The 250,013-nt window shown below is 45.3% G+C and overlaps 1 protein-coding gene and 2 long non-coding RNA genes across 3 annotated transcripts; 2 read left to right on the top strand and 1 right to left on the bottom strand.

The window, feature by feature from the left end:
- Positions 1–33,294: 33,294 nt before the first annotated feature.
- On the bottom strand, positions 33,295–35,407 carry LOC135921261 (uncharacterized). Its single transcript, XR_010570509.1, has 2 exons — positions 35,215–35,407; positions 33,295–33,522 (listed from the first exon to the last, which is right to left on the bottom strand). It is a non-coding gene; the product is annotated as an uncharacterized lncRNA (long non-coding RNA).
- A 29,810-nt stretch (positions 35,408–65,217) lies between these two features.
- LOC139050459 (uncharacterized) lies at positions 65,218–89,467 on the top strand. The gene is made up of 4 exons (XR_011508888.1): positions 65,218–65,437; positions 66,605–66,657; positions 83,369–83,558; positions 84,635–89,467. It is a non-coding gene; the product is annotated as an uncharacterized lncRNA (long non-coding RNA).
- Positions 89,468–117,701: 28,234 nt separating this feature from the next.
- On the top strand, positions 117,702–236,975 carry LOC139050346 (uncharacterized). Its single transcript, XM_070526583.1, has 3 exons — positions 117,702–118,232; positions 167,121–167,180; positions 236,583–236,975. Exons 1-3 carry the CDS (start codon positions 117,924–117,926, stop codon positions 236,973–236,975), a joined length of 762 nt encoding a protein of 253 aa, XP_070382684.1. The 5' UTR covers positions 117,702–117,923.
- The last annotated feature ends 13,038 nt before the right edge of the window (positions 236,976–250,013 follow it).

The raw sequence follows: 250,013 nt of genomic DNA, 5'->3' as shown, positions 1-250,013 counted from the left end.
ACACCTTTGCAGAGATTTCTTATTGGCATTTGAAATTCCCCTTTTACGCATATTTTTTTTTAGAATGCCTACAACGCCGCGTTCTCAAAAGTGAAAGTTTTCATTTATCATGTAACAACTTCCGACTTGCTGAACTATGATTTCGCATTATATGTGTTACAATATTTCCTAACAGATCAAAAAGGTATGGACTCACCTGATTTACTCCTACTGGGTTGTGCTTGGTAGTGGCCACAACTTCACTAATTTAATATTGAAGCAGCGACCGTGTACATTTTATCTGATCACTGGCACAACAGAGGTAAGATTTCATAGGCTTGGTTACATTATTAATAGAAATAAACATTCGGTTGTACAAGATTAGAACGAAAAATAGGAGGCGGTGTTATTTTGTCGCTGCTATCATTACTTCTAGTTATCATCTAGCTTTTCAGAGGTAAACGTTTGTCCTAATTGATTGTGGTTTCATAACTGGCCCATGTGCTTGAAGAGCAAACACAGAGCATCTACAAATATAGGCCAAATTCAGTTTGCGATGTGTCAACCCTCGTCTGTAAGGAGCCGCAGGGAAAAGGTGTGTGCCTAAAAGCAAACTGCAATGTTGCTTCCTTATGATAAAAGAGATCGCCAGAAGAAGCCTACGCCCTCCAGTTGTCGTAATTAGACAAATCAGAAAAATGACAAACGGTGTACACATGTATTATGGTGCGCATTCTGGATGTTAAGTACCACTTTCTGTAAACGTTCCTGCGCATGCGAACGTTGAATTTTGTTGTCGAATAGTATTGCCTGCGAAGTTTTGCGAAAGCCAGAGAAGATTCCTGCTTCTAGGCTTACGTGTTACTGGGGCCGAACGATGCAAAGCGCAGCAATTGTTCTGGACTGCGGACCATTGCCAGGTGGCCCAGGTCTCCTGGATCCAAATCAGTGATGCTAGTGCCACCAGCGAAAGAACAACGTTCCAATGTCCTTGCGCTTGCCTGCGCTGCCCATGACATCGGGGACAAGAAATTGGTATGTCTTGCTGCTTTATCTACCTTAACGAGTGATCATTTTGTGTTTTTGTCTGAAGAAGCAGTTGGTAAATACAAAGGGAAAGTGCTGGACACTTCAAGGATCAAGAAATCACGGCAGGAGAGAGGTTGTAACACAATGAAGCAATGTTACGAGGAATGGCTGCAACGTTTACCTTAAGTTATTGTTCTTCGCAGATGATAAAGACAATGGAGAAAGGCGCAGTATTGAAGCCCACAACGCGTGTTTACTGAGCGGTTGACTTTGCAGATATGGCTTTTCTGCAGGAAGCATAAGGCTTCCCTATTTTTTCGTATTGTGAAGGTAAATCAGTATTCAGAGTTGTTGCAAGCACAACCGAGCACTCCAAAGGCAGCCCGCCGAAGACTTCGCGCTAACTTGATGGACGGAGCCCATGCATCTATTTAAATGTTTACAATTTAATCTGAAAAGAGTCTCCCTGTATTTTTTTCTGTGTTTCAGTGGATGGCTTTTTGCTTTGTTACATTGTGCTTGTCCAACGTCTTTGGTATGTATTGTTGCGACTGTATATTTCCGATAGTATTTTTGATAGTATTTGAGTTAGTATTTCCACGGTATAGTATTTCCAATACTATTGCAGTTGCAATACTATCCAATACTATTGCAGATAGTATTGCAATTCATTCTTTTGTGGCTCAACTAGGGCAATACCGATGATCCCATCGGAAACAGGTGAGCAAGTACTCTTGCTGCCTCTCGCTTCAATGCGTCTGTGAATCTTGAGACTTCACAACGTCCAACAAAAGGCGCGTGGGAAGACATTGCACATGCAGCCGCGAGCCAGTCCGGCTCGCCCCAACATTCGCACCTGCTGGAGATTACCTAAAAGACAGGGTGTGAGTGGTGTACGCGGTCAGCCAGATGGACAGCAAGCGCAGCCACTGCCAGATTAGCGGAGGATACTGGAGCTCACCTGCACCCTCTCCCCCCTAGATCGGTTGGTGCCAAAACCACGTGCTCACTTTCTCTCCACCCCAGCCTTGCATGCGCAAATTGCACATGCTTCATGCCACCGTATTTTTCAGCTGGACCTCGCACACTTGCTCTCGCACCATCAGCGCCCGACGCGCTGGGCGCGATAGGATCCTACCACACTAGGACTTTGTGTAACATAAGGCTCATGGTGATGACGAAAATTCACCTGAAAGACCCGTGTAGTTGCTATCGTAATAAAGGTCACATCCCAATCTGATTTTGCCGTAGTAAGACGAACAATGCGTACATACGAAGGGGAATACCTAAACGGATAGGTTCCTTACGAGACTCACAATAACTTATTTAAATGGCAGTGAGTTCGGGTATTATAGAGCATACCTTCAAGATATTACGTTCCGAGAAGGATGCGTTGTAACGGTGCTTAGGAAAAACCCGGGCATCAATGAACTGCGATATTTTGAATATTCCAACAGGTATATCAAATATGGGAGGAAGTAAATATGAAGAAAATACTGCGCACACTGCTAAACCGCCTGACAGTTTGGTTAAATTTAGTCTTAGAACTATCATTACAGCCCTTATCACAGACCCTTTATTACTTGTCTAGAACACTTGTAAGTAGCCTGCCAGCCAGGCCATTGGCGAGGCGACCTGAGTCATTAGCAGCGCCCCTTCGTCAGTTTCGTCGGCCTTTTCTCGCCAGGCTCCTATAAGCAATACTTCCGCCCTCTAGAGAAGTGCTACTGAAAATCAATTGGACACTATATTCACCGATGGCATGTTTAAATACCTAGGCGCTCTGGTGAATTCAGTACAGAAGATCGCCTGCGTCGTCGCATGAAGTCAGAAAACCAATCTAGAACCGCACCAGGAGGCGCACCAATGTCACGAGCAGCGTGGGAGCCTTCGTTCTGAGGCTCGGCATCTGAACTTCGCATAGGTCATGTAATAGTGAGACCGGTGTCCTCGAAGGGTCCATTTCTTGCATAGAGTTTCATGTTAGTATAAGTAGAGGGAAATCTGGCGCTGCGATTTTTCAACCATCATGGGAATGATGGGAAGTACATGCCACAGATGGGTATTCTGTTGACTGGCAAGCTAGTCTAGAAGTATTTTTTGGCAGTTTCGATTTCTCTCCAAGCCCAATTGCTATAACCTGCAGTGGGACAGTGCAACGCAAAGCCTTTGTCCTGTTGCTCGAAGTGAGGATAGCGTGCTGGGCCAGCAGCTAGGACGATGTTTGTGTCGCAGTGTGGTGTCGAAACCCTGACCAGAAAGCAACGGCATAGTAAAAGTTTAAAGAATATGCTTTGACCGTTTGGACCTTGGTTTGTTAAGTGTGTTGGGTTGGTGCTGTCGTGTTACGTGCTTTATAAAACTTGAGCATAGGAAAAAGAAGGCACTACTGATGCAAGATAGGCAGTTGTACTTCTAGTGGCTTGACATGCAAATTTTACTGAGGGCTTCATTACGCACTGCTCATTTATGTGCTCATTTGAGAGCACAAACTTGGAGAACACAAACTTGCTTGTGGTAGGAAAGGTTGCAACTTCTTGTCTGCGGTCTATTGTTGCAAAATGGGTAAGTGTAAAGCCACGCCGTAACGCTTCGGAAGCGGTACGTCAACATAAAATAAAATGAAGCATACTCGTAGGAGGCCTCAAGCATCCCTGCTAGCAGTCCAGCAGATGTGCTTAACAGCATTTGAAGACGTTCAGCAATCGTGACAGCCGACGCACCCTTTCGAAAAAACGAGAGAGGTTACAAGTGCCTGTCGTCTGCCACAAAATTCTTCTGTTCGCAGCGAGCAGGCGTCGTAGGCACGACACTTGTAGCATTCCTCTCAAGGGCACAACACTTTCTCACAACACAAAGTTTTTATTTCCATAAATACTTGATGAGCATTTTTACATAAGTACATGCACGGTTGTTATTGCTGTTGTAAAAATAATTAAATGATTATTCTCTGGCGTTAAATCGGGAACAGAATTCCACAAGAATGCTTACCATGGTGTGTCCTGGTCTATATCATAGTAAACCGTGCTTCAATGTCAAAGTCAAAGAAAGTTTAAGCAACGTGTTCTGCATTATATAAGACACTTCAGAAATAAAATGAGATTTTACGCGATAATATTTGAGTATAACTTCGTTTACTGCGCCGCAAGCAAACGCGGCTAGTCTAAAGATCGAGGTCAATCGGAAGCCTGTACTTCCCATCATTCCCATGTAGGTTGAGGCAGCGATCACGAGAACCCCCGTAGACACCAGCGCCACATCTCCCTCTAGTGCACTTATTTAAAAACTCTATGATTGCCTGCCAAAGAATGATGCCGCGTTTCTTAGACTGTGCCTCTATCATCCGTAGGTCTTCCTTTGGTGTGCTCCACATGACGTTATTGCGCTTGCCATCCTCGATGGTCGTTGGAAACGTATACTGCCCGAATTTCAACTTTCACAGTGGGTAGCCACTGGGGTTGTTCAGGAAGTTATTCAGCCAGTCCTTGTGACCTGCCAGTCTAGTGCTCCCTATAAGACGTTCGGCGATGGACACTTTGTCGTGGAGGAACCGGCGTTAAATATGTATCATTCATAAATTTGGACTTGCTTGCTGGCGGTCGAACTTTCGTTACAGCTTCAACCTTTCAGGCCTCAGTTCAACCATCTTTGAGCTCACGTTTGAGCCCAGATGTTGCACTTCCGGAACTGCAAACTTCCATTTCCACTTCCTTGCTTTTCGGCCTGCTTGCTGCAATTGCTGAAGAACGCCTTTTAGCACACCTCAATGTTCTTCATTCGATGCTTCTCATGTCGTCTAGATGGGCGCAAACGCAATGAGTCCATTAAGCAAGCAATAAGCCCATGTAACGTTGAAATATGAATGGAGGGGACAAAATGCCGAAATCTCGATGATTCACTAAATAAAAGCCCTTAATCCCTCAATGGTGCTTATGGACAGAACCTCCGATGTGGCCTTGTCGACGTGCAACGTGCCTGTCTTACATCAATCTGCAAAAATGTTTGTCATCTGCGTAGTGCTTAACTATAGCCCTGAAGCAAAAATACGGCGCTAGCTTGGTGCTAGCGGTCACCGTGGTCCTGTCCTCGCTGCATAATCGTCGTGAACAATTTTGGTTGTTAACGACAGATCGAGCATGATTTTTCCAATTGGCGGCCTGCAGCATCGCGTAATGCTAGTGCGACTTGACGGCACCTCAGCAATCTCTGCTTTATCCGTGCGCTGAAGTGGTACAGGTGGTCCTAAGTTTACAGTGCGAGGTTCATGAAAAACCACAGAGAACTCCGAAAGCGTAGATTCCATTGTTGCTTCAGCGAGTTTTCTCAGCCCATGGAGCGCGGTGGCATGTTTCTCGATTGATTTTTTTCTCAAAACTTGGCTCCGACTCCACTAGCCACGAGCCACTAGCCACGATATTGTTTTCTTGTTGAAAAAAACATCGTTCAGCACGGAGCCTCGAACATATAGGCATTCGATTGATGATGTGAGTAGTCCTTGATTGCGTTCTCTAAGTAACCGAGTGCTGTCAGGATAAAGACGAATGAAAGCCACTCCACGTATTATAGAGGACGTAGCACCAGAATTTTATTTTATCTCGAGTAGCCAACCAAAAAGCCCTACCATCCAGATGAATCGAGCCACGATCATCGTGCCCAGTCTTGTGTGACAAATAAGTTAACAGGGCTGTCTTCGTGTTCCTGTTAGATTTTGATGTTAGCTCGGATATCAGCTAAATTGAATTGAAGCTGGGCGTTACCATTTTCTCATCATGCGTCTATCCAGTAAAAGTTTATCGGTGTTTAAAGGCGATAATGAAAGCGGAATAGATTGAATGGTGACAACATAACAGAATAGATGACGCGCATTGCTCACATTGCGGGACAGAAATTGTGTCATTAAGGTGCATTTCATAAATGATGGCATGTCCTATTTCGGGGAGAGTGTGGGGGGTTTTATGATTCTTTCTGAATTTTCCTGGGAATTATGATACACTGGCATTTCTTTTTTTGTTATTGTTATTGTTGCGGCTTTTCAGGATTACTGTTCCCTCCCAATATTCAAAGAGGGGCAGCGAGTCATTCAACAATACCTGAACATCACGTAAGTTCTTTTCGGAGGTCTTAGTGTCATTTCAGTGTTATGGCTTCTGAGAGTTATCTTACTGAATTTTAACAGCAGTCTTGCTTCTACTATTTTGAAAACAATATGCACGAAACAGCCAATAGAAAATGTTTGAAATTATGCGCTTAGCGATCCCGAATATAGGGACTACGTGATGCTTCGGTGATCGCTTCTGGACTTCATGAGCTTACCGTCAAATTGCATGGTGCTAACTATACACGACCCGCACGATCAATCAATTCGTCAAGCTTGTCGCTTGATTTCCTCAATATTTGTGAACTATCCCATTTAGAAAAAGCTGATGCCGGTACGAAGTTTATAGAAAGGCCACAGTGGTGGTTTCTACCACCACTGTTACACCATTTCAACAGACCAGCAAATATTATCTTTTTATGATGGACAGTGGCAAGAGATGGTTACATGTAGAGTCAGCGGTGTAGAAAACATGTATTTGACAGGAGCAATCGACATGGAATCAGCGCTTGAGTAATATTGAAGGTATCACAAAGCCAAAAAAAATGGAAAAAAGAAAGAAAATGAAACAGAAAGCGTTTACCAATCTCGTGGGCAATGGTCTGCAGTTAGAAACCTGGTCATGTTTCTCAGAATGCCTAGTTATAACAAACATTTAATGCGAATACGACACGAGTGAAAAAGGGTGAAGGGAAGGTTGAGGCTATTTGTGTACAATGGCAGAATATTAATTCCGAAGACATTTGGATGTGCTGGCATGACGTCACGTTTTAAGGATATTAATCTCTTGTACATAGTTTTGAGATAGGGCTAGAGGAGTTATTGTGCAAAAGGAAAGCATGCGATAAGGGGAAGCAGTTATCATAAACTGTTTTCTTTGTTTGTTTTATTGATTTCTTTCTTTCGGTACATCAGAAATTGAAGCAAAAGGCTATACAGCCTAACAGAGGCTTTTGCTCCGAGGTACAATTCAGCACGCAGTCATAATACAAGTAGAGAAACAGCAGCAATATACAATAATTAACGTAAGATAATTATTTAGCAATCTAAATTGTCTCTATAGATATATACAAACAAAAACAAAAGAAAACCAGAAATATCACAGAGTAAAGAAAATATGCAAATAGACAAACATATATTGTGACAAGCAGCAACAAAAGAAACAGTGCGCGCTCAGAAATAAAACACACAGTGAGCTTTGAGCAAGATAAAATGTCAATGCACATGTAAGTTATAATCTACACCTAAACAGTACTTAAACATATTCAATGCCGTTTTCTAGAAGAATTTATTTAAACCTATTTTAGGAAATTTGTTTATTTCGGTCTAGAATGTTGTCAACCTTATTTAGCAGACTGGGTATTTGGTGCCGAATATACTGGCGACTATAGGTAGTTCTAATTTTTGGTATGTCTATATTTTGTGTACGGAGGCAGTATTGAACACATCTAGAAAAACTGTACGTGGGCTAAAGCTTATTATTTTGGATATGCAAAAAAAGCTTGAGATAATAGACTTGGTTAGCTTGCGACATGCTATGTTTTGAAAATAGCGGACGCGTGCTGAGACCTTGCGGGTGACCATAATATCCCTCAAATATTCGTTGCACCTTTTTTGTAATGTGAGTAATGTGGTATAATTCTGTGCTGTCGTTGTGCCCCAGATCAACACGCAGTAACTGAGCCTGGAATTGAATAGTGTATAATATAGCGCTCTCTTGAGCCAAAGCGGTAATAATCGACTTAATCTGCACATACGTATATACATCCAACACTTTTACTTAATTCTAATGCTAATTTGTTTATATGTTCATTCCAATACAGGTCTTCCTGGAACCATACGCCCACAAATGTTGGAACCCTAACTTTCTGAAGCGTCTGGCCTTCAAAGGAAACATTTAAGCCTATATTCCATGGCTTATTGATAGGTGCAAACAATATGTGTTTAGTTTTACTCGCGTTTTGCTGTAACTTCCTGATTTTAAGCCAGCAAGACAGCTTACTTAGATATGTATTTACACTTCCTTCAAGGTTAGAAATTGAAGGCACCAGTAAAAGAAATGTTCTTGTCGTCGGCATACATAATTATTTTAGGAGAATCCGGAATGCGACTCAGGTCATTTAAGTAAATTATAAATAACAGTGGACCGAGTATAGATCTGTGTGGGTCACCTTTGTTAACCTTAGCATGCGAGGATGTCTCCTGATTAATAACTATATATTGGTAACGGTCTGTCAAATACATTCATAGTAACCTACTGGCAACACCACGGACGCCGTAATAATTAAGTTTTGTAGAAGAACTATATGACACACGGTATCGAATGCTTTACGGAAATCTACAAACAATCCCAGAGTGTAAAGCTTTCCCTGGAAATTATTTAGTATCTCACTTTTAAATATCGAGGAATTCAAGCTCGGTGGATATGCCTTTTTGAAAGCCAATCTGGGCCTCACTTATGATATTATACTTATTAAAAAGGTACTAATCTGATATTAATAGCTCTTTCAAACACTTTCGACAGTATCGTAAGTACAGATATTGGTCGATAATTTGCAATTTATGTTACAATTTCTATTGAAAATTATCTATTGCGATAATTTGCAGCTTAGTATGCAAAGTTCCAGACCTTTCGATAAGCCTTAAAGTCTAAAAGAACAAGCTTGGTCGCATGTGCAACATTCCTTTCCAAAGGGCTACTCAGAGCTTCAAAATATTTACATGCTACGACCGATCCGCAGCAGCATCCGTAACAGGTGTAACCACTGTCAAAAAAAAATATTTGCATCATGAAAAGGTCCCGTTTATTTTGTTCATTTCTTAGAAAACGTAATGTTCATGCGGCATCTGGCGGTATCTGGATTCTGGAATGTATTTGTTCTAGAGATATATGTTTCTCGCAGATACGGATTACCTTCTATTGATATATGATAATTCGCAATTACTTTTAGCCTTACGATGTTTACTTTTTTTTTATCCCCACTCTATTCCAGCCGTATGGTTGCAGTGGTGGCGCCGTTACCCATAGTTTCAGACGACATATTTCCTCCTGAAGGAACCTACTCTGGCCTTCTGACGCACGGCGTAAGTGATACTCATTCTCAATTCCGCGTGCCCGTGCAAATGAGAATATATTGTATTCTTGAGTGCTGCATGCCGTAGTGAAGCCATGTATATACTGGAGTAAAAAACACACGATATACAAAGTGAGAGTTTATATTTCCTTGCATCGTTCGCCTACGCAAATAAGCAGGCCACTCATTCGTCTCCCTGGTCGGCGACGAGAAACATGCCGCGAAAACTAAATCCAATAGGTATTCGCTCCGCAGAAGGAAAACAATTCAAGGGCACATAGGATTTGGATTTAGCTGGCCGGACATTAGGTTTTGATGATATTAATCTCTTGTAGAGAGTTTTGACCGTTGGCTAGAGAAGTTCTTGTGCAAGAGGAAGCATGAATGAGAAAACGTTACGTCGTCTCTCCGCTGACGCCTCTGCCTAGTTCGCTTACTCACATGGACGTACACAGCAGCCCGGTGCCGCTACTAACTGAAAAGTCTACGTCGAAGGTTCGTCCATCGAAGCGCACGACAGAATTCACTGAAATAACCGCATTGGCTGGAGACGCTGCGGTGCGTGGGACTATATATAGACCTTCTACACAGTGGCCGCTTCCCGGCAACTGCAACTTATGCAGCCGTAATATTTGAAAGAGAACACTTTAAGCGAAGGCTATGCGCGAAGACGAGCATTCTGGGTATTTTTTTGCGTTCACCCGCATGGTCATCGCCGACGCTGCCATGGTGATGATGATGGTGTCTTCATGGGAACCCCTTTCAAGCTGGATGGTGACAAATCCTAGCCTAGCCTGCTTGAGTTACTCAGGTATGCTCTACATGCGTCGCATCCGAGCATTTTTGTATACATCTATTTATTATTTTTCTGTTCCTAAAAACTTCTGTATGTCACCGCTATATATGCCTTAAACGGATGTGGTGGTATCTATGTCTTCCCTGCTTTTTTTCCCCCCCGATACTCCAAACGTCTCTTCCTCAACTCGACTGCTGAACGGTTGATAATTCCGACCAATTAAAATCCAAGAGCTCATGGAAAGTGCACGTCGCTTACGAATTTTACTAGACGAATCCCTTCGCATTCCATTAGGATGTGCTGAGTGGTCTCTGGGTTTTTGCTAGAGCATTCCTACAGCTAGGTGTGAATATTTGCTCGGGTGTGTTCTTGTTCTTAGGAAACCAGGTTCAGCTACAAATAGCAAGTCACTCCCGTTGATGTTATAGTACACTTTTTCCCTTCTAATTTCTTTCTTAGTATTCTCCCTACCCGCCGTGGTTGCTCAGTGGCTATGGTGTTGGGCTGCTGAGCACGAGGTCGCGGGATCGAATCCCGGCCACGGCGGCCGCATTTCGATGGGGGCGAAATGCGAAAACACCCGTGTACTTAGATTTAGGTGCACGGTAAAGAACCTCAGGTAGTGAAAATTTCCGGAGTCCTCCACTACGGCGTGCCTCATAATCAGAAAGTGGTTTTGGCACGTAAAACCCCATAACTACATTAATTTATTTATTCTTCCAAATGTCCAGGGTATTTTTTATTTCTCATTCTTTGCATCCAATTCAGGGTCTCTGCTTTGCTCCCTTTCTTTCTGATGACTCCTGGTAGTCTATTTGCACGTTAAATTACGCTGTGCTTGGTTGCCATCTTTCTTGACATCTTGCTCCAATCTGTGTCCAACCTTTTCAAGTACAGATACTTTGCATTTTAGCCACCAATTTATTTTGATCCATGTTCCTGAGGCTTTCTTAAAGACTAATTTTGGTCTGCGCTTCTCTGACTTCGAACTAGGCCCAATCAATGTCATCCTCCACTGCCTAATTCGTGATTTTCCCGTGGGCTACCAAATCCAGCCGGCCATCTGACAAGATATCCGATTTTAAGCCCGGAATGAAATTTGAGAACGTTAGTGCTGGCACCATTACGCGTTTCCTGATTCCACGCACCACCTCATATTTATTCTGGTCCCAAAGTGCTTTGAGTTTCGTAGTTGCTGCTTACCGCTTCCCCTTTATTTTCATATTATCTTGGTCGGTGCTTGAGTAGCTGTTTCATTCGTTTATGCATCCGCCGAGGTATTTCTATGGCTGGATTATGGGTGTGATTTGTTGTTAAACTGACACCACGTAATTACTGGTCTCGTCAAAGAGGATAATAATTCCAGATTTTTGTCTGTTAAACTTAAGGCCTACATCTGTTGCTGCGTTGGCACACTTATGCGCAGGTTCCTGTAAATATCTTGCGTTTCCTGCTAGTAGCTCTATGTCGTCCGCATAGATCAGTCCGGATTCATTCTGTTGCGAAATTTCTCCATTACTCGTGTATGATTAATGGATGCCTAATTCGCTGTTTTCCAGTCGTATTTCTATGACCTTAACATAAGGCGTGAACAGCAATGTTCAAGCGGATGGTTGGATGGATGCCATGGATGGATGCTAACGGGGCGGTGGGTTGCTCCACCAAGTTCTCGTTATTATATTGCCTAATGTCCTACCTATGTTAAAAAGAAAAAAAACGCGATGAGTTTTCATAACTACACTTTATGAATGCCTACTGGAAACTTTGTTTTTGCAGGCCTCCGTTGTTTGTCGTTTCCCTCCTTCCACCAATATTCCAATCGCCGCTTACTAATCTCTACTTCGGACATGCTGACTTTCCCCCTAGTCTCGCTTAACCCAAATCCTTCAAGGAGTCCACATATGCCTAAATCGACCACAGGGCAGATTGCTTCACATTTTAATTAAACATGTTTCAACGTTTCCCTGGCTTTACCGCAGCAAGCACCTGCTTCTTGTTCCTTTTCATATGTCGCTTTATCAGTGCGTGTTCTTAGGCCTCCTAATCTCGTTTCGAAACGGAAGGAGCTTCCCCTTAACTTGTCATAAATTGTTTCTCTCCTGATCTCGGTTTTTTCTCTTAAAGGGACACTAAAGTGAAAAATGATTTCTTCTGCATAAGTTAATAACCATTCCACAACACCAAAAACACCACTTTTACAACGCCAAGACGTTTGGTAAGCCAGAAAACGCGCAAGAACCAAATACGGGTGGCGATGCCTACTTAAGTTGCCGCACCTGGGGGCTGTGACGTCTTCGATATTGATGGCATCTTCTAGGGCCTACCAATTATATATAGCGGTACAGATTGACTACATTGTGTTCTAAAGGACCCAAATAGTAAACATGGCAAGTTTCGGGAACCTTTGTTCAGCCAACGCGGCCCCAATGCGAAAACGTACTTTGGAATCCCTCACGTCACGCTGGCGTACCGGTGCTGGGGTTTCGGCGCGAAATTCAAATACTGATACTTGGACTTTCATTTTCTCATCTAATAATCAAACTATTGTTTGGAATGACTGCCTGCTGGGTTCTCAAGCAATGCTTCATTAGTCTAAACTGATTTATTGTTTGGCTTGAGTGTTCCTTTAAGCCCGCCTCCGCGCATCCGTGGAGGTGAGCGCCATCAGGTGGTGCTTCAAGAAACCCAGCTCCCACTCGGTGCGTGCGTGCGGTTGATCCGCTGTGACCGCGTGACTTTTTGTACCATGTAGTACTTGTACTTGAGTTTGTACTATCTTTTTGCACCATTTTGCGCTTCAGTAGCTATGTATAGCTGTCGCATTAAAAGTCGCCGCTCCTGCGTTATCTCGTTTGCTCACCAGCGCATACGGCGTGGCGTGCAAATTTTCCACGAGGACCGAAACCCCTGAATGTGGAATTAACTGACTGTCAAGTTTTGTGATGAATATCTCGGAGCAGAAACACTCAAGGAGAACCGAAGTGAACTTGTCTTCAAATAACTGTATGCTAAAATTTCAAATATAAACATATACTACAATCAGGATAGCGATAAAATAGGCTTTTGTTAACTATGCTTTTCCTCATTATCATAAAATTATCTCCGGTAAATCAGACAAGCCATCCGTGCAAGGAAGTATTGCGTAGTTTTTAGCATAGCTGTTTTAATGAAATTATAGGCGAGTTCAGCATAAGCATACATCATATTCAGACAAGAATGTCCCAAAATATATGCTATGAGTTCGATTAAGCCCAGAAGCTGTCAAATTTCCAGGTCTTTTTAACGTCACTAAAGAACGGCTACTACACAGTGGATCCTACCTAGTAATCTAAGTTGGGTTGAAAAGAAAACGGTTAGATACCGACACGGGCATGGATACATACCAGTTAGTGCGTGAAGTATGCAGTGAAATCTAACTATGAAACTATGACTATGACTATGAAAAAGAAAAGCAGTAGCATTGGCGATCGAGTGCGTAATCATTTCATGTAGCGACAACTAATGCGTGCCTTACCATCGCTATATTCGAATAGAAGGAAGTGCAAACGTACGAAGGCAACAACTTAATTGAAACAAATGACCCGAAATTTCTTCAAGGAGCCGTCTATAGTTGCAAGCAGGCAAACACGACAGATCTGTTAGCACCTTGGGCATCGGGGGCCATTTATGAATCCCCGGCCACATACGCTTAGCGATCAACACTATTTCAATCAATCAGTTACTAAGCGGCATTACGGGAACGCTATGAAAGCCTAGTGCTGATGCGTGATACGTCCAACAGCACTTTAGAGCGCAACTCTGTGGTGCCCTTTTGTGCGTTGTGCGTCGACGTGCCTCTGCCTACCTCGGGTACGCTGCGAGCGTTCACAGAGAATGGCTGCACTTCACGTCGTCTCCTGAGATTTTCGGTGTTTTTGCAGGACCAAGTTCACTGACACGTGGAATCCTTGCAAGAGTGAAGGCACGAAGGTATCAGGATCACGTAGACACCACCCTATAAGTTGGACTTTCGGAGCGATTTCTACATTTGCGTCTGTTGTTGAGGCTGAGAACTCCAGTGCGACAGTGAAAAACGTGCAAAGGTTTATTTGTGATTGAAACAATCATGTTCTATGGGCCAGCTTTTCATTATAAGGGCATGGATTCCACCAAAACTGATGCGGTATCGGCAACAACAACTCGCAGTAACAAGCTACCGCAGGCTTTTCTTACACCGGGAGAAACTGTTATAAAATGAAATTGTTGTTTGACATGCAGAAACATGCCTGCTAACCTATATATTTCTTTTTTGTTTGTTGGCCTGTTTACTTGTTTATTTGCTTGTTTGCGTGTATATGGAATTGTTTGTTGGATCTGTTCAGGTGGCGGACATTCGGTTGAGCTTCGTGGTCATGAAGGAGAGCCGTGCGTTTTGTACGGAATTCGTAACACCGTCGTTGGTGACATACAGGTTCGCATACCTGTATCCGTCACCCCGGGTGCTGACGAGCAACTTCACGGTGATGAAGATATTTTCGGTTGCTGTGAGTCTTGTTTTAAACCTATACGCAGATCCCTGTAGTATACTACGCAAAATATAAGAATTTGTTTAAAGTTGCTGAAGTTAGCTACTAAAACACATCTCACACCTGCCGCTCGTGTCTTTCGAAGGCATTGGCAGTTACAGAATCATTGTTGTTAGTCATTATTACGCCCAACATTATCTTCTTCGCTTACTTTAGCGTGTTTAGTGCAAACTGCATGTCATAAGATTTTGACCAGAGTTACGCAATTCCCAATCTCCAAGAATGTGTCGCGCTGCCAAAACAAATCGAGGGAAGCGCTGCGAGTTTGGAAAGCAGTGAGAATGGCGAAGCGTAGCCATTGAGAAAGCGAGTTTGCGGAAGATCGCGATGCGGGTCCTCGTGGATATTCGGCAAGATAAGTGAAATATGGCATACTTTACATTACGTCTCTCCGCGTACAGCGGGGGTACTCATATGACTCTTGAGCATGCGCTACCATCGGTGGTGGCTCGATGCAGTCTTACTAATCAACCAATATTGTGTCGACATAACATGCACTATAACACGAAAGAAACAACAGTGTACAACAAAAACCAGTCGCATCTAGACTGACCAAGAACTACCGATGACTTGGCGTACCCCTCGCTGCATCGTAGCATCAGTAAACCGCACAGTTCTTTTTTATTCTATCCCAAAGAGTTATCCTAACTTTGCTCCCATAGAAACGTTCAATAATATCTTGCACATAGAGTGAAACATAAATATCTTGCACATGGCATTATTATTTCAGGTTTGGTGCTTTTGGGGCGCCTCGCTAGCTGTCATTTTTCTCGCACTTCGTGCGGTATCTCTAGTGGAGCGCTCCTTCACGCATACCATCTGTGTATCTAGGGTATCATCACAGGCCCTGTCCAAAGGTGAGCTGATGTTGTTTTTATTTCCAACAGTATATTATTCGTAATTAGGGCGTGCATGGATACCAGGCTTCTTTCTCTTTGACTCGAAATAATTGTATGTTTCTGACAAGGCTCATGTATTCTTTGCTGGAATAAAGCTCCATGGGTTAATTACTCTCGAATATGAGGCACTCAAAAAAACTAACGATCCCACTTATACCACATGTGAATTTACAGACACAAGTTTCTTAGTGCCTACAGCATTATTTGGCCAATTTCCCCGGGTCCTTCTTCACTCCGTTTCGTTAGTACTTGCATTTCGTATCCCGTAAGACCCTGGCGACATCTAGGCCTGAGTGTGAATACAGAAACTTCTGTACGCTTACCGACACCTACTTGTGGGGCGCACGAACCTCCGACGCGATAATATAGGACGCGAAGGCTACTACAAATATTCGCCCTAAACGTCGTCCTTGCAGCTTCAAAGAGTTTCGGGACGTTTGTTAACCTATAATTTAAAACAAAGTTTATATTTCATATATAACTAAGCACCGTTAAAATGGTCCAACGGGCAGGAATAGAACACACGATGTCTGTCACAGAAACCGGATAGTGAAACCATTACGCCGCATGCATCGACGAGCAACATAGAACGCCCGTAGGAATTTCTCGCGGGCAGGAGAGCGCGTGGAGTCGCTTGGGACGTTTCGATTTGTCCTCACCGAGGCGCTGCATACGTCGAACGGCGTTGGAACGCAGGCGAGCGTGTAGGCGTGCAGATTACCGGAGACAAGAAACACTACAACAATGTTTCTTTCGTTTAACAAACACGAGATGGGGGAGTGTGGGGGGGGGGGGGGGGATCAAAACAAGCTTACTGCGAATATTGTTATAAAGTATGCTTTGCAGTTTCTTATATCTTACATTATGGAAGCTAGGCTCCAGGAGCAAAATATAAGCTCCATAAGTAATGAATACAAATATTGCTACGCATTATATCAGGATTCCCCATTGGGAAGTGTCAGCCCGAATTAATTTTATTTCGGTTGTACCATACAGCCCTATTTTACTTCTTGATCTAGAACACGTGAAGAGCACAAAGTTACTTGCGCTAAAGCAAAAGTGAATCATCCACTGTTTAACAAACTTTCCCAAATTACCTTTTAAAGAAGTGATTTTCATATGTGTATTCCGATTTACATATGTGTGGGGGTGAGATCTCAAGTTACACTTTGTTTAAGATTTTCAGATGTTGGCACAGGTTCTGAGACAAATGCTTCAAAATTATGAAAAAGCGTTGTGGCATTCTCCTGAACTGATTTTTGTGAATACGTAAGTTAAACAACGGTATACTTTTTTTCGTAGCTTCCCGGCGTTTATCCAAAATTTCGTGGAAGCCTCGAATTATTCCTAATGTATATGTGCCTTGAGTCCTCACCTGCTTGAATTCACCATTTTCATCACGTGGCACTAGCCTATAAGGCAATTTTAGCATAACGTTTACAACCAAACGTAAACGCATTACGTACGTAAGAAATGGCTTCGTGCTCAATGCGCATGCTCTAAACGTTAATGGGTTGCTGTGATTTATGTGAGCTATGATAAGGTACGTTTTCTGATGAGTTAATGTTCCTATTGTCTACGGGCGCTAAGAAATAGCCTTGGCAGGGATGGGGGCACCTATGTCTTCCAATTCAGCGTGAATTCTCTTGATTGCTACGTTCTCAGTCGCGCTGATAGCCAGTAACAATTGAAATTAGCTTTTGCACCTGAAACATTATTTATGTGTGCAAAACGCGTCCAATTTCAAAGATCATTTGGTTGTTCCGGCAGCCGTAGGTCTAACTAGACACGTCTGCATAGCAACAACATGATTGTTGCTAATGGGTTGTCTTGGCTTGAACACGTTTCGCATGAGACACCAGACAGCGCCTTGTTTTATAATGTCTCCCTTACGCTCGCGCGGCCGTACTCTCATATTAATGTTTTTAAAGAACGCGAACCGTAAATTCCCACAAGGATGCTTACGTTTAATGCATGTAGGGCGACAAACGCTATTCTAAAGCTCTCTATTGTCCTCAAGCTCATATGTTGAGAGCGGGAGAGAGATACCCGCTCGCACTTAAACGCTGCCAAGCATAGCAGTTGCTGCCGTGACTAAGACCTATCCCCTTGTCAGAACGATGACTCCAGTGGCACTTTGTGTTTGCCGTCGTTATTCACTTAAAGCCTTCATCCTGCCTTGCATGTTTTGTTTGGTGCTGTAAAGCAACTACTCGTAATTATTCATTGCAGGGAAGCTTGTTACCTCTAGCGGCCGTATGCATAGCGGTACGCTGGGAAACTTAGATCCGTATCGGGGATACTGCGCGCGTACAAGAATGGACACGGATAGGGGATAGGGGGAAAGAGTGTGGCGACAGCACTGCAGCAATGGAGAGGGGTAGGTGAGGGGGAAAGACTGTGGCGGAGGTGCCTGTGCACGTGGCGTGCGCCTTCTGTGCTTATAACGTCACGCGCCTTTACATCTCGTCATTACGTGGCAGCCAGCTTGAGCGATGGGTACAATCTATATTTTATCGCTACAGGCCTGGAGCAGTGCTCGAGTATTTCTTCGAGAAGTGTCGACTACAACCTGCAGAGCGGGAACTTCCACTAATATCTGTTATAACACTCATAATACATGACCTACTCGGGAATTACGACGCCAATTTTGACCTGCAGCACCAAAAACTGTGAAAACTTTGCTGGAGTCACTTCAAGAGATCGCTTCCTATTGGATGGAGAGGGCCACAATGCCGCGTTGGGATGCCCAAGAGGCAGAAGCATCGAGAAACAGATACTTTCATGAACGGTTACTAAAGAACCCTTACCATGATGGAGGTCACCATAGGTTGTTGCATACCGCGGAAGGAGAGTCATTGCCTGAGGAGTGATGTTTGCCCAGATCGGAAAAAAAATTCATAACTGAGGGTTCTCAGTCTGACCCTATGACAAAAAACGAGGCTGTCTGTTTGATTTCTGCAGATTTGTTACCTGTAGAAATTGAGAATAATGGACAACCTGCAGGAGCACTTATAGACAGCGGAGCTCCTGTATCCATTCTAAAGGAGAGCAATGTAAGCCCACAAGGTGTATTCCGAGGAAGATCAATTATTCTGCATGGGTATGATGGAAGCAAAAGAGAGTATCGCGAGTGGGCACGCCTCGAGGGGGAAGGGGAGAGTAAGGTACCAATCAAAAGAGGCAGAAGTGGTTGCGTTGGTTTAGGCACTGTGGAATACAAGTTTGTCCTATCTCGTCCATACATAAATTGTTGAGACTGAACATTTATTGGGGCGATACGGTGTATGTTGATCAAGAGGCTGACCAAACAGAGTCGGGACAAAAAGAGGACCACCTACGTATGCTGAACAAAGGCAGTGTATTTCCGCAATTCTACCATGAACCGGTATGCTTGGGAGGATATCCACTGGAGAGAGCAAAGTTCGAGGTTCCATTTTACCTGTCCAACAAGAGATCTGTGAGAAAAAGCCATACAAATTGTTGAGAGAAATGAAGGCGTGGCTAAAATAAGAGATACAAAAGATGTTAGGTGCTAATGCAATTCGCCCGTCAGTGTCTCTCTTTGCTTCACCTAACACCATTGCTCCAAAGCAAGACGGCAGCTGGCGGCTATATACAGATTACAGAGGAGTAAATAACCAAACGTTGTTGACTACTTTTCCAATGCCAAGGATTGACACCATCATGGATGAAACCTGAGGCTGTACCTGCATATCTCACATATACATGGGCAAGGACTTCGTGCAGGTGCCACAGCAAGAACACCTTAAGCAATGCACCGCATTTACGACTTGATTTGGCATATACAAATCGCTTTCCTTTTAGATGGAGAAAGTCAGCTAGTTGCTTTCAAAGAATGATGAACACAGATTTAAATCCCTACATCAGACGCTCTTGCAGTGTCTACATGGACGACATTATCATATACTCTAAAAGTGAGAAGTTGCACGAAGAACACTTGGGTCATATTCTGACATCGCTATATTATGCTAAGCTAAAAGTTAATTTCAAGAAGAGTGAGTTCTTCAAAACTAAGTTGACATTTCTAGGCAGAGTTTTGGACGGAACAACGAAGAATACGAAAGAAGAAACGGCAGCTCGCATAGCAAAACTGGTAAAGCCATACGATGTACACTCACTTCGCGTGTTTCTAGGCTTGGCGGGCCATTTCAGAGCATTCATTCAAGATTATGCTCTCAAACGTCGCTGTCTCAAAAGACTGACTCAGAAGGATGTCCCTTTTGTTGGACAGAAAAACATCACGACGCTTACCGAGAACTGGTCCGAATACTTTCTTCTGATCCTGTGTTGTGCTTACCAGATTTTGCGGTGCCCTTCAAATTGAATAACAATGCATCTCACTGTGGAACGGCAGCAATCTTGTATTATAGAGACCCATCACGTACACCAAACCAACAGCTTAGTGTATCGTTGGCTATTGCAGCTACACGCTCAACAAAACTCATTTGAACTGCTCCACTACAGAAAAGCTATCAGGGAGATCAAAGAATAAATTAGCATGAATACAGCATTCCCAGGTGGTTCTTGACTCGGCGTAGTGTGGTGCCGTAGAAAAACAGTGCGTGATTTTATAATGTATGTAGTCCAGGTACGCAGCCTAAACAGCTGGTAATTGGTCTCTATACAAATGTTGCAGTCCCACGAATTTTTTTTTCAAAAGGTAACTATCTCGCTGCGACAATTTGTCGTAGACTTATGGTCTACCTCTTCAATTACCCTATTCGAGGACGTACAATTATGCCTTTTGTGGCAGGCCATTTCTGAATTCTCCGATGAAGAAATTAAATCCTTTCCAGTCCATTTGTTAGAATAATTCAGACGCGATGCTAGAAAATTTCATTGAAAAACTTCTATTTAACGTTACACTGGCACATTGTGCATGGCTGTATCGAGTTTAAGAAGAGGCAATTTATATGGTCTGCCTGACAATCTCTCTTTGTTTTGCAATTAGGAAGCGCAGTCTGTTACACTTTGTGAATATTGCGTCCCTAAAACCTAGTTTGTTGATCGTACATTTTCGCAAGAAGAAATTGCATTTCCACATGTAAAACCGTACTATTTGTGCATTATTCTCGTTTATTTTATAATTTCAGCACCAGTGGCGACGTGCAGTATGAAACAAAGCCTCCTTATCTTGCTGCTGGTAACTGACATCCTTTTATTCATGATAACGCACTGCTTCACGGGCGCCTATATCAGCTTCCTCAACAAGCCTATACTGGAAGAAGCTCCAGACACGGAAGAAAAACTTCTGACGACGTTGCAGAAGGGCACCCTTGTTCCCTGCATTGTGAACAATTCCTTCGAGGATGTATTGATGAGGGTTTGTATGCTTCAGAATGTCTACGTACTGTTCTTATGCTTAATTAACTGAGTGAAAGCAAGCCATGCCCCTAAGTGAACTGGTGCTGTCACAATCCTTCGTACAGTACAGTTGAAGTTTACAACGGATCATATGTCTAACATACCTTTCTTATGCTTCAATGGAAAAAGGAGGGGTTTACATTCAAATACACTTGCGTTGTGAACTCCGTGCAGCTACTCACCCTATATATTTGTTAAATCACAATGCTTGACTCTTCTGGCAGATCTTATAAAAATAATGCCGGTCTTGCGCTCAAATATCTTTTTTTTCGTGAGAGAAAGCCCTGGAACTGTATGTTGTGATGAGTATATTGTCCTTTATCATTTCCCACACTAAGCAGTGAGACAACGTTGAAGCAATCAGACAAGTTCAGATCCAGTTGAGACGGTACTGGCACGCTAATGTCAAGGCAAATTAATTAGTAATACGCGAGGTTTATGAAGAACAATGTGATAAAATTAACTGCCCAAAATAACCATGGCTTACAGCAAGTTTTGTAAATTTCATAACGAAAAGCTATAATATTTAAACTTATCAACAAGTTTTTTAGCATTTACAGCCACCAGTGGTATAGCTACTCAAAGGCAAATTTTTTGTTTTATCTTACCAGCAGAGGTCTGGTAAGCTGGTTTGTTTAAAATGCCAGCTGCATGTGAAACGGATGCATTTCTTTTTCTCCTCGGGGCAGGGCTGTCCACTTCAGAACCTAGAGAGCACATGCATTCAGTAGCCAAACTATTCCGCTTCCGCCGATGAAACGGGAGATGGTATTATGATGGAGATGATAAATAGGCCAAATGTACATTTGCAAAAGAATTATGCAGCTACCACAGTGTAATATGGTGCCTCAGGCCTCACAGGCAACGAACTCGCTATTGCTCTAGCTCGTGACTTTGGCAACCGAGCGGAGCAGCCCAGCTCACACGCCTTGCCTATGCCGCAACACCCACGCGAAATGTTGGAACACCAGCGTTTGACAAACCAAAAATACGCCTGCTCGCACAAATCCTTAAACTGGGACAGGCCACAAACATCAGAAAAATCCACACCGATGTTTATCAGATGGTTCAGATATAATCACCTTCTGCTAGCGTGGATGTTTAACCCAGTGGTTAAGACACTCGGGTTTTCAGCGTGAGGTCGTAGCTACAAAGATCACGAGCACGAAGCAACATTTCTTTTTATTAATATTCTGTTTAGAAATTATTCTGTTCTATTTTTCTCTCTTTATTGGGCACATCGTGTTATGCGTTACGGATGGACGGATTTCCTGTTATAGTCGCCTAAGAATGCTTAGGCATTATTTTTTATATAGGAAGGCAGGGCAAGTTGACTAAAGAGCAACATGCGCAAGCGTCCCACATATTTGTCGTCTTCAATACATTTCCGAGCTCCACGTTGATCAATGACAGGATCGATCGGTAACATCTTCCTCCTGCAACGGCGCAACATCAACATCATTAGGTAGCTAGGAGGTCGCAGACGCAATGCCCAAGGGTGCGATCTTATTGGTGACGTCACACACATGCCGTAGTAACTTATAGAGAAACTATGTGATATAGCTATATGATGGCATATAGCTATATCTATAAGCAATATGATGGCAAGCTGACTGCTGCACGGGTTCAAGCAACATCACTGGCGTAAGTAAAGACAAGGCGCAAGGCGCAGAAGCGCCTTGCGCCTTGTCTTTACTTGTCTTCTGCGCCTTGCCTTTACCTACTTCAAGCATGAACCAACTAGCCCAAGCAAGAGTTTTACTTGAGCATATCCCTGTAAGTAAAGCTGCTTTTATTTTTCGTTGGTTAGAGCACAAGGCTTTTTATCTTACATTCATATTTCCTTCCTTCTTTTCGCAGCGTTCGAAGAACCCCTCTTTGTCGAGGTTGAAGAGCACGGTGCAAGACTGGGCACCATTCACAAGAAACAGCATGAGCGCCTGTATCGACTTGACGAGGCGACGGCGCACGGTGTACTTTGCGGACAACGCCATCGCGAAAAATGCCCTCCGTTTGTTCCCAGGACAAGTTCAAGCATCGTACGCGTACGCGCCGTACATCACTCTGCCAGCCTCCATTTTGATCCCTAAGGCCTCCCCCTACAAAGACGTCCTTGACAAGGCGTAAGCACTTCCTACGTCACGGAGAATATTCCACTTGAAACCGATTCTTTTGCAACTTCATTGCACAAAACTCACAGCCACTACAAAGGTGTTACTTGATAAAGAGTGAAAAAGAAGGCAAGATATGTGTCGACATGAAGAACGGGCAAGATATAGGGCCTGAGAAAAAGCAGTGGTGTAAGGCGAGGTCCATGATATCACACAATGAGAAAAGTAAAATGAGCACATTACTAACTAAATAGCGGACAAACCTCGTAATAATCAAGCAGTAAGCGGAGGTATTGAGTTTAGAGATAAAGACACAGTTGAGCTCTTGCCTACGAGTTTATTTGTAGCATCAGGATGATGAAATTTGCCCCAATGAAGCTTGATTTAAAGGCGGCAATAGCTTTTGAAGGTATGACAATACTACAACGGGCAGCCAAGTACAAAACACCTAAGAAAGGAGCGCCAGGGCAAACATGTCTTGAAAACTGAAGGTCAGGTCAAAATGACCTAATTCTCACAATTTACCATGAAGAAAATGAATTGTCTACATTCAATATTATGGTAGTAAAGAAGATTGAAAGAACTTAAAACCAGGAGAGCAGGAATCCTACAAGGACAGAACTTCGCATTGGCACTGACAAGTTTCATGCATCAATCAAATTAAGGAAGTTAGGACAGTCACCACCGTTTTCAGTTATATGATAATGGGATGAGATTCCTTCCACATGGTACAGTACATGATGCGAAGGACCCATGCAACAACGCTTTGACGTAGTTTCAATGAATAAATCGAAATCTCTGGTGTATGGAGCGGCATTGCTAGACTTTTGAACAATGAGGGCAGGGAAACTGACCCGCAACAGGATGAAATAACCGTCGTGCTTATAAGATATGGCAGCAATATTTTTCTCGAAACACATGTGAAAATTTAAATCGGCATGTCGCGCTACATCGAGTGTAGGAGAAATACTAAATATTGTAACATTGTTTATTGATAAAGAAGAACGCACCATGAAATTGAAATACTACAGGCCCACTTCCATGCTTTCAGTCATGTTAAAGCGCGATTGAAAGAGATACTTAGCAATTTATGATTTCACTTTCCGCAATCAATAAATTGAAAAGTATGCGATTTCTCACCAATATGTACGGCGTTATATATTACGGAAGATCTTCAAGTCAGAGACAGACGCCGCTCAAAATTCAAGTATTGTGTATCGGAGGAGTATAGATAAGTGAATTTTAAGAAATAGTGGGAATGATTCTATACCCTTATCAAAGAAACAAAATATTCCCTGTAGATTTCATCGCATGCTTTAAAGACGCATGGAAAATTTTAGATTAAAATTTGATAGCTGCGGCGATAAGCCGGCAATAGCAGCCACGTCTGGTTTGCAGATGACATTATACTGTTGGGCTAGGCAACTGATTTGTAATTTAGGGGCAGGCCAACGCGTCGAGCGCTATGGTCGATTGAAGCCACTGGAAGTAAGCTGCCTTGTGCCTCAAGCCGGCGCTTTGCCACTCAGCAGTGACACTTCATATGCACGAGATCTCTGCATCTTTTGTTATCCATAATATAGCTGCATGCTGTGCCGTTAACTACCGAAGCAAGGCGGATAAAAAACTCTCACTTTCACCCGAAAGGGGAAACACTGATTGCGATAGCAAATTAGTGGACAGCTACACGGGGTTAGGATAGCAGTGTTATTGGCCGTGTAAACTTGTGAATGTAGGCATGACAACTTAATTAACAAGCATGCTGTCACACGCGCACAAACAAACATGAACACATCTCTCTCGATGACCGCGGAAACTGTCAAAACGCTGGCTCAAGGAAACTTGGCAGCAGTAGCGAGCGAAGTGACATTTGTGCCGTCTATAGCTTCAGCTCAAAGTGAGCGCCGAGAACCCACAGCAAGCACAAAGCTAGGAGTCGCCAATGCACCTAGACCCTGCCCCCAACGCAGGTCGCTCCCACAATACAGCCGACACTTGTGCATGAATTTGCAGCCGGAGTAGGACGCCGCCCTCCGCTCCCTCTTGACTCCTCCCCCTCCCCCCCCCCCCCCGCGGTGCCTCGAACGTTGAGTGCCTCGCCCACGACGCAACACAGCGCGCTTCTTCCCCACTTTTGTCTTTTTCGCGCGGGCGCGATCGAGCTGCGCCTGTCGGCCTCCCTTGCACGCTTTCGCTGGCGCATGCGGCGTAGGGCGCGCGGCAACGGTGTTATCACCATGGGCTTTATACGGAAACTCACGGCGATGGGTACGACGGCGGCAGAAATGCGCTTGGAGTGTCCACATAATTGCTATTGCAATAGTATTTTGTTTAGACATCCACAATTGGCCTTAGCCGCGCCGACAGCGTCGCTAACAAGCGTGGCACGCGCTGGAAACACTGGCATTTGAGAAAACGCTTTGTGGAAAAGTGAAAATTACCTGCGAGTTGAGATTATCGTAAAATTGCTCACCAGGCATGAGTAGACAAGGAAAGCCTCTAAAACGCGAGAAACCTTGAAGAAAATTGCTACGGCAATAATATTACCCAGCCAAGCAAACTCGTAAGTGCAACATACGCCCGACATCCTGGAAAAACCATCGCATGACGCCGCACTTCCGCTGGATTCACCTACGCCCGGCAGGGCGGGCGGCATCAAGTAAAAGATTTTACAGATCCAAGGGCTGTGCTCGTGGTGAATCATGATGAACGTTTAATGTCTTTAGTCCAAACAATCCCTATTATCATGCAAATAACTAAGGTGATGTTGGATACTCTAGCAATGCAATTAGCGTTCGTAACTGAAAGGCTGTCTCCAATTTGTTCAAGGGTATAATTATGGACGACGTCGCCACAAAGGGGAATAGGAATAGAAAAAAATTGAAAAAAAGATTAAAAAAGGTTAATGTCGGCTGAACCGCATATAGCCAACACTATGTAGTCGTGACTGATAGCTCACCAAAAGCCGTGAAACGATGAGCATAGAAACAGTGCCGTTAATGGTACTGCCACGCAATTGTGTGATGCGAGTGCAGAAACTGTATGTGCAGTATAGAACAGAGTGGACGGAAGAGGTTGTACAATATAGATCGCTGGCGGATATTGTAACGATGTTAGTAAAACAAGGATATTTATTAAAGGCGAACTTGTGCCCACTAGTAAAAGTCACTGAGATCGTGCAGAAATCCGCGGCAGTCGTGTTCTCAAGCTCGGCTCGAACCGTCTTTCTCTTCTCCTCGCGTGACACCTCGTGCGCGTGGCGCATGCGAGCCGGGTCCAACTGGCTGCCCGTGCCACGAATATCGCTGCCTGTTGTTGCTGAACAACGCCACTGTACGGCGTGCACAGTGCCCAGTGCAAAGGGCGCGCAACTTGAATGTCACCAAGTTTGTCGTGGCATTATCCCCCTCCTTACCGCATCGGCCCGATGCGTGAGAGGATGTAGGGGGTTCCTGTGGGCGCTCACTTTTTTTTTTGTTGTTGCTGTTGTTCATGACCTCTCCTGGTAGGGTTTCATGCGGACAACATGTACAACTTCCGTGGAGTTGCGCCGTCTTGGGCTCTCGTGTCCAGCGGATTTCACTTCGTAAGTGACGTCGCTTATACGACGAAGTATTTCGTAAGGGCCGAAGTATCTGCATAGAAGCTTTTCAGACAGTCCACGGTGGCGCACTGGGGTCCATACCCACACCTTGTCACCGGGCTGGTAATGAGCTTCACGACGGCGCTGGTTGTACCGGCTGGAGTCGATGCGTTGTTGGCGGCGTATTCGGTACCTTGCCAGCTGTCGTGCCTCCTCGGCTCGTTGTAAGAAATCATCCAGGTCAGATGAATTATGGGGTTCTTCATCTAACGGCAACATAGCATCCAAAGTTGTGGATACGGCTCGGCCGAATACAAGTTCGAACGGGGTGACTCGTGTTGTTTCCTGAACGGCCGTATTATATGCGAAGGTGATGTATGGCAAAATTTCGTCCCACAGCCTATGTTCAACGTCGACATACATTGAAAGCATGTCGGTCAGTGTTCTGTTAAGGCGTTCAGTTAAACCGTTTGTCTGAGGGTGGTACGCCGTAGTTTTCCTATGATCAGTATGTGTCATTCGCAACAAGCATTTCATTAGGTCCGCAGTAAAGGCCGTTCCACGATCGGTAATAACAACTGTGGGAGCGCCATGCCTCAGCACGATATTGTGGACAAAGAATTTTGCAACTTCGACAGCCGTTGCATTGTACAGGGAATCAGTTTCTGCGTAACGGGTCAGATAGTCCGTGGCCACAACTATCCACTTTTTGCCTAAAGATGATGTTGGGAAGGGTCCAAGGAGGTCCATACCGACTTGTTGGAATGGGGCTTTTGGTGGCTCTATTGGCTGGAGGAGGCCGGCCGGTTTTACGGATGGGGTCTTGCGCCTTTGGCACTCGCGACATGTCTTGACGTAGTGCTGCACTGATGCTAATAACTTGGGCCAGTAGTATTTCAGACGAATCCTGGCGACTGTACGGCTCACACCCATGTGTCCAGACGTCGGCTCATCGTGACAGGCATGCAAAATTTCTTCTCGCATAGAGGTGGGTACGACAAGTAAAAACTTTGTCTCGCTGTTCTCGAAGTTTCTCTTGTAGAGTACACGTCCTCGCAGACAGAACGAGGATAGCCCCCTAGAGAAAATACGCGGCAGTTGAACATCGAGTCCCTCCAGGCGCTGTATAAGTGGAAGCAATTCCGGGTCATCTCGTTGTTGTTGAGCAATTTGTGACGCGTCAACAATGCCAAGGAACGGGAAATCCTCTTCTTCTGACACAGGTGTCTCGACGGGTGCGCGTGACAAGCAGTCGGCATCGCTGTGTTTCCTCCCGGATCGGTATACGACAGTAATGTCATACTCTTGAAGCCTAAGGCTCCATCTTGCTAGTCGTCCGGATGGAACTTTGAGATTCGCCAGCCAGCAAAGCGAATGGTGATCGCTGACTGCTCGGAATGGTCTACCATAGAGGTAGGGCCGAAATTTACATATTGCCCAAATGACTGCAAGGCACTCTTTCTCGGTTGCGGAGTAGTTAGCCTCTGCTTTCGAGAGCTTACGGCTGGCATAAGCAATTACTTTCTCCTGGCCGTTATTCCACTGCACAAGTATGGCACCGAGGCCGACGTTACTCGCATCGGTATGAACTTCAGTGTCGGCTGTCTCATCAAAATGGGCAAGGATTGGAGAAGCTTGCAGGCGTTTCCTTAACTCGTCAAAGGCGTCTTGTTGTTCGCTTTTCCACATGAAAGGTTGATCTTCTCTTGTCAGTATTGTAAGAGGCTCAGCAATCTTTGAAAAGTTTTCCACAAATCTTCTGTAGTATGCGCATAAACCCAAAAAACGGCGCACCGACTTTTTGTCTGTGGGTGTCGGGAACCGCGCAACAGCTGCTGTCTTTTCGGGATCTGGCCGAACGCCTTCAGCACTGATAACGTGTCCGAGAAACCGAAGTTCATTGAAGCCGAATTGACATTTTTCCGGCTTAATTGTCAAGTCTGCGGCGCGAATAGCTTCTAACACTAGTCGCAGGCGCTCTAGATGTTGGTCAAATGTGGTGGAAAATACGACCACATCATCCAAATACACTAAGCATGACTGCCATTTCAATCCTGCAAGCACAGAGTCCATCATTCGCTGGAACGTTGCGGGTGCGGAACAGAGGCCGAATGGAAGTGCTTTAAATTCGTAGAGGCCATCAGGGGTTACGAATGCTGTCTTTTCACGGTCCCGTTCATCCACCTCTATTTGCCAATATCCACTCTTGAGATCCAAGGACGAGAAAAACTTTGCACATCGGAGCCGATCTAACGTATCGTCGATACGCGGAAGGGGGTACACATCCCGCTTGGTTACGCTGTTCAGTTTACGGTAGTCGACGCAGAATCGAAGCGTGTTATCTTTTTTCTTAACCAGCACTACCGGAGACGCCCATGGACTGCTGGAAGGCTGAATAACGTCATCTGAAAGCATCTCCTCTACTTGCTTCTTGATGACCTCCCTTTCTTTTGGTGACACTCGATACGGGTGCTGGCATACCGGTCTTGTGGCGTCCTCTGTTATGATTCTGTGCTTCGTAACAGACGTGCGCCGTACCTTCGAGGACGTGGAGAAGCAGTCAGAAAAATCCTTTATCAGGGCATATATCTGTTTCTTTCGGGCTTCAGGGAGTCTCGGGTTGACGGTAATTGATCTGTCGACACTGCAGGTTCCTGGCAGGGCAGTTGACGTAGTTAGGCTGCATAATTCGGTCGCTTCACAGAACTCGTGGAAATAGGCAATAGCTGTTCCTTGTGCGATATGTTGGAATTCATTACCGAAATTTGTAAGTGCGACATTTGCACGGCCATCGCCTGACTGAACAAGGCCCCGAGCCACGCAAATGCCTTTGTTGAAAAGGAGCTCTATGTTTCCATCTGCTATGCCTTCGCGGTCAGAAAATCTTTCATTCTCCACAAGAACCATTATACTGCAGCGTGGCGGCACAGTTACGTCATCGTCGACGACGCGCAGTGCAGCGAGACGTCGCTCCTCCGATTCTTCCACAGGTATAGCTTGTTTTGTCGAGAAAGATACACTGGACCTACGTAGGTTAATTATGGCGCCGTTAGCTTGTAGAAAATCCATTCCCAATATAAGTTCCCGTGAACATTCTGGCAGTACAATAAAGTCAGAAACGTATGTGAAGCCTTTTATCGTAAGTCTTGCGGTGCATCGGCCAAGGGGCGTAATAAGATGGCCGCCTGCCGTGCGTATCTGCGGACCAGTCCACTTCGTCACAACTTTTTTAAGGTGCTTCGCCATCTTGAAGCTTACTACTGAATAATCAGCGCCGGTGTCGACTAAGGCATTCAGCTCGCATCCGTCTATTATCAGCCGCAAATCTGACGTAATCGTTTCGTTCCTGCACCTGTAGACTGGAATTATCTCGTCACCGCACTGGAATCGCGTTGGAGGATCTTCATAACTCTGGCTATCAGCGGCCTCACCTCCACAGGTCGCTTGCTTCAGTTTTCCTGGTGTGGGCTTGGTGAACGACGCCTAGGCGATCTTGGAGACGCGCGTGGGCTAGGCGATCGGTAGCGCATGGGCGACGGTGCCCGTGGTTGATGTTGGCGAGGAGTAACGGGGCTTTGGCGCGTCGACAAGTATTCTTCTATCTCCGCTGGCCGTTCACCGTTTCGGGGGCATGGTGCGCTTAAGGGAAAACCCCTTAACCCAACTTGACGGTACGGGCAGAACCTATACAGGTGACCCGCTTCTCCGCAGTGGAAACACAGAGGCCTGCGCTCGTGGTCACGCCAGACGTCACTTTTCCGGGGCCTTTGTTCCACAAAACGAGGTGCACTACGTGCTAAAGGCTGATAGGCAGCCGGTGGTTCCAGTAGACGAGGTGCACTGCGTACTGTCGATGGGTAGGGAACGGTCGTCGCAACTGCTCCACTACTGTGTACCGCGGGTTGCCTGAGTACGTCGGCGTACGTTGGGGTACGCCGCGTCGGCTGTGGCTCACGCTCTGGAACCCGTATGACGTTCCTGAGTTCGTCCCGGACAACGTCGACGATAGATAGTGCAGCTGGAGCCTGAGGTATCTGTAACTTGTTGAGCTCTTCCCTGATCACTGACCGGACAAGCTCCCGCAGGGTTTCCAGGTCGTTTGGCAGGCCTCCAGGGACGACTTGGACAGGTGCGCAGCTTGCCTCACGGTTGTATTGCCGAGCCCGCTGTTCCAGCGTCTTTTCGATGGTCGTTGCTTCACATCTGAACTCGGCGACCGTGCGCGGTGGGTTGCGGACGAGAACTGCGAAGAGTTCCTGCTTTACTCCACGCATGAGATGGCGCAGCTTCTTATCTTCACTCATGGTGGGATCAGCACGCTTGAACAGGCGGGACATGTCCTCGATGTACATCGCCACGTTCTCGTTTGTGAGCTGGTTCCTGGCTTGAAGTGCGATTTCCGCCTTTTCTTTACGATCCGTGCTGGCGTACGTTGCTAGCAGTTGTCGTCGAAATTCCTCCCAAGAGGTCAAAGAGGGTTCGTGGTTTTCATACCACGTTTTTGCGAAGTCTTCCAACGCGAAATACACGTTACGGAGCTTCTGTCTTTCATTCCATTCATTAAAGCTCGCCACTCTCTCGAACAGTTCCAACCAATCTTCCACGTCTTCGAACGAGTCACCATGGAATGTTGGCGGCTTGCGAGGTTGGCTTACGACTAGCTGTGCCGGTGTTACCTGGGTGTTCATTGTGGCGGCGTCCGTTGTGGGAGTTTCTCTTGGCAAGAAGAGAAGAGGGCCAAATTCGGGCGAGTCACCACGAAGACGGCGGCTGGTCCGCTGGTGTACAGGTGTCAGTTCCACGGGATGGACTCGCGGGTTGTCGGGGCTACGCTGACTTTCGTTCGTGGGGCTTCGACTCATACCCAGCACCTCCACCAGAAATGTAACGATGTTAGTAAAACAAGGATATTTATTAAAGGCGAACTTGTGCCCACTAGTAAAAGTCACTGAGATCGTGCAGAAATCCGCGGCAGTCGTGTTCTCAAGCTCGGCTCGAACCGTCTTTCTCTTCTCCTCGCGTGACACCTCGTGCGCGTGGCGCATGCGAGCCGGGTCCAACTGGCTGCCCGTGCCACGAATATCGCTGCCTGTTGTTGCTGAACAACGCCACTGTACGGCGTGCACAGTGCCCAGTGCAAAGGGCGCGCAACTTGAATGTCACCAAGTTTGTCGTGGCAATATATTGATCCCGCGTTGTACTTAAAGTAAGCAGGCTAAGATTATTATTTGTCTTAAAAAGTCATGGTATTTAATAACGATTTCTTATTGGCAAAACCTTATGCACGAGTCATTGTGGAGCCAGACGCCATATTTCGGCCAAAATATATGACGCATCATTTTGAAAAACCACAAACACAGAGACACGGCGGCCGCATTTCAATTTGGGCACAATGACGAAATGTACGTGCACATAGGTGCAGGTGCATGCTAAAGAAGCCCAGGTGGCAAAAGTTTCCGGTGTCCCCTATTATGGCGTGCCGCATTATGAAGTAGTGGTTCTGGCACGTAAAACCCCAGAATTTAATTAAGTTAACAAACACGAGGCACGAGAAGATCCAGGTCGTCATAAGGAACCGAGATGCTTTACAACTAGAGGTCTTTGTCGACCGAGAAAGCTCTCCTCGTCTGTAACTCCACAAAATCAGGCATATCTATATTTGATGCAGTCTTTACACGCATTATATTGCAAGTCAGTATGAAACATCAGACGTATCATTACACTGTGCCAAAACAAACTAACCTTCGTTGAGAAAAACAACAACAAAAAAGCAAGCAAGATAATGAAACACAAAGGATAGCAAGAATGTACGTAGACTGTTAGCATGCAGAGTAAATAATCGTAGACAGTAATATTCTCAGATTCCAGTATAGCATAAAAACTAGAGTAAGAAATTGCATCAACTACTAAAAATTGCAGTATATTCCACTCCCGTAGTGTTCTCGAAACGAGATGTTCTAAGCAGCCCCGTGTAAGAAATTATTTTTCGGGCTTTACGGATATGTTCTGTACGCGCATATCTCTTTTACAATGACCGTAGGCGTCAGAGCGGGTCAAGTGCGTTTATGTCTAGCTGCATAATGGCAGTCTCTATAGGTGGTGCTTGTTGAGTGGTTAACCATTTCAATATGAGTTCCCGACATTTGTTTACGGAGATTGACGTTGGGGTGACTTATATGAACAGGCGAAGAATGGTGGTACTATGGTATATAAAGAAGTTTTTCCTACTGTTCATGTTATTACTGCTTGAGCAAACCAATGGTTTATGTTTTATTCCTAAATATATGTATATATTTGAAACAATATATAAGGCGCAAGTGCCGCACGACACATTAGCGATCTGATTGTTGAGACAATACGGAAAAGGCGGGTATCTGCCGCTGTCATGGAAATCGGTATATGCTCGCGTCTTCTCAGCTTCTTAGTTGACTGTAGTACTTACTAGTTATTTACACGCAGAATATTTTGTAAGTTTCTGATTAGTCTACGTAATGCTACTGCTTAGTGCAGGGAGATTTCCACCGAAATTAAACTGATTTCTGGTTCCTGCTGAGGGCACTAAATTTAAGGCAGAAGTGCTGCAAGAAAGGTTCTTTTCGTCTGTTGCCATGCCGGCCATGGAGGCCGCATTTTGGTGGGGTTGCAATGCAAAAACGTCCATGTCCCATGCACTAGGGGCATGTTAAAGATACCCAGGTGATTTAATTTTTCCGTAGTCCTCCACTGCCACATGCCTCATAATGAGAATGTGGTTTTGGCACGTGAAACCCCATAGTTTTTGTTTTTTCGTCTGATGTTCACGTTACAGGGCAATCAGGATGATGGAGGCAGGCGTAATTGCCCAATTCAGTGCTCGCTACTGGTACCGTCTTCTACCAGCGCCAAACAGCACTACCTCAGAAGACGTCTGGCAACCGCTCGAGATGAAGGAGTCATTGCTGCCGTTCGTCATCCTAGGCGCTGGCCTTGGTGCGTCCTTGGGGGTGTTCATATCCGAAATGTTCTGCGGCATTGTGAAGAAACGGCAACAACCGTTACCGCTACGCGTCGCCTACATTGGACAGTCTTGAAACTGCCAGTGAAACACGCACTAGGAATTTTTCGCTCACATCAATGCTAGAAAAAAAAACTACTTTGGCCAATAACTATGCTCCCAAGCCCTTCACTTATGAAATCATGGCCCTTATAGATTACCGCTCAATGAAAACGCGATTGTTAAAGCTGTGAGTTTTTGATGTTCCCCGTGGGCTTTAGAAATTTCCTTCTTTCCTTTCACAGCGTTTTGGGCTTTGGTGCACACTAATCAAAAGGATTGTGTCAGCAAGAGCGCAGATGCATCTTGGAATACTAAAGACATCATGCAGGATTTAAATATGTAGTTGGGCAGAAGCAATTGGCAGGCGTATTCGCAATGTAGACATACGTCTCGTGATTCCTCTAGCCATCGTAAATTGAAAGCGCAGCAATTGCTCCACGGTGTACGATGTAACTTCCTTGCAAAAATAATAGCGCGGAAGCAAAAATGAAAGAAAGACTAAACCACCGACACTACCTGTAAGGCTCCTCCGAAGCTAGGGAAGTTAGATATCAATATTTGGTTGCAGAATATGTAGCACAATGTACGAGGATGATTCCACAAGAGATCAACATGGGTGCGAAAATTCACATCTTAGATTCCACTGAATGTTTATATTTTGGGCGCATATCACTCGGTAGCACAAAAATGAACTTGGTTTCTCTACCAAATGAATTCTTTTGGAAGAAAAGAATATCAAAATTCTTCAGTGTGGAGGCGCCATTCTCATGCATCAGGCATTCTGACAATTTCACAACGATATGAAATACCAAATATTACGGCTACAAAGGATATATTTCTGTCTGCAAAACGCATCCGTAACGAACAGTCAGCTAGCATTGTTTGACGTTACTATGCAAAGTGTTTTGCAGAAATTCCTTAATTTTATGCTTTTCAAAAGTTGCTGTATTCACGAATTTTTTATGCTGGACCAATGCACGTAGCCTTTTGAAATTTGGTGGGTTATAGACCTTAACCTATTCAAACATTTGGTTGCATATCATTGCTGTATCACAAATTACCATTTTTAAAATTTCCCTCAGATGGGAAGGGTTCACGAATATGAACACTGTTTGAAAAGAAGATAAATATACCATCGCTAATTTTCCTCAATATATCGTAAACAGCTGTTCAAAGATACTGCAAGAAGAACATTAAAAACACATTTCATTGCTTTGTTTGTAATGACATTATAGGTGAAGGAAATGATTGCTTCGCCAGGACGCGGCAAGGCGCTAAGAAAAAGGGACATCATGGTAAAAAAATGTGCACATGCCTCTAACTTGCCTAAACTGAACAAGGATTGCGACAGAAAGGAAATTTTGGTAAACAAGAATTAAGATTTCAAGTGCGCGGTTCTACAATGTCTTTCTTTCTGACATAAATTTGTGCATAAATGCTTCTCCTCGACCACATTTACACCCATATTTTATTCGTGCTTTAATATGAGGCAGTTTCACCCAAAAGGCGAAGCAACCACTGCGAAAGCAACTTCGTGCACAGCTGTACTAAATAACGATAGTAGCTTTATCGGCCGTATATGCTTGTAAACATAGGCACACTAACTAAATTGCCAGACATGGTATCACGCGCGCAGAAGCAAGCATAAACACAACTCACCAGATGGGCGCGGAAGCTCTCTGTCATAACGCTGGAGGGAGGAAGCTTGGCAGCTGGAGCGAGAGAACTGTCCAACAGCAGCGAGCGAACAGAGAGCTGCGTCTCGCATCAACGGGAACTAAGCCACAAAAACCCAGCACACGGCGGACACTGTCCCCGTCGCAGATGGTGAGGGTATTAGGGCAGGTCAAAAAAGAAGTGACAGCTTCGTTTGAGGTGAACAAAACAACTAAACTATAGTTCGATAGTGATGCCCGTTGCCGAGTGAGTTCGGAGGAGCACAGGGTTGCCCGTTGACGAAAAGAATGAGGCTAAAGTTGGCAGTTTCTTCATACTCCCCTCGGAATGAGCTTAAGGTCATGCGTCCATGTATTCCATGCGGTACAACACTTGAATCGGTCTTTTCAATGGGGTTCCATTAGGCATGCGCACCATTCAAGCTCTGATTCTTCCATCTCGCCGGAGAAGCACTTCTGCCACTTGTCCAGTTTTCCAGAGTTGCCTCGGTAGATAGTGTTCATGGACTAAAACGAGAGTTCCTTTCTTCAGTGCACTTGACCAACTTGGCACAGCGAAATGTGCTGACCGGAGACTTATCAGGTACTCCTTTTGCCAGTGACGCCAAAATTGGTCGACCATCCTTTGTCGGTAGTGCCTGCGACGAGTGAGTTTACCAGGGAGCTGAGCCACCTTTGTAGTGGAACCACTGTCAGGAAGAGTGGTCAGTCGCTTTCCCACCATAAGGTGCGATGGTGCTAGAGGTTCGGGTTCTCTCGCCTCAGCGTAGACGTAGGTTCAGGGTCTAGAGTTGATGACAGCTTAGATTTCAGTTAAGAAGGATTGTCGTGAGCTCCTCAAATTTGCAGTAGCTGTTTCCCCAAGACCTTCTTCAACGATGTTTTCACGGACCGAACCATTCTTTCCCAGAATCCTCCCCACCAAGCAGCTTTCTCAGCTATAAATTTCCAGTGGATCTGGTGGCTTGTCAAGAAGTTGTGAATTTCTTCTCCTCTCATTGTAGACCATAATCGCCCTAGATCCTTAAAAGCGCGCTGGAATGCCCTGGCGTTATCAGAAAAGATCACTCGACAAACTCCTCGTCTGTAATTAAATTTTCGGAACGCCATCAGGGAGTTTGAGGTGGACATGTCAGTCCCCAATTAAAGGTGTATTGCGCGAGTTACTGCCCACGTTAAAATCACGATGTAAGAATTCCGCTTTTTTTCTTGATCCTTTGTGTTCAGTAGGCCTGCAACATCTACACCGGTAACTTTAAAGGGCAAAGTTTGTGTCACCCTCTCACCAGGCAGAGAAGTGACTGGCTGAATAGCAGCTCGGCTGTTAAAACGGTTGCAAGTGACACATTTCTTAAGCACCTTTTCACCATTTGCCCCCCCCCCCCCGCGATCCAGTATAATCCCTCAGTTCGGTAACAGTCTCCAGTGCGCCGGCATGCAGAAGACGGCGATGGGCTGCTCTGATGGTTAGCTCTGTGAAGGGATGTATCGATGGTAGCATAACAGGATGCTTCATGTAGTAGGACAACTCAGCTGTACTGAGCCTTCCTCCCACTCTCAGCACTCCATCGTCGTTGTAGATGACGCTGAGATTACGTATCGGGGAATCGCTTGGCATGCGTGTCGAGCGGCGAAGACACTCGAGTTCCTCTTGGAAGGCCTCGAATTGCACTTGCAGATCAAACAAGTATGTGCCTTTTGAACTTCCTCTGTCGTAACAGGTCCCTCGTATTTTTGGGTGGGGTGCCTAGCGTTGTGGTAAAATCGTAAAACCCAGGCTGTCACTCGAACCAGTCTAGAGATCGAGCTATATTACTGCAGAGGCAAGACACATTCCTTTACAGTCACGTTGTGAACGCGAAGGGTTCTTTCTTCCTCTGCGATTATAATGTTAGCGGTGCCTTCATGCCTTGACCAGCAAGTAGATGGCTGAGAAAGCCAAGCAGGTTCATTCCATCAAAGTGAGCTCGACTTGAGTGCCTGAAGTGCGACTCCCCTTGTCAAAAGGTCGGCGGGATGTTCTATCCCAGAACAATGATGCCAGAGGTCTGGATCCGTTCGCCGCTGAATTTTCAACAAAGGGTTTCCATTGTTGTGCGTGACCTTGCACCCAATGCAGCGCAATTGATGAATCAGTCCACAGATACCATTTTGCTATTGGAAGGCTCAGTGACCGCTCCAAATATTCCCTCGATCGAGCACCTATCACCATGCCCACCTATTGCAGTCTTGGAAGATAAAATCTATTAATTGGTTCTACTCGGGACTTTGAGAGGACCAGAGTAGCCTTTGCTTCCTTGACCCCCGGAGATGCGCAAATATACAAATGCGCCGTAAGCGTTGGGGATGGCGTCTGTGAAGATGTGTACTTCCATCCAGCTATCGTTGGGTAAGCTACCATATCGTCTTGGCACAGTTACATCCGTTAAATGGTGTAGCTGTGTGTGCCACTGCCTCCAAGCTGCTTTGACTTCTTCAGAAAGAGGGGCGTCCAACTCAATACCAAATTCACACAGTGTTTGGAATATCAACTTCGTTGTCACTGTGACCGGAGAAATCAGACCAAGCAGATCATATATACGAGCCGATGCCTAAAGAATGAATAGTTTTGTGTTGCTGTTTCGGTCTAGGAAATCTAAGATGGCCTCCATGGAAAATGCTAAGTGATCTCTGTCCTTATCTCATACAAGTCCGAGGACCTGAGAGACACTTGTTGGACATTCCACGTAGCCAAGGGCGCATTCGGTTCCTTCCTGGTTAAACAGCTGTTACAGCTTCTTGGAACTTGAGGTCGACTTACGCAGTGTCATGCTCGCTTGATTCATGACAGCTAGTGCCCCTCGGTAGAAATATGTAGCCTCCTCCACTGTGTTCACTACTGTTATGAGGTCGTCCACGTAAAGGCTCTCGCTGATGGTTCTTTTTTATTTCTGGGTAATCTCCTGTCGTGGACAGATGGTGGCGCACGGTGGCTGCGAGGAGGAATGGACTATTTGTCACGCGAAAAGGGACACGTGTCATTTTCCAGGCTTCAATAGGAGGCTCTGGGTCTTCATTCGGTGGAAGATGTCCATACCAAAGACATCGGAGGGAATCATGATGCGCCGGCTGCACCGAAATTTACAGAAATGCTTTTTCAGTGTCTGCAGTTAATCCAGTACGATGAATTCTGAAGTTGAGTAACACCTTAAGCAAATCTGGATTCAAGTTAGATCTTGGTTCTAGGGCTTCGTTCAGAGATATACAACCTGCTTCGTGAGAAGATGCGTCAAATAGGACTCTACTCTTGGTCGAAAGGCTGTGAGGCCTGAAAACTGCACGAAAAGACATGTATTATAACTTGCTTACATCGTGACATCCTGGGATGGAAGTCGTTCTGCGAACCCTTGTTCCAGGTACTGATGGATAGCCTCGTCATACTTGATCAGTATCGTCTCCTATTTCATTAACTTCTTCTTGAGGTTAGTCAAGCGCTTCTTTGGAACAGCTTTGTTGTCGGCGAGTTGCATGTTCAGGGGTTTCCAGGGCAGTGCTAGCTCATAGCGCTTGTCCATTTTCTTTGCGGATGCCGAAAATGTGCTCATGATTGCTTTCTTCTTTGGCTTGGGCACAAGAGTCAATAAATCCAGTGCTCTCATGCTTCGAAAACGATTTAAGCTCCTTGGACAAGCTTGTTGTGGCGGCGAACACTCCAGCACGAAGCACTGCCATGGTTGAGCAGTAGGCTGCTGAGCTACTGCTGGGAATCACTCCTTGCGGAGTCCAGCCAAATTCGGTCTTTACCGCAACTAGTGGGCCTTGCAGCTTCTTCACTTCACCACACACCAAAGTCCAGTAAAAGTCAGTGCCGATAAGAATGTCGATCCCGCTTCTTATCAAATGGACTGGTGGAACAGTCACATCTGCCATTTCATCCATGTCGCCTTGCGCCATTTTAGGATGGCCTCAGGAACATGAAGCTGATCACAGCAGATCTCCGGTATTTCTAGAGCTTCGCTAGAGTGCTCTTTACGATCGTATTGACTTCTCAGCCAAATTCTTACTCATCAGCGCTTGTCTTTGATAATGTTTCCTAATCCTGCGAATGAGTAAATTGTGATATCCTCTTCACCTACGACCTCTAGTGTCAGTTCACGTGAAATTTTTTTAGTGACAAAGCTTCGTTGGCTACCTACGTCAAAGAAGAAACGAGTAAGAGTTCTTCTTCGTCCCTCTGCCCATACTTGAGTGGTTTGGAGCAGCACAGTTGGTGACTCCTAAGATTTCTTTTCTGTCCAAGAGTGCAACTCCGTGGCTTTGTTCTTGGGTAGCTTCCACGTCGGGTCAAACAGCTCAGTCAGATGTCTTCTGCCACATTCTTTTCATTTCATTCTTTTCTTGCGGCATTCCCTTTAAGTGTGCCCTTTTATGCAGCATCGGAAGCAGCGGCGTGCTGCAGTGAATCTTTTCTTCTTTTCCAATAATATCTTTGCCTGGCAATCGTGAGTCGCATGATCTCTTGCAGCACAGAATGCACACGAATCGGACACCTTCGAAGCACCCGCAGAAAAAAGAGAAGCTGCTGACCATTTTTGAGGTTTGCTCTTTTCTTTGTCTCGATGTTTTGATTCTGTGGCAGCGAGATTACCAGGTTGCAGTGCCTTTACCTGGCTCTCTACTTGTGTTTTAAGAAACGCTTGCAAACTCTTGATGCGGATCTCGTCATCTCTGCTTGTAGCGGAAAGCCCTTTGTGGTATCCGACAACAACATGGGTTGGCAGGACTCGCAGGAGTGCGGAGGAGAGCAGGGCGCCGTAACTGTCTGTTTTGACTCCGAGCGCCGTGAGACGAGTGATATTGCGTTCTAGGTGCTTACAGAGTCGACGTAGGCCGATGTGCTCATTTCGTTCTGTACCAGTGGCAAGTCGAGTAACTGAGTCAGGTGTTCTTGAATGAGCACATCTCATCGACCGAAGCTCTCTTTTAGAAGTTCGATGACAGTGGTGTAATTTGTCCCAGTCACTTGAATGCCGGCAATGGCCGCTGTGGTTTTTTCCCGAAAGCGCCTATCGCAAGTACAGAAACTTCTTGGCATTGGAGAGACCGTTGTATCCGGGCACCGCTTGCTCTAACTGCTTCCAGATGGAGCGCCACTCCGTGGCGGCGCCGTTTAATCGTTGTAACTGGAGCTTTAGCAGTTTCACTTTGGACTTTGCCCCCGCCGGAGCCCCGTCGGTCAGCGCCCGCGTCGCTGCCATTTTTGCTTGCTTTTTCGACAGGTCTCTTTCTGCTTCTTGGCGGAGCTTTGCCATGTGTGTGACGATACGGTCGTTGTATTCTGCGGTCCGTACATAATTTTGCTCTGCGTCTTGGAGGATCGTTGCTGGTTTTCCCCGAGGTCCTTGTGCTGTCACATCTCCTGACCTCGTTGCCCCAATGATAAGTACGATCGTTTCTCTTGGGTTTCGGCACCAAATATTGAGGAAATTATGGCAGGTCAAAAAAGAACCGACTGCCTCGTTTGAGGTGAACAAAACAACTGAACTTTATTTCGTTAGTGATGCCCGTTGCCGAGCGAGTTCGGAGGAGCACAGGGTCGCCGTTGACGAAAAGAATGAGGCTAAAGTTGGCAGTTTCTTCAGATGGCTTTCGAGATAAAGCGGCTCAGAGAAAGTGCCCCCCTTACTTTCTCTCCCCTGGAGCCTTGCACGTGGCGGAAGACGGTGAGCTTGCTCCCACTTTCCAGACTTTCGTGCGCGAGATCATGCCGCGATCGCCGCTTCACGCACGCACGCTTTCACTAAACGATTTTGTCCCTGTGGACTTTATGCGGAATTTCACGGCTACGCCAACTGCAAGAATATGCTTGGAGTGTCCATATAATTGCTATCGTAGTAAATCCTTTTATTTTAACGACTTGGTAGAGTGTAGTAGAATGGGGAATGGGTCCACGGGAGGTGGTGGTGGACAGAGCAAGTGAAGAAAAACATGTTGAAACGTTCTGGTGATATGACAGCAGCGTTGAACAAAAGAAACTACTTACACTGCAGCTGTTTCGGGTGCGCTGACAGTCATTGATGTATGTTACAGAGCTTAGCAATAGCCATTTCAGTCTGAAGTTTCAGTGGGTACCACCGCATCTTGGACTTGCAGGTAATGAAGCAGCATGTTAAATAAAGAGTGCCAATAAATCACCTCTTATGTAAAGATAAGGCACTTCTGAACACTTTGTATATCACCTCACGATCCAAGAGTGGTTCAAACAATCCACAACGCGGAAGATATGCCTTGTTTCCCAGAGTAAGAACTAGCTCTGCAGACACTCCACCTTGGGCGTTCAAGGTTGGAGAAGCTTTCCTGCACTGAATGTGGCGAAATCATCGACTTCGAACAGTTTATCTGGTCCTGCCAATACTTCAACAAAAAGATAAATGCTCTGGCGGAGGAATCGCACAAAAGAAAATTTCCTCATGAGTGCAAGAAATGTGTAGTCTATCCAAAAACACGTAAGTTCTCAGAGAAGTGTCGCGCTTCTTTCGAGCTTTTCTAAAAAAACTGTTGACTTTCTGTAAAGTAGGCTTCATTCTTAGGGACTGTGAGCTTCTCGCTATCTAGTAATCTAACATCCTTTCTTTAAAAGCACGCGGTAGAACAGGGCAATCGCTGGCACTATGTGCTAGCTAAATCTGCCCTAACCAAGGCCGTCTCCTATTCCACCACTGCATCTTAGGTTATACAATGATGTTTCTGACGGAGTCATGGCCAGTACGCCATTTTTCATGACGTTTACCAGTCGTAAATTCTGTTGCTTGTGTACATGCAGCCATTAAATCTGCACCAAAAAAGTAACTACAAACCTACATTAACATAACGTACAAATTATCTACGCTGTGATCTATGGAAACTTGCTCTAAAAAATGAGTCATGTAAACGTTTGTTTTTTGACGTATCTTCATTCCATTGAAGCGATTGAGTATTGTACCAAACGCACTTTCATGCATAAATATTATACATAAGACCAAAGTTGCCTTTCTGCAGCCATCATGCTGAAGTTAGACAAGTCAGATGCATATGCACGCTCTTGTTACCCCTATGTCCCTTTTTCTTAGTACCTTGCTGCATTCTGGCGAAGCTCTCATTTCGACCAGCTATATTGTCATTACAAACAAAATATTCAGACATGTTCTTAATGTTCTTTTTCCAGTGTCTGTGGACAACTATTTACGATATTCTCACCAAAAATTTGCAATGTTCTTTTTACTTTCATTTTTATATAGCACTAATTTTTATGAAAGCATCACATTTGAGGCAAATTGTAAAAATGGTTATTTGTGATATGGAGGAAGTATTCAACAAAATTGTAGAGTGGGTAAGGACATCACAGCCCACCAAATTTCAAAAGTCTACATGCATTGGTTTAGTATACGAAAATTCGTAAATATAGCAATTTTTGACGAATGTATAAAGTCAACTTGACTAAAAGACTTCCGGGTCGCACAGTAACCTCTAACAATGCTAGCTGACTCTTCATTACGCATACGTTTTACACACAAAAAAGTCATTCTTTGTAGCCGTAGTATTTTCTACTTCACATTATTGTCAAATTTCGAGAATGCCCAGTGCATGAAAATGGCCTTACCACACTGCAGAAATCCGGCATTCTTTTTCCACCTAAAGTATCAATTTGGCGAAAAAGCAAAGATCACTTTCGCGCTACTGAATGATATAAGCAAAAAAATGTAGAATGTTCAATGAAATCTAAAATAGGAATTTTTGGAAATGCGTTCATCTCTGGTAGGATGACTCACAGTGCGTAAGCTAAACGGATCAGAAAGAATGTAACAACCGAAAGTAGAAGGTTGATTGTATATGTAACCGGCATGCTTCGGTTGTTGAAAAATATAATGCGGCAAAACAGCGCGTTAGTGCATCGCTGTACTGGGAGTGCATAGCGCACAACGGCTACTGATTGAGATTGCATACAAATGAAAATATTTTGTTGAGGAATATGGAGGTTGACTGTCTAATACGTCTGAGAAGCGTAGGAGACATTAAAGAAGCTACGTGACAGGCGAAACACACGCTGTAATTTTACTGCAAGTTGTTTCCGTTTTTTTTACTGTATACCACCGAATCACTTCTCACTCAACTGGTAGATTGATTGGAGTTAGAGATTCAACAACAAAGACAATTCGCATTGTTGTATATGCATTCATATGGACTTGAGATCAGGTCGTCATAACAGTGACTGTGTACGCGGTTTGTTTGTGCTCGTCTCTCTTTCTCTCTCTCACGCTTTCACCCCTTTCTCTTTTTATCTCCTTTAACCCTTCCTCCAACCAACCGGAAGTACCTCTAGGTAACTGCCCGTCCTTTCTATTCATCATCTCTCTCTCTTGTTCGTTATTTTAGTACGCTTTACTGCGCTTTATTGTCGACATGTTCTCTGAAACCGATTTCTCTCGGAGGAAGATGTTTTCTGTGCTCTCATGTACGAAGGACACTTTCTCAACCATATTCTAAAGCGAGGTGGTGCTGTTTCTATGTTGACGTCGACGGCAAATCACACTGAGCCGATTTCTGATTTTACTTGTATTTCTCCCAATTGCAAAGTGTTTACGAATAAATGTGGGGCGTGATCTTTTTGTGTGTGCTATCGACCCCCTGGAAGTTAATTTTCCCGTTTTGTGTCACTTATAGAGGCATTTTAAAAGAATCTGACCAGAAATCATCATCAGCATAACATAGGTGGCGACTTCATTCAGCATGCTGAACGAAAATAGGAGAACTTCAGATTTCGAATCACCTTTAATTTACACCTTTAGTAAAGGTTATGAATGCACCCACGAGACTCACAAGAACGACGTGCGCTCTTTTGAGTCTCTCCATGATAAATGTCGCCACCCTTCAAGTGAAATCAGTAGCCATTGCTGGGATTGCTAGTCAACATCTGATCAAAATTATCTGCGTAAAGTTAACGTTAAGCTACCCTAAAATATGCAAAAAACTTTTTTCACAGACTTATCAACTAAAAAACCTTGCATTCAAGTAGGAATCGCTTGTAGAGATTCAGTGGGAACCCGGTGGCCGAGGAAAGTGACGCCAAGACTGTTGATCTTAGCTGCTTATTCTGCTTCGTTTCCTTGCAAGCTCTTTCCGCGTTCAAGAAAGTGTCATACGTCATGGATTACGAAGGATTACTTAACGATATGAAGCACCGAGGCCAATTCTTTAAATAGTTTATAACCAGCGAGTCACCTCGAGATCTTGAGATGAACAAAAAAAGTGGAAATTGTATAGCGAAGAAACTTCGCTCGACTAAGCATCACTTTTCAGACGTTTTTGAAGTTTAACAAACGCAACCAAATCGATGACATTATCTATGGATGGGCGCCCACGCTGGAAGCCAGCCATAGCATCTGGGTACACGTTGTAATTTTCCAGGTACCATTCCATGCGAGCCAAAATCATTCTTTCCATTATTTTCCCCTATGCAACTGGCCAGAGCGATGGGGCGGTACGATGACAAATCTAACGGTGATTGACCAGGTTTGAGAAGCGGAACCAAGTGGCTGCATTTCCATTCACGTGGAACCAAACCACTGCGCCAAGACTCGTTGCAATGGTTTAACAGCATGACTCGTGCTTTCTGCCCAAGTTTGGCGAGCGCCGCATAGGTAACGCCATCCGGCCCAGGTGACGAAGAGCGCCTGCAACTCGCCAGTGCCGCTTGAAGCTCCTCCACCTAAAACATTACATCCATGCGGGAATCCCGTGGCACAGGATAGGCACATGGTGTAAGTGCGCGTTGGAGCTGCGAGCTGGCAAGTCTTCAGCGAAATTCTTCAGCAATGTCTATTTAGCTGCGAGCTTGATGCAAAGCGAGGGATTTGAAAGGAACACGCTGTTGCGTTGATACGCGGAGTCCACGCACAGTTCTCCATATCTGAGATAATCGCTGACGTGGATCCAACGACTCCCAGAAGCGTTTCCATCTTTGAGATTGTAGTGTTTCAATGCGGCGTTGAATCTGCTTTTGCATCTGCCTTGCCTCTCGGAGATCATGGATGAATTCGGTTCTCCTATGTCTTCTTTCAGCCCACCGGCGAATTGCACGTAGTCGCTGCAGTTGGGCTTCAAATTCTTCGTATTTCGGGAAAGGCTGAAAAGCACACGTAGCCTCTTGCATGGCTTTTTGAATTTCGTGTTCCAGACTTGAATCGTCCTCTTGCTGATATACTTCCTCCATGTGCGACCGAAACGCCGACCAGTCAATTCTCCGGAGGGTCGTGGAGGGGCATTTAGATAGTCCCTTGATCTTCAGGTACGTCGGAATGTGGTCGCTTCCATGTGATTTGATGTCTGGAAACCATAGCACGTTTCTTCCAAGTCGCCGAGAAACCAGGGTCCAGTCTAGGCAGCTGCCGTATGTAAGCCCGCGTAAATATGTCGGGCTACCATCGTTGAGGCAGAAAAGGTCGTGCTGTGTGGCAAAGGATGCTAGTCTCCTTCCCCTGGAGCCCATCGTCAAGCTCCCTCAATGCGGAGGGCGAGCATTAAAATCTTCGGTGAGAATCGCAGGGCCAGGTGTAGCTGATGGCACGTCGTGCAGTCGTTTAGACTTGAAGACACTTGAAGGAGCAATGTAAACAGCGACGAGTGTGAACGCAAGATTATTCGTTTTCATAATTAAACAAACGTACTGGTTGTCGTCGTGAGGTGGGACTGCGTGTAAGACGTATGTGAGATCACATCTGATGTACACAATTAACTTGCTCACAACACCACAGGTAGAAGACATGAATGCTTCATAGCCAGAAATGCGTATAACATTCTGCACGTTCGGTCCGCAAATCACGAGGATGGGAAATCTATTTTCGAATATATAATGTCTAAAATCTGAAATTCTTGATTGGAGATCCCGGGCATTCCACTGCAATAGAGATGCTTTCTTGACTTCCTTGTGGAAGGGCAGCTAGGGTCGGGCCATGGTGCTATGTGATGCTTTCAAGTACTAGAGTCGGCGCGTCCAGTACTTGCAGTGCCCTACGAGCAGCCTGAGTGTCCATGTTTGTCAGTAGTAGACGCATGAAATTCGTGTGCGATTTCAGCATAGCATTCGCTTGTGAACCCTTGGCTCACATTTGGTCAACTGAAGTCACATTTGACGTTAAGTGGCGAGTCATGTGCTGTGATTCTGGCACGTGGAACGTCTTCGGCAGTGCTGGCCACACCTCACATGATGAAGCGTGAATAGCAGGGCCGCTTTTATCGTAGACATTCGTGCTCTTACTGGAGAGAGATGGAACAGGAGGCGGCGTTGCCGGACGAGACGTTTCCCTTGAACCGGAAGAGGATTTCGTAGACTTTCGTGTCAGGGAGCTATGTCGCATTATCGCTGCAGAAGCATCTCTGTGTGATGATCCGTCTCGAGCCATTTTTCTCAAGATTTTCTGCTCTTTCTTTAGGCGTGGACAGACTTTTGAGGATGCGGCGTGCGAGCCTTGACAATTTGGGCACTTGAGCTCTTTTGCACGGCAAGTGTCAGTGTCGTGTTGTTCGGAACATCGTGGGCATGTCGTTGTACTTCAGCAGACAGCACTCACATGTCCAATTCTTTGACACCTTCTGCACGGAAGTGGTTTGGGCACGAAAGGTCGTACCACATGCCGAAAGTGGCCGACCTTTACATGTGAATGTAGGCAATCACCTTTAAACACGAGCCTTACACAGGTCGACTTGCCAAGGCGCCGAGCTTGTAGTAAGGCAACACCATCTGTGGCTAGTTTGATTAAAATTGGCAGGTTGCTGTCGCTAATCGATGTGTCAATACCATAAACGACACCCGCCATGGTTTCATTGTCCTGCGCAATTAGGTAGTGGACATTGATGTTGCCCAGGAGTTTTACTGCCATCAAAGCATTGATTGCGCTTTGGTTGCGGACATCAATAGCCAGGACGTTCTTTCGAGTATTAATTCTGATATCCTTGATTTCTCCTGAGACAAAATATCTCAAGAGAAACTGAAATCACTTGTCTGTTAAGGCGGTTGAAGTTGTCGGCAGGTGTGTCCGGCACAAAAAGAATTGTGTGCGCCGATGGCCTTCGCTGTGGCATGATGATAGACTTACTTGACGAAGACCGTCTCCTGATGTTTCGTCTCTTCGCCTTGCGGTGTACCACTCTTTCGAAGCCTTCGACATCTGAGGCGTCATCCCTTGAGCAGGAGTAGAACACAGTGTCCTCGCTGTCAGCTTGACTGGGAGGGCAATTTCTCTTCCTCGGGCCGGTACCTGCCGAAGCAGTCACGTCGCGTCGGCATTCTGCCGACTCCACTTCCATTGTCGTGGCAATGGGAGCGGCCTCTACCAGTGAAACACGAGGAAAAGCTGAAAATACTGCAGCGCGAAGGAACAGTGGTCTCAACGAGAATCACTTCGTCTTAAAAGGAAAGGGTTGATTTGATACTGCTAGAAGTGGCCCAGCACTCTCAGCAGCATGACGTGGCCTGGTACCATTGTATTTGGTTGACTAGTGCATGCCAAGTGTGCTGTTGTACCAGGTAACCACTAACTGCTACTTCATTAACATTCCTTATGATCCATGAATCTACGCACGAATTGGCTGTAGTCTCACTCGCATGGAAATTTGGTATAGTTATTCTATTCGAATAATTTATACAGCATACCATTTTTGTACCTATACTGCATGCTTGCTTGTTCGAAGAAAATGACTTCCTCTTTATAACAGTCTTCATTTCTAAGAGTGAGAACAACATGTTAAAATTATTTTTTTTTATACAGCTGCTGTGTTCTGAATTTTTATCCTTTATGGAGAAGCTGATTTGGCACCCTTTTTTTGCAGGGGGTTGCATGCTTGTCTTACAGAATTTATCATTGTGCTAACGTATTGGGGGTTTTCATATTGTTTTTCCTACAGGATATGTTGCTCTTTTGGGCCTTCAGCTGTTGCTCTCCTTTATGTTTCCCTACAGTGTTTCTACTTTTTTGCTGAATAGAAGGCTAATCAAATAGGGCTTTCATGTCTCCATATGTGAATTTTGGATTTGTTAATGAGAATTAGGTCTGATAATGGGTCATTTGTGTTTTATTTTACTCGAGATAACGCAACACTGCACTGCAATAAGTGTTTCTTTGCAAGCGTTGCTTTTAATGTCTCGTTTTATTTACCCTTTAGTATGTTTATGATTAGCTGTTATGTATACGTAGTATTCTTGTATTGGTCCGTGCGTTATGTGCTCGTTGTGCCTTTCAGAAACCAAGAGACGGCATTATGTTGCATTTTTACTGTTCACTTTATTTTCATGAGACAGCTGCAGTCTGCCACTGTTTTTCACTGCAAATATTGTGTACATAATTACGTAAATGTCAGATGGTTCATACCAATAAGAAGTTTCACAATAAAAATTACTGGTGGTGACAATGTAGTTTTTTTTCGCTTAGTAACAGTGTCACTTTGATTTGTTGTTCCAAACAGTCCAGGACTATCTGAGAAGCTGCGTGCGCCAAGAATCACTGCCTGTAGTAGCTTCTCGAGCAGTCTGGGGCAGTGTGGGACAAAATATTAAGAGGCCCAGTGCATGCATGCATGATGAATAAATGAAACAGCCAAAAATTGTACAAGGCATATCGAGTCGATATGTATTACGTGTTGCAGATAAAGCCATATGTTGTGCAATGGATGTCTTGTAGACGTTGTGGACGTTTATTAGATGCTGCATATATCTAGCCCTGACATCCCCACAAAGTACCACTTACATGTTCGTGATGCATTTTCGATGCTTCATAGTACATCCATACAATGTTTTGTGGATAAATCTGGATCCCTAATAGACGTACCAAGGTGCACCATATTATGCACATCTAATGGATGTATCTGGAAATCTGGGTCGTTCTGTGCCACAGCAGCCTCGAGAATCACCTAGGGCCGACACCCACCCGCGGAATTCCAGATATTTCCGCGGCAGGTCCCGACGAGCTTTAGTTTTCGGCGAATTTCTTATATCAAGTGACAAAATGCCTCTGTAGAAAGGAATCAACTTTCGTTTTGCGAAACATAACACCGTTTTCTCGCAAACTAAAAAAAAATAATAACGGAACTCTACACTGCATATTTATTTCATTTTAAAATTTCAAAAATGCCGTAATTGCAAGAATGGTATAATCGGAATATTTTACAGACATAAAATAAACAGTCATCGCCGATTTTTATGAAATTGTTATAGATAAGCCACCTAGGAGTAATAGATCGAGTACTACGAGAACTTGTTGCATTATATTGAATAAGTAAGGAAAATGAGCCTATATTAATGCCCATGTACAGCCATCGCAACAAAGTGTCCCATTCGAATAAAAAAATCTTGATCACAGTCATATTGAGTTATGAACTCATTCTTTTTGTTGTAGTAAAGAAGATTGACTCATATTTGGTCTTTTTTGCCTGGCTTTAGCTATGAAATGACTTGAGTAGTCAGGGCTCCTGCATATACATTCTTACTACGGTACAGCGACCTCACTGAAATGATGAACGATGAAATAGCGTATGCAGCCCCGACGCGACACAAGCCTGAAAGCTTACAGAGCAGAAATGAAGCTGCTTTGAACTAAACCTCGTCGCATGTCTAGACTCGGTCAAACAACCATCCCTGGGGTGCCAGACGCAGCCTCCTTGGTCATGCAGCGTGGCGCCATCTCTCGAGGCGGTGCAAAATCCGCGCCAGGGAACTCATGGACCGCCGGTGTTGAAAAGAGCCCAGGCAACCCTGTCTCAGCACGAAAAGACAATCAAGTGCATAAGAGTACGCATTTGGGCTGGTTGGTTCATGATTACGATTACGAGCGCTGTTGTCTGTGTCCCTTCACTCGTCCCGTCGTTTAGCGCTGTTTTTATTGCTCGTAATCAAGTGCATGGTGCCTTGTAACTGCCTTTTGAACGTTGCTACTGGAAATGATAAATTAAAACTCAGCGTACGAGAAGTTACAGCTTGTGTGGTATTGTGAAAAAACATTAAGGAGAACTCTAAAGCAATATTTTTGAAACTTGTTCGAGCAATTAATAGCGCATGTATAATACGGTTCTGTGCAACGGGTTGGGGGCCAGAAACCGCATTTTTCTTAAGTTATGTCTGGTTGCCTGGATGATCTCGTTTTATACTCGCAACGACGCCGTATGTCCTCGTTTTGTTCTCGCCCCGTTCTCGCCTTGAATGCCCGAATAACGCCTCCGGATTTCTGCTTAAGGTCTCTGCTTAAGACGCGACTGCGCATGCGCACAACGCTGAGGCGGCCAGCGCTTTTACGGAGCAGCGTTTACGCCCGCTGGAAAGCACTCCCCAGTGGAGGGTATACGCAGTGCGCGAGCGTGCGTAAGCGCGCGCGGGCGTGTATGGGAAATGCAAGATGGCAGCCGCGAACATGAACGCCGGCAGTTCTGCATCGACAACGGCGACTGCGGCGCTGACCCGTACATCAGTACTCAGTACATTATTAACAATTAATGTACTGAGAACATGTAATATATCTTTATTCAACATTTCTTGCACTCTAGAAACAAGCGTAATTCAAATTCATTTCTCAGTAACCCCTATTCGGACCACTAGGTGTGGCAGCAGAGCGCCCTGCTCTTTACCCCGCTCGAGCGGGTGAGTGATTCGCCGGGCTAAAATTATTCCTTGAGCCGCTCCGCTGGCGCAACGGTGGAGACCGCGAGCGGAGCGGAACGTAAACCCGCTGAGCTAAAAGTCTCTAATGTAGGAGGGGGCACGCTAGGTTGACGTCCTCTGGAAGCTTATTCGGGTTGTTTGAGCGCTGGGGACGTGTAGGGCTCGTTGCGTGATTGTAGCCGAGCACCGAGCCGGAAGAACGGAGGAGCAACGCAAGCGGTGGCAGGCCGATCGCGAGTCAACCGATGCCCAAGTCGTCGCCAAGCGCCGGGTACAAACTAAACAAGTCAGGCAGGAGGTGCGGGCTTCGCGTGCCCAGGAGACTCTCGAGGAACATGCTAGGCGCTGCTTGCTACGATGGGACTGTATCAAGCAAGGCGCCGTAGTTTGTAAACTCCTCAACAGTGCCAAATCCGTTTGGTAGCCCAGAGTAGCGTCTTGTGCGAAGCGTAGAAGCGCAACAGCGAATAGAATGTATCGATTGAGATAGCAAATTACTACACAACCACTCGAAGTAATGATATTAGTTTTATCGGCCGTACAATCTTCCAAACATTCGCTTACGAACTAAATTAACAAGCATGGTATCAGCGCTCACGGGCAAACATAAGCACATAACACGCAACGACCGCGGACGCTTGCTGTGAAACCCTGCCGTGAGGAAGTGCGGCAGCAGCAGCGAGCAAAGTGACCTTCTCGCTGTCTATCACTTCAATGCAACCTCGGCAGCGAGAACAGAGGATCTATACATGCAGCCTGAGCCGACGGCGCTGTCGGCACACCTACACGCCTACACTCTGTACATCGCTTCCAAGATGATGCATGCGCGGCCGCGGAAGGCGCAGTTCCCCCGGGACCATGTGCGCGATTGAAAACAGCGCGCTGCCTCCCTGCTTGTCCTCTTTGGCGCACGCGAGATTGAGCCGCAATCATCGGCTCACCGTCGCACCCTTTCATAGCATATGGCGCGCGGTATATATAAAGTATGATAAGTATATATAAGTATATAAAGCCCTTCGACTTTATAGAGCACATCGAGCCGACGATGACGGTAGAAATGCGCCTGAAGTGTCCATATCAATTATGCGGGAACGGCACCAATACGCTTGCGCGGAACCCACATTCACGGAGTCAAACGTGACTGTAATTTTTTTTACAGAAAGAAAGAAAAATAGGCGCAAACCTTACTTTTAATGCCCCCAATTTCTATTTTGCCATGCAGCTTCAAGTAAGAGCAAGAAATTGGTCACAATACTAATTTGTAAATAGAGTAGCACTTCACGAAGAACGGCGCAAAACAAATTTGAAGTTGAACCCTTAAGTCAAGGCGCCTTAAAAAGCGTCCAAATTAGCCTCTTTCGCGTGTTATCGGGCGGAGATTCATTAAATTCTGTTAGCTTCAATGCCGTTCGAGAAGACGCTTTGCACATGGCCTCTGCGATCAGCTCCGGCAGAGCGCTACCAAAACTTGCAGCATCCGGTTTGTGCAAGTGAAATCAGGTGGCGCGACGGGCGTGCCGCGCGTAAAGCCCCTTGATAATTTGAAAGTAGCGACACTCTCGTCCACTCCCGCGCTTTCCTCCTCGATTCTCCTCGCCCGCCGGCTGTGCGCGCTGCGCACGGCACGCTTCGCAGGCCATCGCGCGCTCGCCGGCCCGATGCATTAGCTGGCACCCGTGATCGCACCTAACTTCGGGATTTTTTTCTCGCTCTATTATTAAACGAAAGCACTAGAAAGGGATGCAGTGTGCTTGACTCTACCATGACCCACATTTATCACCTTCTCGTTTGAACAATGAGAGCGCTAAACGTGCGCGTTTGCGGCATGAATTAACAATCGCAGCGTACTGTATACAGCCCACATTGGCTTTGATATCTTTATACTGGTCACTTCAACAGGGCAGAGCTTTAATTAGCACAGTATTTAATTTAAATTTGTACATTCTTTAATATTTTTCGACGCAGTTGCGCTCCGTTAAATCCAATTTTAACTAGCGCTGCATTTTCGCGGAAGTACTTTTTATGACACTATCTTTTTGCAGTCGAGCCAGGCAGAGATTGCGGTAATTTAGTTGGACGTCATTGCGTGCGTGAAGCTTCAGAAGCAGGGCAGTGGCCGCAAAAATGATGCGAAATTTGCTTTAACGTGATTATGGATTTTTTTAGGGGGGGGGGGGGCATGGGGGGAGGGGTTCAGTCCTAAAAGGCTTGGGGCCTCGGTGTAATGCATATGCCGCGCATTTAATACCTGGGCTATAGAAATTTCATTCCTGCTTGAAAGAGAACAATTTTTTTTCTAGTTTTTCGTGCTCTCAAGAGAGATATATTTTTATTGACTACTGTAGAAGTGAGCGTAGCCAAGGGTTGGCTTGAAATTTATGAATGATTGCTGACGGCAACGGACGACTAGATTAAGAGATGGGAACGTGATGCTGTCTTTGTGACTTATTCAGTGTAGCCCATCGAATGCATTCAATTAGTGCTTCAGACGCCCGTGGTGATGCAATATTCAGCGCTGTAAAGGACGATAAGAAAGGATTTAGCCATTCTGTGGCTGGGTCGGTTTCAAGGAAACAATTCGTACTATTTTAGAAACACAGAGCTTAAGAATCTGACGTTATTTTGATAGCATAACTAAATATAAATTGTAAAGATTGCACCTATGGCGAATGAAAGTCAGCCTTAAAAGGCATATCTGCTGACTCGCTCCTCACGTGCCGCTAGACCTCGGTATCGCGGTAGACTTTCACAGTCGCGGCGGTCACACCAAGGCCTTCAACGCTCTAAAGATCCATAGCAGGCAAGAAGATGCTCAAAGCTTATTTGCGCGAAGTTTTGGTCCTCCTTTGCACATCATTCTTCCAATCTGTGGCATTAATGACTCTCCCAGATGTCATTCCTTTTGCAATTTGCCAATAAAGCTGTTTCGTAAGAGCTGGAAAAGCTGCCAGCCGCAGCCATTACCACAGATCTGAGAGGGGGGCAGGGTTTCGCCAGTTTTTTCAGCTACTTACTGAAAACATCGCGCCACCCCAACACAAATTTCAGACGCAGAGTACAGGTCTGGAGCATAGAATACACAGCGCCGCTGTGACACACCAGCACATATCTGGCCAGATGCAATTTTATGCGAAGCATATTACGAGGGCTCAACCCAGCTCCTCAGGCGCGGCGGTGACCATGAAATCACGTGACACCGTGACGTCACGACAGAGGAGAAGTGGCTTTGGCTCAACTCTTGCAAGACGGGCTGGGTGGGAATCGAACCAGGGTCTCCGGAGTGTGGGACGGAGACGCTACCACTGAGCCACGAGTACAACGCTTCAAAGCGGTACAAAAGCGCCTCTAGTGAATGCGGTGTTGCCTTAGAAACGCGCTGTTTCTAAGGCGTGCGTCTCTTGCTCAGGCGCACATTTCGTTGCCGCGCCGGACGCTGCTTTGCTCGACGCTCACCGCGTCCAATGCGGGGCGCGTAGTCGCTGCCCTGTAGCCCATTGTCTTACACCCCTTGGCGGGTCGACGGGAACGCTGTCGCGTTCCACTCTTGAAGGCGAAGAAGTAATGCATGAGTTGTTTCTTCGTCTAGCCGAACCAAATATAGCCAAGCAACAGCAGTTCACCAGGCTAAACAGTGGTTCAACAACTAAAATAAAGGCTAGTATGCTTCGCATCCTGGGCTTAACCTTACCTAAGCCACAGCCATTTTTTATTGCAGGTGACTCTTGAAACGTGACACGGAAAACGCACAAAACATCCAGGATAGCACACACTTCGGAAAATATAAATATTCATATAAACCGCCGGTTACAAGTAGCATAAGCTCGAACCCAGTAACATGAAACATTGCATGGTGTTAGCCTCCAGACGATATGCATGAAAAAGGAACAAATATTATTCAGAGTAGCGCACCAGATGCAACTAAAATTTTACAACATAACATAACTGAAGGAAACGAAGCAGCTGGTTTGTATGCTCACAAAGTTTTGGGCAGGTGGTACAACAAAAAGCCGCGCGATAACACTCATGTACAGCAAGAATTAAGCAAGATTGTCGGCCTCTTGACGAGCTCGCAAGAAGTTTCAAGTATACAGACTAGTTTATGTACCAATCAATGCACAGCACCTCGCAGAGGACGGTGTGATTCGTCGGAGTGAACTCCTTACGTCCGATGTTGTGAATCCAATTTTTTCTGCTACTGATGTCGTTCTTCCCTCGAGGAATCGTGAAAAGCATGCAGCCATTTTCACGCTGGCTTGTGCACTGAAATGCGCAGCAACCCGGCATAACGCGGTGCGAAATGCAGAGTTCGAATTAGATGATAAAGCTCGACCCGCGACAGAGGAACACGGCCTGCCCATGGCGCTGAAGAAAAACAACAACACAAGCAAAGCGACGCTTTCGCGCGCGTTTCCAAGGCGACGGCTGGGGCCGGCCGCAGCGGCCAATCATCGGTCAGAAAAGCGCCGAGTGGAGAGGCGGGCGAGGAGGATGTGCGAGGGTTGGCGGCGCGGCGGCAAAGTTCACAGAATGGCGCTACTTTCAAATTATCAAGGGGCTTTAGCCGCGCGTTGTAGACGCGCTTGGACGCGAAGACGAAAGCATCGTGGCTCCGTCGCGAAAGCGTAGCCAGCGGCATCCGACAAGCGCCGTTTGCCAAAAGCTGTACAGTCGCCCAAATCTTTACCTGGTGTGCGGGAGCGGCGACTTTTCCGGGCGTCAGCGCCGTATGACGCGGCGAGGCTGGAAACAGCCTAGTAGACGATGGGCCCAGCTGAGCGCGCTTTGTCCGCATGCGCTTAGCCTCAGACTGTTTCCAGCCTCGCCCCGTCAAACGGCGCTGACGCACGGAAAAGTCGCCGCTCCCGCACACCAGTTAAAGATTTGGGCGACTGTACGTCCAACAATGTTCTGCGCATTGCGGAAATTTAGAGGGAAAACTTGTGCTGTGGTCGGATTCGAGAACTGCGTGAAGAGACCTTAAGCAGTGGGGCACGTCGGTGTGTGAAATACATGCGCTGCTGCAGCATCAGGACTGCCCATGCGTGAGGCAGTTTCTGTGCGGGCTTTGTATCCCTAGCTATTGTCTTCACCACGTATTTGTAGACCACTGAAGCAGGGCAGAAAAAAATTTTTGTGAACTGCGGTAATTAAGCAAAGAATATAACAAGTTGGTTTTCATTTACTGAACGGGACATCTGCTGGTGTTTGAAAGAACTAAAATAAAACGATAGGTAGAGCCTTTATTAAGTGATCGTTTGGATTTTTAAATCATTGCTGTGGAGTTCTAATACCTAAATACTGATTGGATTACGAAATGATGTTGCTCACATATCATGAGTTTGAAAGGTTAAAATAGAACCTCGCATTTATAAAACGCTTAAGTTGCAGCCAGTTATGCCTCTGTCCCATGGGCACTTTTGATCGCAGTAGAACCTCGATCCGGCTCTGATTTTCGATAGCAATCGAAAATTATCACTACTAAGATCCAAAGATCCGGATCGAGTTGGTTTAGCTTGGATGCTTAATGTACAAAAGAGTTAAGCAAATAACAAACGTGCCTAATAGGTAGTAAAGGTAGTTGAATAAAACCTTCTTCAGAAACCTAGCATTTTCATTCGGTATTTAAGATAAGAGATGTGCCACGTCTTCCGATTCTGATCATGGACAACTGTCATATCTACGTGCATGGTGTCGACGCTACAGACAGAGATTTACAAAATTAGATGTAAATAAAAAAAATATTTTGCACTATTGATTAAAACAGCCTTTTTAGGGGGTTTCTTTGGCAGCCTTTCTTTCTTGTTGTACCTTGTTTTCTAACAATCAGCTAGAAACTGCTTACGTCGGTCTCCCATCGCAATCGGGCAGTTTGATTTGACGTGCCGATCACGACCGGCTGGATTCGGCTAGAGGCTCGATCGCGATCAAAAGCGACTGTGTAGCAGCACCCGATTTGGATCGGCTCGATCGCAACCGAGAGTGCCCGCGTGACAGGAGGATTACTGAGGAACAACAGCGGTTTCGGGGTATTCAGTTGGTGCATTCAACAAACACAATCTGCAGCTTTGAAATCAACAACGCGAAGTGAAATCGCGCCTTTCCCAATGCTGAATTTCAAAGAAATGATTGCACCAGTATCGAAACAAGCGTTTACTTTAACATATGCGGGAGGCTAAAACACTAGCGATAGAGACGTCAACGCAGAAGCGGACACGATTTTTCACTCGGCGCTCAAGCACACACTCTCGAGGCCGTCAAGCACTTCCGAAAGCTGGTGACGTAAGTATACCAAACTAGCTCCGCCCCCCCCAAAAAAATAAATAAAAATAAAATAAAAGAGGAACTATAAGTGACGAGCGAGTTGACGTGAAGGGCGCACAAGACGCCTTCATCAGCTTGAATCGCAAGGTACGAATAAAGGAAGCGCATGCATGGTCGAGTGCCAGAGCGCTCCCCCGCGAGCACAAACAAGGTTAAAATACCAAACAATGGTTCACTTACATGTTCGTTGAACCAACCACGGGCCAGAGCTTTGTGTTGTCGATCAAGTTCATGTGCATCGATGGACCCGAAACAATGGCGCTTGCCGCACGGTCGCCCATGCCTACATCTGTACGGCCGCGTCGTTGGCCTTCAATCCACGGTCAGTCATGCCGGCGTGGTCACATGATCAAACATGGCCGTGTCCGTGCGCCGCTGCTGAAAATGGTTTATTGATGTGACGTAAAACGGTTAACGTGCAGAAAATTGTGTTCTCCATACCACGCGATTTTTAAGTTTGCAACGTTTTACGAATAACGAGATTTTTGCAAACTAATTTCATTAAAAATTTCTTGTGCGTGACAAAAAAGAAGTGTGTGTTGTAAAAGTAGTTGCATCTCGGCTGTGTGGAAGTATTTTTACGCCTAACATAGAAACTTGGTTGATAATAAGTATTCCTCACAGGTTTTACGACGGCGCCCTCATCTGAACATACCCAGCTAGCTCATCCACTGCAGTAGCGTCATTGCGTTTTAACGCGACAGCGTTAAGGAGCTCGTGTCGCAGAAAAGCCGGTGTCGTCGGCGTCGGCGGCGTTGGCCATGAGCGATAACTCCCAGAAGGCACTTCACAAATAAAAAACATCTTGCAAGATGGGCGGGCGGGAATCGAATCAGGGTCTCCCGAGTGTGAGACGGAGACGCTACCATTCAGCCACGAGTTCGTTCCTTCTAAAGGGGACAAAATCACCTCTAGTGAATGCGGTGTTGCCTTAGAAACATGTCGTAGAAAGTTATACTGCGGTGTATATCGGTAATTATGACCATGTAACTTACAGAAGTCGCAGTTTCACGAGTAGCGAAGTACGTTTCCTCTACATTTCTTCTGCGCTCTGCGCACACGCAGAGCCATCTTGCGGCATACACAGAAGACCCCCTCCTCGCAATGTACGGCGCTGCCCCGACACGTGGCGCGCCACTCGCCCCATGATCGCGTCCGCCTTCATGGCGCGTCGGGATCCTGTTATCTGTGCCGATCGCGACGCTTGGCTGGCGTAGCGCGTTTGAGTAGGCGGTGTGAACGGGGTGCGATAACGCTATCGTATTCCACTCATGAAGGCGAAGCTTAAGCGTCCTCCAGTTTTTCCCACTGGGCTTGTGCATCGTTCATGTACGTAGGGATTATTTCAGATAGCAAATTTAGTTAGAGATCAATCCTAGAAGTAGGGTCCCCCGACTAGATTTAAAAAAAAACAAACTTGCTGTACGTGGTCTCGCGTGCATGCTACCCTAACGTACACATGTATGAGCTCTGAAAGCTCAAGTTGAGCTAATTTCCTGGCTACCAACACACAAAAAAGACGCAATCTGAGTCACTTTTCTTTACTATAAGAAATAGTAACTTCACGCTCAATATAAATGTGAATTTTATTTTATTATTAGAAAGAGACACATCGCTTGGATAAAGATACGTGGCTCATAACGTAGGCTCAATTTTCTCATTTGAAATAAAATAATGCAACATGTTTTTGCAGTGTTGAGCCTTTCTGATGAGTGTTCTATAACATTTTCGTAAACATGGACTGTGGTTATTACTTTAAAACATCTGTAAAATGGGCAGATATTTATATTTTCTGAAATTTTGGGATTCTTCGAATTTTATAACGAAATAAATACATGGTGTAGTTGCATATGCCCTTTTAAAGTTTGCGAAAAAACGTTTCAACACTTCACAAAAATATTTTGCATTTTCATTGCATTAGCTCAAACGAACAAAAAAAACGCTGATTTAGTGATGTAAGAATTCTTTTTTTCACGAAATCAGAGCTACGTTTCTCAAAATGAAGGCTGATTCCTTTCTACAGAGACATTGTCCCACCTCCATATTAGGACATAAGTGAAACCTAAAAAAAGCCGCAGGTCTTTGGGGTACACCCAGCACATTCACGGCGTAAGCTGGAGGAGCTGCTCCATAGGAGGTCTCTCTTTGGCAGCACGCGCGCGAGTATATTCGTGGCAAAAGCTCTTTGCGTCGTTTTCACGAGAACCATCTGAACTGTCCACCCGGTGTCAACGGTGACCTACGGCTTGTGCTGTTCTCCGAACAGCGGTCTTCTAGCAAAGCCCGACGTTGCAGGGTTGTAGCCCCGAACGTAGCTCTACAATTGACTTCTGCAGCAGCGGTTCGTATAAAGCGAGTAGGCGCCATAAAGTGTACCGCAATGTAAACAGTTGTCGAGTCTACGCAGCGCACATGTCGCATCCCTTAACCCGTGGTACGATACGATGCGGTTGTTTATGATGATGTTCTTTTCGTATGCTTTTGATATGGTGCGATCATAAATATTCACCTTCCTGCTTGAGCTACCAGATCCAGCTGCATGCAACATGCAATTGCTGCATGCAACGCTACATGTATAGGGACACCTGGTGGAATACAACGCAGCTGCAATGCAAAGTTTGCCCGTATCGTCGCTGGGCGGTGCCATTGTTACATCGCTTCACAAGTGGCACGATCACGGAGGAAGGAAACTAAGGAGAGGCCCTGAAGTCACTCTTTGTGAAGCTAAAGTCAAGCCGGAAGTTGGCGTTGCTCATGGCGCTGCTCCGCCTACCGGGCCAGCTCTCTCTTGTTTACATTTTTCGCGAAACCACACCGCGCTGCGCGCGACCGTGCTGCTCGGACCCGCGCGCTCCGCAGCAATACTAAGCAATCGTTAGCACGTTAGCATGATTCCGCGAAAAAAAGGCAAAATTTCCCGCGGATATTCCTTCGTGCGTATCCATTGACATGGCGCGGTACATTACGTACAGCGTTGCATGCGCTTTCATTTCACGAATTTTAGTTCGTCCTGTCCCGCCTGGCCACAGCAACATCCGGGAGAGCACGGTCCAGATGCAAACCTGCCCGCACGGCGCCTTTGCCACAGTACGAAACCTACGGAGCAACACACCCGCCGTGGTTGCTCAGTGGCTATGGTGTTAGGCTGCTGAGCACGAGGTCGCGGGGTCGAATCCCGGCCATGGCGGCCGTATTTCGATGGGGGCGAAATGCGAAAACACCCGTGTACTTAGATTTAGGTGCACGTTAAATAACCCCAGGTGGTCGAAATTTCCGGAGTTCCCCCACTACGGCGTGCCTCATAATCAGAAAGTGGTTTTGGCACGTAAAACCCCGTAATTCTTCTACGGAGCGACACGTGTGCGCGCACAGAACCAAAACAAAGCCGCCATTGTGGCCCGAAAGGCGTGGCCGCTATGACAAAGAAATAAAAAATCCGCAGAAAAGAGGAGAACGTACGACGTCACTTCCTCCACACTTTTCTCCTAGCGCGCGGAGGGGGCAGGGCCTCTCTTTAGTTTCCTTCCTCCATGGGCACGATTCACTGCTGATGACGATTGATTCGCATCCCCTTTCGAACGGGGCGGTGGCAGCCGGCTTATTCTAATAAGGTATGTTATACACAATTTTTTTTTTATTCCAGAGTTAATGTGTATATCTCCTTAACTTTCTTTTTCTAAGCAATTTCACTGAATAAGTTTGCCTTTAGCACCAACAAGTGCTGCAATAAATACCGAACATTTGTTGAAGTAATTTGCTCGGCAATAGGGATCTTTTTCATTAGAACGGTGTGATCTTTTTCCTTTCCTCAATGATACTTACGTTACTCGGTCTAGTATAGGCACTTTTTATTTGCTACACATTACTTCATCAGATGTTGACCGAAATTTATCAATTGATTACACATACAATATATCTCAGGCGTTTGGGGGGCACATGGCCCACTCTCAGAACTGTGGGGCGAGGGCGACAAAGTAGGTAACTTGCGCCGCCACTTTTGAAAGCCGGGAATACGGCGCCTGGAGTACCGACCAAGATAACTGGAGTCTGTAGAAAGCCGCTTGAAACCTTGGTAATAGGGGTCTGGCCTCCACACCACCTGCACGTGGAGTCTCGGCCACATTGCTTCTTCAGGGCACTCATCACCGGTATGCATATACCACACAGAGTCTACTCGGTTTCAGATGGTAAATTTTCCCACCTCTACACGTCTGCAGTACTCTTGCGAAAATTGATCTATGCATTGATTCGGGCTACTTGATGTGTAGCCCTGTTGATGTATCTTGATGTAGCTTGACGTAGGAACCGTCAAGCTACATTGAGGAACCTCAGTTGAACACTTGAGGTTCACTGTATTTTCAAGACTGCTTTCATTTATGTGGCCATGAAAGGTGTTCTCACGGTGAACCTAGAGACAGCACGAAGTGCTTGCTTCTCACTGCGTGACGGCTGCTTCTGCTCGTGGTCTTCGAGTGAGGTGTATTTATATTTGCTTGGGCATTTATGACACGATGCTTGTCATAGGCGTATCTGCCGGCATGTGTGGAGAGGAACGAAGCTGAGCAGTACAAAGTACTCTGGCACTTCACCCCACCCCCATACACACACACTTGTGACAGCGGGCCCTGTCGACTGTAAACTGACAAACCCAACAAAACAGCAGCTGATGCCGAGTTTTCCCTGAGAATTCCGGCCACATAGGTACAACTTCTTTCTTACGCAGCCCCTGCTTAGGTAGCTAGCATTGTAGTTCGGGCGTCACCATCTCGTGCTGTAGCAGATGATGCACGGCCGGCCGCACTAAACATTTAAGGGTTCCCGTACTTTGCAATGGGAGACGCCTGCAGGACTTTCCTTACAAGCCTGCATTGCTGAGAAAGGGTTGCTCGGCAGTCCACAAAAAGTTTAGTTTATCGTCTCTTGTGTCATCGCGTGTTTGTTTGGGCCATCTAAGCTAACCACCTTTCAAAACGCAAAATGAGATTTGCTCACAGTTTGCTGGTATTTAATCAGTGTTGCTATTCCAGCGATGTTTTCACTAGATCTAGTGACTTTTTTGTCAGGGCAAAATTTTCTATTTAACAATCTGCAACTTCTTACAACGACCTGAATGAAAAATTGTCGACATTTTAACGACTTATAAGTTAGAAACACTCTAAGAAAAAAGAGAGTAAAAAGTGAGTCACAGCAACTTGACTCTCTTTTTTCTTACGAAGACCCATTTTCGCGCGGGTAGAGTCACAAAACAAGAGTCAACATTTGTGTGTAGGTCGTTTGACTCTTAATAGGACGCGAAGAGTCGTCGTGCAAGATTGCGACTCCTCTGATATTCGAGATGAGTCTGGCGAGAGAAAGATTAAAATGCAGGAGAAGAAATACCAGATAACGTCTTCTGTTTTAGGCAGGCCCTCGGGTTCCTGTCCTGGTTGTAATCAGTTCAGTTCAGTTCAGTTTCATTCCTTAAAGGCCCCCATTTCAGGGGGTGTTACATAAGGGGTGGGATTACATTTGTAGTGAGGAAAACAAACAGCGATGGTGATTTAACATTGAAGGTGATCTGTTACGCGTTCTTGAAAAGCAGGTGTTGAAGCGATGGCGACGATGTCATGGGGTAGGCTGTTCCGGTCCGTGGCTGCTCGAAGAAATAACAAGGCTGAAAACGTAGTAGTACGTGATAGTGGGCGGGCAACTTGAAGGGGATGACTGGTGCGGTGAGATATGCGTGATGCGGCGGCGATATACGGTGCTTGATTGAGAGGAGAATAAAAGAATTTGTGATAAAGGGTGAGGCTAGCAATGCGACGACGAAAAGAGAGGGGTGACAGTCCGGATGTAGCTTTCAAGGATGAAACACTGACGTCATATGAGTATGAGGAATGAATGAATCGGGCAGCACGATTCTGCACAGCTTCCAATGCGGTGATTAGATATGCTTGAAGTGGGCTCCAGATGGGGCATGCATATTCTAATTTGGGTCTTATAAGTGATTTATACGCGAGCAATTTAACATGTGGTGGGGCAAGACGAAGGTGACGTTTTAGGAAACCGAGTGTTTTGTTTGATGCTGAAATGATGTTACCGACATGTTACCGACATGCGGTGTATCATTCTTTCGTCAAGCTTGTCATGTTCTGCAATTACATCGAACTCTAAATATCGATTTTCCTTGAACATGTTTGTTGATATATCACACGCTTAAGCGATAGCTGGCTTCCTATGCTAAGGAAGACCCGGATTTGTCACAATGGATTCTGACCATAAGTAAATCTAAAAAATATAGCATTGGCTACTAAAGAGAGCACAGCAACGAGACAACAAGTTCAGTTGGCGCACTCAACAGTGTCGATTGTAAATGTAATTGCGCTACGTAAAGTTAAATTTTGAGGATTTAGGTTCCAAAATCAAGATCTTGTTATGAGGCGCACGGTAATGGAAAACTGCAGATTTATTTTCAGCAGCTCGGGTTATTTAACGTGCACGGAATGCACAATATACGCGCGTTTTCGCATTCTGCCCCCATTGGAATGCGACTGCTGCGGTTGTGATTGGACCCGTGACCTCGAGCTCAGCAGCGCAACACCAAAGCCACTGGGCTACCGCAGTGCGTTGCGTTCCGCGACCAGAAACAAACACTAGCGTACGCAGCACTGCTTTTGAACCCCCCAGAAATTTAAAAACAAAAATATAGCAATTTCCCCCCAATGTTGCATGAACCACAGCACGAACAACTGCACGAACCAAGGTTCGTAGCTTCATCGCCTGAATAAACTGCAGTAAACAATCGCTTACTCCGTAAATTAGCAAGCACGGGGTCACGCGCGCACGTGCAAACATGAACAGATTTCACTCAATGACCGCGAACACTCGCTGCCACAGCGTCCGCGTGATGAAGGGCGCGAACAGAGCGGACAGAACGCTTCTGCTGCCTCGTCCTTCAAAGCGTCCCCGAAACTTGAAATGGCGATATAGAAGCGCCTTTCCCCTCTCCCCCCCCTCCCCACTTGGCACCCATCGGGAATTATCTCCAAGACAGAGCGAGAGTGGCGCCAGACCGGGCTAGAGCAACGGCCAGAGGAGAAGCGTGCTGAACCAGCGCCTCCTTTCCCCGGCTTGCGCGCGTTTTATCACGTGACCACCTATAGATACTTGGGGCACCCATCCAGCCACTATACATCTCGGCTCGCCCTCGTACACTTCCTTTAACGCGCACAGCTAACGGCGCAGGATAGGATCTTATCGCACTTTATACGTAAGCTCACGGCAACACCGACAGATATATTTCGGCGGTTGTGTCCATATAATTGCTATCGCAAAATTCTCAATACATAGAAAATTTTACTAAGGACCAACCACGCTGCTGCCATGTCGTGATAAAGCGGTGAACGATAGTTCTAGAAAATGTGTTGCTAAATCTCCGCCAAATGACTATACGCTCGCATTTGGTGAGAGCGGCACACAGTCGCAAGAACTTGTGGAGGAAATACCGGAGTTCTGGCAGCTTCACGTGCACTAGATCATTCAGTAACATGGGCGGCTTTGTAGTTCTACCTTACATCAGAGCAAACTGCACTCGACAGAAATCAAGGGCAGCCGCACCGTTATAGCTAAGCAAATTAAGGACAATTACGCCGCGTCTTCAGACTTCGAGCACGCTCCGACAGCCCAGCGATAGATATTTAAAACACAACCACACTCGGACGAGAAAATTTTGCTTCTGCCAAGTGAATGTAGCGGGTATTTCAAGACGCGTGTTAAATTCATGGCTGTTTCATTCGTAAACATTACTTAAGTGACGTAAAATTATCAGTGAGCAAAACAGTTTTTATTTCAACGCAAGGAAACAAAACCGAAACTAGCGCAACTGTTTTGCCCAGTTGTGCAGATACAAAATGATCCAAAGCCGAAGCCGTCAATAGCATGACGCCATTTTGAACTTGTGCTGCATCACGCGCGAGTACGTTGTCGTTGAGTGGTCGCCGCGTTAAGGGCGACTGCAACCAAGCATTGCGGCAAGTTACGGTGGGAGCTTCTGTCCGTGCTGTGTGATTGCGACGAGGGGACCGCCGCCAGCAGCAGCGTATCGCCGATAAGCGCCCGAAGTGCTGCGGTTTGCACTGCATCTTTCATTGTGATATGGGAGATCGCAACGGACAGAGACGACCAGATGCATACGAACGACTACCAGCGAGGAGTGACCTGTGCCGTATTTCTCTTAACGTCTCAGGTAAGCATATCAGCTTTTGTTCCGAGTTTACAAACGGCGCGTACTCGGCCCTTCCGGTACGGCTACATTTTGCGCCATGTTTCTCTTGGCAGTTCACAGACGTTTCTTAGGCATGCGTGCGCGTATGTATGCGGAAATACTACTGGCAGACGGAAGCCTCAGGATAAGCACCGTTCTTAACAACTCTAGTGACGAGTGGCCTGTCGCATCGAAAAATCCGTAGAATATCAAGTACTGCGTAACTTGAAGTGTAGATACAATACTAGCACCAGTGTGACTTTCGCATGGCGAAGACAGGTAATCGAAAGGGCAGCTTGTGCATTCTGAAGATTTACTAGCGCTTTAGGTATATTGCCGCGAATAATAAAAGCGCTACAACGCTGTATGGCAGTGTCAGGCGATGTGGCAGCACAGATATTTTAAGAGCGGTTAAGCGGCTGCATGCACAAGCGAACACACACAGCGCTTTCAAAGCGCTGAAAGAGAACAAACTTTTTGTGCATTTGGCTGTAAGTAGAAAACACATTAGCTCACAATCTAAGCCTATATATAATGTATTATTTTTACGTAATGTTTATTTTCACGGTTGTAAAAATTTAAAAGCATGAATATGCTGCAACATTTATATAGTAAATCCTACTACGCTTACAAAACCTGGCTGCGTTATGTGGTAAAATTGTACTATTGCTACTGGATTTTTTATATTGAGTCCGGTGGTTTATGAAAAAAAAGGTCCTTTTATGAGTAGTTTTATGTTAGTGCGTATATTTGCCCAGCAGAAATGAGTTGATTGCAAAGTTGTACCTTCCAGTGAGCTGCATATGAACCCAAGTTTATCCTGTCTTGGCTATTGTAATGTGCATACAACAATTTTATGTATATACAGCTGTAGTTGGCTTAGTCGCTGCAACATATTTTGTAAAAGTAGAAGGCCATTTATTATTTTGCTGCTTCCATGCAGAAATACCTGTTTTCTTGTAGCAAGAAACGCTAACAGTATTGAATGAAATGAAGTGTGTTGTATTTTTCTACTAACTTAATAAAGGAAATTTCGTCTGCCGTGTATCGGAGATTAGTTTACCTTCTTGTACTAAACAATGCATTATGTCCTCGGCTACTGCTGTTGTCCTGTGTATTTTTATAATTTTGAAATGTATTTTATTTTAGGTATTCAAGAAATGGCAACAGCCAGAAGTCGCCATCTTACCAGCACGTTATGGGTGAGACAAATCGTAGCAGGCACTTTTGCATATCTCATTAGCATATGATGCTATTTGTTGTAATTTTTGTGTCCACTTTCCTGTCTTTATGCATTTTACTATTATTGTGCAAAGGGTAACAGTTTTACATTGAGACAGAGTAATCACCCAAAGGGGAGACATGGCTGGAGGAGACAACACACACAAGCCTCCTTTGTCCGTATCTTTATGTTGTGCAGTTACTCTGTCGTTATCTACCAACGTATCCAGCTTTTCTGGACACGAGGGTTTAGTTCGCGGGAATGCCACCACGTGGCGTACTCACCTTAAACTTTTCAAACTTCCCGCGGTGACGCGTGATGACGTCAACCAAACAAAAATAAAAAAGTAAAAGCTATCCCTGTGCATTGAACTTCGCCACAATGCTTGTCCCGCCAGCGTTATCAGTGTTCTTGATCAAGCGTATTCGCTCGTCGCCTGGAAATTGCTCGTCATCCAGCGTTTACTCGCGACGAGCAATTGTTGATTCTGGGCTTTTGATTCGGTTCTTATTTTTTTCTCTTTTCCTTTTCTTTTTCTTTTTTTCATTCTACGGAGTAAAGAAGATAGCCTAACCGTCAGAAGCACTTCGGGGCAGCCTTTCTTCAATCGGCATACATTGTTAACGTCCGAACATCGCACCGCGCCTACTAGAGACGCCGTCGTGGATGGATTTTGATTTTCCCTTATCGAATTCATTAAGGTGCACACAATTATTTCACTAGCGACTTTGCAATGCGCACTCATGGGCTATCGACGCAGCTGCAAATCTAGATGTGCTTAAGTATCAGGACATATACATGGATATGTCGGTTTTTCACCTTGACACAAAAGTCACGAAACAAGAGTTGAGCAAACTGTCCCTGTGTCGTCGCAGGGTGTGAGAGGGGGCTAGTTGGTATTCCATGCTAAAGTGACTAGCGCAAGAGTGGACACGGGACACTAAAGAGGCGACAAGGATAAGCGCAAACTTCCAACTGGGCGCTTGTCCTTGTAGCGTCTCTCTATTGTCCACTATTGCGCTAGTCACTTCAGTCTGTGTCGTCATCCGTTAGCATGCTATGGCCGAAGCTGCTCGCAATATTACGTCACATTTACTGGCCACCAGGCCAGGTACACCCTTGGGTACGACATATACAGTACTTGCAGTTAGTTTCCAAAGTAGTCTCCTATGGCGGCTATCCACGTGTGTGAAGCAAGAACGCTATTTAAAATTATTGTGGAATAATATATGCGGAATTTGTATGTTCTCCACATTTTCTACCATGTTGCCGTTCCACCTTTATTATATAGCCGCAATGTAGACTAGCAGCTATCGAACGCCATAAAGGCTATCCACATATTCAACCCTTAATGACCATCGGTTATCTTCCCTCCTCATTACATGTCCTGCCCATGCCAATTTCTTTTTCTTGATTTCAACTAAGATGTCATTAACTCGCGTTTGTTCCCTCACCCAATCTGCTCTTTTCTTATCCCTTAACGTTACACCCATCATTCTTCTTTCAATAGCTCGTTGCCTCGTCCATAATTTAAGTAGAATCCTTTTCGTAAGCCTCCAAGTTTCTGCCCCCGTAGGTGAGTACTGGTAAGACACAGCTATTATACACAGACTGGATTCCAAGGGAAGGGAAGTGTAGCAGGGGGAGGCAGAAAGTTAGGTGGGCGGATGAGATTAAGAAGTTTGCAGGGATGACATGGCCACAATTAGTAGGTGACCGGGGTTGTTGGAGAAGTATGGGAGAGGTCTTTGCCCTGCAGTGGGCGTAACCAGGCTGATGATGATCATGCTGCTGCTGCTGCTGATGATGATGACATATTCAAGGACCTCACGCGCAACTCCTGACACTTAATTGTATTCAAATTCAAGAGTTGTGCGACTGCCCAGGACATCCTCAACGAATGTTACATAACGTATTATGAGGTTTTACTTGCCAAAACCACGATTTCATTATGAGGCACGCCGTAGTGGAGGATTCGGGAATAATTTAGACCACTTGGGATTTTTAACGTGCGCCTAACCCTAAGTACGCGGGTTTTCGTATTTCACACCCATTGAAATACGGCTGCCGTGGATGGGATTCGATCCCGAGACCTCGTGATTAGCAGCCGAACCCAATAAAAGCTAAGCAACTACGGAGGGAAACGAATGTTGGCAGTAGGAGGAAGGTGACGGCCGGCCCGTGGGACAATTTGTTCCCATCCTCATTGCTGGAGAATGGGTACCATCTGTCCAAGAATGACACCGTAGAATGCACTGTATTCAATGTGATGGAGTCCGCGTCCAATATTTCAGAGCCGAATCATACTGTAATTACTGACGACCAGGTATCTCGCTAATACGTGCAGTCGTTTGACAGCTGCCGAGCGCTGGCGTCGGCCACAGGACCTACTTGACCTTTTTTTAACACTTGCCGACATTCTCGCCTTATTTCGCACTTTTGCGTTTCAGCTTAACTGCTTCAACAGCCGATTTATTTGTGCCAGAATTTGGCCACCCTGTCAACGTTATGGTTTCTTATGTTAAGTCATCTTTTATATTGACACGTATACTTATCTTTATCGGGCAACCACGTTTCGCAGCCTAAAAAACGTAATCGCACAGCGTGGGACGCGCCTGTATATGTATCCGAAGTTTCTGGAACGTTATCGATGCTTCTATCCGCTGTCTGTTGTCGCCGAACGTTATGTTATCTGATTTCATCACCTGACGCGAATGGTGCAGAACTTTGTGGAAGGCACGCGGGTCCGAACGATTAGTCTGAAACATTCGATGACTGCTCTAAAGAAGCCGACGCGCTTGACCCGCTGATCATATTTTCGACGATCGCCGAGCGTGTTCGCCGCTATCGTTGTGCTATAAGTGTAGCCTGTTTTGTGGGCACAGGTTCGCCCAATAAAAGTTAGTTTTGTCGTTCACAGTACTGCTACTGTGTTATTCAACGTCACGACCACGTGACAATATTTAGGCTAAGGCTGTCGTGAAATTTCCAGCGGTTTCACCTTTCCCAAAATGCCCGCATTTTCGTCGGCCTCTTAATATTTTGGAGGATTTTTAATAGACGTGGAAACCATTGCATGGCCCCCTGGCCAAGCTGCTCAAAAAGTCATTTTATATCCCTGAGGTCATGCGCAAGCTTCCGCCTTCGTGCCGTTCCTCAACCTCCTGATTTCCCTGTCACCTGTATTCCATTTTGACGACTCCATTCCCACGGAAGTTGGCGAAGATAAGTCCATGGGATTAAAGCCATTTAAATCAATTCTACTGTGGATACGACAGCCGCTTATGCTCACTGTGGATGGAAATGTTGCGTTAATGAGCGCCATTCTGAGGAACCTAAATTGATAGTCACAAAATTATGCGGATCCCACGTATGTGCGAATCGATGTAAGCAAAGCTTTCTGTGTTTGTTGTCATTGTTAAACGTAATCTCCACAGAGTAGTCAGGCACCCTCTAATGAAATGCTGTCAATGTTTGCCTGATTACGCCCACCATTGTGATGCAAATAAACGTAACTCCAACTCATTTTCTCAGAAATAAACGCTGAATGAAACGCTGACGTCATCCTGAACAAGATCAACAAGCGCCCTAGTGCTCGATCTTATGATGCCCCTATTCGTAAGCTTATATTCGTGATTTAGTTACTTGGGGGGGGGAGGGGCGAGAGCGATGTGTTCTTATACCGTAGAAACATCCCTCAGACCTCTCTGATGTGCTCGTTTTTATTCTCAAGTACCCAATGAAAACTGTAATCGCTGCAACTTCATGATGTCCTGGTGGCAGGCCACCATGGCATGTCGCGCAAGTATGACCGCGCTGATTCATTTGGGTTGGCATATACTATTTGGTGCGTCATACTTCGCCACATGCATTTTTCAAGCAGAGCTTGAAAAGGGCGGCCAACTCACTACGTCCCTTTCCTCTGTTTACTTCCGCAAAGTGTGTGTCTATCGCTGTGGTTACCAAATACGCCCAGCGGTATGCTACCACTCAAGCCTTTCTGTCGGCTGAGCAACTGAAGTCGCAGGCTTTCTTCAACACGGCGTCGACGTTCAATACGGCTATCCTCAATTACTTTTCGCGGACTTCGCTCACCGCCTTCCCTCCAGTGTCATCTCTTACACTACTCGCTCCTGCTAGACACAACACAAACACGCAACGACCCTAATGAAGTATCTATAACACGCTAGTTGACATGCTGTCGACGTATATTTCCGCTGAGCACCGGGATTGGAGCGTGGTCATGTCTATGGTGACATTATCGGTCTACAGCTTCGCTCAACAACACCGCTCGTTACTCATCACTTTTTTTTTTCCCGACAAGAGTATAGCGTATCTCCGCTGAATGTACTTCCGCTTTAAGTGGGACCTTGCACGCCCGCTTATTCTGTTGCGTTGACGGCGACCGTTGTCGTCAGGCTGCCGCCTAATTCTGAGCGTCGCAGTCACCAGAGTGCACAGAAAGCTGTCTTCCCAAACAAACCACCGGGATTCGAGCCCATCTCCCAAATGCAGCATCTTGCATTTGGGAGATGGGCACTCTAACCATTACGCTACCACCTGCCTCCACCAATTTCCGTTTATCTGCCTTCCCACTTCTCGTTTTTGCCGCAGACGCAGGAAGAACGGATGCAGAAACGAAAAAAAGAAGTAAAGATTGCTTGAGCCGCCAGTGACGCATGACTTTAACTTTGGCAGGGGACCTTCATTGGATCGCATGTAGGCTTGCGGCATCGTGCAGATTGTGGGTCGCCTTAGCTTTAATGTAAATTTGCTTTCACCAACTCTTTTCAGCTAGAACTGAAACGCCAGACAAAAATGAGACCTATCGTTGACTATTTTTCTTGTTTTCAAGGTTTAAAGCAAAAATGCTCATTAACACAAATAGTGATTTGTTTAAGAAATGGCATAAGGATACTGTATTTCAAGGTCATGTTTTGTCAATACGGCCCGGCACCACGTATCGACGAAAGGGCATCACAGTGCCGATGCACGCGGCAGGTTACTGAATGAAGAAAACAGGAAACGACTGTTTTTCAGTTCTCGCAACACATTGTACACAGAACACAAGGCACCCACCATCATGACATTCTTTTTTTTTTTACAACAGCGACACACAATGCCGGACTGATATACTTCCTAAAAGGGTCTCATTTGATTTTTCATCGCAGAACTGCAAGCACAGTTGCGTCGCGCGTGCTTGCAGCCACGTACTGTAGCCGTGCTCCTTTTCCTCTAACAATATGGCTACCGGCGGCTTCAAGCGCTCCCGTAGGTGGCCGATTGGACTGTCACTCGAGAAGTTTAAATACATAACCTCTTTGCATAGAAATGACGGCATGATTGTTAACATCATTGCTCTCCAGACTGATCTTGATGAGCTAACTCATTGGTGCGGTAGGGCAGATGGTAATTAACGCAGACACAACTATACATCTCAAGTTTACTTCCGCTGCTAAGACGATTCCTAATGCCCACACAGTTAATAATACTATCATTGAAACTTCAGCGGCGGTAAAATACCTCGGTGTAAATTTTAGCTCTTATTTATCGTGGAGCACTCATATTGAACTGATTACTACGAAAGACTTAAAAAAACTTTGTCTTCTTAAACGCCGACTACGCCAAGCCAACCAGGATACAAAACTACACGCATACAACGCGCTAATCAAGCCTGTGATAGAATACGCACCCGTGATCTGAAACCCTCATTTTATCTATCTTGTTAACATGTTGAAATCTATACAAAACAAAGCTGCTCGATTCATCCTTTTCCGTTACTCTCGGTATCAAAGTGTAATGGTGCTGAAAATATCGCTCCGTCTCCCGCCTCTGGTCATGCGCAGAAAACTCAGCCGTTTATCTTTTTTCCATACTCTCTACCACAGCAACACACCATTCGCAAGTTCACATCTTCTCCCGGTGCCGCACACACCGGCTCGTCTAGATCACATGAAGAAGACTAAACCCATTTTCGCTCGGACAGACCGACACAAATACTCACCTCTTGTCCTGGCTATTGAAGAGTGGGATTCGCTTCCTTCTAGCATTGCGGCTATCGCTGGACCATCATCATTTCAAACAGCTCTTTGGTACCCCCCCCCCATACTTAGAACATTCCACTGTACAATGATGAGCGTTTTTTTTTTCGTTTTTTTTGCAGTGTGTGCGTGTGGGCCGTAACGTTCCGTGGAATGTTAGATGGCATGTTTTGTAACTTCTGAAGGTGCGATTTTTGTTTTGTTTTGTGGGATTTGCTACATGTGCATTTTTTCAGCACCTGTTCCTAGCCACTTCTTCCCCTGTCAACTTGTACCTGGCTTATTAACTTGTTTATTCCTGTCTTCAGCCATTTATATTCTGTGTTGTATATTGTTAAGTTTCTTTGATGAATCCCCCCCTACGTAACGCCCGCATTGGGCCTTCAGGGTATTGAAATCAAATAAATATTGTTGGCTTGGATATGTTTGGCACGAGGCCCAAGTCGGTACCCTGTCTTCTAACGCGTTCTTTTATTTTTGTCTCTGTCTTGAAGGGACGCGCACCGTAACATGCTGCAATGGTGATTGCGCTGCGCGTATGTAAGGTGAGAAACGCGGTTCTAAAATGTCTGTTCACTAACTTGTGTAGTAAACCCATGTTTATAGTATTCGCACAATAGTAAGAGTCACGAGTATGGCAACCGTAACCGCAAGCGCCACGTTATAGTCGTAACTTGTCGTGACAGCGTAGTTGAAATCCACTGACCCTGCCACTAAGAAATACGTGGCGAGGTATGGCTGATGAATAATTAATTGCGAAGATTGGTTTTCAGTAAACGTTTGTTACCAAGAACGGCGGGTGCTTATACTACCGCAAATGACGGACGCTTGGCGGTGACTCCAATCATTTACTCGCCACATCACAGATCTACACTAGAATTCAACTGGTTTCACCAACTCTTGCTTATATTCTCTCGCCCCTAAACTGCGACTTCGCCTACCACCCGGCCTCCAGCTTTTCCTCTTTGTCCCCCGCTTCTTTCCCAATCTGCTGAGACGTGCTTCCACTGATGTTTGGTCTTATTTTTTCTCAATAAATGAAGGCATTCATTCATGCTTTCATCTGTTACTGCAAAAAATAGCGTGTCTTTATCTACATAACCACCCTGTCTCTCACCTGGACTCTCCAATCGCGAAACAAAGTTGCGGTGTTGCAAATGACTGGGCGTCACATATACAATTTTCTAGGAATGGCCAGTAGCACGGCGGGCAATTTTCGGTGGGTGACGAGACAGTATATAGAACACTTTCTCTGCAATATCCACACTCAGTGCTCTGCTTCGTGAGCTACTATTAGCCGCTACTACGAAGTACGAAATGAAAGAAACCTAGCTGGGCTGGTCACGGACAGCTCTTTTTGGATTCGTGATGCGTCAATATAAAATATATATATTTCGTATATAATCCTAAATGACAGCGATAGAAGCGAGGTGAGTTACGCTAGCTCGTTGGTCTTGACTAACGACACTCTTCATGCAGCACTTTCGTCTTATGCGTGTTTGCGAACGGGAATGAAAGACAGGAGAGTAACACGCCTTCCTGAAATTAAGCATTCGGAATAACTCTTTGTTTGACGGTTAGACATGTGTTGAGGGCCCCGATACGAACCACCTGCAAGTCTGTATCAGCTTGCAAAGAGGAACTCAGATTAAACGTTGTCAAGAGGATAGGCTTTTAATTACCATAAAGATATCTTTATTGAAATTCCTTACCATTAGGTGAAAGCCGACTAATAAGCATTCATATTTTCTGTGTTATTAAAACGACCTGTTAATAAAAGGTTGCTGTGTTCTACAGCCTCCTAAATTAGGGCATAAAAAATAAATTGATGCGGGAAGTGTGTAAACGCAGACGCAAGAAAAGGCCGTGTCCGTTTCCAAGTATTCACTCAATGAAGAAGGAGCGCCTCTATACTCTCACATTGTAGGGATGTCAAGAACAAAACACTTCCAAAGAGTGAGTCACGAATATAAGTCATTATAAGGTGAGCTTGCGCGGGAAAAGAAAACGCTCAAAGCGCAACGATGGCTGCGCGCAAAGTGCTTGCTCTGATTCCGATCTACGGATCAAGGCGTCAGTTCGTCAGACTGAAATGGTCGTACATTACAGCGCAATCTCGGGTCCTCAAATGTGACGGCGAATGTAGGCCCGTATTCGCTTCACGCGCGCAATCTGATAAGATAACGCTCTTTCGCTATTGAATCCGTGACAACATACTGGATGTTAGAAACACATGCAGGCACATCTTGAGCTAACTGATAACTCTGGAACTGTGGTTAGACGCTAAAAAAAGCCTCCCCCATAAAAAAAGAATACAGTTGCTTTCAATATTAGCTGAAAAATAGTGCTTGTCGTTTAAAAAGGGCCTCCAACACTGCACAGCGGCACTGACATACAGGAAATTCAAGCGCGAACTATCAAACCAGCGTATCGTGGTTCAATGTATCCCAATAGTTCAGGGGCCAGTTCCACCACGGGTACTGTGTCGGAGCTCATATTTCATGTCAGCATTAATTGTCACAAAATCACAGTATTTTTTCTTTAGATCTTATCATTACACAGCTAAAATACATCCAGCGAAATCCTCATCTTAATATTTCAGTACTTTTCGTTCTAACGTACACATCCGTGCTGATTCATATGTTACAAAGTACTGAAAATGTACCCTATGCTTTCCTCCAGGCAGCAGTTTTTATTCCATATGATGCCAGGAAACCGAGCCTGATGCCACCAACACTCAGGAACCTAATCGGGAGCGCGCACAATGTTCTCGCACACCTTGTGGGATGTACCGTAACGCTGAGGTGCGTCTTGTATAATATATGAGAATCGGCTGTAAAGGCAGTCGTGCAAGGTTTGACACATGCGCTTAAGCTCATGAAGTTGATTTGTGTCAAGATAACCTGTCCAAGCTTTCACAGTTACTTTATAAGATGTCTACAACACCATCAATATGCCGGCTGCTTTTAACTGCACGAAACAAAACTATTGAAATGATACAAACAATGTTAACATCATTTTATCATTCGAGTGTTCAGATTGGTAATCTCTAGATGCGGAGTAAGTTGAGAAGTTGTTTGCGTAATTAACAAAGCTACGTTAATTAAATTTTCAGTAATGGTTCTTACGTGGCTAAAGAAAGTGAGCAGTTTGGAGCCCGTCCACGAGATTATGCAGCCAATCGAAAAACTTTCGACTAAACATGCTTCTGTAAGAGCCATGCGAACAAAAATTTTCCAAGTAAACACTCTTGGAAGGCGTAACTGACGCAGAAAAGGAACATCTGTAAAGCGACAGAAAGAACAGCAGTTCACGACGGGACACAAAAGAGGAACCACACACAAACTGCGCTAACCTTAAGCGCTGTTCTTTATGTGATAATGAAGCAACTAGACCGTCAGTCATTCCTTCCAAACCTGTAAAGTCAACCTGACCACATCTAGCCTTTCGGGATTCTGTCATCAATAGTATGGCCCCGCGAACATATTCCCCGTGGCCTTATAGTCGCGTTCCATTTTTATTCATGCTGTTTTCTCGAAAGCAAGCAGTTTAAAGTTTTGGTGTCAATGCGGCATTGTACGTGTGCCGCAGAAAGCTTGCTTGGTCGCAGGAGTGATGCATGACGCAATGATGGTGCAGATTTAGCGCGTCGCTGGCATCAAGACAATGCGCTGCCGCCGAGGGAAGGAAGATAACGAAAGTGAAAGCTTGGTAGCTGCTCACGGAGCCGTGCCGATGGGGACGGTGCCATCATGACGAAATCTGAGCCGGCGATATTGATGGCTGCAGCGTTCTTGTTTTCTTTTATTCTTTTATACTTTTTTTACAGCGATGCCGTTAAGAGGAAGCTTTAACACGGGCCCTACTCCGACTCGGCCTATTCAAATAGATGTAAAACGCCGAAACGCTTTTCTTAGATAACCCCTGGACCGATTTTAATGAAATTTGTTGGATTCGGGAGAGAAAAGTAAATTCTAGTGACTATTGGAAGCGGAATTTCTATTTAGGGCCTGAATTCTGGTAAAAGATATTAAACAATTCGAAAGTGCGAAAAGTACACAAGCACGAAGTTTAGAAATTATTAACTCCACATCAAGAACTGATATCGCGGTTCTGTAAACAGCATCCATTAGACAATTCCAATATGCCGAGTTATATCTTACGTGAAGTCGTTACGTTGTGAACAAGGGTTGTGGAAAAGCTGTATTTCCATATCACTAAATTTTTTTAGATTCATGCGTAATATATCAATTTTGTCTGCTTTAGATGTGCTGTTAGATCCAATGTACATAATTTTGATATCAGTTTTCATTGCCGAAAGAGAGTTGTAAACTTGATGGTTTCGTTTTCTGAAAATGTGCAATTTTTGACAATTTTGAATAAACAAATGATGACCTAATTCAAGAATTCGAAACCAACAGACACTAGATTTTAAGTTTTTGTTTTAAATGCAACAAAGCTTGTCAAATTAGATGCAGTGGCTTTCGAGAAAAAGGAGTTCTCCTTTTACATTTATTTAGATAGGACCACCAGAGCTAAAGCTTCCTCTTAAAGGCTACTTTCCCCACTATCGCGTCCGCGTGTAGAGCCAAATCCCGAAGATAGCGTAATACCGGCCCGACCCACAGTGGTGGTGAAGCATGCGTTCCGCGCTCCTCATATGTGGGCTGATCCCGAATGTAACGCTATGCCGGGGAGACCCGCGGCGGAGATGAAGCAGGCGTTAAGCACTCCCCATACGTGGGCCGATCCCGAAGACAGTGCAATGCGGGGCCGACATACGGTGGAGGTGCAGTTCGCCATTAAGGGACCCACATACACAGCTTTGCAGGTCATGTTTCTCCACAGAGTGGAAGGGCACTGAGATTTTTTAGTTATCCGCGTTTACCCTGCATGCGTCTGCGATGAAAACAAGAAACAGGTATGCCTGGAAAATCTAAGGTGGTGGAAGCAGGTGGTAGCGGAGAGGTTAGCATACTCAGCCCCTGCACGTACTTATATCTGCATTGACATGGGTTCATGGTAGTGATAGCGACCAACGCTCTACTTTTTCTTCGTACTCTAGTCATTGTGAAAATAAGGATGTGCTTAGCATCCTTACGAGTGGTGAAATGTGAGTGGCATCCTTACGAGTTACGAGTGGTGAAATCCCACTGGGGCTGATTGTGAAGAAAGCTTCCTTCCTCTGTCCACTCTCGCGATGGTGAAGCTAAAAATGAGGAGGAGGCCTGACGGACACAACGTTGATCGTCACCATAACAGAATGGATGGACGACCTGCGGAAAGGACAAGGCACACCAAGTTTTTAGCACTTAATTTGTCCTACAGTAAAGCGCTACAATGGCTAGTATGCCCTCATGGGAATGGTAGACCGAACTGCTGCTCACTGCTAACACTGGACTGATACTAAGAAAATACTCCGTCCGCAGGCACCACGCTACACTGAAACTAGTAAAACAATGTCAGTTTATAAACTGATATTGCCAATTATCTGGTGTCCTTCTTGTGTGTGTGGAGGGCATAGAGGTCCTGGCAATGAAATGGTATTATTTTCGTTTTTGCTGCAGTTGCACACAAACAAAATTCTTTGAAGTTATCCGACAGCGATCTACCGGTGGAGAAGACCAACCCACAAATTAAAAATAATTGCTGGTTTCAGATCTTCCAATTTACTTCGCGCTTAGCTACCATCTGTTATATTCTTCTTTTTGTGCTCTTATAAAGAAGAAAACTCCACATTACTACAATATCAACAACCGTACACAAAATAGACTGGCTTTGAAGCTGTGACCACGCACCGCACTTTTCTACATTTAACACATGTAGTATTGGGGCAACACGTTTGAGCAAAATGATTAGGTTTTCGATCAAAGCACTGTGACAGGCGGGAAAAACTCGTTGTCATGCCCGGTCGAAACAATACCATCTGAAATCTTATTTATTTATATTGATTTTTGAAAAATCACTATTACCGTTTATACATTTGCTTCGTATGAGTTATATACTAGCTTGCCTCGTCAATCTCAAAAATGTATTCTCTTTTCGGGAGACGGCCTTCGTGAAAAACGACGCAACACGACAGTAAAACATCCAGCAAGGCTCTATCCAATGATTGGCGAAATAGTGCACTGAGAGCGTGTCGACTAGCGTGCAATGGAAAGTTGAATTATGATCGTTGTAGGCTTGTGTTACGTCTAGCACGCGCGAGTAGTGTTAACAATGACATTGGTGTGAAAATGGTCAGCTCTATCTGCGATTTGTTCTTGTGGATCTCCACATTGAACGTCGCAGTCGTCACGATGAGAGCACTCCTGTGACATTATTAGCTCAGTGGGCTGGGAAGGCTCGAGTGGTAGCTCACTTTGAGGGGTATTGGCTAACAATTATTAATGTACGTACTTTGCGATGATGAGAAAGATGCAGAAACACCACTGGTGTTGTCTAACTATTCGTAAACAGGCCCCCAAATTTCAATTGGCCCACCCCAAACATTAAGTAGGCTCACCCCCGAATTTCAAGTTGGCACACCCTCAAATTTAAATTGGCCCACCCCTCTCAAATTTAAATTCGGCCACGCCCGATTTTCTTTTCGCCCAGCCTTAGAGGAAGCTTTAGCTCGAGTGCTCCTATCTAAATACATGTATAAGGAGAATTCGTTTTTTTCGGCAACCACTACACCAAATTTGACGAGGTTTGTTGCATTTAAAAGAAAAACTTAAAATCTAGTGACTGTTGGTTTCGAATTCTTGAGTTAGGTTGTCAATTTTTCGTTAAAAATTGCCGAATATCGAAAATTTTCACAAAACGAAACTATGAACTTTACAACTCTGTAACTCAACCACTAAATATGATAATACAATTCTGTGAATTGCATCTAGTAGTACATCCAAAGCGGACAAAATTGATATGTTACACATGAACATAAAAAAAAATTAATCATAGGGAAATACAACTTTTGCAAAACCGTCGTAACCAACGTAACAAATTCATGTAAGATGTAAAATGACATATTGAATTTGTCCGCTTTGAATGGTCTAATGGATGCCGTTTACAGAACCGTGATATGAATTCTTTATGCAGAACTATGAATTTGTAAACTTCGTGCTTCTATTTTTTTCAAACGGTCAAATATTTGAAAATCGTTTTAAGAAAATTCAAGCCCTAAATAGAAATTCCGCTACAACAGTCACTAGAATTTAACTTTCTCTTTCAAATGCAACAAATTTCATCAAAATCGGTCCAGGGGTTATCTCATAAAAACGTTTTTGCGTTTTACATGTATTTGAATACGCCGCGTCGGAGTTGGGCCCGAGCTAAAGCTTCCTCTTAAACTCAAATCGCAATCCCAAATTTCAATTGGGCCACCTCTAATTTTCAAGTTGGTGCATGCACGCATGAATTTCCGTAAATCGACGTCCAAATTTCGAGTCGGCGCACCCCAAAATTTAGGCTTGTCCACCCCCATATCGCCCCCAAATTCAGATTGGCCGACCTCGAGATTGCCCCCACATTTAGGTAGGACCAACCCCATATCACCCCCGAATACAAACTGTGCTGCCTCCACAACACCACCAAATTTAGGTTGGCCCACTCCAATACCACCTGCAAATCGAGGTTGGCCCACCCCCATATCCGCCCCAAACTAGCGCTGGCCCACCCCTCGATCACCTCAAATTTATGATGGCCCACTGCAAATCACACACCAATTAAGGTTAGTCCACCCATATATCACCCCCCAATTCAGCTTGGCGCCGCCGCACATCACCGCCGTGGTCAGGTTAGCCGGTCCCAATGTCACCCCAAATTTAGGTTGGCCCACCCCCATATCATCCCCGAATCCAGGTTGGCCCACCCCCATATCAGCCCCAAACTTAGCCTGGCCCACCCCTCTATCACCTCAAATTTAGGATGGCCCACCGCAAATCAATCCCACATTTAGGTTAGCCCATCCCCTTTACACCCCCGATTCAGCTTCGCCCAGCCCCATGTCACCCCCATGGTTAAGGTGTCCCACTACCCATATCCCACCAAATTTAGGTTCTCCCACCCCCGTATCATCCCCAAATCCAGACTGACCCACCCCCCATATTTCCCCAAACTTAGGCTTACCCACCCATATATCACCTCAAATTTAGGTTGGGCCACCCCCATATCAGGCTCAAATTCAGTTTGACTCATTACCATTTCACCCCAAATTTAGGTTGGGCCACTCCCATATCACTACCAAATTCAGCTTGGCCCATCCCTGTATCACGCCCAAATTGATACTGATGGCACTTCCAATTTCAAGTTGGCCACCCCAACCCTTTTTATGAAGACCTATGTATTCATATGGGAAATGCGTCAAGTTTTTTGGCGTTACAGACACGATTTTGCACGATTTTGCTACCAAATTGCTGGGGTACTCGCCAACGAATGCTGCGCATTAAAAGCAACTGCACCGAACGAGCGACGCCATGTGTTGATCCTAAATACTGACGGCTAGCCAAGCTAGCTTCTCTGTAGAGCGACCGGGGCAGCCACAACACGGGACATTTATTCAAATGGATTTTTTACGGGCACACCTACACATTCATACCACTTGGCTGTAGGCAACACATTAACAGTAGCTATTAATCCAAACGCTGCACGTCTTCTCCTAGTTGGCGCATTTTTTATTTGAATGAATCTTTAGAAATAGTTAACGTTCGGGCAGCGACTCAGCTTAGCAGACCCTTTGTTCCGCACGAATGTTGCATAGGAATAGCACTGGCCACCGGGTGGCATTGTGGCCCAGGTGGACCTAATTCGCTCGGAGTATGTGCCATTAAGGACAGGCGAAAGTCGTGAAAACGGACCTTCCAGAAGAACGCAATAAGAATAGCCATTTTGTTCTCCCAGGTTCCACGCTACTAAGCACTAAAGTGTTTTTTTTTGCATAACACAAAGCTATGCGCAAGCTTCTAGTTATGATGTCCAATGAATAAAATATTCATAAATGCGGTGACCTAACTAATGAACACAACACTGCTATGTTTTAGGAAGGAAAATAGAAAACATAATATTTCAAGAGAACCACTGGAAAACTAGAACCGAAAGCAAACCATGAGCTTTGTGTTTCTGCCATCTGTTGGGAGACTGTAAAACTAAGTCCTATGGCTTCTAAAAAAAAAAAGAAACTGCAACGCTGCAAAACCAGAACCGAAAGCAAATATTGGATTTTGTGTTTCTGCCATCTAGTGACAGACTATAACACTAGGCCCTATGCGGCTTAAAAAAAAAGTGCGAAGCGGGAATCGAACCGCGGCCACCGCGAAGGGAGACGAAAGGTGCGCGCGATTCTACCGCTCGGCCACGGCTTCCGTGGCTACGCGCAGTGTTACGCTCATATTTTTATAGATACCACGTGAATTTTCACGACAGTGTTTCAAAAAACGCTTTTGGGAACAATGTTGCACCATGTGTGGAGAGTCGAGATAGGCATCAATCGAAAGCTGAGTCTCCGGACTACATACGCTGCACTGCGTATTACGATAGACGTCGTAGGTTAATTACAGGCACCGTTCGTGCCTCGAAAATCGAGTACAAATTTTCGTCGTTTCCATAGGCTCCCATTGCTAAACCTTTAACCGCTGTGGGAACAAAATTCTTACGTGCCTTAGCGTGATCACTGCATTTGGCTCGTGTGGATTGTCTTCCAGAACACGTCTGTCGCCTGCGTTTTTCAATAATCGACCTGCAGCTTTTGTTATTCGCGAAAAACCCGCTCGTTCCATTGAAAACGCGCTAGCTTCGTGCCGGGGCCGCTTGGGGCGCTAGTTGGTACGTGTCCAGAAAAGCTGGATATGCAAGCCCAAGTTCCTCATCAGCTACATTTACTAATGATCCGTTATTACAGTTTCATTGACATAACATTGAAAGTACAGAGGTACACAGGAAGACAAGAGACTTGAACTGATGAAGAGCCGTAGAACAAGGACCGCTGGAGCCAATATTTCGACAAAGAGAAGGAGATTTTTCTTCTCAAAACGTTGGCTCCAATGAATTTTCTTGTTCTATCACTATTTACGGTTGAAAGAAAGCATTATTCCTCTTGCTGAAGTATTATGCATTATGGCATAAAAATTAGCAGGGTGAAATATGAGGAATGTCAAAATTCTTGTATATTCCAGTGCTAAAGCGAAAGCCAGGAAAACAAGATGTAGAGAACCACATTGTTATTTTTCACTGCCCAGTTTAGCCAGCTTTATTCCGAGCTTGCACTTTGTTGCATTAACGACCACTGGAATTTGTTAATTGAATTAGCTTGGTGATTTACTTATATTAAGAGATTTTGAACTTGTATTAATGCAGCTTAACATAATGCATGTAAAAATAATTTACAATGACATATTTAGGTGGCAGGCTTGCAGTTGTCTAGCAGATCACTTGATGGTATGAGCTCAGGTTTCAGCCGAGCTTCCATGCACAAACCGGTTACACATTTTTTGTTTCATTGTTTGGATTTTCATAAACATAAGTACCGTTTCTTTTTTGTTGGGCTTCTAGTTGTGTCGTAGGACCTAACTGTTTACCTTTATTTGTATTGGTAGCCATGTTACACAGACAGCTCAGTTTTATTGTAAATCATGTCATGGTAGGACTAAGAACATTTGTGCAAATTTGTTGCAGGTACACTCTGGCGGCTCCTACCCCTGTGTCCTCCCACCACCCTGTCCTGACTACGTCCACTAGGTAGTTGGGAGCCTTTGGCGGCTTCTGCCACTGCATCCTGCCGCCACCATGTCCCGACTACATCGACTAGGGAGTTGGCAGCCATAGTGATGATGCCTGTAGGCTGACAGCCGACAGAAAGATTCATGTAAATACCTGTAATTAAGCGACGTCTTTATGAGTGAAATGGCTTGTCACTCAGCAATGAAAGACGTAACTTCGAAGCAGTTTAGACTCCCTGCTATCTGTGCAGGGATGCTCAAGTCCATGCATTTCGTCTTAGCCGCCAAGAGATTATGTGTATTAGACGAAATGCGATGTAAATTTTCAAACTGCAAGAGACCACTTGCACAATTTTTTTTTGCTTAACACAAAAACTACTTTGATAAAGCTTTACCAATTTAAAAAGAATACAATGTACTCTCATACATGGTATTTGGTATAAATTTACTAGGGCTGCCTCAATGGTAAGCAGGCCGATAAACGTACACCAAAACTGTCTTCTTTTCCAAGTTCATCCTCCTCTCTGCACTGTTGCATAATGTATCTTTCTGATACCATTCTTGCACACAGCACAAGTCCTAAACACATGGATTGCATAAATTTGCAGCTTTTGCTGTAGGTCACTTTTGTGAAAATAAAGTTAATAAGCCATTTTGTCCATTTTTAATCAGCCATAATAAACTGAGCAGTGGCTAATAAGCAGTCAAGTTTTTGGTGTAAGGCCTCTCTTCGTTGTTAAAAATTTGGCCCTCTTAATGAAATAACCAAATTTTTGGCTGCCATTTTATGATGCATACTTTGGTGCATTACACGAAATTTGACATAATGTTTATGGCAGTAAAAATTTTTTTTTGCTTCAAGTATTGTGTGAAATTGAGATTTGTTCTATAATGAAAGGCCCTCAGTTTTCAAGAAGAAATTCCAAGTGGTTGTGTGCCAGGTTGGAACAGCTGGCATGGAATAGCTTACTTACACAAATAGGGAGGGTCATGTACACTTGACTTTATGTTAAGATACTATTATTGATCCACAAAAGACAAATTGAAGGATTCCATCCTATAAGCAGCTCTTCACATTCATTTCCACTTTTGCACATTTATATACCTTGAGTCTGGTGACTTGTGTCTGTTTTCATCATCTGCTATGTGCAGATGGTAAACTTCAGATTTGCCCTATGGTACAGAATATTTTGGTGCTAATATATGAATCTGTGTTTTTCAGGTTGCCTCGAAATTTTACCCAAGCCATGCCGCACACTCGGGCCAGGCCTCTTGCGAACGACGTATAACCAGGCTCAACGCATCAGGGTCGAGGGAGTCCGGAGATCAAGGCAACCTGCTGTGCAACCAGCGTGCAACCTTTGGTGACCCCTCTACATGTGCTACCTATTTCACAGCTGTGCCTCGCCTACCATCTATCCAAACAGCATCACCGGCTGTGATCACTTATCGAACCATGGATGAATGTTGGGGTGGAGTGATTTGAACAGACATTCTATTTGTCTCTTCAAATTCTTTGTAAATATTTCTGTTATAATTCATATGTGTCTTTAGTATCTAGTTTTTAATAGTTCCTTTCTCTTAGAATTCTCGCCATCAGCCCCTGCTATTCTAATGTATACCTGCCTTTAAGCCCCATTTCTCGTAGTTCTTTCGTACTTGTGGATGTAATTGATAGGTTATTAATTCTTGTTGTACAGAAGGCTAAAATACGAACTTACGGCATTTTTTCTCCCTTTGATAATCTACAGCACTGCAATGTGTTCAAGAAATGTAACATAACACGGGCTCTGGTGCAGGATAAATTTAAGAGCAATATAGAGTACTTATTTCAAGCACCCATTATTTTTTAAAAACTCAAGGATATAGGAGCACAAGAAAGAAACTATTGAACTAGAGAAACATTGGTTCCCCTCATAAGTCTGGTAATAATGTGACTTCTTTCACTGCAAAGCTACTGGTACTCGCATACAAGGTTTGAGACATGAAAGCTATGATACCCTTGGCATTTCTCAGTGCTTATTTGCCACACTGACGAATGTCAAAGGCAGCATAAGTTTCATGCACACATTGGTTGTATTACACCTTTTGAGTATTGCATTTCTCAAACACACGGGTTTGCAGCAGTGCTTGAAATAGCAGATGTATTTCCTAATTTTCAGAATTTGTTAGTGCAAGAGTAACGCTACAGATCATGTAAAAATAATTTTACAGACTATATGTCCATGGATGCATGTTTCTTCTGATGACGTAGCAGTGCCATGTGGTCGGGGGATGAATGTCTATTTCAGATTTAAATATTGGCTTCCAGGCCTGGGTTAGTCTCCTACACCGAGTATTCTAGGTCAAAGCCCAGTTACTAGAGGAAAGTGAATAAAACTAGGAATTATAAACATCAAAAGATCTTGTTCGGGACACTAATGTAACAATCAGCAAGGTTCTTTGTGCATTAATTTCCAGATTTGCGAGATTATATTTTGACTGGTTTCATTAATGCGAGAACAAATATTTGTTTATTCTCATGCTAGAGTTGGCTGCCCCCATTCGCATACAACCCCTTTACAGGCTAAAAATTAAGTGTATTAATAGGCTGTTTTTCGGTTTTGCGCCCTCAGTGTTAAGGGATGCAAACGGTGACACAACAGAATGCAGAAAAATGTCTAAGGAATGCAAGCAGGGCACGGGACTTTTTAGACAGATGCATGCGTGTGCTATTTATAAAACTCCCTATGGTATGCCTCAAGGCGTTTTGTAACCCTTTGGTAGAAACACTGACACCCACTTATTAAGGGGAAATGCTCCTCGAAACAACTTTTTTAATTTGTACTAGAAATTTGAATGTACAGCTATTCATAGGGAGTTTTATGTAGATTTGAATTGTCATTGGTTTTTGTGTAGCTGGTGTTTAGTTATGTCCTACATAGTGGCAATATATTTTTATGGGCACTTGTGTGTAAAAGTTTCGCAAATGGTTTCATGCTGTATCTTATTTAGCTAGGTGTATACCGCAAAGTGGCGATACCTATCCAAACAGCTTGTACAATTACTGGAATTATGCAAAAAATATTAGGCCACTTTAAATAATTTTTAGATTGCAATTTCAATTAGATACTGGTATTCTGCTTATCTTGAAGAGTACGTATGCCAAATTTAATTTGTATAGGACAATTATAAAGCACGAGGTTATTCTCATGCTATTGTGAGAAAAAATTATTGAAGTATTCTCAATAATTTTAGTAGCAGGCCTGCCTGCCTGCCTACTAATCTTGCATACTTCTAGTAACTTTACGTGCTGTTTGAATAGATATCGGCACCTGGCAGTCTACAGGGAGCTGAGTTAGCTGCAGCACACTGCTTTTTTGTGAAAATTTAATACACAAGAAAGTGCCCGCAAATATCACTATGTATTTTGCCGTTGTATAGGACATAACTCAAGAAGCAGCTAAACAAAAACTAATGGAATATATGAAATCTGCATGAAGAACTCTACAATTGGCTCTGTTTTGAAACCTCTAGTACAAATAATAAAAATATTTCGAGTAATATTCAATCAGCAAAACGTTCCCCTTGCTACAGTGACCTACAACATAGCGACGCAAAGCTTAAGGCAAGTCCTCTTGTCGAAGCGAATCTGGGCTGTCTTCCCAAGGGCTTCTGTTAAAGACGGTGAATTTTCCTGCATTTACCAGAAGTGCAATACTAAAATGTTTGTGAATGTGCGATTGGTATTGGCACACTAACAGAAAAAAAGACAGTTCTGTGAAATGTGGACTTGAGACGTGACTTTGTTGGACATTTAAATTTTGACTCCATATATTTGTGTTTTGTACTGAGTGTTTCACCGGTGACTGCCACTAATTATTGAACATAACTGCTTCATGACAGTGCGACAATTTTCACTAACATAAATTTTAGCTGTGGCAGGCATTAGAATTACAGTACTCAGTAACGTCTACTTTGTAAGAACTCAGACTAGCACCAGTTCTGAGATACATATACCCAAAAAGTAATGATCAAATAGATTTTTTTTCCACACAGAATTGTCCTACAAGGATTACAGAAGGCTTTTTGGCAAAGTAATATCCGAAAGAGCAAAGCATGTTCCACCAAGTATGGTGACAAATATTTCAGAGCTGCCAGTCTGAGGACTCCTGCAAACTAACGATACCTTCAGCACTGACTAGCTTCAATAATGGGATGTCAGTGTTTTGCTAAAATTAATGAAACTTCAATTATTGTGATCTTGTTTAAGAAGACATATGTAATTAACATGCAGTTCTAATCTCTGTCACTTTTGTAAATATTTCCCAATTATTTTTTCAGGCTACAATTTTTGGTAATAATTGTATTCATTGCAGAAAAAGCTAGTACATGGCATTTAATAAAGAAGGTACTGGTCATTGTAGATTTTCTGTCTTCAGCATTTGTTCTGTTCCACAGCTGTTTCTTGAAATCTGAAATGATGTACCCATCACTTTGTTAACGATGAACAGGGAAATCTGTCAGTATGTTTTGTTTAAAATGGAGCTGATCAACCCAATAGTTAGGCTATTTGCTAATTATAAATTACAATGATAATAGTACAGGACCATAAGAACAGACTGATGCTGAATAACAGCTGTGCCCAGCTACATCCACGCAGCTTTGCCACACAATGTGCATGTGTTCAGAAGAGCCAAATGCCCCAGAGAGAAAGCAACAGTAACTAATTGTTCGTCATCTTGTACAAGCAGATTATGCGCTAGATGTAAATCATGCTCAGTAAATACATAAGTCAGTCATGTGAGGTGTCTCACTTTTGATTGCAAGTTGGAACTTATTGCAATCTTTGTTGTTTTTATTTTGTTTCCTTTGTGAGCATGAGTGACTTAGTTGCCTTGGCACATATTATCAAAACTGTTTCTTCATCACTGGGAATCACAAAATTTCAATTACACATAAAATTTCCAGTTACTGATATGGTAGACTTCGAAGTTAATTCTCTTATCTACCAAGTAGTTTTATCATTCATTGAAACATATCCATGCAATGCACAATGGGAACCCAAATTATAAATATCTGTTCTTGCTTTCTACCCTGCTCTACAACATTATGAAGATACAAAGCAAAACTATAAGTTTACAATTGTCCCCCATAACCTGAGTTTCGCTTAGAATTTGAAAAACAAAATTGACATCCTGATATAGTGTGAGAGTTGCTTTGGGCACCAAGTGAACTGCGTAGCACCTGTGCTAGAGTACACAACAAAGCAGAAAATCGCAGCAGATTGCAATGGCAGTGGTAAGTTAAGAACAGATGTTTTATTTCACGCACCATTAATGTGGTTTATCATCTGCTCCTGTTTTGTGGGAACGCATACATTGGGAAGACAATTTTTTGCACCAATCTTACCTTAGTGGGACACTGGAGAAAGGTAGAAATCAAGAACAGGTATTCACACTTTGTTGCCCACAGTGTATTTATTATCTGAATGTGTTTCACTCTACAAAAGACTACTGTGGTAGATAATCATAAAGACCAAGACAAAAGAATTAAAACAAGTATGTGTCAGTCATCCTTCCATGATCTCCCGTGTTTATAAAAACACTGCTTTCTGCATATGTGCGAAAGTGTAGGGAAGCATTACATAACTCAGTCATGCTTTCCAAGTTAAAAATCGGAAGAAGGACGATCACAAGAACATTGTACGAGTGATTTGTAAATGTGGCATCTAATGGAACTTATTTACGCATGTGCTGAGGGTACATTACAGCCAGTGCATAATCTGTCTGCTCTTACAGGATAGCTTGTGATGAGTAAAAGAAGCCTTCCTCACATTTTCCTCTTTGTTTCTTTTGGACCTCGGTGCACCATGTGTATTGTTACAGCTGCATGCATGCAGCTGGGTATAGCTTATGTGTTCTGCTACCTCCCTTGTCCTCATTATTCATGTGCTATCTTTGCCGTAACAAAATACAGCTACCTGTGCTACATATTTTGTCAGCGTGTTTGCATTATGGCAAGTTTTGTATTAGTGGTTATTGCAATCTGCGAAATTGTCTGTCAGCTATTATACTTCGGCTTGAAGAGTGTGTTTGTCAACATAAATAAACAATTAGTATAAATTTTGCTCTATTTATTTTTGTAATATTATCTGTTGTGAAGCTTTTATACACTGTTGCATGTTGTATGACAATAAAATTGATGCACAACTTTTTAATGTGGTATTTTTCAGATCAATTTTCAACTGACGCTAACACGCACAAGTTGTGGAGGAAAAGTGCCAACAAGAGTACCATAAGGTAAGACAGCTGTTCTTACTGTTAGATTGGATTATCAATTGCCAACCAGTCGTTTTCAGCAACCATAGTATAAAGCATAGATTATGTAATTTAAGTTGGAATATTGTTTTTATTGCACTTGATTATCTGGGTCTCCTTTGTACATAAGTGCGGCCTTCTTTATTTGTTATGTGTAGCTTACTTGCTTAAAATGTTAAATCGTAAGTTCTAAATAAAAACACGTCTCGAAGAACAGTGAAGTAGGTTTAACTTATAAATGTTTTGACATTAGAGACCTGTGCAGTGCTGAATTGAACTTGTACATGAGTTACATAATATTTTGGGGTCTCATTATGGTTCTGAGTTGCATTGCAGTGTCATGCATATGCACCTGCAGGCTACATATTGGATGTTTATTTAAGACTGTTTTGCTTGGTTGGCTATTGATTCCAGTTTAATAGTAATGAGAACTGTCTTGCTTTCATGGTGATTCTGTGCTGACTAATACATTTGAATTTTCCAGAAGACAACAAAGGGTGATGAAATGTTAACATTTTGTTGCTAACCTGCCACGTCCTTTTTGGCAAGTTTGCTATGGGTTCTTTCTTATATGTTGTCTTTTCACAGTAGCCATCTTGAGAACTAGCCATAGTCGTGTGTACTTACAGCAAAAGTTGGTGACACATTTTGAAAAGCGGCTCGACACTGCCATCCGAGAGTCAATCGACTTACATGGATTAGTTATTTTACTCTATTTACAAGAGTCCTGCACCACGCACTAAGGGTAACTTGACACACACTGCTGGAGTCATCAGACTCATCAAGAATAGTTGCCCGAATCCTCCAGCAGTGGTCATGTCACCCTTTTATCTTGAGTCGTTCGACTCATTTAGAATTGTTAACGGACTCCCTCAGCACTAGTCTTGTAACCCTTTTGAGAGGGTATAGGCGACTATTACAACAGAGTGTGCATGACTATTGTGTGTGGAGTCACGCAAACACCTTGTATTGAGCACGGATAGTCTCGGGACTCTCTGCCGAAAGAGAGTTCGGGTGTCTCCCACAAAGTGTGTCGTATACGTGGCGAGTCCAGACTCTCCGAAAAGAGTAAGAGGTACTCTTTTTTTTCTTAGTGTGAAGGTTGCTTGAAAAATAGCCTTCTAGAACGAAGTATAATATTCAAAAGCTACATGTGGATGGCCGAAACTCGCTGTACGACGCATACGCTCCGCGACCGTGATTAACCAACGGCTGCCTTCACATTGATTGTGCATCACAACACATTTGTCATCATAGCCTTCACATTCTGCTAAAAAAATTTAAAGTTTTTTCATTATTTCCAAAATCTGTTTGAAGGCGTTTGAACGCTGCGGGTTCGGTTATGACCCTAAAACACACTTGATTAGTAGACGTGCGAATACGTGCCAGAGAGCTAATTTACTAAAACCAAATTAAAAAATTTTAGTGTTCAGATTTTAGAACACAGCAAGTAAATAAGGCATAACGACTGCGTAAAAAAGGTGCAAATATCGCAACGAGTGTGCTCGTTGACGCGTGACTGCACAAATCGCTTCCGTTTCTTCTTTGGCTTTCGGACCATGGACTATGGTCTCTGGCCACAGGTTGAACACGCAGCGTTCAAACCAATTCAAAGATATACCGGATTTTTGCTTTACAGCCACTTTCCTGTAGATCCAAGGCAAAATTCTAGTGCTTCGCCTGCACAAAGCTCGGGTAATTGTCATCGCCGTGTTAAGAACATGCGGTGAAGCGCGTTGTGCGGAATCGTTCTGCGACCAGGAACGTCGAGAAGCACAAAAAATGTAGGCCTAATATGTTGATTAAGTGCATTTTGATGCTAGGAAAACTACGTTGCTTGTGTTCTTTTGAACCATGTAGTGTTTGTAAGCTTCCAATCTGAAGCTAAATAAAAATCAAGCTTTCATAATCGATCGTGTAAATAGTATACTAAATATCGTCTTTTTCGAATGCGAATGGAATACGAATAGTAAGTATAGAATGCCGAGCAGACTAACGTAGACGCACATATTTACAGCAGGCACATTTATTTCACGCTTGTACTTAATAGGCTGTGAATTATCACGGACAATAGGAATCGACGAGATCACCACAACCGTCATGAAAGTACCTGCACGAATAGCCACTTCACGCGTCTAGAGCTATAGATATATAGTTGCAAACAAGCTCTCCTGCAATGACAGGCTGCAGCCAAAATCGCAAAACGAATAGTTGAAGAAATATCAGAATTTATGGAACAGGAAAAGGAAAAGCTATGGAGACATTTGTTTGCACTAGGTACAATGAAGGGCCTGTTACAAGGAAACATCACTGGCTGTAACATAAAAGCTACAACTGCTCCATGACTAGACTGCCAGATAGACGGGAAGCAGACCAATCAGCAAAAATAGCCGGTTGTCCTGTATTTGGGAAAAAGAAGGGGAACCGACGTGCCCGGTTTTTTAGACACTGTTTTTGGAAGAGCGCTCGCACATATTTGTTAGTCAGCAGCGTATGAAACCAACAGATAATGAAGAAAAGGAAAGCATAGGGGAAACGATTTGCTGTCTTTAATTGAAGCGTAAGAATGAGAAGCTTATAAGAAATGGAGGAAAAACATGACTTGCTGACGGTGAGAACCGAACCCACCACCTCCACGTTACGCGCGCGTTGTATTGAAATTTCTGCTACGAAGACAACACTTCCTACGTCCATTCATTATTGGGATGTTATGCATGTTTACAAAAGATCTAGGCCAAGGAGTGTTAACCAGTGTCACACTTCCACCGCGAAAGCGACAACAATGCTTGCATTGCGGATTTTGTTACTGCGTTGTTTTGGAATCTTGCTCTCTGTTTTAATTCTGCTAATTGTATTATAAACCAATTTACACCTTCAAGGGTGCTTTCTGTCTATAACGCACGCCCTTACGTCCTTATGGACGTAAGCGTGTGAGTTATAGATTCATTTGCACCCTTAAAGATCCTTAAGGCTGTAAATTAGTTTACAGCGTATAATTTGAGATACTTTGTTCAGCAGGTGGCGAACACTAACCAGATTTTAACAGTAAGTTGCTGCGAAATATTTGGTTGGCGTTAATGTTCGCAAATATAGAATAGTTCACGCCTGCGCAATCACTCAGCCTTAGCTAACACGCCAGTCTACAGAGTTGTACTTGACAAAGAGATGTTCCTTGCTAGCGTAACAAAAGATGACTGGTCAGAAGTTGTATCATCTAATGAACCTCAAAAAGCTTTTTCAACATTTTGAAAGACACTTGTATCGCATTTCAACTCCCACTCTCATAAAATAAAATGCAGAAAAAGGCATCATCACCACAAAGCTTGGCTTACAGATAGCCTTCTGAAAGCAATGCAGTCTCGTGAAAATTTGTACAACAAAAAGCCAAGAAGCAACCTTTCAATACTAAGCTACTTGCCCGTTACAAAAATTTTCTAACATATTTTCTGCACAGCTGAGAAGTGCGAAGAGCAATTATAACGAACAAAAAATTATAGGATGTGCTAATAACACAATGAAAAAGTTGGAAATAGTTAACACCTTTTTAAACCTTAGCTCTCATAACGTCATTTCGAGAATCATTCACAATGACATGGTATACATTAATCCGCTTGATATTGCAAATGCCTTTTGGGATGCTTTCTTCAATTAAACTTATAATTCCGCTTCATGCTGTAACATGTCCTCTAGACGCTTACCTCATTCATTTTTCCTTCTTCCAACAACACCTGATGAAATAATTTTAGGAATTATAGCCTTTAAAGCTACTAGTGCTGGCCTAGTCAATATTAACGCTCACCACATTAATAAGATCGCGCAACATGTTGCTAACCTGTTCTCAGCTATCATTAACCTGATTTTTAAAACTGGTGTTTTTCAACGTGAACTCAGACGCGGTCGAGTCATTCCCATTTTCAAAAAAAGCTGATCGCACTTTTACACAGAATTAGAGACCCATTTTCGTTTGTCCATTTTTTAATAAAGTTATTGAAAAACTTATCGAAAAGCGTCTAACAAAATATTTTGATAATTCTACTATTCTTTCCCCTTATCGGTTTGACTTTCGTTCTGGCTTTTCAACTAATCTAGCACTTATATCTCCCACTGATTATCTTAAAAAAGCGAATGAAGATATATGTGCAGCCTCGATATTAGCTAACCTATCCAAGGTCTTCGACACAATTAATCACGCAATACCTTGTGCTAAACTTGAAGCCATTACAATAACTGGTCCGCCTCGGCTTCTAATCCATAGTTACAAGATAGACACAAGTCGTTAACACTTCTGGGTACTACTCTAAAGAAGCTACTACTAAAATTGGCGTACCACGGGGGTCCATATTGGGTCCTCTACTTTTCCTAATTTATATTAATGATCTGCCTAGTTGCCTCTCCTCATCGAAGTGTATGCTTCAGGCTGATGATACTACTATATTTAGTTCTAACAATTGTGTATCAACGCTAACACGTAAGCTAAACGAAGATCTCGTGAAAATTTCCACAAGGTGTGAAAACAAGCTGCAGATTCACCATAATAAGACCAAATTTGTCGTCTTTGCCTCACATCAGCTATCGCCTGAGCTCTTTCAGTCTTTCACCTATCTATGCACCTATTTCAGTCTATCACAATCACCTTACCTCTGCATTTGATCATTGCACGTATTTAGGTGAGTAATTTGATCGCCATTCTAAATTTCACCTTCACACAGCTAGTGTGAAAAAAAAATGGCACAAGGAATACGCGTTTTAATCAAAGGACGACCATATTTCTCACTTTCTACTCTGACTTCGCTTTATTATGCTTTTGCTCATTGTCATATTAACTATAACATTGAATCATGGGAAACACTTATAACAGTCACCTAACTTCGCTGCAAGTCATTAAGAATCGAGCTATTCGACTAATAACATTTTCACTTCCTAGCATTAGCGCAAATCAGCTATTACATGCACATAATATTTTGAATGGAACTGATCTTGTTAAATATAACCTGCTGTAATTATTTTTAGTGCAGTATACAATGATATTGCAGTAGCCATCATACCAAAGACATCCATTACTAATATAAATATTACTAGATTTGCAGAAAATATGAACTTCATTTTACCCTTCGTTCGCACGAAATATGTAAGCCGTCTACACTTTTCAGCTTTATCTCTGTGGAACACATAACCATCCCCTAAAATTGCTCTATCCTCAGAGATTTCGTACAGAAATTAAGCAATTTCTTTTGGCTTCCGCCGACTTTCCCATATGAGTGTAGTGTGTCTTGTATTTTTAACTTTCACTTTGTTTCTCTATTTGTCTGCGGTATTTCTTTTACTTTCTTTTTCTTCTTAAGCTATTTTTGTAGTGCCATCTTTTGTTGACTAATCCGAAGCCTTGTTATTGTTTAACGCATTCATCTGCTGCTTTTCTGTTCATGTATGCCTTCTAGCCTAAAACGTTTATTATCGTAAGTTTTACATGTTGCCATTGTTGTTTTTATTATTAATTCTAGTCATCATGCACAGGAGGTCCCATTTCAGTTTCTAACTACGGGACCTCCTTCTGTATATAATTATAATGTAATTATACCCATTTTTGTCATGAATAAAACTGATTCTGATTCTGAATGCGAATAAAATATTACACCCCAACTATTTGTATTCGGAAGTTCGAATATTCGACCAACCCATAGTAAACACATTAATAAAGCTAAAGCCCTCGATAACATGCTGGTAAATTTACTGTGTTCCATAAGCTACGCGGACGTTAGGCCATCATGAAACGTCTATAGGCAAATTTTTTACTTCAGGTCAGTTCATATTAGAGCCTTTAGAACATCATACGTTCTTAAAATACACTTCACAGTTATAGCAACGATTATAGTGACTTAAAACATGGGCCTCTTGAATTTCCTGTCTCTCACAGCTGCTACCTCACTTGTCGTCGGAATCGCGGTGATGAGCAGCGGCTACTCGCTCACTTGGTGTGCGGGGATTATCATAACAGAGAAAGGCCGCAAAGGACCCCAAGCGCCCTGATTAATATTAACATGTTTACTGCTTAGCAATAATAATTATATGCTCCCTATAAAGTGAATGGTTATCGCATGCGTCGTATGCACTGCACGTTTCCTTGCATCTATTGCGATAAATAATTTGCTGGTTTTTGATTATTTGAGAGTGCGGACAGGGTAGCCGTCTTTGAGCACCTTTATTGAGCGTATGTGAGGATTGCTTGCTAGTACAACCCTCTTGTTCTCACCGTCTTTAATGGTTCTAAGACACCGTTCGAGTTACAGGGACACTGCTTCCCTGCGAATAGTTACAACGCATATTAACACAGACAGCCCACTATACACATATAAAATTAGCACGCAAACAAATGCCTTACTTGTGCTAATATAGGGAAGGGGGGGATAATTATTTTCGGAACTTCGGCCCAGTTTGGCCACCAAGTTCATGCTTGCTATCAAATTGAAAGCTCTTCCTTGTAGTAAATAAAATAAACGAAAAGATGATTTCAGGTGCTGCGAAAACTACCGTTATGTGGTTGACATTATCAATACCATCTACGTGTAAACAAGCGTTGCTCAAGGCCGCCGGAACCCCTGCTCCAGCTGCACACAGGTATAAAATGGTGCAGAACAGAAGCCGCCCAGTTACTAGGTATTGCTAACCCAAGACAGTTGGAATATTCACGAGCCGGCCAAACAAAAGTTTTCCACAGGTACGTAACTGAGGGCCCTATAACGCAAAACTATTCCAATCTGTTTTTATTCCGATCTCCTGACGTCAACGTTACGTAACTGCCGACACAAGGGCCGGGTGGTGACCCGCAGCATTGTTTGAATAGCCCAATCAAACGCTGTCCTCCTTTGTAGGATGTCAGTTTTGTTGGCTTTAAAAACGAAAATACCATTGTCTACATTGAGCAGTTTTTCGTATATAATTAGCTAACAGGAGGCGAGGAGCGCGCTGCAGTAAAGAGGGTTTCGATGGGGCCGAGCCAGCGCAGTGAAAATAGCAGGATTACTAGGATCCGCCATTCGTTACTTTGCTTGTGATGGATGGTCCAAAATCACGGCGGCATGCAATGGAAATTTAATAATCCTACTAAAACGGATCCTCAGCAAAGAAGAGTTGGCAGAGCGATGTCGTATACGTGCTGAAATGTTTCGATACCTTATACTGCCTCGCAAAAAGATTGTGAAAGGGGAATAAATCCATGTTCTCCGGCAGGTGCGAGTAACCAGTGCCTGAGCTATAAGCGGCCAGCCACCTTCTATTTCTTTCGAAACGGGGTGGTCCCTGGATGCTAAGAAAAACACTCATTTTTGTTCGGCATATTAAGGCATCTTTAACGGGTACACGTCACTTTGACGCGGTGAGCTTTTGCTGTGTTGTGACGTCACATGACAGACAGGCAAAGTGGGCGTGGCCCGAAACCTTTTGACCAAAAGCAGATGGCTAACTGAAAAAAAAAGCGTCGAATCAGAAATTTTTTTTTCTTTTTGTTCGGCCTAACCATGTATAATCATTTTGCTCATATTATATCTGATAGGGCGTGCTCACAGTTCTCGTGACGTCTCCTCACAGGCAGGTGAAGCGGATGTGACCTAAAATGTTTTTTTTCCATCAGGTAGAGCGGATAGTAGAATTGGAATACAAAAGTTTGGAACAGCTTTACGTTATAGTGCCCTCAGCCTACGAAACCACGTTCACATACTTTCACGCAGTGAAAACTTGTAACTTGTGTAATTAGACACGTGTTTGAGCAGACCACGCGCATTCGTTGTGCCACAGCAACACGAACTCTCAACGTGACGACACTTTCACCTCAATGGTCTTTTTCTCTATGGTTTTGCTCAGTCAATGCACAGTATAATTAAGGACAGTTACTCGCCACAATCTCGCCTCAAGAACTGCTCTGCAGGGCCGGAACGAAGTTAACGGCAGATTTACTCTGGTGGCGCGTTAGCCGTCGTCTGCTACGGCTGGGCCGACATAGGCGGCACTACCTTCGAGGCCACGCCGTGCGGGAATATAACACAGCAGGAGAAAAGTAGTTGGTGCTACTTTTAAACATTGACTGGTTTTACGGACGCGTGGAAGCAAGCGCCATCTGCTGGTGCGGCAAAGAACGAAGCGGTGCAGGCGTCCCTCCGCTGCCACCGCTGCCACGGTGATGATGATCCGTTGGCATCCCCAATGAAAAGGGGCGGGAAAAATCGTCACATAGCCAGCTTCTGTGACTCAGGTATGCTATAAATGCTTTTTCTTCTAGCATTCTTGTGTACATCTTGTTTTTCTTCTCTATCACCTTGTGCCGCCGCGTATGCTTGTAATGAATCCAGTCGTTTTTGCTTTTTCCCCTCCAATACACTAAACATCTCTTGCTTATCCAGACTGCTGACCGGTTGATGCTTCCGCCTACATTAAATCTAAGCGCTTCTGCAAGTTGTACGTTATATAGTGATCTCGCTGGATGAATCCATTCGCATTCCATTAGGATGGATCGAGAGGTTACTTAGATTTTGCTGCAGCATACACGTGTCTCATCCGATCTCGCGGATGCGTGGAGGTGAGCGCCATCTGCTGGTGCTGCCAGGAACCCAGTAACGCACGCGGTGCGCCTTTCAAATTTTTTTCTACGGACACGACAGACCCATTGGGAGATAGAGCTATACAGCTTTGCTAAATACAGCGTATGCAAACTGCTGCCCGCGATCTGTCGAAACTCTCCCGGGACAGATGAGGAACGCAGCCCACGCAGACACGAAGGCTTGGGCAACAGATTCGGCAGTGATTTCTGGTATGGGCAAGGATTCAGGCCAAGGCTTAAAAGGTTCCATGGTTCTTAGAAGATAGTTCCAGCTGCGAGAGAAAGGAAGGGCTTCAATCACGTCGATGCTAGCGTGGTAGAAGCGTCGGGGACTTGGGTACAGCGGTTGCAGTGAGAGAGACGGCCTTATAGACCTTCCCAACCAACGAAGCAAGACGATCGAGGGACAACTAGTCCGCAGCAGCCAGAACAACGCTGACGGACTGGGACGTAAGCTGCAGAAATAACTCCTTCGTCAAACTGCCCTGCGGGCACATGTCACTTTCGCCTAAAGAGCCACCGCATGCTGTTGAGCAGTGGTGAAGGCTGCCCGCCGGTCGCCGAGCTGTTGGAGGCACGCGCGCTTGGTTGGCGTTGTGAGTTGCAGAATTTTATGGTCAATCGTTGGAGGCGTGTGCCACTTACCCGCTCGGAATCAACATCGCCCAACCTGTGAGCCACAGCTAATGGCATAGATGAGAGGAGGTGCCATGTATTCTTGTCTAAAAACATCGAATCGCTGCCTGTTCGTGGTGTCGTGCCCCTGCGACTTGTCAGACATGCTAGCAAGTGGCAAAAACTATGTGTTCTCTTGTCTCAGACACTTGTTACTAATGCTTTCGGGTGATATTGAGTCCAACCCTGGCCCGGACAATGATGCTGTTTTGGCTACTGTATTAGCAACCGTCCAGAGAATCTAATCCAGACAAGTAGACATTCGCAGCGAGCTTCAGGTTATGAATCAGTGGAGGGCGTCGGTCGACGTTGAACTGAAGCAATTGTCAGCCAGGATTCGGGCCGTTGAAGTACATATAGTTAACGTAAAAAGCGCCCATGCCTCTGCAGTCCCTCCACCATCCGTACCAGACAGCGTCGCACTACAGCTAAAGATAATAGAATCGCGCTGCGACGATGCTGAAAACTGGCAACGCCGATCCAATTTACTTTTTTTTGGCATCCCTGATGACCCTGCAGAGACATGGTCGACTTCCGAGAAAAATGTTATCGACTTGTGTTCGGAAATTCTGGGTATTACCATTGTGCCATCCCAGATTGAACGTGCCCACCGCCTTGGACGACATCAGCCAAATAAAATTAGGCCTATCATTGTAAAGTTCATGCACTTTAAAGACAAAGATAACGCTATAGCATTAGGTAAACAATTTAAGGGCACTGATTATGCTGTTCGGGAGGACTTTTCGCTCCAGACGCGTATCGCCAGGAAAAAGTTGCGTGAGTACAGCAAGGCTTTAAATGTTCCTTTCAAGCTTAATGTTGATAGACTGCGCGTGGGCGGCATATATTATGTGTATGACCCTGCGTCAGACACGGTCATGAAATCACCAAGATAGCTAAACCGTAGGCCGACTTCACGCACTACTCACAACTCCTGTCAAACTTACACCAAGCAGTCTCGGTTACCTCTTTCTTTATCTGTTTCATTTACAAACATTAGAAGCTTGCTTCCGAAACGTGACCAATTTTGTTCTTTTCTTGACGATAGTAACTCTGATATCGTTGTCCTAACAGAAACTTGGCTTACCCCTGAAATCAACGATACGGAAATATTTCCTGATAACAACTCTTACAATGTTTACCGCCATGATCGTGGAACTAAAAGGGGAGGAGGCGTCCTGCTAGGCATAAAGAATAAGTTTTCTTCCTTTCTAATTGATTCTAAATCTGATCTCGAAATTGTTTGGTGCGCATGCTCATCATCATCGACTAAGGTACTTATTGGTGTGTGTTATCGACCACCTGACTTTCGCCATTCCTTCGTGGATGAATTTCACAATAGTATAGCCACAGCTGTGGAGCTATTTCCTTCTGATTACATGTACATTTTTGGAGATTTTAATTATCCCCTTATTGATTGGTCTTCCTTGTTTTCTCCCTGCCGTAATTCTATGGACTTCATTAACTTAGCTTTAGATTTTAATTTATTTCAGGTCATTAACGAACCCACTCGTGGTCAAAATTTGTTAGACTTAATGCTTACCTCTGCTCCTGATACAGTCGGACAAATACTCACCCTCGATGGATTCAGTGATCACAAATTACTACAAATACCTCTTTACATACCTCTTGAAGATGTCAGCTTTACATCCAAGAAAATAAGAAACTATAATAAAGGTAACTATAAAGATATGAATTCCGATCTTGAAATGTTCTTCCGCCAAGAATTTATGCCCTCTTTTTCTGCACGTCCCGTTGATGAAAACTGGACTCTTTTCAAAGATAAAATTTCTTCTCTAATTGACAAGTATGTTCCATTGATTACCATATCTAACAGCAGGACTAACCAATGGTTCAACAAGTACCTTCATAGGCTAAAAAATAGGAAAAAACGCTTATACCAGAAAGCCAAGCAAAACCCGACAGCTTGGGTTGAGTACAAAAACTTTTTAAAAACTTACTGCTCTGCTATATCTGCTGCCAAAGATAAATATTACAACCGTGATCTTCCCTCACTCCTCAAATCGGACCCAAAAAGGTTTTGGAAAACAATTTCACCGGACAATGGCTCCACTCGCATTTCCCTGCACGGAGCCAACAACGTACCTCTAGCTGACCACGAGTGCCCTGTCGCTCTTAACAATTTTTTTTCATCAGTATTTACGACGGAGGATCAGTCCACTGTACCCCTTATCCCTGAACCCGACTACCCTTACATGTAACCTATTAACATCACCGTCGAAGGTATATCGCGTCTAATTACAAACCTCAAATTATCTACATCTGCCGGTATTGATAACATTAGCTCCAAAATACTAAAAAACACTGTCTCCGTTTCTAGCCAAATATTACTTCACATATTCCGACAATCATTATCATCCGGTCGCCTCCCTTCTGACTGGAAAATTGCTAAGGTAGTGCCTGTATTTAAGGCGGGAGATAGAAATTCGCCTGGTAACTACCGTCCTATCTCCTTAACTTGCATTTCTTGTAAATTACTTGAGCATATCATCGCTTCTCATGACTACAGCCACCTTGAGTCAAATAATTTCTTTTTTACTAACCAACATGGCTTCAGGAAAGGGTTTTCATGCGATTCACGGCTATTTGAACTTACAACCGACCTACATTTTAGCATGAATAACAACAAACAAACCGATTGTATATTTCTTGATTACTCGAAAGCCTTTGACCGTGTCGCTCATTGTCGTCTAATCTCGAAATTATCTTCACTCCAGCTAGATTCGGTAACTCTTTCTTGGCTACGGAATTTTTTGTCACTTCGCCAGCAGTTCACAGTTGTTAACAGTTGCTACTCACCCCCTTGCTATGTGACTTCCGGTGTTCCACAAGGCAGTGTTTTAGGACCCTTACTATTTCTAATATACATCAACGACCTGCCTACTAACATATCTTCTTCCATCCGTCTTTTTGCTGACGATTGCATAATTTACCGCACCATTAATTCTATCGACGACCACATCGCACTTCAAAATGACCTCAAGAATGTTTCTGATTGGTGTAGTACCTGGCAAATGCCTCTTAACGAATCTAAATGTAACGTTATCACTTTTAGCCGTAAGCACGTCAATTCTCAATTCACCTACTTTCTTAACTACTCTCAGGTCTCGGAAGCATCTTCATATAAATATCTCGGAGTTCACCTCGCTCCTAACCTGTCCTGGGCATCCCACATCACCGCCATTTGCGCCAAAGCCTCACGAACTTTGGGGTATTTACGAAGAAACTTAAAGAACGCCCCACCCAGCATCCGGAAGCTTGCATATGCAGCATTTGTCCGGCCTCAACTAGAATTTGCAAGTCCTATGTGGTCGCCTCATCAAAAATATCTAATCAATATGCTAGAAGCCGTACAGAACAGAGCAGCACGTTTTATTTCTTGCGATTATAACTATTCTCATAGCGTAACTGAAATTAAACAGAATCATGACATCATTTCACTTGAAACTCGCCGTTGCATCGCACTTCTCTGTTTGTTCCACAAGTACGTTAATGGTAATAGGCTGTCTCCGCTACCTCTCGAAAGGCCTTTGCGCATGTCAAAACGCCTCCATAATAATTTCAGTTACTCGCGCATCTTCGGTCACACATTAACCTTCAACAGCTCTGCGCTTCCACGTGCCATTTCTCTGTGGAACGATTTGCCCGACACTATCGCTTCCTTAACAAACCATGATTCCTTCCGCAACCAAGTCAGCAGTCATCTTTCAAAAACACCCTTTTAATCTGTTCACAAACTTATTGCTTTTCATTGATATTTTTCACCTGCATCGTGGTTTGTACTGCGCATCAGTTACATTTTTTAAAGTGCTGAATCTCTTGTGTTTGAATGCTTTATAGAAGAAATGTATAAGTGCCACTTGCTACATAATATGTTCACTAGCTCATATAGTACTGTTTCTGTTTATACCCCCCCTTACGTCATGCTCCTACGGGGGCCTGTAAGGTCATTGTAAATAAATAATAAATATTCTCCAAGTTAACGCGGAATGGTCCAGTGAACCAAATGGCCCATCGATCGAAAAAGGCGGTGGCCTAATTTCCCACTGCCTGCGACGCCACGTCCAGTGCGCGCTTGGACGATGCACATAGGGCGAAGGAAACACCTGCTGCCGCGCTGGCACGCCAGGTGTCGAGGGAGGGGAGAAGGCAACGCCGCAACGCCACGTCATCCTTGATCTCACAAGCCAGTGTTACCCGCACGTTGCTTGCAAGCACAAGCTTTCGTCTGCATTCTAACTTCGCCTTGAAAATCGCTATAATGGTATTACCGCATGAAAAACATAGTAAATTTAGAATGAAGAACATTGGCGGTAGTGAGTTTTGAACCTACGACCTCACGCTCAGAAGCCGAGTGTCTTAGCCCTTGAAGCAGCCAAGCGTCTCAACGCACTCTTTTGCCGGCGAGGAGTTGTTAACTCGAAGGTCCGCTCAGCGGTGTTCAATTGGACATCAATGTTTTCGCATTCACAACTCATAGGAAGTGCTTAAGTGTCCTCGGATGTATTTTTTTAACCATTGAGGACTGGACAGAAAGAGGTGCTCGAAGCGCACTCATTTTTTTAGAAAACTACAGCCATCAAAGTGGCATATAGCGCCTTCTGCAAGCCATTGTCATTGACCTAAAATACCCTAAAACAATCATTTTAACAACATTTGAGTTAATAAATGACCTACGCACTGATTTAATTATCGCTATGCATTATCGCGATATTAGAGTGTGTGTGAGGTCTTGCAGCCAAATTTCAGGTAAATTTCTTTTTATCTGGATCGCTGACAGGAAAAAGAAGTCCATACGATTTCCATGTATTTGTCAAAGTCCCACTCAGTGTTATAGAGCAATTTTTCCCAGAAGGGTGTCTTCAAAGGAACAATATCAGCTTCTATTTTTCGCACAACTAACATACGGGATAAGAGCAGAGTCCGCAGTCAAGCTAAGAAATTGACTGAGTATGGCTCCATCGTACCCCTGTTTACATCAAGTCTCTTAGGTGTCAATCTGTGATTGTTTTACGGCTGCTGCTGATAAATGCATTTGTTCGTGCCTGCTTTTCTTGATGCTAAGGTGAACACGCTTGATAAACGTAAAGCGTGCGTGAAGAGTTGTATACCTGCTTCGTGTGATATATTCTTAGTAGGATAGTTGCTGTGTGATGGATAGCTTGCGAACATCTGCAAATGATATAGTTTGAGCAAAGCTACAGTTGCGTTTGTGCCAGCTATTACGTCGATCGGAAATATGCGGAATTTCATTTAAGACACTCAGCTTAGAGTCACTTTTCATGTTTCTCCAATGATTTCAAGTGAGTGCGCAGGCATAAACAGCTCTAGGTATAAGGGCAACTTTCCTTGTTGTGATATCTTCGCAATGTCCTTGCGCATAATGGAAGCGCCCAAAACGATTTTGTTTCCGCAAGTCACTATGCTTCAGATCAGCTCAGGCAATTGAAATAAGCCAATTTTACGTGCATATTACCGAAAGTTACAGAAGCTATTTCATCACCGGCAAGGTGGCTAACGCGGAAAGCAAGTTCGTGTCAGCTTCATTAGTCACGCTGGCTCTACGGCATTACTGTCTGCTTTCTATTCGGTGCTTTTTTAAATGAAGGCCTTTTTGAGATCACCAATCGAGGCGAATATTTAAGGGTGTGGTTCCGAGTCAAAATTAATTATGCATCTTCATGCGCACACTAAAATCTGTAGCACGTGTGATACGATTACCCAACAATATACGATTTATACTTCAGCACATCGGGTGTGTCATAGTCGAATGCCTTGAACGTGTGAAGTTGACTTGAACGGTCCACGAGACGCATTCAGAATTAGTTTAGTCACGTGTGAACCTTGGAAATTGAAGGAAAAGGGATTGTTTTCGCTTTCCGGTCACTTTTATCCAGTGCAATACTTGCTGCCGGGTGAATCCAAAGTGATATCCAGCTGATATCCTGGTGTCGCTAAGCTTGCTCTTGAGAGGCACTTAATTTTGAATTCATCAGCAGCGCTCTAACCTGGGTGTGCCATTTCAAGCTCTTATCTCTCTCTTTTACGTTTGCTACGATGTTGTTGCAAGTGCCATCAAAGACGTCCTCCCTGATCGGTATCGTGGCGCTATGGAAAGAATCCAAAAATTCTCGAAACGTTTACAGAGGGCGCTCTTAACCTTGAGCAACGGCCGACTTATCTGCGCATTACGTGTTTCGACGACACGCAATCCACAGATGGCATCCTCCTTCCGGAATCTTCTGAAGATGCTGTTATTGTTAACTAATCATATGTTTCTTTCACCATATCATTAACCGAATAATAGCTCTTTCCCTCAGGCATTTGCTGCATGCATTGACTCAATGGTCATTTCTGCGTGATCCATTGCTGACGTCTATTTATGCGAATGATGTTAGTGCCACTAAAGGCCCTTTGAAACGCTTATATTGTTGTTCACGGTACCATGGAAAAATCTGTTATTCTCGTTATATTCAGAAAGGATGAGACATGTGCTATAATTATGGCAAAATGAATCTGAATTGCTTTGCTAAGTAAAATTGGCTAAACTCTGGAATCTGACTATGAAGAAGAATTATATGAAATCCTTAAGAAGGTATGCCGTTTGTCACGAAAACCTAAAGGCGGCAATTTTATATTTGTACGGGATAAGGGACATGTTATATGTGATATGAAAAAAATGTGTCTCCTTTGCTGTGCAATTGCCGCCCCCCCGGTCTCGACACAAAATCTTGGTAAAAACAAAGAGAAACTGCATCCACTATACGAGCATATACGGTAGATAATGGGAGACAGCGGGTAAATAATGGCCGACTCACGCTTTTACACAACTGTTGGAGGAATTTATTTCAAAGGCTTTTTTTTTTATTCAGACACATAGGACTTCGCATGCTCAAAGGCCAGAATCTGCCCTCCACCCACCCCCACCCCCTCCCCCGCGCTTGCCTTGCGAACACTTTTCCCATTTTTAGATCTTAAAGGCAGTTACGCTCATTCAAGACGGCGGACAAACTTCTGCCGTGTTCGTAAAACACTTGGAGAGCTCCTTCGCGTATGAATTCCTAATTCTCCAAGTGATTGCAAACAAAATTACATTGGTTCGGTCCAGCTGCGGAGCATTTGCATACTCTTAAAGTTAGGCTCAAGTTACTTGAAACACCCTGTATATACAGGTTGTCCTTTGTTTTTTAAACTGCACCAATTTTTTCAGGTCGCCTATGGCAGATAGCCCGATTCTAACTCTTGATCTAAATTACTCGATGAGACGGCCATTACTTCTACTAAAAATCGAAATGCCCAATTGCATAAATACCGTATTTACGCTGATCAACTTTTTTTTCATTATTTCTTCACGCAACATAATATAATCTACGAAAGGCAGCCGATGAGTTCGTGTGGCATATCCACTTGGAAGGAATTTTCTGGACAGCACCATTTCCGAGGTATTTCCGAGGTATTTTTTCCGAGGTATTTTTCGAAGTATCGGACGAAATGCATTGGCAAACCAGTTACCTTCTTAACATAGCTCTGTTTTATGCTCATGCAAAGTAGCTGTAACACCAATGCATTTCAACGGACAATTTGAAAATTACTATGTCGGAACTGGTGCTGTCCAGAAAATTCGTTCGGAGTCGATACACAATGCGAAGTCAGCGGCGAGAATTCGTAGGTTGAAATCTGGGGCGTAATGTAGTTATTTAAAAGGTAATTAGCATAAATACGTTAATTATTCAATTGAACATTTTGATATCTCGTCGAAGTAATCTTTGCCTCATCGAGTAATTTCGATCAAGGGTTAGAATTGTGGTATCTGCCATAGGCAATCTTCAAAAATTAGGGCGCAGCTGAAAAAGACACCCTGTAATCTACTGGGTGTTTTACTTTGACATCCCCATAACTTTAAAAAGATATCGCCTGGGGCATATTGCGCAAATTTATCTATTAAGCTGGATTACTCAGTGGCAGACATTACCTACACTGTAAATGAAACGCATAGTTCATTTACTATCAAGATTTTACTAATTATACTTTTAAATGTGTACTTCAGCAAATATTTCACTACATGGATTGAAACCAGGGATTTCATAAAGCACACCCACAAGGAATGAATTTTCAAACTAGCAGGAGTTTTAGGATCAGCACAGGAAGAACAGCACTGTGCAAAAATGCAGTGCTGTTCCACACACTTCGTTTATGAAAATGCCATTTCATTCAGGCCATGCCTGGTGATCCTGGCTACCAATAGACGACGCCGCAAGCCGCCGTGCTTCACCTTGCTACAACTTGCTGGTGCTCTAAGTAGCCCCCGAAGAGCACAGGCCACGCCCTTGCGTTTTCCCTTTTCCAAAGGATCACCATGTACATGGTACAGGAGACCCCCATATGCGTTTGTCAGCCGCAAGGTCATTACAAAAGAATTTTTTTGCTGTGAGGCGCTGGCGCCCGTGACAAATCAGAAGCAAATATGTAAAATGTGGTATTTTACATCCATATATATTGTAAGCACTATTAACGTACTTCGTCTTTTTCATTTGTACATTTCCATCGTAATCTTCCCTGTTCTTCTTCACGCGTGAGCTGGGGCGTTGCCTTTTTTTGGAATAAACAGCGCTGGACAACTTCATCGGTCTCGGTATGATAATATATATTGTAGCGGGTAATATGCATGTGGCACTGTAGTTGTAGTGGGTAATATGCATGTGGCACTGTGCGGACTGCCACCGCTGCGGCGCGAGACACGAGCGCGGGTTGTTGGTGCGAAGCGCTAGGACTCGTATCTAGAGCTACTTGCGATCCCTCGAACGAGCTACATAAACCCCACTTCATTTGGTGGAGGTGCGGGGTAACCTCAAAAACTGGAACTCCGAAGCAGGACGCTACCGACTGCTGCGACCATGCCTGACGAAACCACCCAGGAAGATGCACCCCAGCCTCCGACGGTCATCGTTTCCGGTGCATTGCGCCAGCGTGATCCTGCCATCTTTAGCGGCACCGATGATCATGACGTGGAGGATTGGTTGTCATCTTACGAAAGGGTGAGCCAGCATAACAAGTGGGACGACGTCACAAAGTTGCACAATGTGCTGTTTTACTTAACCGGCGTCGCGAACCTCTGGTTCCGAAACCACGAACACGATTTCACAACGTGGAGCAGATTCAAGACAAGTTTCACAGAAGTGTTCGGGCGCCCCGTAGTGCGCAAGCTTCGCGCAGAACAACGCTTACGGGGGCGCGCGCAACATCACGGTGAAACGTTCACAAGTTACATCGAAGATGTCATTGACCTGTGTAAGCGCGTGAATCCGTCAATGGCGGAACAGGACAAGATAAAACACATTATGAAAGGCATTGATGAGGACGCATTTCAAATGTTGCTAGCGAAGGATCCGCGTACGGTGGCCGAAGTTATCAACTTGTGCCAAAGTTTTGACGAGCTACGGAAACAACGCATCTTAGCTCGGCGCCCACCGCCTACGGAAGATTCGTTAGCAGCATTGGTTATTGGCGACAACCACGCAACTTTGCTGACGCAAATAAAAGAATTTGTGCGCGAGGAGGTCGCGCGACAGCTCTCGATTTTGCCGACCACGGAGAAGCCTTCTCAATATTTGGCTCCAGCGATCCGACAGGTAATTCAAGAGCAAGTGACCGAAGCTCTTCCACCTCCGTGTCAGCCGGCTCCCGTGGCCGCGCCTCTGACGTATGCTGAAGCCGCTGCACGGGCGCCTCGTCTGCCGGGATTCTCTCCTCCGCCTTCAGCGCCTCTCCAGCCGGTGTTCTCTCATCCGCCCTCGCCTCGCCAGCAGGTCGCTCCCTTTTTCAGCGCACAGCAGCAAGGCACAAATCCTTGGCGTACTCCTGACAACCGCCCAATATGCTATGCCTGCGGTACACCGGGGCATGTAGCGCGCTTCTACCGCCGGCGCTTGCCGGCCTTCGTGGGCACCGCGCGACCACCCAGCTCCGGATTCCGACCATACCGTATGCCTCAGCGACCACCATCGGAAGTCTACGCTGCTGATGACATACCAGCACCGCAGTCACAGCTCTACAATACTCGTCGCTCGCCTTCCCCTCGTCGGCGCTCACTCTCACCCATGCGTCGTAGGCCCAGTGCCAGTACTACTGAGGCGGAAAACTGATTTCCGCAGTTCCTGAGGCACGAACTGCGTCATCGTCGGAACATCAAAGTCCTCGTTTTTCCCCCGCTAACGTTATTGAAGTGTCTGTTGATAGCATCAAATGTCTTGCCCTCGTCGATACAGGTGCTGCTGTATCTGTGATTAGTGAGAAACTTTGCCGTAAATTACGGAACGTGACCATGATGCCTTCGGTATTATTGCTTAGAACAGCCAGTGCACAGCAAGTTCAGCCAGTCGCTATGTGCACTGCCAGGGTGTTGATTCGAGACATTTTGTATCCGATTGATTTCTTTGTGCTAACTTGTTGCTCCCACGATGTGATTCTCGGTTGGGATTTTCTGTCGCGCCATCACGCCGTCATTGACTGTGCACGTGCTGAGGTTCAGTTCTCCGTTCTGTGCGATATGCCATCTCACGACGTTAAAGTTCATGATGTTACCAGGATCTGTGTAGCTTCCGATACTGACCTTCCCCCTCACAGCGCGGTATTTGTCCCTCTTTCATGCGCATCGCTTGCCGAAGCGACGGTCATGTTTTCACCCGCTGCCGTCTTCATTCGCCGCCAGCCTATATTGTTGCCTTTCGCTCTCCTCACGGTGCACCATGGGGCTGCAGAAATACTGATTTCTAACCCAAATTCGTACACTTTGGCTTTGCACTGTGGCGAGACTATTGGTACCATCCAGACTGTGGACGCTGACGTTATTGTGCATTTCCCTGTTCCCGACGACGTGGATACTGCCAACGTAACAGCACTGGCACCCCATGTGCCATCTAACCGAGTACCACCGGATGTTTTTTGTCGCTCTATTGCCGCTGACCTCGAGCCGACACAACGTGAGCGGCTTATTACTCTTTTAAATGATTTTCACGCCTCTTTTGACTGCAACCAAGCATCATTAGGCCGCACAAGTACCGTCTCTCACCACATTGATACGGGACATCACGCACCATTACGCCAGCGTCCGTACCGCGTGTCATCCACCGAGCGTCGTGTCATCGCCGAGCAAGTTGAAGACATGCTTGAACGTGGTGTTATCAAGCCATCCTGCAGCCCTTGGTCATCTCCTGTAGTACTCATTAAGAAAAAAGATGGCTCGATTCGTTTCTGTGTGGACTATCGTCGCCTCAACAAGATTACACGAAAAGATGTCTATCCTCTACCGCGCATAGATGACGCCTTAGATTGTCTTCATGGTGCCGAATTCTTTTCTTCTTTGGACTTGCGATCGGGCTATTGGCAAGTGCCAGTGGATGAATCCGACCGCTCCAAGACAGCTTTTATTACGCCTGATGGCCTGTATGAGTTTACCGTAATGCCATTCGGCCTCTGCAATGCACCCGCGACATTCGAAAGGATGATGGACAATCTTCTACGAGGCCTCAAATGGAAGACATGCTTATGTTATTTAGACGACGTGGTAGTTTTCTCCCCTGATTTCACCACTCACCTCTCTCGTCTACGCGAAGTCCTTACTTGCCTTACCACCGCCGGCCTTCAACTTAACTTGAAAAAGTGCCGCTTCGGAGCCCGCCAGCTGACCATACTTGGCCATGTCGTGTCCAAAGACGGCGTCCTTCCCGACCCTGACAAACTTCGTGCTGTCGCAGAATTTCCGCGGCCGACTACAGTGAAAGAGCTCCGCAGTTTCGTCGGTCTTTGCTCTTATTTTCGCCGCTTTGTGCGCAATTTTGCCTGCATCATCGCTCCCCTGACGAAGCTCCTGGCTGGCTCTGGTGACCTTCGCGACTGGACTCCGGCGTGCGACCAAGCCTTCACCACTTTGCGTCGTCGGCTTACCTCACCGCCTGTTCTACGCCACTACGACCCGAGTGCACCGACTGAAGTTCATACCGACGCCAGCGGCGTTGGTCTTGGGGCCGTCCTTGCACAACGGAAGCCTGGCTTTGCAGAATATGTGGTTGCATATGCGAGTCGTGCTCTCACGAAGGCAGAATCCAATTATTCTGTCACGGAAAAAGAATGTTTAGCTATTGTTTGGGCCTTAAACAAATTTCGCCCTTACTTGTATGGCCGTCCGTTCGACGTTGTGACAGACCACCACGCGCTCTGCTGGCTTGCGTCACTGAAAGACCCGTCGGGGCGTCTTGGACGTTGGGCTCTTCGGATCCAAGAATTTGACATTCGCGTCATTTATCGATCCGGGCGCCAACATTCTGATGCAGATGCGCTCTCCCGTGCGCCCATGCGATCCGACGAAAGGCCACCTTCATCCACAGAGTGCCCGGTTGCTACGCTTGCTGTTACTGACATGCCGTCTGAACAGAGAAAAGATCCGTGGATTGTTTCTCTTATTGACATTCTTAGCAGTTCTTCAACGTCCACATGCCCTCGAGCCATTCGTCGCCAAGCCACCCACTTCGTGCTACGGGACGCCATCTTGTACCGCCGAAACTATCAGCCCGACGGTCGCAAATGGCTACTAGTCATCCCTCGCCATTTGCGTTCCGACGTATGCACGTATTTCCATGCAGACCCACAACAAGCTCATGCTGGCGTCCTGAAAACCTACGAGCGGCTCCGCCAGCGGTACTACTGGCGCGGCATGTATTCTTATGTCCGCAAATACATTCGGTCATGTGCAGCCTGTCAGCGACGCAAGACATCTTCTCATACGACAGGCCCTCTGCAACCTTTACCGTGTCCTGCACGTCCTTTTGATCGGGTTGGCATCGACCTTTATGGGCCTCTTCCATGCAGCGCTACCGGAAATCGTTGGATAATTGTCGCAGTAGACCACCTGACAAGATATGCTGAGACTGCTGCACTTGCTTCGGCTGCTGCTCGCGACGTCGCCGCATTCATCTTACGGCATTTCGTCTTACGGCACGGCGCACCGCGAGAACTGCTCAGTGACCGAGGCCGCGTCTTCTTGTCCGAAGTTATTAATGAGCTACTCGCCGCGTGCCGCACTATTCACCGCACCGCTACGGCGTATCACCCACAAACTAACGGTCTAACGGAACGATTCAACCGCACCCTTGGGGACATGCTCACCATGTATGTTGCGTCGGATCATTCCAATTGGGACGATGTCCTCCCTTTTGTGACGTACGCATACAATACCGCTGTTCAGGCTACCACAGGCTTCTCACCATTTTTCCTTCTTTATGGGCGTGAACCATCCACTACCCTCGACACCGTACTACCATATCACCCGGATGCCTCTGAATTCACCCCTCTTTCCGAAGTTGCTCGCCATGCTGAAGAGTGCCGCCAACTGGCTCGCTCGTTCACGTCGGATACCCAAGGAATCCGCAAAGATCGCCACGACAACGATCAGCCCACACAGTCCTTCGCCGTGGACTCTCACGTCTGGCTTCGGCTGCCCTTCCAAGCTCCAGGCCTTAGCCCAAAGCTTGCCCCGAAATATCAAGGTCCGTACCGGATCGTCGCGTGTACTTCGCCTGTGAATTATGTGGTCGAACCGGTGACGCCATCTTCGGACAAACGCCGCCGTGGCCGCGAGACTGTTCACGTCAGCCGCCTGAAGCCGTACCACGACCCCCTTATCGTATCATCGCCTTAGGTCGCCAGGATGGCTCCTCTTCGCCCCGGGGGAAGTTGTAGCGGGTAATATGCATGTGGCACTGTAGTTGTAGTGGGTAATATGCATGTGGCACTGTGCGGACTGCCACCGCTGCGGCGCGAGACACGAGCGCGGGTTGTTGGTGCGAAGCGCTAGGACTCGTATCTAGAGCTACTTGCGATCCCTCGAACGAGCTACATAAACCCCACTTCAATATATATATATATATATATATATATATATATATATATATATATATATATATATCGAGAAGAAAGAAGGGGGTGAACCAAGGGGCCCAGTTTTTATTAATCATGCATTAAGAAGGCAACAAACATTGCCACCAAGGACTACATAGGGGAAATTACATGTCCTTCATAAATCAATAAAAGCAATGATAAGTTAATGGCAATTAAAGCGGATGAAAAAAATTGGAGGACGCTTAAGCTTCGCCTTCAAGAGTGGGACGCGACAGCGTTCCCGTCGACCCGCCAAGGGGTATAAGACAATGTGCTACGGCACAGCGATCACTTACGATGCGCCCCGCATCGGACTTAGCGCCCACCTATCACGCGGTGAGCGTCGAGCAACGCAGCGTTCGGCGCGGCAACGAAACGTGCGCCTGAGCGAACGGAACGAACCAAAGAACTCTGTGTCTCGGAGGGGAAACGATCTACGCCAGCCAAACGTCGCGATCGGCACGGGCAGAGAGATAGATAGTAATCTAAAGAAAGGACCGGGAGCACGGCGAAGCGTCGTCAGGGGAGAGGGAGTCCCGCGACGCGCCTGGCAGCGGTCCCAATGCGCGCGCGGTGCGTCTCCTGTCGGGGCAGCGCCGTACATTGAGAGGAGGGGGTCTTCTGTGTTTGCCGCAAGATGGCTCTGCGTGTGCGGAAAGCGCAGAAGAAATGCAGCGGAAACGCACTTCGCAACTCGTGTAATTGTGACTTCTGTACGTTACATGTTCATAATTACCGATATACACCGCAGTATAACTTTCCACGGCTCGTTTCGAAGGCAACACCGCATTCACTAGAGGCGCGTTTGCACCGCTTGGAAGCATCTAACTCGTGGCCGAGTACAATAAAGAAAAAAAAAACTCGTGGCCGAGTGGTAGCGTCTCCGTCTCACACTCCGGAACCCTGGTTCGATTCCCACCGGGCCAATCTTGGAAGCTGCTTTTTATTTATGAAGCGCCTGCCGTGATTTATCGCTCACGGTCAACGCCGCCGACGCCGACACCGACGCCGACGACACCGGCTTTTCTGCGACACGAGCTCCTTAACGCTATCGCGTTAAAACAACCTGCCCTTAGTGGAGAATGATCCCACGTCTTCGCTTTACGCATGGGATGCTCCAACAATGGAGCTATCGCGGCACAATTTTCCCATCCACTTTCTTGGGTACTTATGTTTCCTACTAGAACGCTGAGAATCTTAGCCAGCGCCACCAATCACAAACCTTGGCAGTGGATGTGCAACATCCTTTCTGCCACAGGCGTCAAGAGTACGTGATCTTTTTGGGTAAAGGAAACTGGTCAATAAGCTAACGAGGGTCTCGAATAGGGCAATATTGGTGCTCTCAGGTAACAAGTGTGGTTCAGAAGAACTTCAGTTTGGCCTAGTTGGTATTTACTGCAAATCATATTGACCGCAAAAAAGACGGGGACATAGGAAGAAAACACATAAACAGCACAGGCGGTGCACCGCCTGTGCTGTTTATGTGTTTTCTTCCTATGTCCCCGTCTTTTTTGCGGTCAATATGATTTGCAACAAGTGTGGTCTTGGAGATACTCGATCGCTTGGAGATAGTCACATTATTTTTGCATTATGCCTAATTTTAAAAGTAGGCTTAGGTAACTAATTAACCTATCAACTATTCTGATTAGAATAAAACTTCTAGTGAGAAAGTTGTAAAGGAAATACTCGGAATACAGCTTTCTGTTCCTCAAAACGTGCTACATAAAAGTGTTTTTCCGAGCGTGAAAGAGGCCCGCGAATACACGCAAGGTACTTCGAGCGGCCAGTCGCTCGCGAATTTTGCGCGTAGTTTTGCAATTGTCTAGCGTCCATGCGACCTTTTATCAAATTTTGAATTTTCGTTAGAACGGAAACGAAATGCTCAGAAGTACTCAGGTGTTTTCTTTCGTATGGTTCGTTGTGTAATAATTTCATAGTATACTTGCCAGAATTTTTCGCATCGCATTTAAGATTCGCAATCCGTGCAGCAAAAGAAAAAGGGCACACTTGCACGCACCACTCTTTGTGCCCGGATGCTGGTTTCGAGGAGCTGCAGGCTTCAAGTAAAAATACATTGCGCCTTCCTGGCTGCACCAATAAGCTCACCAGCTGGAATGAACATGTCACGTGTCCATACGGTAAAGTTTTTTTGATTACGTCATTGTCATTTGTGAACCAAGGTTAATCGTTCGCAACAGTCTTCGCAGCCAGCCATATTGAATACTGCAAACGAAGCGTCTAAGTGCGCCTGAGAATGCCATGGCGTATCTGACATGCCGAGCTTGTTGAGTAAGTCATAAAGCTTGTTTCTGGAACGCGTTAAGCAATTGAAAATATAAGCAAGACACGAAAAGAATTCACATAGAACTTGTTTTTAAACATGGTGGTAAAAAGTTAATCTGTGCGAAGAGGAAAAAAGGCATCACTTACCGGAGGGAGGTGTCTCATGTGTCCTTGTGTAGCTTGACCTATGTAACCTGCTTAGAATAAAAACGAACCCACCAACCAAAGCAAGAGTTTTAATGTTTTTCTGTCAGCATTCGTTCCCAGCACGCTAACTAAGCACTCATGCAAAAAAATATGGTCTCCAATCTACGCTGTGACGGTGGTAGGACAACGAAGTTGTAAACGACAAATAGAACGATTACCTATTGCGACGTAGGCTGAAGTTATTCAGGTAGCGACATTCGCATGCATTTTACCTAAGTATTAGCCTAAGACCTTCCGACGGCCTGCTACTTGGTTTGCGCTGCTGCTTCATGCATCTACAAAGAGTGGAACAGAGAGAAGAGAAATTCACTGTACCACATATGCAGGCTGCTCTTTAGCAGTACTCACTACAAGTGACCTTCCCATATCACCGTCACAGCACAAATCAATTGCTAAGCTGGTTCTTGCTTTACGTGCGAAAGTGTAGTTACGTAACTCCCTGCTTCGTATGACACCGTCCAGCTGCCGTCGCCTCGGCGGCTTGCGTAAGAGTAATGCTTATCGGGAAACGTATGTCGGGAGAGCTACGTGCTTCACATAGCATGTAGGCGCAGGAGCGCCTTAGCATCAATTATTTGGTTCCAACGCTTGTTTTCAGCTTGTTCTTTGTTTAAACGTATGCTATTCTGTGTGTTATATGCATGATTCCAAATAATGTATGCACTGTTCGCTTCACTTCGCTGAGTGCTTGTAGCCTCTGTCCTACAATTCGTATGAGCCATTGCATTTGGTGGCATGAACCATAGGTAATAGTTTTCTGTCGATGTTACGCCACGAAGAAATCACAGAATCCTAGCCATAGACGGCTTCACTGTAAAAAGTGAACGAGATAGTGGCACAGGAATCGTCCTGGTCAGAGCGACGTAACTAGAGGTATTTCTAGATGTTTCAACCATAAATCCATCATTTGAAGTTTCGGGCCTCTCCACCTTACTCAAGTTTGCACAAACATACAGGAAATATAAACTGATGTCCACCAAAGCGGATGCATTTTATTTATGTATACACTTATGCAGAAGAATACCTAAAAGCCCACAGAAGGGGATTATTGCGTAGGATCGGTCAAACGGCGTAAGTATGAATTATAACACATGTGAACCAGAAATATTAAAAGCAGGACTGATAAGTACGAACTACAAGAACAAGAAAGTCTCCCATAACGAAAAACAGTATGTGTTGTTAAAGGTTAAAGAAAAACCGTATGGACGAAAAACGATCTAATAAAAAAACTCGAACACGTAATAAATATCTGTACAAAACAACGTGAATACTATACAAATGACATCATTACAAAATGAGAGGGATATTAGACATGCTCATGCCGCAGAAAACAAAGATAGGCCCATGAATAGCAAAAAACATTGCGAAAAGATTAGCTGAAACGGAGCCGTATTGGACCTTGGCATTATTTTCCTTTTCGTGGTGGTGTTTGAGAGGACATTCCACACATTGGTGATGATAGGAGATGGGAACATTCTGGAGACCGGCAGGTCACTGCTGGGGCTGAAGAAGTGGTATGGCTCTGAAGAAGAGGCATTTGAGAATAGCTTTAAAATCTGCCCCACAATTTTCACGAGGAAATAAAAGGGAAAGGTTTCTGCCACTTGTTTGTGCGGCTTGCTGCCAATATAAGTACGGTAAAACTAAACGGTGTAGTCAGAGCATAGCACATAATTTTACGATTGTTGATAATTACAACGTTCAACAGTTCTAAAAATGTTACTGTTTGTTGTTTTCTTTCAAGCTTTTGTCGCCAGAGCTTCCTTGAACCTATCCGGAAAGCTTCACGCACCACGAGATCTGAGAAAATGCTTAATCCTCCAGCAGACTCCGATCGCGTACCTAGGAAAACGACACGACAATGTTTTTCACTCATACTAGTTCGAAATGCAGACTTTATAATACATTCGTAGGCCGCTGAGGTAATCACTTTTTTTCTCCCATACGTGTACGTTGGCGGATGACTGTTTTTAAAGGTGTACTTATACGACCGAAATGAGCAGCAATTCCCCCAGCAACAGCCTATCACGGGACGCAGGCGTGAGCAAAACGCCTTGCTCTCGCCGAGTCCGGCCCTCGCTCGCAGGCCGGATTGAAAATGCTAGCCGATATTTCCATCCGTCCGTTTGGCAGTCGTCTGTCCGCTATCTCGCCTTTTGAGCGTCTGGTCTATGAACACGGCCTCTACGTTAGCGGTCACAAAGACGAGTTTTGTTTTCGTTTCTTTTTTTTCACAAGGCATAAACACATGTGCGATAATCGGAGCGAGGTGCAAAGAAGAATGCCCTCGCCTCCAATGCTTCGGCCACGCGCGTAAGCGTTGGAGTCGAGAGTGTGTTTCGCGTGCAAAGTGCTGCGTGTTGTCGCATGTGCCTTCTATGCCCGTGTCGCTCTGTCTGAGGTACAACAATATAGGCGCCCATTCGTAAGTTCATTTTTTTTTGGTGTTTGCCTATGTGTACTCAATCTGTTCCTCGGAGTGTTAACAAGCGCCAATTGTAGCCATGTCGGCAGCCATCACGGTTTACTTGGCTTCCTCGCCAGTTGGATTTGTGGGTGAACAAAAAGCAGACATACGCTGGGGCCTGGCGTCCATAAATCATATTTTAGCCGAGGCGGCTCAAACAGGCGGCAGCCTGATTCCGCCGATTCCAATGCCCACGCACCGTCAGCTTGCTGGGCGTGCCGTCGCCATCTTTTGTGACCGGACAATTGCGGCACGTTGTTGTGAGCTACAGGGCCAACCATCTAGCGAGGAAGCCGTGAGCTGGACAAATGGCGGAGCGTGGATGGCGCGGCGCGAAACGCACGCGGTGAGTAGGACTCGTCTGGTCGGGAGGGAATGTGACAGCAGAAGTGGCTAAAGCGTCAGAGTCTAAGCACGCAGGCTTCAGATGGTCGACGGAAACCGTATCTTTCCAGGCGTTGCTGAGCAATAGACAGTATTTAGGTGCATGCTTGGCCACTTTGAAGGGACCGTCATACGGGAGCCGTAAGGGAGGACGCACAGCGTCGTGGCGCACAAATACGGGCGTGTAGTTCACAAGGCGAATGTTGACGTTTACATGCTGTGAAGAACGTCGTTGGCGGGAGGTGGGCAGTACGCTTACCGCTGCGTAGACGGTAGGCGTATTCGGAAACGTCAGCAGGTACGGTGGGCGAGTCGTCGAAGAATTCGCCAGGGACTTGTAGAGTCGTGCTAAACGTAAGGTCGGCGGCGCTGATGGAATAGTCACTGCGAAGAGCGGAGCGAATGTCAAGAATAACGAAAGAAGGCGCTCGGCCCATGATGAAGCAAAAGTCGAAGCAATGAGTGAAGCCTCCAGATAGCGGTGAAAAAGTTTCATGGTCCAATTGGATATTGGGTGGTAAGAGGTAGTCTTGATGTGATTGACGACGAGTAGCCGAGATAGATTGGCGAACAATGTTGAGTCGAATGGATGAGCATGGTAAGTCATGACAGGGACACCGTAGGGGCTAATCCAAAGTATAATAAGTGCTCTAGCTGTCGACTCCGCCATTATGTCCAGGAGAGGCATCATTTCACGCCATCTGGTGAACCTATCAATGCAGGTTAACAGATAGCGATGGTTCCCGCAGAGAGTAAGGGGGCCAACGACATCGACGTGCAAATGCCAGAATGAGCGAAAGAATGAAGAGCATCAAAGACGGCCCCGTGGTATAGGCGAGGCACGTAAGGACGAGGACGTCCGGTCGACATATCACAAACGAGGGGCGCGTCGCAGTGAGGAAGCAAGATACGTTCGGAGACAAGAAAGGTACCGCTTGTGCGAATCAGCTGGAGTTCGGCGTCGACACTCTGGACGGTAACCATGGCTGTGAAGTCGATGACCGGTGGGCCGTGGTCCGTTACATGGATGACGGCCCGAGATAGTGCATCGGCAATGGCGTTGGATTTTACGCTGACGTGTCGAATGTCGCCGGTGAATTGAGAAATGTAGGCGAGTTGGCTTATTTTAGCAGGGAGCGTAGAAGGTGCTACTGGACGCTAGGGCGGAAGTCACTGCTTTATGGTCAGTAAGGACATGGAAGGAGCATGCCTACAGAAAATGCCGAAAGCACTTCAGAGCCAAACACATGGCGAGCATCTCTCGGCCGAGCGTGCTGTAGCGGAGCTCAGGGGACGGAAGCTTCTTTGCAAAGAAGGCGATGAGCTGCCAGGTACCCGCAACGAACTGCTACACGACTGCACCGACAGCGGTGTCCAATGCGCCAACCATGACAGATGTTGGGGCGTCGCACTTGGGGTGGACGAGGAACGTCGCACCGGCAGGTTTCTTTGGTGCCTCTAAACGCGCGGTCAGCGATGCCGTTCCACACCACAGGAGCATTCGGTGTCTTGAGGCCCGAGACAAGGTCGTGGACAGGCTGCAGTATATTGGCACAGCAAGGAATAAAACAGTAGTAATATTTGGTGAGGCTGACAAATTCTCGCACTTGTCTGGTGGTGGATGCTGAGGAAACTTACGGATGGCTGTGACGTCGGGAAATGGATGAATGCCGTGTTCGTTGAAGCGATGATCAAGGAAATCCAACTCCGCCAAGCCGAACTCGCTCTTCGGACCATTAACGACAAGACCAGCCTTCCTGGATCTTTGGAGCACTTGACGTAGATGGAGCTTGTGAGCTTCGGCGATGGTGCTGTAGAAGAAGATTTCAAGAGAGGCAAAGCAGCACGTCAAGCCACGTAACACACGGTGAACGAAACGCTGAAATGTCTGGGCCTCATTACGAATAACGAAAGGTATGCGCAGATATTCGAACAGGCGAAGCGTGTAATAAAGGCGGTCTTGAGAATGCCTGAAACTTCCACAGGAATATGATGGTAAGTTTTCACCAGGTCGACCTTGCTAAACATGGTGCAGCCTTGCAGTGTCGAGGTAAGGTCCTGAATTTGAAGCATTGGGTACCGGTCCAAGACAGTGGCCTTGTTGAGAGCACGGTAATCGCCCCAGGGGTGCCAGTCACCGGTCTTTTTGGGAACCATATGGAATGGCGAAGCCCAAAGACTGGAGAAGGCACGAATAAAGCCAAGGTCGGACATGTGTTGACACATGTCCTCTCCTCTTTGGCGACAGCTAGACGATGCGGTGCGAGGTGACGAGCCCGAGCAAACACAGGAGGGCCAGTCATGACGGCATGGTGGGTCACGCTGTGAGCGACCGAGGACTGAAAGGAGAAGGCTGGGAAGACATTCGGAAACTCGGCAAGGAAGGCTGACCAACGGTAGAGAACGGCCATGTGCGCCTAGAGGAGCCCAAGCGGTGGAGAGCGACAGGAAACCTGTAGACGGTTAAGCTAGTCTTCGAGTCCAAGATGCGGATAAGCCGCACGTCCACGACGAGCTTGTATTGGCAAAGAAAGCCGGCTCCGATGATGGACGGGCACACGGCCCCGATGCAAAGATGCACTGAAAGGGAAGTCGGACGCTGTTGTCAAGAGTTACCGACTTTTGTCCGTAAGTCCGGATGATTGATCCGCTGGCCACAGTGAGAGGAGGCGAGTCGTGACGATGGCGGCGCGCCGCCAACGTAGGAGGAAGGACGCAAATCTCGGCGCCAGTGTCGACAAGATAGCGGACTTTGGTGACGCGGTCGGTGACGTGGAAAAGGCGACTGGATCCGGGGCCGGAACTGTGGTCGCCGTCAGTGTTCGACCCAACCGCTTCGCGCGTAGGGGCCGGTATGGTGACACTGCTATGCGCGAAAACCATAGTGATGGTGGCACCAACAAGTCGTAACGGTAGGAGAGGAATGGCGTTCAGAAGAAGGCGGACTGCGAAGACGGCTGGGCTCGAGCTCCTTGCGGCTGCAAGCCCAGCGAAACGGCTGAGGCATTCGGAGAAAAGAGCGATGACGCGAATTATGGGTCACCAATTTGTGGGCGAAGGAAACCAAGACAGGCGCTTGTGCTTGGTTTATATTTGGTCATATTTTAATCGAACCCGCTCAATCATGCGGCAGCCTGATTCCGCCGATTCCCCTGCTCGCGCAGCGTCAGCGTGCTGGGCGTGTCGTCGTCACCTTTGTGAGCGGACCATTTATGGCACGTAGTAGTGCGCTACAAATTCACAAGACAGACAAAGATTCTCACGTATGTTACACTGAATGCAAAAGCAATCAATTAAATAGATGCCGTGATTTAGAACGGCGTCGATTCTACTGTTTTGTATTCGCTTCTGGTCCAGCGAAGTAAACATTCGTGCGGAATGAACACCACAAAGAATACTAACAACAATGGGCGAAGTTTCCATCCCTCGCACAAGATCAGTTATGATTATTACCGACTATCATAACGCCTAACCATCTTAGAATATGTTTTTTTAACCAATAGCCATTGAATCGCCTGCTCACTTATAGGAACTGGTAGTAGCATAAATTTTTTGTGACATTGCAGGTAATTCTAGTAGTGGAATGCAGGTCGCTAAAAGGAGCAGTGATAATGTGCACGAAGAGGTGACTCATACAAACCCGCCAATTTTTAGTTCCACTCGAAGCGCATGGATCCGTCCAGTACCGCCGCAGCAGTGGTATACCTGCATATGGAATTTTCGTCACACTCGCTGATTTTGAGGGCCAATTTTCCCAGCCAAATTATCAAACTTTGTACCAGTAGAGTTTATTGGATTGCGCAGCGCATCTGTGGAATCAATTCCGTGCTCCCAAGAACAATGTGTAGTCGTTCTCCTTCAACCTTGGTATTTCATCTGCCACAGTCTGCTGACTCATTAGAGAGACACCAAACATCTCTGCTAAACCAGTTACGAATTGTCAAGGGCGGCGGAAGTCTTCATTTGAATTTTATGTGGCCAAATGTTTATTTAGCAGCAAAAAACATTTGAAAGAAGTTTTCAATCTTGAAATAGGCGCCCTAACTACGGGGCTAGTATAAGTGAGTGCGAACAAAAAAATTTATGTTTTGATTTTTTGGATTGCCTTTATAGGAACCAAAGCTTTCGGTGTAATGTTGCTAGATTGCGTGGTCGGCCCGATGGATGAATAAATAATTGATTCTACCAGTGCAAAATTACAAACCACTCTTTGTGTGTTGTCTAGCCAAGTGCTAGTAATATGAACGAAAACTTTAGAAAAACTCCATAGCATAAATTTTAGTTTTCTTTGCCATTCGAGTCAAGCATTCTGCTTTGATAAACGATTACCTTTATTTGAAAGTACTTTGTTGAGAGCCTTTGCCTTTCACAGTGCACAAGCACGATGTCGAATTTGCTTCGACCGCCAACTTTTCACTTTCTCTGTTCTGGCTTAAGGTTTTGCCGTTGTGGTAAGAAAGACAGTTTTCTTATGACGAAAGCCCCAGTGAGCCAATGCAGTATGTCTTATTACAATCTTTAGTTCATTAGAATATAACATCGGCCATGTTTCTGATTAGAGCCGTAACGCAGCCTACAGGTCGCCTAGCTCTTATCCATCTCATTTCTATCGTCGGCATATCATTTGCTACACCACGATTCTGGACAAACTATTATTTCTTTTTGCATTGCTTTTTGCAGTTATTCAATTTCTTGTTTACACTTACGAATGACTTGCTTAAGTTGCGTCTCCCATCTGAAGGAGACAATATTGTACTCTTCCAATGAGTCCATAGCCGTGTACATTGCCTGCTGCAGAATGCGCTGTATATGTCTGTAAATTGTGAAAGCTCGTCACTTCCAGCAGCAACATTTAATTACTCTCATACGGGTAACAAGTGGTGCAATAGTACTGAAGCCAGAGTCCTTTTCCTCGAGCCAGGTTTGTACGTCACTGTAATTACCGCATTGCAAAAGCCACTCGCCTAGCTCGACCGCTGCATCGGTATGGTCGCGGAAAGCAAAGGCTCGCCAGCATGTGCTTTGGATAGGAGAAGTACGCGGTTGCGTACGAGACATTTCTTTGTGGCTCGCCCTAGTGCAACGTGATCTGCACAATGAGCTCTTTATTGTGTGATCTCTAAACGCATTAGTATTCGTCTCGACGGGGCTACAACCATCCGCCTTCGTATCCTTTATCCGGTGTCCTTCGAAAGCACTCGCTGCCTGCGCTCCGCGCCTTATTCATTTCTTTACCCTACGCTAACTTAAGAATAAAGTGCTATACCTATACTACAGTGAATTTCAGTCTGCCTTCATTCTCACGTTAGAAAAAGCTTCAACTCTCTGGTGGACGGTTATCTACGTAGACGAGCGGAAGAATTCGAACAGCAGCCGAGATGGATGTGATTTACAGGGTCGGTTAGTGAATTTAGAATGTTCAACAGATACATAAATGACTACGAAGAGCTAAACCTGTGTTGCGCGTATCTGCGATTTCATACAATGGTCAAAGAAGCGATTCTGGAAGAAAGGTCGAAAAAAGGTCATTGAGCTTAATGGACAACCCTGCTGACGGGAATTTTAGGCGTTGTAAGGTTTCAGTTCTTGACGATGAAATGTTTTTTTCTGTTAGAAATCAAAGACGGATTAATAGAAATTCGACACATTTTGCGAAAAATACAGCTAGTTGCGCGCAGAAAGCCACGCTTCTTTCCCCTGTAGTTGTAACGCGCAACTGTCTATAGCGTCTTCTGCCGCTGATCTTCATCACTCTCAGACGAGCAACGATTTCTTTGGTTTTTCTCTAGCACGTGCTCCCTCCCCATGGTTTCACGCATAGCTTTACGCTGAAATCACCAGCATCACCATCTTGCTTTCCGCAGCAATCGCTCGCACATCGTGGAATACGGTGGTTATCATCAGATCGCCGAGGGCTAAGCAGGAATAACCTTGGTCAGGCCTACACTTAACCTTGTTGGGCTTACGTTCCAGATCAAAGTGCAAAGTTTTTCCAAATAGATTCCCCCCCATTTAAATGAGATGGCGTTCGAGAAAAAAATATGAATATATAAGGAACACAGTTAAATTCGCATGACCATAGATATTTGGAACTATCTTCCAATGAAATAGACTATGTTCCCGTAACAGTGTTCCACGTATATATACCTATTATCTGCAACATTCTTCCGAGCACCTGTAGCTGAAAGATTGACTATGCGCGACGGTGTTATTACCGACAGCTTACTGCTGTTCTTGAAGAGGAAAGTGTGCAATCATTGCGTTCTTCCGGTTCTTAGATACGGGGCAGAAACTTGGAAGATAATGAACAAGCCTACGCAGTTAAGTACCACGGATTGTGTTATGGAACAGAAGAAGGTAGGGGTAACGTTGAAAAACAGGAAGAGAGCGGTGTGTATTGCTGAGCCAACGAGGGCAGCCGATGTTCTTATAGTTGACACTACGAGGAAGCAGTGCAGTTGGGCTGGCAATCTGAACCACAGGGCAGATAACTGCTGGTTTACTGCATTTACAGAATGGGTGCAAAGAGAAGGAAATCGTACTGAAGAAACATGCGGTGCTAGGAAATGAGGAAGTTCGCACCCGTCGAATGGTGCCAGCTGGAGAAATGCGTACTTGGAATTCCATGGAAGAGGCCTTCATTCTGGTGTGCTGGGTTTGAAAATCGGTTCATACTGCTCCGCGAGCAGTACCAGACGCATCACTCCGATTTGCATTAGTCGGGGAATAGCGTGCCCAGACTAGGCCCAATAAACCAAATGCATTTCTTAGTTTTTTTTCTTTTCGCGTTAAGCATCTTTAAAACTAATCAAAGGGTGTCGCTTGCTAAAACCCCATTTATGGATACAGCGTGCAACATCATCGCTTACTTCTTTGCAACCGTATCACCCACGCACCTTACGCTGATATGGTTGGGCAGAAGAACGGATCCGTTGCTCGCTCATGCATGTATCGCGTGCACAGGTGGTTAGCTTGCGTGCCACGGTTGGCGCCACTACAGCTATACTTAGCTTTCGCCTGCGGCAGCGAGGGAGGCGTATCTCGACAGTGCCTTTGTCCATCCGAGCAGAAATGCCCGCCTTTGAGAGGCATCACTATGCAAGAGTAGGTAAGCTTTATCAAACTCAAACTGGAGCTCACGAGGAGTTAGAGGGCCAACAAGTGTGTAGTTTGTTGCAGACATCTTACGCTCGCTTGGGTATGGTTTAGCTTTTGCTTTAGTAACCAAGCATCAATAATGAAGAAGTGAATGAACGCAACTTATGCACACAATTGTCCTGCCGGTTACTTCAGAGGCGGTAGTTTACTCGAAAGGCAACCATTACGTCAACGTGATGCAAATGGCTCAGATCATAAAATATGGATGAAGCTAAAGAGAAAAGGAAAACGACATCCCGTTAGAAACCAAGAATGTTTCTGCAGCTGCGTTCGCGCAAACGCAACATGAATGCAGCTGTGAGCGTGCACTCGCGCACGCACATGCCAGCAAACACGCAGGCAAAATGTCGTGCGCTCACCTTTAGAGAGAGGAAGCAAAAGAAGCTTTAAATGCGCCAGCATTTCTATGCTTACCCAACCAGGGGACCCATCTGGCCGTTCGTCCGTCCGCCTCGTAAGAAGATTGCTTTCAGGATAGAGCTGAAAGCAGCAAGTACCTTTACCTTCATGCTGTCTCTCGCTTGAACGCGGACGAAGCGGCCAGAATACATTGCACGAAGCTATCACTCCGCGGCACACTCTGTTCATTCGCAGATTGCTTTCAAGATAGGGCCCGCGCGGGCACGCCATACGGAGCGGCAGCCCGAGTATGGTTGATCACTGTTGGTGATGGTTCGACGCGGATGGGCAAGTCGCTACAGAGCGATAACGGTTTATAACGATCGAAACATGGTCAGCGCCCCCAGCGTCGCCACCTGCAGTTGTTTGTTTCCGTCGACAATTCACCTTGCCCCGCCGTCCGCAGCAGTTGGTGTCGCCGAAGCGCAGTCGATTATACTCATGGGATCAAGTTTCATGGCATTCACAATGACAGTGGGCTACGACGAGATGGACAAGTGGCACAATGCTTACTCATACACAGACATCTCCTGGAGGAGTTCCTGCATAAATTTCTTCAATACGGTTTGATATATGCTACAGTGTTGTCAATCTAACGTCTTCACAGCAATCGAGGAGTACAACCACAATACGTCTATGATATTTCAATCGGCTCTGCGACCGCATATAATGTCTGTTTTAAGAGCTCCGAGAAGAGAGGCCAAAGGTGCTTACGGATGTAAGTTTACAGTAGTGCTGGATTTACACACGCACGCACGCACACACGCACGAAAACACACACACCGCTAGTATCCAAACCACAAACGTACACATATGCACGCCCATACGCCCACAGTGTACGTACGTTCTCGTCGGCGTCACACCCTTTCGGTCACAAAGTTGACACGCCTTCCGGTTTGCTCACTCAAGACAAACAGAGGACAAACGTGTCAATGTCGCTTTGGCCACGCATGAATAAATCGCAAAGCGTGTCGATTGGTCGCGGGATTTAAATGACACATGCGTGTTTGCAGCACACTTACATATTTGTGTCGAGTCATTGTGTCATATTTTATTTATACCTCTTTAATTTTGAGTCAGAAATCCTTAATAGGAGTACATCAATGCATGCTATTCTGAAACCCGGTGCGTCAAATGCACACTTCTTATATTTTCGGCAACGGTGCTAAGTTGTTTGGCTATATAAATAATTGTATCAGTTACTGAACATCAAGGCGGCATACGCAGATAGCAAGTAACCTACGGTCCCATTTCTCTAGCTTTAATATATCAAGACTACCAAAGGATTCCCGATTAATGCGGCCCCGAACCACTTTTATAGAAGTCGAGAAAGTTATTTCAAGGCAATATAGACTATTTTAGAAATATTTTGCCGCGAAAAGTTCTTCCATGCGTTGCGTAGAAGTGCAGCTACCGGCAATCGAACACTCCCTTCGCGGCGCTTCTGTTCCTTCTTCATTGACTTGCACGGCGAAGGCTCTGACGGAGCGGCGTGTGCCCACAACACCCCGCCCACTGAACTCCACCGTAACGCACAGTTCTCATTTGGTTTCGGATGTTCACCTAGACGCTACTAATTCCGATTTTGGCCCCAAACGCGCCCGCCGTGGTTGCTCAGTGGCTATGGTGTTAGGCTGCTGAAGACGAGGTCGCGGGATCGAATCCCGCCCACGGCGGCCGCGTTTCGATGGGGGCGAAATGCGAAAACGCCCGTGTACTTAGATTCAGGTGCACGTTAAAGGACCCGAGGTAGTCGAAATTTCCGGAATCCTCCACTACGGCGTGCGTCATAATCAGAAGGTGGTTTTGGCACGTAAAACACCATAAATTAATTTTAATTTTGGCCCCAAACACGCTTGTTGTCATCGAGCCGCAGTGCGCTGAGCCGGCGATCTCGTCGCGGCACCCCGCGGTGGCCGCGGTACCTACGCTACGTAGCACATGGCCTCCGAGATTTTCGCGCACCGCCACGCTAAGGCCATCCGTAGCAGATCGCAGCTACATGCAACTGCAGCGTTTGCTTTGCGCACGACAGGGCTTGAGTGCGCGCTCTCGCTCATATGCCCCTGTCTGGCTGCGCTATGCGTGGTGCGGACCGGCATTGTCCTCCACCAGCTTGACCGACGGATAGTAGCCAAATCCAACTTGCGCATTTTGAAGCGCCCTCAATAACTCGCTACGAAGCAAAGTGTGCCAAGGTGTCTGACCAGGAGCGGAAAGGAGTAAGCGCACACTGTCAAGCGTGCGTGTAGTAAGTTTCGCGTGATTGAAGCCTAGCTGAGTGTCCTAAACTATTCGAAATTAGAGAGACCCGATGGCAACGACACCGATAAGCAGGGTGGCCAAAGTTTAATTCCCGAGAGGGCGGCTGCGACCGAACGTGCGCAGACGATAGTTGACTTCTTCCGGAAGTAGTTCATTATTGTTGAAATTCGAAAGAAGGTTTTCCCTTACTACGGCCTGTTAAATAATCTGCTTCAATAGATATGCAGACTAACAACAGGAAGAAGCACACTGACCTAGACACCCTTCTTGTCGGATGTCAGCTATTGGCGAATAGCAGCCGCACATGGGAATCTCCTATTTTGCGAAATAAAGCTTCCAGGCAAGAGGGAGTAGCAGGCTTCTGTTGAAAAGAGGGCGTTTGAGAGAAAGGTGACTTCGCGCTTTGCATTCGACCTCTGCACGTCACGCACGACGGCCAAATTTGGCTGAGATGTTCACAGCAGCGTATGTGATCCGCGGTGCATCATTTCTTGCGGCAAATGAGCGACAATTTTCGTGAAATAAAGGAAATATTCGCGCCATAACATGCCTTCATTTCTTTATCAGTTGCCAATGTCAGTGCAGACGTTGGGTTTCAAACCCTTATCTGCATTCTGTTATGCAGAAGTACGTTTTATTAAGTCGTTCAGAAAAAGCGCATCGAACAATGGGTTTGAACTTGTAGCACACAAAAGACACAGGGAGAGTGCAGACATGCAACAGACTGCAGCGCAGGCGTAGATTAAAGATTCTCACTGCTGCAGACATGCTGCAACGCTTCGTCTGCGTGTCTTTATATTGTCCTTTTTGTCGTTTGTGCCGCTAAAGGGTAAGATGGAAAGCCAACGAGCCATACCTTCCTATGAATAAGTGATATTCACCTACCTCATGGCATTGTTTTATGAAGTTCACTGCTATAGACTGATAACCCGAATGGTGCTTAACGTAGCATATCAACACGATGACAATAAATGTCGGACTGAAGTGCCTCGGAGTAACTCCCACCGCGTGGTGTTCCGCCGGTGCACCGAAAAGGCTCTACACAAACAAAACGGGTGTTGTAATTTCTTCCCTTTTACTCTTCGCGTTTGTCTCCCTCCTGTGTCCTTCATTCGGGTTGTATCCATATATGACCGATACTCAAGATTTTTCATGTTTCGATTTGCGCATGCGATTCGCGTCACTTGCGATCACAGTAGCCGCACGTCGTTCCTATCCACAAAAGAAGTACGTTATACTAGTCGTTCCATCTTTTTAGCAAGAGTGCCCTGCAAGATGAGGTAACACGTCAGTTACTCTCATTCCATCACTTTCCTAGAATCGGTAAAGTTAGAACTTCATTCTTTACAGCTCGGACGCTACAAGGGATTCTCGTATACCATATATCTTCAACATCGTCATAGCTGAAGCGGCGCGCTAACCCTTGATTTTGCGGTCAATGCTACGCCGTTGCGGGGAAACTGCGATTTCTTTTCAATATGAGCCACAACTGCAATACCATATTAGTATCCTCAGATGGGGCAACGCGGCATCGCGGTAACTCATTGGTAGGAGTATCGCGTGCGTAATGCGAACACGTGGGCTACTATCCCACTTGCGGCCAGTAGTGTTTTATCCACTTTCGTTTCAATTTATTTACCGCTCCTCTAATTCAATTGCGAGCTAAATATTATTTCCCCTATGCCGCACTTCGTGTCATAATTTGTTGGCTTGTTATGTTCTGACTGATAAAATTGGGCCCTTCGGTTCACTTTCTTCTCATTCACGAAACACACAGAGGTATGTATATATTCCATTTGGAAAGGTCTTTATTGGGCAGGGTGCGATACTAGATTTTTTGCAAGATGGATGTCAAAATGGCCAGGCAAATGGCCATGTAAATATTCGGGTGCAACAGGAAGAAAAATTCATCGAACAGGGCCACTGATTGGATGCACATCCTTCAAATTACCTTGTGAATCCAATCATTGTGATGTTTCAAGAACGTTTTTTAGTATTGTTCGCAAAGCTTTACGTGTCATCTGCATAAACTGAACTGGTTGGCGCTTGACTACCCGTAGTATTGGACACCCGTTTCATTTGGGAACCTCGGTAGTGCAGGCGCTGCGAGTACGTTCTGGAAACCACTTTGGCCTTGCGTTGCGCAGTTTCGCGTGCACCCGATAATGAGCACATGCAGCGAGTACGTTTTGCGTCAAGAGCACAAAGAAACGAACTGGAAAAATTCTGAACCCATCCACTTACCGCACGGTAGATGCAGTCTCGTCGGATAACCCAAACGTACTGATTGAGCCCTATGGCGTAACATGCATCAGCAGAGATTGGGCAGCTCTGCTACATAGTGAGTTAGATTTTCTAAGTGAGTGGTGATATCAGTCATTGGTAACCATTATTTTTTGTAATCTATTTCTTTTAAATGCGGGTTTATGGTATCGCGCAGGTGTGTGTGACGCGTATGATATATGCTATAAATGCAGGCATATTCCAAAACTATATAATTTTATTGCCACGTGGTAGTGATGGTGAAGAAAGGAGCAAAACTTCTGATTGGTGAAACTAGCGTTTTATTGGACGCACTTTTGCACTCGAAAACAAGCTGTACTTAAAGAATAAAACGATAGCGGCGAACACAGTTGGCGGTCGTCGAAATCTGGTCTGCCGTGCAAGTGCGTCGGCTTTCATGCACGAGCCACGAAACGTTCTAGAGTAATCGCTGGCGCCCGCGTGTCTTCCAGAAAGTTCTACATTATTTGAGTCGCGCATACATGCAATCAGATTACACAAGGTTTAGGCGACAACAGAGAACGGATAGAACCACGGATAACATTCCAGAAACGTCCGATACATGCAGGCGCGTCCCGCGTTCGGCGGTGACTTTTTTTTTAAATTATGGGGTTTTACGTGCCAAAGCCACTTTCTGATTATGAGGCACGCCCTAGTGGAGGACTCCGGAAATTTCGACAACCTGGGGTTCTTTAATGTGCACCTAAATCTAAGTACACGGGTGTTATCGCATTTCGCCCCCATCGACATGCGGCCTTCGTGGCCGGGATTCGATTCCGCGACCTCGCGCTCCACAGCCCAACACCATAGCCACTGAACAAACACGGCGGGTGAGTGGTAACTTTGCTAGACGGTGAAAAAGCACTCACCCGAAAAAACATAAACAAGTCCACGTGTCTCAAAACGCATTGTGCCGCGATGCTACAAACATAACAGAAGGGCACTCTTCGGTTAATACGCGATGCTTTGCAACTGGTGTTTGTCGAATCCTCGATGACGTCTAAAAGCAGTCTTTGTATCGTCGGATGAGACTTCTGAGCCGTTGCTGTTTATTCATGGAGAAACTTGGATTTATGTCGAAGTCTGGTTCGAGAATTATTGTCGTCGGGGTAGATGCGGCAGAATCCGAGAGGGCAAACGTATAGCTGATTTCCGCAATTCCTCCATGTACGCGATCCTCCTAACCTTGTTGATGTGCTTGAACTCCTGGCTGAAGTTGTTAGGATCACTTTCGCGGTCACTCTGTGCAGTCGAGCGATCCTTTTTGCGACGCAAATTTCACTGTCGAGCAGTGGACGTTGTTCATTCTCGATGACGACTTCTATGTCTGCGGGTGTTTCGCTGCTGATGGAAATAACAATGCTAGATCAAGGCGGGATCTTTACTTGGTCCTCAAGTACACTCAAGGCACGCTGACTGGATGGCCTCTCCATCGGTATCGCTAGGTCCATCGACAGTGTTATCAATTTCGACCTCCGGTCGATGATGGCGCCGTGTTTGTTCAGGACGCCCATGCCAAGAATTAAGCCTCGCGAGCACTGTTGGATGACAACGAGCGTTGCAGGGTAGGTGCAGACATGAACTGTAATTCCTGCCATTCAGATTCCCGTCGGCGTTATGAGGTGTCCTGCAGCTGTCCGAATTTGAGGGCCGTCCCATGCAGTCGCGACTTTCTTGAGCTTGGCGGCGAATAATCCACTGATGACGGAGTAGTCCGCTCCTGTATTCACTAAGGCGGTGACCACGTGGCCGTCTAGAAGCACGTCGAGGGCGGTTGTTCTTTGTCTTGCGTTGCAGTTAGGTCTTGGCATCGGATCACGGCTGCGTCGTGTTGATGTGTGGCTGTTACGTCGCGTCGTCAGGTTTTTGGCCGATGTATTCTTTGCTTCCAGGCCTCGTCGGGATGGCGGCGCGTCGTTGTTATGTCATCGAGATAGTCTCTTCCGCGTCTTCGTTGGCGGCGGAGGGAGGATCTTCGTCACTTCGACGAACAGCAACCGCACCTCCGTCGGTTGCTGTTTTTAGGTTCAGTTTTCCGGATATAGGCTGACGGACTGGCCCCGGTCTGGGCCAGTGTATGGATGGCGCTGCGGCGACAGGTAGCGGCCTCGTGACGGGAAACGGATGGTCGTCGATGGCTCCACTGAGTAGCGGTGAGGTTTTCGGCGATATCACCAGGGCGTTCACCTTGCTACGGGCGCGGAGCGTTGACGACAAGGCCTCGTAATCCCATTTCGCGGTATGTGCATCGGCGGTGGACATGTCCAGCTTCCCCGCAGTTATAGCAGGGTGGGTGGTCGTCGGGGGCGCGCCAAATCTCCGTCTTCCTCGGGTGGCTGCGCTGGGCGATGGGCGGGCGGGCTGGAGGTGGCGGCGCATGGCAGAACTGCGTCGTTACAGCGCCCTGGCGGAGGCACAGAGGGGGAATGTTTGTGGGCTATGGCGGCATACGTCATCGCTTCCGGCTGAGACTGCGGCGATAGAGGTACTCCGAGTGATTGTTCGAGCTCTTCGCGCACGACGTCGGCAATTGAAGCCATTTGAGGAGGCTGTGATGAAGCAAGCTTCTGAAGGTTCTACCACACGACCGCTCCGATACTCATGCGCAGGCGTAGTTTGTTCAGTTCGTGCGGCGGTTGACTTGTCGGTTTTGCATTTCCAATGTCTTGTCGATGTTGGTTGCCTCGCGACCCACCGTGGTTCCTTAGTGGCTATGCTGTTGGATTGCTTAGCACGAGGTCGCGGGATCGAATCCCGGCCATGGCTGCTGCATTTTGACGGCGGCGAAATGCGAAACCACCCATGTTTTTAGATTTAGGTGTACGTTAAGAAACCCCAGGAGGTCCAAATTTCCGGATACCCACCCTACGACGTGCCTCATAATCAGAAAGTGGTTTTGGCACGTAAAACGCCATAATTTAATGAACTGGTGGCCTCGCGAATGACACTCGTCGACGGTCTTTGGTGGGCTTCGTATCATTTCGGCGAAACGTACCTCAGGCGGACTTTCTTCTCTTCAGGCATTTCTGGGTCGGCGTGGCGGAAGAGGTGATCATCTCCGTAAAGATGGCGATTCTCTCGTTCGGCAGCTGCATGCGGGTTTCCAGTAGAGATTAGGCTCGCTCGTTGCGCAGTACGCTCGTTCACGTCTGCAGAAAGCCGTTGCCGAACAGGCCGCGAGTGCCGCGATAGGTGCGAGGGCCGCGGGGGCACTCGCACTCGCGAAGCCGCGCAAGAACTCGATCTGGACGACGCAGTAGGAGCGTGTTGATGCCAACGGACCTCGTAGATAGGCGCCAGTAGTAATTATGTATCGCGAAAGCGGTCCATAAACAATAGAGTTCCAGTAGCGAGGAAAAAACCAGCGCGCGGGGCGAAAATCAGGAGCTATGGAAAAACACGTCTGAGCGGAACGACCGCTGGAAACGCCTCCCGCGGCCCACCACGTAGTTGTCGCGGATACAACGTTATCTGTGCTGGAGTGTAGACCGGTGACCTTGAGGAAAGGGCACGCGGAATTTCTCTTGATTTGCAGCAGTTTCTCAACCGCTACATCAGTTATTTCTTTTTATATATATCATAGTTATAGCTAGCTTTAAACGCAGCGCTTGTTTGTTTATCAATGAGAAAACTTGAAGACTTGCCCTTTAAGAAAACCGTAATAGGCAAATCTGAATGACTCGGGAGGTTCATGGAGATCATCGTATTATTTAAATATAACTTCTGCGTTTCTTGCGTCCCGAAACCACTGTTTGTGTTGAAGGCTCGCCTTAGTGGTAGGCTCCCAAAATAATTATGACCAACACGAATTTTTTTGCCATGCACCTATAACGCACAGTACACGAGTGTGTTTGTCTTTAACACCCATCTGAGTGCGGCCGCCGTGGTCGGAATGGGAACTAAAAAGTCGTGCTATGCAGTGCCATACCTAATTCACTAAGCTGCACCGGCGGGTATACATTCTCGTATAGTGGAACTATTTCTCGAAGCATCGACTGTGGTTAGGCGTTTTACAAGTGAAAAAAAAAACAAATCAAAGAAAGTGAGCACCTAAGAATGATCCAAATGTCTACCAGAAATCGAATACCTGTTTTCATAGTGCTATTCCATTCCAAAATTTTATACACGATGTTTTAATTTTTTTCAGAAATTGGTATTCTCAAAGATTCGGGGTTAGTGTGATCACACTGGTACAATGGGTATGACCCAACAGCGACTTCAAATGTCTATTGTAAGTGAAATCAACCTTCCGCTTATCCTTGACTCCTTCCTCGATATTTAGCTTCATACTTGCATAAGTTTAACAATGACGTTGCTTACGCAAATAATCAATAAGTAAATTCATTTTCGTAATCGTTACATTATTTCTATATTTCTTCTTTTTCTATTTTTCAGATTAGATAGGCTTAGTATTCAAATCGATACTCTGGCTTTCCTTCTATTTCTTCGACGGTGTAATTAAAGTTGGTTTGATGTTTAATATCCAAACATCCCTAAAATAGCTAGTAGTTTTTATCACTCAAATTAGTGCAGACTTCACCCGCCGTGGTTTCTCAGTGGCTATGGTGTTGGGCTGCTGAGCACCAGGTCGCGGGATCAAATCCCGGCCACGGCGGCCGCATTTCGATGGGGGACCCGTGTACTTAGATTTAGGTGCTCGTTAAAGAACCCCAGGTGGTCGCAATTTCCGGAGTCCTCCACTACGACGTGCCTCATAATCAGAAAGTGGTTTTGGCACGTAAAACCCCATAATTAGTGCAGACTTCGGTTAACATAATGCGTAAAGCGACGTCATACACCCTGAACACACATAGAACACATGTAGGTCATTCGCGCGGACAAACGACACAACTAACATACCACACACACACTCAAACACGTATACAAACACACATAACATGCGCACGCATACACGAGTAGAAGAATAAAAAGAAAGAAAAAGATGGCAACCTTCAGAAGGGGGCACAATAAAGCGTGTCTGTAGGTCACTGCCGCGACACTGGCTCATTTGCTTTCCGGGTTGTTTCGAGAGTTATATGCAGACGCGTGTTGCATTTTCGAGGGGTACCGTGGCACGCAGACGAAAACATGTGCGTCGCTTCGCTATCTGGCACTCGCACGTGCGGCCATCTCCCTAGCTTCCTGGGGCTGCCCCTGATGCAAATCAGGCAAGAGGTGACAGAAGGCGCTGAAACACGGCACGCGACACTGAAAGAAATGTTGCCATGTGCGAGAAAGTGCGCCGGAGAAGGGCGGATTTGCAAATGTAATAGCGTTCGCTTTCGGTCACGTTGTCGCACGCTCTTTTCTCGAGACCTCGCTAGCAGGTCTATATCCGCGTGCACATTTGACATTGACAATGACACGGTTATACAAATTCTACGCTTTCGTTGCGCATGTTAAAAAATCCAGTAACAATTTAGTGGCCTCGACCTGAGTTCATGCACGCGTCGTAGCTGTCGCTGTCGAATTTAGGTCGCATGAAAGACACTATTGCGCACTGGCGTCTGAATGAATTTCTTCTTGGTGACCTAGCATGAATTTGGACGCCCACTTGCCGTTGCGGCTTAAGCTGGATGCTACTGCGCCGCTGTATTGGAGTAACTTGGTGCACTGAGTAACCTAAGTTCAGTGAGTGAATTTTTAAAGTTATTTTATAGCGTGTTTAACATAAATTGAAACTTCAGAATCTGCTTTATGTTCACAGTCTATTCTTTTTTCATTTATTTTATTACGCAGTGTGCCTTAACAGGCACTACAGTGGCGGAGGGTACACACACAACGACAAAAGGATATAAAGCCTCAGTCACATAACTAATAAAAACCACTAATCATAACCAGTCACACAAATACACATGTCATTGGTAAACTTACACGCGGTTACCCTAACGCAGAAGAGAAAAGATCATTAGACATAACAGAGGCAGTGCTCGACGGCAATTGGTTCCATTCATGGATGGATCTAGGAAAGAAATACAATCTAAATACATCAGTCTAGCAGTCGATTTCCTGCCCCTTGAACATGAGATCAACGTCGTCTGAGACATAGTGAGGTGCAAGCAAATATTTTATCTTTTCGATCTCGACATAACCATGATGAACAGCATAAAAAAAATTGAATCGCAGCTTACGTAGAGAATTGTCTAAATGCTCGCAATGCAATGTTTTAAACTTACCATCCCAATAGGCTTGCGGTAATTGCCTGACACAAACCAGCAGCTACATTTTGCATCCTTTCGAATTTGTCATTGTCTCGCCTTGCTAGAAGGGTCCAAACTGTTCCAGCATATTCAGGAATCGTTTTAATATTGTTTTTATACAATAATTCTTTAGTAGGTACAGCAATAGTTCTTGCATATAGACGCAAAAAAGCACAGCGCTTTCCTAGATTTTACTCCGATGTAATCAACCTGCCTCTGCCACCTCAGCGAAGATGCAAAAATTAACGCCTAGTTGTTTGTAGCATGAAACTTGTTTTAAAGGTGTGCTGTGCAGATTATAGCTGCTCACGTGTGGATTCTTCTTTCTGGTAAATGTCACGTACACAGCTATCTTAAAGTTGACCTCATATGCCACTTTATACACCATTGGCTGATTTTCTCTAGATCTTCTTGGAGAACAGCCACATCACCTTCTTTTATTTGCCTGTACAGCACGCAATCATCGGTGAGTACACGCATCTGAGACTGGATGCCAAACGCCACCTGGCATTCCAAGAAAGCAGTCTACTGAAAGTCCATGATCGAGGGCTTCTGCCATGTCATGTGTAAATTATGTTCATTCTGTGTCACAGGAAAGGCATTTCCGAAACCCTTGCTGAGCTGGATTACGCAATGGTCATTAGTATGTACTAGAACAGTAGTATACAAGATATGTTCTAAAACTTGTCAAGAAACACATGTCACGGGCACTGGCCGGTAATTCGATACATCACTGCGAGCGCCCTACTTATAGACCGGCACAACGCTCCCAACTATCCACTCATCCGAAATAGAGTACTGTTCTAGAGATTTGCCATCAATTATCTGACTGATCAATTATGGCGTGACTGATGTTGCGCATAGTTTGAAAAGTCTGTTTGGCAAGCCATCAGAGCCACAAGCCTTTGATGCATTTAATCCTAGCAACAACACCTTAATACCACGCGCGCAAAAACTAGTGCTATCCAGATCCTCTATAGCGCTTCGGGGATTCTGTATCTTCCCATCGGTTATAACCGCTGAGGTGACGACAGAGCTGAAGTATCGATTCAAGTTTTCGATCTTGGCAATGTCGTCATGTACAGTGTTACTTCTAACCACCAACAACGAAACAGTTACCTTATCCTTACCGTTTCTTTCAACATGCTTCCATGGATAAAAGTACACTGAGATTGTATTTACCTTCGTGCATAAGTTATGGGTGTTAATTTTATTATTATGTATTGTGCCTGTTTTGTTTGCTTGCGTACTGCGTTTTTAGTACCCTAAGTTGACTATGAACCCGGGACAACGCAATGGCTATGGGTCCAGTAATGCTTTTGTATTTTGTAAAATATGTTGTAAACCAAGAATGAACGAATTAACGAAAATTTTTAGGGATCTTGTTTTAATCTAAAGTGCATAGAACTGGAAAAGCAATCTTTTGCATTACAAATAGCGACTTTCACTTCACAAGTTATATCTTGCAAATTTTCTTGGATTCTCTTCCTTCGGTGTCTCTCGAAATATTGTCACTTCCGGATCATCACTCCCGGACACAATAAACTAATCAATTTTGCTGTAATAAGTAACAATTTCTTGCTGCTTTGTTTATTTAGTTGTGTATGTTTTTACCCACTCCCCTCCGTAATACTTCGGTTTTGAGCGTACAATAAAAAAAAGAAGATTAAAAAAATGCGACAGCATCTCTACATCTTGTGTGTTTGTCTGTACAACAGTTTTGCAAACCAGAGTTTACTTTTACCGCGCCTTGCGGTAAACACTCGCGAAGGAACAAACTGATGCTTTAATTCCAGTAATTTTCATTTAAATAATGTCCACAGTTGAGCTGCACCTTCAGACTCAGCACGTGTTTGAAAAACTGTCAGATAAGAATCTGAGGCCCCGTTAATCTCAGCCGCATTAGCCTTCTCAATGTTAAAAACCGGCCTGTGCGGACCAGTGACTTTTTTTACGCAGGTAATTTGCATCTCGCACATCACGGCGCTATGATCGCTTATATCAGGTGCGAAAACAATGGAGAAAACTAATTCAGGTTCATTTGTCAGTACTAAATGTAAAATATTTTCTCCACGTGTTGGTTCCAATACCATTTGGTGAAGCGCAAAAACGTCTATTAAGTTTTTCATTTCTTGACTACAGCTATCCGCTGTGGTGAAATTATTAGGCGCCAGTCGAGGGAAAGGTAGTTAAAGTCCCCACCGACTACAAACGTGTGTGTCGGCAGCGTTCCAAGTGCTTTTGTAAGCTGTAACAGTGCGCTCACCAGGGAGACCATTGGTAGGTAAGAACTGCCCACAAGCAACATTTTGTAATTAGGTTGTATCGGCTTGCAGAACACCGCCTCACAAGCGCCTACGTGAATCGTGATCGTGCGTGACGAAATCCTACTATGTAACAATATGAACACACTTCCACCGTGATAATTTCTGTCCTTTCTATAGGCAGTGAAACCGTCAGGCAATACTTCAATGCCAGCAGTCCAGTCATCTAACCACGACTCAGTCCCGAAGATAACACTTGGCTTGAATGTTTCTCTCGAAGAATTCAAATCATCCACCTTATTTTTAATACTTCTGCAGTTCACCAGACGAATGCAAATACTTGCATCTTTGAACTGGGGTGGTCAAGTCGGTCGTACAACTTGTTTCACGCCATAGTCATGCATATACTTCTGCCCAATCATGTTCGCAGTATCACATCCAAGGATCGCTTTATCGCCCTCTTCCTTGTACGTACTGCAGCCCCATAGAAAGAGTAGTGCGCAGAAGATGGTTATTACAGTTGTGAAGAAGATAATGTAACGCATTAAAGCAATAAAAATTTTAATGTTACCGACTTCAAAGTTACTACGGCAGTTATGCAGTACAAACATGCACTATCCCAACAAAAAGAAACGATACACTTAAGCAGTACATTATTTCATACATTGAAACAACGAAACATGAATAATTAGATTGACACTGATCTTTAGAGAGAACGCATTCAAATTCCTTTAAAGGGAGTGAACGAATGTAGCCAGTTATGGAACTACGCAGCTCAACGGCGTGGGGAAGAACCTGTATTAAAGAGCACATCTGTGAGCATTCACAATATTAAATTTATGAGTATTACGCATGGAAGATGGCTTGACAGAAAACAACAAGGATATGAGCGCAGATCAATAGGAATATTTTTAACACGTTGTACAAAAGTTTTACGGATTCCACGTCGCGACGTACGGAAAGCGATGTTAAGTTTAGCTCAGGGTGCACAGGCGAGGGCGAAAATTACGGTCACACCAACGAAATATGAAATCAACTGTTCTCTTCTGGACTTTTCCAGTTTGATAATGTCTAGCTGGGTATGTATGAGGGGACCATATCGCAGCGCTGTAATCTAGGACGGAATGGGCGAGAGTTTTATCCATCAAGAGTTTTCTTTCCTTGAGCGCTCGCTGGAAAGCGCGACGGAAACATAACACAAACCAAAATGTATGTCCCCTGAAATCATACTGACAAAGTGAACAACCATTGTTTGCACAAGTTTAGGGAAGTGAAATAATTTTCTTTATCACAATTAGGGAAAAACTGGCATCATGGTTTGGCAGCAGTTACACACAAACACACACAAACACACGCACACACGCACGCGCGCGCGCGCACACACACACACACGCACGCACACACACACACACAGACACGCTAGAGAAAAGCAAAGCAAGAGGAAGACATCAACATACAGAAAAGCCCGCAAAAAGGGGAGTTTACACGTGATTGCCGCGACATTGACACGTTTTCTTTCCTAAACGTTTCCAGAGAGCATAAACAGATGTGTGTCACGTTTGCGAGAGACAAGCACAGTTGTTAAGCCTGAAGCACGCACCACGTGCGGCTGACTCGCTCCTTCATGCAAATGTTTTACTTCCTGGGGCTACCCCAGTTGCAAATCAAGCCAGAGGTGGCAGAATACGCTAAAGCGGGACAAAGAAACGCGAACGAAATCTTTCAACACGTGGATTTGCTTTGGGGAAGCGTACATTTCCGAAAGTACTATCGTTATAGACCGTGATATCGTGCGATATTTGCTCAGTGGTTCGCTAACAGGCCTACATCCGCGCGCACATTTGACATTGACAATGACTTCGCTGATGCGCTGCAAGTCATGCCGTCGCATTTAGGTCGTTGAAAAAATTAAATTAACTGCAGCCACTACGATGATTTGTTGCTTTGTGTTGTATTGACATTATGAAATCCCCATATAACATACAGGATAGCAGGGCCACAAAATAGGCGATTTCTTCAGCCCACAACTCATAATGCCACAGCAGCACACTGTCATTGTTAAGGTCATCAATTTTTCGGGTTTCTTACTTTCCAAAATTCTACTCGTTAGATGGTTGCTAGTTGTAGGGGGCAGGGTGCCTGGGCTGTAACAAGAAGGTGTTATTTGATATGCAAGTTTGAAGAACATAAATTAATATTTGGAGTAATATACATGAGAAGGATAAGTTGTGTGAATGAAAGTACACAAAAAGGTTGCTTTAATAAATGTGAGGTCACATTACCTTCTTTTTGATCAACGTACCTTCCAACCTTCAAGATATACTAATACATGTGGCGGAATCGTGGTGGAATGCATACACTGTAGGAGTCACAAACTGCCAACATCTAACTAGGGGCCCTATAACGTAAAACTATTCCAATATGTTTTTATTCCAATCTGCTGACGTCAAATTTGCGTAACCACCGACGCAAGCATCGGGCGGTCACCAACAGGGTTGTTTCAACAGACCACTCAAACGCTCTCCGTGTTCATAGGAGGTCACGTTTGTTTGCTTGCAAAACGAATAACATTGCCTACACTGTGCGGCTTGTCTCATCTAATTGGCCCACAAGAGGCGACGAGCACGCTCAAGTGGAGAAGGATTCGATGGGGCCGAGCCACTGCACTGAAAATTAATAACCGGATAAAGAGGGTGGTGCCGGCGTTTGCAATTGGTCCCCTTTCTCTTACCTAGCTTGCGGTGGCTCGTGGGCAATCGCGGCGGCACGCAACGGAAGCTTAATAATGACGCTAATACGGATCCTCAGCAAAGAGTTGGCAGAAGGAGGTCTTAAACGTGCCGAAAGTGCTCGAAGACGTTACACGGCCACGCAAAAAGTTTTATTACGCGCAAATAAACTCATGCTCTCCGGCAGGTGCGAATAGCCAGTGGCTGAGCGAGCCTGCTGCTATTCAGAAGAAAATTCAGTTTTGTTTGGCAGATTAATGCACCTTTAATGCGTACCCGTCACTTTGACGCGGTGAGTTTTTGCGGTTTCGTGACGTCGCGTGACAGGCAGGTGAAGTGGGTGCAGCCCAAAAACTCTTGGCCAATAGCCGAGGGCAAATGGCGAAAAGTCGTCGAATCAGAAATAACTATTTTTCTTTTGTTCGGTCAAATCATGCATCATCAGTATGTACGCGTCATATCAGATGGGGAGCCATCGCCTTTTGAGGAGCCATGCCACATTACGATTGGCCGTGATGAAATTGAAAAAGTCGACTCAGTGCTCTACTTAGGGGTAACCCTTGATTCCGCTCTGAACTGGAAGCCTCATATCGATAGGCTGTGTGGTAAGGTCTCTTCTGCATGCTTCGTACTCACAAAGGCGCGGAGTAATTTCAGTTTCGAAACGCTGAGAACCTTGTATTTCTGTCTCGTTCATTCTCACTTAGCCTACTGTATTGAAGCCTGGGGATTTACACACAAAACATACTTGGAGCCTGTAGTACGGCTTCAGAAGAGGGCTTTGCGGATAGTTAACTACGCTAGCATTACTACACCGTCAAGACATCTTTTTCTTGCGAACAAAGTCATGTCATTATCGCACCTGCGAGATTACCGCGTTGCATTATTAGTGTGCTCGATAACGAGATGCAACACGCCATTTCCTGCCACTATCTTCAATGAATCGACATTTACCAGTCGCTCAGCCTCTCTCGAGAAATTTCTCGTGCCGATATGTCACAACCAGTACGGCCAGCGACGCATACATTATATAGGTGTCAAAATATGGAACTCGCTTCCTGAAAACATTAAGCAGTCAGCAAATTTTAATACTACTGTAAAATAATTCTTTCTTTCCGATCTAAACTGATTAGTCTCTAACGAAATGTATAATGATGTCAACAACTGGATACAGCGTTGCTGTCACGCTTTTTTTTTGTTTTATATACGTACGTATGTGTTTATGGATGTATAGTAACGTAAGTGTCAATGCCGATGTACCCTCGACACACCGTGCATCAAATGTGTATATGGCATATCGGTGTGCATTCTTGCTGCATTGAGTGGATGATTGTTGCATGTTGCCGTTCTGCTGACGGCTGGAGTCGCGGGTGTTCGGCCGGTTCTTTTTGTATGGTCGTTTTATGTGTTCTCATCGCGGGCATGTATGTGTGCGAGCTGCAATGGGGGGGAGGCCATGGGTCTTGTTTTCGATGCGTGCTGCCTCACTGGTGGTGTGGGGCTCGTGTCGTGGGTGACAGCAGTGTCGTGGGTGACAGCGCCTTGCTTTATTGGTATTTGTTTGGTTGCATTTCCTTCTTTATTTTTTCTGTTTTTGTTTTGTTTGTTTTATCCACAACAAATGATTGTGTCTGAATCGTTTACTTTTTCCTTGTATAACTGCATGGATCCATAACTAGCCTATGGCTAAGGATCCAGACGTTTTCGCATACCATTTTTTTTGATAATCTGAATAAAATTTCTGTTCTGTTCTGTTCTGTTCTCTTTTCGTGACCTCGCGTGACAGACACAAGAAGTGGGGGTGGTCCAAAAAAGTTTTTGAACAATCGCGAAGGGCTGATTGCAGAATTGGAATAGTTTTACGTTATAGCGCCCTCCGTTACGTTTATTTTCTTCAAATATATTGCCTAAAAAGCATATGTTGGCAGTTCTACGGTCAAAGAATATATTTTTCCCCCAGGAGGTCCAATTATTCCTAGTTAAAAATAATACTTTGTAACAGTCTTTGCGCGTTTTATTTATTTCCATTTTCTGCGCTATCACGGGGAAGTTCTCTACGTGCAATAGGCTTGACAAAGTTGCATGCAACAATCGTATTTTGAGCTTCGATCGTTCAGCAGCACCATTTTCATGCTCCCGCTTACTTGATGTGCAGCTGGTGCGGCATTTCAGATAACCTTTAAATGCAAAAGATTTTTCAGACCAATTCTGGAATTTAGTGTTTTGGGGAATGTTCACGCTGCATAGGATAATGACAGTTGCGGCGGGAAAAGCTAGGTACTTTGCAGGATCGACTATTCGTTTTGCAGGTATCGACTGGACATTCTGCAAATCTGAGGCCGCAATTTTTTCTCCAGCTTTTTTTTTTTCGGAGAACAAGCAAAATGAGGCTGTGGTACCTGCAAAATCTAATTCAAAGTTATTTTTCCAGTCTCTTGCAGTGCAGGATTATAGAATACTGGGCATTTTTGCATTTCGCTCCGAGCGCAAGGCGGCCTCAGCGGCCGTGATTTTATTCCGCGCCTTCAGGCTCAGCAGCAATACGCCAACGCCTGCAAGGCGGGCATTCTTTAAAAATACGTGGCGTAGTGGTTATAAGGCCGTGTTCTTGGCTTTGACACAGCCAACGCCTTCGACGTTGCTTTCTGCCAACTGCGCGATTCACGACGCCTTCTGCATTATCAGTATGCCTTATGTTCCTTATGTTGGACGCTCATAATTATTATCGCATAGCCTACGCCTTTCATTCGCCGTCTATAATGTTTTCACGAGCACAACTGCGACGGACAGGATGACAACGCACCACTATCTTCTAGTGCACAGATTTCGCGATGTGCACATAATGTGATTGTCGTCCGTTGCAGTATTGTTTGTCCTTGCTTTCGGAATACATGCACACACGCTACTATCGTCTCAGTTTGTGTATAACAAAACGTTCCACTATTTGCCGACAGCCGTGTGGATAGGCTATGAGCAAACAGCGCACGAGGCTTCCTTCGTCAAACACGATTCTTTAGAAGAAATTCAGTTTGGCCTAGTTGGTGTTTACTGTACATAATATTGACCGCAAATAAAGACGGGACAGCGGAAGAGCACACAAAATCAACACGGGCGGTATATTCTCTAGTGCTCAATGATAGTGTCACCGTAAGCTCGAAACTGCACGGTACGTCCACTTAAGGGCATGATTATCTAGCACTTACTTTTATATTGGCAATGAACTTCTGCAGACATGGAAGAACACTAAATTACACGAACACGTGAGCTGAACTCCAATTAAAAGCTTATCGCAAATGCATCACTGCGAGAAGCATTTGTGTTGATGCTCAAAGGCACAACGCATACTTGGGTGAAATGAAGAGGGCGTAGGGAAGGGTAAGGAGTTAGAGGGTCACTCTAAATATGAGGAAACAGCGGAGAAAACACCGGCAAGAATTAGATTATGGAGATTCCCGGTTCTGACTTGCAACTAATGGTTTACTTCAGAAAACAAGCATAACTATTAAAATGTTCCCACAATAAAAAAAGGCGCAGTGTCGCCTGAAAGGCGAAGCAGGATAACGAGACGAATTTATTAAGGATAGTAGCTTTATTGGCCGTATAAACTTGTAAACATAGGCCTGCTAAGTAAATCAACAAGCGTGGTGTCACGCGCGGACCGGCAAACGTGAACACATTTCACTCGATGACCGCAGAAACTCGCTGTCAAATCGCTGGACTGAGGAAGCGCGGCAGCAGCAGGGAGCGAAGTGGCATTCGTGCTGTCTATCCCTTCAACGAAAAGTGAGCCCCGAAAACGCAGAGCACGCGAAGCATGCACAAAACTACGAGCCGCTGACGCACCTATAAACTCGCGGGCAACTTTACGCAGACTGCACTCGAGACCGTTCACCGAGTCAAAGATACTCGGACCGTGGCCACACCCGTCACTGGCTCGAAAAGCGATTCGTGCACTAGTGCGGTACTTGAAGTGCACGGGCTTAAGAGACCGTTTATAGTGTCCTTGTGTATGGTGTCCCTCCCACACGTACTCAGTACTTACTCTTTCCTTTTCTTCCTCTTTCTATTCCCCTTTCCCCCACCCCCAGTGTAGGGTAGCAAACCGGATGCTGTTCTGGTTGACCTCCCTGCATTTCCTACCCTTGTTTTCTCTATCTCTCTCTCTGACTATGAAGGGAAAGCTACGGAGGCAAAGCGCGCAAAAGTCAGAGCGCTTCCGAAAAGAGTCCCGCGTTTTCATCCGCGTTAGTTTAAGCTGGCGAAGAGAAAACATGAACACCCTATTAGCAACAGTTCAATAAGACAAAACACACCGCTGAATGTAAACGTTTACTTATTTTGCGGCTCTTCCCTTCCGCGTCTGGGGAAACGCGAAACCGTCGCACGTGGAACCTATGGTGATTCAGCGTCTTTTTCCGAGCAACCAAAAGCACTGTGCGCTTCCTGCCCACATTCGTCTCTCGCGCGGTCGAGATTGAGCCGCTTTCGTCAGCTCCCCTCGCACGCCTTCACTCGCGCATACAGCGTATAGGCACTCAGCGGCAGTGTCATCGCCCTTCGACTTTATACGGAACCTCACAAGGACGGCGACGTCAACGGCGGCAATGCGCTAAGACTGTCCATATAATTGCTATCGCAATAAAATAAAATACATTTTAAGCAAGTTATTCGAGCATTAAAGTGATGGTACATAATTCTTTTAATATTAATGCAAAAATTATATACCGTGCGTTCTGTGCAGGCTATAGAAATACGGGTGGTTAAATGTAATCAGGAATCTCCCTCTACGGTTTGTGCCATAAGCATGGAAACGATACATTAATTATTTAATTAATTAATTCATCATTTATTTATTTATTTATTTATTTATTTATTTATTTACTTATTTATTTATTTATTTATTTAAAGATACCTTACAGGCCTCAAAGTGGGGCATTGAGTAAGGGGGGCAGTACATGGAGAATACATAGTATACAAGACATCCATAAACCCTATGTGTTTACAACCTACAACCGCAAATGCAACCGAGATGATGATGATGTTGGTACGTAACAGCCCACTATTTAATTAAATATCAAATTACACGAATGCGAAGCATTAGATGATCTGCGCCACGTCCTATGGCCTTCGACGTTCAGGAAGATATTGCTTAGAAATTTAGGTATAAAGGCCGAAAAATCATTGTAATAAACTCACGCTAATGTGTGGTGTCATAAACGCGAAGAATAGACAAATTCACGTTATAGCCGTCTTTGCTATACTAGTCGAACGATAGCGGGACTAGTGTTATCTCTAGTATATCGTAATGGAGTGTCATTATTCGAAACTTTCGAATGATGAATCTAATATCGTCCGCTTCAATATCGCTTCGATTTGGTCTTTAACCGGGATCGGACATTATTTGTAAATACAGTTACTTTTCGAAATGTTTTTGAATGGTTTAAATTGTCAACTATCAACTAGCAAATATGGAACTGTAGCAAGAGTGTTAAATTTCATCCCGGTGGTCACAGCCGTAACGTGAGTGGGCGCCGTTGTACGTCAGTGAAGCCCGTAGAGGCTTCTGATAACATGCTAAGATATACACTTACCAAACGATTTTAAATATAAAAAGAAAGTGATTATTTGTTCCAACGGCTCCATGTGGGATATTCTTTTAAGACGCTTTATGATTTGCACTGCGCTCAGCTAGACTTGGTAAACGTTGTCACTGTACTGAGATACTGCACTGTACAAGAACTAATTACGGAAAGCAAACATTGAATTATCAAACGATTAATATATTAAACAGTAATCACTTTAACGTACAATACACACAATCCTTCCACAGCTTCAAAAATGACTTTAAAAACCTATTAGTGGGCAGTGACATTGCATTTTCATTTTGAGTAACTTGTGCTCATCCCTGATAACACATGTAACCTCAGTTATGTTACAGATTTTTCTCAGCGCTTGTAACTCATGTTTGCCATTGTTTCGGCATTTACATTGTGTATCAGTCTAAACCTTCGTTTTTTTGTTTTTTTTTCTGAAATGTTTGTATGTACTGATCTACTTACTGTATGTGCTATTTATTTTCGAGCAAGTGATTCTATGGTTTTATTTTCTTTGACTTCTGGTGTAAGCCAATTTTATTGTTATGTAATACTTATTGCGTATGTATCTTCTGCTTTTTCGAAATCTATCCCGTTGAATCAAAAGTAATGCTTTGGAGACATGTGTTCTGAATAATTGAATTTTTCGTTGCTGTGTGCTGTAAAAGATATGTCCAACAAATATGTATGTGAATGATATGTCATGCTGCTTTGAACTGTAGGGGCGCAGAGGCTCTGTCAGGCATTTTGCCTTTACCTCTGCCCCCTACACGGAGAGAATCCGTGAAACAAACAATAAAGAAAGAAAGAAAGATGACAATATCCGTTTGTAGTAATGGTGAAAACGTCCACCTCATCATTTGAAGTCTATTCAAAAAATTTTCTTTTCTCGCACTGGTAGATTCATATCTGATCGCGTATCGAAACTTGCTGTTTGCGCACGCCCATAGCGATTTCAGTAAGAAACTCTATGGCCGAAACAACGCGCACCAGCAACCGACGAGACGCCGGTCCGGATTGAGGCCGATTACTCCGCTCCCACTGACCGCTCTCGCCCGCAGCTATTTGCCATCGAACGCGCTTGTCTCTGCTCACCTCGCATTGTTCGTGCCTTTCGCGCGCAGCGGGCAATCACGGCTACCGACGTCCACTCGGCAAAGTGCATTGGTTCGTTGCAGCGATCGCGTGCGGCGGCGAAGCGCAAATTCGCCAGCTCTGCCACGCTTAAGATTTCGGTTAAGGACACGCGAAGTGGTCGAGTACGGGCGCTCGCCGCCAAGCCCTCCGATTGGGGTGTTTTTGTACGGCGCAACTAGAGTGTGGCGGGGCAAGAAGAAAGCGGCCCTTGTTTCCTTCGCGAGCCCGACTCACAGACCACTCGATGCTCGCTGAGAGGGACCGCCGCAGAACTGTTCATCGGCGTTCTTTTCGTTCGTCTTGTTTTTGCCCGTTTCTTTGTCGGAGTAAACAAAAGAAAACGAAGTATGGTTAAACTATCTTGTTTAGTGTTAAGTAACAGGAAAGAAATGAAACGAAAATGAGTCACTAGTATTGCCAGCTCCTCGCAACACTCAGCGTTCTGGGGTTCCGCACCCGCGCTTAGACAAGTTGCCTTTGTACACACAACATAGGAAAACACAATGTCTAATTTTCTTCACTGGTTAGGCGAAAAGTACCTTTTACCAGGACTTCATATTTTTTTTTTTCAAAATACAGCGCGCTTTTCTTTATGCTGCACGCTTCAGCTGTATGCTGTCGGTAACATTAGACTGTGCGTAACCTACACCAGTAGGGTTTTATTTGCGGTTCATCAAGTGTTATTCACTTGATGTACCAAGTGAATAACATCAAGTTCATCAAGTTATTTACGGTTCATCAACAAGTGCAAGCAACCGTATCGCCACTGCTATACCACGGTGCGGTCAGAAGCAATGCCATCAATTGATATACGTGTACCAATACATGAAATTGTTAATAGGAGCGCGAAAACAGACCGCATTTAAAAGTGGTTTTGTCGAAAGGGTGGCAAAGTCGTGTTCTACCCGGAATCCTTCTTCTCTGAACTAGAAGCTTCAAAAGAATGAGCTTAAGTTCGTTTCAGTAATCTGATTAGGGAGGCTGGCGGGAAATTACCGTCGTGCCGATTCAGCTTGTATGTATTCAAAATTTTTCTCAAACTACAGTCAAGGATTCCACATATCGCCTCGTCAGGCAGTTTTTTTTTTTCGTTTCCATAAATGAAATATGACACCATGCCATGTCGCTCTGTTTGGTATTTGCGTGTTCAGCGCAGACTGAGTCTGATCGACGGCAATCTCCCTCCTGCCTAAAAGATGCCTGTGCAGGTTACCCAAACAAAGCGGTAATTCCGGCTAGTTGGCCTGCAATACTGAGATCCAATATAAAACTGAAAAGGCGAGATTAGGAATACTAACGACCTGATATTGCGCTAACTTCCAAGTGCTTATTTCGAGAAACGCACAGACGTATTACGCGTAAATGCACAGTGTTCATCGATTCAAACGCGATACTAGGAGCGCATGGTTGCGGGCACTTTTTGAGCTACAGCTGGGCACTGGAGACCGCTCTTTTGTATTGTGGTATACGATAAAAGCGAGAGCTTTTTGGCTCATTGTGAATACATTTGGGCTCCACAGCTGTCACACCGGTGGTGCAAAAAGTGCCGCTGCCACCGTGCGGTCTGATTACTGCTATTGAATCACTGAGCACTGCTCCGTAGGGACCACTTGCGCATGTGAACAGTAGTCTGACTTAATGTCAGAGATGGCATTCGTACAAGAATATCTAAGTAAGCCGGTTACTTTGTAGGCGGTGCTCACACACCTGTCCGATAAATCTTGATTATGAACAGTTTCGAATAAGTCACGTGTCAGCTGTTCTCTGGCTTTGTCCACGACACTGCACTCATTACAGAGAAACATAGGCGTGCGCACGCATTTTTTAGAATAAAATTCGAGCCAACTAATTTCAGATACTCTGAGGATTTTGTGTTCCCGTAGCCGCTAATTCAGCCAACGTCCTCTTCGCCATGCGTGGAATCTACCACATGATAATGGTATGTGGTAGATGAAGGGATGGCCCCACATCACGTATGCGAAGACATGGGTTTTGAAATGGAATGCTCACACGTTCATACAATCAGATGGGACTTGCCCCGTAACACATACGGGAACATACCCAGTTATACAAGGTGTCCAAACTATCATGCGCCAAGATTGAAAAATATGCGAATGTGACGTAGCTAGACAGAAGCAGGATAATGTTGTTTGCCGTCGCTTGGAGATTTTCTTTATAGCTTCCGCCTGATTACATAATTAGTCTTATATAATTAATTAACTTCTCAAGTATTATAGTTAGACGAAAAGTTTCAATGACAAAATTGTAGAGCAACATTAAAAACTACCGATACAGCTTTATGTTGCTCAATGCGTTATATTTGTGTTTTCCCGATCATGGAAAAAGCCCGCGAATTCGCGCAAAGTGCCTCTAACGTCTAGTCGCGCGGCAATCTTGCGTGTATTTGCGGGCTTCTTTCACGCTCGGAAAACACTTTTATAAAGCACGTGTTGCGCAACAGAAAGCTGCATCGGGAGTTTTGTGTTTTGCTCAGCAATTTTATCGTGGACACTGTTCATGTCAATAAAATACTTGAGAAGTTAATTATTTCAATTAATATTAATTATGTAATTAGGCGCAATGAAAAACTAATTTGAATATCTTCAAGCGACGGTAAACAACATCACCTAGGCTAGGTCCAGACAGGGGAAACTTGTACATTTTTAAATCTTGGGGCATGATAGCAGGCAAAATCTTTATATAAGGTCCCCACTGTACTTATGGAATTATCTGAATCAGATTCAGAATTAGAATCGGATTTTATTCAGATGATTAGAAAGACTACAAGTTGTTAATATTCTGAAGGAGGTCCCAATGTCAAAGACTGCAATGGGACCTCCTTTACAATGTAAACGTAATAAAACAAAGATACAACAGTTTCAACAAATCGTTAACATAGCAAAATTGTAGGTTTTAGTATGAATAGTATGATTGAAGAATTACATACCCGTAAATGTCATGAAAAAATGCACTGTAACACAATCTCGTTGCCAACTGATAAAGTAACAGCATAGGTGACGTGACGAACACAGTATAATTTGCTAACTCGAATGTATATGTGAGGCACAAACAGAAACCTAATGGTATGGCAATCAAAATGAAATGAAGGCACCCTGAAAGAGTCGTTGTGTGAATGAACTGGGCATCAGTAATCGACAGAACTGGGGACTGTTTCTTTTTTTTTTATTGACAGGGTGGCATTGAAGGCAACTGCATGAAAATAAGCAAGAAAGATGTCAATGACGTAACGTTCTCAAGAAAGACTTTGCTAAAAGGCTTATATGTGTACCGGAGTCATAAGGCCTCACTGCACTATCTTTGCGTTGCACTTGCACTTTGTCCTTGCTTCACCGCATGTCATCCAGTGAGCAAAATACGTTGGACCTACACCTTCGAGCTGCACGCATGCATGAGACCCGGATTTGGGGTCTGTGTAGCACGGCGGAACCCACTAGTTAAATATGCGATGGCATCGTCAGAGTGCAGGATGCCCTACGATCACAAATACGGAAAGCACTGCACAAATACGTAAAGGAGTATGAAGCGCAACAATGGGTAAACGACGGCGATACTCATGGGAAATGGAAAGTAGACAATGATCGGGAGCCCGGAAAACAAAACGAAAAGGTTCTTCCGTGAAAAAGAGAGGCGTATCGGGGAACCAATCATCTTCTTTCTTTTTCTCTGCAATCGTGCGTGCCCTCATTAGGTCGAAGAAATTTCGCGTGTCCTGGTAGACTACTACCCGTGATTTTCGCCATTGTTGTGGTGTGCCGTGCGAAGGTAATTACGTTCCGCCCAAACACCGTAACGTGCACGTGTATCGTTAAACTGCGCCATCGGTCGATTAGCGGAGACTCGAGCACCGCTCCCAGCGTCTTCGGGCGACCGAGACGGCCTTGAACGCTTGTCTGCTCCGCTTTGTGTCGTTCCCCCGACTGTGCTTTACGTTTGTCACGTGGGACGGCCTCAGCCAATCGCGGCCCCGCGTGCGTCGATCGCACGATAGCGGTGGTGCGCGTAGAGGTTCATGTGTAGACTGCTGCATGAGACGGGTTTCCATAGTTGCGCAAATGGCGAAATGCTGGCCAGTGCAAAATGCTCACCAGGAGAAAAAAACGTAATCTATGCGACAGCCACACAGAAACAATTTGAGAGTTAATCCACGAAAGACCTTATTACGCCACTGCCTGAAGTGGCGCTCTTACCGATGGAAGTGTATCGAAGAGGGACCTTTATTTAGTTCAGGGGCTCCTAACTTGCAAGTATGGACGCACACAAGCGACGCACACACTGATAGTTATAGATATTATCGGAACGGAGAAATTGTTTTGCTAGGCATTCACTGCAACAATATTGATGCGATTTATTGCATATGAAATTAAACGTAAGATCTAAAGGTTGCGTGAACTCGATTTTTTATGCAGTCATCAATTTCTTATAAAAGCCTTTGCACTTCTTAGTAAAGAAGCAAGTTCACATCTCCGTAACAAAGCAATAATGATGCACACTACAATTTATTTAAGTGCCCTTATGGAGACAAGTAAATCGCAACAAAACTATGTAATATACCGAGTTCTGAAATACACCATTGTTGAGCCGAATTTTACCAGAACCCTCGTAGGCTCTGTAGAATCTTCACATAAGCTGCTAACTCATACACTTCACATTAGCTCGTTTTAGATATTCAATCAGTCGCAGTATAGGTAACTGCGATTTATGTGCTTGGCGCAGACTTGGAAATTTCTCAACGTTGTGCCTTAGTTTCTTTTGAAACATACAAATTTTCGGCAATTATTGCGAAATCATTTGAAAAAAATACAGCTTACGGCAGCCATTCTAACACAGGTTTTACTTGTGAATGCTAGTAATTTCATTCACTCCCACCTTTGCCTTACTGTTGAAATGTTATTTTTTTTCCACTTTCTATTCTCGCGTTATCATTTTTTCGTAACAATGTTTCCGATCGTCATGATCCTTTCGTTGTATATGTTGCCTTTGCATTCGCCTTGCAACACAGACACGTAATAGTGTCATTTGCATTGCCTCTTCATTTGCCCTAACTATATTTTCTATCACTATGCTACCTCCCTTACTTAATGTACTCTAAAGGGCTCCTAAACAACCCCTCGGATTTGGTGGAAACACACATTGTGCGGATAGCGTACACTCCTATGAGTATTTGAGCCAACCCGCCGTGGTTGCTTAGTGGCTACGGTGTTGGGCTGCTTAAGCACGAGGTAGCGGGATCGAGTCCCGGCCACGGCGGCCGCATTTCGATGAGGCGAAATGCGAGAACAGCCATGTTCTTAGATTTAGGAGAACGTTAAAGAACCCCAGGTGGTTGAAAATTCTGGAGACTCCCACTACGATGTGCCTCATAAGACCGTGGTTTTGGCGCGCAAAACCCCATATTTTTTTTTTTTTTAGCATCTGAGACAAATGTTGCACTAGTGTTGCGCGTGGGGCTCACAAGCGGAGCGCGAAGTCAACACTCAAACACTTTTTTGAACAGAGGCTTCCTCCTCGCCCGTGTCGGGGCTGCCAGCCGCTGTTCCTTGAAGTCAGCGGTCAGATTCTCATAGAGTGCTGAGACTGGCTTATATCTGACGTAAATCAAGAAGCGTTTTAGGATGAATACGCTTTTACCTGATGTTACTGGGCAGTTTAGTTAATAGGCTGTAGTAAGTGAATATTTCCGTTTCGAATTTCCAGAAGAATTACGTACAGTCAACCGCAAAAGTTTACGGGACGCAGGATCTGCCAGGAAGTTGAATTCTCGTGAAGCGTGGTCACATAGCATCGAATTAAATGTTCCAGCATGTAGTAGCCTTCGCCACCTACACAGTGATTCATTAAGTACGAAGTGTCATGCCTTAACAGTGCAAGAATTCACATTAGAAGGGGAAACCGCATCCCGTAAACTTTTGCTGTTGCCTGTACATCCAGAAGAAGCAGGCCATCGTCTACGCACGCCCAGCCGCACCCAAAATGCCTGTCGGTGTCGTAGCCGTCTGCTCTCAGTAATTTTCATTAGTGTTGATGATTCAACTAGCCTCGAACCACGCCAAACTTAAGGTCAGACCACACGTACTTTCGCTAGCGCGCGCTGGATCCTGGTCGCTCCTGGCTAGATGCCTTGGCAGACATCGCTTCGTATTGAGCTACTGCCACCACTTCTAAATGTGCAGTTTGGATTTGACTACTATCCGTCGGTGAAGCCGGTGCGGGACAAAGTCGGTCCGCACCACGTAGCACGGTCAGACTGGGCACATCAGTGCGAGTCCAGCCCTGTCGTGCACGTAGCAGACACAATACAGTTCCATGTAGCTTCGTCTGCGAAGTGACCTAGATAGCGCTGCCGCTGCAGATGCCAAGACGAGCCCGCTGACTGAGCTCACTGCGGCTCGCTGAAGGCAATCGCATGTTCTGAGAGCTCTCTGTCGATGAGGTGGCACGTGGCGGTTCTCCTGAGCGACAACACCCTACTGAAAGAGGTCGGCCACAGACCTTAGAGGTGGGTCGCCAACATGGTCCAAGCTCGTTACGAGGAGCAAACATGGAGGCGACGTTTCATTCTATGCTCGTAAATTCCAAGATGGCCATAGAGATAGTGCGAAAAAAATGTTCTACTTGCCACTCGGTGCCACAAGACACACCCTTGCGTAGCTATCTAGTACGCTATGGCACAGCAAAGGGATAGTGCCCTAAACACAACCGTACGTTCTAGGATAGTCTTCCAGTCTGGCGCGTGCTCCAATGTAGGATGTAGTGGCGTCTAAGGGAACGCCCAAACTCAAATTTGAACTGCGTGGCAAGGTGATGTTCAGTAGGCGGAGCGTGGTGGACACCACCCTTTTTTGCCGCAGCTTTCGCAATGCAGGGCATTCAAAAAGGAGCGGAAGCCCGGCGAAGGGGATCAGAGGAGATCCTTTATTGCCAATAACTCCGCTTCAGCTGTACGCGTTGAAGTACTTCTTGCTGCCACGTAATTAGGAAATGACCTATTTTAACTTCAAATGCACTGATGGCGACTGCCATAAAAGTGTTTCAGGGCCCCTGTAATGAACCAGTAAGGTATAGTACATAGATAAACAATGAATGAATGAATGCTTGAATGTATTTCAGGGCTTTAGATGTGTTTCAATAGGGAAATGGCTATGGGCTCCGCTGCTGAGCTCCGTCTTACAGACAGAATATCATTAAATGAAAGAGTGTGAATAGTGCTAATCACGTTACCATGGACACTCGTGTTGAGATGTCCAAGGGGCTGAGACAGGAGTGCCCGTTATTCCCGCTGCTGTTTATGATGTACATGGTAAGGATAGATTTGTATATTTTTTTATGCAGACGACATTGTCTTGCTTGCTAACAAGAAAAGTGACAGGAAATTCTGGCTAATATTTGTAGACAGGAACGTAATGACATTGGGTTGAAATTTAGCGTTAAAATGCAGGTTTTATTACATTCAATGAAAACCGTTAACAGATCGTGTCAATAGAGGGCGAGGAAATACCTCGTGTAAAAGAATACATACCCCAGAACTTGGGGCATGCATAAACGAAGGAAATAAATATGTGGAAACACAGAAAAAGAAAACAATAGCAAAGAGGGAGAGAAACGCTGCTATAATAAAACAGAGAGTGTTGTGGGGATACAATAGGTACAAGGCGCTCCGGGGTATGTGGAAGGGGTATATGTGGTAATGGTGTCAGGATATGCATTTGGAAACGAGTTCGTTTGCTGGAACTCAAGCACACAATCAGCACTCGATGACAATCAAAGGTCAGTGGGCGCCCCGCATTGAGCGCTCACGGGAAGACTACTAATCAAGCTGTGCTGGGTGCTACGGGCTCCGGATGTTTTAAAGTGAGGGAAGCTCATCGCAAAATTGATTTTAAAAAACGACCGATAAATATGAAAGTAAATGGGTTGGGAGAGTGTTGAGGCATTTGTACAGGAAAAGCATTGAGTCACAATGGAGGAAAGTATTTGAAAGCTTATCAGCAAGTGTGCGGGCGATATAGTAAGCAATACGGCAACAAAACACTTCAAACGCGAAGTCAGAGGGGCTGAGACAATCTTATGCGTGGCTGCAATTGAAATGAACATGCTATGACTGACCGCATAAGAGGGAAAAAAAGGAAATAAGGAAAGAAACAGTTTGTGATAACTCAGAGCGAAGCTGCTTACTTTTCGATGAAAATGAGGATGCCTCAAAACGCGTAGTTATCAAGCGAGATACATCCAGGAAAAAGACGCATGTGCTTACTGCGGTAAAGCTATGGAAATGATGGAGCATGTTTTATTAGAATGCGAAAAAACATACGCAGCTGTTCATTTAGGCTCTTCAGGCCTCCTTCCTTGATGTCCAGGGGTTAAGGGATAGCAGGGTGAAAGTAAACATGTCCGGAATAGGGATTATTAAGAGACGATTGAAGGTTTGGTGGCAGAAAAGCAGGAAAATCCCATACAGCAGAGGCGCACAAAAACAAATTTACCAGTACCGTTTCAAAAAGTTTGGTACTGTGAATTCTTTGTGTTTGTGTGTGTGTGCGTGTGTGCGTGTGTGTGTGTGTGTGTGTGTGTGTGCGTGTGCGTGTGCGTGTGCGTGTGCGTGTGCGTGTGCGTGTGTGTGTGTGTGTGTGTGTGTGTGTGTGTGTGTGTGTGTGTGTGTGTGCAAAATAAGAGCAAGTGCTTGCTGGCGCAAGCCACCACCCCGTTATAAAGAGTACACTCTTAGCGTCCATATATCCATTCTTGCTGGAAATCAAGGGAACTGGCGGGAAGAATGCAAGAATAACAGCGATAACGCTCAGCGTGTTCTCATGCCTACTGAACACTAGAGGCACGTTTGTCGCCAGTGCTCACAATGGTTACCTTTGTCGTGAGCTGCCCCGTCATCAAACCCTTCCGGGCAGCGCGGGCGATCGGCGGCTGGGGACAAGGCTAGGTGCGCTTTCTCTAAAATAGTGTGCGCGAGCAAAAAAAAGAAAGATCGTGGAGGCCCAATTCAAAACGTTCTTCGCTGGTAAGTGCCGTTTGCCATCGGCCGATCGCCTTCGCTAAAAACATGTCAAACAATCCCTCTGGCTGGCAGCTGAACTTAGAAACAGTTGCACCGTAAGACCACTCTCGTGAGTAGGGGCCCTGGTCTGTGGCGCGCTTAAAGCGCTTCGCACCACGACACGGCTCCATCTCGAGGGACTAGACCTTGAATAAGAAAGCCCGTCGGGTCTCCGTCGCCACTGACCCCGTCGCGCGCTTGTCGAGAACTTCGCCACGAGGAACTTCGACTGCCAGTCGACCTTTCGCCGCGACGAGGCCCGCGCGAGAGATAGGCGAGCCTGCGCAGCACGCGTGCAGTCGCGTTGCGGCGAAGGTCGCGCGACGAGCACGTGCCTCGCCCGAAACCGGCGCCCACCGCTTCGCGACACGTGCGACCGCCGCCAGGCGCGTTGATTCGATAACGTTTTCCCCGGCGCATATTCACGCGTGTACACACGTGATGGCACGCTCGCCTTCTGTCTCTCTCTCTCTCTCTCTCATTTTTCTATACGCCACTCCCACTGCCCTTGCCCGCATTGACGTTTCGGGGATGAGGTCGATCGACGCTGTGTTGTCTCGGTGACCTCCCGCTGATCGTGCAGACAGGGTTAGCGAGCACCTGCCGGGCGTTTCAGCGCCTGTAGCTGGAGCTTGTCGCAAAGCGTCGCCGGAAAGCGTCATCGGTAGAGTGTTCAGCTCTCGGGTTGTTACCGGTGCTAGCTCATTCAAGGTAGCCGCACGTCACTAAATTGCTGAGTTACCAGTATGACCGATAAAAAAACAGAAGGACACGTGTTTTGCACACACTGTGGGAATCGGTTCAGGCGCTTAATAATGCCAATCGGCGTTGATTTCGATGCCCAATTTTGATATTATTCAGCGCGTGATGGAACACAGAACTGCCGAAGTGATGTTTAACATTGCTTGGCTGCAGCACTCGTGATTTTCAACGCAGTACACCGAAAATATAAAGCCAGGCGTCGTTGCTTGAGGTGTTCTTGAGCGCAATTGATTGCAGCAAGTGAGAAGGCTCGAACGGTCAACGCCTCACACGGTTCATCGCATCCGAGTAGCACTGCTGATTCGCTGGACGGCCGCTTGCATAGTGTCGTGTTGAGTCTGGGTGGAGGCAGAATGGTGAGTAAGGGTGCCGTGACCGGAAAATTACGAAAGATTCCGCGTGTTGTGGTACCGGAAAAGATGCAGCCATTTCGTGTCGGAGTAGACAAAACTGACGCGGAATGTGACGCCACCCTACGAGCTGTCAAGACCAAAGAATGCATTTGTATGAGCGAGCATTTTGCTAGGTACGAAGGTCGTTTCCGCTCGATTTTGATTTTCTTTTCTATTCTGTGTAAAAGCAAAGTGCAAGAAATTTTGGGCCTTGTAAAAAAAAAATCTAGATTCTTATAGCATAGACACAAAAAGACTTCCGTGCGAAAATTTGCTATTTGTAAACGAGTAGCCGTCACAAAAATCTCGCGAATGTAAACGTTTTTAACATTACAACTAAAGAAATGCCCCCATTGCCCTTTGCCAAGAGCGAGGAATGACTAAGATAGCCTCCCTCAAAGCATGACCTTGAAGATTAGGCATCGCCTGCGGTTGCGTACCGCAGAAAAGAAAATCTTGGAGCCGACGTACTAAACACTAAACAATACGAAATGCATGCGTCGTCTGCCTAGCGCTGTTAAACGGTGGCTAATAAAGAAACTCAATGTTTAGCCCGAAAGGCGAAGCATTGATTGCGGAGCAAATTACTAGACAGCCATAATAAGTGAGGATAGTAGATTTATCGGCCGTATAAACTTGTAAAAACTCGCTACTAAGTTAACAAGAATGGTGTCAGCGCACACAAACAAAGATGCACTCATCACACTCAATAACCGCAGACACTCGCTGTCAAAACACATACGTGAGAAAGCTCGGCAGCAGCAGCGAGCGAAGGGACCTTCGTGCTGTCTATCGCTTCAATGCAAACTGAGCGGCGAGGACACAGCACACGCAACACTACGAGCCGTCGGCCCACCTAGACACCCCAAATCAGATCACTTTCATGATAAAGCCCACGCGACCGCGCCATACGCAATTGCTCCCGAAATGCAACGCCCCCCCCCCCCCCTATAGCTCCCCTATCCCGCCTCTTCAAGCGCGATGGAATACGGCATGCTTCCTCCCTGCTGTCCTCCTTAGCGCAGGCGACGTTCAGTCGCAATCCTCGCCTCGCCATCGCACGCTTTCATACTTTCACTCGTACACACAGCATATGGCGCGCTGCGACTGTGTTATCGCCATTGGACTTTATACTGAACATCACTGAGACGTTTACGGCGACGACGGCGACGGCCAAAATGCGCCTTGAATGTCCATATAATTTGCTGAGCAAAAAAAAATTACCGACGATTACGTTACTTCCTAATGCGAAATTTGAGCGCAGCAAATAAGCTGTTTCACCTTTTCGATAGATTGAGGCAAAGAAATCGAGCAAGACATGTATGCGCTATCACAGAATTTTTTTTTTCACACGTATTCCTTTAACAAAGACTCCACTAACAGTTCTTGACAGTCATGAAGGAAGCTTTGTGGTCGGAGAAATAGACTGATATATGTTTGACTTGGTACACCAATGCTTGATTCTCAAAGACGAGATCTATACAAGTGCCTCGCGAGGTTGTCACAGCCGTGGGACGCGTTACGAGCGAGAGGAACGGGATGTTCTCCCGCATAAGTGTTAGGAAATTGCTGTTTGTCTTTATGTCAACATTAAAGTCCCCCACTACTAACATCGGTGTGGATCGATGGACGGTTAATGCGAGTTGCAGGAAGTGCACGACGTCTTTCGTGAGTGCGGTAGCCGACTCACGAAAGCGGTATCAGTCGGTCGCTGCTAGCGCTGGGGGGATGAAAGGGGGGCGGAGCTGGTTACGAGGCCGACGATAACGCCGACGACGACGCGAAACCCAGGAACGGACGCCAAAGAGCTATTTGTGTAGCCAGCCCTCCTCCACAATCTCTCCTCCTCCCTTCCATCATCCTCCCTCGCCCGGAGAGCCGACAGCGCGCATGCGCGGCGGCGGAGCAGATTCGTCGGCGAGCTACGACGCGAAACCCAGGAACGGACGCCAAAGAGCCATTTGTGTAGCCAGCCCTCCTCCACAGTCTCTCCTCCTCCCTTCCATCATCCTCCCTCGCCCGGAGAGCCGACAGCGCGCATGCGCGGCGGCGGAGCAGCAGATTCGTCGGCGAGCTGGTTACGAGGCCGACGACAACGCCGACAACGCCGACGACGACGACGACGACGACGACGACGCGAAACCCAGGAACGGACGCCAAAGAGCTGCGCTCTAAAAAATATTAGACAACTAGTAGCCCTGCAGCTTTGCCAGGATTGCTTGAGGAGTATTTGTACTCATTTGAACTACTATAGGCGAAGTGAAATTTTGTTGAAATTGGTCTTAATAGGAGCTCAAGTGGAGGCATTCCTCTTTGACTTTGACTTTATTGAAATTTAGACAATGTACAGTTGTGCGGGTGAAGAGGGCTAAAGGTGACACACGTGGTCACCTGACTAGGCCCTAGACACCCTGAATTCACGCAGGCACAGTTTCGACATGGTAAGTTGCGAAGTCCAATTTTTTTTTACGGGAAGATTATAACAATTCCCATACAGCAATATACATACACTGTACATTCAAATCAATCTAATTAATTGTGTATAATACCTACAAACATGTTCACTTGACCAAGAAAAGAAAAAACAAAGCAAGGAATCCTAACTGGATCTCCTATACGGCAAAAAAATGTTCACATGACAAATATGTTCACTTGACAAAAAAGAACGAAGCAAACAAATGTCTAACTGGTTTATACACGATTTAAGAAAAATCTCTTTGCCTGGTTTCGAAAAGCAGGCAAAGAGGAACAGTTTTCCATGAAGTCTATCAGAGCAGGAAAAAGGTTTAACACATTAGGAATTTGCCAATTTAACAGTTGTGTCCCGTAATTCGTCCTGCATTTAAACTTGATGAAATTGGTTCTCCTAAACTCGTAGTGGGATTCATGTTTGGTATACCTCAAAAAGAGAAGAATTGTGGATCAATTTTGAAATCTGAACATGCAAGTTCTGGTAGTCGCAGTTGACGATGCCTCTCTTTCAGCCTCTCCCGCGCTCTCTCTAGCGCGCTTTCCGTGACGCCCCCTCTCCCTTTGCTCTCGACCCCACATGCTCTCAACCGCACCCTACGCTATTTGCAAATAAGCAGAAGCAGCGGTGGCGAGGGTGTTGGCAGACTTAATTAAATCAATTGAAATGTTCTTATTTGATGATACCATCTATATCATTAAACTATCTAATCTAATTCACGTGCTGCCATATTGGCTGCAACGCCTTTTTTGTGAAATGTCATTGCTGGCCTGTTGCATCCCAGCGAATGCTTTAACTTGATAAACGTACTCTCCTGCACAGTTTCAACAAGCCTGCAATTAACCAAAGCTTTTGTCCGCTTGGAAGGTGAATAAGCATTAACTGCATATTTTTTGGGCTAGCTGCTTAAAGTCCTCAATCTATTGTTGCGTGTAGTGTCAGGCGTTGCTCAACAGCACCATGCTAACTACACACCGCAGGGTTGTGAGATATTCACCAATCGTGTAAGAGATTCGTGTAAGCATTAACGGACATTTGCTGTGTGGGTTTCACATCCCACCTCAAAGTAGTACTTACACTAAAGGTGGCTATCCCACTCTTATTGTTCTTTTATATAAAAGCCGGTCCCATTGAATGATCTTACCACAATTCCTTGAGAAGGAGAAGAAACCATTTATGTCCTATTTTATGCTACCAAATCTAAACACACACCTGATGAAGGGCGGCTTCTTCCAGCAAAGTGCATCACTGAAATTGCAAAGCGCGCCTCGGCGTTTTTTTAGTAGACATCCTGTCAGTTCTGTCACAAGAACACTGCGACTTAAAGAACAGCGGCATCGGCGGTGATGCACATAAAACAGAAAAAAATGTTGTGGAAATCGGTGGAAGCTTCACATCAATGCCGTCGAATGTCCTCTCAATACGCCTCCGTATTCCATATCCGGGTCGGGGACATTCCTGGTGAGGTCCTTCCAGAGGCCACCGCGCGGCCCGATTGTTGACTGGTAGTGACAGCGCTGTTGAACTTCCCGACGCCGAAACGCAAGGTTGCGACTTGGCGTACGTGACGAATCGATTAGATGCGCACACTACTTCCCGCAAAACTACAGGCGGAACTACCTTTCAAACCTTCCTTCTGTAAACAATGTTAATCTCGCCGAAGGAGACGAGGTGACAAGAGTACGAGGACAGTTCATGCTCCTGCGCACCAAGATGCAGCTTCCAGAAAGAAAAAAAAAAGAAACAAATATTGCGACTTAGCGCGTGGCTTCGAGCGACCGCTTCAAGGCAGAGACAAGGCGTAATCCTAATTGGCATATCTGTCGCTCCTTAATCCGTTCATCGCCTTTCTACCCTCAGCCTCTGCCTCCCATTCCTGAGCGGTTTAACGGTCTACTCGTCCTTGTAAGGTCGCCTCTACGCGGCTATCGCTATGCAAGCGACGCGCTTGCCTCGTCCGTCTCCGAGCCTACAAGATGGAGACTAGATATTGAACTGTCGCCGGCTAGGCGGGCGTCGTCGAATTGCTTTCGCGACGCGCTTTTTCATCTTCGATCCACTCCTTGGTGAAAGTGATGCGCCACCTCTTGGCGCGGTCGTTGGCGGCTCGTTTCACTTGTGGTGGTAGCAGGGATGCGCAAGGTCGGGAGAGGGAGGGCGCTGGCATGACCAAGGGCGTACGTAGCGCATGCAATGGAGGTGGGAAAGTTTTGCTTTATCACTGGCACTTTAGTTCGTGTACGTTAAACTATAGAGGTAGGCTCTTCGAAAAATATAAGTAATGTGAAGGTGTTTGTTTGACCTGGCTGGAAGCATTGATGACATGACATCTTCTGTGTGGCCCCTCGAGCAACATGCCAACTGGGCTTTCGAGCAAAAGTATTGGCAGCCTATAGCATATCTAGTGTGCGCCCTCATTCACTTATATTATGTTTAGATTGGACACGACACACAAGGTCAGGCAGCTGAAATGTGCTGAAGCAAGGTGCGACCAAACCGGTCACGATAAGAGTGGCTGCGCTTCTCAATACTCAGCAAACGGAATGCATTCAGAAACTTTAATATTCGCAATTAGATTCTATTGTACCAACGTACGTGTGCATACCCGCATGATAGGCATTTGCCAGGCAAATGTAAAGAAATGAGAAAAAATAGACATGCAGCATATTCAACGGACATGTTGGAATCTATGTGAAGTGAAGCTTTGTAAGCGGCTAATTAAATGCTGTCCAAGAAATTGCCACGCTTACAGTTTTCTGTAATATCATTTTGTGCAACGAGTAAGATCGAGTAGTGTTTACGTTGATCCACCACGAAGGTCACAACTATATTGTCATGTACATTTAATTTCTGCACTGCATCATTCCTAAGCTCTGACGAAACGCAGGATCGAACTCAGGCGGATTCAGTGGGAGACGTAGTCGCATCGACGTCACAAGGACGAGGGCGATGTATGGTGCTTGTCGAGGCAAGAATGGCAATGTCAGGTGGGTGCAGAGAAAAATATGGCACGTAATAAGCAACATTAAGGACTTCTGTACCTCTTATGTCACATTGGGACATACGCATTCTGGTGGATTGGCCAAGAACGTCCACAACCACAGTGGCACATACCGAAAGGCTAAATGAAGTAATATAAACGAAATAATTCGTGAAAAAATATGAACGATTATACTAGCAGGTACTGCGTTTCGACATATATGTGAGCCGACATTGTATTCTCACCTTTTATGTAGCAATCGAACATAGTTCGGCATGGACGTTCTGGAGGATTGGCAAAGAATGCAGTGGTACATATATTACTGGCTAAATCATAGAATTCGTTAAATTTAATTCCTGATTTCATTAGCAGACCGCTTTCCTTACGTGGAAATTAAATGTTGAAGTTTTGTAGAAGAACCCATAGTTTTTTTATGCACAACCAAGCTGCGCATACTTGATCAGGGTAAAGAGCAAAAAGGAGAATTCCAACCAAAATTTATCTTTAGAGCACTATGTTTGGTAGCCCGACCGGTTCCTTCTTCAGGGTGAGATGGCGTGAGGTGTAGCAGTCTTCATATATGTTTTTCTAACGCTTTGACAGGCGCGCAGACCCTTTACATAGACCTTGAGAGTAAACAGCGGGAAGTGCTCCTGACGAACGATTGATGTTAACCGGTGTCATTTGGGTGTGCCAGGATTTGAGAACGAGCCCCCGCAGGCGGTTGTTTTCTCTCTCCAAGACGATAACGCTATCGTGGCCAACTTGGGGATCAAAAAGCTACTGCGTTCTCTGTTTTGGAGTCAAAGGTCATTCTTGTATTGAATTTTTTTTTCCCGGGAACCTTTTAGTCTCGAAAATATACGACGCGGCACATTCGGTGCAGATAACCTTGTACATGATTATCTTCGCCTTTTCTACAGGACAGCGCTCTTTTGGGGGAGGGAGGTGGCTACCGTCCGCAGAGAGAGGCCTGTGGGCGACGTCCATTCCTGACCACTTGTGGCACACGAGCTAACAGAAAGCGTTAGCAGAACATTTTCCTTCCCCCGCTCCGCTCGCCTATACACCCGTTCCACCCCAGCGGTTGAACAGAGAAATAAACGGCTTTAAGTGAACGTGCACGCTTGTGGCGAGCGTGAGCCGTGTAGTCACGCACTGCGCGCCCTAGTGATAGATGTGACTAAAGTATATATATATATATATATATATATATATATATATATATATATATATATATATATATATATATATATATATATATATATATATATATATATATATATATATAGATAGATAGATAGATAGATAGATAGATAGATAGATAGATAGATAGATAGATAGATAGATAGATAGATAGATAGATAGATAGGTAGATAGATATATAGATAGATATTTGTGTTGCATATCGAAATGAAATTATGGGACATTACGTGCCAAAACCATGATCTGATTACAAGGCACAATGTAGTGGGAACTCCGGCAAAATTGGGACCACCTTAGGTTATTTTACGTGTGCCTAAACCTACCTAAGTACTCTTGCTTGGCAAGACGACTTGAGACCTCTTGCTTGGCAGCCGAACACCATAGGCACTAAGTTACCACGACGGGCAGCTTATCAAACTCTAGCAGTGCCAAGCAGTGATTTCTTTCCTGGTTGTTTTTTCGAGACAATAGTGCTTTCGTTTGTTTCTGTTTATCTGATATCATTTATTTATTTTTTTACTTTCAAACGCGAGCGCATTGTCACACGAAGCTGCGAGGCTGTGTGGAGTCGAAGGAGCTCGACGTGCCACTTCGACTCACAATGAATACCACAAGTCGTATTCACAACCGCGCCTATGCCGCCGAGTTTTTTACCCTCATCTGGTCTTGTAGGGTAATATGTCAAAGATCCAAAGCGTGTGCCGAGCAGATCAGTAGATCCCGAGCTGCAGTGGAGGCAGATATATAGTACCACGCGCTCGCGGCTGAGCGTTCGCCGCAAGGATACTGGCGCCCCTGCTCGCTGGGGGAGTAGAGCTGGGTGAAGGAAACGCTTTGCTAAACCTGTCTGATGTCCCGCGAACGCCTCAAGCGTAAAGTATTGACGCACTGCGCCGTTGCCAGGGTGGGTCACCAGCCGCCATCTTCCTTTCATTCTTGTTCTGTCGGTGGAGGGCCCGGTGAAGGAATTACGTTGAATTGCAATGGCAGGTCGCGAACGCTCGGCCGGATCAGGAACTGAGGACGTCGCTCCGACTGACATCGAACTCATCTACTCGCACCAAATCGGCGAAGGGAATGCGTGCGCTCCCGCTGCGGCACTTAGTACAGGGAAATCAAGTGAGGGGGCGCTATAATAGAGGTGGAGTAGAGAGGGGAACAAGCGCTTGGAGGCGCAACCTACCATGCCGTTTCAAAGGCGATGCTCATGTCATCCAACTATCTTTGCGGATCATCCCAGAATTCAACGCGTTTGTTCTTCATCCGGTATTTCGCACGAGCGTCGCACGTGGTGTCGCGCTTGGATGCATCGAAATAATGGACCGCCCAGGCGCCTTTGCGTGTGCGAATGCCAGCCCGGCATTCACTGCCTTAGTGATCCCAATGATTTCGGGAGTGCCGGAAACGTGGGATTCGTGGTCTTTGCGCTGAACAGATGTCAACACAAAGCGATTGCGAACGCGGTACGGCCGCTGCAGTTGGTAATCGGCGAAAGGCCGTTAATTTTCTGTGTAGACGCCACGTGTATCGACTATACAAAGCAGTTTTTTTTTAATTCAACATTCGTCATTCACGAAATACAGAATTCGAAAAAGTGTTGAAAGCACGACATCAAGGCCACTGTTTCTATCCGTGTGCCGTCACGCCTTGAGCCGACATTTGTATGCCATTGCTCAGCACTGCCATCTTCCACTGGGCTGCCTGTATTTTGCGGAAGAGAGTATATTTGATCTAATAAAGTCGGTACAATAGTGGCTGCATTTGGTAAGCAGAAACTACAGTTACTGGGGAGAGATGTTTCACAGTATGTACCGCTAGTTGTCAGCTTTGATGCAGCAATGAGCCGTCTATAGGAAGTGTTTCATTGACTCGTGATAATGCTGTTGCGAAATTGAAATGGTAATTGGACTTCACTGGTTGATTTCCAAAATTATTGCATTTCAGACCACTATGGTGTTTGACGGACCAAGTCGGCCTCTATGGTGGCAGAACCACCCAGTCAAGGTAACAATATGATATTGTAGGAATAGGCAAAATAACCACGTGCAATCAAATATATGCCCTATACGTCAGTGAATGAAGTGGAGTGCATTATACTTCGGAAGATCCCAAACGGCATTAAACTATGCAGTGTACATTTCTCAGCATGTTTATATAGACCTGCCGCGGTTGCTTAGTGGCTATGGTGTTGGGCTGGTAAGCACGGACTTTAATCTGTAATCATGCTTCTTACCTATTATTTTTTTCAGGACAATGTTAAGGTGCAAAAAGTAGTAACCGGAGTAAGTTTGTGCTTTGGTGAATCTTGCGCTGCTGCCTTGAAACATGCTATGCACTCGAAACTCTATACTACGAAACTAAGAGCTACACTATGCTAGGAAATGCCATTATACTCATTTGTGTTTTTCATATGTTGTCAGGCCGCGGTTGTGAGTGAACTGAAGGTCAAATAAAATTACTTATTGCATTATTTGAACATTGATTTACACGAGTGGGACGCATGCAAAAAAATTCGAAACGGAAAGGAAATGTGGTCACATAACTTTCAAGCTGAAGCAAACCCTTCGAGTGCTGAATGATGCAGGCCAGCGCTGCACGCGTTATAAGACGGTAACGAAGCGGAAAAAGACAGCCGTGTCAGACAACAGCAGGTCGGGCGACTCCGCAACACCAGTGGCTTTGGAGGACGAGGCTGAAAATTTTCGTTGGCTTGACGACAACCTCAAACCAGTAGAGCTACGGGACAGCCGTGGGGTCATATAAAAAAAGACGTGACACAACCCCCCCCCCTCCCTCCTCCTCCTCAACAGTGAGGAAGGGGGGTCGTTTTTTCTCAAGGCGGCTCCTGCAACACCGCTGATGAGCCTGCTAGTGTTTTGGAGCACTCACAGTCAAGTGCCTCACAAGAATATGCAGATCCTATCAAGAAATGGTCGAATGCGAAAAGTGCACGAATATGAACTGCAAGAGGGGGAGAAACAAAACTGGTCTCTGAAGAAATGGAGTGCCTTCAAAAGTTAAAAGAAGACCAAAAAGCTGCTCGTGAAGAAGAGCGACGGTTGCGACATCAAGAAAAGAAAAATTTCAGAGAAAGCTGAGGAAAAAAAACAAAAAAAGGCTTAACGACACGAACAAAAAATCGAACTGCTCAACGCTATCTTGGGATTACCTGATGTTACGGTGTAGTACTCATGCGTCGGAGTGGTTGAAACATATGTGCAATAAGCGAATAAATCCATTCTTTTTTCTATGATGAAAGCTCTGTTACGTAGCACACTGTGCTGCTCATTCATATGTATTTAGTATAGTATAGTGAATTTTTCTTTCGAGTAACATTTTGGCATGTTAAGTGGCTCGACGGTCGTGTTCGCAGCCTTGTGCAAGATTTTGTATCTCTATAAGGCTTCCTTGCAAATTTACGTCAACAAATAAGCAGATCATACTGCAGTCGGCTAGGAAAATTTCCTAGATACCTACGGTGTGCATGCACTGTACTGAAACAAAAGTAGACGGTGTTTAAATCAGCGTACCTTGCGAAACAAGAATGCCTTCATTGTCAAGTTAGAAATGGACAGCACAATAATGACGCCAAATAAAGCAAGAAAAATTGTATGTTCCGCGTGAAAATACCATTGTACGTGAGCGCTAGCCAGCAAGACGGGACGCAAGGCAAAAAAAAAAATTGATTGCAGCGTCAAGACCATCCAGCGCCCGTTGATCACACGATAGTATTTTCACAATAACCGGGAACTCGGCCTCACTTCGCATAAGCTCAAGGGCTGATGGCTCGAAAAGAACTGCATCTTACTCGGGACACATGATACGTCCGGGCTCGAGCCGGCCCAGCGAAACTGTTCCATGCAGTGCTTTGCTGTACAGGGTGTCCCACGTAAATTAAGCCAAGAATGTAAATATGAAACGCCCGTCAGAAGCAAATTGAACAGAACGTATAGTATTTGTAATAGCCTATAGTAACTCAGACAATTTTCGCTTTCCCCATAACTGTGACCTATCTTCCAACATGGAAAAACGGTGCAGTGAATTCCAGAAGGTTCGCATTCACCTTTTTTTTAAATATACTTGTGCTACACATTGTTTTAATGGTTTTGTACGAGAGTGCATCTCTGCACGTATCAGTCACTGCAGCATATTTCTTTTTCTACCAGCTGTCTGGAATCCCTTGTGTTGGCTGCCTAGACGGCTCCTACATCAATATACAATGCCCAGACAACAAGGTCTGTTCCACCTGCTGCAACCCGCACCATTACCGTTCATTAACTCTTCAAGTGGTCTGTGACCACAAAATACGACTCGTTGGCACCTGCGTTCGAAGTTCCAGCAAACTTCACGATTCTCTGACCTTGAAGCTATCATCACTTTCAAAGAAACTTCTCAAGCTATGCGAGGACAATGCACACCACCTGCTTGAAACCACTGCGCAAGCGCTCCGTCACGTGGCTCTTTTCAGAATTCGAGGGGCTTTCTTTGCAACTCTAGGGAGGGGGGGGGGGGGGAGGACTACGTGAAATGTATCGTAAAGCAAACAACTCGATCGGCGGTTTCTGAAGGTGCGCTAGAAATCTGAGTATCAAACTTGGGGTCCTCAACTAATAATGAATAAGTTGAGCAATTAAATATAATTAATGAGTAAGTTATGGGGAAAACAAAATAATGTCTGAGTTACAATAGGCCAGAGCGAATAGTATGCGTTCGGCTCAGTTAGCTTCCGATGCACCTTTCATTTTTAAATTCTTGGCTAAAGTTACGTGGGACACCTTGTATATAACAAAGAGCCATTACAACAAACATAGCAATTTATTACCCTCCTTACACACCTGCCATTTTCACGAGTCCTTTAGTTGTTTCACATCACTACTGGTTTCGCAGGACTGCTTCCAGCACCTTCCTCCTTTTTATTTCTCCCAGTCTGCACACAAAAGTTTCTTCGGCAGTCGCATCCAGGTCATCGGTGCACGAATGTGGGTGCCACTAGACATATTGAGTTGATGTATCATCATCTGGTTCATCTGGCTCCAAGTCTCCGCACTCAATGCATTAGTTACGCAGTTTTGCAACAAACAATAATAAATTTGTTCAGCCACTCTAAAGCGCGCAGCTCAAGGTAGTTGATGGAACCTTCTCTTTTAATTTTAGGTTGCTAAAAATGTTCTCTATTAGCACTCTCGCTGCTGAAAACGTTTTGTTGAAATCCAAGTGTGCCTCTCACAACGCTCCATAGTCTCTGACAGGCGTCAAAAGGTAAAAATAAAAATGGTGGAAAGGTGGCATCTCCATGCAGGTGGTGCGCATTGTGCTTGCATAGTTTGGGAAGTTTCTTTGAAAGTGATGATAGCTTGAAGGTTCGAGAATCGCGAATTTCGCTAAAGCTTCGAATACAGGTGTCGACGAATCGTATTTTGTCGTCACAAACCGGTTGAAGGGTTATTGAAAGGTAATCGTGCCGGTAGCAGTAGGTGGAAGAGACCTTGTTGTCTTGGCCTTGTATTTTGATATGGGAGCAATTTAGGCATCCAGCAACCCCAGGGACTGCAGACACATGGTGGAAAGTGTAATAAGGCTGCAGTCACTGATACATGCAGAGATGAACTCTGGTACAAAACTAATAATACAATGTGTAGCACAAGCATCTTCAAAAATAGGCGAATGCCAACCTTCTGGAATTCACTGCACAGTTTTTCCATGTTGGGAGGATACGTCACAACAGATGGACCCATGAGGAGGAGAGTCAGCCACCCTTAGAAGGATTCTGTGAACAGAGCTCTCTAATAGATCAATGCGGCCTGCCACCTCCTTCATGCTTGTTTTAGTCCCTGTATACCTGCAAATATTGAGAAAAATAAATGAATTTATAAGGAAGAATAGAACACCGGCCTGAATTACAATGCTTTTGCTATGCAACCTATTAAAGCAGAATGCATTTTCGCTTCTTTCATTCATCTTTGCGAGCTAAACACTTTAACATTTGAAATTCAGCTACGCAGTTTCTGTGAACAGTAGCGCAGACATTTCAGGAAGGGTATGCATGTTAACAATATTTGCACCCCGCTTCAATGTACAAGCCATTACGCAATAACCGTGAAAAAGAAACTGCACGAAGAAAAGTAACTGCGAAACAAAGGCCAAGCGGCATTCGTCTCTAGCGCAAGTGGCCAGGACACTTCGTTATGGTGGGACCATTGTTTGACGACTACAACGTGGGTGGGCGGCAGCCTAATCTACGTCCCAACATGATGACAGACTTGGACCGTAGACCGCTGCACCACGGCCGCCGCGCAACTCTTGTGAGAGAGTGAGAGAGAGAGAGAGAGAGAGTTAACTTTTATTGATGCCAGCAATCACGAGGGCGGACGTAGCCTCCTTGCGCCTTGCAGACGGCGAGATCCCCTGGGTGTCAGCGGCTGCTTCGGCCTGCTGGACGGCCCAGACCTGGTATCGCTGGTCTGAGCTGAGCAGCACGGCCTCCCATTGGTGCCAGCTATGAATTTTGCGGCCCTCGAAAGGAGCCGCGAGTTTCATGGCTAAGAAGCAATAAAAACTTCCAAGCCTATCATCATCATCATCATCATCATCAGTTTGGTTACGCCCACTGCAGAGCAAAGGCCTCTCCCATATTTCTCCAACAACCCCGGTCATGTACTAATTGTGGCCATGCCGTCCCTGCAAACTTCTTAATCTCATCCGCCCACCTAACTTTCTGCCACCCCCCGCTACGCTTCCCTTCCCCTGGAATCCAGTCCGTAACCCTTAATGACCATCGGTTATCTTCCCTCCTCATTACATGTCCTGCCCATGCCCATTTATTTTTCTTGATTTCAACTAAGATGTCATTAACTCGCGTTTGTTCCCTCACCCAATCTGCTCTTTTCTTATCCCTTAACGTTACACCTATCATTCTTCTTTCCATAGCTCGTTGCGTCGTCCTCAATTTGAGTAGAACCCTTTTCGTAAGCCTCCAGGCTTCTGCCCCGTAGGTGAGTACTGGTAAGACACAGCTATTATACACTTTTCTCTTGAGGGATAATGGCAACCTGCTGTTCATGATCTGAGAATGCCGGCCAAACGCACCCCAGCCCATTCTTATTCTTCTGATTATTTCCGTCTCATGATCCGGATCCGCAGTGACTACCCGCCCTAAGTAGATGTATTCCCTTACGACTTCCAGTGCCTCGCTGCCTATTGTAAATTGCTGTTATTTTCCGAGACTGTTAAACATTACTTTAGTTTACGTTAGTTTAAGCCTATAGGACCAGAATAATATCAACAGGCAGAAACAACAGTAAATAGAAAGAAAAAGGAAAGAAAACTACGAAGTTCAAGTTATTTCAAAAGGTGATCGGTTACAGCGGACTTGAATGATGATGCATCGGCTTTGTTGGCGATAAAACAGCGAAGGTGGTTCCACTCAGAACAGGTTCTTGGCATAAAATGGTGCAGGAACAGGTCAGTTCGACATCGAGCAATAGCTACTTTACTGCTGTGATCGATGCGGGATGATACTTACACTGACTGCGAAGTTACAGTTGTTGATTTAATGAACGTTGATGGAGCACGGTGTGGACTAATCAAAGGCGCTAGATCTCGTGAGGCGCTCGCAGTACATGAATGGTTCGACATAATAGGACGGGCTGATCGATTCGGAAGGGATTCTATGAATCAAACGAGAGTTCGGTGACCCGGATCCCGAACTGCAAACGCGCATTCGAGTTTCGGATGAAGGCACGTTTGATCAAGCAATAATTTTAGAGGCTATGGAGCTTGGAAAACAATTGCGTCAGAAATAACCGATATTACGAATAGCATTAACTATGATGTATTCAATGTGAGCGTGCAATGAGGGTGAATGAATTTTGGACTTAAGTGTGCCAACACCACGCACAATGAAGTGGGGGACTGTGGATTAATTTTGACCACGTAGGGATTTTTAACATGCCCCCCTATGCACGGGACACGGGCGTTTTTTGTATTCCGCCCCCCATCACAAATTCGATCGCCGCGCCCTAGATTTGATCCCGCGACTCCGTGCTCAGCAGCGCAACACCATAGATGTCACGCCACCGAGGCTGGTTAGCCATGACAAGCCTTCAGGTACTAAACACGGAGATATTTGTATGCATCAGCGAGCTCCAGTCCGATGCCAATAACTCCGTGTTCTGAAGATATTGAGGTATTGGTCCATAGTGGAAATGTCATGTACTTGCGTTTGCTGATGTTAGGAGCCATTGACCATTTACATTACATTTTACACATAATGCAGCCTTATTTGGCTATAGCAGGAGGGAGTATGAAAAGAAGAACAATGAAAAATAGCACAGAGAGTATGAGCAATACAGACGAAATGAAAATATAAACTACGCGTTTAATACTGGTTAAAAATAGATTTGACGGAAAAGAACGAGTAGGCCTGACCAGGCAAGGAATTCCAATATTCAATTACACTAGTTAGGAAATTGTATTTAAAAGTATGGGCTAAAGCGCGATATTTAAGTGATGGTGACTTCTAGTATCGGCTTGCTTAGCAGGGGTTAGGTAATTATCTGATGAAATCCGGCAAGAGTAGCTAATGATGCAGTGGAGAAACTTTACCGATTCCGTGCGTCGGCGATGTAAGAGTGCTTGCATGCCTAGAGATGGAAGCGCTCTCGAAAGTGGTAAATCCCTATTCAACCTGCGGTATATGAAGCAAATCGCTTTCTTTTGAATGGCCTCGATTTTATTCATATCGCATTGCTTGTGCGGATTCCAGACGGGAGACGCATATTCTAGTAAACCGGACTAGAGATTTGTGCGTCAGTATTTTAGTATCCCTTGTGGCTGTGGTCAATGTTCGGCGCAGATGCCCTAACTCTTTCAGTGCCTCGGAGGTTAATAAATCAATGTGTTTGGAACAAGACATACTGGGTGTAAAAACAAGACCAAGGTATTTATATTCATTAAAGCTTTTAATGGGGCTATACTTAATCTTGTAAGAAAAAACGGAATGTGTGGTTTTATTAGTGAAAGACATAAGGACGGTTTTGCCGATGTTAATTTTCATTTGCAATGTAGCGCACCAAGAGCTAAGAATAGAAAGTGGTCTTTTTAAGCTGTGAATGCACATAAAAGCAGGAAATTTTATCATATAGGACGCAGTCATCAGCATGCAAATCTAAATTTTAGGGAATGTGACGAGGCAAATTATTGATAAAGATCAAGAAAAGCAACGGACCCAACACGGAACCTTGTGGCACTCCCGAGGGTACATCTGCTTGCCTGGAATTAGCTCTGTTAAACTACACAAATTACTATCGACGGAAAAAAAAAAACTAAAGATCCAGCTGAGAAGGCGGACATTAATAAAGATAGCACCAAGTTTCTAGATCAATTTCGAATGACTCACGTAATCGAACGTGCTTGAAAAACCAATGAGGATTGCGTCAGTTTGGTTGCCCGTGTCGAGGTTGACACAAATGTCATTCGTAAATTCACTCAGCTGCGTTGATGTGCTGAAACCACGTCTGAAGCCGTGCTCGACTTTAGTTAGTAATTTATGTGACCCAAAGTATTCCATAATGTGTTTCTAGATAATGTAGTATAACATTTTGCAGCAACGAGAGGTTAAAGAAATCGCTCTGTAATTCGATATAATGTGTTTGTCACCGGTCTTAAATAAAGGGAGAACTTAGGCATTTTTCAGGATAAGGGTACTGTAGGGGATGCCAGGGACTAGCCAAGTATGATACTTCCAAAACTAGCAAGGACTCATGGAAAGAGGAGAAGAAAGTGTACTCGCCAGAAAAAAAATCCTTTGCCTGCTTCATAGCAACGCGACAGGAGCACAAACTATCTGTATATACACGCCATCCAGCGAATTTGCTGGTAGACTTGGCTAAACGAGAAAGACGCTTTTTTTTTTACAGTAGCCCCTTTAATATTGTGGCAAAGCAAGGTGCCCGTTGTTTGCCTGAAATTTTTATAGCACAATTTGTTTGTTAATGAGACTTGGAACTTTATTTTTAAATGAAATGCAGTTCTCTTCCACACTACGATCGAAAAATGTAGGAATACAACTATAAAAGAATAATTCTAGCACTTCATTGCACGAGACAAAATTTTCTTTTTTTTGCAATTTCGAAATGTTTTTTTTTCTCAATGGCTGACGCATGTTGCAAGTTGATTTACAGAAATGAATGAGGCTGTGGTCGCTTACATTAGTTATGTAAGAAATAAACTGTACAAGAGCGGGTGCTGTTGTTAGGATGATATCCGGAATGTTTGGCCGATACAAGACCAATTCTAGTGGGTCGGCAAACGGTCTGAGTGAAGTTAATTTCTAACCACAAGGGTGCAAAAGATGAAACAACTAATGCTACAGTTGCAACCAACCCATGTATTCACCATTTAAATTTAGGAGTATTGAAGTCGCGCAACGGAGATAATGGTGAGTGCGGGAATTGTAGAACCCGATTATGAAGCACGTCATGTAATTTTTCACAGAAATTTCAAGCACGATTTGATGGACGGTAGCATACGCAGAAAAAGGACACTCCTGTTTTTTAATGAAAAAAGCTGACATATGGGCAAAGACTTGGAGGCTAAGGTAAATTAACGACCGCGCAAAGAGCGATGGAATGAAGATGCTAGGCATAACCTTAAGAGTCAGAAAGACTGGTCTGTACCAGACAGCAAACGCGTGTAGCTGATATTCTAATTGACATTAAGAGAAAAAAATGGAGCTGGGCAGGTCATGTAATGCGCAGGTTAAATGACCGTTGGACCATTAGGGTTTCAGAATGGGTACCAAGAGAAGTCCAGGGCAGTCGAGGACGGCATAAGACTATGTGGGGCGATGAAATCAGGAAATTCGCTGGCCCTGGTTGGAAAATAGCTAGGATAAGCACTGCTTGTACGATTCCGACGTAGATGCAGATGACGCATCCGTTAGAACGGAATCACTACTCGATCCAAGGACGGAAGCAGAGCGAGTATCTGAGCAGTAAACGTAGCACTCTTTCACATTGTAGAGCTTATTACAACGGATTCAAAATTGTTTTCCATAATATGTGCCATAATGAAACAACCTTTCCCTGACCGTTCTTGCCGCTGTGCAAAAGCCTGAGGTGACATCAACTGCAGATTTTTTTAGTGGCACGAGCATCGAGCGACATTCTTTTTTCTTGCGCAGAGATTCCGGTTCACCTGCTGAGATGACCAGGTACAAAATTCAAAATAAATCAGAAAAAAACAGAAAAAATAATACCGTACGAAATTCATGGGTTGCCTTATAAATATTATATAAAGGCATAAGTTTAGTTTCCGTGTGAACATCTCCGTTTTTGAGTAATATATTTGAGCAGTTTTCGTTCTTTTTGCACGGCAAAATAGTCTAAGAAGAAGACAATGAAAAATCAAGAACACATGCGCTGTGTCATTAAATTACGAGATCGCAAACTGAAATGTTCTACGCACAAAGGCACGAAAATAAGTTATAAAACCAATGAAAGAACAATTTACAATGGGCCGTCATATATCCTTCTGCGTCTATGCTGTGAATTTTTCGTGACACTCGACACCTCATTTTGTTGAAAGATATGCAGATCCAACGTTCATGCTGGAATCTATGTAAAGTGAAATTGTCGTGAAGGGAATACCTTAGAGCGACATTACTAATTCGCTTCAAGTGTCGTGGTGTATTTGGCGGCTTTATTGACAACTTCCTCCTGTTTATATGCCCTTGCGTGTATTACCGGGACGTCTCGAGAAGATCACACTTGAAGCGGAAGTTCAGAGTGGCGAAACAATTGCTGATATTTGCTCAATTCATGTACGCAATGAGTATTTTTGTTCCTCAAGCGAACATTGTTATGGTGAAGGGAACCTTTGATGGAAGGATTTGGGTTCGTGGCTCACAGTGTCGTGTCACGCTGAGGGAAGCACCAACCTGCAGTCTTGCCGATACACGCGGTGAGAGTTCTAGTAACCCTTCTAGATAACAAACCTCTGTTCGTGTTACAGGAGCCACGCTTTCGTTAACGCCGCCCTGCGTCGACGATCTGTCGGGCCTAATGCTTCTCTTTCCCGGGTCTCAGTGCACTTTCATGCAGTGCGCGTAGTGAGATAGCCCTGTTTACGTTTACATTATGTGCTATTTTTGCCATATTCATTCTTGTTCCCTTGTTCTGAAGTAATTTTCATTCGCCTATCCTGCTTTGTTTCTCCAGGACGGTATTACAATATTGTGCACCTGCCACAGTTCTCCACTACCCAGTTCATCCTTACGGTCTATCGGAAACGAGGGTTCAAAATTCAAAACAACTGAGGAGCCATTCCACGCTGACAAGGGGGTTGATCAGCGAAGCTGCTGCGGTGGTAAACATTACGGTGGCATATAGCTTTCTTGGTATGTAACTATGCATATATTTATGTATATGTCATTTATGCCAAATACAAATAAATATCAGGCGCACATTACGCCAATCACTACGTCATACATACACAGAGCTACCACCGAAGGGCTTTTACGTCGCCGCTCTGAAGACGCAGGTCTTGTCGACGCAGCTGCTACGGAGCGCTCTTTAGACGCAAGTCGCCGTTAAACCGAGCATCGATGCGAGCGACGCTATGTATCCACCGAGGCGCAATCTAATGAAGTGCACGAAACAAAACATGTTTGTGTGTAATTTGTGATTGAACATACTTCCTGGTTAATTAGCTGATCGAAACTTGGAAGGACTACAGTTTTTTTCTAGCTGACAAACGTGGGGCTGGCCGTTTCCCTACCATGGTAGCCCATGGTAGCAGACGGGAATGTAGCATGGTAGTAGCGTGGTAGCAGACGGGTGGCATGGTAGCAGACGGTAGCATGGTAGCAGACGGGTAGCAGACGGGAAGCCCATTGACAACAGACGGGAATTCTGTAACGTTTACAACTTCAGTGCGAACTAATTACGACAAGTAAATGAAACTACGCGTAGTGATTGAGTCGTCTTATAGCGATCAATTTCAGTATGATCTTTTCCAAGATACTTACATTAGATTAAGAGCTACGGAGCATTCGCAAGAAAGTTGGCTTTGCCGCAAGGCGTTTTCTGTTCGCTGCCACGATTTTTCCGAAGGATAGCCACTGCCAACTTCGCTGTAAAACAACGTTGTACGCCTGGTGCCACGTGCTTTTATGTTTATGTGTTACAAGGATAAAACATCAATGGCCATACATAATTTCGTTCGGCGTCATCTGAAGGACCACTAAAGGTCAGACGAACTAACAGTACGACCTCGTCCTTGGCACATAATTACTCAGTGGAGTCAGCAGGCTTGCTTTCGCTTTCGGTATTATCCTTGCATTCTTAAAGCGACACTACATGTCAGCACTCACTCCGACGACATAAAAATAAGCATCTACGTTTAATTAAAGTCAGCTCCCGCGCCTCATAATGACTGAGCACTGGGGGCAGTGCGTTGTCACATTAATGTCGTCTACCGAACGTACAGGAGGGCGCGACCTTGTCTTTGATGAGATGTTGGTCCTAAAATGAATTGGCTATTTGTGGGCCATGCTCTTCTGTCTTCTTTTACTCGGCAATGATCACATTCTCAAGACATCACTTATCAATGAATATCCCTCAACCTTCCAGTCACTTTTAAAAAAAGAATTGTTTCCTTCACTGCAGTGCAAGGTAACATGCCTTCATTGTTAGAGAGGACAAATAGCTTAATAAAGTCAACGCACTGTCCCGAAGTAAAAAACAGAAAACTTAAAGAAAGGCCGCATCATGACTTTTAACCCTGTACTGCGCACTTTGACACTGCGAAAGAGCAATTACCATGCGCGTGAGTTTGTGTAGCTCGCTACATTCTGGCTCTACATTTGCTGCTCAAGCAAAGATGGAATATCGTCACATTACCAAACAATTAAAAGTGAACGCGGTTTCCGTGACAGAGCGTCGTCTTCTTTTTCGCGACTAATTAAAAGTGCCACGCAAATATACGAAAAACCTTGCGGCACATGGGCTCATGCCATGCGTCTAACGATACGCCCAGAAAACGTGGTAGTTCTTTTCGTGGCAAAAACTTTCGGGACAATTTTGAATTGAAGCAGTTAATGCAAAATAACAAACAAAATATCTGCCATTTTGCAAGGAATGGCATGACAAAAAAATAAAAGGCCGTATAGCATAGATGAAATATCGTATTGAGCATGTCCTATCAACTATATTCGAACCTGTTTATTTTAATTTGGATCCCCCATATCTTCATTTGTGAATATTGGAAATGTGGCATGTGACTATTGGATAGGATACCCAAGAAAATATCCGACCAAACGGGCCTGACTATCTCACCAATGCAATTTAATTCCGTTTCGACAAAGACATCTTTTCAACGAAAAACTGTTAGATCGTAGGTCGGACACTGCGCTTGACGCAGGCGAGGCGGACACAAGCTGACAAGCTGGAAGAATGGGCGTCTATTTGCAGTGCACGTCGAAATAGAAAGACATGTTAAGGAAGGAGGAGAAGCGAAACAAAGTAACAAAACATAATATAGGCAACCAGATTGGCCTGTGTAGCTGTCGACTTCATCTGAGAAATGATAAGAGGGACAGTGCAGTTATAACAAAAACACTGGACAAGGGTTAGGCAAATAACTTTAAAAAAATGGCTGTGGCTTAGGTAAGGTTAAGCCCAGGATGCGAAGCATACTAGCCTTTATTTTAGTTGTTGAACCACTGTTTAGCCTGGTGAACTGCTGTTGCTTGGCTATATTTGGTTCGGCTAGACGAAGAAACAACTCATGCATTACTTCTTCGCCTTCAAGAGTGGAACGCGACAGCGTTCCCGTCGACCCGCCAAGGGGTGTAAGACAATGGGCTACAGGGCAGCGACTACGCGCCCCGCATTGGACGCGGTGAGCGTCGAGCAAAGCAGCGTTCGGCGCGGCAACGAAATGTGCGCCTGAGCAAGAGACGCACGCCTTAGAAACAGCGCGTTTCTAAGGCAACACCGCATTCACTAGAGGCGCTTTTGTACCGCTTTGAAGCGTTGTACTCGTGGCTCAGTGGTAGCGTCTCCGTCCCACACTCCGGAGACCCTGGTTCGATTCCCACCCAGCCCGTCTTGCAAGAGTTGAGCCAAAGCCACTTCTCCTCTGTCGTGACGTCACGGTGTCACGTGATTTCATGGTCACCGCCGCGCCTGAGGAGCTGGGTTGAGCCCTCGTAATATGCTTCGCATAAAATTGAGCAGCAACCATAAGCGATTGTCGTCATTGCAAGCGAATAGTCTGAATGAACAAACGTACGAAGGTTTACTTGCTGAGGACTCTTCTGCTGCATCTGAACCTTAAGGAACATCAAAGCTGACGCGCAGTAGTACGTGTGAATCAAAGTGTTATACAGTTGCCGTGTGGTGGCGAACGCCCCGCGCACCTGGGTTGCGCATGCGGCCTTTGGACCGGCACCTAATCGCAAGTTCGACAACCAACCATTGCCCACCAGCAGCCCATCACCACCGACCGTAAGCCACGAAGACCAGTAAGAAAGGCAAAGGCGAATCACTTTAGTATGTTTCACATGAAACGCCCCATTTTCCTATGTAATCCTGTTCTTCCTCCCTTCTATAATGAAGGATCTGCACCACACATGGGCAAATCGTGCGGCATAGAATATTGCAGCCCGGCCACGTCGACCGAAATCGACTGAAAACTACCAGAACTACCAGAACTACCGAGAACTACCTCCGTCACCAGACGATTGTCTCTTGTGACGGAGGTCAGTCGCTGAACTTCAATGCAGCATTACGTGAGCGTTTCCGTTCACAATGCTGCGAACACTGCCACATAATATGCCTGATGGTTTCACCTTCACTGCTCAGGTCTTAGGCTGTAGTGTCGGCCATGCTTATACGAAAGGCGCTGGCATTTGTGAACGCCACGAGCAACCGTAGTCTGCATAACAGGGTCGGGCCTCTTCGAGACAGCCTTGATGCTACCAAGAGACCTAACTCTGTGACCGGAGAAAGTAGCCGCGTACTAGTTTACTTCGACCCATTCCAATCAGTTCAATCCGATAATATTGAGTGCTTCGTACATGGTGGCCAATAGAAATGCATTGCAGCCAGGCATTATCAAGGTACAGCAGCAGGTGCAGGTGGAGCAGCAACGCAGTCCTCCGTAAAGTTGGTCAAGTGGACCACTGCTGTACATGTTGTACATATCGATGCGAAAGCATCAAATACCCCATTGAGTGAAACAGCCGGCATTTATAGCAGCGTTTAAACAGCCGGCGTTTATAGTTTATAGCAAATTACCATTGGCTGCGACGTCACATCACGTGCGCGCCTCGACGGAACAGAGCGGGTGAAAAGGAAAGCTGCTGCCGCACTTAGCCATCACCACCTAGACAGCACAAGGCCTGTGCACTCCTATCCATGACGTCATGCTACCTGGCCCGACTGCCATAGAATCTAATGGGGATGCTCCCGAGTAAGCAACAGTGACTTTGACGTCGCCGCTTTCGTCAGGCCAGCCTTGGCAATAGAAATTTCGGGCCAAGTAGCATGACGTCATGGAGCCTAGTGGACAGGCCTTGTGCTATCTAGGTGGTGTTGACTTAGCGCGCCAAGTGCTGCATGGCGGGAGAGGGCATCGTCGTGACACCACATCACCCTCACTTTCGGAGGCCTATGTTATATGCGCACTCCTTGCCCGCGCAAGCTCTCACCTGCCTTCTGACTTCAATTCGGTGATCGCAATAAAGAAATCAATGTATACAAAGAACAGTAAATTTGAAGGGAAAAGCGTCGGTGGTTGTGGCATTAGAGCCTACGACCCCGCGCTCAGAAGCCGAGTGTCTTGCCCAGTGGGCTAAACCAGTGCCTTCTGAGTGACAGGCCTGCGCACTCTGCTTTATGACGTGATGGCACTTGGACCGAAATTTCCATTGCCAAGCCCGGCATGACGAAAGCGGTGACATCAATATCACCGCGGCTATCTCTCGAGCATCCCCGTAGATTCCATGTAGGTTCGGCAAGGTAGCGTCACGTCCCAAATCAAAGCGCACCGGCTTTCTGCTATCTAGTAGGCATTGGCCAAGCATCTCAGCACGCTTGCTGGCCTGCGAAGAGCTTATAACTCGAAGAAATGCTCTGCGCATTCAATTTGACCTTCATGCTTTTGCATTCACACCTCATAAGCAGAGCTTAAGTGTACCAAAATTTTTATAATACGTAACCTGCAGCATAAAAAAGTGGCGTAATAAAGAATCGAGCTTTTTCTTTGTAGAACACGGTTTGAAATTAAACATAGGAATTGTAATTTTTGTGTGATAGCCAAGCAAGTTATGGGTTTAAAGTGTTTGAGGCTGATACGCCGTAGTCTTGGCATTTTCATCTCTATAGTTGTTAAGCAGCATTTGTTCCACCGCTTATATGCATTCAAATGTTTTTACATGGCTGATTAAAGGTGGTTTTGCTGTTTTAGGTTACCCTATCTTTTGGGGATTAGCGCAAGAAACCAGTTAAGCACTAAGAGGAAACTGCCGTGAGTTCCCGTACAAATACAATAAATACAGAACAATAAAAATAAATAAATAAATAAATAATGAAAACCTAACTGCTTTAAAAATGATTTAATTCTTTGAGGCCATGTAGCTGACAAAAACTTGAGTGGAAATTAAATTCAGATATACAGATCGGATAACCTTTCCAGTCACGCGGCGCTACGATCTGGCATTGCTAATCGCACAGCTTCGCCAGAATAGGAGGAGTATCTGTTTTTTTTTTTCTTATTAAGTGAATAAGGCGGATCAAGGTGGGGTCGCTTCCAGAAGTTCTTCAGTTTATGAATTCAACGCATTGCTTTAGTACATAGATTGCAACGTAATTTTCAGGCGGAAGCTCGAATAATTCCATTCGCCTCTCCAAGAAGAAAATTTATTCTAGGGCACCCGCTTTCAAAGTACTTTAACATTAACTGTGCAATACGACTTCCGCTCTGCTTTATCTTTTCGTATTTCTTCTCGTTTCATAACTTAGGCTTAGCGAGCTAGTTTTCATCGCCTCAAGTATTATTGCAAATGGTTTAGACTCGTGTAGGCTACGTCACTGCCCGTTGGCAAAATGTATTGCGAAAAAGCGCAAGCGTCAAGCACCTTTAGATTGCAGGAGTTCGATGATGAGGCAAGGGTTCGCTTTCTCAGGCCACGGCGATTCATCTACTGTGAACACCCTAAATGTCACACCCAGAGGAACTGCAGGCTACTCCAACACTATGACTACAGATAGCTCATTCTGCGTTCAGCTGCTAGAAAGTGTGAGAGGAACTCTTTATTTTGGAAGGCAGAGTTTTCTTGCTGGTTCGATAACATGCCGCTTGGCATAGCTAGAGAGAAGCAGATATAGCAGCCTAGCAGCCATCGTTATCTTCCTCGGCCGCCTTATATATATGGCATGCTCAGGCGCGTGTGTGTCATGCCGCGATCCTCGAGGTTAGAAAAAAATGGAATAATAATAATGAAAAAGCTTCTACTGCTCCTGCCATCGGTCCGAACGGTTCTCAGGTCTGTCGCTCGCTGACTCAGACATTGCTGTAGTAGACGTAACTTCGGTCTTTATGACTTGGTGACCGGGAAATAATTTAGCATGTTTCTGCCGGCTTCAGACTCTGGGAGAAAAACTCGAGGGGGCACCAGGAGCTGAGCTGGAACTGTTGTAAAACGTCGCCGACAGCCGAACTAGATGCATCGATGATGAGACGCATTGGTGCAAGATGCAGGGGTTGCACCAGCAGGTTGACCGCTGATAATGCACTTTTGGCAACTTGGAAGGACTCTTCGGCGTCGTACGTCCAGGACAGTAGAGCGGACGGAGCTTTAGTAGTCTGGAGAAACTCGGTCAATGGTATAATAATTCGGGCGATGTCGGGGAGAAAGTGGCGGAGGAAGTTGAGGAGCCTAAGGATCTCGCGGAGCTATCCCAGTGACGTTGAGCGAAGGAAATCGCGTAAGGCTTGAACTCGGGCTGACATTCCAGGACACCGTCATAGCACGCGTAAAATGTCAAAAATTTCTATGTGTGTGCTTTCAAGAATGTATGTCGTAGAATACACCTAAACAAACTAACCTCAGCACTTAGCTGAACAGTTGGTTTTTTATTCAAATTATCAGATCTAATTCCTCTGCAGCAAAAGAAAGAGATATATTATGCCCACTTCTATTCCCGTTTATCCTACTGCACACTTGTTTGGGTTACTACAAAGACTACGAATTATAACAAACTGGAGGTATTGCAGAAAAAAAGTGCTGAGGATTCTTGAGAATTATCATGGTGAACGCAAAGGTCTAGCAACTAATCCTTTATTTATTAAACACAATTTGCTCCCCAAAGCGAGCAAAATATATTACTACAAACTCCTGCTGCACATACATAAACATAACCTGCTCAGCACACAACGTCAGCTCATTATGCACTGCGTAACCAACGGATAACACCACGAACACGTACACATTTTGGAAGGGCTGTCCTCGCTTATCAAATACCCGCACTAATAAAGTGTGTGAATTAACAAATAAATTTCAGCATGAAACTCTATAAATTCAAGTCGCAAATAAGACGTTTTTCGTTGAATGAGTGAAGAATCCTTTAACAGAAGTGCACATTTATTTTTTAATTTTTCTATGTTTAATTGTATGTTCGTAGTTGCCATATCTGTATCTGATTTTATCTTGAATTGTGTACTATTTTCACTTTTTGAAAATACCCTGTGATGTAAAGTCTTTCAAATTGTTATTTTGTAAATGTATCACTTTGCCTGCTGTCTGTATGGTCTCCAGGTCCCCTATAGTTGTCGATGACAACTTTTTTTGCCTGAAGGACCCCCAATATTGTGTTGGAAATAAACGTCACAGAACTGAACTGAACTTTCGTTTCAGAAGGTCCGATTACTTCGCGTGTCAGGCAGTTTCCGAGGAACTCAATATCGTGGACACCAAAGACACATTTTGCGGGGTCATAACAATCATTGTGCACAAATGATCGCTATGTTGCTCAGGGGAACTGCGCACCAGGAAGTCATCGAGCTATTCAAAGACGAGAGGCGATGTTGTGTGCAGTGCACATGAATGCGATGGTGTGGATAGTGATCAGGGATTGTGATAGGTTGTGATAGTGATAGTGATAGGATCAGGGATTGAGCGTAGGGTAGTCGCCGCATGGGCGCCAATCTCCTGGGTCGCACTTTGGTACTATTCGGAGAGCTGAAGACCAACTGCTCGATCAAGGACGGATGATACTAAGTTGTAGCACGCGGCCGAATTCTGACTTTGGTATAACAAGGTAGTCACCAGTGAGGTGACTGGGCTGGCAGAACACTGGGGAGCCTGTGCTGCCATGATGCGTTACGTTATGACGTACTGGCAGCTCCAGAAAGTAAGGTTTCGTGATGGTTGGGATGTGTAACAGAATTCAGGCGGACGTAGATGATGGTGTCTGTAATGCCGTTTTAGTGGTTAATGTCATAAGCGCGAGGATGCATTCTGTAGACACCTGAGTTGTCGTGTCCATGAGGCGATGAGCTCGGAATTTAACACTAAGGTCGAATCAGGTTAGAAAATTGGTGCCCAATATACTCATACGTACGTCTGGAACAATGAACACCCATCGCAAGGTGCATTGGAGACCCAAGTCGACGATAAGAGAACACTTTGTCATATGGTTTGATAGAAGAGCTCTTGGCGGCTTCAAGGGGCGCGTCATTTTTTGAACGCTGAAAGTACAGTCGCGTGGCCGGAACGACGCTGACCTGTGTACCTGTGTTCACGAGAAATCGTAGTCTGGCAATCCTGTCCGTGACGTCGAATACACGGCTTGTCGTATTGCAATACTCACCGGCCACCATCAGTGACTCGGCGGCATGTTACCCTGTCAGCTGCAAAGGGAATGGCACTGACGTGCGTTGACACCGCATTCGTTGATATGAGCAATACGCACAGTGACGAGGACCCGAAGGGGAGCTGAACCGAGAAGGAAATCTTGAGCGGCAATCGTAGCGATGACCATAGTGCAGTAATCGTCTCAGCCAATTCGTTAATCATTTGCTCAAGGGGAGACCGCCGTTGAAACCTCATGTTGAATAGTGAGCAATGCGATCGACCAGCTTTCGAAGATTGTTGAGAGACACGTCTTCTGGTGTGGTAGCGAAGGCGACCACCAGCTTCTGCGGCAGGCGCAGAAGAAGCAGTTCATGCAGCAGCAGGCTGTTTGCGTCCAGCCTGCTGTCACCCAGAAGCCCCGGCGTACGACGTAGAAGTTCCGACAGTCGACGGCCGCTTAGCTCCTCTTCGTTGAGAAGCTGCTGGAGGCGCCTGCGCACAGAAGCACACTTGCGTCGCAGCACTATCGTCTTGAAATGGTCATATGAAGTGGGGTTGAAGGGTGCGTCCACGTCTTGGAGCTCCTGAACCACCTCGGTACATAGTGACGACACAGCGTGAAAGAAAGTCCCAAGCAGCGAGGTATTGCGCCGAAGGTCGAAGATGGCCTTCACCTTAGGAAGTCAGGATGCTGAATTTTGCGGCCAAAAGTACAGCAGGTGAATCTGCACCGCAGCAAGGCCCTCTGCGCTAGTCGTCACACTCTCATTCGTGGTCTCGTCCTTGACGTGGGGCTCGCTGTACCATCCACGTACCAGAAGAGCAGTGGTACAGCAGCGCCAAAGAAGCAGCCTTTGACGCACGGCTCACTTTTCTTGGGTGGAAGGTCTTCCTCTGCTCGTGCTAGGAGCGCGCTCCTCTTTCAAGGAAGACCTCGGTTGCACTGTTGCGGAGCTGGTACAGTAAAAGCTCGTTAATTCGAACCGCAAGGGGAAGCCGCTTCAGTTCGAATTAACGAAAGTTCGAACTAACGAAAGTGAAGGAGAGCAACAGTACACTGCGATTTGGAAGCAGTAGGGCATGTCAGAAAGTGATGGCCTGTGCCACGGGCACACGCCATCTTCAAGTCGAGGCTCTGGGTGCGACTGTGCCACACCACCGATGTCCACCGAAATGAACGTTAGCCGAGGCTTAACGCCATCACAATGAATCGCGACGGCCGATACCTCCTAAGCTGAAAACAAAGATGCACAACCGATGAAAACTGCCGAGACAAAGACGCTGAACAAGTAAAGGTGGCGAAGGTCCTGATTCGTTGGTTCTTGATTGCAAGCGCAGCTGCGACGTACTTGATTCGCTGTGTTTTGGCGCTTGCTGTGCCATCTCCGCACTACATTAGCAGCTGTACAAGATTTGCAAAGCCTCCGAGATTCGCAACAGGCAAGAAGTCTCGGAGGTTACGTAGAACGGAGAGGCGGCAGCCGCCGCTGCCTTCTGGCTGACCCCTCGTCGGTTAGATTATTTTCCGATTTTGCCTTCTCTCGCCGTTCTCTCCGTTTCGGAGGCAATACAGCGTTGTGTGTAGGCAGTAGGCGCTTTCTCTGGCCGTGTGCCAGGCGAGCGTAGTTCGAATTATCCGTGAGGGAACCTTCTCGCGTTCGAATTAACGGACTTTTTTATACATAGACTTCTGTGGAGCTTGGCCGGACCAAATCGTACAGTTCGAATTATCCATAAATTCGAATTATTGAAGTTCGAATTAACGAGCTTTCACTGTATATGGAACAACGTTGCTGTTGCCCAGTGAATTTTCCGCACCAGCTACAGGCTATGAAACAATAGCTAGGAGATTATCTGAGATACATTTCCTAAGAACGGGGCTGTATACATCTTGTTTGCGTTTCTCCGTTACGGAGGAGCACGGTTCCTATCGTCCTCACTAAGCAGTGTTTTCAGCATCAGTGTGCACAAACGACTGAGTGTGTAGAGATAAAAAATGTGATAGAAAACTTTAGGGCATTCATCAGCGCCATTTCTCCAGAAATCTGTTGTGGGCAGACCGCTTGTACCGGCAATGAAAAATAATTCAACGAAAAACAACCAAATAGATATTTCCCTGTTCGTGTGAGTGCGTGCATTTTGGAGGTCTCTTTTCTTAATCAAATTTAGTGAAATGCGTGTAAAACCAAGGGCAATGCAGGGTGCACGCAGATAATACGAGTAATAAGATCCTGTTGGCATTCGTTAGATGAATTCCGCCAGAGTTCCCTTTTGCGAAGTTCTGAGCCAATTTTCACGCTAACCCCCTCCCCCTAAAAAAAAAGTATTTCGAAGAATGATGTCAATCCCGAGCAGATCATACAGGAAAGGCAACTAAATATCATAAGCGATTTCTGACACTCTTTATAAATCGTAAGGGTGCATCTTGCCACCGCCCGAAGTCTACATGAGACTTTTGCCGGCACTTAGCTACATCGACTGGGACTCCTTCTCTCTAACGCAGGCCATTAAAGACATCTTTTCGGCCAGTGTGGGATAACGAGGATGAGAACAGAAGAAAAAAGCATTATTAGAGCAGCCGTGTCTCGTCAGACACCAAATATTCTGGTAGGTGGATCGTGCGTTGAAGAAGGAGAGGAATCGAACTCGACGATATAGATATTAGAACTGCAGATTGGTTTCCAAGGCATGAGAAAGGCAGTCGTAGACGACGAAGAATCAGGCGGTGGGACAAAATTAGAAAATTTTGAAGCGCAACTAACTTCGAATCAGCAAGCGCAGCAGAGGGGTGATTGTAGATCACTGGGATAGGCCGGTGCTGCTGCTGCCGGTGATGATGACGAAGTTCCATTGCACAAGGAATTGGCCGCACATCACAACAATAAATATGTTCTACATTCACAGCTTATCGCGCAGCTTGGCAGTCGTACTTGCAAAATCGCACATGGTCACAAGAGAAATCTTAAACTCTGCCTACAATTAACGCCCATCTAAAGTTATTGGCAAGCAATAGTGGTGTGAAAAGTTGCAAAGCGGTGCTCGAACGCATGCTGCCGATGTTCCCACGCCCAGTTCCCGCGCGTCCCTTCGCAATCGCTTCAACACTTTTCGCGTTGCTTACAAAATTTCTCTCAGTCGGCGCAGACACCATGATTAAGCGTAGTTTAATACAAGAAGCACACGCGCTTTCCTGTCACTTTCCTGCAGTCGGCGTTGTTCACTCCTGGTCGTACAGTTATCGCGTCCGATGCGGCGGATACGCCAACGGGGTAAATAAGAGTGTGAATTTAATTTTAGTTTGCCGCTGGTGTCTCTCACCTGACTAAGATATGCAAAGATGTTCACTGCGAATTCTGCGTTTTACGAGCTTGCCGCACTCTCTGTCAAAAAACACTCCTCGGTGGAAAGAATTCGGCCTTCGACTACAGACGTGCCCCGATGCGGCGCCGTTCGTTAATGCGTCCGTGTTTCACCAAACCCTGCGCGGCTGAGTGACGCACGAGTTCCTACCGTTCTCGGCATATTAATTAGCACTAATACATGCGAGCCGCTGAGGTGAACGCCCTCCTGGAGCACCTCGTGCGTTTCGGCTGGGTTCGTTTCGCTCTCATTCAGGGTAGTTGATGGTAAGCAAGAAAAAAAAAACGAATGGCACGTTTTCCTGAAGGCGAAACATTGAAAGCAATAGCAACGTCCACCGTTGAAGGCAACTCGGAACGCTGGCGGAACGATAAGGAACGTGAACAATTGTTGTAAATGTTACACCTCGTAGATGAACACGGTACGACCCTAAGGAACCCACCGCCATGCGTCAGCGCCTAAAGGATCATTCTTTTAATGACGGCACGCACAACTGCCCGAAACGAAAAAATTTGCACTTTCTATCCAAATGTGCAAAACAAGCAGAGAATAACGAGAATCAACGAAAATTAAACGCAAAATACCTAGCGGCAACTTTTTTCAGCAATAGCGGGCGGAAGTCCAGGTGCAAAACTGGAAGTGGGCTTCAGGGCACAACCAAGGTGGTTTCGTTTGTAATTTGTGCAGTCAGATCTCGCGTTTGTGAATCGAAGGCGCAAATTTCATTTACTCCACACCACGTGCGTGACAGCCCTGTAGCCGGATGCTTTCAATTTGTCTCTCTCTTCTCAACGTGCTTTCAAAAAAAGAATAATAATAATAATGGGATTCACGTGCTGAACCTCCTTTACCTCGTGCTGCCTTCCGGCTCCAAACAGCAAGTAATGCTTGCTGTCTGTCAGTCTCTGCTGACCGAAGACATTTAGCCAGAAACATTGCACTCGGTACTGAAACTGAGACAACTATTTCACAGTATATTGCCCTTGAGTAGCATTCGTCCGGGACGGGTTATGTATATTCCGCTTGGCGCACCGCGGTGCGTTATTTCATGCAACTACTGCGTGCAACGTTGATGTGATCGGTGGGTAGCCAGAACGTTGCCCTGGCTGCCGCGTCCACTTGACTTCGTCGTTTTTGCAGCCAGACGCGTTGCCCGTCTCTGGAGACCTTCGAGCCCATGGCACGTACACGCCGCGCATGCGCTTTAGCACCACGACAGCATGACGACAAAGGGTGACGCCACCAACACGCCTTGAGCATCCGCTCAACTGCGATAGCCCCACAATTAGGACGAGCAAAGTGTTGTCACATTGCTCGGCACATGGCTGGCCGAGTGTTGCGACTTCAGTAATACAGGTAGAGCCCCAAATTATTTACCTATTTGTGTTTCTTGGCAGCGCTTATCACGTGAACTGATCAAATAAGTTTTCATGACGAAACCTCCGTGCAGGATTCGCTAATAGCTTTAGAATGTCTCTGTATTCTTCGAGACTTGAAAATAAAATGACAGCAGTATTTACAAGAAGCGGGTTTCTTTTTCGTTTACCACTGCCTGTTTTCACAAAGTTGGTGTGCATGTTATCTTTTGTAAGCAACAGTTTCGTATGAAGTATATATTCGAACAAAAAGAAATGGGCTACAATCCGATCCAAGAACGACAGCAATGTCAAACGAACGTACGTATTCATCTAGTGCGCACTGTGGAGACTCTAAGTACCCCGTATGAGGTTTTGGAGTCGGTTTCGAAAAAAAAAGTGCTCAGAGGCACGACTCAACTAAATACACAAAAAGACGACTTTCACTCGAGAGAAGAGAACGAACACAGAAGTGTATCCCCTTGTTGTATTGTATACAAAGTTTGTTTTCTGCCCTCTTAGCTTATTTGTGTCCGACCAACTGCAGTCCGAACCAGCACGTTCGTGAAAGGCCACTACAGCTGAAAGTCGGTGTCATGCCAACAAAGGGTGCTGTTTTACCGTTCGGCCTCTAGCTACGCGCAAGGTCTGCGTAGTAATGAAATATAGTTATAGCTTCAATTCATAGCCATTAGTCACGGCAAAAAAATTTGCTAAACGCCATTGATCACAATTGTCAGACAGTGAGCTCAATTGAAATACACTGGTATTCTGTAGATGACGGCTTAAGCACGCAACTTACAGAATACGCAAGCCAACGTTCATTCTTGTCCATGCAAGTCAGAATAGGAAATGGCTGCGATCGCAACTGTATTAGACAAATGGGACACCGAACAACATGGACGCTTAGGCTCGAGTAGACGAGTATACATGCGGGAATTCCATGAGTCACAAGAACAGGTACAGACCTGTTCTTGTGACTCATGCACAACGACGTTTCAATGATGAGACCGCAGAAAGTCGCCAGAGTAACGAACGTTTCGTAGAACAACGCTTAGAACTACACAGTCCTAAAAGGACAATTCGAAACAAAGTGGTGAATGCTTACGATACAGAACTTGCGACGGTCTCAAAGGCGCCTCATTAGGCTCCATCTATGTTTTTCATTACGCACTGTTAGTTGTAAACACTCGTTTAGGGAACGTTCTAGCGGAACAATTTTCAATAAATATGTAGTTGCTCACTCACTGACGTTGAACGCTGAGACTGACATATGGTATGTGGTGCATCTATGTATAACGAACCGGCCTAAAAAGCCATCTGAACTACGTTTACCTATTTGCTGGTTACCGAATGTGTACCCTACATAAATCCGAAATAGAACAACAAACGGTACCTAAATGCCGTCAGTGCAACAAATATCACCCTTCAAGCGCATAATTGCTTTAACCAAGCAAAATCAATGCCTGTGGTAGATAGCACAATTCGAATACTCTATCTAAATTGCTCGACGAGGCGGCCCTTACTACTACGAAAAATCGGAATGCTTATTTGAATAATTCACATAATTGCGCTAATACAGTTTTCAGCAAGCGATAGGCATGAAATCGATATCTTATATACGGTATACCTCTTGACTGTGAAACGACAGCTGTTCTGTTTGAATTGCAAATGCTCCATTTTTATTCTACTTATCATAATTATTATTTTGCTTGGTGTCTGTAACCTTGTTGTACCTTATGATTGTATACTCACCCTTCCCCTACGTAATGTCCTCTGTGCCTTTAGCGTATTAAAATAAATAAATAAAATAAACGACACATTGTTCAAATCTTAATCTACGAATTGTAGCTAAAGTGAATTGGCAAAGAGTATTAACGTAAAACGACTTTTCTGAACTGCACCACTTTCTAGACATTATTTACAAGGTGAGCGAGAAATATGCATCCTGCTGTGAGCAGTATACGCGAGTGGCCAATACGTAAGAGGTATCCACCGCAGATTTCAAAGTGTCTGATTTTTACTGACAAGACATGCAATCCAGGAAGCAGTCAGCCTTAGGTACTACTTGCTGCTGAAGAACCCTTTGCCCAATATAAATCCATATATTTTTGTAGAATATAGCAGTGGCGGTGAATTTACATCTGGCGGTTGCATAGTAGCTCCTCGACAAGTTTTCAGCGGAGCGAACTGCTCGCAGTTTGCCGCCTTTGTGCACCGAGTGCCTTAAACCAATGCGCGAGCACCAACACTGATCGTCCTTCAATTAATCGTCGAGCAGATCGCGTGCCCAAGTCCTACTTTTCCATGACACGCCTTCATTGCGAGCTACAGCCGTTCTTCTCCTGCACCTAACAGAGCCTCTACTAATGCTGTACTGCTGGACCAACGCTCTGGGTGCCACAGGCTTATGACTTGCTGGAAAATCGACCCTGAATGGTCAATGAACTCCCGTGGCCTGGAAAGCGGCTTCGGTTAATCTCCGCGTCTGGGCGCACTTATTAGCGGGCAGAATTCGTAATAAACATCCGCGTTCTCGTGACGATGGTGAAGGGCGGCCGCGACCGCTTTCCTCTCAGGGCAGCGCACGAGCTCACCTTGGAACTCGCTATCGTTGACGTCTTCGCATCCATAAAACACTCGCACTGCTCCTTAGGGCACGTGAGATATTTTCAATGTCTTCGTTTCTGTTGATGTGTCGACAATGATGGTCGTGACACCGATTAGTGTCAGGTCCCGCGCCAGCCAACCGACTGCAAGAGTGAAGGAAACGAAATGTTTCAGGTATGATGCACACAGCACTAAATACCGAAATGATTACATAATGAATGTTTATTTTCGTAGTTTTGTTATCATATAATTGCATTCGTAATCACTGGAAATTTGTTGACTAGAATAAATGGCCGCTTTGTGTATTTATTCGTTTCCATATCCATTTCTTTGTTGCAGCTTTCAAGCATTGTCTGTAGTATTGCGGCTTTGGTTAGCTTCTTTACGTAACTTCCATCGAGCTTCCCGTTACAGTCATTGAGTATTGGACCTCCGTATGTAGTAGATATGCGTGTAGGAGTTCTATGTTCCGCAAAGACAGCACATATTGATTGATTGATTGATTGATTGATTGATTGATTGATTGATTGATTGATTGATTGATTGGTTGATTGATTGAAGTGAAAAGGAAGAGGCGCGAAGTCATGGGACCATTTTGAGGAAACGTGGTCGCATTATAGAGAAATTGTAATGAAGATACCGTCGTATATACTTGAATTCGCGTGCACTGTACAAAAATCTATGTGGTCAAAAATTTCGCTGGGGACCAGCAGTGCGGTGTCCCCACCTAGACAATTCACTACGCTTGTTTTTCTAGAGCGGCCGTGCCTGGTTTACAGGCACATCGGCCTCCGATGCACTTTGCGTTGGTGCGTGTTCTTTCACATCTGGTGCTGGCGACGTCACCGCGCTGGTTCCGCTATGCGTACTCTCACTAAAGGCTTCGCTGCAAAAGAAACAATACGGCTCATTACCTGTATCCGAGTGGCTGTGTTTCCCGACGCGACCCGGCTCATCGCACCCTGCTTTCTTTTCGACACGAAACTGGCTTGGCTTCCCCTTTATGAGAGGCATTGCAAGGGACGAAACATTTTTTACTAACTTTTTTCATGCCTGTGTAATTATTGCGACCTGCGTACATTTCTCTTTCTGTTCCTGCGGATATATTCTGTTCCTATTTGCTCACTGTATGCGTTGCCTTCCTTTCGTTTTGTGGACCTGTCGTCTTGTCGTTTCTTCCTTTTCTTCCCTTCTCTTGATCTTCAACTTCCTTTTCTATCCCCTCCTTCCTAACGAGTAGGCAGGTTTTGTGCCCTTCTCAGTGGCAGTTGACAGCCGTCTGCTTCCCTATTTTCCTCTCTTTGTGTGTATGTATGCTTCATATAATAATAATAATAATAATAATAATAATAATAATAATAATAATAGATCTATTTGCGGAACGCATCAAGAAAGCTCGTTTAAGCCTCCTATTGGTGAATTGGAGTACCTATATCGAGTTAAGTTATATGTGAACTATCATTAACCCCTAAGCCTGTTCGTTGGAACAAGCTACGACTGTACACTGAAAATAGAGACGTATTCGCGCCTTTGGTGCCGCCGTGCTGCCTAGGGTACGACGGCGCATGCGCGGCCTACACACCATTCCCAGCCGGGTGCCAGGATGACGGGGGAGCGAGGCGAGCTCCGATGGTCATTGTCTTAATGTGCGCTGTCATCATGGGCACCCAGTATGCCCAGTATGCCGCATATAATGCTTGAAAATTGGAAGACAACGGGCATTGAATGATTATTTTAAAAATTTACCTAAGCACTTCAAGTCTACAAGTCGGATAACCGAGAGTTTTGCAGAAGAGAACGCTACCGTTCGTAACAAGACATCCACCTCTTGCTGATCAACATGCGTCATTGTTTCGGTCGATATTGCCTGCGATTCACAATATCAATGATATTGTGAATATTATACCAGTTAAAATTCGACTGTTTGCAGATGACTGCGTACTTTATCATGAAATTCACAGCGAGGCAGATCAGACGATCCTAAATTCATCTTTATCAGCAATAGCGACTTGGTGCTTAGAGTGGCAAATGAACATTAACCTAACAAAAACAGTATCAATGATCATTACACGCAAAAAGAAGCCATTACCCTTTGTATACAGCATTAATGGCCATAACTTATCCACTGTTATAGAATATAAATACCTTGCTTTAGTAATTACGTCGGACCTTAGGTAGAATAGTCATGTAGCTCACATTAAAAAGAAAGCCATGAATGAGCTCGGATACCTGCGGCGTACCGACATTTATTTGAGAGCTTAGATACGTGCGGTAGAGAAAGACAACGCTAAAACAGTTCGTCAAGAACACGTGCACATTGCTTTATTACACTTCTAAAACCAATTGTGTAAGTACGTGACTTCTTCCCCAACATTTCCATATTCCTCTGCTTCGAGGAAGACTATCGGAAGGGATCGAACAAGGTGGAAATATTCGCATGCTGTCATATGCTTAAGAAAAGGCACACATCCCACGCATTGTAGGAGCCTGCGTATGCGAAGCGTTCATGAGTCAGCAAAACAAAATGACGCATTACGTCATTTTGTTTACGTCGTTACGTCATTACGACAAGAGACGCGTTGCCTGTTTCAGTGACCAACGCATCCCGCAGCGACCATGCCACATCCTGCAGAGAAAATGGAGCATTTCTTGAGCATTAAAACTTACTGAAGTAATATATACGACGAGCTTTGCTCTGTGAAAGATTTGACGAGCTTGACTTTGTAAACCTATGATTTTGAGGACACTATGATGCGCTGGAAGTTTGTGACGCGCCTTACGTTTTCTGTTCCGCAGCTCCAAAGTGGGTGAAGTCTGCCGATAATGTTACAAGAAAAGTGTACCCGATGGTGGAACCGAATCTTTCAGTGCTAAGTCTCTGCTCGGCACCAAGATTTACCCATGTTTCGCGATGAAGCTTCATTGGCCAGTAGCATATCTATTAATACTATTATTCATGTACACACGTAAAAATGCACAACTATAAATGAACGCTGGCTAGGAATTGTCTCCTTTAAGCGACACCACTCTCACCTGCTTGAAGAGGACAAAAATAAAAAGTCAGAGTTTCGCCCGAAAGGCGAAGCATCGATTGCGATAGCAAGTTACAGACACATATATGAAGTGCGTATAGCAGTTTTATCGGAGGTATAAACTTGTAAGCATTCTCTTGCTAACTAAATCAACAACCACGATGTAACGCGCCCACAAGCAAGCATGAACACTTCTTATTCGATAAAGACAGAAATTCGCTGTCAGAAACGCTGTCGGGGTGAAGCGCGGTAGCAGCAGCAGCAGCGAGCGAACTGACTTTTGTCCTGCCTCGCGCTTCAACCTGAGCTAAGGGGCGAGATCACAGTGCACGCTAAGCTATCAGCAGTCGGTGCGCCCTGGGCCCATCGCTGATTGCTCTCAAGATAGGGCTCGTGCAGGCTCGCTCGGCTGCGTCATAGGCATTCGCCGCCGGATGGCAACACCCCATCCCCTTCCCCCCCCCCCCCCTCCCCATTTCCCGGTGCCTTGAGTGTGATGAAGGCCGGCGCGCTTCCTCCCCGCTATCCTCCCTCGCATGCACGAGATGGAGCCACGATCGTCGCATATCGTACCATGCTTTTACTCGCACATACAACATACGGCAAGGGCAACGTTATCGCTGTTGGCCGTTAAACGTAACATCACTGCGACGGCGGCGATGAAAATGCGCCTGTAGTGTCCTCATAATTGTTACCAGATAAAAAGTCACAGTTTTGTATGAAAGGTGAAGCATCAATAGTGATGGGAAAATTAGTAGACGGCTACAGTGTAAACACCCGCAGCGCAAAGCACTGAAGTGCGGAAAAAAGGGTAAAAAAAGGACGAAGGAAGAAGAAATGCAAGAATAAATTCTCATCCTCTTTTACCTTTTTTTCCGCACTTCACTACATCGTGCTGCAGAACTTTACACCATGGACTTAAACCAACTCGCCCACATCGCTGTTCTTATTGAGTAGACGGCTGCACGAAGTGAGGGTAGTCGTTTTACCAACGTATACACTCGTAAACATTCGCTGACTAACTAAATTAAGAAGCATGATGCCACGCGCGCACAGGCAAACAGAAACACATCCCACTCGATGAGCGCGTACACTCGCTGTCAAAATGCTGACGTGAGGAAGAGCAGAAGCAGCAGCGAGCGAACTGATTTTTTTGCTGCCTCACTCTTCAACGCGAAATAACGGGTAAGAACACAGCTCAGATGAAGCTATGAGCCCTGCGAACACCTAAACTTTGCTCACATCGCAGATAGCTTGCAAGATAAGGCCCGACCGGCACTGTAGCTGTATAATCATCGTAGATGGCTTTCAAGATCGCGATCACACTACCGGGCTCCGCCGCGGCAAAGGGAGCCGCCACCGAAGTATAAACCGCCACCCCCTGATATCTTGCGTCGAGTGGAGGACGGTGTGCTTCCTCCCCGCTTTCCTCGCTTGCACTCGCGAGATCATGCCACCCATTGCCAACTCATTCTCGTATGCTCTCGCATCTACAGCACACGATGTGCGGGCGCGGTGTTATCGCGCTTGGACAAATACATAAAATCACAACGACTATAACGACGGTGACGGCGAAAATACGTCTGGTGCGTCTATATAATTCCTATCGCAATAGAAAATGCGAAAGAGAAGCAGCAGACAAGAGAAGGACAAGTAAAAAGCCTCGGAGATACAACGCGTTTGTTGCAATGAACGTTACACGAAGCTTTCGAAAAACAGTTTAGTCGAGGGGCACGCAAAGAGGCACGTGATGGGCGCGATTTTATTTTAAGCCCATGTACGCGCGAGAAAACTCTGCACTTTCTACTCCTATTGCCGAAATGTTGCGTCATTTGCCTTCCCGGTAACGCGCGTACTTCATCATCTGCGCCGCCTTTGGCAGTGCCCAACGATTACGTACAGTACATGCTGCCCAGCAAGACCGCGAGACGTGGAGACTCCACCACCTCACGGTACCCACGAAGCACGAGCATTCGCGGATTTACACTGTCTCCAGGTTAGACCCACTTTATTAGGCAAGAAATCGAAAGACAATACGCGCCAAACCTCGGGAAAGGAATCGTAGAGGAGTAGGCTTTAATAAAGGTATGCTGTGCTCGAAGATTTATACTTGGTGTAGGGAGGACACCTAGGTACTGTTTGTTGCTTCGTTGCGTAATGCAGTTAACAACATAGCCAGGGATCGGCACGAATGTACGAGTAGTAGAGATGCCCGTGTAAGGCGATTGGTTATATGCTTGTTGTGCTGTGTTTTGAGTCATTCGGCAAGAACGCAGCACCAGCAGCCACGCTCAACAAGAGACCGTCTGTGTTTGCAAATAAAATCATTGCTTTGGAAATTGCATGGAAGCACGGAATTCACCGTCAGTGGAACTGACCGGTCAGTAGCCTTTAAATGAGCGAGGAATGCTGGCAGGTTCAACGCTTACCACCTGCTCTTTGTTCACTTCTTTGTGGCCACCTTCCTTTTTCCTAAAGTGATATCCCGCCTCAGCTACTCAAACAACCTAGTTTGGCTTAGGTATTGAATACAATCCACAAAGAAGGGTAGTGCAAGCAAATTTGTTGATATTAGACAGAAGACCATTCACTCCAAAAAAAATACTTGGCCCATGGCCAACTGCGGGCCTTCAAAAAAGAGCGCTTCTTGCTCTGAAAACGTTTTTAGAGGAGACCAACATTTTGGGAAAATATTAGGTATCAGATGATCCGAATGCGCTAAATGAGTAACATAAACGTTGTTCGTGACTCATAATTGGTTTATGTGGCGATCGCAACTTTTATGCAATATGTATAATTCTGTTCTGTACTTGCAGTGCATTACATGTGTAGTGTGTTATGGCTGTTCTAAATATCTGACTTTATATATGCGTACGTGGACTGAACTAATGCACAGAACTTTGCGACTCATGTACTGTTGGACTGTATATTTTTTATTCATCCAGTGTTCTACTGAGTGCCATATTTCGTGTCGCTATTCTCCCTTTTTACGCGAATTTGTTTCCTTTCCCAAGTGACAAGGAGTAGCCGGTGCAACCATAAAGGCGCCAACCTCTCCTAATATTCATCTCAAGAAAAAAAAATGTCTGTATATCTTTTTACGCACTTAGCATTCAATTAGGCATACGTGATTGCTGATATATTGAGGCGTAAACGGTTTATTTTCCACCATATACAGAGTAATATGATTCGTCTTGGTGGGCAAAGTTAAGTAGGGATAAACATAGGAGCATGGAATTTGATTGTTGTTTATATATTTTGAATCGGTTGTAAATCTATTGAATAAGTTATGCGGATCCAGCGCACTGTGTTATGCGAAGCATTCCTTGTCCTTTGCTTTGATTGACAATAGCTGGTGGTTATGCTGTCGGCTAACACTTAAGTTCTTCAGCGTTTAGTACAATATGATAGTATTTTGTTGAAGATAAACGTTACCTTGAGTGAACCACTTGTGTTTAGCTGCATAGTACCCATAATAAATAACCGGACCTGATTGCCTGAGGCGTTGTGCGCCATTGTTCATAGCCTGGGAGAACGTTACCACTGTCGTTGCCTGACGTCGGATGGGCACGAAAATTCTAAACTTTATTTAAATTATGGGTCTTTGCGTGTCAATCCCAAAATCTCATTATGAGATGCGCGGCAATGTGGCACTCGGGATTAATTTTGACCAACTGGATTACTTTGACGCGTACCTAAATCTGAGTACACGAGTTCTTTAGCGTATCGCCCATTGAACTGTTGCTGCCGTAGTCACGAATGAACCTGCATCCTCCATTAACGCTTTAGCGAATAAGCTACCGCGGCGGGCACAGAATTCTTCATTATGTTGGGGGCCGCTTCAGTAGTGCTTCTGCAATTTCCTTCCCTCCTCTCTCTCCCTGTTATCTTTGTTTTCTCCCTTTCCCATTCCCCCGGTGTAGGGTAGTCAACCGGACGTGATTCTGGTTAACCTCCCTGCCTTCTTCTTATCTCCTTCCCTCCCTCCCTCCCTCCTCCTCCCTTCTAGACGATGCGGTGCTCTAATGTGGCTTTGCCCCGGCACGCCCAGCCTCAGTTGTCGGCTTGAGAAACTTGCACTATGCTTATTTTTCAGAAATAGCAGAAACATATTGCACTGTACATTGAATATAAGATTTTATCGTACATCGGAAAACTTGATGGGGCACGGTGACATACTCCAACGACAACCTATATTAAAATAAGATTAAGGCATTACCCGACAGATTAAGTGCAGAAGTTATTGAAATAGAAAAGATGTCAAAACGCTCGTTATATGCGGGTAGTACGCGCACCAACGCCGGTTCTGTTAACCAGTAAATATTGAGCTTTTTGTTACAATGCAACATCTCATAGTTAGATGCTTTTGACGTTAGCCATGTTTCGGTCAAGGCCACTATAATGGCTTCACAATCATTTATTAGGTAAGCTATTAGTCTACAAAATACCTATACGACCCAAACAAGAATACGCATCAGACATTTGGAGCCCTCGTCAGAATTTCCTCATCAGCGCCCTCAAGGCTTTTCAATATCGTGCCATATCCGGTTCATTCACTCCAATTTTTCCTACGATATTAGCGTAACTTCGTTAAAAGAAGAATCTGGCGTACAAACTCTTTTGCCTCGCCGTTTAGTTGCCAGGGGTGCGATCAGAGATCGTTGTTCGGTGCGTTCGTTCGGTTACCGACGCGCGCGAACGGCCTACTCCACGCCGACGTCGCCAGCCGTGGGGCGCGGCCATGTTTTTGGTGACGTCGAAATGACGACACGCTCCTGTCAATCATCTGGCAACCGAGCACGCCGCCTGCTAGGCGCCAAACCTGATGGTATAGTTGGGAAATTTGGAGCGATCATACGCTAGTTACAAAACCGGCTTTGCATGGCGCGTCTGGTGGATTACATTGGATGGAACCGGCAACAACGGCTGCGGAATGGCACGTTCGGATCCAACTTAGGTTGTTGCGCTGGCGTTGCTCGAGGAGGAAGGACAGCGGGTCGCGATAGGAAACGTGTTTGAAGAAATGGCAGAAAGCGAATTCCGGTGTCGTTTTCCTTTCTCCAAACAAATAGTGCGTTGGTAGTACAGCGAAATGGACATCATCAGTGCCAGCGAGCCACTGGATTGTTGCTGCACGGCCGCTGGATAAAAAAAAAGGTTTTGTTTATCCAGCGGCCGTGGTTGTTGCTGCCTCTTGAAAAATGCGCCACTGTTCGCGTCGTTTCTTTTTTTCTTTTGGCTGTGCGCAACACCACCTAGGCACGATGCAGAGAAACTAATCGTTATAAATTGAAGTAGTCACACGCACTACTATTTCAAAACGTGTTTAAGCTTGAGAAGCAAAAATACATTTTTGAGATAAAGATTTAATTCGTTGGAAGACGAGAAATGTTTCTTTAGTAGCTTAATAGCTCTAGGGGTTGGTAGCAGCGACAGTATTTCTATATTTCGCATTTATTTCCATAATAAGGAAAATGTATATCTGATATTTTGTTGTTTTCGATTTCTTTTTGTTTGTTGTTGTTGTTGTTGTTGTTGTCCCAGAATCATAACCAGAATACGAGGTAATACTTAGTGGGAGTCTCTAAAATAATTTTTGACGAATGCCGTTTTTTACCGCGCACCCAATGAACGATCCACTAGCGTTTGGGCATTTCGTCGCCATCGCGGAATGCGACCTCCGCGACCTGAATCGGACCCGTGACCTTGTCCTCAGCAGTGCCACGCAATATAGCCACAAAGCTGCCACGGTGTGATCAATTTTAATAAGAAGGACCAGATATTAGCATTCCCTTTACAGACTCCTTAACACATCCTTAAAGCGTTCGTTGGAAGCTGCAACCTTGCCCGCGTCTTGAGCGCACGCCGAGGCCCCCGAGAACGTTGCGCAGGCGAATGCATTCACCTCGAACCAACTATCCACCTCTCCTCGCACTCGCTCGTGTTCTTCAATCGTAACACTTTCCGGTCGCCCGCCGCTCCGCTCGCATTGCGCAACGACAGTGAACGAAAGTCGAGTTCGTTCACCGCTTCGTGGAAGGGGTGTTGCGAAGAACGTGCCATTGACAGCGACTGCAAAACAGGAGTGGTGAAGACGTGTCGAAAAAGAAGAAGGGCGACGAATGCGCACCTCGTCGGGCGCGGGTTAAGGACTGGTGTTACGATGCGTCCCGACCGCCGCGCCAGACATTCGCAATGCACATCGCGAGCGCCTTCGCTGAAACGCGGCTCCGGATGTGGGGAAAGCCACCGGTGTCGACGTGCACCGGCCGCGCACCTCGGCGTTCGCCACGCAAGGATCCGCGTCAATTGGGTTCGCGTAGTGGGAGCATTTGACTCGCCTACTCGTCTGACTTAGCTCGTTTTCAATTTTCTTTTCATTGTGTTCGTGCGAAACAGAAAGCAATGGTGCGCAGCTGAACGATGACTCCGTCGAAATCTCGTTCCGGATTCGCGATGTTGCAGTGACGTCGGGATAAACTGCTTGTGGCAAAGAGGGCAGGTGGTGGTCCGAGCGAAATTTACGTCGAAAAGCGCCAAGCGATATACTGTGACACCCTGCGAAGGCGGTAACTGGCGGCATGCCAGTCCAGTTACGTGCTGGTGCTACTGACGGCCAAGGAAACGGCATTTCTGCGTAGATGTTCACGGATGTTATGAGACATAAAAGAAATAAAATATTAAAAAATTTACTGGGAGCAGTAGTTGTTACTGTATGTTCTTTATTTATATTCCTCTTACGCCAACTATGCAGCATGTGGATGCCGAACTATATCCACTTTAATACAAAGAAGCCAGCAGCAAACTCCGAAGGCTGTTGTCAGCAGGCACGAGCACAAGCTTATCAGCAACAATCCAAAAATAAACAATGAAGACAAAAGCGCCACCGCCATACCTAGAAATGAATTAAATGAAATTTGTTTCTGCAGTCTTTGCTTCGACTAGCAATTAGCTCACCGTACCCATGCGAAAACAGTACTGTAGGTTAGCATGCCTGCTTGACCGCGAAATTCGGGATATTCAAAGCTGTGTGCGCATTCACAATGACGGTTGAAGTACATGACATGAGTGCAACGCAAAACACCGAAGTGCGTGAAGGTTAGCGAAAAGATGTACAGAGGCGGCGACTGAGAGGGTTATCGAACTTGGCATTGCAGAAACAGGGTGACGTCCACAGGTGCCAGAAAACTGCAACAACATTTTCAAGTACCTAGGGTTGGAAATACTGTTCCAAACAACTGTAAACACGAAAAAAAATGCGCGCTTTTGAACATTTGCACCTCTTAATCAGCAATCTCATGGATTCAATTTTCTTTCGCCATAAATAACCTTTAAAAATGTTCCTCCTGTTTTCTTCAATCTACCAACATTACCACATGTCTGCGATACAGTATTTAATAAACTTGTGCTTTATGTATTAAAGATTGAAATAAGTTCTTGCGGTTTGCTTGCCTAAACCATTACGTAGTTACGAGGCATGCCGTATTGGGGCACATTGGAATACGTTTGACCACTTAATGCACGATACATGGGTCTTCCGTCATATCGCCGCCACCAAACTGCGGAGGATGCGGGCGATCTTCCATATTCCTACATATACGTTCTTTAAACGACAAATTTCACCTTGTAGCCAGCGCCTCTATTTGAACGTCTTTCTACCAATAGCCCACCCGTACTCCACTCTTCCGCCCTTTTCGCTGCAGTCACGTCGCAGAATGACAGAGAGAAGCAACCTTAAACGATATGCCTGAGTTGGTAACCTGGCTGACCCGCCAGGCATGCTGCTCAAGCTGTTGGGCGATTATTACAATATACTAAGAGATCATATAAACACATATGAAAAAAGCACTTGCATTCAGAGACACACACATCCAAAGAAGAAATATATTCGCTAAGTTTTTTTCAGGCCTCTTGACCTCAGAAACACCGGCAGGGCTTTCGTGGTGCGTAAGGAACTGACGTCATGACCTTCAACATACGCGCTCAAATTACTTTTAATGTTTAAGCATTCCTTGGCGAGTACCCCGGATAAGCAATGTCTCTCCCATACCGCCTTGTAAGTGGGAAATTAATGCGCGATCGGTGAGGTTAAAACATTTAATTGTTATAATAGTTTAAATGTACACAATTCGTAGCGTTACAATCAGTGAAAAAGTACAAAACAAAACTGGTCACGTCGTCGTCACCTCCACACAGCCATTTCATGCAATGAAAAAGTGTAATATGATACAGCCAAGAGTGATAATCGGCAGAAGGTACAACGTGAACAGCGACAGGAACTAGGATATAATCAACAGCTAGAACAGTAAAGGAGACGTTCAGAAGGCGATTGGAAAGAACGTTATAGGTCCACTCTCAATTAAAAAAAAGAAAAAAAGAAACTGATCATATTGCCGTCCTCTCGACATATTCATTTGATGCAGTAAAGAAGCATAAAATTATAAGAAATAATATTGAATAGCATAGCTTTCCAGCCTACAGACAACAAATTCAGATTCTCTTATTTGAAATAGTACTGTACAGAACGCAGCAAATGAACATTCCAGTTCCTGTAAATATGCGGAATGGAATTGTACTTGGAATGTTATGATATGGCCAAGGCAGGATACATATGATGACATGACATGACAAGAACTTTTTTTGAATGCTGAGGGACTGAGATCTCGGGGAGCCAAGACCGAAGGCTCGCGAAGATCAAGTCGGTGGCTCCGCCCACGATGGAACCGGAAGATCAAGTCCCGCCGCAATGCCATGGGCCCTCTGGGGAGCCTCGAGTTGAATGTGGAAATTGCTGCTCTGAGTATGGGAGGAGAGGCGTCAAGGGTTGGGCACAGCCAGAGCATGTGGTCAAAAGAGCATGAGTCATGACCCCATTTAGGGCACGACTGTGAGTGTTCAGGATCTATCTTGTTCAGAGATTGAAGAGTGGATACGAACGGGTTTGCAGGAGTCTGAGTATGGTAGCCTGAGAATTGTTCAATTTGGGGTGAGGGGGTGGAAACATCCTCCTGCCTAGTCAATAATGGGAAACAATTTCGTGGAAAGTACATAATGGATCTTTCTAGATGTTTACCTCGTTCCAAGCCTGGCTAACCACGACAGCGCGTTGCGTGAAATCGCATGCTCTCCGGTGGGCCTGCTCGTTAGGATTACATCCAAGCGGGTTCATTGAGCTATCTAGATGGGCTGGGGAGCACAAGATTTCGTACCCTTCTTCGCTACTCTCCCTAGGCATTTCAAGTGCTTTAATCACAATACTGTTCGCCTCTTCAGATATGAGGGTGGACGAGAAGGATTTAACCGCCGCGCGCGAGTCCGAGAAGACGATAGCGTGAACGTTTGAGCTGTGAAAAGCCAGAGCGATCGCCGCTTCCTTCGCCACATGGGCAAAAGTCGTATGAGCAACAAGAAATTCTACAGAAATTGCCAGAATTGTCTACTAATGCGTAAGCATACTTTGGCTCCATAAAGTGTCGTGGATAGACATGCATAAGCTAGCGACATAAGTAAGAAAAAGCAAATTAACAGTCGAGCCAAAAAACTCATTGCCCTTCCACTCTGTGAAGAAGGATGACCAGCGAAGCTGTGTGTGTCGGACCCTTAATGACGAACTACACCTCCGCAGCGCGTTAGCCCAGGATTGCACTATCTTCGGGATCGGCCCACGTACGGGGAGTGCTTAACGCCTGCTTCACCTCCACCGCGGGTTGGCCCGGCACTGAAATATCTATGGGATTGGCCCATATATGGGGAGTGCTTAACGCCTGCTTCCAGGGTTGCCAGATTGGGCTATTATTAGCCACATTGGGCTACTTTTTGTCCGAGTTTGCGTCAAAATTTTCGCTTTCGCTATGTGGCTATTTTTGGGCTACATCTTTTTCCTGTGTAAAAAAGTAAAAATAGTTAAGCAGAAATGAAAAGTACGTTGGAATCAAAATGCAGCCGACAGCAGGTTAAAGAAATTGAGCGCGTCTGCTACAAAATCAAAATTTGCAAGTTATATGTTAAACACATATCCATGTCAAAAGGTCAAGGATCGCGTCCTTTTGATAATTTTAGTTTAGAAAGCTGGCCTCAGGAAACACCTCCCCATCCGCGAACTAACGCTACCCGCACGCGCGTACCAGAGAACATAGACTGTTGCTGTCTCCACATGTAAGCTTTCGGCGTCCTACGTTTTAAGCATGAGATGCTTTTAGCTGCCGTTGACGGTGCTCCGCGAGCGAACTCGGCGGCAGAACGGAGGGAGAACACACAGCCGAGGCCAACTGAAATTTGCCGAATTTTCTGCCTGCAGCATGGCGCCTACAGCATTCGCTCGGACCATTCCTGCCCAAATTGCCCCTGCTCCAACGTCAACGTAGAACATATCCTCTTCAGTTGCCCCACAGCCACCACAGCCCTCCGTTCCCTACACAACTCCAAACCCTCCTCCTGTCTTTGCTATCGAATTCCGCCGTATAACGAGTGTTCAGCCGGGTCTGCCTCATTAAAACCGACCTCCGAAATAGAATGTAGAACGAGACATTGGTAGCGCTCATCCACGTGACGATGGGCCTAGCCAGGAAGGGAGGCTGCTGCAAGGATTATAAACCGGGCCAAGAATTTTTGTCCTGTTTCAGCTCTGACATATTGTATGGACCAAGCAGTTCCACTTCTCAATAAGCTCGTGATGATTGATCATAGCATTCTTTTTTATGTCTATATATCGTACTAGATTTTGTACGAACTGCCATCTATTGTGTTAGACTTTGTCTGGCATTTCTTTTTCTTACTTTTTCGTTTAGTGCATTCTGTGGTGTTAAACGAAATTATCATGAGCTGTAAGTAATAATACTGAACGCCTGAATGCATGCCATTGCTTAGCGTCTTTAGTGCGTGGTGCTATTTGTGTGTTCTTCTTTTCGTAATTTTTTGGCGGTCTGGGAATAATAAAACAGTGCATTTGCAATGAAGACCACATTTGTCTTATCATGAATTTGCCTGCATGCCAGAGTTTCTGCACTTGAGGTTGTGCAGCATATGTTTTTCGTGCCGCATGGCCTGCGTGATGATACGCGCGGAGGTCATGCGTGGTCAAGCATGGAAAAACTAACATGTAGGTATTCCTGCCAAAAATTAATTCAGTGTGCTTAAGAAATGACTTCAGAAAAAGACAAAGCTTTTTGACTATTTTGGCCTCCCAAAAGTTTCGCTTTTGGCTGCGCTTGGGCTACTGCGGAGGCCGATTTGGCTACCTGTGGTTGGAGCAATCAGGCGACCCTGCCTGCTTCACCTCCGCCATGGGTCGACCTGGCATTGCACTATCTACGGGATCGGCCCACGTATGGGGAGTTTTTTGCTTACGACACGAAAACTTCCTTAGATGGCAGAAGTGTACAGCTTCGCTGTAAAAATACTTACGTATTCGTAGATATATTTTGAATTTTTCATTGCATTTTTTAAAACACGGATAAAGAGTTGCTGTTTTGGTTTGCATACCATGCCTGATATCAGGCAAAAAACACTTGCATCATATTTCACGTAATTATAAACACTTTTCGAGAGAGCCAAGAAAATATTACGAGCATTGATATAACATCCAATTCTTTATATTGAACCAAGTCTTCATTTAGCAAGGCACAATCAGTTGGCGCGGGCATGCCTACAGCCTTGCAAGAAGACGGAAGTGATTTATGCGAATCGCTGAAGAAACAAATACTATAGGGACACTGCAGCCAGCGTAGCAGTGGAGAGCGCCCCGCCATGCAAGCGCCATCAGCAGTTTTGCTACGGTTGCATCAGCGTTTTATCTGCACCGCCGTTCTATAATGCGTCGCTCACACCTATTCCGCTTCCGGTAATTCTGTTTCCGAACTTTCCGCTTTCAAGCTGTTGTAAGCTGGCGCCTTTACGCAGCAGTAGCAGGCTGTAGATGACCATCCTTTCATTCGGAACCAGAAGCAAAGACGACATAGGTTACGCTTGGCATATAAAGGTCTGCGTTGAGTGAGGAAAAAAAGGTTAGGTTGACGGCGCTTATGCGAGTCGGCGGAGACGTCTGGAGAGTTAGTCACGTTTACCCACGAATGTGGGCACAAAACAGCCGACTGAAATCGAAAATGCTTTTGGACGAGGACTTCCGAGCGCCGCTTTCTTTAACCATAGATTCCACTAGCGAAGGCCGCGCAAACGCAGCACAACGCGCTCCCTCTTCAAGGTTTGGCCGTCTGCTTCGGCGCGTCCTTGTCGTCTGCTAATTAATTAATGCACGCGTCTCCTAAACTAGCGGGCGGCCTGCGCCAACGGGACAGAGACCTTCGTCCGACTGGTGTGCGCGGTGACAACCAGACAGGCGACAGCGCTCGGCATACGACAGCATTAGGGGCGAACTGACAAGCCGCGAATGTCGAGAAGTCACTGCGATCCCCACCGGGAGCTACTCGCAGAAACACGAATAATGGACAGTAAACGCTTCGGAACGCAGAGTTCGCCGACAGGTCCATTCAAGGCAAACACGCGCCGCAAACAGACTAAGGACAGGCTTGTGAAAACGCCTCCTATGGTTCCCAAGGCAGCCGCACGGAGGCTGTGACCTACACCGTCGGAGGCAGGCAGAAGGTATACGACCTAGGCCGTCAGAGCAGTACTACGCAGTGCCCCTCGCGTTACTTCGTTGTAGTGGCAGCGCTTAGCCAGCCCATAGAAGACATTTCTGGTATTGCGCATAGGTGGGTTGGACGCTACCTTAAGGTTGCTTTCTTCTGTAATGACACTACGCACATAATTCGATAGGTTTCACATAATATGTGATCTCCAGGGAGTGCTCGCAGTAAAGTGGATACTCTCTTCTTTTCACGAAACTACTGGAATCATTGATTGCTTTGTGAAGTTTGACGCCTTGAATCAACACTGCGGAGTTTTTAGATGCCGATGTGGGGTGCCCCGGATTAACTTTTACCACCCTGAATTCTTTCACATGTAATTATGTCTAAATTACGCGTCCGTTCCTCCACGGTCCCCTCCATCGAAATTCAGTCATCGGGGTGAGAAATCGCATACCTCAGGATCAGCATTGGAAGGTCATAGCCACGGAGCCACCACATCTGGTGTAGTAAGCGCGTTACTTTCACCACTGTTTCATAGCATAGGACCTTCCAGCTTGCTGTCTATTTCAACTCTCAGTGCAGCAATCAATATCCCTAACGAGGCTGACGCACGAGAGGAAAGGCAGCTATCTAGAATTAGTCGATTAACATTTCCTGAACAATTTATATTGAACTCGCTGAAGCGGGCTGTATTTTAGCTCATTGCTTATATTAGGCTTTTTTTTACTTTGCCTCACGTACTCTTCACCTTTTTCTCACCACAGCGCCTTCACTGGAAGCATGGTTGAAATAAACAGCAAATCTACCACAGGCTCACATTCTTTCCCAAGTTGTTCGGACCAAATGTCTGCTTAGTGGATTGGGGAGTGCATTTATTTAACGTGGGAACTTGCTCAGCAAGTGATTTCCATATCTCTCAGCCTGAGTTAAGAAGCTTGCTTTCGCAAAGCTACGCAATGTACGGTATGAACACGAGTAAATGACGTTATATGAGGAAAACGATGGTATATTCGAGAGATATCCTTAGTTATGTAGAAGCTGACAATGTGGCCCACGTCGTTGTTCTCAGATCCAATAAAGCATGCGATGCCATGAAATCTCATGTCACAAAATGCACGCCCTGCTTCAACGCTTGTCCATACTGATTATGTGTCCAAACGTTCAGCACCTATCCGTTTTGCAATCATGTGAAACCGGAAATTGAATTTTTAACCACTATCACTATTCCTGCAGCCTCATATTCAAGATTAAAGACTACTTTGTTACATCTACGATTTTATTTCTCGCTTTCTTTGTTCATTTCTCGTTTTTTTTCACGTTACCTTGAGGAACGTGTCCAATGTGCTACTGAAAAATGACTTTCGAAGTCACCTGCTGAGTGCGTCAGCATTTCCGGGATGCCAGTAGCTGCTACAGGGTGACATCACACATTGCTTATTGTGCCTGCGAAAACAATTAGCGCACTTCTGTTTTATGAATACATGCCCGACTCATGCCTTGTGTTCTACTGCATCAGAAGCCATCAGTGAGCAACCACTATAATCGAATATGCCACGATAAGTTAAAGCCGCCTTAGATTAGCTACTTTACTGTTATTCTGGTATACAAACATGTGCTTCTGCACAGTTGTAGTTGGTTTGCAACCGTCCAGTGGACTGCCTCTCTTGAAAGACTCGTGGGGCAATTTATTGGGTGGTTGGCTGTCTCATCGTCTATGGTGTTATTAGCTGTGTGGTAAATTGATTAGCTGAATATTTAAGTCAGCTCAATCAAGATAGAAATTTCCGATAATGAATTAGACTGCGCGCCGGTATTATCTTCTTTATATTCGCAAAAACGCTTTCATGCAATACCTCTTATATTCGGTCTTGTTAGCGACTAGTACATTACAAATCACAAAGTTACTTGCCGTGACAATTACGATAGTTAGGTGCACACTACAATGTGACTGCGTGTACGGACAAGAATGATAGTGTCCTCAACTTTTTACTCACAAAGAATGCTTGGATCCTCCAGGTTGCAGGGTAAAACTCCACGTTTCACAACGAATAAGAAAGGAATTTAAAGCACAGAAAACGCCAAAAACAGCGTCTAAAAGCACTAGCTAGCGAAGAATAAGAGCTCTAATTTCAATTAAAGGAAAAAATAGAAAAGTTTCATGTCGTTAATGTTATATTTATTCGAATCGCCTCCATATATGCGACGTCCGGTTACCAATGATTTAGTTTTAATCTTGGTATTTTTCTTATGCAGAGTGATGAATGAACGTCTTGCAAGTGTGCAAAGTCCGGAATTTTAATTAAGTCATCCAATCGAAGCCATCCAAAAAGCAAAATAATACTTTGGATACGATTGCTGGTAGCGACACTCTCCCTTTTTTTTTTTTCAATTGCTGCAAAATCCGAGACGACTACAAATACCTTACCTGGAGACGCAGTCCGCCATGCGTTTGAAGTGCATAAGCATTCTCATTTGATATTCCGTCCCCTTTTTCCTTTCTTTCGCTTTCTTTTCTTCCTCTTATTTCATTTTTTTTCGCTTTCCGATGCAGTTTTTGTATTTTCTGCGTCACCCGGTGGCTCGTCTTGCACGAGGCACAGCAACGCAACTCGCCCCGAAACCGGTCTCATCCGGTTTCACCTCGCCTCCAGAATCCGTTTCGTCACTGAACGGCATGTACCACCTTCCATTGCGGCTCTTCTACGCGTTTATCATAGCCGAACGAGATGTCTTTGAACACCTCTTCCCAGAAGCTCTCACGATTTATCAAACGACTTCTGTTAGTGCACCGTGGTAGGACGTAAATACGTTCAGGCATACACAAAATGAAGATATAAGACGGATCAATGCTTTCTCAATCTACCGTGCATTCACTGCGACCACAGTGCTTATGCGAAGTGGAAAAGAACGAGCGGCAAAGACGAAGTGCTAGCTTTCGACTGTATTTCTATTTTTGAGAAGGGACATTTTTTTTATCCATGCTAGCAGCACTAACTATCAAGCCGTGGATGCAGATGAGCCTAATCATCGCGCGCGCAGAGGAATCGAATCGAGACAGGTCGTCTCGCATCGACTTAACGCTACAGACGGTGGGCTCATGCAGCTAGTAACCGCTTTAGCAATCAGGCTTGCTTCTGCGATTTCCCTCGTATGTTTATCCCCATTTCCGTGCTTTACATAGCATTGCATAGGTTCGCCAAGGAGGTTAAATAAAAACTGTTCGAGTGGAATCTATGTCCCGAAGGTGAAACCGCACAGGAGTGGCACGGCAAAACTGTATATAAACGCTAAAAATGATGAAGAAGCACGTTTGCACACTTCCCACGAGTTAACCAACCTCATTGGTTAATTGCCGCTTATTTTACCAGACAGATACTTACGTACGTGAATCTCTGCCTAACTGGTTTTATTGTGAAATCTAAATATCCTGTCATAATGTATTGGGAAGAAGGTGATCGATATTCAGAAGAAATCATTTTTTCCTTGAGAACAACCAGTTTTTATTTTCTAATTAGCCTAGTATTAAAATAACAGAGCCAAATAACCTAATCGGTGGGCGCACATCACCCGTCATGGCTTCTTTTCTGATGAAGGAGGAGCAAGCATTGGTTTAACCTTTCCTAGTGAGGAAGCTACGGGACCTTCTACTCCAGCAGTTTTTCTTTAACCTCCTTGAAGTTCACAACCACAACCACCAAAGTGTACTGACAAATAGCCGACCCGATATCGGTTCAGCCGTTGTTTTATGCTCGCCCAGCCTGTCAGTTATGCATCTCGCGGATTAACCGACGTATACTTTACCATGTATCGTACTTTTCGTATATCAGAACAGAATGTGATAAGCACGTTTTGCGCAAGGCACGAAATGAACCTTGTGTTTCTTCATGCAGCCATTGTTCACCTTCCCGAACAGATCGGTAGCCTTACATATCCTTGATACTTTCTGGCAACAAAAAGAAAAAAAATAATTTTACATGCACTTGTACCTTTCAGGCCACATTTTCTTTTTCTAACCCATGTGATATGGCATGTATATATAGTAGGGCTACCTTGTTTTTCTGTTTTCAAAATCGCGCTTGCACGTGCTATTCGGTTTCATTAACTTTCTCGCCGCATTTTTTGCCGCTGAGACAAAAAAAATGACTAGCCATCCCAGCTTCGCGAAAGTGAATGCCCAGCGAAGCTGTTGATAACTGCCACTACAACTGCTGACGGGGACATGCAATGCTTTACTGCTTTCCCGTAATAGTAATTTAGAGTAATGGTAGTAATGGAAGTAATAGCCACTGGTCGTATTGCCGTTTCTTTTCCCAGCCGCTTAGCGTATTCACGGTACTCCTCGAGTTATAAATATGCATTGCCTACCCATCGCGGTGCTGCAACAACAATGAAGTCAATTTCTAGGCTGGTTCTCTTATAGTGACGTCCCTCCACATGTCGCAAGCAGACATCAGTGCGGCAGCTTGTGCAACAGCAATATTTACCGGTAAACGAATGCCGGGAGCGATAAGCACTTCTCCCTGCTATCAGGGCCACCTTATTGTCAATAATCTGGCTTGGGTGCTCGTTTTCTGCTTGGCAGAGAACGTACATGCACGCACAAACACGCAGGCTGCGTCAAGCACGCACAAACAAGGACAAAGTGAGGAGTAGACTACACGTGCGCTTACTTCCAACTGATCGTGTATTTAGAAAATCGCATCATTTCAACACTTTACTTCATGACGTCACAAGACCGAAATGCCGAGATCAGGTGGCCATGCTGAGAAACTTAGTTTCTTTAGACGACTGAAAAACAGGAGGTGCACTGATACACGACACACCCGCCTTTCTAATGCAATCTGCTTCATCATCATCATCATCATCATCATCCTGGTTACGCCCACTCCAGGGCAAAGGCCTCTCCCATACTTCTACAACAACTCCGGTCATGTACTAATTGTGGCCATGTCGTCGCTGCAAACTTCTTAATCTAATCCACCCACCGAACTTTCTGTCGCCCCCTGCTACGCTTCCCTTCCCTTGGAATCCAGTCAGTAAACCTTAATTACCATCGGTTATCTTCCCTCCTCATTACATGTCCTGCCCATGCCCATTTATTTTTCTTGATTTCAACTAAGATGTCATTAACTCACGTTTGTTTCCTCATCCAATCTGCTCTTTTCTTATCCCTTAACGTTACACCCATCATTCTTCTTTCCATAGCTCGTTGCGTCGTCCTCAATTTAAGTAGAACCCTTTTCGTAAGCCTCCAGGTTTCTGCCCCGTAGGTGAGTACTGGTAAGACAGCTATTATACACTGTTCTCTTGAGGGATAATGGCAGCATGCTGTTCATGATCTGAGAATCCCTGCCAAACGCACCCCAGCCCATTCTTATTCTTCTGATTATTTCCGTCTCATGATCCGGATCCGCCGTCACTTCCTGCCCTAAGTAGATGTATTCCCGTACCACTTCCAGTGCCTCGCTACGTATTGCAAATTTCTGCTTTCTTCCGAGACTGTTAAACATTACTTTAGTTTTCTGCAGACTAATTTTTAGACCCACTCTTCTGCTTTGCCTCTCCAGGTCAGTGAGCATGCAATGCAATTGGTCCCCTGAGTTACTAAGCAAGGCAATATCATCAGCGAATCGCAAGTTACTAAGGTATTCTCCATTAACTTTTATCCCCAATTCTTCCCAATCCAGGTCTCTGAATACCTCCTGTAAGCACGCTGTGAATAGCATTGGAGAGATCGTATCTCCCTGCCTGACGCCTTTTTTATTGGTATTTTGTTGCTTTCTTTATGGAGGACTATGGTGGCTGTGGAGCCGCTATAGATATCTTTCAGTATTTTTACATACGGCTCGTCTACACCTGTCACAAAGTTGTATGCCCGCACCCCTCTCGAGTGGGCCGACATTGCCTCCGCAGCCGCAGCGCTGCTTGCACGGCGATGAGGGAGAGCGCTCCCCATTGTCCCCGAACCCGCCCGATGGGTTGATCACAGGTGTCGCCTGAGCGCTGCGGAGGGACGAGGCGGCTCGGGGAGCGGCAGAGCAGCATGGAGGACGAAGGAGCGGGGTCGTGCACCGGGAGACAGCTGAAGATGTGGTCGGCAGGCTAAAACCTCGAGGCCGAAGTCTTCGCCGTTCGACCGACAGACGGTGCAAGTCCGTCAGGATCTTCGGCAGCGAGGTAGCAGCAGCCCGACGCTCTTCAGATCGGGATCTCGGCAAGCACGCCCCAGATAAGCCTCGTGTTCCAGGCCGCTCTCAGAACTTTCCGCCGGACTCTCTTTTCTAATCGCGTTTAATCTTTCATTTGTTTATCCATCGCGTGTTAATTTTTGTATGTTGTGTTAGTGTAGTGTTTGCCGTATTTATTGTCGCGTACATTTTTCATTTGCGTCGCGGATTGTTTAATATTTCGCGAGTGTAGGATTTCCCACGTGGTGGGCTTAGTGTCGCGCGAGCGGCGTCAGGGCGCGTGTTGTGTGACCCGTACGCCTTCCGCGAGCTAGGACCCACTACTGGAAGTTGTATGTTCTTTTTCTTGCATTATGTCTCGCGCATGATTTTATTGTATTAAATTGAATGTGTGTTGTACGACGTCGCCTCCCGTCTCATGCCTCTGGTTCACGGTCGATCAGGCGTGGACCTTATCGCCGGTCAGCATTCGAACCCTCACTAAACGCACGCGGGGTGGGTTTGTTGTCGCTCCATCCCCTCCGGTTCGGAGAGTGCGAATTCCCTCACCACCAATCTTTGACAACACCCTGATTCCGTAATGCCTCCATGACTGCTGAGGTTTCGACAGAATTAGACGCTTTCTCGTAATCAATGAAAGCTATTTATAAGGGCTGGTTATATCCCGCACATTTCTTTATCACCTGATTGATAGTGGAAATATGGTCTATTGTTGAGTAGCCTTTACGGAATCCTATTAGTAATGATATTGGCGGCTTTGTCTCTTAACGCATACATCTGATTCTTGCCAATTCCTAGTTTCTTCTTCACTGCTTTTAGGCTTCCTCCGTTCCTGGGAGCATGTTCAATTCTATCCACATTATACTTCCTTATGTCAGCTGTCTTACGCTTGTTGTTTAACTTCGAAAGTTCTGCCAGTTCTATTCTAGCTGTAGAGTTAGAGGCATTCATATATTGGCGTTTCATGATCAGATCAGATCTGCGATAGCTTACTGGTACCCTGTCTAACGGAGTTACCACCGACTTCTATTGCACACTCCTTAATGATGCCCACAAGATTGTCGTTCATTGCTTCAACACTAAGGCCCTCTTCCTGAGCTAAAGCTGAGTACCTTTTCTGTAGCTTGATCTGGAATTCATCTGTTTGCCCTCTTACCGCTAACTCATTGATCAGTTTCTCATGTACCAGTTTCTTCCATTCCCTCCTCAGGTCTAGGCTAATTCGAGTTCTTACCATCCTATGATCACTGCAGCGCACCTTGCCGAGCACGTCCACATCTTGCCGAGCACATCCATTTGAGCTCCTCCACGTCCACTTTCGGCTAACCCGCTTGCGGAAGAAGGTATTCATTATCCGCATATTATTCTGTTCCGCAGACTCCACTTATAACTCTCCCCTGCTATTCCTAGTGCCTATGCCATATTCCCCCACTGCCTTGTCTCCAGCCTGCTTCTTGCCTAGGTTGGCATTGAAGTCGCCCATAAGTATAGTGTACTTTGTTTTCACTGTACCCATCGCCGATCCCACATCTTCATAGAAGCTTTCGACGTCCTGGTCTGGATGTAGGGGCGTAGACCTGTACAACCTTCATTTTGCACCTCTTATTAGGTTTCACAACAAGACCTGCCACCCTCTCGTTAATGCTATAGAATTACTGTATGTTACCAGCTATATTCGTATTAATCAGGGATCCGACTCCTAGTTCTCGTCTCTCCGCTATGCCCCGGTAGCACAAGAACTGCCCGCGTTTTAGCACTGTATATGCTTCTTTTGGCCTCCTGACTTCACTGAGCCCTATTATATCCCATTCGCTGCCCTCTAATTCCTCCAATAGCACTGCTAGGCCCGCCTCACTAGATGATGTTCTAGCGTTCAACGTTGCCAGGTTCATATTCCAATGGCGGCCTGTCCGGAGCCAGGGATTCTTAGCACCCTCTGCTGCATCGCAGGTCTGACCACCGCCGTGGTCAGTTGCTTCACAGCTGCTGGGGACTAAGGGCCACGGTTTGATTGTTGTGTTCATATAGTAGGCTGTGGCCAAGTACTGCACCAGGATGGCCAATTCTGCCCTGGTGAAGGAGTGCGTTACCGGTTCTTGTCACCGGGATCAGACCACACTCCAGGCCTGTTTATGCAATTTTATCAACACGCGGGTATTTTCTTTTAATCCGGTGGAAAAAAGCGCGGCACCGGGATTCGAACCACGGACCTCTTGCACGCGAAGCGGGTGTTCTACCTCTGCGCTACCACTGCACCACCTGCATCTGCTTCAGTTATCTCCTTAACATCCATAGTCTTATTTTGAGCTACTATCTTGCATATGTTTAAAAAACTTCTTGTTCTTTATTCCATAGTCATGACAATGTACAGAAACGTTCCCATCGTGGTAATTCCCCACTTCCCTCCTATGTTCTAGAAATCTTTCATACAGACTGCTTCCCCTATGACCGATATAGCTGGAGTGTACTATAGTTTGTGTCTGGCTTGGTATATGAAGTTCCGTTATCGTGTGGTTCCAGCTCGCACAACCTCACATTTTTACAAGCCGTCTCACGTACCACATCATGGCTGCGTCCCCGATACAGCCTATCCTATGTTTCGTTTATAAGAGTGGGTGGAATAAGGACTGCGTGGTCGCGGCAACATTGTTTGTCTACCCCACTTTAAAGGAAGTATGTTCGTCTCTGTTCGCTGTCGCTCACTTCCAACCAGGACTACCTCAATGGCGTTCAAGAATACCACACGCTCTTGTTTTTTTTTTCGGCCTATGACCGGATTGATGCCGGCAAACACAGACATTATTCCATATAATTTAATGCAGCACTGCGGAAATTAAAACATCTGTGCTTTGCTCCTGGGATGTACGTCAAACATCATTCAGCAAAACCTCTGCGGAAAGCTCATTTCTGTTTTCTTTTTTTTTTTAATTCTCGAGCATAATGTCAGAAACGATACAGTGCGTTTTGAAGGGCGCCCTAGTGGAGAGCTACGGTTTGATTTTGCCCATCTGGGCTTCTGTAATGCGCACCTAATGTACGGTACACATGCCTTTGTGCATTCGCCTTCATCGGAATGTGGCCGCCACGGTTGTGATCCAACCCACGTGTTCGCGCTCATCGGCGCGACGCCATGACCTCTGATGCCCCCATGGCAGGTCCGGCTATAACGTTTTACAGCACTGAGTATTTTAGCTAAAAGTCAAACCAGTATAGCCATTAGACAGAAGCAATGGGACCAATGCTACACCGGCCGTCAGTTAAGCTGCGTATGCCCCATCTAGAGTTGCTATTACTTTTTTGTCTTCAAAAGGGAGGAGGAGGAGGAGGAGGAGGAGGGGAAACTAAAGGGAGAAGGAAAGGATGTTAACCAGAAATGTGTCTGGGTGGCTACCCTGCTCTGGGGGAAGGCAGAGAGCGAGTAGAAAGATAATATATAGAGGGAGGGGAGGGATCTTAACAAGAAAAGTACTACTAGGGCTGTGGCACTGCGGCATCGCCAAGATTTCGACCAGGTTTGGCAAACAGTGCGCAGACTTCCGCCATCTTCGGCCTTCATAATATTCTGGGTGTCTACGCGAAAGGGCGTGACGTCACGTGCGCGATCTGAAGAGCGGGCGGCCTCCGGCCAAAGCGTCATCGAAATGAGATCTGTGCCCAGGAGGACTCGGTGTGCCGTAGGGTGACGACGTGACCAGCCTAGGCAACACCGATGCCCTGAGCCCTTCCCGCATATTTCTTTCTTTGTTTACAGGTCACGATCACGACGCGAACCCTCTTAAGCTGCTGGACTTTTGCCGAGTGGAACTCTACCGAGATTTGCGGATGCTAATTAGGCAACGAGTGTCCTCGAAATTTTAAGAAAATAAAACAGAACAGATGCACGTGCATATTAATGGCGTGCATGCGGAAGCCCCCGATGTTTTGCGCTGTACAGCAAAATTAGATAATGGCAGTAGTTGTTGCGTAACACGAAGTGACGCAGCTATGCGTACTCTGTTTTCACTGTTGCATTGCCAGAACCGTCGCAACGGCGCTTGAACACGGCAAATAGTGTTTTTGAATAAGTTGTGCAGACCGCTTTTTGGTACGGAATTGCGGATGTCGCTGCGTTCGTAATGCAAGTGGGTTTTTGAAAACATGGCTGCGGTGGCCAGTTTTGCCCACTAAAAGGATATTTGCATAGTCGCTCTCGGCTATTCGCTTTTAATATTGACAGGTCGATTTCAATGATATTACTGATTTCTTAACACTGACGACAACTGTTAACAAAGCAATATTTTAGGTAGTGGCACTGGGAATGACACACACACACACACAAACACACACACACACACACAGACACACACACACACACACACACACACACACAAACACACACACACACACACATCTGGATGGCAACTCTCATGACAAGCCAGAACCGGAGAATAAAAGTAGTCACCATCATTTCACGTTACACGATATGACATTCTGCACCCATACACAAACACGCGCGCATCCAAATAAGTATCTGGCTTATGGTTCTTGTTTAAAGTGAAAGTTCCAATGAAGACAGAAAGTTCAAAAGTGATAGTTCTAATCAGCGAGAGCTTGCACTATCTAGGAGGTTTTCACAACGTTGCGAGTACCTCAGGCAACTTTTCCTAATATGTAGCAATATCTCGGGCACATCTACATTTTTATTCCACTTTAACAGAATTCCAAACAAAATAATTTGAGGTCGAATGTACCGCTTTCTTTTGTCTATACTTGCATACATAGAAGCCGTGCGTCGTATTTGAATTAGTTTTGAGCAGTCTGTACGCTAGACGACCGTACGCTAGACGACCTTATGCCAGACTGTCCCCTAGCGCCATGAATATTATGAAATAGAATAAACTGAACCATTCGCTACCTCGAAGGCATGCTATCTTGGAGTTGCTGGAAAAACGTTTGAGCGTTTGTGATGTCCGTGACCTACGAATCTGTAGGCGTTTGAGACCGGCAGAATCTTTCTGAACGGTGCAATGGCAACAACATATTTTCATGGAGGGTCACGGCGGCTATGCTTGTACGCATCGGGTCCGGTCATGTCCTCTTTTTTATTTGAGATGACACGCGGGCCATATTTTTAGAACAGAACACTGCATTCGCAAGCGTGACGGTCGGGTCCCATAGATTGTTTCCTTTTGCACTGCCAGTGTGCACGCCAAATCAGCAGTCCACGGTAGCGGTCCCATTGCCGGACAAACACTCTTGTCTCGAATGCTATCACCGATAATGCACTCCTCCTTGCTGAAACAGCTTCTCCGTATATCTACATGGTTATAGCGGCTCACAGACAGCATACTGTGCAGGTTCGTTTCGTAGCACCGCGAAACCCGCACCACCACCGGAAACATCACAGGCACAGAGACGAATGAAATTTAAAGTGAAATATGGCTCAATCATGTGTCATTAAAAATGGAGGTATATTTGCAGACGATTTACAAGCAGTAGTGCGACAGTCAAAATGAACATCAGTAAGTGGTCAAACGTCAAATGCCTCTGAACCCTGTGGAGGCGCCAGCAACATAAAAAAGTAATGGAAAAACATATTGCGAAATAAAACAATAAAAAAAAGAAATAACATGAAAGAGTAAGAAAAAGCTGCCGAATTCAACTATTGTAAAGCGAAATTCGGCAGGACAAGGAAGTCAATGGGAATGCGGGAACAGTCAGTTACGAAGGTGTAGAATATCCTGTTGTTGACAATAACGAAGATTGTTTAGATATTGCGCGGTCTTTTCGGTCTTCAGAAGCTCATTTCTTAGAAACACTCACGTGGGATAATCACGTAGGCTACTTGGTACAGAAGCTACCTTCCACAATGGGTTGTATGCGCGATCATTGGCGGTAATCTCATGTCTCCAATAAATGTTAAATTCAGAACGCGCTGTTTTCCTCCGCATAAGATTACTTAACGCCCCTTTATGATTACGATGGCAGGTAACTTAAGAAAAGTACTACTTTTACAAAAATGAGTGATTCAAATAATAAACAATATCCACACCCACCGCTTATCCTTGCCATACAACACCGCAATTAGAATACAATATTTTAACGATAAAGATCTAAATATTATAAACTAGAAAAAAAACTAGAAAGAACACGTTAACTGCAGTGACTCATTTATTATGCATACGTGCAAACATTCGGCCAAATTTTTTAAAAACTTTTGTCAGAACCAGTGGAAGGCAAACAATAAAAGCGAATAGTCTGTCTTAAAGTTTGATTTTGAAATGAGCATCATCGAGTCGTCATCATCGTTTGGATATGACATAGAAACGACGTTCAAAATGTCCCTTAGAATTATAATTGGCGAATCGTTATCGTCATTTAGGTAAGACATGGAAACGTTGCTTAAAGTGGTACTTTAAAGTGATCATCAGCTAATCGCAATCATTTAACTGAAACGTCTAAACACGATTTAAAGTGTGTCTGTGAAATAATCATTATCGACCTGCCATCATCATTCAACTAAGACTTGGAAACGCGGTTCACCGCTTTTAACAACTTTCTGCAGCACCGATGCATCGTGCTCAGGAAACACGTAAGAACGCCAAGGTAATAAATTTACCAGTGTTCTGTGGGCGTCTGTTTCTGCATAATGAACGCGGCAAAGTTTTTGAACCACGCGCGTGGACTTCGTTGTCAAGGTAAACACACCACGTGGTACATGGCTTTTGCTGGTACTCATCACGTTATAGAGGCCGCATTTGCATTCCGCGTATATCTGCAGCAGACACAGACGACCTTGTCTTGTAAGGTTAAGGACGCGCACATTTTTGTCCTCTGGCTGTGTTTCAAAAGCAAATTACTCTAAATCACTGCTGAAACGAAATCCTGTTTCGCCCTGCTGTGCGCAGCATGTAAAACGCCGTGTTTACGCCGTGGTAATTCGCATTGCAGTGCCCCTCCAAACAGATTAACCGAGAGGTTCGCAATAAAAAAGAACGCCCTCACTGTTAGAGAACAACATTGCGGACTTTGCAGAAGAGCCCTGTTAGCATCTGTCTTCCCACGATCACACTGCCGATTGGTCGGGCTACCACATGTGGCGAAAATAAATTTAAGTATGCGTCCTATTCTGACGCATTGAGGGCGCGAACCCTGTAGCAGATGTTCCCAGCGATACTAGAAGCACGAACTGTTCGCCGACACAATATTTCACGCCAGAACGAGGCTTTTATGGCTGCCTACGCTTCTCTGTCTTATCGACTTAATTTGCAAGGTCATCGGCAAGCTCGTGTAGCAGCCATCGATACGGGCTCTGTTTACGGTCGTGCGTGAAAATGACGCGGTTGGCGCCGGTTATTTCAGGCGCAGTGCTCCCCGCCACGTGATAGAACTGAAGCGACATCAAAAGTCATTCGCAATTAAACGGCGCATAGCTCGCGAGACTTTGCATAACAGGAATAAAAAAGGCTTTACTGACTTTGATTTAATTGATAGTATCGAAAATACTAGCAACTTTCGTGTCATGATTTTGCTCAATTCGTTGTTAATCAATAAAAAAAGGACTGGCTTGAAGAGATGAGGAAAGAATAACCTACACATTCGCATACACACAATGACGAACACTTATCCTTAGCGCGCTTAAATCGATTATCAATGTTTATGTACCAGAGTACATTCCTAAAGATGTGCACATAAGTGTTCAGACAGAGACATAAGTGTGCCCAACCTGTGCGCTTTATATTTACTCAAATAATGGTTTTTATTAACCTGGGCATTTTCAGTACATACCATTGTGTCAATTAAATTGGTGCCAGCCTGCTAAAATCACCGCATGGTGGTTGCAGCGTTTATAAAATAAAGAATGATGTAAAGAAAACAACTCTTTACGCCGAGTAATTTAACATGCAAATTAAGTGTCAGTCACACATGTACAGACACTGACAAGCAGTACAGTGGAGAGCAATACACGTTATACACACTCGAAAAAGCCAACTTGTGAATAAGCAAACTAACAAATATAAAAAAATTAACATTAGCACCACACATAGCAAAAATTTCGAGAAAATCTTTCTGGTGTTGTAGTAACACTAATCAATTCAGATATTATGTTCGATGCAATGTGAAGTGAGCAATATATTTTAGGCATATACATAGTTCCATTAGTTGCTGTCTTCTATAGTCTGGACAACAACAACAGAAACAAATTCAGGTCATGTTCTTCCGCTCCAAAAATGAGCAATTCGGGCTATAAGTAACTTATAGTAATAACTAATAATATTGCATAATATTGGAGATAATAAATAATAAGACATGATGTACATACAGGTAACGTTCGGAAATATTTGATCAGTACAAGTAAGGTAAGAACTTCTACACTGAACAGTGACAATATATTTTGGGAGCACCATGTTTGATGCCGTGTTCGCGAACACCGGCATCAAAATTTTTAAATAGGTATGCCGTTATGTTAGACAAATTCAATGACGGAGTTACCACGAAGCAATACAAGGAATGCACGTAAGGATGTATTCTTGCCTGATCTCAACGCAAATAAATTGTAACCCATTGACAGTCCTAGTACTCTGTCTTGGAACGAGGAGCCTATTTCCATGTTTTGTGTTCCTATGGCCTGCAGGTTCTTTTTCTGTGGTCCACAAGTTATTTTTCTATTGTCAGCAATTTCGATTTTGCTTCTTTGCTGTAAAGAATAGCACGGTATTCCCTTGTTCGTGTTTATTCACATTACACAGACAGACAGACAGGCAGACAGACAACGAACTTTATTTGATACTGAGGAGCTACAGTCAGGACTCCCTAACGGGATGCCATTATAGCCGCTGGCCGCGCCCACGTAGAGGACAGAATGCCGTGACGCTCCGCCCTTTCCTGGACGCTCTGGATAGCATGGACTTGCGTTCGGAATACATTGCCTCTGATGGCCTTCTCCCTCTCGGTTTCACTGGAGAGAAATTCGTTAGTCAAGGCGGGACATCGCCAGAGTTATGCACATTAGAATTATTTTTTTTTTCAACACCTTTTTTAGAGCTATTGCTAGAGCGCCATAAACTTTTCGTGTCCGCACACAAAAACTACTATCAACAACGACTCATACCCGCGCAAGCACGAATACCGCCGCAAGCAAGCAAAAAATGCAATCGCTCATAGCCCCGTAAGTCCGAGGCTACAAGCACTCAGCAAATTGAAGCGAACTGTTCTTGTATTCTTTGGAATCACGCATACAACATGCAAAACAGCATGTCCTAAAGTTTCATCGGCTGCCTCGTAGAAACCCTAGCTGGGTGGTGCTCAGTATGAGTTGCGATAGGGAGTTCACGCGCACTTAGGACTCCCGAAGGGCAGCTCCCTTACGAAGCGCAGCGCAGCGAACTTAGACGAGAGTACGATGGTGACGCGTGGGAAACACCACCGAAGATCGTGCGCGAGAGGCCGAATGTAAGCGGCAGGCCAAAAGGCACAACGCCTGTCGCTTTTCCAGTCTATTACTTCAGATATCCTTCGCATTTAGCCTCTGCACCTCTCGCCACTTTTGCATCGACGATTGGCTCGAAAATAAAGATACCTAAGGAGTGACTGAACGAATAAGATCATGCCGATTCCACGCACCGTAGGAATCAATGTAAGCGAAGCTTTCTGCGCTGTTTGCGATGATTGAGGACAATTGGTGGTTATCGTTACGGCGAAGCGACTAGTTAATCAGCGTTCAGTGCAATACTAGAGTGGTGAGTTGACTGGCATTACTTGGCATTACTTGTAATACGCCACTTGTGTTTGTCTACGTTGTACACAAGACACGCTGCGAGACTTGTTTTACTTAAGCTGTTGTTGTGCGCTATCGTTTATAGCCTGCGAGAAGTTTGGCACTGTCATTACCTCAACCGGCGCAACCAATTGTGGCAGTAGTGTTAAAAATTAAATAAATCATGAGGCTTCACTTGCGAAGCTCGCAAGTTCATCATGGGGCACGCGCCAGCGAGGGACTTCGTTTTCATTTACATCACCTGGGATTCGTTAACATGCACCGTCATCTGAGTACGCGAGCGTTCTGGCACTTCGCCCCCGTCGAAATGCGGCTGCCGTGGTCGGGCTCCAGCTCGCCAGCTCGAGTAACGCCACTGCGACAAGACTACAGCGGCTGGTACAGAGGTGTTGATTTCTTGGGTGGTCACTGCCGTAGAGTCGTCGGGACGCTGCGGCGCTTTAATGTGGCTTTCCGCCCGCATACACTACGACATTTTTTCGCGCCACCGATTCGCACGGAATTTGTTTATCAGAAATAGAAGAAGCGCACCGTAGCGTACCTTGATTTTATATTTATCCAGTTTGTTGACAACTGCTTCCCTGTCTAATACTAACGTTTCCTTGCGTTCTTACGCCGTCTTTTCCCTCTCCCACCCTCTCCCTCCATGTATGAGACCTGGGAATGAAGAGTAGCAAGGCTGTTGGTTACTCGTTTTGTGACTCCATTCGTTTTGCCCAATCTCTGCCTGCTCTTCCCGGCTCCTCTCTACCATTGTATCGACTTCTCCTGTGAAGAGTTGCATGTTAGCACGAAGATAAGCTCAGCAGTTCCTGCAATGATTTCGTGGAGGATCACAGATAATTATAGCAGTCATGAGGATATTGTGGCGACGCTATGGACAGGTGCAAATGAGTTGTTCTCGTCGCTTTTTCTCTCTGCCGCACTTCTCCCATGCATATGCATGCTCTGAACCACATCGCGATGCGCCGCACAAGACAGCGACAGCAGCAGCAGTGTAAAAGCCGAAGGAAAAAACATAGAAAGCTTCGCTTTAAAAAAAAATTGTGCATATCGAATGCACTGCGGAAATAAAGGTTATGCGATGCATTTTGCGGGCACCTGGTGAGCAAGCATTGTTTGGGGTACTGCAATGCAACGCCAGATGGACCAACGTTTGAATTTAGTACTTGTGAGGGGGAGTCGTTAGCGTACAAGCCTGTGACTACAGCAGTGCAATCACGACCATGTTTAAGACTATCGTACGGCGGCAATGGAATGATTTGTCGTGTACTAGTCTGCGAAATGTCAGTCCTTGGTTTCTACGTAGACAGTGGACGATCGCAAGCGAAAGGAACATGGATTGCGATGTCATCAGTTACTATGTGTCTCCAGTGAAAAAAGAAACGTTAGAGTATAACTAGCTTCGGCGATCATGAACTAGGTACAACGTCGCCTAATTGCTACGTAGCGTGCTACGAGCAAAGTCATAAGCACAGTGTACCGTTCCCTATGTTAGTGCAGTATTACGCGACGCCTCAGAGCATGAGCTGTAACAAGGAAACAAGAACAGAAAGTTACACGTGGCGCACGCGTTGAGTGTTTCAAAAATTAAATTATGAGGTTTTACGCGCCAAAACCACGATATGATCATGAGGCCACCGTAATAGGGAACTCCGGAAACTAAAACCACCTGGGGTTCTTTAGCGTGCACTTAAGTCTATGTACATGGGGTGTTTTCGCCCCCATAGAAAAGCAGCCGCCGTGGCCGGGATTCCATCCCACGGCCTCGTGCTTATAGCAGCCCAGTACCATAGCGTCGAGCATGTCAGTAAAGCTGGCTAGCTATATTGAGAAGTATGCGTCCAATCGCGACCTAACGCTATGAGCAACGTGGGTATTTCTAGCAATAGAATGACCTTTAATACCATACGTTTGATGTGGTCCAGCTCGTATCTACCGGACACTTTGTAACCACCTCACTTAAACTTTAATTAAAACTTTTCAATGGACGTTGGTGAGGTTTATAAAACGATAAGACCTCACAAATCTTCGTCGACCAGGATAACTTGTTTTCCTAGTTATTTCAATATAAAACAAGGTGAATGAAGAAGGAAGTTGTGCGTCATAGGATTCATCCAATACTAAGAACAGTACCTCATAAAGATTGTTGCGAAAGGCTTTGTAAAAGACACCACTTAGTTCATAAGGTACTGCAGGGTGCCCTTTCCCAAGTCAATTCATCTATTGTATCTTCAATTTCACGGATCCTAATTGGCTGTTTAATTTGAGCTTTAACGTCTCCTTGAAATTTGGCATAAGTAACATAACCCAGGTTCGAACCTCTGCTCTGATGATCTTCGGCTACCTAAATGTTAATTAATATAACCAACAAGTGCTCTACTAATTGTAATGGGATTGGATATCGGCTCATTCTTGTGAGTCATTTGGTTCTATTCGTGATTTTCTTGTTGGGATACTTTTTAGGATCGGGTTGATTTTTTAAATTTGACTTTGCGTGCCTTTCATCGCGTAACTCATGAAATTCTTCTTTTCACTATCTTTGATCATATGAACGAGTCGCGCCATTTTTGAAAGTATAAAACTCTCTCATGCAAAATGTACTGCCCCTGTCTTTGTTAACGGTGAAGTGCCGTCTATCGTGCATGTCTGTTGATAACTGGTTACGTACTACAAACGGTCCAAGTAAAGGTCTTCCCCTATGCTAATGCTATATCTGTGGTTTACTCAGACGCAGGCAGCATTCGACAGGTTGTGTAATTGGACAATATTGAAAACAGGATGTCATAGTACATGACACGTAAATTGAATGATAAGTCTGAATATCTTGCGAAGTTGGAGTGGTCTCGGCTTCCTATTCAGTGTCTTGGAGTGTCACGTGACTGTTATCATGACACAAATGCACTTTGTAATGAGCACAATAACAACCCAGGCAGCACACCAGCATTGGTCCAACCATGGCCCAATGCTGGCAAAAATTGGTACCAATGTTGGACCAATGTTGGCATATTGGCAAAGTGCAACCCAATCCAATGCTGGCCCAGCGTTAAAGCCAAGATTGGACCAATGTTATGCCAATGCAGCAGCCATCGTAGGACCAGCGTTAAAGCCAAGATTGGGCCAATGTTATGCCAATGCAGCAGCCATCGTGCTGCCAGCGTAGGACCAGCGTTAAAGCCAAGATTGCACCAATGTTATGCCAATGCAGCAGCCATCGTAGGACCAGCGTTAAAGCCAAGATTGGGCCAATGTTATGCCAATGCAGCAGCCATCGTGCTGCCAGCGTAGGACCAGTGTTGAGCCATATTGTTGCCATTATTATTGCCAGCTTTGAGCCAATGCCCTTTGCATGACGAATATTCTAGATATGCTGGCTTTAGAGCACGCACATATTCTTACCGCAAACATTTTGCTAGCGGCATTTTTCGTAGCAATTGTGCCCTTACCGTCTTCCTCAATAGTAGCTAGGAAAGCTCGACAAAAAGATGTCAAGAAGCAGAAGTCATATATGATTGCAAATAATAATAAATGAATACTGAAATTGACGTTTATGACAGTTTATTTGCGAATAAATTTTCACAAACAGGCATTTTCCGTGGACCTAGATGGGTGACGCTCGGTTATCTTCAAACAGTTTATATACAGGCACTGCCCTCCAGATAGGAATTGGGCAAGGTGCCGAGGACGGTGGGCTGGCCAGGGGTTTTAGGGCAGGGAGCTGACGTCGGTAGGCAGGTTTGTCAGTGCTTGGATGACAGCGGGCTTATCAGGCCCCCGAGGACCACGATAACGCGGTGGTTTCGTTGATATTGCCACCATATCCCATAGCGACTTCACCATTACTTGGAGGAAATGTTTGCACTGTAAAATGAAAAGAAACATCGTCAGAGATGCTGGTATGATAAATGTATGTGGGAAAGTTTTCATTTGAAAAATCGCCATACTGCAACAATATTATAAGTCTGAGCAGAGAGTTCGAAGGGGTGAATCAAGAAACTTTCTTGCAAGAGATTTGTCAAGTAACACTTCTTAATATTTCCACATATATGGCATACCTTGTACAAGGTGTAACGTAATATTTAAAACAGACATAAAATGCGCAGGATCCGTCCGCTTTGTTTACAGCTCACACCTAGTCAGCGTAGCACTTTAAAATTAAAAATTGCATCAAAACCTGCTGCAGCACAAAAAGCCTAGTTTCAGACTGTGTAGACACAATGCGGCCTTCGTGCGAAATTTTTAATGTGGAAACCGACAAGTTCCGTCAAGAAACACTAGTAAAAGAAGCATTTATTATACGAAAAGAAACACTGTCAGCTGGAAATGATGCTTGACCTATGCCAGTGAGAAGAAGCGTGGTTCCTCGGTATCACTAGCAGGATCAGGCCGCACGCGTGGCTTGATAAAATCATAGTCCTGGAATTTGGGTGAAATTCACAGAGATTTACACGTGGTTCTACTACAGGCACTATTCAAAGGCTGCAAATAAAAAGAGCTCTTTAATTACAGGCACTCTACATTAGCCAGGCCTGTTTCAGTAATATATATACCGCGTGATATTGCTTGGGTGATATAGCTTGGGTGATATTGCTTCTGATAAAACTTATAACATGCGCAAAACAAATGCACTCACCATTGTATGATCCATGCTTCTTTGTATCCGAGTTCATCCCACATCGAAGACGGTGGCCACGAGTGCCGACTTTTTTTCTAATTGTTGTTTCGCCTATATTTATTCTAACACTAACAAAAATTCGTGGCCACATTGCTGCGTATTTCAAGATGTAAGCTTCTCAGTAGGAATTACGACCGCAAGCGAGCATTTTTCACGAGAGGAGTGCGCTGGCAAGAACGGACGGCAAGCACTCAGGCGGTGTTGCACCCAGTCGGCATGCTAGCGACGCATAGAAGGAAAGAGTGAAAGGAAAGGGTGAACGAAGAATACGGCGTAAACGCCACTTTCCCCCGCTGGACCTAGCCCGAACGGGTTTTGGGGTGGCAGCGATGGAGGGCGACAAGGAGGACAATAGTGACCCCGCCGCTTTCCCCCATGCTTCCGAGAGCACCCAATTCGACACAGCAGCTTATGGCTGTCTGAACGCTTGACTGATAGCATTGACCAGGCTCACCTGGGTGCGTGGGGGAGAGGCAGGGGGGGGGGCTGAAGGACGGAAAGCTAGGCCGAAAAAAAAATCCGGAATGCGCCGTGCCAACTAAAGGCAAAGACAAGAGGTTGTTGACACGCAAATGCCAAAACGTGCAATTAATTTTTTTTTCTGTCAGGGGCATTCATACAAGGAGCTTACTACACATGCTCGAACAAACAAATATATTAGAATAGGAGCATGATGTCGCCGCAACATGCCATGCATGCTAAACAAACAAACAATAGTTTCACTAATGCATATGCGCTCCATCTCGATGAAATATTAAACGGTTCCATAAGCTCTGAGGCACTGTAATTCTCGATTCTCCTCAGAATCCTGACCCACTAAAGCCACGGAGCGTACAAGCAAAAAATACAATGCGCAGGCAAATTCGCAATACCGTTGCTTCTTATGGAAAGCTCAAGTTCTTATTCACAATCAATAAAGCAGCGGCTAAATTTATGCGACTTCCCCTGCTTGCTACGTGGTACACTGGCTTTTCTCTTTAGGGGACACATTTCGGTAAAGGAGAAGTGCAATAATGGAGGTGTACCATTCATGGAGTTGAAATGGGAGAACATATTTTTGGTTCCTGTGCAGTGTGCCTGTGATCAGTGCGTTAGTTTTCAAAACACGTTGTTCAATCTCAGCAAGTCGTAGAGCACTAAAAGCCGACAAGGCGAAAATTAGCTTATTACGGGCCAATGTCCTCCAAAGAAAGCAAACTAGTAACCCATATTGGCAAATCCATACGAAAGTCGGTCCAATAATTCCCGCCTTGTTGAACGGCAGTGCCAATATTGTTTACTGACTGTGTAAAGTGGGCCAACATTGGATCTCTATCAGAATGGCACCGCCAATATTGTTTACTTACTGTGTAAAGTGGGCCAACATTGGATCTCTATCAGAATGGCACAGCCAATATTGTTTACTGACTGTGTAAATGGGCCAACATTGGATCTCTATCAGAATGGCACAGCCAATATTGTTTACTGACTGTGTAATATGGGCCAACGTTGGATCTCTATCAGAATGGCACAGCCAATATTGGCGCCACGCTGTTAACCTTAGGCCAACATTGGGCCAGGAACCAGAATGGCACTGCCAATATTGGAACCACGCTGTTAATCTTAGGCCGTCATTGGGCCAAGATGTGCCAATATGTTTCCAACGTTGGCCCAACCTGACGTGCCACCTGGGAAGGTAATGGAAAAAGCTGATAGGGGGAAAGGTCATGATCTGTCTGTCTGTCAGATCGGCAGCATGTAATATATTTTTTTCTGTGTAAAGTGTGGTACCTAATTACCGTGTTAGATATATCGCGAGTCAAGGTAAAAAAAAACTGCCCATTGCACGGCACAACGACTACGCTTATTTGTGTATCCAGTGGGGGAGAAAATCAGCCGGTGCAATCTTTGCCACTTAGTTAAGAATGGAGGACTTGGTCTTGCTCACAATTTCGTGCGACAGGTCGTGTCAAAATTTTTAATTCTTTCTTATTCCCGCTCTTCTCTTCCACTCTGTGATCCAAGCACGCTTACGTAGTCTTCTCCCGGCATTTGTGGCGCCGTCATCCAGTGAACTGAGTGGTCCTGTCACAGAATACCGATTGTATGTAGTCCTTGCCTGTCGTATAATGAATGCCCGGTTTTCTATGGGATAGTTATTGCACAGTCACGAAACATATATTGTACAAGGACGTCCTTGATACAGTGATCTCTACACCCATGCATCGCTCAATATACAGTCGCGGTGAGGGACAAAATGCACTTTAGATAGGCAAGTGGCTGCTAAATAAATCATGGCCAAAATAATTTTTAAGTGCATTGTATTCTTTTCTTGTGAGAAACTTTCCTTGAACAAAAAGGCTTTTTCGAACCTTAGCAGAATGAACATTGATTTTGAAAGAAATAGCAAACGATAGAACATGTTTCCATAGCCTGTTCGGAACCTGTGTCTTTGTGGGACATCCTCCAGCGCACAATCACTAAAGAGTCGCCTTCAAAGACATATGGAGTCACATTTCTACCATTTGAAAACATGGGAGGCGTATAATATCATCCTAACATGCTCCTAGGCATTGTTATGAAGTCGGGGGGCCTGTGCAGTCACGAAGCTTCCATGGATGGCGTTGTGCCAGGTACCGTGAGGAAGAAAGGTCGCGAGCGACGTTCAAGAAATGAGAAAAAGGTTTATGTTCATATTCACATGATTGAGTTTTACAAACATGGCTCCAACTCTTGAAGCACACTACATCCTAAAGTTTTTGTATGTAGGAGCCTCTCTGTTTTGCCTACAGCAGGAACTTGCAGCTCTTCGCGCTGCGCTTCGTCTCGTCAGCCAAGAACAACCTCGAAGGTGGTCAATATTTATTGACTCGAAGGCAGCACTTCAATCTTTGCTATCAGCCCTGCGGCGCGGACCACATCAACAACTGGTATTTGAGATTAGAGAACTAATCCATACATTGACTGAGAAAGGACACCACGTGACATTTCAGTGGCTTCCAAGTCACTGCGGAGTCATAGGGAACGAACACGCAGATAACGCCGCTCGGTCGGCTCTTCAAGCGGACGAAGAGGAGCCGATACCGTTATCAAGGACAGATGCCGCTAGAAAACTTGGAATTCTCGGCCGTGACATCACGTTCTCCTTGTAGAACGCTGGAAGTTTTCAAAGCAACCGACTCCACAACCTTGACTCCTCTCTACGCCTTTGCATTCCAGCTGGACTCTGCCGTCGCGAAGCTACCCTGCTTTGTCGAATATGGCTAGGGGTGGCTTTCACCAAGTCTTTTGCTTTCCGAATTAGATGGGCCGACGACGCCTCGTGTGAGGAGTGTGGTAACGAGGAGACTCTTCAACACCTTCTTTGTGACTGTCCTCGCTATAATTTACACAGACGATCAATCGCAATCGCGATAGCGCGCTTTGACCAAAGACCTCTCACAGAGGAACTTATTTTAAAGTGCCGCCATCACAAGCCATCGCAGCAGAGGGCGACGAGGGCACTGTTGCGGTTTTTGAGGACGATAGAATTGGACAAGCGGCTGTAGCCTGAACAGATGTTTATAATGCTGCAAGTGTTACTGTGCTGTGCGATGACAGTATGCGGCGACTGTGACCGACTGTGATTGTGTGTCTACGCTCCTTTCTTTCTTTATCTCTACTTTGTCACCTCTTTACCTACCCCTCCCCTCTCTCCCCAGCGTAGGGTAGCAAACCGGATCTTCCCCTCTGATTAACCTCCCTGCCTTTCCCCTTTCCTCTGTCTCTCTCTCTGTGTCTACAGCAGTACAGATGCGCGTTTTATGGCGTCTATTTCCCTCTTTCCCTCGTCGAGAAAATTCAATGGCCAATCACAAACGCCGAACCGTTCACAGCCTATCCCGCCCCCAGCATCCCACCTTGTTGCAGTACTGCCACTTTTTTGCTGAACCCCTACGCTTTTGCCGGCTCTGTTATCTCCAACGTTGCGTAATACAAGGCAACCACGTGGTAAACAGTGAACCTGCCATCCACGCCTTTCCCCAGGAGTTCTCGACAATGAACATGTCATCAATTAGGGGCCTCTCGTGACGGTCAATCTGTCAGGATTGGGAGACTGGCCCTCGCGGTAGTCGGAGGGCGGCCTTGTCGTCTTGAAGTTAGACATCATTGTCCATGCGTCACAGTCGGTGCCAGGTCCAGTCATAGCCCGGGCCGGCTTTCGTCTCGCCTGCCAGTTCTGGATGTTCGAAGAGCCAATGATATGGAATCGGACTGCTTGTTCGTAAGACTGCCGGGACGCAGATTGCGGTGACACTGAAAGCCTTGTGTGAACGATGAAGCGTGAACAGCACCAGAGACAGCTGCACGACTGCCGGTGAATCATCCTTTCCTTCGAGAGTTCACCAGGCACCACAGCCTCCACAGTATATGGAAGACACGTGTGCAAGTATAGCATGGAGATGTCAACGTACCTCTTGTATGCGAAGACTGTGGAGAGTGTCGCATACGTGAGAGAGAAATATCGGGAACAGTCTGAACCTTATTCTGAACCTTATGAATGGACTGATGTATTCGACGTAATGATTCATACTTTTCAAAAATCCAAATAACTCGTTTTTCAAGATTTCCAATAATTCGTTTGCTGATGTAATGTGCCAAGCAAAGCAAGAACAACAAAAAAAACATCATGGCGAGTACCAGACTGCTGTGCTCAATGGAAGACGTTTGATTTCACTATCGGGTACATATTACTTTCTTGTTATTATAGCAAGGTGATACAGCAAACTACCTACCTATCTACCTACGTATCCACTTACCTACGGCAATGTGTCCAGAGTAAAGCATAGAACGCATCACATTAAAAAAAGTGTTCCAATATTCAGAACTTCTTATGCGAATCGGTCATGTCTTAAGTATTCGATTGATTCACCGTTCAGGAACTCGCTATTTGAAATTTTCTGGCATTCGTTTCTCTTCGAATATGTGGGGTAACGGCAGTTATAGGTGCATCAAAGGAAAACAACCGATGCAAGTTGGGACTATTCCGATTGATTCTGTTGCGGCAGTGCACATTATTTGTGCAAAAGCACGAATAGCTGAGTGAACGCATGAGGCAGATGACGTCTGCGAAATAGTTCCCAACCATTCAGTGATCACGTTTAGCCAATGTAGGAATTTGTTGCCTTCATTTATGCAAAACCGAATTTCCCTTGTGACATACCTGCGTCCTCAAAAACAATGCGCGGGGCTTTCCAGCGAGTGGAAATTTTTCAGCCCTTCGACGAGCGTTCCTTGAATGCGCGCATATGGTAGGATGCTATTTCCTTGTTGGATTGCTGTACTTATTGCAAGGGGGGACCGGATAACTGAAAGCAGTGGTTTGCCAAGTAAGAGCTCCTCAGTTACCGGGATGTACAGTTCGGAATGGCATCGAATGCAATGCATGATTTAAGCAAGTTTTTTTAAAGCGAAAGCTTTAGTTACCGCGAACTTGCGATTTCGCCGTGACCATGCTCTGAGGAGGCACATGACGTCACACCGCCTTCCTTCTCATTGCGTTCGCCTCCACTCGCATCGCCAGCTGCGTCGCATACCTGATAACATGTCGGAGGATTGAAAAGGAGAGCTCGCGTGCGCCGCAACCACAGTTGAGGTGGCAGTATGGACGGCGACAAATATGATGAGCAACAGGAGGCCTGGAATCGACATCGGAACGAGATGAAGAAGAAACGAATCGCCCAGGAAACAGACGAACAGCGCGCCGAATAAATGGCTAAACGCCGCAACATAGCTCCACAACCAGACTTACCTGGGCTTGCAATCAAGATTAACCTAAGCTAACTATGCTATGCGTTAGCTTTCGCTACGTATATCCTCGCATAGCCGAGCTAAGCCACTGCCAATTTTTCATTACGAGGAATTACGAAATATTCGACATTTCTTTGTGTATTCAGCCGTTATATCTCTCGGATATTTCTGTTTGATTAGAACAAAAGATTCACTATCCAAACACAAACATGGAGCTGCGTTTGTATTATTTTGTTCCACTGTTTACGTGTACGAGTTGGGCTACACTGCCGGTCTTCGTAATGATGCACTGACAATGCCCAATCAAAACCCCAATATCAATTTATTACTCTCCCCAAAAGCGAGTAGACACTAGTGCGTTTAAGGATTTCAGAGGACCGCCCAGTAAATATAAGGGAGGTTCGTTTGTCCAAAAAATAAGCAAGTCTTTTGCTTTATTCGTCAATGCCCTGTCCCCTATTTTGATCATTACCTAGGCTTTCGCCATTCCGTACAGAAGACTTGTTGTTCACGAGCGTCAAGGAAAATGCGAAGTCTATTATGGGAACTAAAACGTCGGGGAGAGCACATTGAATTCAACCTGCACCACTACAGGGACAGTGCCAAAATTTCAAGCCATACGATGTTTGCTACAACGTCAAAGGCAGATAAAGTCATTGAAACCTCGAAGTATTTACAGAGAGGCGCGCCAAGAATAACAAAAAGGCGAACCAGCGTATAAGTACAGCGAAATAAGTTTACGTTACAGCGGGTGTTTCTCTTTAGCGAAATATTGAAAAAACTCTCACGTATAAGCTGTGCTCTTTTGCCATCCGGCTTCATTGTAGCCAAACAACAGCAAATGAAGGTTCAATGATAATTCCTCTAATTACATAATGTACAATAATTACCTTCTGAAGGGTTGAAATCTGGGCCAGTTGGTACATACTTGAACGAAAAAACCAGTCAAATACACAAAGGACAAGAGAAGAAGTTCACGACACAACGACTGGACTATCAACTGTGGTTTATTAGAATCCGTGTAGTCCCAGCAAGGGCGCGACAGTCGTTGTGTCGTGAACTTCTTCTCTTGTCCTTTGTGTTTTTGACTGGTTTTTTCGTTCAAATTACCTTCTGAATCACACATTTTCTGGCACATCTTGTCATAGCGAGTGGGAATGGAAGCACTGCAGCCGCCAACATGCTTCAAACACATTTTCGTTTTTGGATGCAGATACTCATCGGATTCGCTGCGTGGGAGAACCTGATCGACGTCGCCCATGCGCAGGTGCTGGCTATTCTGGCAACAAAGGTTGGAGGTACCAGCTCGCCCGACCGGTCGACTGAGGACCCGTTCCACTGTGAGGCCACTGAAGCCTTCCTTCATGCCAGCGAACCATGCCTCACCGAAGCGCTGTCATTTCCGGCTGCCAAATCGACAGACGCATCAACGCCGGCACGCTTTAAAAGCAGCTGGAATGGCTGGCGCCACTTCAGTGGGAATGGAAGCACTGCAGCCGCCAACATGCTTCAAACACATTTTCGTTTTATTCGAAGCATATTACGAGAGCTCAACCCAGCTCCTCAGGCGCGGCGGTGTCGCGTTGAATACCACGTGACACCGTGACGTCACGACAGAGGAGAAACGGGGCTACAACTCGCGCCGTCGCTCGCGGCGTCGCTACACTCTCGCAAGATGGGCTGGGTGGGAATCGAACCAGGGTCTCCGGAGTGTGAGACGGAGACGCTACCACTGAGCCACGAGTGCGATGCTTCAAAGCGGTACAAAAGCGCCTCTAGTGAATGCGGTGTTGCCTTAGAAACGAGCTGTTTCTAAGGCTCAGGCGTGCGTCGCTTGCTCATGCGCACATTTCGTTGCCGCGTCGAGCGCTGCGTTGCTCGACGCTCACCGCGTCCAATGCGGGGCGCGTAGTCGCTGGCAGGTCGACGGGAACGCTGTCGCGTTCCACTCTTGAAGGCGAAGCAGAGTAACGCATGAGTTGTTTCTTCGTCAAGCCGAACCAAATATAGCCAAGCAACAGCAGTTCACCAGGCTAAACAGTGGTCCAACAACTAAAAATAAAGGCTAGTATGCTTCGCATCCTGGGCTTAACCTTCGCTAAGCGACAGCCATTTTTTGGATGCAGGTGAGAACAGCACCTCAACTTTTCTGTAAAAAGTCAAACAATGTTTGGCTGCTAGTGCTTCCAGGCCCACAAGTATTGTTCCAATTAGCATGTGAATGTGTTCTTGTTTCCAAGTTGTTATTTATGTCCGGCAACGTAGAGCTAAACCCTGGACCCCCTAAAGAAGATCCTAGCCTGTTTAGCAAGGAGTTGCTACAGCTAGTTAAATCGCTACACGACAAATTTGATTCTAAACAAGAAGAAGTAATGAGTGCCTTGAGTGAAGTCAAAGAGGCCCAATATTCAGTGGAGCAACGAATAGCCGATATCGACAACAGGCTCTCGGCAGTTGAACAATGCATTCGAACATCTGGAGGCCAACAGGGTGAAAACCTCGTGCCGCAAGTGGTCGTATTGAACCAACGGCTCAACGAGTTTGAAGACCGTTCACGTCGCGAAAACTTAATATTTCATGGGTAGCAGGTAGCGCTGCGGAAGCTTGGGCGCAGTCAGAAGAAAAAATTTGCTCGGTTTTAAATTCAGCATTAGGCATGAACCTAAATAAAAGTGATGACCGCATTTCCAGAGCACACAGACTTGGCTGTTTTATCCCCAACAAGTTCAGGCCAATTATTGTCAGATTTTTATCGTCTAAGCTAAACGATTCTTTCTTCTAAAAGTAAGCTAAAGACAACTGGTACGCGCCGTGGTTGCTCAGTGGCTATGGTGTTGGGCTGCTGAGCACGAGGTCGCGGGATCGAATCCCGGCCACGGCGGCCGCATTTCGATGGGGGCGAAATGCGAAAACACCCGTGTGCTTAGATTTAGGTGCACGTTAAAGAACCCCAGGTGGTCCAAATTTCCGGAGTCCTCCACTACGGCGTGCCTCCTAATCAGAAAGTGGTTTTGGCACGTAAAACCCCAAATATTATTATTAAGATAACTGGTGTTTCCGTAAGTGAAGATTTTTGTAAGGCAACTAGAGCGGTCAGAACTAAACTGTACGACTTTGGCAAAGAAAGCGGTCAATTTTTCACGGTGAAATACAACAAGCTATATATCAACAAAAAATGTTATATTTACTCTCCTGATAACGACAGTGTCTGTGAACTTCATTTGGGCAATGTTCCCTGCACTGTTGAATTATCGTCCACTGCTACTAATCACCATTCTGACGCGTCTTTTTCTTAACAGAAATTAGGCACCGGCCACGCAGCCAACCTTGTCGTGATTTCTCTTTTTTGTTATCGAATGTGCGAAGTGCAGTTAATAAACGTGACGCTCTAGCATCTATTTTCGATTCATGTGCCGCTGACGTGGTTGTATTGACGGAGACTTGGTTGACCGATAAAATTCTTAGTGAAGAGCTGTTCCACTGTGACAAGAATTACGTTGTTCACCGTCATGACCGCAACCTAAAATCAGGCGGTGTGTTTTAATTGCCGTCGCCGACAATATAGTGTCTTATAGGATTCCACTTGCGTCGTCTTTAGAATTGGTTTTTGTGCGTATTGTCATAAACCACCAAAACACATTGCTTTGTGCGTGTTATCGGCCGCCAAGCGCACCATCTACTTTTTGCGATGAACTGCATGACACTTTGAATTTTCTTGTCTCAAAATTTCCACATTCACCGTTATTCCTTTTAGGCGATTTTAATTTCCCCAGAATAAGGTGAACTTCGGTATCGCCATTTGTTGTCGGTACGTCCACAGAAAGTCAATCTTTCCTTAACTTGTGCCTGAACTTTAATCTTACGCAACTTGTTTCTACGCCAACTAGAGCTGGCACTACATCTAACACTCTAGACTTGATCCTTGTCACTGAACCAAACTTAGTACATTCTTTAACTTGTTTCCCAGGATTAAGCGATCACTGTTTTTTGCATTTTTTTGTAACAGGCCCCGTTAGATGTGAGAAGAACAATGCAAAATTTATTAGAGATTATGCGAGCGGGGATTACACTGCAATTAATAATGAGCTTGCAGTATTCGTTGATGGCTGTATACCATAATTTTTCAGCCGTACCGTGGAAGAAAACTGGAACTTGTTTAAAAACAAAGCCACGTCCCTTGTCGCTAAATATGTGCCCTTGCGCAGACTTTCCGGAAAGAAACGCTCTCCCTGGTTTTCCACGAAACTAACAAGACTGTCAAACAAGAAAAAACGCCTTTTCCGTATTGCAAAACGCAGTCGAACATCTACTCGTTGGAGTGATTATTCTAGTGCGCTGCATGCTTATCGTACCGCATTAAAAGAAGCGAAGGATGTTTTTCTTAATACCTATCTACCTTCACTCCTTTCTACAAATCCGTCAAAATTTTGGAGCACTGTTCAAATAAACAAGAAAAAATATCATATCTCTTACAGATACGAATGGTAACACCATGAGCAATGCAGTATGTTGCAATGTCCTAAATGACACTTTCGCGAAATCCTTTTCTATTTGCTGTGTTGATACAGTGCCGCACATGCGCAAAGAAGATTTTTTTCCCATGGATCCACTTGTTGTCAATTTTGCGGGGATTTTGAAGTTAATTGAAGATTTAAAACTATCGTATTCCTGTGGTGCCGACGAAATTAATTCTAAATTTTTGAGGAATACTGCTGTCTACTCCTCTATATTTTTTATGTATCTTTTCACCCAATCTATCGAGTGCTCAACTTTGCCCGCAGACTGGAAGGTGGGGAAGGTGGTCCCTCTGTTGAAATCAGGTAACCCACATTCTCCTCTCAATTACAGACCCATTTCACTTACCAGCGTGCCTTGCAAAATCCTTGAACATGTAATATTTTCCAATCTTGTCTCATTTCTTGAATCCAACTCTTTCTTCACTTCATCTCAGCATGGCTTTCGCAAAAACTACTCGTGCGAAACACAACTAATATCGTTTATACATAACATTTCTTCCTCTTTAGACAAACGCCAAGTCATTGACTGTATCTTTCTAGATTTTGCGAAAGCGTTTGTCAAGGTGTGTCATCACTTACTGCTTCTTAAACTTAGTACTCTTAATATTGACCCTAATATTCTGAAATGGATCGAATGTTTTCTCAACAACCGTACCCAGTTTGTAACAGCTAACAATTCCAAATCCCCGCGCTGCGCCGTGAAGTCAGGTGTTCCTCAAGGCTCCGTCCTGGGACCGTTATTATTCCTAATTTATATAAACGACTTACCTGCCGTAATTAATAGTTCTATTAAACTTTTTGCCGACGATTGCGTTCTATACCGTGAAATAACTAATCAGCATGATAACTTTATGCTTCAGAAATATCTAGATAACATTTCAAGGTGGTGCTCACAATGGCTAATGTTCTTAAATCCGACTAAATGCAAAATTATGTCTGTCTCACGTCGCTCGAACTCACCAACTCCTTTCGGCTATATTATCAATGAAACCAACCTTGAGCACGTGACTTCCTATAAATATCTTGGAATCCAGCTAAACAGTAATCTTTCATGGCATGCGCACATCGAACATATCACGAAGATTGCACACAGATCTTTTGGCTACATTCGCAGGAATTTCTCAAAAGCCCCACCCCATTTGAAGTTACTGCTCTATAAGAGAGAGAGAGAGAGAAAATAATGTAGAGAAAGGCAGGGAGGTTAACCAGAGGTAGTTCCGGTTGGCTAGCCTGCGCAGGGGGAAGGGTTAAGAGGGATAAAAAGAGAAACAGAGTAGAAGGGGGAGATAGAAAGAAAGGGAGACAAGCACGAACAAAGCGCGTACACGACAGAGCGGTAGGGGGCGGCATTCTCAGAGTCTGTCGTGAAGCCCCGTGGACCGCAAGAACCTTACTAGCGCGAGTAAAGCCTTCAACGCAGATGTTCTTTGGGAGCATTGGCCTAAAGCTTTTAGTTCTGAAAGTGGACGATTGTCCAACTGGTCCAGCACTCTGCACATCACTTGTCTCTCAGCACTGTATAGCGGGCAGACACAGATAATGTGTGCGAGCGTCTCGTCGATGTTACATGTGTCGCACGTGGGGCTGTTGGCCATTCCTATGAGGAAAGCATAGGCGTTTGTAAAGGCAACGCCTAGCCACAGACGGTAGAGCACAGTCTGTTCACGTCGGGGTAATCCAGGCGGGAGGTGCATCCGTATGTCCGGAGACAACGAACGCAACCGACACATTGTGAAAACATTCGAGTCCCACAGGGGCAAAGTACACTCACGGGACACTGCTCTATAAAACACTAATTAGACCGAAGCTAGAATACTGCTCTATAAAACACTAATTAGACCGAAGCTAGAATACGCGTCATCTGTCTGGGACCCTGGTCAAAAAACACTAGCAGATACCATTGAGTCAGTTCAGAGCAGGTCAGCACGATTCATCCTTTCTAATTATTCCCGCACATCTAGCGTTTCTTTAATGAAGTCGAACCTTGGCCTTATTAACTTGCACATTCGAAGAAAAATTTCCCGTCTCTGCCTTTTTCAAAAAATTTTTTACCAAAACAGCTCGCTTAAACAAGACTTAATTTCAGAGCCTTCGTACATGTCGTCGCGTCTTGATCATCGGTTTAAACTGTTCATTCATTTCTGTCGCACAAATGTTTTCTCTGACTCATTTCTGCCGAAAACCAGTGCCGAGTGGAACCGCCTTCCCCCCTCCATCGCCTGCATCGAGGAGGCATTATCTTTCAAGACTGCAATAACTGATTATCTTTTGAATTTATCACCTTAATACTAATAATTGTTTGAGCATGTATTTTTTATTATTATTGTACCCACCCCCCTCTGTAACGCCCTTTTGGGCCCTGAGGGTACTGTAAATAAAATAAAATAAAAATAGAATTTGAAGAGCCGTGAAACCATGTCTGCTTAGCACAAATCTCGGAATCAACTTCACTTTCCAAATATTTGACCCGAAGGTCTTCTAAAGAGTACCTCGGTGTAACAGGCAACGCCGTTTCGAGCTCTTGCAGGCATGTGTTCAGTAAACTTTTAGCAGGAATACCAATTTGTAGCAGATATATGAGGCCGGATGTCTCAAAAGTGAAGATTTTCTTAGAATTTCGGCCATTACACGGCTACACAGCTAAAATGTTGCAATTGCGACATTTACGCTAAAGTCAGTAATTCAAGAGAAGCTTCATACGTATTAAGTAATTAGTGATATGGTCGTTGAAGTTTTTGTGCCTGCAAATGCCCACCGAGCCATGTAGCTCATGGAGCTCAAGAACGCAGGAGCAGAGAAAGGAAAGTTTCCTTTTAGTATCCGAAACACGACAAAACTCCTGTTATAGGAAGATTAAACACATTTCTATCATCACCTAGCACAGAGTGAAAGTTACATACGTTAAAGGTTCGTCAAGTTAGCGAGTCAGACACGCAAGTACCTAAACTTGCCAAAAGCATTTTTTGTGACACGCAAAGCAGCTTTAATCAGACGAAACGCCAGAAGCGTAAGTGAAAATACGAAATGAAAATGGCGGGATAGGGCACGTGTATTGTAACAAAAACTTTGTTGACATTGTTATCAATGCTGCTTTCAGTATTTTAGAAACAAAAGAAACAAAAGTCTTAAGCCATTAAACTTAAGGGCGCCTTTGCTATATGTTGTTGAGGATCCACCCTGATAACTTCGTTTTACGACGACATTATACCGTATGCAAGCCAAGCAGTACGAAAAACGTAAAACGATTGCGGTTTGCGCCTTCCTTCTCAATGTCACGTGTTATCACGAAGTGCTCGCGTGACAATAACAGAGACACGGGTAGGCAGCGAAGTTGCGAAGTGCTCGCCATGACGACATGCCCGTACGCACGCGTGCTTATCCGAAGATCACATCGAGCGCCGAAGTCCTACTGAGCGTGTGATGTTATCTTTGTTGGCGCCTTCGCAACACAAGTTTCTACGCAAAGCGCGAAAAAGATCAGAAACATACCATACGATTTGCGGTTTCGCAAAGTGCGAAAGCGTGATTGCATTTTGGAAACTGCCGTTTGTTAACCTTAGGGTTGCTACGGAGACGGCCCGATAGCGTATCGAACTTATGGAAGATCGAGTCACGTTCGGGAGAGGAATCCGAAGATCGGAAAGCCGCGCGGCACGATACCTGTATACATTTGCATAGTGAAGGATGCAGTGGCGGAGAGAGTTGTTTTTTCCCAGAATTAGGAAATGCCGCCAAGGTCGAAAACGTTCTTTTTTGTTGCTTCGGTCAATTAAAGAAAAATTTAAATAAAACGCCGCGACGTCTATTCTTGCAAGCGTGTTTCCTTGATCACTGATGCGTATAATGCGGCTGAATTGTAGAGCTCCTTTTCAGGTGGAAGGCAGACGGAGTCGTTTGCCGAATAGCAAGTCGGAATAGAAGAACTTCGGGACCAACTGACTATAACCTTTGCTCTAGAGAAGAAAGCTGAAGGCAAAGATTGGCAAGATCCAGTACGCGATTTCACTTGAAGATTCAAAGTGCAACTCGTACCTAGTTAATTTGGTAACGCCAGCACTAACGCTAGCACGAATTGTCAATTTCGAACTTTAATTTACTCGCTTCCAACTATGCTTAATGAACACAAACCAAGGCAAAAACGTTTGCGTCATTTGCCAAAATGTGCTTCATTCGTAATGCTGCTCTAAGCGGACGGTTTTTCTTTTTGTGTGTGAGTTCTTTCTGAATATTTAAACATGAAATTTCTTATGACTGTGCTTTGTATACCTACATTTTTACTGCATCGTATGCTGCCGTATTCGTGCCTGGTTCCTTGTGGAGGCGGCACTGGTCAGGCGCGCATCATGCAGCTTTTCACCGAAGTATCACCGCCAGTTACGTAGGTAAATGTATTTTCGTGGTAAAATAAAATACTGTGCGCAACTAACAATCATAAGTTTTAAAAGGAACTTCGGGACACTTGCAGTGGAGCCTCGTGTGAACATGGAACGTACCTCGAGGTGAAATGGTTGCTAAGTGTAGAAATCCGATGAGAAGAGCTAGAGCATTGCCATTTTGTGAAACTGAAACAGGAAAGCACAAATGTCCAAAATACATCCGAAATTATCGTGGAAATTTGTATACGACCGTTCGAGAAAGTGGGGTGGAGAGTGGAGTAAAATTAGGGCATGTCTAACACAGCGATGACTCCAAGACTGTCTGTGGCGCAATAAAATATCCAGCACTGGCGTAGTTACACAGTCGCATATGGAAACACCAACTCCTAGTTGTACCCGGGCTAAACAATTAACGTTTTTTTTCGTTTTTTTCTTTTTTTTTAAGGAGGTGTGTGTGTGTGAAAACTTTTATTGTACTGAGGTCCGGAGGCTCGACTTCTCAAGCCAAGGCGGGCCGCTCCCACGTTGGCACTGTCAGGCCAAGCCTTTCAGCGACATCATGGGCCCTCTGGACTGCCCTTAGTTGGTCCTGAAACAATGGGCTTTGAATCCTTTTCTCCCACTGTGTCCATTCTTCAACGAGGTTGGGGAGAGTCGCGGGACACCCCGCCAGCATATGTCTGATTCCAATGATGCCATTACAATCATTGCATTCCATCTTAATCTCCCTCTCTGGATATATTTTATTAATGGTGTACGGTGTGGGATATGTACCCGTTTCCAATAAGCGCAGTGAGACTGCCTGAGCCCTGTTCAGTTTTGAATGTGGCAATGGGAATTGTCTGCGTCCTAAATAGTAATGTTTGGTAACATCATTGTATGTTAATAAATGATCTCTGGATTCCTTCGCTTGATGGTGAACGGCTCGGTTGTGACTGTCACGGTTAGCAAGTCCTCGTGCCAAGTCATGAGCAACCTCATTGAGGTTTACCCGAGTCTCGTCCACTTTCCCCATATGCGCAGGAAACCATCGGATTTCAGTTGTCATAATCACAATGTTTTCAAAAAGTTTAGCTGCAACTCCAGCTACGTAGCCTTTATCAAAACACTTTACAGCGGTTTTCGAATCACTGTAAATGAAGGCCCACTTATTACTCCTAATGGCTAGAGCAATTGCCGCTTGTTCCGCCACCGTGGGGTCCTTGGTAAAAATTGTGAGAGCGTCTTGCACCTTCCCTTGATAATTTGAGACAATGGCCGTATAGGCTTCTTTACCGTTCACCCAGGCGGCATCAACTATAGCTGCCAGTTGGTTCTGCTGCTCTATTTCCTTCAAGAGTGCTTTAGCTCTTGCCTTTCTCCTTTCGACATTATATTCTGGATGCATGTTTCTGGGGAGAGGGTTGGTTCTGATCTTGCTCCTAACTTCAGTCATTAATTCTACTTCAGCCTCTATTGGACTCCTCGATGTATTCAGTTCTGCACCTATTGCCTGTAATATGTTCCTGCCAGCTCGTGACTTTGTCAATCTTTCGTGTTGCGCTAGCTGTTGGGCCTCCGCAATTTCTTGCATTGTATTGTGCACCCCTAGACTCATGAGTTTGTCGGTTGCAGCGTTACTGGGTATACCTAGGGCTACTTTAACGAGCTTCCTGAGCATCACATTAAGTTTGTTAAGTTCTGCCTGCTTCCATTTGAATAATCCAGCTACATAAGTGAAGTGACAGAGAGCAAAGGCATGTATTATCCTTAAAGCGCTGTCTTCTCCCAGGCCTCTGTGTCTATTGGTAATTCTCCTTAGTAACCTAATGACCTCATCTGTTTTATTCGAGATATGTTGTATTGTTCTGTAGTTAGTATTGTTTCCGTCTATGTGATACCCAAGAACCTTGATTTTTTCAACTAGCCTGATTGCGGATCCTTCATGAGTATATAAGCACACTCTTGGCTCATCTTCCGGAATGTAACCTCTTGGTTTACGACCTTTTCTGCAATGTTTAATGACTAAGAGTTCTGATTTGGCTGCCGAGCATTTCAACCCCATGGCTTTCAGTGTGTTCTCTACAACGTATAAACTTTCCTGTAATCTGTTCTCTGTCTGTCCTATATTGCCCTTGGCACTCCATATGGTTATGTCGTCGGCATATATCACATAACGTATACCCTCAATTTTCTCCAGATTTCTTGCAACCTTGGACATTGCTAAATTGAATAGCATGGGTGAGAGTACAGCCCCTTGTGGAGTGCCCCTATTTCCCAAATTCTTAGCTTCTGATTTAAGCTCACCCAGCATGAGTTGTGCAGTTCTATTTCTAAGAAAGTCCTTAATCATGTTAAAAAGTCTCTTACCCAAACCCATCTCCGAGAGAACGTCAAGTATTGCCTTATGCTTTATACGATCAAAAGCTTTTTCCACATCCAATCCCAAAAGAGCTTTCGTATGCGCTGGGCTAGCCTGTATAAGTTGATGTTTGATCAGCAGCATAGCATCCTGAGTTGACAGCCCTGGACGAAAGCCGATCAAGTTGTATGGGAGGATCTCGTTCTGCTCAACGTATTTCGTGAGTCGATTTAGGATGACATGTTCCATAGCTTTGCCTAGACATGACGTTAAGGAAATAGGACGGAGGTTGTCTAGAGTGAGTTTTTTGCCTGGCTTTGGTATGAGGATAGTATTGGCCACCCTCCATTCCTCTGAGTATACCCCTTTTCTCCAACATTCATTGAAGTGTTCAGTTAGATAATAGATTGATGCATCATCTAGATTTCTTAACATCTTGTTAGTTATTCCGTCAGGTCCAGCCGCCGATCGACCATTAAGACTATGAAGAGCGGCCCTCACTTCACTCTCAGTGAAGTCCCGGTCAAGTTCTTCACATATGCCTCCCGTATACTCGGGGCTCTCCTCTCCTTCGTTTGGTTGTTTAAGTGGGAGATATTTGGCTGCGAGACTATCCATGATATCCCTCTCTGTTTTATCTTGGCTTTCCTGATGAACCAACTTAGCTATAGCTGTTCTCTTGCTTGTCCTTGTTTCATTCTCGTTGAGCAAGTGCTTGAGGAGGTTCCAGCTACCTCCATGTTTGAGTCTACCATCAGCCGAATTACAGATCTCATCCCACTGTTGCTTCACGAGGGTCTTCGAATGATCATCAATTTCTCTGTTTAATTGCGCTATTTTTTTTCTTAGCCTTCTGTTAAGTCTCTGCGTTTTCCATCTCTGTAATATAGCCTGTTTGGCCTCAATCAGATGCGCCAGCCTGCTGTCCATAGCTTCAATATTTTCCTCTGTCCTGATTTCTTTAGTGGCCTCCTTGACGTCCTCTCTGAGCTGGATGACCCATGTCTGAAGGGGCTCCTGCTCGGCATGTGGAGGCCCCACTGTCCCTCTGTTCGCCCTAATTTTTCTGAAGTGATCCCAATCAGTGAATTTGAAGATTCTTGTTTCCTGTCTCGGTAAGCGTATGGTTATGTGTATGATGTAATGATCGCTTCCGAGATCCAAGTTTGAATTTTCCCAATTGGCTCCTCTTGAATTGTTCACAAAAGTAAGATCTGGCGTGGAGTCCCTGCTTGTGGAAGTGCCACAACGGGTGGGATACGCAGGATCAGTAATCAAGCATAATCCCAGATCCATGGCAAGACTCCATAGCTCCTCTCCCTTCTTTGTGTTCCAAGCGTATCCCCATGTATGATAGGGAGCATTAAAGTCCCCTCCAATAATGAGAGGGGAGTTTTTGGCAACCGAAAGCACCTTGTTGAAGAGTGCTCTAAACCTTTGTCTCATGTCGTTAGGACTGCTGTAAATATTCAAGCAGAAAATGCTTTGCGTCTTACCTCTGTTTCTTTTAAGTATAATCTCAACTAGAATAAATTCAAACCTGGAATTTCTAAGGTGAATCTCATGATCAATGTACGGCAACTTTTTGTCAATGAGAGTCGCCAACCCCCTCCCCATTCTTTTGTCTCTACATATAACTTTGTACCCAGTGAGCATAATTTCGTCCGCTAAGGTTTCCTGCAGCATAATTACCTTTGGCCTGGCCTCAGATGACCTGATCACCTGTTGCAGTGCTGCTTTTTTGTGTTGGAACCCACGACAATTCCATTGCCACACGTTAAATCCATGATTACTGTCCATTGTTATTAGGTGAGGATGCCTTTCTATTACCTGCTATTTTCCTCTTTGTGATGGCCCCCGACAATCCAGGAATGGACTTTATACTATCCGCCTCCGATGGCAGATACTCATCGTCGTCATCCCCTCGTGCCTCCATTTTCCTAAGTCTTTTCTCTGCCGTTAGCCTCCATTTCCACAATTTGTCCACTTTAAAGTTGGTCGTTTCAACTGTCTCTCTTAACGCTTTAATTGCCTCTTTTATTTCACTGAGGGCTGAGAAGACTGAATCACCCTCGGAACTCACCGCTCTCTTTTTAGGGGCAGGGGAGCTGGATTCCCCTGGATCGTTGCTTTTGCTCACAGGTCTATCTATCTCTACACTAGCAGGGCTTGACTGCTCTTTTTTACGAAGCTCTACTACCTGCCTGGTCAATTCTTCATTAGCTTTTCTTAAAGAGGCTACTTCTTTAATTAATTGCTCTATTCTGGCATCATTGTCATCACCCACAGCCGCCGAGGCGCCCCCAGCAACCCTCGCCATACCTTTGACTTTGTCAGCCCAGGTGGTTCCTGGCGTCGTCTTCTCGCCAGGGATTGAGTCTCTTTGCACGAAGTGCACCTGCGCGTCCCTTGACTTGGAGCGCCTTCTCTCCCTGGATAGCGAACGATGCCTGGATCTGGTGCGACTCCTGGAGCGTGAGTGCTCCCTGTCCTTGGGGCGATGGTTGGGCGCCAGCTGATGCGCCTCCGACTGCGCTCTTGTTGACGACCGAGTCCTGTTGCGCTCTCTTCGACGGAGTCGTACGACGTAAGGGACTTGAAATCTTTTCTTACAAAATTTGTCGCCGGTAGGGTGATCGCCGTCACAAAATTTACACCTAGGTACACACACATGTTCATCTCCTGGGTTGCGAGTTCCACAACCTCTGCACTGAACAAAGTCAGGTGTTGGACACACATCAGAGCGGTGCCCGACCCTTCCGCAGGTGAAGCAGACGTCGAATTGCTTCCTGTAAAGGTAGCATCTCACTAGTGTGGATCCATACCTGACAAAATTGGGCACTTTGAGTCCATCGAAAAGTACTATGACCGATTCCGACGTCTTGATGCGCTTAGCAGCCAGCGCAAGCGGGTTCAAGTCATGCACGATGTTTCTTGTTATCATAGCTTGGGAGTATCTGGTGTCCACTCTTCGGATGACGCCTTTGCATGTGGCATGTGGTGCCGCTTCGTATGCATTTACCTCGTATTCCGCTGCCATGATCTTGAAAGACTTGATTCTGACGTACTTCGCAGCATGTTCGGCCTTAGGTGTGCTGACTACGATGATATTTTGAGTGAAGTTTGGGCAGACAACATCTTCACGGGCCTCGTCTTCCGTTAGGCCGGACGCCTCAATGACTGCAGAACCAATCGTGGTGGTGCTCACCTTGTTCAAATTGAGCCCTCCTCGAGGCCGTATAATGATCTTGCTGTGCTCCTCAGGCAGTTGAGGCATTCTCGAAGCTCTGATAACCCGATTCTTAATCATTCCACCGACGGCGGTTTTCTTGGCGCCATGATCTCGCTGACTGCGTGGCAATGTGCTCTCCTCATCCACAGCCTTTGCGCTAGCTCGTGATCTTCGGCCA

The sequence above is a fragment of the Dermacentor albipictus genome, chromosome 10 (genome assembly GCF_038994185.2).
Source record: "Dermacentor albipictus isolate Rhodes 1998 colony chromosome 10, USDA_Dalb.pri_finalv2, whole genome shotgun sequence".
NCBI classification, from domain to species: Eukaryota; Metazoa; Arthropoda; class Arachnida; order Ixodida; family Ixodidae; genus Dermacentor; species Dermacentor albipictus.
This window is presented reverse-complemented; position numbering and strand designations above follow the sequence as displayed.

Excerpts from the sequence above, each read along its gene's own strand:
- LOC139050346 (XM_070526583.1), top strand. The coding sequence starts at position 117,924 with ATGTCGGCAGCCATCACGGTTTACTTGGCTTCCTCGCCAGTTGGATTT. Across the intron at positions 118,233-167,120 it reads CGCGGCGCGAAACGCACGCG|ACCACTATGGTGTTTGACGG; the intron begins GTGAGTAGGACT and ends ATTGCATTTCAG. Across the intron at positions 167,181-236,582 it reads GGCAGAACCACCCAGTCAAG|ATACTCATCGGATTCGCTGC; the intron begins GTAACAATATGA and ends TTTTGGATGCAG.